This window comes from Muscardinus avellanarius (genome assembly GCF_963383645.1).
Source record: "Muscardinus avellanarius genome assembly, chromosome: 3".
NCBI lineage: Eukaryota > Metazoa > Chordata > Mammalia > Rodentia > Gliridae > Muscardinus > Muscardinus avellanarius.
This window is the reverse complement of record NC_137788.1, coordinates 69,284,911-69,573,268: the sequence shown is the minus strand read 5'-3', so window position 1 is coordinate 69,573,268 and position 288,358 is coordinate 69,284,911. Positions and strand designations below refer to the sequence as shown.

General features: G+C 35.1%; 1 protein-coding gene across 1 annotated transcript; it reads left to right on the top strand.

The window, feature by feature from the left end:
* Positions 1-88,501: 88,501 nt before the first annotated feature.
* Positions 88,502-209,988, top strand: ADGRL4 (adhesion G protein-coupled receptor L4; the record flags this gene model as incomplete). The annotated part of the gene is made up of 15 exons (XM_080692800.1): positions 88,502-88,523; positions 90,423-90,572; positions 153,283-153,435; positions 161,627-161,697; positions 163,569-163,748; positions 163,856-164,039; positions 165,823-165,939; positions 171,137-171,342; positions 186,213-186,386; positions 187,624-187,827; positions 189,916-190,136; positions 190,259-190,325; positions 207,531-207,622; positions 209,405-209,573; positions 209,926-209,988. The coding sequence occupies 15 exons, from the start codon at positions 88,502-88,504 to the stop codon at positions 209,986-209,988; spliced, it is 2,073 nt and encodes a 690-aa protein (XP_080548926.1).
* Positions 209,989-288,358: the final 78,370 nt, after the last annotated feature.

Sequence of the window (288,358 nt, the reverse complement as noted above, 5' to 3'; positions counted from 1 at the left end):
TGTAGGTATTTGTTTTCAAATTTTATATCCTGCTGTTCTGAGGTACTGAAGCAGTGAAAAGTCCTTACAACAGCATACATTTTATTCACCCTTCAGGATTTGTCTCATATATTCAGCTAACAAACATCAAATGTAACACTATTCATATTGACATACCCCATACTTCATGCAAAACAGTTCATAGCACATGGATTGGTTTTGACCATCAAGAACAAAAATTATTTTAAAAATTATATATATTTACTATATTTATCTAGATTTAGTCAATGTACTGTCATTTCTGAAAATTTTCATTAAATGGTCACTGATAGTGTCAAAATCAACACCTTTCCAATTTACTTTATAGCTTTGCCCTGAGTTCATAGTTCCAGGTGTCAGAAAGAATGCAGAGAAACATCTTATGTGACTTATTAGCACCTTGGACCAAGAAGGAGATAGTGCTGAGAATTGAACTGTGCACAGCAGTCCTAAATGGATAATTCTAAAAAACTAGTAGTAGAATTAAGTTAAGCATTTTTTATTCATCATATATCTCAGTGATTTCATATGAGGCTTGATTTTCCTAAATGGGTACAAATGTTGCTTTTATAAACAAATCAAGTGAGAGACCATTTCAATACATTCAGAAACATTAAGGGCAATAGACTCAGGAAAAAAAATTAACCTCTATTCTTAACGACTGTGCTGCAGAATGTTGACCTTAACAGCACAATACTTGACTTGGAAATTTGCACTTGATTTCATTCACACCTCAGGGAAGTTTAATTTTCAAATATGTGAAAAATCTAAACATCTAGAGAAACACATATTACATAAACACATAGATTATTACTATTTGAAATGATGAAAGTGTATTATTAGTAGTAATAGTAGTAGTGCTTGGAATTAAACTTAGAAGTATTGTACCTCTGAGCTAAATCCCACCATATTTTATTTTGAAACAGGGTATTGCTAAATTTCTGAGGCTGGCCTCAAACCTATGATCTTCCTGTCTCAGCCTTCCAAGAATTGGCATTATAGGCATGCTTTAACAGTTTATAATTATTTCTTACAAATCAAATACTGACCTAATGTAACACTCCTTGTTTTAATGATAATGCAGTTTCTATTTTTATTTTCATACTATTTACAGGATTTAAAAGTCAATAAAAACTGAGGATAGGATTTTCATTAAGTTATCAAGAATTTTCTTAGAAAACATTTTTAAAATGTTTATTGTAATGGAAATGGTTTTATACATTTTTATTTTACACTGAATAATGCTTAATTCTATAAACTTTCTATATTGCATTTGGACTCAATTTTAGAGCTGTCCATGTTTATATATTTATATTTTGCCTTTAGATCATTTTAAATAACCACAATTTTACAGCAATCCTATTTCCCTTCATTCATCTTGCTATTATATAATAGTCTGCAAAGATTTAACCTAATTTTATCTGCACTCTGATTTATCTAAATTTTATATTAAAATAATTCTAGGAAAACAAAGTCATAAGTACATTTTACTATTACATGTCAGTGCAATAATGTGTCTGAATCATCACTATGCATTATGGAACATTAAATCAGGACAGAAGTTCTCAAGTTGCAGTCTACATATTTATGTTTAAAAGCTAAACTTCAAGCAACTATTCAAGTTGGATTTGCATTCATAATCTATATTAATATTCACTAGCAAAACAGAATCTGAGGGGTTTAATATAGTAAACTATATATTTTAAGATGTTTTTCTAAAGTACAAAATGTTCCTGCCATCAACCCTGAGCATCATCCCACAGAGGCCCTCGAAATCAGATGGACAGCCCCACTTGTTCACACACCCTCAGCCATTGAAAGTGAGCTGGGCATGGTGGTGCATGCTTGTAATCCCCACGCTTGAGAGGTGGAGACAGGAGGATCATGCATGTTCGAAAGCCAGCCTCTCTGGCTTAAGAGACCCTGCTTCCAAATGAAAAAAATATATAAAATATAGGTCTGGGAGTATAGCCCCAATGTAGAAGTGTTTCCAGGAACCCCAGTACCACCAAAAAAAAAAAAAAAAAAAAAAGAAAGTAGTAAAGTGCCTTGCCCTACACAGGGCCCAGGACACTATTGGGAAACTCTTCTCTCTCTTTCTCTGCCCTCAAGAATAATGTGGCTGAGAATACAAGAATCCAACAGATATCCCATCTATCCATTGTCAGCCCTGGGAAGCAACTAGATAGCACATCCTGAATAGGTTGCCTACAAAGACCCAGTATTGTTACCTGCTTAGCTTTGGACAATGATAGGTGCCCTGGATAGTCTAAGTGATGCAGCTTGACCCTCATGCAGCTAATGGATGCTGCTGGGCTCCCTACCCTGCTAATGAGAATATTGAGTCCTGAGACTATGAGATCAGCCCTATTCACACATGGTGCTCAGAAATTGATGAGTGCCACCCTTCTACTATTGTGCCAGCCAGAACCTCACCTTCACAGGTGGTAGGTGGCAGACTCTCACCATGAAAGTTAAGGCAACTGGTCAGTATACCTGTAACAAAGTGGACCACACCAAGTCACCAGCAAACCTGCCTCTCAAGATCTGCATCCCAGACAGTGATACAATCTTGCAACCTCTGCAGTGAAAGCCACTGAAATGTCTGTAGGCATTACTGGTATTGATTAGCTACAGCTGAAGGAGCTAACCCTAAAGTGTCCATTTGGAAACAAAGCCAGTGACACCTCTTTAGCTGTTGTTCTAGGATATGTTGCTGGAAGAAAGTCTTACTACAAAAGCTCCTGATAAAACTCATAGGGATACTGTACAGGTGTATGAATATTAATGTAGGAATCCAAGAAACATGAAACAAAACAATATCATACCTCCAAAAAATTATAACTCTCCAGCAATGGATGCCCCAAAAGGGAAATCAATGAATGAGTAGCAAATTAGTCTGCCTTCTTCTAAGTTTTGTCGTCAGGTGTTTTGGTTTATAGCAATAAGAATATTGACTGAGACAAGATAGTTAAGTTTCAATACCCCACTTTCTTTGATGGATATATGAATCAGACATAAGAAGAAGAAACCTTGAAGTCATGTTATACTATGGGTCAAACAGACATGAGAGGCATTTACAGAACATTTCATCCAACAGCTACAGAATACACACTTCTCATTTTCACATAAAGCATTACCAAAGAGTACCATATGTTAGTCCATTAAACAGATCAACAGATTAAAAAATATTGAAATCATAGCATTTATCTCCTCTGACGCAACGAAATAAACTAGAAATTGTATGGACACATGTAAATTAAAGAAAACTAGTAATTTTAGAAATTTTATGAGTACATGTAAGCTAAACAACTTTTTTTTTATCAACCTGTGGGCAAATGAAAAATCAAACAGAAAAATTAAATTTCTTGAAACAAATAAAAATGAAAACATAATATACCAAAATTTATTGTATAAACTAAAAGCAATACTAAAAAAAAAATTTAAGCTAGGGCCTACATCAAAGTGTAGAAAGATTGTAAGTAAATACCTAATGATGCAACTCAAAGAATTAGAAAGGCAAAAAGAAAAAAAATCAAAATTAGAAGAAAAAGAAATAGAACAGAAGTAAATGAAATGAAGACTGAAAATAGATAATAAAATCAATTAAATGAACAAAGAGGTACCACAAAAAATAGAATCAGAGATAAAAATAAAAATATCACAATTGATACCACAATTATACAAAAGATGATTCTAAATTATTACTAATATGCCTCAAAATGGAAAATCTATAATAAATGTGTTAAACATACATACAACCTGCCAAATGGAGCCAGAACACTGAAAACATAAACAGACCAATAGCAATTAAAATAATTGACTCCATAACTTAAAAACAAGTCTCCCAATGCAGGAACAAAAACCACAGGATTAGATGGCTTTATTGCTGAGATTTACCAAACATTTAAATAATTAATTTCAATTATTTCAATTATTCTCAAACTATTTCAATGAATAAATAGAAATTGAGGGAACCTGTCAAAATTTATGAGACCACCATTGTCCTGATACCAAAAAAGATGAGTAGAAAAGAAGAAAGAGAAAAAAAAACTATACACCAATAACTCTGATAAAAATATACGCAAAATTTCTCAACAAAATACTAGAAAATCTAATTCAGCCACCCATAAAAACATACAACATGGTCAAATGAAATTTTATCCTAGAAATATAAGGGTGCTTCAATGTATATAAGTCAATATAGTATATAAACAGAATAAAAGATAAAAAACATGTTACCTCAAAAGATTCAGAAGATGCACTAGAAAAATTTCAATATCCCCTCATAGTAAAATCTCTCAAAATATTAGATATAGAAGAATGTTTAAAAGAACAAGATATTTACCACAAACGAGAACCAAAATCATACTAAGTGGGCAAAATCTAAAATCATTTATTTGATAATAAGAGAAACAAGAGCATACAATTAAGAAAATGTAACTAAGAAACAATTTACAGAGTGCGAGGAAATATTTGGAAACTATTCATTTGACAAGGGGTTGATATACAGATTACATAAAGAACTAAAACAATTCAACAGCAGAAACCAAATAATCTGACTTAAAAAATGGGCCAATGACTTAAACAGACATTTCTTAAAATACATACAAATGGTCAAGTGTATAAAAGAATTTTCAACATCACCAACTGGCAGAAAAATGCATATCAAATTCTCTCTATGGTATCATCTCACTCTAAATTAGAATAGTTATCAAAAATAAAATAAAACAACAAATGCTGATGATCATATAGAGAGAAAAGAAAAATCTCACACTGATTATGAAAATATAAATTGGTATAGCCAGTATGGAAAATAATGGCATTTCCTGAAAAAAAAAAAACTAGGAACAGAACTACCATATTATCTAGGAATCCCACTAGAGAATATTTATCCACAAAGGAAATAAAATCAGTATGTAAAAAAATTCTGGACTTGCATATTTATTGCAGTACTATTATTCAGTGATAAAGCAAGATATGGAATCCACCTTGGTGTTCATGGACAAATGAATGGATAAAGAAAATGTGCCACACATACACAGTGGAATACTCTAGCAGCATAATAATGAAATCCTATCATTGGAACGAACACAGATGGAACAGAAGGACACTGTAAAGTGAAGTAACTCTAGCTTAAAGGCAAATAGTGTATGTTCTCAAAAATGTAGAGAGTACAAGAGTGGTTCTCAGAGATTGGGAAGCGCAGGCTACAGAGAGAGGGGGCTTCGAAACGGTGATTAATGAGTTCCAGGGTAATGTTTGATGGGAGAAATAATTTCTAATGTTCTATAACACAGTAGGAAGACTATGGTTGACTGCAATTAATTGACTATTTAAAAATAGCTAATAGGATTTTAATGCTCCTACCACAAAGAAATGATAAATATCTGAGGTGATATATATGCCAGTTACCTTGATCTGATCGGCACACAGTGTATACATGTATTGAAATGTCACATCTTACCCATTAAGTACAATTACTTAAGTGTCCATTTTTAACCAGAACATTGACAAAAATGGTTTTAAAATAATTTTTAAATAGATAAAAGTTCTCCATGTGACATGGAAAAAATGTAGTTTCACTAAAATATTATGTGAGATTTCCTTCAGATTGTGGGTATAAAGCTTTTGTGAAACACATAAAAAATGTGTTTGGAGGTGGATTTTATCCCCATGAGATGCCATTATGTATATGCAAACATTTCAAAATCTAAAAACAAAATTTATAAATTATTTCTAATCCCATATATTTTAGATAAAGCCTACTGAACATGTAGTAAGATTGTTCTGTATGAGGTCTACAAAGTTAATTTTGCAGATAAAATATTCCTAAATATTAATATTTAAAAAGATAATCTACCTTTTGAAACCTTAGTATTTATTGAATGAAATTAAATGCATTCTACCATTTCTAACCCTGTTTATTTAATTTCTAAATCCTGATAAACTATCAGTGGAAAACTAAATAAAATAAGAACATATATAGATCAAAAGGAAAATATATGTGGAGGGGAAAAATGGAGTGTTAAGGCAATCATAGGGTTGTTTTATTAGACTATATTGAGATGACGGCCAAGTAATTTACTATGAACAAATACATGTGGGCAGGTGTGTAAGACGCTATTCCATTTCAATAAAACAGAGCCATGTAATCCCAAACCCAGGGTAAGCCCCTGTAAAGCACAGGAATAATGTGGAACTCAAAATATGATGCAAAGTATGCAAAATAGAGCAAGCTGTCAACTTACAATTCTGACCAAGAGTTAAATGGGATTAATTTGCTTAAAAGAAAGCAGAGGAAATTTTGTAAATCCAAATCTTTAAATATATGAAAAATTGCAGGGTGCTGTTATTTTCACTGTGGACCACCCATATTCTCAGAGTAGCCACTCTGCTGTGGTTAGTAATGAAGAGCTGTTCTATAATTTTGAAAGATTCTCTTCCTCTTCCCATTGGCATTTCTGTATCTTAATATTATTTTAAGACTGTCTTTCTGATTTTATTAACTTCTTTTTAAACATAGCCTTATTTCTAAAGGAAATGGATCTAATGCTGTCAGTTATTATCGATCAGTGATTTTAATCTACTACAGTTTCTGTGCCTTGTTCTAAATTTTCATTGTCTTTCCTTTATGATGTCTTAAAAAATACAGAAAAATGGTTGTTTTTTATCTTTATAACTGCTACATTAATCTTAATTTCCCAAGATCAAATTATTTAATTAACAAAAAGGAAATGTTGTAAACTGTAAGAATTATAGGAAAACTGTTGTGCGTATTCCTGAAAGTAACTATACATATATATATATATATATATATATATATATATATATATATATATATTTTTTTTTTTTTTTTTTTTGTGGTAAATATCCTTGTTTTAAACATTCTTCTATACCTAATATTTTGAGAGCTTTTACTATGAGGGGATATTGAAAATTTTCAAGTGCTTTTTCTGAATCTTTTGAGATAATATGGATTTTATATATTAGGAGCTAAGAACTGCAGAAGTTTTCCCAGTGTCTTTCAATAAAAGCTCCAGGTTTTTGTCGTGACTGTGGTTTTTCCACTTGAGAAAGACAATGGAGCAAAGACAGAGCAGGGATGTCTTTTTCCAACTTCAGGGTAATTGAGGGACTGGCTCATTCTGCTGAGAGTGCACCAAAGAGAAGAAAACCTATTACTGGATGAAGATGAAGGATCCAGAGAGAGGCCAGATTGCCAGAAACATGGATCTCCTCACAGCACTGAAAGCTGCTGAGACAGGACCCCCATGGCTCAAGACAGAAGGACTCCTTCACTGGCCTGCACTGATCATGAGCGAGGCAGAGGACATTGAACAGGAGGGGCTTTGTGGGAAATTTCTGCTTTCCAGATGCTACTTAACACTGCCAGGTTACATTATGTTAATTAAACCTCTTCCTGCAAAGTGGATACTCCAGAGGAGATCTGCAAATGTCCACCAAAGCATACATGCCCAGGCGAAACGACAGGGGCTCTGCTAAGGAATCAGAAGAAGTCCAAACAATGTGTTTTATATGTTTTGTTCTTTTGACGTGCATCCCAACAAGATTAACTGGTTTCTGGGCTATGAGTGAGAAAGTAAGTGCAGTCCCTGTAACAGCCGTATGAGTAGTGGATACCTTGGACCCAAACTGACTAATTAGAACTGTGCTCCATGAACCCAGGTCTCCTGCTAAGGGCACCAGTGAAAGGAGGCGCCCAGTGCTTTTTCTCTGCAGGGTCACTCAGTTCACCCAACCCACCCTTCCTCAGTGGTGTGTGACATGGAAGTTTCACACAAGCATAGAAAGAAAAACAACCCAGAAAAATTTGCATAAGAAGATTCAGTTCTATAAAACAATGACAGACATGACTTTTATATATGACTGTAGATAGATGAGAATGGATGACTAAATATAGACAGTACAACCAATAAAGTGATGTTTTGAAATTACATAAAATAGCGAGCAATATGAATTATGGCAATGGGTCTGCAATAATGTAGGAAATGGGAGGAAAAAGAAGAAATGAAACAGGAAAGAGACAAAACATAAACTGCTTTTTAAGTGTCACCAGGACATATATTATTTAATTCAAATTCTGTGTAAATGTGGCTGCAATGTAACTCACTGGTAGGAAACATACACATGCAATTCTCTGAGTTCAATTTCAGTAACCCCTGGAAAAAATCTGTATTTATATAATATTATACATGCATCAGTGGCAACATTTAAAATCATATGGTAGTACGCTCCTGTAATCTCAGTGCTTGGGAACTGGAGACAAGAGAATTGCAGATTTGAGGCTGCCTCTACAACTTAGTGAGACTTTCATCAACTCAGTAAGATCCTGTTTCAAAAGTAAGAAAAATAGAGATTAAGGTTATGGCTTAGAGGTAGAATGGCCGAGTTCAACCCCAGTATAAGAATGAAGAGAGAGGAAGAAAAGAAATTATAGTCTGAATCTTTGATTCTTAATGAAATAATTACTTCTCTGCTCCTCTCATGTTATTCTTTTTTTGGAACCCAGGGGCATTTTACCTTCAAGCTACACCCCTGCCCTATTTTTATTCTTTATTTTGAAACACGGTCTCACTGAGTTGCAAAGGTCCTCACTAAGTGACTGAGGCTGTCCTTGAACCATCATCCTCCTGTCAACCTCTCAAATGCTGGGATTCCAAGTGTGTGCCACCACGCCCAACTTCATGTTAATTCTTAAAAAAGTAGCTCAGCAGTCAATAATAGTTATGATATTTTCATTGGAGCCAGCTGTCAGGCATTATTCATGTGGAGCCCAACAGCTTTTTTACTCATTATTCCTCCTAAGCCATCCTAAGAGCAGTAGAGGAGAGTGATGCATTATGGGTTATGAACAAAAAGAGGCCTTTTATGGTAGAATCAACTTTGCCAAGTAATAGTGTGGGGATGGAAGACACTTTCCTGATGAAAGGAAGTGCTCTTATATCCACAGTGCAAATGTGAAAGATAAAATTCTAATAATGCTTCAAACATAACACACACACACACACACACACACACACACACACACACACACACACCAATATACAAGATTTTCTCAAAAATGTTTAATTTAAAATTAGAGGTATTACTTATTTTAATAACTCTTAATGTACTTGCCTTTCAGTACAGTAAAGTAAGAGCCATTCTTCACAGCAACTTAAAAAAGCTAAATCATTTTACTCAAATGTATATCCACCATGTTTTCCTTCTCTCCATAATCTTTAGTATGCAGCTGAAGATGCAATCTAACTCTTGGCTCTCCTGTAAAAATTTAGTTTGATGCCAGGAGCCCCGTGCTATTGTCCTTTCACTGGTAAAACTCCCAATGAGATCAATCAGAGCTTTCCTCCTGACCTAAGGAGAGTGAAATTGTGTCCCAGCTCAGGGGAAAATGTAGGCAAACACAGCAGCTATTTGGTCATCATCGATTACTCAAACACAGTCAGAAGCATGTTGGGCTCCCACTGGGATGGTGACCTTCAATTCAGGCAGCAGAGCATGAAGAAGAGAGAACTGTCTGGAAAAATCTTGGTTCTGTATTACTGATATGCACAGGTACATTTTGAATTCTCATGCATTCTGCCAGTGGTATGCTGATTAAATTGCATACTTGCCTGAGTGTGGGAACATAAGTGTGGAGATGAGGGCAGGCAGGGAAGGAGGGGACAATGAGCATATGAGCAGATGAGAGATGAAAGGCAAGAGGTGAAAAATAACTTGGCTGTGAATATTTTTCTATGGGATCCATTATTGCTACAATTCACAAAATAGAGAAGCTACAACCTAGCATATTTTTATTAGTTTTAACATTAAACAATAATTTTATACTTTTGTTGGAGGATCATAGACTCTCATCATAATGTAGTTCACAGTGATAGTGAGATACACGACAAGGAACTTGGTGTATTTTCCGCTGGCTCCCTCCCCACTCCCCCCCTTTTCCATACAGGATACTGAAATGGGCACAAACTGAGATTTTCACATAGGAACATTTGTCAGTGGAAGTGCTTCCTTCATGGATTTTCCTTTCCCTCCTCACCATCCTCCCCAAGACCACTTCCCTGGCTCCACTGGAGTTTCTACTCCATTTTCGAAATTCCCTCTTATAACACAGTTACTCCCTAGAGAAAATATATGACCATTCATTTTCTATGAATGGCTAATCTCACTTAACATAATGTTTTCAGGTCTATCAAAAAAAAAAACCAACTAATAACCCAATCAAAAATGGGCAATTTAACTAAATGAACACTTCACAGAAGAAATACAAATGATACATGAAAAAAAATATTCATCATTAGCTATCAGGAAGACGCAAAATAAAACGACACATCCATCTTAGCTCAGTTAGAATGACAATCATCAAGAAGTCAAACAACAAATTTTGGTGAGGATATAGAGATACAGGGACTCCTACACTGTTGATAAGATTGCAAAGTATTGCAGCTACTATGGAGATCACTGTAGAGATTTCTGAGAACTGTGAATGGATCCATCAGATGATCCAATTATACCACTCCTGGGTATCTTTCAAAAGGAACTGAAATCAGAATATTATAATAGTACATGCATATCCATATCTATATCAACACAACTCTTAATAACCAAATTATGGAATGAACCCAGGGATCCATCAACAGATGAAGGAATTACATGATTATGGAATATACACACAATGGAATTCTACTGAGAAATAAAAAATAGTTACAGTTTAAATATTCTCCAAGCCAATTAACTCTCTGATTTAAATTTTTTCCTAAGATATTACTACAAGAAGAATATATCGACTAGAAAATAAAATTTCCAAATGTAATATCTGATTTATGGCTTAAATATCATGGTTTTAGTCATATAAAACATAGGAGAAACTAAATCACAAAGTGTTTCAGGACATAAATCTTACCTTTCCAGTAATTACACATCTAATTCATTAATTTTGTTGTCGATACTTTTTCTCTTTTTTGCATTACTGAGGATGGAATCCAGGGAGATTCTACCTCAGAGCTACACCTCCAGCCCTATTTTTTATTTTTTATTTTGAAACAGGGTCTCACTTAGTTGCAAAGGGCCTCACTAAGAAGCTGAAGCTGTCTGTGAACCCAAATCCTCCTGTATCAGCCTCTCAAATGCTAGGATTATAAGCGTGCACCACCACACTGGCTTATTATTGATACTTTCTAAGTATCAATATTACTTATGGTATCTAAATTGTTGTTTGACAGTGGATTGTTATTTTTCTCTAAGGCTTAAATTTTGTTAAAAATAAACATGCTTTAATTTACATTTTCAAAGTTGAAGTGGTTGATGGAGTTTTTTTTTTTTAAGCTGTGGTAAAAACACTTATCATCTACCCTCTTGTATTTTTAAGTGCATATTATATTATTACTTATAGGGACATTTTTGCATAGTAAATCTCTAGAATATGCATCTTGAATAACTGAAATTGTGGACTAGTTGATTGGCAACTCCCCCTTCCCACCTGGTACCTGAAAACCACCATTCCACTTCATGGATTTGACTTTTTAGATACATCATGTAAGTGCAATCCTGAAGAATTTCTTTCTGTGACTGGCTTCTTTCGCTTATGTTCTTAAGATTTATCTATCCTGTTGCATACTATAGAGGTTCCTTCTATTTAAAGACTGAATGTGTGTGTGTATGTGTGTGTGTGTGTGTGTGTGTGTGTGTGTGTGTGTGTAACTGTTTTCTTTTGGTTTATTTGGATACTGGGGACTGAACATGAACCCAGGGGTATTCTACCTCCAGCCCTGTTTTATTCTTATTTTAAAACAGGGTCTTACCGTGTTGCTGAGGGTTTTACTATATTCCTTAGGCTACCTTTAAACCTGCAATTTTTCCATTTTAGCCTTCCATGTACTGGAATTAGAGGTGTGCACCACCATACCTAGCTTGTACCTGGTTTTTCAATCAACTTCAATTTCTGCTGTATTTTGTGTATGCCCTGCCCCAGGTCTATAGTTTTGGCAATTTGAGACTTCATACAACTTATGAAACAAGAATAAGGATCAAATTCTAAAATTGTTTTCTCTTTACTTTCATGAGCTTTCACTCCTGATGGACATTCACCATGATCATTCTATGGTACAAAAAGTTCAAACTCAATTTAAAAATCAGACAAGCTTACTTTGAAATTTGAGCTTGTTAACTGAATTTATACAGTTACTAGCAATAGAAATTGAGGATTTAGGGTTGTGGTGGAATTTTTTTTAATTATTGTTCTATTAACATGCACTTATCCAAAGATTTTTCATTATTTTCTTTTAACATGGAATTCTACTCTTGCTCAGCCTGAACAAGAACTCATTATCCTGCCTCAGCTTCCCTAGTAGCTAAAGCTATAGGCACATCATGGAGCCTTTCTTTCTCCACAGACATTAAGCCATAACTACTACTCTACTACAATATTAATAACTCTCCAAAGTATATGAGCAAAAGAAGCAATACACAAAAAAATAGTCACTGGGGAACCTAATTCATGAGAAGTTCAAGAACAGGCACAACTGATCCATGACAATATAAATCAGAAAAGTAGTTTCTGGAGAGTTGAATCAGAAAGGAAGTAGACTGACAAAAATTGACTAAGAAAGGTAATGAGCAAACTTGATGATAGATAGGTTTATTATCTTGACCTTGTGTCCCAACTGTATATGTTAAAAATCATCATGTGGCACTGAAGATCTGTGTACTTTACCTAGCATTAAATTGTATCTTGATAAAATATTATAAAAGATGGGAAAGGGAAATAAAATGTAAAAAGGCTGGTAGTCACTCAAAAGAAGGCCCATATTCCCAAGATGTTAAGGGACGACCTGACATCAAGACCATACCTTTAGCTGGGTGTGGTGATACACGCATGTAATTCCAGCATTCGAGAGGCTGAGACAGGAAGATCGCTGTTCGCGGACAACCTCAGCTACTTAGTGAGGCCTTTTGCAACTCAGTGAGAGCCTGTTTCAAAATAAAGAATAAAAAATATGGCTGGGGGTATAGCTCAGAGGTAGAATTCCCCTGGGTTTCATCTCCAGTACCGCAAAAAAAAAAAAAAGCATAAATCTAGGTCTTAGCATCCCCTAGTGTGTGAAAAATAGATAACTATCAACTAGACCCAAGTAATCTAAGATAAAGAGAATACCCTTTAAGTAGGACTCATTTGTTTACTACAGCAGGTCAATTCCTTCCCTACTGTTTTCAAAAATCCCAAATTGTTTTATAAATCATCTTAGGAGTTGATTAGAAACTTTTAAAAAATGTTTTATCTGAATCTATGTGTTTAATTCACAAATTCTATACTTCAAATTATATCTAAAGTCCTTGAAATATATTAGTATGGGTTGTTTATATTTACTATATAATATATGCTTGGATGGTATCCTGTTATTTCTTTTCTAATTTCAAAAGGCCTCTATATACCGCCCTCCTTAAAAACACACATACTCAGTGTTTCTGGAAAATATCTCATTGGAGAAAGGGCTCATAGAATGCAAGTACTTGGAAAAATATGGTTCTGAAATAGTATAATTATTCACTAATAATCACAGAAAATGAATCTGAGGCATCCAGTTCATCTCTATGCTTCTTCAAGATTTTTCTCTCCATTAAGATACTCATATAGTAATATAAACAAGGAATATTGCATTTTATTAGTTCACATTTTAATATGACATTTATATTTCATTTTCTATTTCGCTAGCTGCCATGTACATTCCTATTGTTTTCATAGTCATCCTTTTGCCAATGGTGTTTTTCTTAATAAGGTTTTTTATAAAGTCAATTCTAAAATGTTTTGATGTTCTATATAATCAATTTTCCACAGTTCTGTAATGATTGCTTCATAACATTCTATGGTTGGCTTTATTGTTTTTGTTTATGAAACTATTATCAGAATTGAAAATATAAATGCAAGTGTAGAGTTTTCCATATCTCTGCAAAGATTTACATTCAGAACTTTTGCAGTTCGTAAAAACATGACAATGAAGAGAGCCAAAGGATAGTAACTTTTTATTGTTTTTATAAGTCAAACTCAAAGACAAGGTTTTGAAAAACCTACATTGAAGTTTCTTATTATGAACCAGGTCATTTAAGTCTTTCATCATTTTGTTGTCTACTAAAACTAGTTAACAAACGACAAACATATGCCTAGTAATATTCTTAAAATTCTTAAAGAGATGAATCAGTAGATAACCCTCGTAATTTGTATTAATAGATCTTGAACTAAAAGGTAATACAAAACATTAAGCTAACACATTAAGGCCCTTGATTTTCTTACTGATAGTTTATCATTAGATACCCATACAGATAGATGTGCCCACACACAAAACACTTTGGAACAAGGAGCATTAACAAATTATGCTGCAAAACTATTTCTAGAAACATTTAATATTCAGACAATTTATTTGGGTACAACATTCCAGGCCTTTGCTTCTCAATTCCATTAGACTCTATACCTCTTAATACAATATTTTCACAATGCCACTTTAGGTCTAACATGAAATTCACAGAAATTATAAAAAAGGTTTTTAAAGTATACATATAAGCTTATATATATATATATATATGTATATTTGGTATATATATGTATTCTTATATATGTAATTCTTTAACTCTAATATGAAAGTAAATTATTAACATTATATTCAGTATGTAAATTATATGTAAATGTTTAGACATGACTGTGCTAGTAACCATAACGAAGTAGGCATACGCTTGCTTTTGTAATTGAATGCTATGAATACCAATGTAAATTAATTTTGCATCATTGCCTCAAAACCAGAGAAACACAATGTCATTGGTGTTATGATTTTAAGAAATGTGCAACTTCTGGTAAAAGTCTTAAAGTACAATTTTCCTCGATTTCCCTTTTTTTCATTTCTAGAAAAATCCATGTATGTGAGAGCCAGATACTAACATACTTAATTTTATTTGGCTCATTTATTTATATGCAGTGCTTTCACTTCCATAGATGCTCAATAGAGCATTAGAAAGTCATGTAGAATAATAGATTCAGTAATCATATAGGACTTTTCCATGCAACTTCAGAGCATCTGCCCACTAAAGAACAGCAGAGCTGTGCTTGTCAAGGCCAAATGGTCCAAACACATTTCACAAAGGCCCTCTAGGAAATTGTACCTCTAACTGAGGACCACTACTGTAAATTAATTACACTATATTTATTTGCTATATTTATTTGCTACTCTTTAGTATCTTTTCTGTCACTGCTCCTACCACTAAATACCTTAGACTGGGCAATCTATAGAGAAAGAAGTTAGTTTCATATAGTGCTGGAGGATGGGAAGTGCCTGATTGAGCATCTGCTTCTGGCAAGAGCCTTCTTGCTGGTGAGGACTCTGCAGAGTCCCAAGGTGGTTGGGGCATCACATGGAGAGACAGAGCAAGCTTGCTCAGTTCTCTTTCCTGATTAGTCCACTAAAATGCAATCAGGGAACCACGTCCTCACAATCTTAATTAATTCTAATTACCTTCAAAGACCTCACCTCCAAGTACTGTTATATGACTTTAATATATGAGATGTAGGGGATATATTTAAACCGTATTAACTCATGGGCAAAGCATTGCTCTAAACTACAGCAATAGGAATTATTGTAAAAGAACCTTTGTACTTTCCTATTTCTCTCTTGCTTTTTAAGACCTTGAGTAAAATGAAGAGAAGCTTCTAGATACTCATTTTTCTTCTGATTTCACCAAGATGAGTGCTTCTATCACTAGGCACAAATCATGCCTTACTTTCTGAGTTTTTCAGGGAGAGATCAGTCATGAAAAAATTTTATAGTATTTTCTGTTTTGGGGGCATTACAGATATTATTGCATGATTCCAGCAACACTTTGAGAAGAATGTTATCATAATCCCCATTTTATAAATAAGGAAACTGAGGAATAGACTAATATTACACAGCTAGAAATTGGTAAAGCAAGATTGATAACCAAACGGCAGTCTGAAAATCTGGCAGTTTGGTGCCAGATTCCATGTACTTACCTACTTATGACTCTCTTTCTATACATGCAGGAACCTATCTAAAAATATCAAGAATATTGTTATTTTTAAATATTATTCTATATCAATTTATTATTACTACCATTCTAAAATACTATCCAATGCTCCTAACATAAAACCCTAGTAATTATAATCAATTTTGATTTTAGGATTATGGAGTCTTCTGGAATATGCATTGGAACATTGTGTTTCTACTCAAATCTTAGCTTTCCACTCATATCTTAATATTATCCATGACATTTTTATTCCTTTAATGAGCTCTAGCACAGTATATATAAAAGTTTTAGGAAGCCCAGAAATATTATGAGCCAGAAATATAGTAGGCCAGGTTATAAGTTCTGTAGGCAGAAAAGGTATTTGTTTTAGCACTTTGTTAGTGCAGTGCCTGAAACCTAAAAAGTATCCACTACTGTTATTGTTTGAGTTAATGAGTTAAAATACAAAAACTTAGATTGAATTTACTCATCCTGACAGAAATGTTCTGGACATTCTCTTATAGGTCAAGTTTCTTTCCACCTTCTTTGTTAGGCTTCCAAGGTGATCAGCCTAGTCATTACCAGGCATAAACTAACTTATGATGCCCCATAGCAACTTGAATTAAATATAGCAAATTTATATGGAAATCTGCTATTTAATAATAATTTTCTAACTACAATGAAGTGCCAAATTTGGAGAACAAGTTATTTGACAAATTTTAAAGAAATATAGCATTGATAAACAAAAAAATTAAGATAAAATGTCTGAATATGTTATGTACTTCTATAACAGAATTCCATGAATCAGGAAATGTAGACTAAACAAAAAATAATTTAGCCCATGATTCTGGAGGCAGAGAAGTCCAAAGTAGAAGGCATCAACCTGTCTAGGGCCTTTTTGGGTGTCAACATATGGAAAGAAACAAAGAAAGGAGGATATTAATTTTTATAACAAACCAGTTCCCAAGATCAAAACATTAACACATTCATATATGCAAAGCCCTTTTCTTCTGATCTTATAATTTCTTAAGGATACCCCCTCTTAACACTGGTTTTTTGCCAAATTTCTAACATCCGAACTTTGGTGATTACATCTAAAACACAGCACTAATTTTCTTCACGTATATAATTTTCACATGACAACCAGAAAAGCATTAAGAATCTATAGTATTTCATTGTAGAGGTGAGTTGGCCTGCTTTTGCAAGGGTTTATGATGACATGTTGTTTGTTTCAATGGTATATCAACGTGACAGGATGTCATGTTCAGATACCACGCATTTGGTTGGATAACAAAGATTTGAAATGAGAAGCCAATTCTAATATAAAATATGTGCATAGGACAATAAAATAAATATATATTCATTATTAAGACAATTTCTTCAAAATATGAATCAAATTAAAAGTAAACTATTTTAAATTCTGGTTTTTTTGTAGTATTTGAATGAGCTGGAGTACATTTCTCAATGAAACCCCCAAACAACCTTCCAGTTTCAATTACCATGATTTGTCTTCTAAAAAATAAAAATTTCTAAGCAATACCAAAAGCTATAAACATCAATAGAAAGCAAATATATGTATATATTTTTGAAAAGCAAAGACTATATATATATATATATATATATATATCAATGCAAAGTCCTACCTAGAAACAAAAATGAAATTAGTTAATAAGAGCAAAATTGAACTCCAATCTTCAAATGGAAATAAAAATATATAATTCCTATCCTAGAAAATAAAGTAAAACTCAAAATTGACATTGGTTTAGGTATTCCATAAATGGAATCTAAAACAAGATAACAGAATGCTTAAGATCTTAAGTAGATACCTAGAAGTATTTTTTAAGGTTTTAACAAGTAAGATTTTAGATCTTTGCAAGTATATTTTATAAGGTAACACAAAAAAATAAAATAGAAACAGGTCACTTTAGGATTGTGGACCATTGCTAGGCCATAGCTTTCACCTTTATCATACTCAGAGCTATACATAACAGGTTAATTTGGAACCATATCCTGGATGTCAGACTTGGAAAGAATGTGGAGTCTTTGGAGCTGACTAAAACTCTCCTGTACCTGATTTGTCATATTGTAAGCTATTTTCCCTTCATTAGTGTTTTCTGAAAGCACTTGGATCTACTCCCTTTCCAATTTATTTTCCCTCTTTACTTCTAAAAGTCTTCCCTGAGCCCCCAAACCTCTATTCATAATCTCCTTCACAATTATAACACAACTGATAGGCACTGCTAGGCCTACAGAAAGGCTTCTCAGGTTCTTATCAGATTTCTTAAGGATTGCAGGCATATTTTCTGTTAGTTGACAGCCTTGAGAGAATGACTTTAGTTCTCTGTTTTAGGTCACCCTTCATTGGTAAAATGATGCAACTGATAGTATCCACTTCAGAATGTTTCAAAGAAGTTCTAAAAAACTTGTGGCCAAACATGTTGGCACATACCTTCAATCCTAGTACTTGGGAGGCTGAGATACAATCACAGATTCAAGGCCAACTTTGTCAACTTAGCTAGACTGTTTCAAAATTTAAAATTTACATGTAAAAGTGCTGGGCTATTGCTTGGTGGTAGAATGTTCCTAGGTTCCATCTCTCCTACCAAATAAAATTTAGAAAGTAATTTATGTAAGGTACTTTTTATATTTAGTATCTGGCACAGAGTATATGATATATAAATACTTAAGGTCTTGAAGATCCTAATAATGATTCTCCAACCCCGAAACTCATGCTATAGTTTCAGAATCTATTCTAATTGACAAATGTAATTTTTTTAATTGACAAAAGTGAATTTATTTACATTTGTCCCTGAGTGTCTGCAATGGATTTTAGGAATCCCTATATACCAAACCAGTAATGCTCAAGTTCCTTATATTACAGTATTTGCTTATAACCTATGCACATCCCTCTCTATTGTGAATCATCTCTAGATCACATAATACCTAATACAGCATGAATTATATATAAATAGATGCAATATTATATTCTTTGGGAAATGATGACATGAAAAAATGTGTACATATTCAGTATTGATGCACTTTTTATCTTCCAGTATTTTAGATAGATCTGATGTTGGCTGCATCTACAAATGCAGAACGTATGGACACAGGAGGACAACTGTAAGTTTGTGTAATATCTGTTTATCTGTGATAAAGCCTTTTAAAAAGATTTCCTATAAAAATTACCTGACAAGATGCACAGATGTATACTTTTTTCTAATATAATAAATATTTCCCACTCTTTTCTTCTCTAGACTGGACAATCAGGGACATAGCTCAACTATATGAAATAGGGGTCACCATGGGGAGAGCCTTGCTGGAGTGTTATCTGTGAAGATGGCCCCATCTAGCTAAGGGCAGAGTTCCAATGTCCAGAACTGATTTCCCAAGGGAGAGCTTACTGGATATGAAGTTTCACTGAAATTCACACTCAATAGCAAAAGGCAGGGAGGGTCACCATTAACCACAATGTGTTCAATTCTTCAGGTGAGCTCTTTATAGAGACAGCTATATTTAACCTGGATGCTCTTTCTGCATCCACGAGGGATTCATAGTAGTTGAAAATAGAAACTTGGGAGCTCTTAGATATAATTTAATAATTGAAGGAATTTCCTATTTCTCAGTGTTGTTGGCTTATATAGTCACAGCTGGGAAAAGATTACTCACTCTTGGGAGTCAAGAACCAATTCTTGACCACCAGGACAGATTTAGAGGTATGCTTATTGCAGTGGGAAAAAGAACTGAGCACCATGTTGCTGCCCCAAGTCCAATCTTGAACAAAGTTAAAAATAAAAGACTGCTTTCCCAATTTAACTGTGAGAATTTTAATTCCATTTTTTCAAAAACAGTAAAATTATATCATTAGAAAATGTATTCTACTTGGTAGAGTCTCTTTTATAATTTGTTTATATAGTTGTTTTATTTATTGGCAGGTAGGGAATATATTTGTTGCTCAAGTGCATTTGAGGCTGTGATAAATATATGATATGAACTTTTGCTATTTTCTAAGTTTATCACTGAGGAAACTAAATCTGTAAGCAAAGTATAGTCTATGTAGAACCAGTAGTGAAGCAATGATTTGAATCAGATTCTGTTCTACTCCAAAATGACGCTCTTTATACTATACTACACAGCGATGTACCTGACATGATTATTTTGTATGAGTTATGTTTTGGTTTTTAGACAGTTGTTTTGACTTAGTGGTCAATAAGGCTGGGTGCTCTTTGGACTTCCCTTTAAAATAGCTCAGCCATTTTTTATTTTTCTGCTTCCTGTTGTTGGGGTATCATTTTTCTTTTTAATCTTCTGGGCTAAGAGATGGTTTTGTTTAAGCAAAGCTATTGATTGAATCACACATATAAGGGATTTGGCCAGATCTGTGGCTACCAAGAAGTAATTACATCATCACAATACCTTCCAGGATGCTTTTGAAAAATATTTATAGAAATATTTTCTCCATGTTTGTTTTTTTAAAACTAGGGTTTTAATGCCTTTGAGGAATTTTAGCAGTACAGTCAGAAGGCTATTAAGAGACACTTCAAAAATAAGTTCCTGTACTCAAACAGCTCCTCTTGTCAAAGGAGGAGTCCCTCCTCTCCATAAAGTTGAGCCTAATCATGCCACTTTCAAAGCTGCAGTATGAGTACCTCGAGACCTCATTCCCACAAGTCCATCTTGAGATATTTAATATTCAAATCTTAATAGAGTATACATTTCTCCTGGCATTATATTGAGTTTGAGATGATCTTAAAGCTTTACATGTTATTTATTTTCAAAGCTACAGAGTTAAAACACTATTAACATAGAAAGGTGATATGACAAAATGCAATCTCAATTCTAAGAATCTCTAGGTAATATTTGTGATATCTGGAGCTAAAGGCCAAAGCAATATCTACAGAAATATAAATCTCACCCACAAAGCAAGAATCATTAAGTTTATGGATGAATGAAAAGTATAGGTACTTTGGAACTAGGATTTAGGCTATTTCAGAGTATTAAAATCAATCCTATCTTTATTTAATTAATTAAAATTAATTCTGTTGCCAAGTCGGAAGGCAAAGTCCTCATCTCAATAGTCACTGTACTTCTAGTACCTATTGTTAAAAATGATGTGGGTGCTTTAAAATATATTAAGAAAAGAAATGAGTGGAGTAATTGGATAGTAGCCACACACAAAATATATGAGTTCAACATAGAACAAAAGACTATGTCTGAAACTTGTAAAGTGAATAGACTACAAAATAAGCTTTTTTGCCCTGCGTGGTGGAGCACCCTGGTAATCCCCACACTTGGGAGGCGGAGACAGGAGGATCGCACTGGTTCAAAGCCAGCCATGCTGGCTTAAGAGACCCTGTTTCCAAATAAAAATATAAAAAAAAAATAGGTCTGGGAGTGTAGCTCAGAGGTAGAAGGGCTTCCAGCAACCCCAGTACCACCAAAAAATAAAAAATGAAAAAAATAAAAATAAATAAAAATAAAAGCTTTTTTTTTTCAATTTTCCTACCATGTCTCTGATAATATACAAACCCAGGTGAATGTCATAAAAGCTTTGTTAGTACTAATCCTTAGCCTCATGTTTAAACCTCAAGAAAGAGTCATCTGCCAAATTGTGATTCTTCTGTTTTACTTCTGTTGGTCACTCTCCCATTCATCTTAATGTCACACTGAGCATAGGGTGGATATTACAGTATTCCTAGAGGCTCCTATCCTGACGAGCTTATATCAACTTTTAGAAAGAAAAGTTGGCCATTATAAATATTACATCAAGGAAAAAGATAGTCATCTTAGTATCTAGCCCTTAAATATGTACTTAAATTACTTAATAAATTCAGGTCACCAGTTATCATTAAGTAGTCTTTTTTAGACTGCGGGAAGAAGGCTGTATTTTGGTGGGCTGAGTCATTCATCAGCTTCTCCACAGAAATGCTCTAGAACTATACCTCAGTAATTCATTGTCAGTTCATTAAATGTTCTCAGGTAGTTGATGCTCACTGGCAACAGCATAGAGAAATTCCAAATAGTATTTTTCATATAAGTTATGAAGCTAAAACTAAAGTATATTATAAGAGTTTCACCCTACACATTTTTTTTTTTTTTTTTTTTTTTTTTTTTTTTTGGTGGTACTGGGGTTCCTGGAAGTCCTTCTACCTCCAGGAGCAGCTGGCTTCGAACCTGCGAGATCGTCCTGTCTCCGCCTCCCAAGAGCAGGGATTACAAGCGTGCGCCACCACGCCCGGCCATCCTACGCTTTTTTAACAACTTAGGGCCATGATTAGAACAATGTGTTCTCTTTGGTTGAGCTATAGAAAACAAAACCTTAAATCTACAAGGTCTGTTTCAATAAAGCCTATAAATGTGATCAGTATGTGACATATAGCACTAGTAATTCTAATATTTTTTCAGAGTAATATAAAGTCAAAGTTTCACAATACCTACAGTGAATGAGGTTTTAAAGATTCAAAAATAGACAGTTTGACCCCAACATTTAATTGACTTAGCATGAAAATAGCATTAACAAGGCAGTAAGTATATTTCAGAAAGTGAATATTAAGTATTGTAGAAGTAGAACAAGAGAAAGCTTACATCTAATTACACAATTACTAGATGTTCTGGAATGATGTTTAAATTTTGGATAGACAGGAAAGAGATACAGGGAATGAAAAAGTCTAATTCCCTTTTGGTGCAAATACTTAGTATGTACTTATAGTTGATTAACATGTTTGCTACAGCATACACTATTTTCTAAAGTGATTATGTGCTGTGCACTCAGAACTACAAATGTAATTGAATCTATACAAAAGAAACAGGAAATCAAGGTTTTTGGTTTTTTTTTTTTTTTTTTTTTTGGTGGTACTAGGGTTCCTGGAAGCCCTTCTACCTCTGGGCTACACTCCCAGACCTATTTTTTTTGTTGTTGTTGTTATTTTTTAATTTGGAAACAGGGTCTCTTAAGCCAGCGCGGCTGACTTCGAACCTGCGTGATCCTCCTGTCTCTGCCTCCCAAGCACCGGGATTACAAGCTTGCGCCACCATGCCCAGCGAAATCAAGGTTCATTATGTCAATGGCAGAAATTGGTTTGGACCATGTAGCCTTACTCCATAAAACTTGCTCTTAAATACCGAGTACACCATCTTTGGGTACCTAACAGGAAGAAAGGTATAAAAGGTTAAGGACATTAGAAAACATGTTTCTATTAATGTTCATAGAACATGAAATCACATGTCTCAAATTCAAATTACAAAATTTGACATAATTCTCATGGAGTTGACTTAAATAATTTGAAGAAAACAACAGTTTTGATTGGTAAAGCAGCTTCATGGAGTAGAGTTTGGAATTGTTTAATCATAGTAGAATCAGAAAGAGAGAGGGAAGAGGAAAAGTTGGAAAATAGTTTCTTAGTAGCGTCAATACCCTCTCAGGTCAGGCTTTGGCACAGGGTACTACTATGCCTTCCAGTTGTTACCCTTGTGTCTAACACACATAAGACTTTTGAGAGTGTTTGCCAACCAGATTAGATAAACACTAAGGTTTTCTGCATGCGAACTGTATTTGCCATGGGTTTCACTTACACATTTTTTGCTTTTTAGATGTAAAATTCCTGGTAATCTAAGAATCATGTTCAAACTTCTGATTTTAATTGGCTTAAATTTTTAGAATCTCTATCAAAGACATCTGCTTTTTGCTCCTTGAATTGCCCTTAGGGTAGTTAGTTTTTATTACTGTGGTCATGATGGTTTGTTTTGAAGGAATGAAAAGTTTTTAACATGAAGCAAAAAGTTGCTATTCTTTTGGTTATGCTGATATTAGGATGAAACATTATTTATGTAGAGGAAAGAGTAACCCAAAATAAAGACTCAGGTTTATTTAATTATCACCCCATTTAGACCAAGCTAACCAAGTATTTAGAAACAACTGTAGTTGAGGAGATCATCTTGGATTAACACTGTGGGTATTTATTATTTATTTATTTAGTTTATTGGTGCATTGTAGTCATACATCTTAGTGGGGTACAAGATGGTAGAGGCCACATGTACACATCATTCAATTAGCCCTCATCCAATGCCCACCCCACTCCTCCCCCTCCCTCCTTCTCATGTTTAACTTAGTGATTGACTTAAATATATTTGTGATTGTACATCATATACATTAGAAAAATTCCCTATTCCCCCTGCCGCATCCATCAGTTAGGTCGCCTTTTTTGCTCCTCTAAGGTTTCTCCTACTTTGTCTATAGTTTTTCCTATGACCCTTTTTCTTCCTAGCTTCTGCATATTAGGGAGAGCATCCAATTTTTTACTTTTTTGTGACTGACCAATTTCATTTAGCATTATGTTCTCCAGTCGCATCCATTTTCCTATAAATGACATAATTTTGTTCTTCCTTATGGCTGAGTAAAATTTTATTGTGTACATATACCACAGTTTTATTATCTATTCATCTGTTGATGAACATCTTGCCTGGTTCCATAGTTTGGCAATTGTGGATTGTGCGGCTGTGAACATAGAGACACATGCATTAGTTTGGTTGTTTGATTTCTATTCTTTTGAGTAGATACCCAGAAATAATATTGCTGGATCATATGGTATGTTCATTCCCATTCTTCTGAGAATTCTTCATACTGTTTTCCAAAGTGGTTGCACTAACTTCCAAGCCCACCAGCAATGTATTAGAGTTCCTACTTCTTCACATTCTCTCAAGCATAGACAAGTATTATTTTTATACTAAAAGCTAAAGAGTCAAAACCACTACAAACACACATAAACACACACACACACACACACACACACACACACACACTTTGCTTAGATAAGTGAACAAAAGTGTATTCTGTTTGGTCATTGTCACTTGGAGTTTGGGATTCATTATAAACAAATAGCCTGATTTGGACTCTAAGGAGATGAATTCAGATCTTCTTTGATGGGTTATTAGGTTGATAAGGATATTAATTTGGACATATAAAACACCATTATCATATTTGTTCTGCTTTCCAGCTCCTCTCCAAATCCTGGGACATGAGGAACAGGTCATATACTTTCTGAGGAAGAGGTGGGGTACTGGAATTTCCTCTTATGTAAAAGGAAAAGGAAATCTATCCATTTTAAGTGTTTGGATATGATCTTGATCTTTCTGATCTAGAATTGTTATTTGTTTGTTAGGTCGAAAAGAAAGTTATGCACTGATCCAAAGTGAAGCATGACATCTGAATTATGACCCCACTCCTAACTCCAGCAGCCACATGATAGAACCTTCTCCATTTGTCAATATTCAAGTTGACAGTTTGATGAGGAATGAGATATAATACTATAATACATAGATGGAAGGAAGAGACCAAACCAGAAGAGCTCTTTATTCTATTAAGAGTTCTTACTCATTGGAGTAGAGATTGAGAAAAATATAAAAGACTATCTCAAATGTCCACTTCATTCTGGATTTTTATTCTAGGTATTCACCCTTTTGCACTGCACTTTCAATCTCAAAAGCATGTACACATGTATGAGCGAGAGAAAGTTCATATATGTAGTTTTCATAATATGATGCACTTTAGAAATCCAAAGAAACTAGAATTGAAGCTTTTGCTTTTCTGACAATTATTTGGGTCTTAATACTGAAAAGGCTACTGTTACCTCAACAAGTTTACACTGATATTTCATCCTGATGCCATCCACATTAAATTATGTGATTTTTCTATACCAGTGAGTATACTCATACCAATGAACAAAAGGCATTATGATTTGTTTTTAAATAAAAATTTAATTTTCATGACCTCTCTACATGAACTAGCCTGTCCATGAAACAATGAAAATCAGAATATGAAAGTACTAGTTATACGTAATATCTGCAGATACGACTTCCATGTGATTTGAGTATATTGAGCTTTTCTTGCTTCAAGCTTGGCTGACATGGTAGATTAAAAAATCCAGCACTCCAGCTGTATTGTTTAAACATTTCCTGTATAGTTTTATGTTTCAGTTTTAAGACACTGACTTTGCTAGCATTGTAGCTCTGTGAAGTTGCAACATGGCACTATTGTGAAAAGAAAATTTGTATATTCTTACTTTATTATATTAATTTTATAACTTTTAAAATGTGAATTATCATTTTTCTAAACAGTTGCATGTCATCAAAATATGAAAATATTATTATGTGTGTATGTGGTATTGGGAATGGAATCCAGGGGCTTTCTACCTCTGGGCTATACTCCCAGACATATTTTATATTTTATTTGGAAACAGGGTCTTACATTTCTGAGAGCCTCACTAAATAGTTGAAGTTGGCTTCAAACTGTATGATCCTCCTGTCTCAGCCTCTCAACTACTAGGGTTACAAGCATGCACCACAGTACCACAGTGCCTGGCTCAACATATTATTTTATCAGGCTCTATAAAATAGAATTCTAAAGCTCAAATAAAATATTCAATAAACATTTGTTAAATGTTCTGATTATTTCTCTGTTAAAAATTGATGATTTCAAGTTATAGAAATATCATCAAGTATATATGTATATATATGTATGTGTATGTGTATATATATTTTTTTCTTTGGGGGGGCAATACTGGGGAAGGAACTCAGAGGATTTCTACCTCCGAGCTACACTCCCAGCCCTATTTTTTTTTTATTCTTTATTTTGAAACAGGGTCTCACTGAGTTGCAAAGGACCTAAGTAGCTAAGGCTGTCCGCAAACCACAATCCTCCTGTTTCAGCCTCCCGAATGCTGGGATTACAAGAGTGCATCACAATGCCTAGCCATCAAGTACATTTAAGCACAGAAGAGAAAGTGAGATTTCTGGATTTCATAAATGTCTCAAGTTCTGAATTAGATCCTTAGTATCAACCTTTCTCCTCTTCATTCAACCTCATTTTTTATATTCTTTTCTTCACATTAGCTTTAAGTAGGTCATTTCCTTCTACTTGGCTTTGGCAACACCCAACTTCCATCCTGCTACCTACCTAGTTTCCTATTGTTCCCAAAGATGTCAGAAAATTAATTCCACCAGCCAGGAATGAATCCAACAGTAACTTCTAGGTACCAAAAGTCATGTCATCCTACATAAAGATGCAATAAAAAGGTAATTTCAGAAGGAAAATTCATTTACGCAAACATATATACTACATAATCTAACCTAAGATAAATTTGACTATATTTCTGTAATGGGACTTTACTAGCATTACAAATCTGTAAGAAATGCCTAAAATATTTCTAGTGGTTTTGCTTGTTTGTTTTTTTGCAGGTCTGGGGATGGAACCCAGGGGCATTCGACCTCCAAGCTACACCCCTGCCCAGCCACCATGCCTGACTCACTTGAAGTTTTAAAGGCTAATATTTTAGAATTTTAATATTATCTAATTTAAGAGTAGATTATGTGAAGAAAATATTAATAACATGATTTTAAGAACATTTCATTGCAAAGAAATTCAATTTGAAAAATCTTTTTTTCTAAAGAACCCAATCAGATTTACCTAAGTAGGAATTTTTGTTGTTGTTGTTGATGCACCCTTTGTAGCATCCATTCTCTCATAGGTAGCTTAGATAAACTTAGGTTAGCTGATCATGGTTAGATTATATACCCTGCAATCACCAGGAAAAGAAAGGCTAACTGGCCCATAAAGAGGTCAAAGCCCTGACTTCAGCCTCATTATATGTAGATCCAAGTCCACTGTGCTCTCCAGGTAAAGACATGCATGAGTGTCATTAAGCATCCCAGATTTCCTGACATAGGATCCTTTCCTACCAGACCACAGCAGAGCTTAGGGATCCCAGGCTTATGACTCATCTAGAGGCAACCGCGCACATCTTGGCTTCCTGAGGAAGGAACCAAAATAGGAGCCAAACAGTCCTTAGAAGCTGATAAGGTGTAAACCAGCACCTTCTTCACCATTTTCCAGCACCCTCTGCTGACTCCTGTTCTTTGGCAAATTGATGCATAACAGTTACATAATTTCTCAGGAAATGGAGCCCAGAGCCAATAGTTCTCTGAAGAATTAACCTTATTATTGTTATTTTCAGTATAAATCAGAATTGCTTTTCTGAATTTTTCTATTAGAGGATGATACATTTAACTAAATAATCTCTGGCTTCAATTATACCAGGATTTAAATCTTGATCTCTAGATTCTATATTTGAAATAATTTGAATATTTTTAAATTTCACCGTTAAGTGTTGCAAATCATATTACAAAAGTATGCCAAATACTTCCTTTCAACAGCTAATGAATCTTCTCCCTCTTCTCTATCACAGGTTTAGTTTCTCCCTTGTGTTTTAAGACTTGACCTATGTTTCAAACCCTCAACCTATGTAATTAAGATATATTTCATATTGTATTTATACTTCATGCATATTTAACATAACTTCATAGTACAGAAAATGACACAATACACTTATATTATTTATTTATATGTAATTAACACTTGAAAAGGTTTTCATACCAGAGCTTTTGCTGTGCCTGACTTATATGATTCTATTTCATATCACATCATGTTCAGATTTAATATACTGACCTTGTCTTTAAGTTTACATATTTTGCAAGTCTTGATGCAAAAACTCTGCACTACAATTGCTCTGTGGTGAAGCTTCTGAAAATTAAATCAGGGTTGTTGCCTTACAAAGCCATATTTAAATTGCAGATTTAACTTGTTTATCTCTGTGGATAAAATAAATCAAATCTATAAGTAGGATTATTTGTCTCTGTATCTTTTTTTTTTCTTGCGGTACTGGGGATGGAACCTAGGGGCATTCTACCTCTAAGTGACACTCCCAGGTCTATTTGTTTATTCTTTATTTTGAGACAGGGTCTCTCTGAGTTGCAAAGGGCCTCAATGAATACCTAAGCCTGATCTTAAAGCCCGAACCTCCTGTCTCAGCCTCCCAAATGCTGAGATTACTAGTGTGCTCCACCACGCCCAGCTTTCAGTATCTTCTATTTCATTGGTCCATGTATCAGTTTGGGGGCAAATCCATGCTGGTTTTATTATAACTCTATAATCAGGTACTGTGATATCTTCAGCATTTTTCTTTTCTGGTCCTTGTACAGTAAACTAATACAACCACTACTGAGATTAGTATGGCGGTTCAATTCCTATTCTTTTGAGAAACATCACTATGACTCACCTATACTACTCCTCAATATTTTCCCAAAAGACTTAGAGCTGAAACACTGTAGCCATGTTTATAATAGCACAATTCACAATAGCCAAATCATGAAACCAACTCAGGTGCCCATCAACAGATAAATGGTTAAATGGAAATATTCTATATATACACAATGCAGTATTACCTGGCTATAAAGAACAAAATAATGACATTTGAAATGAATGAAACTAGAGAATATTATGATAAGGGAGATCAGCCAGTTTCAGAAAGTCAATGGTTGTGTGTTTTCTGTCATATGTGAAAGCTTAGAGAGAAAATAGAAACCATAATGGACTTACCTGAAAAGAGAAACCTGTGGAACAGTGGAAAGGATTTGGGGAGGGAGTGAGGAGTGAAATAAGGAGGACTGAGAAAGAAGTTCAAGTAATACTATTAGAATATATGGTTATATTGCTATCAATTGTATTAACTTGTTTGAGGAGAGAGAAGGAGGAGCATGTGGAATGTAAAAGGAACTGTGTATACGTATGCATGCTTGCATCACTTTGAACCTCACAACAGTGTGTTACTGTAATACACTAACACATTACAAAGAAAAAAACAAGCCTGAAGGACAGAGGCTCATTTTACTATTTTAAGCTAAAGGGGAGAAAAGGGAAGCAGAAGGGAAGGAAAGTAAAAAGGTATAAGGAAGAGAAGATTCGAGGGAGGAAAAAAGATTGCTTGTAGACTTGCCATGTATTTTTAGTATCTTTATATATACTTACATGTATATATTTATCTATCTTATATTAAATCAACTATATATTATATATACTATATCCCTTAAAGTAAATACCCTATAGCCTACCCTCATGCTAAAATTTTTGTTAAAGTCAATATGGCAGTAGATATTGAATGAGTACTTGAAAAAAATCAAGTAAAATGAGAAATTTCTGAAATATTTCTTCTCTCTCCCTCTCTATTTTAGGCCAAAATACATAAGAAAAGCACAAGACTAAAGAAAATAGAAAAAAGTGACCATTTTATATTGAAAATATTTGGCAAATATTTGGGGGAGTCTTTGTGGGTGCTGAAACCTGTGAAAATATTGCATTTAGTATGACTGAAAACATTATAGAGATCCGGAAACATGGCAAAAGTGAAATACAATGCTACTTCAATCACAGAAAGTTAAACGTAAGTATTTATAATAATGTAACATTTGTAGGTGGCTATAAGCATAATTCTAGACACATAAGAACAAGTATAAAATACTGTAATTAAAACATCCATTAAAACACATATGGACTTAAGAGTCTCACTGAAATTCCACCATTAACTTTTAAAGGGTCTTAAAGCCGCCAGTTCAGCTGTTTAAATAATAGGAAGACTTGTAATAGGAACATATTACTTCATTGTATTACAAAAACCTACATTTTATACCTCTTTAATGTTAGTGTTTGAGATATTCCATACAATTTTTATTAATAGCAGAGTCCTTGCCTGAGTGTTATTTTAGCTACAAAAAGCCTTTAAGACACATGTAAATGTTTTTGGTTGGGTAAGCAGCATCACTGAAAGCATTCTAAATATCCTTAAATCTGATTAGTGTGAAGTATGTTCACAAAGGCAATTTTCTCTCTTAGAATTCTACAAATGTTCATTATCCCACAGTATCTGTGTTAAGAAACTATAATGGTATGGAAAGACAGGACTGTAGTGAATTTATAAGAGAAACCTCAGGAACTCCCGACCATTGAAGAGTGGAAGACTTGAAGAGTTAGAAACTTTTTTTTTACTTCTTAAAATTTTTTATACTTCTATTGATATATAATAGTCTCACATCATAATGAAGTTTATAATGAAAGTGACATACATGCACACAATACCTGATGAGTTTCCCCCAGGCTTCCTCCCCATTCCCCACACAAAATACTGAGATTGCCATTGGTATTCTCACTTATCTACATAATGTCAGTGGACGTGTTTCCTTCACTAATTCCTCCCAAAAATCACCTCCAGCACTTCACTGCAGTTTACCTTCTATTATCCAAAGTTCTTCTTTTTTAAATTTTTTATTGGAGCATTATAGTCATCCATCTTAATGGGGTACAAATGGTGGAGACATACATGCGCACATCACCCAATTAGCCCTTACCCAGTTCCCACCCCATTCCCTTCCCCTCCCTCCTCCTCAGGCTTGGCTTAGTGATTGACACTGTTATGTTTGTTAAAGAACATTATGCACAGCTGGGCGTGGTGGCACACACTTGTAATCCCAGCATTTGGGAGGTTGAGGCCTGGAGCATCGTGGTTCACAGACAGCCTCAGCTACTTAGCGAGGCCCTTCACAACTCTTTGATACCCTGTTTCAAATAAATAATGAAGACTAAAAAGCTGGGGGTGTAGTCGGAGGTACAATGCCCCTGGGTTCCATTCCTGGTACCAAAAATAAATAAATAAAAACAAGAACATCATGCACATTTCCCTCTTCCCACCTTCCATCCCCCCTCAGTTGGGTTGTCTTATTTGCTCATCTATAATATTTCCTTCTTTGTCTAGAGTTCATCCTATGATCCATTTTCTCGCTAGCTTCCACATATTAGGGAAAGAATCTGATTTCTTATTTTTTGTGACTGACTAATCTCACTTAGCATAATTTCCTCCAGTTCTATCCATTTTCCTGTAAATGGCATAATTTTGTTTTTCTTTAAGGCTGAATAAATCCCATTGTTTGTATATCTCATAGTTTTGAATGTTCCTCTTATATTGCAATAACTCCCAGGCTTCCTCATATGAGAGTAACCATATGACCCAGTCTAGCCAGGGGGAGTGGAGACATTTTTAGTTTGGACATGGTGTGCTAACTGCCAAGTCTCATGTGTAGGCAGTGCAGCAGTGTTCACAGGTGAACTGACTCGATTATGAGGGCTGTAGCCTCACTAGACTAATATATTTCATGAATTAATACCTTGGACTGCTAGGTGGCAACCTTAGGCAGGTAGTATATGGCTGGAGGAAGTGGGTCATGGTGTGGTACAAGGGCCTTGGACTATCTGTCCCTGATTCATTCCTTTCTCACTCTGTTTCCCAGCTGCCCAGAGCTGAGCACATTTTCCTCTTCCAAGTCCCTCTGCCATGACATTTTTGCCTTGGAACCATCAGATCATGAGCTGAAACTCTGAAACCATGAGCCAAAGTAGAACTTTAAGTTGTTCTTTTCAGGTACTTTAGTCATGACAAAAAACTGACTAACAAGGAGAGAAGGACATGTGTATGTAACACAGGGTACAAGTTTAATTTGGATCAAAATCTCACAATGGCTCTGTTTTTACATTTACCTAACATTTCTTCTGCACTAAATAGTTGACTCCCTGAGTACCCACACTAATTACAAGCTCATCCTTTTTAATCTTATTGTTCTTCTCTGCCGGAACATCCTCTCTTTTGTTCACTACCTGCCCATTATTCAAGGATTCAACTGAAAAATCAGTTTCCTTATTAGCCTGTTCAAAGACTTTTTTTTCTTTTTTTTTTTTTTTTTTTTTTTTTTTTTTTTTTTTGGTGGTACTGAGGTTCCTGGAAGCCCTTCTACCTCCGGGCTACACTCCCAGGCCTATTTTATATTTTTTATTTGGATCAGGGTCTCTGAAGCCAACACAGCTGGCTTCAAACCAGCGAGATCCTCCTGTCTCTGCCTCCCAAGCACGGGGATTACAAGCTTGCGCCTCCACGCCCGGCTTCAAAGACTTTTCTAACTTCTCCCTGTCTCCCTCCCCCTTTCCTTTCCTCTCCCTTAGTGTTGTGCTTCTAGGTTTAGGAGAGTTATTATAGAACGCTTTTGTTTTCAGGGGCCATTTGGCAACCCTTTAAAACATAAAATGTTGAGTCCAAATTTTAATAACCTACCATTAGTAATTTTTCATATATCTATGTATATACTCAATGCAACATTAACTTATTCTTTTAAATATCCATACAGAAATGGAGATCTAAGTTTCATTTATTACATTCTTTCTAAAATAAAGGCCATATAAACACTTTCAAAAGTTATCTCATGGAACATTTGTAATGGTCTACCCACTCCCAACTTTACTGGCCTCATGTTATATCAAGAAGAAACATCTGGCAGGAAGCAGAAGGCCTAGGCCCTGACCCTTGTCCACCACTTATCAGCTGCTCAGTCACAGCCACCTCTCTCTGTCTTTAAACTTTGGCATCAAACTCAACTGGACAGAACAGCAGCCAAAGTTCACTCAGAGCAACAGATATAAAAATCATCTCTTCATTTCAAAGTCCTATTCCAATATCAAGTATTAGAATCTTCGAAATGTGCACTAAACACTACCTGCAATTTTTCACATCATTAACTTTCTAAAATGTAAATTAGAGCCATTTGAAGCTTGTCCTTGTAACAAGGTCCCTATCATCTTTTTCCTATTGTTCTCATATGAAAGAAAAATTGTTGAGATGGACATAGAGTGAAAAGAGTAGAATTATACACAGCCTTCATTATCACATGCATGGATTTTGGCTAGGTTTCATTATTATCTCTTTCTCCTCAGGGGAGTTGATATCCTTTTTTTTTCCTATAGTTTTTTAAGTTACCAAGACTCAGAAACCTTCTCTGTGCTAGGCTCTAAGTACTTTATATGTTTCAAGGTGGAAAAGAAAAATTCTTCCTGGGAGTAAAAAATTTAAAAATACTATAGAAATGGCTTAAATATTCTGAAAGATAGGGGGCAATCCAGGACTGAATAGCTCAATGCAGCAATGGTTTTGAGAGCTGGGGGAGATACTGAAGAGTAACTCTAATAAAGAAGGCAAAAGCTCAGTTATATTTTGGGCCAATGCCAAAGTCAATTAATGACAAGTTTCTAGTTGGAAAAAGGACTAAAAACTTTTCAAAATGACAACTAGAATATTTGATGCCCCTACAAGTTATTAATATATAGTAAGTCCACCCACCTATCCAACTCCCACAATGTCTTATGACAGTGCTATATAAAAATGATGTAACAATCAGGACAGAACCAAGTTTATGGCAGTGTGGTATGGGAAAGAGGAGTGAGGATGGAATGAGAACACTCAGAGAATGGAAATGGGAGATGCTGGGGCATGGATATGCATCATTAAGAGGTCTTAGAAATTGGACTTGTACCCCAAATCTTGCAATTATAAGTAATATAATCTTGGAAAGCCTTATATTTTCTGAGACATTGATTCAAGAGTAGTTGAGAATGATGATAAATTTCCACCTTGAAAAAAATTGTTATCTGTAATATGAATGTATATATAGGTATGATGACTAGATGATGGGTTATATAAATCACTCAAGTGCTCTAGCTTCCTTATGCCTTTCTCTTCTGTGAGTTAAATATTAAAACCTAACCTCTCCCCTTTATACCATCTTCCAGTAATAATGGTTATCTCTAGGAGTAAGAGTTGCAAGACACTGCTACAGAAAGTCATCTGTCGGTGAAGTTGGTAACCGTGAATCTTCTCACATCTGAGCTTTCCTCAAATTTTGAGGGCATTTTCTTTCCTACTTGGATAATTTTCCTACTTTGGGAATATAGCTAACAACTATTAATCTTTAGGATATGCCTGCAAATATTTTTAGAAAGTTCTTTCTTCATTCACTAAGGCTTGGTGAATTCCTAGTGCCTGATAATCAAATATAAATTTTCATATTGAATTTTTATTGTCTATTAATACTGGGATAGAGAAGATCAGATTTGGTTAGAATAGTTCCAAACTGTGAATCAGCTAGAAGAAAAATCCAATTTTTTTAATCACTTGCAGTTTTGTTTGGTGTTCAATATTTCATTCCTGTGCCAATATCAGTTTCAGAGAAAAATCCAGGCACCCATAGAAATGAGAGTTATGGTTTTGTTTTGGTTTCATAATGAAACATTTGTAATAAAACCTTCCTAATGGCATGAGGATGCCTATGGAATTGTAAAAACACTCAACTCCCCAAGGCTATTTTAAGCTTTAAACTGTTGGGTTTTGACATAAAAGCTTTAAAAGCTTCAAAACGATTTGAGGTACTTCCTGCTCTTTAGAACTCAAAAGACAGTATTCTAACCTGAGTAGTGTTTTTCTGCATTAAGGGAGAAGATTAAGATTCAAAAGAATCTCCATAGAGGAGAACGCTAGTTTAAGACAGACAAGAAATGTGACTTCTCTTCTCAGAAATTATGTGCTACTTTTGTTTAAATGGTCTTCTCATATTAGAGACGAGAGGTAGAGAAATGCTTCTTTTCATCACCATGATTTTTCTATTTAATCTTCTACTTTGCCATATGAGATTAAATGTTTGAAATGCAGAAGGAAGACATCTGAGTTTTAGCCTACCCTCTTGTCTTTCCAACATCTTTATGGGCATTATGACCAAATTTACTATATAATCTATTATTATTTAAGTGATTAAATATAATTAATTACATTAAATGTTTAAAGTCCATTTTTCTAAAAGAACTATACAGAGATAAACTTCTATAGTTGGTTTATAAGTATAAATTTCAAATTATAAATATTACATGTTATATGTATTTGTATTTTTTCTATTTATTTCCATAATTCACAGGAAACTCTTGCAAAGATAGAAATCTTCTAACATAAGTACTGGGGAAAAAAGATGGCCTTGAAAGTAAAAAATCTTATTAATGTGACTGAATTTCTTTGTCTTGTGCCTAGATTTTCCAGTAGCATGTACCTCAGATTTCTGCGTTGGTCAAATAAGATAAAATTTTTAGCATAATTTTAGTATAAGGAAGGCCCTCAGTAAGCATAAATATCTTTCCCTCAAACTTCAGAAAACATAGTAGTTCCAATTGTTATAGGACAGTAATTCCTCTGTTATTGAGTGATAATCTCTTTTACTTGATTTTTACTTCCTGAAAGATTTAAAAAGGAAATAATTAATAATGAAATATAATAGGCTTATTTAGGAGTGTGGGGGTACAGTTTAGGAAAAGGCCAGTACATAGAGTTACCTTTTTAAAAAAAGGCTCAGAAATTACCTGTTTCCTACAATTGGAAAATGGACAGGCATCTTTCATGCAGGTAGTTCTATACAGCCTGGAAACCCTTCCCTCTAATACCTATGCAGTTGGGGAGATCACTATCTCTCAGATCTGCATCTTAGTACTCTACATGCAACTTAGTGAGTCTCCACTATCTCTACCTTTCTCACAGGAAAAGGGCCAAAGCTAAGGGATGTAGCCTTCTGGTATCCCTGCAGTTTTTTAACCAGGACTATTTTCATTTAAACGTTTCTTTTTATTTACTTAGGTCTGTCCCAGTATAATCCACCTGCTTCTCTAACTACCTAATATTACTCCTTTCAAGAACTAGAAACCTGAATTCTTTCTAGGAATACGGCCAGAAGGTCTGACTTCTAAATATAGCGTCTTTGAGCTGGACATGGATATTGCTAGGTCAGGGCCTCATGCTCTTGCTGTCCATTAGATAAGGGTCTGTTGAGACTAGACATGTTCTTAAAGGGCAGGTTGGTCCAGAGGTCTCCCATCACTGTCAGTGTTGACTGCGGAGAAGTGTTGATAATTTGGCCTGAGTCTCGTTTGAATTTTGAGAGCCTGGGGCTGAGAGAAGACAGTTTTCATTAATACGTTTATGAGACCAGGACCAAAGGAAAGAGAAGGCAGCCTGTGAAGCAAAATTAAGATGTCTGACTGGTTAGTTTGGCCAGAAATAAAGCACAATCTAGTGCTTGGGTAAGGCAGTTAGAGCTAGGGACTTACATTTATTTACTTACATTTATTACATTTATCTTAAAAAAAAAACTTAAACCTTCTATGGGTTTACAACTCTATGCAGGACTGGTCTGATTATGAATTCAGTTTTTTTTTAATATACTGTTTAACTGTAGTATGATGGATCCCACTAGAGATCCTAAGCCTTTTTATTGCTGTTGAAGTGAAGAACAGTAAGGAAGGACCTCCAAGAGGGCATTCACTGGAATCCTAGAAATGTGTCGTTTTAAGCCTTGATGAGGACTTGGATTCCAGTCTTATAGAGAAGAGCTGTCAGTTTGTTCTGTCTCCTACTTTTTGGTTACAAGAATTCATTACCTGAAGTTAACAGAGAAGTTACATATGTCAGTCTGTTTTGCATCGAGTATCAGGTCATTATATAGAAAGGGCCTTTGGGATCTCCTGTTCGCATTCTGTCCTGGTTGGAAAGGCTTCTAGTCAACCTGTGAAGTTACTAATAAAGACCAAAAGAAATTTATAACCTCTGAAAGGGAAAAACTGGGTAAAGTCTCATTGATAATCTTCCCCTGGATACAAGCCCTTACACTAAGCTGAACCAGAGGAAGAGGCCTGGTACTCTAGGTGTTGTTTGGGGTACAAAGATGGTATGTCTGATAACTATGATCTCCGAAAATCCTTTATCTGTGAACAACCTTCTATCTGTGGCTGAGAAGACTATCGAACCCCCAGCTATCAAAGTATATTCCTTCCTAGGAAATATCTAGGGCATTTAGACACACTGAATTATTTCTGCACAAACAGTGCAAGGAAGGTATACATTACCATTTTGTTGGTCTTCCATTTACCCATATTACCGTGTGGGATATAGAGAGCAAAGGACTCCAGAATAGAAAGTTGGCACAGAGTGGACAGGTCCTAAGTTTAAAGGAAACTCAGGTCCTACTGGTCACATCCAAGGTTTCCCTGGGTTTCATCCCTTTGATGGTCTGCTGTGAGAGCCAACTGGAACCAAAGACACTCTTAGTCCAGGGCCAGCAATGGGTAAGAGTCTGACCCATGATCCTATCAGCCCACGGGGTAGATTCTCATCCAAAGACTTGAGTTTTGTACAGAGAACAGGGTGCTCAGTGTCCTTTATTCCTCCAGAAGTTTGCTTTATCAGTGTCCATGGTTCCCACAGTGTCTGGCAGCCTTCATGGAGTAGAATCTTCTAGGCAGGCAACCCAGAGTTGACAAACATTTACAGTATCCAATTGTTGGGCCTTTCTTTTCTCCTCCTTCTATATCTACTCTGTTATAAAAGATCAAAAAGTCTGTTCATACATCTGATTGAGTGATGTGTTTGAAATTTATGTTCCTTTAGGCGAATCAGACCTAAGAGTAGTAGGTTTAATAAGCACCTAAATCTATAGAGTTTTTATTTGACTCCATTTTAGCCTAATAGAAGAGTAGAAAGCTTTGACTTAGGGTCTTTGTGCTAGTGGATTTTTCTGGTCACTCCACCAGGAATTTGTCTTATTCATTATATAGACTCCCCCCAAAAAAGATGGGAATTGTAATATTGCCATAATGTTTAAACCTAATGTTTATAAGGGTCAGAGCTGTCTCTCAGTAATAAATCATTTTTTCTGATCTTGACAAAATTTATTTTTTTAATTTCTAAGACTGTTTTAGAGCCATGCTGCTTCCAAAAGATTAATCTCTTTAGGGTTTAGAAAGAAACTTATCCTAATTTCATAAAGAGCCAGTTGAGTGGCGAGTCTTGATCGACATTTAATTACTATTATAATTTAAATATAGACTATCCCCTGAAATAGCTCACATATTGTTGTTCAGTTGATAATTAAGTCAGTCATTGTAATGGATTTGAGTAGTAATGTAGGCAAATGGAGTGTGGCTGGAGTGAGTGGGTCCCAGGGTGTAGCCTTGGGGACTGCTGTGTCCTTAAATCCCTTGCTCACTCTTGCATCCAGTTTCCACAACAGGAGAGCCCAGCACACTCACTTTCCACCCCTTCTCTGTCTCTCTCTGCCTCCTAACTGCTGTGTTGTGAGCTCCCCAGATGTCATCTAGCCTAATATGGACTGAAACCCTGAAATATCCAGAACTGCGAACAATTATATCTTCCTCTCCCTATGTTGCGTGGTCAGGGATTTTGGGGCCACTGCAGTGTGAATGCTAACTGGAACAGTTACCTTTCTGGAAGAGAAGACAGAAAGCATGTGACAGGTTGTGTTGCCCCTCTCAGCACGATTTCTTTTTGAGTTAGATCCATCTCCATCCAGGGATTAAAGGGCAATTTTTTCATTGGGTTCATGGGACCATGATAGTGAATTCTATTCTACCTGATTTTCCTTCAGATCCATCCCTTACTCTGTTATCTAAACCTGAAGGTTTTCTATGAATTACTATGGAAGAGATAATCCACAGCACCTGAGAGACTGTTATCTATCTCAGCATGGTTTCCTTTCACTAAACTAAACCCAAGGATTAAGAGGCAAAAAGTATACCAGTCCAGGCATGGTGGCCCACACTTGAAATCTCAGTACTTGGGAGGCTGAGACAGAAGGATTGCGATTTGCCAACAGCCTCAGCTACTTAGTGAGGCCCCTTGCAACTCAGTGAGACCTCGTTTCAAAATAAAGAATAAAATATAAAGCTGGGGGTAGCTCAGAGGTAGAATGCTCCTGGGTTCCATCCCCAGTACCAAAAAAAAAAAAATTAAAAAAGAGGCAGAGAGTATGCCACACAAGTCAAAGGCAGTCCTTCTGTCCCTCTCCTTAGGACATGCTTGATAAAGCATTCTTTTCATCAGGTCCAGAGAACCCAGATCTCACCCAAAGCGTTCTGGCCTTAAGTTCACTCCTACTGGGACTCTGCTTCATCTTGATATTTACTGAACCTGGAGATTCTTCCCCCTATTGCCTTCCTTGAAGGCCCTGCTCTGGAAGCATAGGCTTTATGAGAGTTTTAAAGAAGCATAGGTAATAAAATCTTATGACAGTCCAAACCCTGGGAAATTAACTTCATCTTTCTAATCTAGTTTTAGAAATTGTACCATGATCTGACCAGTATGTGAAGAAACTGGATATTTTATGTAGGTCTGATTGTTAGAAAACCTCAATTGTCTTGTCACCAAATTATACCCTATATACAAAATTCCTTTAATAAACTTCATCATCTAAACCTTTTCCCAAATACAATTTATGACTTTGATAATTTTCCCAGAGCATTACATAAATTTGTATATAAAATTACATAGTATCCATAACCCAAATTTTCATCAACCTAGACCCAAAGACAAAGCAAACGTGACACTGTTTTCTTACAGTCCATAGACCCAAATAAGTTTTCTTAGACCTTAAAAAGCCAAGAGCATTTCAAAGCACTCAGCTGTTTCCATTTACCCAATTCACCTTTAAGTCCTTTATAGATTACCCCTGAAAACTGAAAAACCAGGTTAACATTGTTAACATCTGAAGTCATTTTTCAAAGCAGAATCCCTAACAATAATGAACCTTACTTTTTCAAGGCACCATGGAGACCAGGGGGCTGGTTTACAAACCATGCTTGGTCCTCTCTCACAGAAATCTCTGTAGAGTACTCCCTGACTGCCCACTCTTACAGGTAGGAGCAGATGTGTCACCTTGCTACCCACCATGCTTGGCTCCCCTTTTGTCTATGGCACCAACAAGTTAGGCACAGTGAGACAGCCTTGACCCCCACCAAGCTTATGAGAAACTATTATACACTCCCAGCAGCCCTTGTGCTCTCTTGTTTGCTTGTCCCCTTTCATACATACACCAAGGCTGCAGAGAACCAGAAGGAAGGTGGGAGTGGAGAGTGAACTCAGGGTCACCTCCTGAACCCCCACCACTAAGTTGTGGTGGTAGGAAATGAAGGCAATGTAGAAATGTTTATAAGACCATTGGATATCATCAAGAATGAGAAGTAGAAAAACGGCATTTCAGCACCAAGGAGGAGTCTACTTACAGATTTTGTGGTCTTCAGGAAGGTGAGCTCCTCTGTGTCAGCATTCCCAAGTCTAATAGGAGAAGGGGATTCTCTCAGGAAGACACAGCAAAACCCTTCAACAGCCTTGTAGATCAGCAGCCATCCTCACAGCTTTTCCTGAACAGCTAGCATCCATTATTCGAGAGTTCAGAATTCCCTGGCTAAAGAGTGAAAAAGAATTGTAACATCCTGTTGGGCCATGTTGGATACAGAAAGCCAGTGAGGCTTTTCAGTGCTATCTAGGAGTAGCCTAGACCAAACCCTGGCAATTACACATGGCCAGTTTCCAACACCCATGCAAGACATTTCCACAGAGGAATAGAAAAAGAAGGAAAAAAAATATTCAAGTCATGGCAGATTATATTGCAGAAGAGCAATTGTTGTTGTTGTTGTTGTTGTTGTTGTTGTTGTTGTTGTTACTGGATGACAATCTCTCTTCCTTGCTTTCGATTTCTTGGAAAAAAAAATCTCAAGAAGAAAAAATCCTGTATAGAAAAAAATAAGAGTTTTGTTTAGGGAAGTAGAGCATGGTTTAGGAGGAAGTCATGATAGAGAATTACTTTCCAGAGAAAAGCTCTAAATTATCCTGCTTATCGCAAACAATAAAGAGTAAATGCTGCTTACATGCCGGAAATGAAAAGTAAATGCGGGAAGTAAATGAAAGTAAATGCCTGAAGTAGAAAATCGCATGGAGCCTTACACAGGGCGAGTTTTATTCACTCTAGAAATTCTTCCCCTTATGCATCGGTGTTAGGGGAGGTTTCTGACCCTTTTCACTTGCACCTTAGTGAGTCTGCACTGTCTCCCTGCCTTCCACAGAGGATATCCCTGTAGTTTTCAAACATAGCTATTTTCATTTAAAACGGCCGATTTAATTTCTTCCCTCAGATGCTTCAGGTCTGTTCCAGTATAGCCCTCCTGCTTCTCTAACTTCCAAACACACGTATATATGTTTGACACCGGGAATTAAACCCAGGGCATTATACCTCCAAGCTACACTCCCAACCCGTTTACTTGTTATTTTGTTTATTGTGGAAAAAGGTCTCTCTGATTTGCCCAGACAGGCTTCTTGAACCTGGGACTCTCTTGTCTCAGCCTCCCAAGTACTGGGATTACAATGGTGCATGCTATGGTCATATATTTTATAGAGAAAATAAAATGTAGCTCTTAAACTGAAGTCATGTGACACAATGTTTTTAATGTCCTGAGCATATTTCAGAGTTGTACCTATGCAGTATTAAAATGGCAAATGATAATAGCATAAAACTAATACCTTTATTAAAAATCATGATGAGCATGTTCTCTTGTGCACAGAGTGATTCGAGCTGTGGTGAAGAGGATCGAGAAGAAGTTCCGTTTTCTAACTGGGGAACATGTCTTGTGGCCTTTGAAATGTTGGTTGGTCATTTTACATTGCAGAATTAATTAAATCAGTTTCCCAATCTGTGAAGTCAGGATAATAATACATAACCTGCTTACTCTTCAGTCTTTATTTATTCTTCTTCATAAGTAACCCAAATCATGCAAAGAATTTTACAGGACTTTTTGTTTTCCATGATTTTATTGAGATAAATTTGAATATCAAACTGAACATATTTAAATTTTTATTTTAATCTGTTAAAATATATACATACCACTGAGAAAGTATCATCACAATCAATATAGTGAATCGACCCATTCTAATCATCACCACCAATGTTTCTTGAGGCACCTCAACAGCTCCCCTTATCCCCATCCCTTCCCATGCCCTTATGTAATCATATATCTTCTCTTTTGCCATTTTATCTTCATTTGTACTTTCTAAAGTTTCAAAGAAATGAAAGCAAAAAGCATTTAATTTTTATTGTCTGCAATCATTCACTCAATCAATTTGAGATCCATCCATGTGATTGCATTCAACAATAGCTTAGTCTGTTTCACTAGGAAGGAGTATTCCATGGGATAAATATTCCAAAATCTCTTTATCTATTCACCTATTGAAAGACATCTCAGTAGTATTTGAGTTTTTTGGTTATCACAAAAAGAAGCTTGTATGAATATTCTAAAACAAACCTTCACTGTATATGTGCTTTGACTCATCTTGAACAAGCATCTAGTTATGGGATGACTACATCATATATTGGAAATATGGCTAAATGGTTTTAGGTTATAAACAAATTACTTCCCAAAGTGGTTGCATGATTTTACATTCTCATCAACATTACACAAAATTCAGGTTGCTTCAAATCATTGACAACATTGGGTCTGACCAGTTATTTTCATGTTCTATTGTTTAATAGATGTGCAGTGATATTTCACTATGATTTTATGTATTTAATTAATTTAAAAATTTTGAAATAACTACAAATTAACATGCAACTTAAGCAATAATTCAGAGAGACTCCATGTACCTTCACTCAATTTCCCTAAAGGTAACATCCTGTAAAATGCTAACAGGATAGTGGCATTGATCTTGAGAAGAGGCAGACTATTTCCATCATTACAAGGATCCTTCTTACTGCTTTTTTTTGTCTACATCTACCTTAACTACCTTCATTACTTTTATTATTTTCTATTTAATATATGTGAGTGTGGTACTGGGGATCAAACTCAAGTTTCTGCATATCCCAGGCAACCACTCTACCATTGAGCTACATCCCCAGCTCTTGTTCCTCTGTCTTTATTTGCATAGAAGTCACACATCTTAATGGGGTACAAGATGGTAGAGTCATAAATGCACACATCACTCAATTATCCCTTATCCAGTTCCAGACCCATTTTCTCCCCTTCTCCTTCTCATTTTTGGCTTAGTGATTAACTTTTATATGTTTGTTAATGTAGTCTTCAGTGAGATTTTGAGCATAATTTTTGCTTATATCTGGATTTATTTTATAGTATGTTAAAATTTATCAGTTGTGTGTGTGTGTGTGTGTGTGTGTGTGTGTGTGTGTGTGTGTGTATGGTTACCGGGGAAGAAACTCAGGGGCATTCTACCTCCAAGCTATAACCCCAGCCCCATTTTTATTCCTTACTTTTTCAACAGGGTTTCAGTGAGTTGCAAAGGGCATCACTAAGTAGTATCTGAGACTGTTCTTGAACAGCGATCCTCCTGTCTCAGCCTCCCAAGTACTGTGATTACAAGTAGGGGCCACCACACCTGACTATCAGTTATTTTCTTAGTGGTTTCTTTGTGCATTATAATATGCATAAAGTATTTGTTGCAGACTGCTGCATATCAAAATTTTAGAACTTTGAGTGAAGCATAAAAATCGTATTTTCCTTAAATCCTTTTATACTCATACCTTTGAAAAATAATTGTTTTTACATAAGTTGAGGACCAAACAGAGATGTTATAATTTTTGCTTTGCCCATCCATTGTGACTTAAGCAGCTTATGAAAAGGAGAATAATTTGTTATTTGCCCTATTTTACCTATTCTGATTTTTTTCTTTTAGAATAATCAAGCCTTATTCTTTTATCATGTGTTTTCTGCTTAGAAGACCTTCTTTAGCCATTTTTGGGGTAAATTTGCTAGTAATAAATTATCTTAATTTTCCTTTATCTGAGATGCCTTTATTCTTTATTCCTTGCTGAAGGATATTTTGCTAGATATAAAATATTTGGTTGATGATCCATGTATTTCAAGTTCTAAAACAATGTATTTTTATGTACTTCATGATTTCAGATGAGAAAATTGCTGTAATTTAAATTGATGGTCTATAATTAATGTGTTACTCCTACTTCTCATAGTTATCAAAGTTTAAATGATGAATGTATTGACATGGTTTACATTCTTAGATGAGATTTTTTCAGCTTTTCGAAACTGTACTTTTATGTCTTTCAAAATTTGGAAAGTTTTCAGCAAGTATTATTTTCCAGTACAAAAGTATACTTCAAGTACTCTCTTTCCTTGTGATTCAGCTGATATGAAAGCTAGGCTGTTTGTTATTGTCTGATAGCTTCTTTTTCTCAATCTATTTTCTTACTGTTGTTCAGATAGGATAAATTTTATTGATATGTCCTTATGTTAATTGAATCTATCTCCTGTCAACTCCACTCTAATACAGAACCCATATAGAGACCTTGCTCAGTTATTATATGTTTCAATTCTGTAATTTTCATTTGGCTCTTCTTTATGGCTTCCATTTCTTTAATAATGTTTTAAATGTTTTTCCTTTGCTTCAAAGAAATTTTCTGTTTGTTGAGGCATTCTTCTTATTATGGCTGCTTTAAAATTCTTAAAATATCAACATCTGATTCATTTTGATGTTGGCATCTCTTGATTATATCTTTTCAAGGGATTTTCCTTTTTTATAAGTAAGTTATTTTTTGTCTTCTGAACACATAAGGCATTATATTATGAGACATGCTTGATTATCTTCAGCCTCTTCTTTTCAGGACCTGTCAAGGTATAAAGCTAAGGCCATGCATGTGTACATGTTCACCTACTCCCTATGACATGATAACACTCCTTTGCAAAACTGAGGCCCTGGCTCATGCTTTTTCACCATAGACAACTTGGGTGGCAGTTCATCCTCTCCATGATCTTCTGACATCTTCCCATCAAAAGTAGGACTCCTATTCATAGCATCCCATTACCTCTGAATGGAGATGTACGATTAGCTGTCCCATGGACTCAGCTGCCATTTAGGGAGATGGGTAGTGAAAGGCTCAAACATACATTTCTGTACTGCTGCAGGTCCAGGGTGAATGCTCAGCTCTTTACCTGGCACCTCTAACACCAGGAGGGAGGTGAGGGAAATAGAGTGTTAATTATAGCTGTATCCACTACACCATTACATCCTCGGAGATGGATGTTCAGCAACCCACTAAACCTGCAAGCCTTGCTGAGGGGTCAGAAATCTACATGTAGAAACAAGAGTGTAGCTACCCTGCTTCACACCATGGTGGCACATGCTTGTAATCCTAGTACTTGGAAGGCTGAGACAGGAGGATTGTGCAGGTTCAAAGCCAGCCTCAGCTATTTTGTGAGGCTCTCAGCAACTCAGTGAGACTTATATTTTATTTGGAAACAAAATAAAATACAATATGGGTCTGGAGGTGGAGCCCAGAGGTAGATGGCTATCAAAAAGGAAACATGGATTTAAGTTGTGTTAAGTTAGTCAAAGTATACACTATTACTGACATATAACCATATGTGATAAACCAATCACAGGATAAGAAAATGAATCACCATGCTAAATTCTCATAATTTTGTTTTTTTTTTTTTTTTGGTGGTACTGGGGTTCCTGGAAGCCCTTCTACCTCCAGGCTACACTCCCAGACCTATTTTTTATATATATTTTTTGGAAACAGGGTCTCTTAAGCCAGCACGGCTGGCTTCGAACCTGTGCGATCCTCCTGTCTCTGCCTCCCAAGCGCAGGGATTACAAGCGTGCGCCACCACGCCCGGCCATAATTTCATATTTTAAAATTTGGAGTGCTCTTCAGTAAGATCCAATCAATGCCAAGCTGCTGTTTCCCATCTATAGTCTAATGAAGTTTTTAATGTAAACAAAATAAAAACTGGGAATGGAGATACAATTTCTTAAGGCTAAATTCATCTCAAACTAGAAGTAATTTAAAAATACATTTGTTCCCTCTCTAAATTCTTATTATTAGAGTCAATGACTTGAAATGTCATTTCAAGTCCCGTGTTCAATCAGTCACCAATGGGTGTCGTTTTAACTCTATGTCATCCTTCTCTAAGGTTCTCACTAGGTTCTCTTTATGCACTTTCTATATCTATACCTAGGAAGAACCAACTAAGTTATGTGGTTCCATTTGATTGTTGAGTTGGCTAGAACAAACTCACTTCATTGAGATTCACTTAGTGCTTCTGAATCATGATGTCAACTGTAAAATGCAAACAACTGAAGACAAATTGTTTACAAAGTGGCTATGAAACACAAGTAGAGAGATAATAGATCTTAGAACCTGCACATTACCTGCATATTCAAGTGACAATGCATCATTACTTTCTAAATACAGGCAAACATTAACAAATGCTTGCAGGAAGATCATCAGTTCACTCACGTTTTAGATGCACAAACATCCTGTAATCTGCTTAAAAAAATAGCCTCCAGTGGTATCACTGAAACCCAAACCACACCGACTTTTCTCAAGCCAAATCCAACTTAGGGCTTGCAATAGACTTTAATTTCTACTTTGTTCAATTTCAACCACATAATGCAACTATATAGGGAAAAATGGTTAATTTTCATGTTGTCATTTCTAGTAATTTCTTAAAGACATATAGTTATAGAACTAGCTACAAATTAATCCCCTGTAAAATAAGTCACCCTTAAGTGATTGAATTTTCTTCCCGAATACATGTAATAACATCCATTAATTAATGCACCTGTGACTACAGGGGTAAAACTAAAGTAATAAATGTTTCATAAAGAATTTTTTCAAGTTTGATTGCAGGAAACAATGAGATATGCTTTTAAAATTATACATGACCTTTAAAAAATCATCATTACCTATGCAATTTTTTTACACTTTAATACTGTTTATGAGAATGAACACAAACATTAACATGGTTTATAGCTTTTAAAAATTAATAGTATTTTTGCTGAATATTTTTGTCTTACAACTCACTGACTTACCTTATTCTTCCAAGATCCTCGAGTCCTTCCCTTTTCTGGCTTCATATTGAAGAAATCACCCCAAAATTTTGATGAAACATAGTAATGAGATAGCTTAAACTTTTGAATATGGACTGGGCATTTAAAAAGCCTTTAAAAACAAAAGCAAGGATGGTATTTTAGTAGAATTTTCCAGTTTGCAATAAAAGTAACACACAGACAGCAGCACATGTCACCTGAGTAAAGGGTAAAAGACTAATGAATAATTCAGAATTCCTGCCAGAACCTCAACTTCATAATGGTTTTCATACTGCTTGCTTATTTCTTGCTGGACTCACCCGAATGTCGTAGTTCACATTTCCACAGAACTTTATTCAGTGAAGAAAATCTGTACTGAGACTCTAAGCCTTAACAAATTGCCAAAGGATGAGGCTAGAGATGACTGAAGATCTCTGCATATTTAAATATTCAGAAACCAAACCTGAAAAATATAGAAGGTAGAACAGAAATTTAAACAGAGAGGGGAAAAACACGATTTCTGTTTGCATCCAGGTAGTTTTTGAGTTCACTGTGATGTTAAATAAGAACCTTGGCTTTAAATATTGACAGATGAATGATCTCACCCTTGAGGAAGAGTTATTATCCAGTAAGGGCTGTGTGTTAGACAAGCACTTCTGTTTGGGTTCTGGGGCACTTGGCATAAGGACCCTCCTCTATTATCTGCAGCTTGAGGATGCACAGCTGGAATAGAAATGGATTTGTTATTTGTAAAACATCCATGAATTTCACCACAGGCCTTCTACCAACGTGGAAGCATCTGTGAATCAAACTGTTCCCCAGCTGTTTCTCTACTACCTGCAGATTCTTGTACCATAAAGTCCCTATTAATACTGCTGGTTACACTACACCCCTGATGGGTCCTTACAAAACTGTTCCTCTTATACTACAGTTTAGTGCATGAAATCCCCAAAGATAAATCTTTTAAGGTTCTTTTATTTTTTTTTTTTATCTTGTCCTTTTAGAGTTAGTGCCAGGATTTCTGTGGCAACTCTCTGAGTTTTTATTTGAACCTTTAAGTTTCCCAACTTTTTGCAAAAGGTTCTCCCTTCCAGGCAGATACACCCTCAGTGCTCCCTCATGCAAAGAATAGAGAAAATTTCCATGAAAGTAAGATTCAAATGCTAAGTAGAATAAAAACAAATGCCAGACCGAAGTTGTTTTAGGCCTTATCTTCAAAAGCACAATTGCTTCAGGACCCTTTAACAAATAGCTTTTCTTATTAAGGCCCAGAAAATTTTCATTTCTTTAACAGTAACACACATATTTTAGGTTTTAATTAAAAGCTTTGAGTGATAATAATTTGTATCATTGCACCACTGTATTTTTATTTAAAAACAAATTGCACTTATAAATCATTTGGGGAAGGGAATTGAACAGCTTTACTTCAGGAAGTGAAAAAAGAGTAGAATTCATATTTAGACAAAACAATAATATGTTTAAATTTGCCAACAACATTTATTTTTAACCTAAACACCAACATAATTATGATACAAGATTCCTTAATTCAACACAGTTTTATAAATGTAACTGAGACTGTTACAATCATTTGATTCAAAGTTTAGATATCATCAATGATTGTCTTTTATTGAATGGCTCTAAAATTTCACTAACATCATGTGAATTACTGGAGTACACAAATTCTTTCAGAAGTAACTTGATAGGTCTGGGTCCCTTGCTGGTGCAGGGGGAGGGGCTGGAAGACCAGAGGCAGGAAGAGCCCTCCTCCCAAGAAGTACCCCAGGAGAACTCTGTTCCCAAGGGGAGACCCCGCCCCTCTTTAAAAGGAGGACCCCAGGCTCTTCCAGGGAGTCTCTCTCTCTCTCTCTCTCTCTCTCATGCTTATGACTGACACAGTCCTATCTTAGGTCGTCCTTCTGCGTAGAGTTTTTTTTTTCTCACTTGAATACATGTCTATATTTTTATCTGATCCTTGCCACCCCTTGTCGTGTTAATGAACAAGAAAGCCTTTTCTAACTGCCAATAATTTTTACTCTTCCCCTATCATTTTGTATACGTCATACTTGTCTGCAAGTTCCAGAAAACTCACCAAAGAGTAGCCTAGCTGAATTTAGACTTTGCTTTGTCATGTTTATAGGAAGTGTGGAGGCAATTAGCTAAGTTGGTTCTGTGCCCTCATCCTGTATTGTTCACATGCTCACATGTAGCTGCTCCAGCATCAGCCATCATTTTCATTTTCCACCCAAAATTAAGTAATAAATGGCAAAGAAGGGGATGCCTGCTTATAAGGAATGCAAAACTACCCTAAAATGCCAGGAGTTTTATTACATCTCATTATGCAGAACTGTGTCTCTAACCACCTTTAGTTCCAAGAGATGCTTAAAGATACCATGTTTTTGCCACTTTGAGCAACAGAGTTATTATGTTAACAATAAAGAATGAATAAGGAGTAGACAACCAGAAGAAGCATTTGTTAAACTTTATACACATCTTTTGTTTTACTTTTAATTTTTCCTGCCTATGTCAATTAGTTTAATGTCCTGTCTCCTCTTACTAGACTATGGGCTCCAGGAGAGGAAAAATCATCTCTCTTGTTTTCTGCTGTATCCCTACAACAATAAGTTGTTTAATAAGTTAGAAAAATTATTAGTTAGGAAACTATAAGTTTCCTAATAAGTTAGAAAACTCATGACCCATTGTATTATGCTTTATAATATGTATTCTTAGTAAAAGAATATTGAGTTTATTGAAGTTGAATTAAATAGCAGCTTTAACTTATATAATGCAAATTTACTAAACAAATAATTTCTGTCTTAAATTCTCAAAATGTCTTCACTATTTTCAGTGAGTTGTGTCAATTATTATTTAAATTTTTTGCAATAACTTACCATGGAGATTGCGAGGATTCAATCAATTCACTGTTTTAATTTGAAAGAATTCTAATAAAGTTCAACTTATAGAGTTAATCCCTATCACTTCACCACTCTATTTCCACCCCTCAACTCTTCTTCCAACAAAGGAAATATAGAAAACAATATGATTTTGAACCTATATCATATACTAAAAATCTCTCCATTTAGCATATTTATAAATATTTCAGAGACTAAGATAGTCTTTTGTTTAATGAAGTTCTATAATACTATAAATTAATTAAGGATTATTATTAATGACAATATAAAATCTCATAATTTAACTTCTAAAATGCAACATTTTGTAAGTGGCAATCTGTCATGTGTAAAATAAGAGACTAAGCTACTCCTGTATTTAGTTTTATAATGAAATCATTACATAAGTACCTGCTCAGTACAGCATGCATATAAATAGTTGAGTTGGAAGGTGTTCAAGTATCTTACTCAAGCATAGCTGGAGAATTAGTATTTCTTTTAGGATGTAATCACCTGAAGGCAGAATGGAAAGCTTCTCAACTCAAAGCTCCTATCATCAAATTCCATTCCTTCTGTAAGTAAGCTGTCTGGAAAAGGGTTGCTTTTGTATTACTTGGTTTTTGATATTGTTACGAGCAAAAGAAAAATCACTAGTTATCTGGCTTTTTTTTTCTTTTTTTTTTTTTACAGAGAATAGAATAGGCTGTCAATGTCAATTCTTTAGATCTCTTACCTGGAAAACAAATTCCAAGCTAATTAGGATAGCAGTTCCCATGGACTCACAAAAAATTCTCTGGTAGTTTCTAAATCTAGTAAATTTTTCAGAGACAAATCATACAAAACTGATGTAATTCTTTGCATGTTCTCATTAGTATATACCAATTGTTGAAATACACAATTTTAAACTCTAGGAAATTTTCTATTGAGAGTACTGTGGAACTAAGAACTATCATCACTGAGCTGAAGTTACACAGTATCACAGAATTAATTTAGAAGTAGTGTTAAAGTTACAACCCAAGTTTCCTGACTCAACTCGTGAGTTTACATCATTCTTTCACTAGGATGCCTAACAGATGGGCAAGTGAAAAGGATCATTATTTTTTTAAGGGCATTGAGGCATCACTTAAATACTTAGAAAAAAAATCTTACCAATTATTACACCAACTCTCTAAAAAACTTAAAAGGAAGAAGACATTATACTCACAAAATCTTTTATAGACCTTGGTTCATTTTAGATCCAGGGTTACTTTTAAGATTGAAAATAATTTATTTTTTATTGAATGTATGTAATCATTTGGGTATTGTATGCTTGGAAAATGAGGAAAATATAGCTTGTTGTGTCCTGCTCATTCTCCTGTTTATCTATAAGAATGTTCTAGGATAGAAAACAGCAATCACAAATGGAGGAGGCGGCGCCATTCCTGCTGTATGACAGGGTCGCAGCTGGGAAGAGAATTCTGCAGAGCTGGAAGACTCTGGCAAAACTGAAGCCATTATCCCTCTTGATTTTAGTTATAATAATGATAATATTAATGAAATTTGAATATTGCTTTGATTGAGGATTGATGTTTTATAATAATCTGAAAATTGATGTGAAAATGATTGGAAAATGCCCTAAGATTTGTGTTGGGAATAGCATTAAGAATATGACTATGAGAAGACTTTCAAAAAGCTACATAGAAAAGAACTCTTTGCTCCTCTGCTTACAACATCTGATTCATTTAAGGTTTTAGTTATGAAAGGAAAAAGTTAACCTAGGCAAATTATACCTACTGTGCAAGACCCTCCATATGACTGCTTAGAAGTTAGGGGGTCGACTATAGTATCCCCCTCAAGGGGCTAGCGCTAATCAGAATACTTTTCCACCTCCACCCATCCTCCACTTTCCTGTAAGGAGTGATGATCAATGGAAAACACAGAGTTAATATTACTGGAAAATGGCTTGATATCAGGACTCTGCCATTACTACAGGGGGTTGGGCAGGCGGGGACCTTCTTGGCACCTGCTCACTAAAGACAAAAGAGTTCTCTTGGTAAACAACTTAATAGGTATTATAGGAAGTTAGATGTAGACATTGTATGTTAAAAAAAAATAAAACAAGTTTAGTATAAATTTGGTGGTTGGGTCAAAATAAGTTATAGAATACCTAGTAGTTAAAAATAAGAAAATTAGCAGCTAATTTTAGAAGTAGAAATAGTAAGTTTAGCATTTGATAGTTAAGGATAAGTTTAAAGTTTATTATGTGTGATGTGATGGAGAAATCAGCTAGGCAGAGGCCCCCCTTTCTAGTGTTTTTGATCAAAGATCATAAGAATTTAAGAAAATTAATTGTATATTTAGTATTTTAAAATATAAAATATAAAAGTAAAATGTTTTGTGCCCCCTTAAGATTTTAAAATCTTTGTGTTCCTTTTAATGAAAAAGCCCCTTGTCTTCTGTACTTTCGGTTTAGCTTTAGGTTTGAACGTGCTTCGCAGAGCTCCATTGTTAGTTAGGTTAATAATTAGAATAAAATTGATGTTTGTGGCTAGGTAACCGGAATGATTTGTATGACGTTAATTTGGATAATTTCAGGTACTGGGATATGAGCTCATTGAGGCAGGTTGAATTGTTCCAAATAAATTGCAAAATGTACCTAGATATGTTAAAAACATGTATTGCTAAAAGTTGTTTGTATCCAGGTATATTAAGGACATGTTTTGCCAAAAGTTGTTAATACCAAGTATTTCTATGTAAAAGCATACAAAAGGCTAAAAACAGGAAAAACGGGTGGCTTCGAGGTGTGCCTGCTACATGGAATTCAGGTTAATGAAAAACTATATGAAAACTATGTGTAATGTGGTTTTAAAAAACTAAACGAAAAACCAAATACGTATGATGTGGCTTGCTGTAATTTGTCAGATTCATGTATAAATAAAGTATATTCTAGGGCACAGGCAGAGATGCCTTCCCCCTGCTACTAAGCACTGTCCCGTCCCGCGGGACAAGTAATTTGGGGGGCGAGGAGGACCCCAATCTGCAAATAAAAATGGGCAAGAAAGAGAGACGAGACCAAGTAGATAATCCTATCAAGGTCTGTTTATTTCAGTGATAAGCAGTAGTTTATATGGAGAGTAAAAGAAGGAAGTAAGTGAGAAGGGGAGGAGGTAACAGTGTTGTAAAAATTCCTATGGTTACAGCTGCAGGCTCCTTCCTGCTACAGTTGATCAATATTGCTTCTCGAAAGGTCACGTAGGCCTCCAGGAGGTGGGCTTAGTATTTTTCCATTCTGCCACAAAGCACGACGTCCCTCATTCTTCAATTTCGCCGACCCTACGCCTCCTTCAAGACCCCTGGACTGGCCGAGGCTGGACCCCAGCACACAAACAAGATTGGAATTCCAGAGTTTTAATTTTTTATACTTTAGATTAAATTATTTGTCTATCAATGGATGCTAGTAAGTATATTTCAATATTTAAGACCTTTTTTTATAAATGATGCATTTATAATTGCTGATAATGAAACTAATAAAAAGTTAGTAGACAATGGTATTCTTATATACTTAACTTTTCTTTAAATCAAAATGAGTATCTCAATTAAATTCCCATGAAAGTAAAGGCCATTGTCCCTTCGTCCTTCCCCTTCACCCCTTCTCTCACACTTTCTTTTTTTTCCTCTTAGTTTTCTGCTTTTTTGTCCTCTCAGTGGTTCTTCCCTTTATAACCAAATGTAATGTATTCATTTGAGCGCCCGACATCATGGAGACTTGTCCTCCTGTTTCTTTATCCTTCAGAAAAAAAACCACTATGAAATTGAAAACCCCAATTGCAAAACACACAAGGCATTCCTCAGATTTTGATCACCAACACTCATGGGATCTTGTTTATTTTAAGCTATGAATGATATATTGAAGAACAATCAGATGTTTATCTTGCAGATAGAGAATAAAACTGATAATAATGAAGAAATTTTAAAAAGAGCATTCACAAGTAAATTTATTCTAAAATATGTTGGTCATGTAGGGAATATGTCTTTCTTGTTAAAAGATTTATAGCATTTTAGAAGCATGAAACTTTATTTATTTATTTATTTATTTATTTATTTATTGTTTGTTTGTTTGTTTGTTTGTTTGTTTTGTAGTACCGGGGATTGAACCCAGAGACATTCTACCTATGAGCTGCATCCCCAGTCCTATTTTTTTATTTTTTACTTTGAAACAGGGTCTCACTAAGTTGTGGAGGGTCTCACTATGTAGCTGAGGCTGGCCATGAACCTGGAATCCTCCTGTCTCAGCCTCCCAAATACTGGGATTACAAGCATGTGCCAGCCAACATGCTCAGTATAGCATTAAACATTTTTCTTATTTTCTAATGCTTGTAATCCCAGCGTTTGGGAGGTGGAGCCCAGAGGACCGTGGTTCTTGGACAGCCTCAGTTACTTAGCAAGGCTCTTCGCAACTCAGTGAGACCCTGTTTCAAAAAATATTTTAAAAAAAGACTAAAACATAGGTCTCAGGGTCTAGCTTGGGGATAGAATGCCCCTGGTACCATGGTAAAGCAAAAAAAAAAAAAAAAAAAAAAATCTTATCTAATTTTGGAATCTATTTCCGTTTGAAATGCTTTTAAGATTACAACACTCTTATATGTCTTTTATTTCCTTACAAATTATTTCTGATATATTTGTTGAGTTTCAAGTACTAAGAAAATTTTAAGACATTTAAGGTCTATTCTTACTTAACATTAGAGTTTCTTTTCTCTTATCACTTATATTAATTCATATATTCAAAATGTCATATGTTCACATGAAATAAACTAATACTTCATTTATACCTGAAAATTATGTTTCAAGCTTCACCTTATGTAGCACATTTTCCAGACACATTTCTCTTTTGTGCAGACTAGAAATGAAAGTCATTCTATATTATTTGTTTTCACTGAGAAAAAGATAAATAGAAGGAATAATTGCCATTCAATCTGTTTGATTCTTCCATTTTAATTTTAGGAAGAAAACAAAGTTGTTTAAAAAAATTTTTTGTGACATATTGTAGCTAAAGTTCTCCAAAGTACTCCTTTAGTTTGCAAACACTGAGGAGAAGATCCCATAAATATTCAGCTACTTGAATAAATTAAGGCCAAATACACTTGAAGAGAGATGATTGGATGATATTCCTTTTGGGGTGATATCTCCACCAATTCACATGCAAGAATAAATTTATATCACTTAAACTAAATTTCAAGATGTTTGACAAAGAGCAGCATTACCCTCTGCTCACAAGTCTCTTTTCTAAAAAAAATTTACATTTTTCATAAAAATTAAACTGCTGGGTTTTCTTTAACCCCTTTTTAAGGATTTTTGATTCTTATATGGAATTGGAATGTTTTGCATATACTGTTAGACAAAAACCATGGATATTAAGCCATTATTTTTACATTAGCAAGTTTTCCCAAGGTAGGTTTTTATCATTTTAAGACATTTTGTTTTGTGTGTTACTCTCTTTTTGTCTAATCACCTCTAAAATTATGAACACTACAAGAATAATACATGCTGAATAACAAAACAGCTTGAAATATTCATAACTAAGAAAGCAACTGTTAAATGTTCATAAACAAAGTTGTTTGGAGACTCCTTTATTAATTTTTAATTTATTTTCAGTCAATTCCTTATTACTTCCAAATTCCTGTAGGGGATTCTGTTAATTAGTCATGTGTAAAATATTCATTAAAACCAGCCTCCTATTTTCTTCTTTTATTGCAAATTTACATTTCTAATCTTATAACTAAAATATGTCATTGGGTAGAGGAACTACATTAATTTTGATCAGCCTGTTAGAGTAAAAGCTCATGCAACAGAATATATGGTAATATTAACTAATCTGATTTTGAGATACTGTGCTGATAGATCCTCATATTAAGATAGCAGATGAGTATCTACTTCGTGTTTGAAGGAAATCAACATGACATAAAATATAGTTTCATAAAATCTAATAAACTAATTTAAAATTAAATGTACTTTCTTTATATTTTTATCTTTTATATTAGGAATATTTCAGACAAAACCAACAGTTTAGTTAGGGATTCAGGGTTAATTAAGATTGATAACGTTGACATTAAATCTAAATCATTTAGTTACACAAGCATTTGGTCAACCAGTGTTTAAACTTCTTGTTTTACTTTTTAAATAATTTTTTTTGTTATTTATGCTTTTAAAATATTTTGTCTCTTTAAAATATGAATTGTGTTGTTTGGGTATAATACTACAAATAATAACGTAGTGTAAGAAGTGGCACGTTATATGAATTTAAGATTATGATTGGAGATGTTGGGTTTTCCCCTAATAAAAATATATGTTAGTAAAGTGTTCACAGCAATATCTCTAAGAAAAATATATAATAGTGTAAGAAAAGTTTCCAATGCCAGATATACTTTTACAAGAGTGAAATTCTTGTTCCAGTTAAAAGCTTTTGTTTTCGGATACATCGCATACTGTTCTGAAACACTTCAATAAACATACAAATACATCTCTTCTGGAAGTCCATTCCAAAATTTATGGCACATGAATAAAGTATGAATAATATCCAGTTAACCTGATTATTACCTACTGTACATTGTTTTCTCCATCTTGACTAGAAGAATATTTAAAAAGTCACTCTATACTAATCTACCAGTCATGTATTATGATAAAAAAAATATTAACCTTTCCTGCTGGAAAAGGATCTGGACTTATCCTCCAGGGATTTTCAGAGAATTATTGGTAGTCATGATTTCACAGTCCCATAACATTTTTGTCTTCAACATCAGGGGTCTCAAACTTAAGCCCTTTAAGAGATCGTAGAATCGCATCTCATCTTGGGTTTATAAGTCTTGTTCATCATATATGTCCTCCCCTTTTCAATTTGAAATTCAATTTCACATCTTGGTGAATTGGAAGATGGTGGAATTGTAAAGGAGAGAACATGAAACTAAATACCCTTTATAGGTGAGGATCCTACAGTCAAGCACAGAGCACTCAGTGAATAAAGGGCCAACTGGAGCAGAGGCCACTGCCCAGGCTTACTAACCACAAAAAGAAACTGACAGTAACATAGGAGCTGAATACTGAAGGAGATTGTGATATCAAAACAAAATTTAAAATATCTAGTTCAGCTGGGCATGGTGGTGTATGCCTGTACTCCCCGTTCTTGAGAGACTGAAACAGGAGAATCATAGGTTCAAGGCCAGCCCCAGCAATTTAGAGAGGCTCTAAGCAACTTAGTAAGACATCATTTCAAAAGAAGCATAAAAAAGGCTGTGGGTGTAGCTTGGTTCAATTCCAAGTACCACAATAAAATAAAACAAAACAAAATGCCTAGTTTTGATTTGGGTTTAAGTTCTACCTCAATTTTTTTTAGACAAAATTTTTAGCATAGGTTCCTCAAAATTTAATAAAATCTGAAAAAGGAAAAAGAAAGCCCTACTTTTATTTTATTTATTTATTTTTCTTTTGAAACAAGGTCTCACTTCATTGCTAAGGGCCTCACTATGTTGCGGAGGCTGGTCATGCTACCACCCCTAACTGCATGTGTTCTTCAGGAGTCCTTTGCCAGGTTGAGCTCAGTTTAGAATTGGGGTAGTAGCTCTCCCAAACAACCAACAAATCCATGTTCTCAGAACCACAGCATAATATTTCCCTGAATGTTCTCCGCTAATCTGAGGAGACATTAAAATGCAAGCTGTGGCTCCTTACAGCTACGTGTCCCCACAGCAAGGAAATCACTTGTACTCCATTAAGATGTATGACTACAATGCACCAATAAAGAATAATTTTTAAAAGAGATCTTGCCATATGCAATGTTTTCTCACTGATTCAAAGATTCTATTTCTTCCCTGCAAAAGTATATAGTGTTCACTTTATTTGAAAGGACTATAAGTGTAAAAGCACTGTCTTTTAATAAAGAATGCCTATTGTTCTTACAATGTTCTCTGTCCCATCCTTTAATAAAATAATAAAATGAAACAAAATTATGCCATTTAACCTAGGCAAATTATAAAAAAATGCTTTGCTTTCACTGTATCCACAATTAAAATCAATTGTAAAAACAATGTAGTTATTATATCTTGTTTCTTCAATAGATGCACATGAAATAGTTACTAATAAAAGTCATAATATACAGTTTTAAAATGTTTTATCTAAAATATTTTTATGAAATGATTAGTGAACACATTTATGTAAAGAAATCATGGCCAGTTAATAATAAGAGGAACGTTTATTTTGTTTCTGTATTTTACCTTTAAGTAATTTAATCTTATTTATTACCCAAAAACATATTGACAGCATATAAAAACAATTAAGCACAATGTAAATACAGGTTATTCCGCTAGAATTTTGTCATAGCAAAAAACGTTACTTTTACTTCACTCAAGAGAAAATTACTTTCCACCATCTACCATCTTTTCAAATACTAATAACACCTTCTTGTTAAAATGAAAACGTAGGGTCCTGATAAAAAATTAAACAAAATTTTTATTCACTTTCAAATAACTTTTTAAGTTAAGATTCATGTTGAAAGGGAGAAATTTGGAAGAGAATCAAAGATTAAGAATTCATCATTGCAGAATGACATTTCTTTTGACAACATGACTCAATTGCTACTCAAAAATAAATCATTTATGATTCAAATGCTGTGAATATTTATTTAGTGTCATACCTGTCAGTTGTTTGACTTTTTCCCGTGGATAAAGAAGAATAACTGTATATCTCACATTCCATAGTAAAAATGATTTCTGGTAGCAAAAAATCACAAAAGGTGAGCACTTTAAAATGGGCCAAAGTTCTCATTCATCCTAAAGTATCACAAAGAGTGACAACAGAATTCTCTGAATACCACTCATTTCACTTGATCTAAAGCCATCACTTTATAAAATGTCATTCAAATGCAACATTGGAGAAATCTATCTAGACTATTTGATGAGATATTTTTATCAGATTTAATAAAACATGTAAAGAGTTAAATCCCCAGCCAACTCCACAATTAAAATCTCTGTAGAGACCCAAACAATAGCTTTGTGTCTATATTGTCATGCCTTTGCCAATATCTTCTTGAGGAACTACTCATAATACTGACAAAATGTTACACTGGAACTGAGAATATGTAGGAATTAATAAAAAATTTCTAGGAAATAAGTTAGACAAAACAGTACTGGATTCTGGGTAGGAATGAGTCACATTTTAACTAGATTACAGTTTACCTGCAAGATAATATTCTAACATTTTGAAACATTTTAAATTAACTTATCTCTGAATCTAAATGGCTCTAGTCTGATCATGTTGTTGGAGATTAGATTTAATGTCGAAACATTATGCAGGATGCATGATTTTTCGCCTAGCTTTAACAAAACAGCCTCTAAAATGGAAGATTTTCCATCATATACTCTCTTCGCTAAGAACAAAATTTTGCATCTAGGTCACACTGTCAAAGCACTGCAGTGATACAATAGATTATAGTGTAATGATTGTTACATTTTGGGCGAATTTAACCAGATATATATTGATCCAACTTCCATACATCTTTGTTAGTTAACATGGCTGGACTTACCATTAAAAACTGAATGTTAATGGAAATCAATATATTGACAAATTAATGTATTTAGCATACAGATCAAAGCATCTTGGTAAGGTGGACTGTATACCGAAATAAGTTAAGAACTTCAGTATTTAGTCACTGAACAAATCTTACTCTTGATTTCTCTTGGTCTGTGAATTATATGGGTTGGACTATAGATTCTACAGATTTTTTTCTAGCAAGAAATTTCCATATTTATGATAAAAATCAGAAATCTATAGATCAGTAACAACCTTAACACTGATAGTAAATTACACTTCTTAGAGGCAAAATTATTTACCATTCATTAACCCAAAAGGTCTTCAACTACCTCTTCCGCAGAAAAGCTCTGAAGGAGGTAGGGCAGACATCACTAACCCCACTTTACAGTGAAACTCCTAAAAACAAAGTTACAGAATTTGTTATGTATAAAAACATTAGAGGTTCAACTGGGGGTGAAACATAATTTTTCAATCATAAAGCATTAAAGAATTTTAGGATTATGATGAAACATTCATAAGTGCATGAAAGCTGTTGATCATGAAACATGTTCATATATAATAAAATTTTAAATTTAAGTTAAGAGAAAATATACAGAGATTGAAATATTTTGTTCCATATTTTTACATATAAAAGTTAGAAAATTAACTGTTTTATCTATTCCTCATGTTATGAATAAATATGGTAGGTACATGATTATTCATTCAAGCTTTTAGATACTAGACATTTTCTCTTAAGAGGTTGTACTTGTGTTTAAGTAAAAATATTAGTATTAAAACTATAATTATGATATTTGAAAGTGTTTTTCTTTGGAATCAAGCAATAATAAATCATAAAGCATCTCATTTTGATTAGAATCAAGTTTAGTCATATGCATATTTCATTTCAAAGGCAATTACTTTACTTAATAGAATTAAACATACTATTAATGCTCATTAATTTTGAATATCTTATAATATTTTTTATTCAAATAATAAGTATTTTCATAAGATGAGCTACCACTCTATTCCTGAATTCTCATGTTATTTAATACTGTATGATACCAGCTTTGATATAGTTCATGAAGGTTGAAATAAAGATATGTACACTGTATCATTTATATGTCAAAGACACTTTAATTTTTGAAAAATTTCACATCAAAGACATTTAAATGTTAATGTTGAAAATTTTCTACCTCTAATTTTCTGGCAAGAAATAATACACTGGAATGAATTACAGTTAGCTTAAAGGATAACACAAATTAAGACACAATAAAACCTATTTATTTTTTCAGTAAGCTAAATTTACATACAAAATTCATGACAATTTGTAGTTTTTGAATGACAGCAAGTATCAGTCTAGCCACCCTGACGTTATTAGCATAGAGACTGAATTGAGACTAATTTTGATTTGCTAAGAAACAAATTTTCTTGTGCAACTTGAAATTTATTATTGGTTGGACTCTGTTCCTTATATCAGTAAATTGAAATTATCTTTTAATTGAAAACATTAAGAACATATCAAACGCATTTTAACATTTACTTTATAAAAGTTGTATGATGAATTGGCACAATAATAGCTTTTGAAAGCATTATAACTTTAAAATCATGAGATAAAATGAAAAGGAATTTAGGAAGAATTAAAGAGGGAGAAGGATTAGGAAGTGAAGGATGAATGGAAAAGAAGGGAAGAAGAGAGGATAGGAAAAAATAAAATACCCAAACTCCCTAGTAAACTTACCTTCCACAGCCTTGTGCTCATCCCATCACACTGAGCCATGTGTCAGCTGACAGAATGGAGAAGTAATTCATAGATTCTGCTGATTCCAGCCCTAATCGTAGGAATGGATTCTGGTCTTCCTAAGAACTCTCTGAGAAGATGAAGCTTGGCAAAACCCATGTGGAAATTCATTTCATCTGTTTTCATTTTAAACTTTCTATCATATGCTTTTGATGAATAAATGGAAAAGAAAAAATGAAATTCTACCATATGAATTTCTATTAAATATCATTTTAGCTATCAGTTGTCACACCTGCTATTTGATACATTTCAGTCAATTGGCACAATTATATATTTTTGCAACCTATATCATTCTCTGAAGGTTTACTTATTTGCAATAAATTCAATTTACTGAAATTTTATTCAAACATCTTAATAAAAATCAGATTTTTGGTTCCAATATATTTAGTAAACCTTCAGTCTCAAAATATAAGGTATTGACTTACGTCCCTGTTTGTATTTAATGAGACACTGCCTTCCAGTATAAGGTCATGGTGGCTCTACAGGCACTCTTTAAAAAAATAGAGGTCAGCAGATGCTCCTTGATTTGCATTCAGTTTCAGGAAGGTTTGAGGCTCCCCGATATCCTCCCCATAAGCTCCTCCCAAATTCTGAACTTTCATCAAACTTTTATAGCTGGTCATTGCCTCCAAACTTTTATTATTTGATTCACACATCCATTATATTTTTAGTAATCCCGTGTATATGTATATTTGTGCATAATACCCTATAAGATTAATGTCTTCAATAAAGCAGAAACATATTCAGAGGCATATTTTAAAAGACTAAAGATATAACAAACATTGTTTTGTCGCTTTATTATTGAGATGGTGTCCAGATTATCATCACCCAACTTCTTGAAAAAATTCATAAGTAATGATATTATATTATGTAAAACAGTTTCAACAGGGTTTTTTTCCTCTTTTTTGACTAAAATTTTGTCACTTCTGATTAAATTTTCACTGTTTTTACTTCATAAAGTAACTGATACTGAAAATAGAACTGTCAGCCTCCCACTTTCAAAACAAAGGATATATATATATATATATATATATATATATATATATATATTAGTTTATTATTACCCATTTCATCACCACACATTTGACTGGGTAGAATCTTTTCCTCTTTATTTGATCCTTTACTAATATAGAACTCTAAATGTGTACAATACAAAAAGTACTATTTAAGATTATTTTCTGGACTTATATTTCTCTATTTGCATGAAATTTTAAATAGAGTAATCGGGCTGAATAATTTGATATAAAAATAAATAAAACAAATGTCTTTCTGCTAACAAAGATAAACTCTTTTGGAGTTTTTCTGCTAATTTTTAATAGTATGTCAGTTTTCTTTTATAAAAATGGCACTCATTTGTCAACATTCACTTATCATATATTATTAAAATATTTTGAATATATATTATTTACGAACACTATGCTGGTAATGCAGGTGCTATTTTCAATAGTTAATATCTGCTTCCTTCCTTTATATTATAATTCTCAGTCTTAAAGTAATTAAATTGACAGTGTACCACCCAAAGCTACTACAAATGCTTTCTTTCCAAGTCAATAGAAAATAGTAGTCCTTATCAACAACAAAGAATTACTCAATTGTGTATGAATGAGCACATACGAATTAGTCCCCACCCTCACAATCTGAGTTTAGAAGAAATCCTGGAAATAGTGTTCATTTTATCAGGGAATATGAATGCTGACATTTCTATACTTAGCCCGCTTAGTCCTTGGTAATGATAAGGGAAAAAAAGACTGATTTAATCTTTCCAGCATTCCAAATTACATCATGGATAGTGACTCTTGAAATGCAAACATATTTTATAGACCTGCTCTGCAAGGTTCACGTTCTATACTGTGACGAAAGGACTTGGGAAAAGAAAATGACAGATGTTAGAAACATTAGCAAAACGAATAGTCACTTTTTCCCACCAGATGAAGTGCTTCTATCACAGCAATTTATCATGAACTAAATAGTGATTTAAGAGGAAACATTTGAACTACAGTATATATTGCAAAGACAGTTAGAAAATTTAGTTTTATGACTGCAAAACCAGTAAGCAGAAGCTTTTTAAGCAACAGGCATTGAGCAGAACATTTTTGTTGCTGACTCAAATGTTTTAAAAATTATACTCCGCCATTTAAAAGGTAAAGTGAAGAAATATACAGTCCTCAGAATATTTCAGGCAAATGTTGGGAAAGACGCTTAACCCTGATTTAGTCAATAGTTGTTACAATTGCTCACTCTGCCTTTGTGCACTTAAATTTTTGGGGGTCGTTTGACTGATCTTGTGACAAGTACTGAGTCTTCTACTGCCCGAATAATGGCTCAAATAAGAATTTAAACTTTTTTTAAAATTTTTATGTGGATCATATTGAAAATGGCATACATTCACACAATGCTCGGTGCCCTCACCCCCGCTTACCCTTTCCCCCCAACCATGAGTGTCCAGTTTGACCATGCTACATTCACAGTTATGCACATATTTGAATGTAGCTCCTTCAGTTAATGAATGTCAGTCTTCTTCCTCTCATATCCTTTCTTTCTAGCTTTTCTGAGGTTTCCCCTACATTATATGGAGTCCCTCTGGTATCTCTAATACTCTTTAGTTTGGAAATAATAGATAAAACATTATCCCTTTTCTTTCTGTAATTGGCTGAGCTCTTTGTATATTCTGGATATTAGTCCTTTATCAGAGTGGTGGCTGGTAAAAATCTTCTCCCATGCTGTAGGCTTTCTATTTAGGTCCTTGGTGGTTCCCTTTGATGAGAAGAAACATTTTAGTTTGATGTCATCCCACTTGTTAATTCTTGCTTTAATTTCCTGCACTTTAGAGTTCTTGTTCAGAAAGTTACTGCCTGTGCCTATATGTTGGAGTGTTAAGCCTATGCCCTCCTCTAGTAGCTTCACAGTCTCTGATCTAATTTCCAGGTCTTTGATCCATCTTGAGCTGATTCCTGTGCATGGTGAGAGGTAAGGATTTAGTTCCATCTTTCTACAAATGGATAGCCAGTTCTCCCAGCACCATTTGTTAAAAAGGCTATCTTTTCTCTAGTGCATGAATTTGGCCCCTTGGTCAAAGATTGGTGGGGGGTCGTGCCCACCACCCCAAAGGTTGAGGTGGCAGGAGTCCGGAGAAAGGTGAGTGCGCTGTCCGCCCGTTCCCCAGCCTCCACTCCCGGAGACAATCAAACGCGACAGGGAGCCAAGTCAAAGCAGGAACTCATTTATTGTAGCAACAGGCATTCTCGTAAAGCATTAAACCATAAACAGGGGAGTAGCTGGGCCAATCCACTTAAAGGTCACATTTATCACGCAGACTTCTATCCATTACTCTTACTGCTATCATGTATTGTGCATGCACCGATCATGTGTGTGACGACACTTTCCTTCCAATCAAGAAAGGCCAGGACATATTAGGCTCTCCTGTCCGGCGCCATCTTTAGACATGTGCCCTACAAAAGATCAATTGACTATAAGTGTGTGGAGTTGTTTCTGTATCTTCTATTCTGTTTCATTGGTTTCTATGCCTGTTGTGACAATACCATACTATTCTTACTACTATTGCTCTATAGTATAATTTGAAGTCAGGGATTGTGATGCCTCCTGCATGGTTTTTATTGCTGAGAATTGCCTTCACTATTCTGGATCTTTTCTTTTTCATATAAAACTTAAGACTTATTTTTCTAGGTCTATGAGGAATATCATTGATATTTTGATAAGAATTACATTGAATCTATAGATCACTTTTGGCAAAATGGACATTTTGATGATATTTATTCTGCCTATCCATGAGCAAGGGAGATCTTCCCATCTTCCAATGTTTTCTTCAATTTCTTTCTTTAATGTTTTGTACTTTTCATTGCAGAGGTCTTTTACATCTTTGGTTAGGTTTATTCCTAGGTATTTTACTGGTTTGGGGGTTATTGTGAATGGAATTGTTTTATTTATTTCTTTCATTGTGGATTTATTGTTGGCATATAGAAAAGCCACTGATTTATTTATATTGATTTTGTATCCTGCAACTTTGCTGAATTGGTTAATCAGCTCCAGTAGTCTTTTGGTTTAGTACTTTGGGTCTTCTAGATAAAGGATCATGTAAACTGTAAACAAGGGTAATTTTAATTCCTCTTTTCCTACTTGAATTCTTTGATATCCTTCTCTTGTATTATTGTTGTGGCAAGAGTCTCAAGGAGTGGTGATAGTTGGCATCCTTGTCTTGTTTCTGAATTTAAAGGAAATTCTTGCAGTTTTTCCCCATTCAATACCATGGTGGCTTTGGGTTTGTTGTATATTGCCTTAATGATGTTGAAATACATTCTATCTATTCTAATTTTCTGCAGTGTTTTTAACATGAATATGTGTTTGATTTTTGTCAAATGCTTTATCAGCACCTATTTATGTAATCATGTGTTTTTGTTTATCTCAGTTCTATTTATGTGATGAATAACATGTATTGATTTGTGTGTGTTGAACCAGTTTTGCTTTTCTGGGATGAAACTAACTTAGTTGTGGTGTAAAATACACTTGATATGGTTTTGAATGCATATAGCTAGTATTTTGTTTAGAAATTTTACCTCTATATTCATCAAGGATATTGGTCTATAATTTTTTTTTCTTTAGGTATCTTTATTTGGTTTTAGTATTAATGTAATATTGGCCTCATAGAAGGAACTTGGGAGAATTCCATCATTTTCAATTTCCAGGACAAATTGTGAAGTTTTGGGATTAGTTCTTCACTGAAGGTTTTGTAGAATTCAGCTGGAAACCCATCAGGGCCCGGGGTTTACTTTGATGGCAGAATATTTATTGCTGTTTCTATTTCTTTGCTTGCTATTGTTTGGTTTAGGCTTGCTATGTCCTCTTGGTACAATTTAGGTAGGTTATATGTGCTTAGAAATCTACTGATTTCTTCCATGTTTTGCAGTCCATTGAAGTATAAATTTTCAAAATAGTTTCTTATAATCCTTTGAATATAATCCTTTGAATTTCCCCACTATGTGTGGTGATATCTCCTTTTTATTTATGATTTTAAAAATTTGAATTGATTCTTTCTTTTGGTTAGATTGGCCAGGGTTTTGTCAATCTTATTAATCTTTTCAAAGAACCAGCTTTATGTTTTGTTGATTTTTAAAATTGTTTTATATTCTCTATTTCATTTATTTCTGCTCTGATTTTAATTATTTCCTACATTCTTCTGACTTTGGGATTAGACTGTTGCAGTTTTTCTAGGCCCTTGACTTGTGTCATTAGGTTGTTTAATTGTTACTCTCTGTTCTTCCTCTGTGGGCACTAAATACTATAAACTTTCCTCTTAACACCGTCTTCAAAGTGTCCCATAGATTTTTGTACGTTCTGTCTCTATTTTCATTTAATTTCAGGAATTTCTTAATTTCTCTCCTTATTTCTGATTTTATCCACTCATCATTCAATAGCGTATCATTCAATTTCCATGTATTTAAATAGTTTCTTTTGGTCTTCCTGTTGTTTATTTCTACTTTCATTCTACTGTGGTTTGAAAAGATGCAGGGAATTATGTTACATCTTTTAAATTTGCTGGCGCTTGCTTTTTGGCCAAAGATGTGATCTATTTTGGAGAAGGTTCCATGAGCTGCTGAGAAGAAAGTGTATTTTGCTATTTTTAGTTTAAATATTCTACATACATCTATTAGGACCATTTGGTTTATAGTTTCTTTAGTTTTGAAGAATCTTTCCTCATCTTTTGCCTTGAAGATCCATCTAGTGGCATGAGTGATATGTTGAAGTCTCCCAATATTATTTTATTTGGCTATTTTAGATCTGATGTCTTAATGGGTTTGTTTAACAAATGTAGGTGCACCCACATTTGGAGCATAAACATTTATTATAATTATATATTCTTAGTAAATTGTTCTTTTTAATAAAAAGAAGTCCCGAATGCTGGGATTACAAGCATGCACCACCATGCCCAGTTGTGCCCTGCCTTTTCTCTTTTCATGCATTTTAGCTTAAAGTCTGTATTGTTGGATATCATCGTTGCTATCCCTACCTGCTTTTGCTCTCTATTAGCATGATATATCTTTTTCCATCCTTTCACTTTTGTCTATGAATGTCTTTGACTGTAAGATGGGTTTCTTGCAAGCAGCATATATTTGAATTATTTCCTTTAATCCACATGGCCAGTCTATGTCTTTTAATTGGTGAGTTAAGTCCTTTGATATTCAAGATTATTACTGAAATATGATTTTTGTTTTCTGCCATTTTGTGTTCTATCTTCTGTTTGAAATAATGTTGTTTCTTCTTTGCTTAGTTGCCCTGCTGATCAACTTCATCTCTTCTCTTTATTACAGATGAAGAACCTCATCTACTAGGCTTTGAGAATGAAGAAATTAAATAGAGCCAGGAACTCAGAAGCTCATACTCTTTTTTGGTGGGGAAATACTGGGGATGGAGCCAGGGGCATTCTACCTCTGACCTACTCTCCCAGCCCTATTTTTTTATTGTTTTATTTTGAAACAGGGTCTCACTGAGTTGCAAACGACCTCACTAAGTAGCTGAGACTGGCTGAGAACCTCAATTCTCTTGTCTCAGCCTCCTAAATGCTGGGATTACAAGCAAGAGCCACCAAGCCTGGCTCACTCATACTCTGATACAGTGATTAATGTACAATTAAATACAGTGTAGACACACTGTTAAAATATGTTAATATGTTTAATATGCAGGTAGATAAACAAAAACAAAGTACCTCAGTCTATGAGAAATCCTTATGCAACACTGCCCAGAGAAAAACAACATAGCAAGACATGAAGTTTTCTCCAAATGGAAGCCCTGCCTCTTCTCAAGTTCAGAGTGAAACTTTCTACTTAAGATACTTCCATGCTCCTGACCAGCCATCATATTCGTAAATGGAACACAATACTAAGCTTATGTAGTTATATTTTGAAATTGCAAGCCTCTGTAAGAACACACACACACACACACACACACACACACACACACACACACACACCGTCTAGGGAAAAAGAGAGAACAGAACAAGAAACTCAGTGATAACTGATCTTCTTAGTTCCAAAATTCCAAGCCTCATATCAAAGTCTAATTATCTTTACAAGGGCTAAGCTATGATAAAGCAAACTTTAGATTTAAAATTGATTTTCTATTTCTCCATTAATCAGTATATTGTCAAAAGTGGTCAGTTGAAAGTATATCCATATTAATATTGGCAGAACTATTACAAAATGATGATAAAAACTTGCCATTGTTGAAATTTACTACATGCAGAAATTGTGCATTATTTCATTTAATGATTATATCAAAATTATGAGAATGACAGAGTTTTTCTATTCTTCACAAAATCAGGACTCAGCTACCCAAGAACAAAGACCATGCAAACCTGAGATTGGAATCCAAGTTTTCTAAATATAAACCTAGTGTTTATTCTTAACCGCTAGGTGTGGAAGATAGCAACAGTGTTGGTTCCCAAATAGAAGCATGTCAAACTTGCTTTGGGATGTAACACTTCTATGCCTTAGAAGCAACTATTTCAGTGTTTTATTTCTGACAGATGAAACAAACTTCTGTGGAAGTTGTTACGGTTTTAATGTTCTGGCTGAAATTCGCGTTGAAATGTAATTACCTCCGTAACTATATTAAGAGGTAGAGCTGTTAAGAGGTGATTATGTCACGAGAACTCACTCTCCCCTCAGGAATGGATGAATTTTCCATCATGGATGTGGGTGAGTTAGTAAAGGACAGTATCCCCCCAACTCTTGCATGCCCCCTTACCATGCTTTGCTTTCTTCTCACCAGTTGTAGTCCATTGATCTTAGACTTTCCAGCCTCCAGAACCATAAGTCTAAGAAACTACTTTTTATAATATATCCAGTTTTGTGACATTCCATTATAGCAGCAGGAAACGAACTAAGACAGAGGCATTTCTGAATTTTCTTGTAAAGCCATATCAAATTTCCTTATGAAGAAATGGTAACACTGCTTTTTCACAAAGTGCTGACCAAGTATTTGCAAGGATTAATAATTGAAAATTTTCTGAAAATGCTCCTATGCAACTTTTAACTAATTTTCTTCCAGTTATGTGCTTTTTAAAAATTAATATTTTAAAGTTTGTTAGGATAGTAATATGAACAACTGCTCCTGAACTTTTATGAAAATCAATGAGTTAATATTCATAAAGTACCTTGTAGTTCCTAGTGTAAAGGTGTTTAATTTAAAGAACATATAGATTCCAATAAAAAAAGGTCAGGTGTGAAATTTATTAAACTGAAAGGCAGTAGTTCTTCATGTGAAATTAATCATAGGGCATGAACTAAAAAACAGTCTGGACTATCGCAACTCAACCTATTTGAGCAGTTAATGAAAGAATAAGTTGTTTAAGTAACATTAGTCTGAGGAACACAACAGTAATAAGCATAAGGATAAATGTCACAATTTCCATCATTTTATAATTTCCTGAATGTCTTCTGAGTGGATACAGATAGAATACTTTAAGAGCTTGTAAGAGAAGGAGGAATGGAGGGAGGGAGAGAGGGAGAGAGAGAAAGAGAGAGAGAGGAGAGAGAAGTATTTCTCTGATCAGCAGTGTGTAAAAAGTAAGTCATATGGGATGATTTTAATAGTTCTAACATATAAACCACTTTATAGCAAACATCATTTGTTCACCAATATATTCTTTTTTTTTTTTTTTTTTGGTGGTGTTACTGGGGTTCCTGGAAGCCCTTCTACCTCCGGGCTACACTCCCAGACCTAGTTTTTTATATATATTTTTATTTGGAAACAGGGTTTCTTAAGCCAGCAGGGCTGGCTTTGAACCGGAGCAATCCTCCTGTCTCTGCCTCCCAAGCCCAGGGATTACAAGCATGCACCACCATGCCCGGCACAAATAAAGTTGCCTTATAGTAGAGTATTTTTTTTTTTTTTTGGTGGTACTGGGGTTCAAAATAAAGAATAAAAATAAATACAGCTGAAGGTATAGTTTGGAGTTAGAATGTTCCTGGGTTCTTTACCCAGTGCCACAAAAAGAGGGAAGGAAAGAAGGAAGGAAGGAAGGAAGGAAGGAAAGAAGGAAGGAAATACACGTGGAAAGTAAGAGGGTGACATTCCCACTCAAGAGATTTGTGAGTATAAGTACTCTGAGGGGTCCAGCATTAGCACTGTGAAATTGAATTGGAGCTGGGATGGGAAAAGAGAAAATATGACAGGTGAAGTTACAGAAGCTAAGAGGTTCTGTAGGTCTCTGAGGATGAGCAAAACAGTCTGGCATTAATTTACAATGAAGATAAACCAGCATCAGATGGTTCTGAGCAGAGGAACCTCAGATGATTCACTCTGACTGCTGCGTTGAGCATGTTTCTAAGGGTGGCAGTTAAAGGTTCAGTTAAGAGTGTAAGAGAGAATCCAGGAGACTAGTGCTGGTGGCTAGGACCGGGGTCAAGGCAGTGGTGTCAGTAAAATGTGTGGTGATTCTGAGTAGATCATGAAGCCAGAACTCACAGAACTCACTAATGTGTTATATTGAGTGTGAGAAGGAGAAGCCAAGGGTGACTAGAAGGATTCTATCTCAAGTTACAGGATAGAATCCCTGAACTGATAGAATCGTGAAAAGAGGCAGTTCAGTTAAAGCTTCATGTTTAGGAAGATTTTGTTTTTTTGGGGGGAGGGTTAGTTTTATTTGAAGAGGAGAAAAAAAGGAAAAGAAGCAGAGAATACTAGTGTTAGAAGATATTTTAGATATTTAATGGCAAAGCGAACTGAGTAGTACCAGCTGTTGGGGATATAGTTTAAACATCAGGATAAACAACAGAGCTATAAGGTTGGCCAGGCTCCCAACTGTCCTGTCCACTGTGACATCCCTATTACCTCCCACAGTGCATTGGTGTCCCAGAGATGTGAAGGAAGGAAGATTTGATTATAAGCATTTAAAAGCCTTCCCTGGCGTAGCCATGGGGGGGTCTGTGCAGCAGGAGTACTTGTGGATAGGGTCAGGAATTCTCTCAGAACACAACTCCCAGGACTGTTCACATCTGACCTCTTCACATGAAGTGACATGTTTCCTGCAACATTCTTGACCTTGAAGAGTGATACTCATGTGAGTAGGTCAGAGCCTTAGTCAGAAAACAGGTCTCTGTCAAGGAAACAAGTTACATTGAACAAACTGCTTTAAGGGTTACCTATTAGAATTCCAGGTCATTTGGGGTGAAACCATGACTCTGATTTTTCCGTAACTGATATTTAGCTGTTTTTCTGACAATCATTGGCCAGGATATTTGGCTACATCTTGAGGCCACTCCTGGAAAGAGGAAGTTCATTTTCCTGTTGCTCAGACAGGAAAAGGCGGATCTAGTTCATCTGACTGCAGTACCAAACTGCTAGAGCACAAGCCAGAAAGGAGCACAGTTAGCATATGGTGCTCTTTGAAGTTCTATATAAGAAAGGCGCAATGACAAGTGTGGTTCTGTGTGTGTTCAGATGCCTGGTTTGCAACGCTAGGCAAATATATTGTTACAGGTTAGGCAACCATCTTTAAATGTTCTTATGCTAGTGAAACTGCAGGCTTTGAGGAGAATCTGGACCCCTCACTGGCAGGTACACTGGGACATTCATTCTCACTAAGTCTAGGGTCATCATTTCCTTCTCTATTTTTTAGTTTTATTGATGTATAAGTGACAAATAAAATTTGTATGCATTTAAGGTATACAATATGCTATTATGATATACATGGTGAAATAATTAATTTAATCAAATTAATAAATACATCCATCATCTCACACACTTGACTCTGTGTGTGTGTGTGTGTGTGTGTGTGTGTGTGTGTGTTAAGAATATTTGAGATATACTCTCAGCTAATTTCAAGTATACAATATAATACCATCATCCCTTGGTATCTATGAGGAATTGGTTTTAAGTCCCCTGTTAACAAATCTATGGAAACTCATGTCTCTTATATAAAATGGTATAGTGTTACATGTAACCTGAGTATATCCATTGAGCACCCTTTGAATTGTCTCTTGAGTACTGCTAACTCTTTACACAATGTAACTGCTATGCAAATAGTTATATTGTGGTTGGGGTACAACAGACATTTACTATATAGTAGTTGTTATTGTTAATACTATTATATTCTCAATTTTGTACTTCATGTTTTTTACTTAAAATCACACCAAAATAGTCTTCAATGTCCAAAATAGTCTTCAATGTCATTGAAAATCTTTATAAGGTCTTTTAAAATAGGGTTTGAGCCTTGGGGTCTTATTGAGAAAGCTTTAAACCCTATTTTAAATGACTCTTATAAAGATCAACATTATGCTAAGTGAGATTAGTCAGTTAATAAAAGGAACGAGTTGGATATTGTTCCTAATATACAGAAGCTAGGGAGAAAATAGTTCACAGGAGGGACTCTAGACAAAGAAGGAGAAAGCTTAGATGGGCAATAAAGGTGACCTGAGGGAGACAGGAGGGCTGAAGAGGGAAATCCCATAATGTACATGAGGTACATTCAAAACTTCTCAAAGTCAATCACTCTGCTGAACAGGAGATGAAAGGAGGGGGGAGGGAGTGGGGTGGGAATTGAGGAAGGGCTAAATGAGTGATGTCTGCATATTTGCCTCTGCCATCTTGTAAACCATTAAGATGTATGACTACAATGCACAAATACACTTTAAAAATAGGTTTTGAAATACTTGAATTCAGTTATTCCAGTATTCAGTGTTATTTTTAAGAATCAATACACTATTATTTTTGTTAGCATTATGCCATCACATTGGCATTTTAAAAATCTAAAGTCTAGCCAGGCGTGGTGGCGCACATTTGTAATCCCAGCATTGGAGAGGCTGAGACTGGAGCATCACGGTTCATGGACAGCCTCAGCTAAGACTTAGTAAGGCCCTCCTCAACTTATTGAGACCCTGTTTCAAAATAAAGAATAAAAAATAGGGCAAGGGGTATAGCTCGGAGGTCAAATGCCTCTGGGTTCCATCCCCATACCTGCAAAAAAAAAAAAAAAATCTAAAATATATGTCATAATTTATTCTGATTGTTGAATCCAGTATACAATTAATGTGAAAAGACAAAGCAATTGCTACCATAAAAGTCTAGCCAGATTTACACAAGTCTAAATAGGCAGATAAATTATTGTCTTACAAACATTATTTTCTAGAGTAATTCTTACTCTACTTTGGAAACAATCCAGATGAAAAAATATGAAACAGAAAGCAGAGTTATGTAGTTTAAGTTGGTACCCAAACTTCCATCTTTCATGGTAAAATTCTTTTTAAAAAAACAAACCAAGAAACTTATATTGTGAGAAAAACAAAATATATACCTTGCAATCAATAAAAAATGAGAAGAGTAAGAAAAAAACTTAAAATGTTATTTGTAAAGATCTTCTCAAGGTTATCAACTGAGAGATGTGCTATTTGAAGACAAGGGATTTAAAGTATTTGAAGTTATTTTATACCCTCTATCTGTACCATTCTCTTGATTAATGTGGACTCAAAAAGGGCTTTTTCAGCAGCAAGAGGGAATAATCTGTGCAAAAATGTACTCATGAGTTAATATTTACAGTACTGACACTTGGTTTAAGATAGGACTTTCGAAATAACACATCAAATATCATTTGGCTTTAAATTTTCATTTGTAATTAAATAAGTTTTTACTTTATGTTGCTTTCAGTTAAAAACGTCATTGTGTTAATTCACATTTGAATGGAAACCATGCATTTATAATTCTACTTTCATTTTAAATCCCAAACTATTTTAATTCAAAAGTTTTTTTTAAATAGAAGATTAGCTCTAATACAGCATTTTGACATTAGACAAAATATATATATTGCCCTAGAGTTACTATCACTAATCTTCATATGAATGTATAATACTGATTAGCTGTGGCATGGTTTACTGATTTATTTTCTATTAAATTTAAAATAAAATTATTTTTAATATTTAGATACTATAATTAAAGTGTCTATAAATACTTTGGTGCTTAAAAAGTCAAAATCTAGTTCTTTATGTGTGTGTTCTAGTTTTTTAGAACAAATGTAAAATCTTAGAACTATTGAATCAACATTTGAGAATGCTCCCAAGACTAAGGATAAGCACTGAGAAATTGTACTCTGAGTCAGTTTGGCTGTTTTGGTTTGCTTGCACATTTGCTTAACTATTTACTTAACTAACAACTGCAGAGAATTTGCAGTGGAAGGTATTCTTAGGCATTGCTGCTGTGACAATAGCCAAAGGATATGTTTTCACAGTGACAGCAATGAGTAACAGAGGATGACTCAAAATTACCTAACTATAACCAATAAGACAGGGCTTGTCCCCTGAGGGAGCTTACTGTCTCTGCGGAACATTCTAGTTATACGTCAGCAGCAATGCCATGCTAGAGCACAGTACAGTCAAAATAGGGAAACAAAGTCAGGAGGATGTAGAGAATGGAGAGATAAACAATCACAAATCACAGAGAAAACTGTCTCTCATATTTAAAATAAAATGATGCTTAAATTACTCTCATTCTATTTATTTATATATCCTAATATTGAATCTCTATTTTATTTGTTTCTGAAAAACATATTTCAACATTTCTTTGCTGTTTTTTCCAAAAACTTATTTTTCATAAATCTTATCAATAATTTTTAAAGATAATATGTAGTGCGAAAACAAAATCATTGTTATACAAAATAAATTTAGATGTATAGCAAAAGATTGTTGTATTTACTTAATAAAAGCTACCAAGATACTACTTGTAAAGATGTAAGTGCTATACTTGTGTCACCTGAAAGTTCATCAATATTTGTTAACTAAAATTATTTGATAATTTTATTTGAAAGAAAACTCAGAACTGAAGATTTTTCTAATAAAGTGACTGGTTCTAAGTATTTCACTTAAGAGCTCAACTGTCTAGAGACTAAAAAGTTTTATCAATAAGCCACATTTGCTTCACTCAAAGCTCAAGATCTATGACAAAAACATTCTATGAGAGTTATAAATTAATAAAGATTCCTATTATCACTCGCAGCATGTTGGGATACTTTCTTCATGCTACTCTGAGAAATATTATCTTATTTTTAATGACCTCCTAATCTATAAAAGCCACCATGTCAACGCTCTGAAAACATTCCAATAAACTTTTGACAAAATCCTTATGGATTTCCTTGAAATCTTGAAGGTTTGTCATTATTTTTAATAGACCAAAAAGAGAACTCAGAGAACAGAGTCATAAGCAGTTCAGTCACTCGTATAGGGCATGCCAAACTGAGATACTTGCATTAGCATTGATATTTTGATCTTTTAATTGCAGACAATAATTTTAATTTAATCACAAATTAAAGCACCTCCTATAAGTTAAATAAATGCAAAGAATACAGATATCAATAAATATAATGTAGAACTATTATCTCATGGTAAATACTGAGAAAATGCTTGTTTAAATTTTGTTGTAATATCTAGAGTCATTAAATAAGTGAAAAAATATAAGAATGAGGATTCTAATTTTAGATATTTTGTTGTACTTACATATGAAAAGAAGATATAGGTTCAAAAACATGTATGTCTAGGACTCTATATGTAAATATTCACATATACAATTATATATACATATATACATATACATACATATTTGTGTTTGTGTGTATGCTTGATTGCAATTCTAGGCCATGTAGTTGCCCTGTCTTATCTCAATATTATTTCTTACCTCCTGAGCCTCTGACTTTCTTCCTTGAGTTTTTAATCATCGATTACTAGAAGTGAAGAACAATTTAGGTAGAGGCCAGGCATCATTAGTACAACAGCAACCAACTTGTCCTCAGTTTATGAGGACACTTGTAAAGGTAGACATGTTGTCCTTGCAGTACACAGCCCCAATTTCATCTCTTGTTCTCTCTGATCCAAACCCTTGATAGTTCTGAAATCATCATCAGTGGAGATTAGGTTAATTTACACTTAGCAGTAAATCTCAAATTAACAATGTCTAACACACATAGGAAGACATTTTTCTCGCATTGGAGAAAACTGGGAGTAGCCACTTCTGCCAATTTGGGACATCTGCAATGGCTTAGGTCTTCAGGGATGCTAGTTCACCATTATGACTCATGAGGCTGTGGCTTTTTTTCCCCTAGTCTAGTCCAATTTTATTGTTGGAGTTGTAGTTGTACTGCCATGGCACAAACAGAATAGTGGAATAAGCAGGGAGGAGAAAAAACTCATCTATTTTAAGGTTTCTAACAATGAAATTCAAAGCATGAATTTGGGCCTCAATAACCAGAATGTACTTTTATCAATCCCAGCAGAATGAATTGCTTTTTACCATTAGTAATAATTATTTTGGGGGGTTTTAAATTTTTATTTATTCTTATTTACCTCTAATACCACTGAATCCAGAGACATATTATGTGAACTTCTATGACTTGAGGAGAGGAGTGTCTGGAAGTTACCCTGAGGACTCATCCTGGGACACCCAGCAAGACAGCTTGGATGAATGATTTCTCTCCTCACATCAGGAGGCAGCTTTTCCCCTATCCCAACAGCTCAGAGGAAGAGTTACTACCTCCTGAGGTGCCTACAGTCCATGCCACTAGGCATCTAGGATGTAACACCAGATTTTGTGTCTCCTAGGTATCTATTGTCCTCTGGAAAAGCCATTTCTGGGGGGCTATTAGAGGGGAAAAACAGTCAAATGTCTTCAATAGGAATTCAAATCCTCACAGTATATCTTGCAAAATACCTAACAAATAAGTACACATTTTTTATGGTGTGACTATGACTTGTTCCTTTGAAACTCATTAAAATTTAATGCACATTAACAAATTATAACTGGAGATAGGACCTTTAAAGGTGGTTAGGTCTCTACTCTCATGAATGATGTAATCCATTCATGTGACCAATGGGTTAGTGAGTTATCTTAAAAGTCAGTCTATTATAAAAGCCAGTTTAGCTAGGTCTCCTGCATGATCTCTGTCTTTTACCATGCCCTATGGCATACTGAGATTCTGAAAGCAAGAAGGTCATCACCATATTCAGGCCCTCTACCTTGAATAAAATTCAGGAGCAAAATAAACCTCTTTTCTTTATAACTATGCAGTTTGTGCTATCGTGCTATTAGCAACAGCAAACAATCTATGGTGCAAGCTAAGAGTCAACAAAAGAGGGAGACAACATAGCCCTGATTTCCCATCATCTACAGAATGACTTAGTCCAGGTCTTTCTGCTGTCCACGAAGTGAAGGTATGGCTTCTAGGGGAGAAGGTCTCACTTTTCCTTTTGGTTAAAGAAAGTATTGTTTATAAAAATACCTGAGTGCCTTGAGGTTGCCTTAAAAGCCTGGTTTAATTATTTTTTTATTTTCTTTTATTTTTTGGTGGTACTGGGGGTGGAACCCAGAGGCTTTCTACCTCTGGGCTATACTCCCAGACCCATTTTATATTTTATTTGGAAACAGGGTCTCACTAAGTTGCTGAGAGCCTCACTAAGTAGCTGAGGCTGGTATAAGTCTGGTTTAAGACCTGATAAAGAAAGCAGAAGAAGAGCTCTAAGATCCAGATGGCTCACTGTCCAGACAACCCAGAGTTAGTCCCTAACACCATTTGGCATGTTTCTACTTGTGCTTCTACAGCTTTGATCCCCAGAGTATCACACAGATTGTGCCATATGGTAGACGGTAAAGTTGTCTAGAGATCTAAGGAAGAGGACACCTCATGTCACACCTAGAGTACTGAGAAATGTATTGACACTGGAATTATTTGCTTCTTTACTTAATAAAACAAAAAGTCACCTTTCTGTAAATTTGCTGACTGATCATGTGTATTTTCTCAAAGAAACAACAATACTTTCTGTGACTCTACCCAGGATCATTCAGAGTTAGCTTCCCTGAAATAATGGCTAAAAGACCTTGATTTCAGGAGTAATCATTCCTCAAGATGAATACTTGCTCCATGCTCACCCTTTTAGTTTATTATAGTTTCAGGCTAGTGTTGATCACCTATTTAGAATAGTATCCCTTAATTGTAAAAGAAGAATATTCATTATAAATAAATTGTATATCTAGGACTAGGGAGATGAGAAGTCCTTTGTACGTGGTGTGAAGAACAGCAAGGCTGGGTCAGAGTGTTGAGTTTCCTGTTCTAGGCTGGTAGATGCAATGATGCCTTCAGATTTAGAAGATAAAGAAATTCACATCACTTGGGCATATGAAATCACTGGAAGACAATTTAGGTATTACCATACACTTATAGACTTATAGTTATTTAGATAAAGCAGAAAAATTAAAAATATTGTATATCCCAATATTATGTTATTAGACATAGTATAAAGGATATTGCTTTTATTGAATAATAACACTTGCAGATAATTCAGTGCTAAAGTAATTGATACTCTAGTAATAAATTATTAGGCTGAACTTTGAATAATGTACATTAAAAGTTGCATATGGAAGTGATTTTAACATATATAGACTTTTTCAGTGCTAGGAAGAATTAAATGCAAACCATGACGTTACAGCTAAGAGATTTTGATAAGAATATATTTGGAAAACAGTATGGAGGATCCTCAGAAGAATGGGAACAAACTTAACATTTGATCTAGCAATACCACTTCTGGGTATCTACCCAAAAGAAATGAAACCAAACTACCAAACTAATACATGTGTATCTATGTTCCTAGCTGCACAATTTACCATAGCCAAACTATGGAACCAGCCAAGATATCCATCAAAAGCTGAATGGATTATAAAACTGTGAGATATGTACATAAATGAATTAATTTAATATTAAAAAATAAAATTAAAATTAAAATTAAAAAATAATAGATTCAATTTTTTTATATTTTCTCTTAATTTTTTTTGCACACTGATAGTATGAGGTCCTGTAAATTCAACCGTAACTGTTAGATGTGAGCATTTTATGATGACAGACTTACAAAATTAATCCACAATGTTGACAGTCCTTTAGAAAAAATCAAAAACAAAAAGATCAGGATGAGATTCAGCCATTCTATTGACAAGGACGTAGGGAAATGGAACAAAATTAGTATATTTACAGGACAACCTCTAAGACCATAATCATATGGTTTCTCTCAAATGCTATGGTAATGGACCACAAAAAGCTGTAAACAAGGTGCATCACTTAAATAGTGTACACATCAACCTTATCAATCTCAGGAGTGAAAGTAAAAGCAATGCATAAAATTAATTTCAACTTTTCAAGAATGGAAAAGTAGTCAATAGAAAACTTGTGATTTTAGTGATATGCATTATTATAAAGGTTTCAGAAATGCTTCCTTTGAAGTACTGGTAAAAATATTTTCTTATACTCAAAAATATGAGAAGATACATGGTTGATGGTAAAATACTGGAATCATTTAAATAATATAAAAAACAATAAAAAATCTAGATCATAGTAAAAAGCTGCATTTTAGTAGAAATATTTATATGTGGTTTAACAGAAATCAAATAAAACTATTTAAAATGTTTAATATGTAGTTCAATTTATTGAAAAAAACCCTAGATTAAGGAAAATGTTAATTGCTTATGCTAAAGTCTTATGTTTATCTTCTAATTTAATTAAATGAAAATGAGAAACACTCTAAAATAGACTCTAACTCTCAGGATGAAGGGTCAATTGTGTTGATAACAATTTAAGTGGAACTTTGATCTTTCATTGCTAAACAGTTACACAGCCAACAACAATTATAGTTTAGAAAACTTTCAATGTTTTTAAATACTTTTATTGGTACATTTTAGTCTCACATAATAATGTAGTTCACAGTGATTGTGATATACAGGCACACAGCACTTGGTGGGCTTTCCCCTGGCTCCCTTCCCACTGTCCCCTTCCTCATGCAGTATTAGCAGTGATATACATACACACATACATTGGCATACACATTGGTACTAGTATATGCATATTCATCAAGGAAATTACTTGTAAATACTTGAATATCTATAATCAAAGACTCTTCATTCCTTCAATGTTAGGGGTTCAGGGATCACATTTTGTCACAAGAGTAAAATGATGTTTGAGTTCTTTCTGTATCATTATTTTTAATATCCAAAAGAATGTTTACATTTCACAAGGTTTATTTTCAGAAGATCTCATTTTAAACTCATTTTATTTCTAGAAGTCCTTACAAGAAAATGTTCTCGAAACATTATCAATGTTGATCAGCATTTTAGATTTACATAATTCTCTTCAAAATTAATTAGTAAATCAAATGTGTTTTTGTAATTTCATATGACAAAGAAACCAAATTGTATTGTTATCTTTAGAAATGACTGTGCTATGTACTCTGATGCTAGAATAAATAATTAGGGTAAGTTATTAGAATAACAATTAGTATAATTAAAATTTCAAAAATCAAAAACTTAGAGTTTGGGGAGAGGAAATCTTACTCATCTTGTAATCCCAGTACTTAGAAGGATGAATCAAGAGAATCCTGGTTCAAGGACATCCTCAGCTACTTAGTGAGGCCCTCTGCAACTTACTGAGTTCTTGTTTCAGAATAAAGAATAAAAAAATAGGGCTGGGGATGTAGCTCAGGGGTAGAATTCTCCTGGGATCCATTCCCAGTACTGGAAAAGAATAAAATAAAATAAAATAAAATAAACCCTAGTTATGCTTTCTTATTTTTAAATGTTTATTTATAAGTTATATATTAATAATGTTTTCATGGAATCATGAGTTCCAAAGATTAAATGTTTACTATTAATTTGCCTATTTATTTAAGGCAAACTTACATTTTCAGTTTTTTTGGAAACAGTACTCTTTATGTTTATTTATGGATATAGATGGAGATATGGGAAAACCTCTGGGCACCATTTACATCTTTCAAAGAAATATTTGACAAATAAGATAAATTACAAATGGGTATATTTTATACTCATTTTATATGCCATTTATTTAGACTTACAAATAGTATTCTATACTTTTAAGCCAATTTCTTTTTACAAAAGATTATTCATAAAACAGATTAGAATAGAATAATTAAGTCTTACCTGAGAATAAATATTTGTGGAAAAGCAGAAAGTAAAAAGTACAAATAAAAAAATAATTCTCAATATTAAGATGTTAAAAATGATATTTCCTGGAGATATGACCAGAAAAATGAATCCGGGCATGGTGGTACACACTTGTAATCCCAGCATTTGGGAGGCTGAGACAGGAGGACTGCGGTTCAAGGACAGCCTCAGCTACTACTTTGTGAGGCCCTTTGCAACTCAAGTGAGACCCTGTTTCAAAATAAAGAATTAAAAATAGGGCTGGGGGTGTAACTTGGATGTAGAATGCCCCTGGGTTCCATCCCCAGTGCCACAAAAATATGCATATTAATAATAATGAACAATTGTTGCTCTTATTAAATAATTATAATATTAAAAATGATTATAATATTACAATTGAATTGAAGGAAGATATAATAAGCTAGTGATTGGAGAACACAAAGGTCTATGAAGTTTAATGCAAAGCACAATATATTACAAACCTAAAAAAATAAATTATATTTTTTGTACATCGGGATGGATTCAGTCACCTCTGAGGATGTGATTTTGGGGAACACAATGAGGAAGAACCCTCAACTAGGAGTGAATCAGTGCTAGGACATGTTAAAGGCATAGCTAAAAAGTGCAAGATCAAATAGACAGGGACTAACATGGCTTCTGTTATAGTAGTGCCACCTTTGTAAAAAATGAGGTCCATTTAATATTTTTATGATATGAAAAAGATCCAAACAAAAAAATTAATAAAATAATCTAGAAATCTGTTTTTTAAAAAAGGGCAAACAAATAGCAGAGCTGCAGGCTTGGTCTGTCTCTTTCTCTCTCTTTAAATCAATGCCTAGTTCAAAACAATTTTTTTCCTAAGTGTAGTTTCTAGTTTATAAATCTTTATGAAGAGAATGTTTGGGGAGAAGAAACCATATAAAATAGGGACATTTGCAAATGTTAAAGAGAATAATGGAAAGATTTAGTGACTTTTTGAAGGTCACAAAACAACTGAACAACCAGCCTGGGAAGGAACTCGGGCCTCCTCCCTTCTACACAACACTGAAAATCACCAGATGCTTTCTGCACCCCTTTCACTGAGAAAGTCACTCTCAGGAAAGCTTGTCAAATGCTCCTGCTCATAGTCTTAGCAAGCCAATTTGTAAAGTGTTCTTTTAAGTACAAACTTGACTTTCATAAATAGACAGTGAAATTACTAAAATAGAACTGTGTAGTAAAATAGAGTAATTTATTTTTGTTATAGAAATGTTGACAGATATTAAATAGTCTTTAATAAAGAATCTTTCCAGGTAGGTAGGTTTGAATACTGAAGGATCTCTTAACTGATAGATTAGATCTTTAATTCTAGACTTCTCCCCTTAAAAAACAGTTTTTCTTGCCCCTTGTTTAGAAAATATGAATTACTATAAAAATAGCTGTTTTGTCAGCTTTTTCTTTAAAATGAAATGATAAAGATTGACCAATGCAGCATCTCAATAACAAAATACATCTGGAAACCTTTTAAAAGACCACCAAGGTAAGCAATCTCCAGCTAATCTCCAAAAATTCAATTTCGCATTTTGACTGATTTTGCTATGCACTCCTCTAGACCCCGGTTATTCATTCACTCAGCCAGAGAGCCATTTTTTAAAAAAATTTGTACCTATCGTTCTCAGGCAGCATACGACACAGCAAACAGCAACAAAATTATGTTTCTGGCATTATAAGAGATGCAGTTAGGTCGAAACTTAACAAACATGTCAATTTGTGATGCCTCAGCCCTTGTCCGGTCATGAGTTTCCTTAAACTGGGGAGACTGAAGCTATATTGTAAAGTTTCAAATTACGTTTTCTCTTTTTTACGCATATTTTTAAGTTTTCCTTTTTTCTTTACCTTTCCATAGTACTTTTGCCAACTACACATTCTTCATGTGGGTTTTGATGACAACTGAAGTACGGTGAAAAATTCTGAGTAGCAATTTGTAATGCAGTTAAAGTGATATAGGAATGGAGACAATGCAAAGTCATAAAGAATTACCTAAATTAACAAGTTGATGATGAAAGTTCAAAAACTTGAGAAAAGTCAAATGATGTTTAAAAACTAATATTTGCACAGAGCTGAACAAACAGAATCTAAGCACATCGTTAACACTTAGGTGAGAATTTGACACTGTCAAGAAGACCTCAAGAAAAAAGTCCAGAAAAAATGCTGGTTTTTATGAGCACAACATATATACCTTTGGAGTTGTTCTTTGTTTTTTGTTTTCTTTTTTGCAGATAGAAATCAGGGACATTTTACCTCCAAGCTACATCCCCAGCTTTATTTTTCATTCTTTATTTTGAAACAAGGTCTCACTGAGTTGCAAAGGGCCTCACTAAGTACCTGAGGCTGTCCGTGAACCGTGATTCTCCTGTCTCAGCCTCCCAAATGCTGGGATTTAGTCAGCTTTTGTATCACTATGACCAAAAGACCTGACAAGCCCAACTTAGAGGAAGAAAGGCTTGTTTGGATCACAGGGTGTTTTTCTTTTTCTCTTTCTCTCCTTTCTTTCTTTCTTTCTTTCTTTCTTTCTTTCTTTCTTTCTTTCTTTCTTTCTTTCTTTCTTTCTTTCTTTCTTTCTTTCTTTCTCCAGTACTGGAGATGGAACCCAGGGGCATTCAATTACTTCCAAGCTGCACCTCCAGCCCTATTTTTTATTCTTTATTTTGAAACCAGGTCTCACTGAGTTGCAAAGGGCCTCACTAATAGCTGAGGCTGTTTATGAACTGCGATTGTCCTGTCTCAGCCTCCTGAATGCTCATAATACAAGTGCGTGGCACCACGCCGGTGTGATGGATCACAGTTTAAGAGGTTCAGTTCATTCTTGGCTGGCTCCAAGGCAAAAAATGTGGCAGCAAAACACATGGTGGAAAATACTACTCTTGGGCTGGCTGAAAGCAGAGAGAGAGAGAGAGAGAGAGAGAGAGAGAGAGAGAGAGAGAGAGTCAGGGAGGGAGAGAGAGAGAGAGAGAGAGAGAGAGAGAGAGAGAGAGAGAGAGAGAGAGAGAGAGTCAGGGAGGGAGAGAGAGAGAAAGGGAAGGGGAGAGGATGGGTCTAGAGATATACAATTCTCAAAGAAAGCAGGTCCACAGTGACCCACCGTCCTTAGCAATGTCGCACCGCTGAACTTTCCTGTATTGGGGACCACAGCTTTCAAAACAAGCCTATAGAGGAACATTGGGAACCCAAACCATACCAATCTTTATATGTCAGCTATGCACTAATTTCCCATACTTAGTTGAGTCAAATATTTAAAGCATGAATGTTTGACAATTCTGACATTCAACACATTCTGCTACACACACTGTCATCTATCAGGGTAGGCACTGTTATTTTCATGTTACAAAAGATCAAGTGATCTCCAACACAATTAAAGAAACTACTCAAGATCAAAACTAGAGCTAAACCCGTGTTTTCAGATTAAATACTTTCCAAAGCAAACTCCAACCTGTCCAAGACCTTTTCAAGGAAATCCTGTATGGTTTGGCACTTATAAGCAGACCTAAGCTAGAATTAATCATAGATTTGATAAGATCTCACATGGCAAGATGTCATATAACAGTACAATGGTATAATCCATAAAAGCCACAGACAGGTAGACAGCTTAGGTGACTTAATTTCCATGTGCTATACTTAGGCCAAGATCAAGCTTTAAGTGATTGTTATATATGCACAAGTTAATCATGCCCCAGTGACAGCCAAGGAGATTTGGTGATAAAAGTTCAGACTTAAAGTTCAATATTCCTTTCAAATATATTTTCTTTCACTGATAATTAAAATAATTTTGAATGAAAATTCTAAATATTTCTCTTTAAGTAACACAAAGAAAATGTATCAAGAGTTATATTGTGACATATCTATTCTGTTAGGAAATAGAGACTTCTTGAAGCAAGACATTTTTAAATGATACTGATTGTACAGTGAGTAATCTTAAAACTACAAGCAATATTAAACACTTTGTGTTAACCTGTATGCTATCTATCAAGTTCTTGATGAGAAGTATGAATAAATTTTATCTTTTAACAAGACTATACAGGCAGAGGAAAGATTGAAAGATGTTTTTAAAAAGAAATCTAAGTTTTAATTCTCATTTGTTAATCTTTAAGCAATGTAAAGAAGAAAGAGATTTTAAAAGATTTTGGCTGTCATCTATTCTCTTTGAGATAAAACTAAAAATTAAGCATGTGCAGCAGATACATGGAGTCAATTATTTTAAGGTAATGATTTTTTAAAATAAATAATGTTTTTTAGGCTTTAGCTTCTCTTGGAAAATAGTATTTTCCCATATTTAAGTCTTTTGAAGTTGGTTTCTATGTAGGTATGCCCAGTGTAATGAAACTCAGTTTCAAATGACCAAAGAAACTAGTTTCACAAGTCAGATCATTGCTGCACTGTCAATTTTGTGTTATAAAACTGGCTTCATTTCTTTTTTCCCGTCAAAGCTAGTCTTCATTCTAGCTTTCCTATTTTTTTTTTAATGGTTCTAATCTTTTTTCCACTCACAACCAGAAAGGCTCCATGCTCTCTGTCTCAAGCATATCCGTCAACCTCACCATATTAACCAAACACCAGTTTGTCTCTTGTCTAGCCCTTCCTGTAATCTGACCCTGTCTCTTTATCCCTGATCCACCTACTTTTGTTTAGTCATTTGTTGTCTATTTCCTGGCCTATTCTAATCTTGCTTCCTTGTCTTTGATAGCTTCTTAAAATCCATCATTTGAACTGCTACCAGAATGTATCCACTGAATTGCTAACCAATTATAAAGAGTGATTCATGTAATCTCAGGTCTAAATAAATAAATAAATAGCCTGGAAATGTAGCTTATTAGTAGAGTAACCTGGGTTAAATCTTTAGAACTGGGAGAGCGGTGTGTGTGTGTGTGTGTGTGTGTGTGTGTGTGTGTGTGTGTGTGTGTTACTGGGGATGGAACCCAGGGTCCTTCTACCTCTGGGCTACACTCCCAGACCTAATTTTATATTTTATTTTGAAACAGGGTCTCTTAAGCCAGCTGAGGCTGGCTTTGAACCTGCGCGATCCTCCCAGCCTCTCAAGCACAGCTATTACAGTGTGTGCCACCATGCCCGGCTTTGAAAAACAATTTTAAAACAAACTTCTCTTTTTGTGGCATTTAGGGCATTCAAATCACCCTTGTAAGCCCCCAGAGTAGGACTATCTGATGGCTTCTAGTTCTGTGACTCTAGGTAAGTCACAAACCATCTCTGTTTCTCATTTGTCTCATTCACCATGCTATCACTCTCAGAAAATTTTTGTCCATCTTAAACTACAAAGGGTCTAGGAAAATATTGCAGAAAGCTAGAGAAATGTGTCTATGTTAAGAACATGTGACTTTGTGACTTGTCCTGTGATTTATTTTGCTTGTTGCCCGATGAGTCTTTATTTATTTTTTTGTGGTACTGGGGTTCCTGGAAGCCCTTCTACCTCCGGGCTACACTCCCAGACCTATTTTTACATTTTTATTTGGAAACAGGGTCTCCTAAGCCAGCGGGCGCGCCTGGCTTCGAACCTGCGCGATCCTTCTGTCTCTGCCTCCCAAGCGCTGGGATTACGAGTGTGCGCCATCACGCCTGGCGCCCCATGAGTCTTTAAATTCCATGGAGTCTAGGGCTACAGCTCTTCTTCTTTTTGAGGATGCCCTATACGATGTAGATTCACAGTAGACATCTGATAAATTAAACTGGGATATTTCGAAGTTGTTTGTGCCCAACTGTTTCAAGATAAAATGGCTTGTGCAATTGGAATAAACATCACTCATTTCTTTAAGTTACCTTTTAAAAATTTACATGCAATTTATGTTTTTAACTTAGGCATGCGATATACCAATTTTAAGTTTACAATTTGATGACTTTTGACAAATGGATGTACTCATGCAACCACCATCTCAATCTAACTACAGACTATTACCACTACCCCCACATTTCTACACCCAGTTCCCAGTCCATCCTAGCTTCTGACAACCATTGATCAGCTTTTTGTCATTATATTTTGCCAGCTAGTTAATTTTTCATTTCTGTTTCACCCAGGGTGATCTTTTTTTTATATATAATCAAGTCATACAGGAACATGTAAAAGGAAAACCATATTGATGCACAAATTGTTCTGGGGTAAGGAGAAGGGTACAGGGAATTTTACAAGAGATTGGATTTGAAAATAAATAGCAAACAGCCTTTTGAACTTCCAGAGCTATTTAATTCTTGAATCTTAGCCCCCCCCCCCCCCCCCCCCCCCCCCCCCCCCCCGCCTTTGGCTGTTTTAAAAAAAATTTCTACAGGTCATTTTAAGGACAATTCTAATCTTTACATCCTGGAACTCTGAGTCCCAGCAAGGTATCAGGGACCCAGGTCTTCTTGGCCCATTGTTTATTATGGGAACGAATTAGTAAATAGAGAAAGATTGTCTCCTGGAATTTAGGTTACAGAGAGGACCCCTCAAACCTTTTTGGTTCTGCTCTCTACTCTCTCCATGGGTCTCAGATATCTTTGACCACTGCGCAGCAAGCTTTGAGGACAGGAGGCTCTCAGAACTGCTCTGGGGGCAAAAATAGTTCCCTGGGGCTCTGTAATCTTGCTGGGGAGGGGGGCTGTAGCCACCAGGCAGGGAATGGGGCCCAGGTGGCCTGGGGTAAAGGTCCAGAGGCCGGACGTGGCCGGCGGACTAGGGCTTGACACACACCCTCACACAAAGGAGGCCGGAAAGTGTCCGGAGGAAGCCTGTGCGTCACGGGATGGAGCGGGACCCTGCCGCGCCCGCCCGGCCATCGGGATCCCAGCCGCACCGCCAGCCACAGCCACCGCCACCACCGCGGCCACCGCCAATGAGACTCCTCCCGCTGCTAGGTGAGTGCGCCCGGCCCGCGCAGGTCGGTCCTCACTTGTAGGAAACTGGGGTTTTGGGGGGTGGGGAGGGGAGGGTCCTTTTTACAAGGTGAAGTTCACAAGGCAAGTGCATTTGGCAAAATCTTGGAGACGTGATGCAGGACTTCCCAGAATGTTTTTCTCCTTGGCCTTTCAACTCCGAAGTTTGATATTCAAAGCCCGGGATCTGAAACTTTTTATTCTTCTTGGCAAAGTCCCCAAAGTTCTCAAAGTCTCAGGCTTTGACCTTTCTTCTCATCACCCCCCCCCCCAAGAAACTTGGGAAATCCAAGCCATTAAGACTTGTGAGAGGCTTCCTAACATTTTAAGAGTATTCCCTGCCCAGATTTCTGGTTCATTTAAAATACCATTTGATGATGCTGTACTGAAACAAAATAAATTACACCTCTGAAGGTGAATTAATTCTGGTTAAGACAGTATCTCCAGCCCTACGTGGGGCTGGGATTTAGAACCGAATGTTTAAGAATCTCTTGGTACTAGATAAGGACAATTTATCTCAGTTGACTGCAGGACAATGACTTCATGATTCATAACTGTTCATCCTCAAGCCTTCTCTTGAGAAGCCCAGAACAACAATGATAGAAAAAAAGGGGGCAGGGACATCCTATGTATGCTTTTTCTTATCTTTTCCTAACAGTTCACAAAGATATCATTTCCAAGTTTGTTTTCAATAACATTGAAATAATGTCCTGTTCTATGACTTATTTTTATTGGTCGTATTTGTGCAATTCCATTTCTGAAAGATCAATCTTTGAACACTGTGTTGAATTTTGGTGTAATTTCCTCTTACACAAGAAAATGTAAAACAATTTCTTATGAACAAAAGCAGAATTTATTTACAATCACTAGAACTTGGGGTGGGGGAGGGGAGAATAGCAGGGGCATTTGTCCTAAAGGTTAAGATATAATCTTAATACGTATTTGGATTTGAAGTAGTTTTCTTTAAATTTTCTTAGAGGGAAGTTGCTTTATCATGTAGTTACCTTTTTTTTTTTTTTTTTCGGGTCTGGGGATGGAACCCAGGGACATTCGACCTCTGAGCTACACCCTCTGTCCTTTTTATTTATTTATTTATTTATTTTTGGTGGTACTGGGGATGGAACCCAGGCGCCTTCTACCTCGGGGCTATATTTTATTTGAAAACAGGGTCTCTTAAGCCAGCAGAGGCTGGCTTTGAACCTGCGGGATCCTCCTGTCTCAGCCTCCCAAGTGCAGGGATTACAAGCGTACACCACCACGCCTGGCCTCTGTCCTATTTTTTATTCTTTATTTTGAAACAGAGTATATCACCGCCAATGCTTGTAATCCCAGCATTCAGGAGGATGAGACTGGCGGATCATAGTTCTCAGACAGCCTCAGCTATTTAGTGAAGCCCTCTGTAAAATAGCGACACCCTGTTTCAAAATAAAGAATAAAAAAATAGGGCAGGGGGTGTAGCTCAGAGGTAGAATGCCCCTGGGTTTCATCCCCAGACCCGCCAAAAAAAAAAAAAAAAAAAGTAATCACCTCAGAGTGAATGGTGATATTGGATCATAATGGTATAATTATCTGGAAATATGATTTTTTATTATACAGCCATACTAATATATTTTAGTTTTGCTGAGATTTACATAGTAAGTGCTGAAATTAAAAAAAAGACCTTAATCATTTTGCTTAGCTGCTTTTGTGCTATTATTTAGCTAAATGGTTCCTTGGACTATTTTTATAATCCATTGATATAAGTGGATAAAAAGAGGAGTATTTACATTTGCTAAATGCAAATTTACATATTATCATTAGCTCAACAATGCAAGAGGTTATGCTTTTCTTGTTTGTTTGCAAAAAAAAAAAAAAAAACACGTATTTTTCTATTTTACCTAGTGGGCGTTTCCACTTTGTTGAATTGTTGCTATACTCAAAATTGCGCCAAGACGCCCTGTCTCCCAAACGCAAAATGTGAAGTACGCAATGGAGTGGAAGCCTGCTACTGCAATCTGGGATTTTCAGGAAATGGTGTCACAATCTGCGAAGGTAGGCAACTTTTATAATTTCTTTTGAATTTTATTGCAATATTCAATTGTGATGTGATTGCTTTTCTGTCCTCCAGAAATGAACTTGTTTGAGCTTACACTGATAGACTGGGTGCTAATGGGGAAGAAAAAAGCTTAATTAACTGAACAAGTTTGAACTTCTTATGTCAAAACTTCTACTTTATTATTGATTTTGAATGACTGTATAAATCTTACTTTGGGTGTGGATATTAAAGACTGATCTTAGAGCTGGGCGTGGTGGTGCACGCTTACAATCCTCCCACTTGGGAGGCTGAGACAGGAAGATCGCACAGGTTCGAAGCCAGCCTCAGCTAGTTAGTGAGGCTCTCAGCAATTTAGAGAGACTCTGTTTCCAAATAAAATATAAAATAGGTCTGGGAGTGTAGCCTGGATGTAGAAAGCCTCTGGGTTCCACCCCCAGTACCACAAAGAAAAAAGCAAAAAGACTGCTCTTAAGCTGGGAAATCCAGGTGTTAAGAGCAGAGTCAAGAGCCTGAGAGCACAAGAGTGTAGGGTGTATGCAGTTGGGTCCACGCATTGGCATGTGTGGTGAATAGAGACCTTTCTAGTATTTGATTACCTACATTTGAGGATGACATTAAGAGATCTGAGGTTTTCTTAAGCATAGCCTACTGTAGAAAAGGGAGAGGGAGGGAAGGAGAGGGGGGGAGGGAATTTTGAAACATTTTTTAAAGTAGATTCTGTTCATAGAAATTTAAGGTTAAGTGCCAGAGATTGATAGAAAATTAGAAAGGGTTCTCTGAGGGCGCAGTTTTGCCCATTGACTTGATAAACACTACCCAATAATCAAATTTAGGTGAATTTTTGTCTATGGTTTCAAGCAGCAACAACACTTTTCTCTCCTCAAGACACACTAAATCTTTATTCTCTTTCATTTTCAGTAAAATTTAGTTTTAACTAGGTCAATGTTCTGAGAGAGAGAGAGAAAGAGAGAGAGAGAGAGAGAGAGAGAGAGAGAGAGAGAGAGAGAGAGAGGGAGAGGGAGAGAGAGATGGGAGTGGGGTCCTATAAATTAGGTTTAAAATATAATTAAATGGCAAGTTCAAATTACAGCTGTGTGGTATTACACTCCTAAAAGTATTTAAGATAATATGGACTTCTTCTAATTAAACCAGAATATTGTACATTTTTAATATTGCATGGGTTGCTTATAACATAGCCAAGTTTTGTCTCATGATTCAATTTGATTGGCTCTTAAAAAGATTAAATATGCAATATATAGTAAGACCGAACCACATCATAATTATTTAATGTTTAAAAAATATGTACAGCAACACTATAGTTTGCTTAATGGTGCATTAGATCAGGCATTTGTTTTTATGTACAGCCAGAATTTATAATATAATATTCTACAAGCATGACAAAATTCTTTACATAAATAATCATGGATTTTTATTGTGTATTTAATTGAATGGCATTATGGTAAGTTGATAGCTGAGTGACCTTCAGAATATTGCAACAAATATGTTAGTGAGCTGTTCCTCTGATCATCACAAACTACCCCAGCACTTCAGAAGCAGCTTTGCCTTTTTGTTATTTAGATACTTTCCAACTTCTGTGATTTTCATCATTAACATCAATGAATTTAAACAATTTGGATCTTCAGCAACCAAACAGCTAATAATCATGTTTTTAATTATTTCTTTTAAAAACATGTCTTCTGTTATTCAATACAGTTATCTCTCCCCTCCCCTGTTGCTGCATAAGTCAATAGCCAATTCAGAAAATATTTTCCATTGGCGAAGAGGGGAGAGACATCAAGATCTTTGGCCTGCAATTTCTTTGCACTCAGAAAAAAAAAATTGTGATTGAAATCATTTTTCTCTTTATTTCATGTTAATCAAAATCCCTTTTCTAAGTAGAATATTCAGTTGTTTTAATATTTATTATCTAAGGTTTGTGAAGTCTTCTCAAAACTGTTTAAACTGATTTTTATTTTTTACCTCTTCTTAATTCATTGACAAACTTTAGACATATTTTTCAGTAGGTATATTAATATGCTTTTTAGAATAAAAAAAGTATACTCAATTTCTGACTAGGTTATACTTTGGATTTGTAAACTCTTTTCTTGGCTTTTTCATCTCTTAAAACATTCTTGATTTTTCTTATTTTTTTCAAAATTAATATTAAGTCAATAAAATGTCTAGATAGGAGTTTAGTTACAGATGACTCCTACTTCTTTAGAAATAAAAGTTGTTTTCTTTTTAGTATTATCACCATCATGATTATAAAATTTTGCCTTCTCAGAGGTATCAAATGAATGTTATGGTAAAAACTCAGTCTCATTAAATGTATAAGAGCTACTTTTGAACAAGTCGTATTCACATGGTTCCAAAGAAATAAGTATTAATAGTAGTAAACTTGTTTTACCTAATCATCTTCTATTGCAAAAATTTTTCATCGTTATTTAAATGACTACTGTACACCGAGTCCCAGGTTAGTGCCGCACCTTCTCTGTTATTATTCTTATTTTATCTCAGAAAATAGCCTTTAAAAGGCAGATGAACGACTCAAGTGATACAACAAATAAATGATGGAATTAATATTTTAATCCAAGCCTTTCTGATTCTACTGGCAATATTCTTAATTATTTGACAACAGGCTCCTATGCCCTTGGATTGAAGTCACAAGTGAAAATTAGCTTCGACTCCTAATGTATGTATGCCACGGGACACTTAGGGAGCTGTGTTAATGGCTAAGTAGATATTATGGTTAGGTAGTTAGCTATATTAATGGATAGGTGATACGATCACAGGTGTGAAGAGAGGTAAATGTGAGGTGCACAGTCAACTGCAGAGTTTTACAAGTGGAAGTGGTATCTAAGTTGAGAAATGAGTAACTAATAGGAGTTTTCAAGATTCACAGAGTGGCAAAGAGAAGGCAGGAAAAAGGAATCAACAGTAACCAATGCCTAGAATTCAAACATGTGCAATATTTTTATGAAGCTCCAAGTTATTCCGGCAGGCTTTATGTCACAAGACATACATATTGGCTAAGGGATCAGTTAGTCTGTCAAAGATCTGGGCTTTATTCTATTGACAAAAAGAATCATTGTTGGGTAATAAGTAGCTGAGTTACATGACAAATTATGTATATTAGGTTTTATTGAGATATCAATGGGAGTTTGTTTGAATATTTGTTTTTTTGCTGGTGATTGAAAGTATTTTAAGAAAGGAGTTGACTTGGATGGGGTGGCTCACACCTGTAATCCCAGTATTTGGTAGGCTGAGACAAGAGGATTGCAGATTCACAGCCAACCCAAGAAACTTAGTTAGGCCTTATTCAAAATAAAAAAAATAAATAAATGAGGTCGGGCTGGGAGTATAACGAAAGGGTAGAATACTCCGGGGTAAAGCTCCAGTACCACAAACTTACACATACAAAAAAAAAAAAAAAAAAAAGTAAAGAAAGGAAGTTTGAGAAGTTTGTATAGAAATTTTGGGGTACATTTGAAGGCTTTTGAAATTGTTGAAGATAAGACTGAAACAGGATATTTATTTTTGAAACATATTACTATTTCTATACTTTAGGTTTTCAGCACATGTTTGGTTTCCCCTTGGTGTATCACTATTATAAATGGAGCAACTGAGAGATCCCTCATCCCCCAAGTAATTAGAAAAGTGTTAAAAGCAAATAGGGAGAGAGATAGTTGGAAAGGTTTTGAAAGAATATTTTTGTACATTTAAATCACAATATTAGACATTTATTTATTTGGGGTTATTTCCCCACAACTTAACCCTGATATTCTTTGGTGTAAACTAAGCTATGAGAAGTTAGAAGCAGGAGCAGAAGCATCCAGTCCAGTGCATTTGTGGGTCTAGGATGGATGTAAAATAGTCCCCCACTCTCAGATAAACTTACTAAGTGCTGCTGTGTTGTTGGGGGTTTCATTTCATGGAATTGGAATGAGAGAAGCAGTTGCCCCAGGTGAGAATAGGAAGAGCCAGGAAGGATGCAATTGAGAGTTGGTATACATGTATAAAACAATTTGAAACATAACTACTAGGAAACTGCATCACAAAGAAAATAAAGAAATCTTGGTGGTGCCTACCCTCAGGGGGACACATGTTGTCTAACAAGCAGTTTTGAATCAATATCTAATCGCCATATATATGCTTGTAGAACTCAATTAGAAGAAAGCACTATGACACTAGAAAGGCAGGGCAAACGATGTCACTGAAGTTATAACAGTAAAAAAAGTTTTAACAGTAAAAAAGTTTTAACAGTAAAAAAGAAATAGCCTATGGAGTCAGAATGCAGCAGAGGTATTAAATTAAGTAATGCATTAGCATAATTCTCCCTGAGCTGAAATGTAAGTGTTGAGCCGGGCGTGGTGGCACACGCATGTAATCCCCGCGCTTGGGAGGCTGAGACAAGAGGATCGCACAGGTTCGAAGCCAGCCTCAGCTACTTAGTGAGGCTCTCAGCAACTTAGTGAGACCCTGTTTCCAAATAAAATATAAAAAAAGTCTGAGAGTATAGCCCAGAGGTAGAAGGCCTCTGGGTTCTACCTCCAGTACCACCAAAAAATAAAAATAAAAAAGAAATAAATGTTAAGTGTTATGGACAACTAACTGCTTCCCCACTAGCTTATTTCTGGGTAATGAAAAGGGTGCTCAGCAATTGTCATCAGAATAGATGCAAGGAATGTCAAATGTGGGTGTGTGGATGTGTGATGTTTGTCTGCGCATCAGTTAACACAGTAAGCAATACCATCTATACCATGTTCACAAATAATAATGTGAAGTTTAAAAATATTTAGTGACATCACCATTTCCCCAATAGGAACATAAATAGAAAAATAACTCTTAACAGCCAATCTTTGAGACACATTTCTAGGATGCTTTCATTTAACTATGATAGATGCAGACAGGTTGAGCATTCCTAGTCCCCAGATCCAAAATCAGAAAGCTCCAAAATCCAAACATTTTGAGTGCCAACATGATGCCACATGTGTGGAACTTCACATCTGACCTCGTGTGATAGGTTGCAGTTCACACATCACCTTTAAATTGTATAGAGTTGTAACTCCTAGGGACTTATGTACCTAAATTGTAGAGTGGATCAGAACTGGTTCCAGACCTCTAAAGGCTTGCTCAAATAATGGTTGTGGCCTTGATATTTGCTTTCAGTTCTCACCAGGCACTGTCAGCTCCTCTGATAGTTCATGTGAAACTTTTCTTGTCCTATTATATTCATTACATCTATTATTATTAGATACTTGTCTGTGGCACCAAAACCCAAGTAGTACAGAGTTAAGCAGCACATAGGCCAGCACTTCCTTTCTTTCTTCCATTTTTCCTCTTTTGTTCTTTTTCTCCTTCTCTCTCCTTTTGTTTTTTAATTCTTCTTTTTTCTTTTTTTTTAAACTACAGCCCTTAGAAGGAAGTGGCTCTTGAGTTTTAGATAATATTTAAAGAATTTTTGAATTGGAAATAAATATCTCAATAACATTACACACCTATCTTGTTTCATATCAGTATATGTCAATAAACGTCTTTGGAAAACCAGTTGTCATAAGATACACCTGTATTCTCAATACTTGGAAGAGTGAAATAGGAGGATTATAGGTTTTCGGTCAACCTCAGCAATTTAGCAAGATTTCAGCATATTAGTAAATCTTGTTTCAAAATAAAAAGAGTTAAGGGAGAAGTTCAAAGGTACTGGGGTTCAATCCCCAGTACAGTACATGCATACATGCATACATATATACATACATAAATAGATAAATAAAAATACATATATAAATATATTTGCATACATTATATGTGTATCTCCAGTACATATATATAAAATATTGTTTTCTCCAGAGATATATGTGTTTGTGTGTGTGTGTGTGTGTGAATGTGTGTGTATATATATATATATATATATATATATATATATATATGTAATCATGTACATAAGATACATACATGTTTACTTATATATACATATATATGTATATCTATATTTGGGGGAAAACAATATTTTTGCTAAATTTATTTTACATACTTCAGAAAGACTTCTTAGATGAATGAATCCTACTAACAATTTAGAAAACTAGGAGCTCTGATGTACTTCCAGGTAGTTGTCTATCAGATTTCTCTAAAGTGAGTTTTATATTTCCTTGGGGTTTCTTTGTTGAAGGGAAAATGTAAACTATTTAAGAAATGGCAGTCTAAATTAACTTGAGGCTTACATTCTGAACTATGTTATTTCTGTGAACTTTATCCAAATGAATAAAATAGCTTTGACAATTTCAGAAGTCCTTTTTCTTTGTAATAGGAGTCTGACCTCTTCTCTCTGTTCACAAGAAGGGCTACACAACAGAGAGGACGGAATCTACCACAATAATTACTGGAACTCACTCAAAAATGTCTACTCCATAAAAATTGGAAACTTCATCAATGTCCTGGAAGATAAAAATGAAACAATACACCACTGCAAATTTTTCTTTAGGCTAATTGTTTGAAAAGAAGAAAGGGAAAAAAAGCTTGAATATTTTAAGCTTTGCTGATCAATTGGTTTTAGTTATAAAACCCAAAACTTTTCTGATTTGACTTTTCAATGTCAGTTTTGCAGACTAAGTTTCAGGAATTGTTTTTCCGAGTCATTCTATGGTATTTATTTCTTGGAAAAACTATGATATTTGAGATACATATAAGAAATATTTTGAGATTTTTAAGAAGAGTTTATTATGAACACATGATTTTGTATTTTTCCTTTTAGATTATCCCAAATAACCAATAATGAAACATCATGAAAATTTCTTATCACATAGAAACTTTATTTTTAATTATTTTCAAATTACCTAGATGGAGTCATTGAATGTTAAGAACCAGAAAAGTAATATTAGGTAACTGACAGCATAGCAAATGAAGCCAATGAGTAAAAATGAACACATATCTTCTGAGTTATAATTGCAGTAATCAAAAATCATTCAAATTTCTGTGTTAAATAAATCCTAATAAGACTTCTCAGTATATTTTCTACTTATCACAAGAAAGAGTATCTGAGTCGATATTAGAGTGTTGACATTTTTCCAAGTGAAAATATAATTTTCTGGTTTTATTTTAGTTTAAATATGAGATGAATAAATTAATAATTATAGCCATAGACACGTCATATAATAAGTGCTGATGAGAAAACATCAGTGACATAAACATTTTATATGGTTTTACTATAATTAGTTGCCATTTTGTATGCAAAGTGAACATAGTAGGTATACCATATTACATGTTCTCTGCCATAGCTTGAGGAACTGCTAGAAAAATTCAAATTAAATGAAAATTATGCTCTAAATATGGAATTTGTATACCTCTTTTTTGGAAGTGAGGCTGAACCCAGAGGCATTCTATCCCCAAGCTACACCTCCAGCCCTTTTTATTTTTTGTTTTGAAAACAGGATTTCACAGGAGGATTGCACTGGTTCAAAGCCAGCCTCGCTGGCTTAAGAGACCCTGTTTCAAAAAAAAAAAAATAGGTCTGGGAGTGTATCCCGGAGGTAGAGGGGTTTCCAGGAACCCCAGTACCACCAAAACAAAAAATAAAATAATAAAAATAAAAAAATAAAATAAATAAAAACAGGATTTCACTAGATCACTGAGAACTTTACTAAATTGCTGATGCCGATCTGAAACCTGTGATCCTTTTCTTTGTTCTGGGACTGTCATTTATCCACGGTCAGCCTCACCGAGCATCAGCACACTTACTTCATAGCCAACTCCTGGTTAATTTAGAAAAAATACCATCTATTTATTTATTTATTTATTTATTTATTTATTTCTCTATTATTTCTCTTCTTTCTGATTCAGTATCCTTAATGCCTGAACAAGTATGTTTCAAATTTACAGCTTAATAACAAAAAGCTAATATATAGCTGTTTATTTTAGTGCTTTCTTTGAGCTACATACTGAATACTTTACTTGTCTTATGAATTTAATCCTCACAACTCTTCTCTGCAGTGAGAGCCATTATTATCCCCAATTTATAGATTAAATAATTTGCTAGAAAAATGCATATTAAAAAATTACTTCACATAATATTCAAACTACTCTCTGAGGTATGTCTCTAAATAAGGAAATTAAATCTCATTAAGATAAAAATGAGTTTCTTGGGTCCTACCCCCTCCCTATCTGCTTTTTCCTTACCCCTTAACCTTGTCAAAATGATTGATTCCAATAACTTGTGATATAACAGTAAGTGCAGACAAGTAAAAACTCTGTAAGTTTTAATATCTTGATAACACTCATAGATGCACAAGCATTTAACTACTGTGGGTCCATTTCCATTTCCGTTAAGCCAGATGAATTGACAACAAAAGTGGTGAAACCAGAGTGGAGCTATGGGAGGTCCACAAACTAAAGACTTCTCAAAGCAGAGTCCAGAGCCGCCAACACGGGCAGCCCAGTGCACACAGAGGAGATGCAGCAAAGATGATGAGTTTTTTCTCATGGTGCTGCCACTTCATCCTCCTCCTCGAAATAGAAGAGAAACCTAGGTGATCGACTCAAACATTATTTTAAGGAGCCTACATAGATCAGGCTTTCTGTTCCCCATTGTTTTCTTGGCCCCATATAAAGTGACACAAATACTCTGGACTTGGCAATCTGCTAGGAAGGAATTCCTGACAGTGAAAATAGCTACCTCCTTTCCATCTTCTCCCCATCTCCCATCTATGCATCCTGCAATAATGCCTGAAAATTGCTACCTCTCCCCCCCACTATATACAAAGAGCTCTAAATTCTCCTGTTCTAAAGATGTAGTAATATCTTGCAAGAAAAACATGGGGCAAGATACTGGTGATAATTAACATTAATTTAGCAGAACCAGTCACCAAAGAAAAACCAATAAAACAAAAATGAATAAAAACAATCGCCCTCAAAAAAGATATTTTAGGAAGAGAAAAGAGGTTGAAGAAAAAAGTCTAATTTATGTGTTCAAAGAAATTCTGAAAAAAAGTTCATCCAAACAAAAAAATAAAGTAGGCTTCAATGTACAAAAGAGCTATTGCACTCAAAAAATCAAATCATAAAATTCTACCTTGCTAAATCACAAAACCTCTGTGCTGCTCCACCTTCTGCACCTCCATTTTCTCCTTGTTCTTTTCTTTTTGTAACAATAGGTATCAAGACAATAGCTGGTAAAATTATCAACATTGAAAGTAGTGCTTAGGCCGGGTGTGGTGGCGCATGCTTGTAATCCCTGGGCTTGGGAGGTGGAGACAGGAGGATTGCGCAGGTTTGAAGCCAGTCCCGCTGGCTTAAGAGACCCTGTTTCCAAAAATAAAAAAGTACAAAATAGGTCTGGGAGTGTAACCCGGAGGTAGAAGGGCTTCCAGGAACCCCAGTACCACCTAAATAAATAAATAAATAAATAATAAATAAATAAATCCATTTGAACATTAAAAAATAGCTAAAAAAAAAAGAAAAGAAAGAAAGAAAACAGTGCTTAAAGATCACCAAAAGACTGAGGCTAGTCTCCTATTCTTGGTTTCTGTTACGGTTTAGTTTTGGAATATTCTATGTACATGTTGAAAATATGTGTGTTGAAAGCATGATTCCCAATACATGAAGGTGCACAGGTGGGGCATTCCTGCAGGAGATGCGTCACTGGGGGCATGGCCTTGGTAACTATATATGGCCCTTCTTTCTCACTGCTGCTCTCTCTGCTTCCAGTTGCCATGAGTTGAGCAGCTTTCTTCTTCCTCCATTCCCTCACCGTGATGTTTTTGCATTGAAGCCTGCAGACTATGGACTGAATCTCTGAAAGTTAGCGAGATAAATCTTTCCTCCTCTAACTTGTGATCATCAGCTATTTGGGACACAGCAAAGACAAAGATAACTAAAATGTTTTCCTATCTTTCAAGCATGGCTAATATATAGTATAGAGAAACTACAAATATAAAATTTATCTGTACATCAATGAAGACTACACCTGGACTGCAGGAGCCGAGATACTCTGAGCATATCAGCTCAGTACAGTCTGCTTTTTTTTTTTTTTATAATTCCTACTTTCATCCTTTTGTTATCTGTTCCATTATCTGGGAACATACCATTCTCAAATTCCTCCTCTGCTTTATCTCAAAGATTAGACAAGTCAATAGTTAATGTATTCTCTGATTGTATGATTTGCCTTTAATTTTTTACATGATAATATCATTAATAGGAAAATAGAATCCATACCTTCTATTAACCAGGAAATAGTGTATTATGAGAAAAGAAGTAGAGTTCCACTTGATTGACCTCAAGATTGTTTCTATTTTTTCGGTATGCTTATAACTTTTGTGGTTCAATAATACAATCATCTGCAATCTCCTCTGTTCTTTTCAACTCTGATATCTGTAGCTGGCATGACAATTGCTTTTATCTACTCCTTGACCTCCTCTCCTCCCCACTTATGACCAAGGCAAATCATGTCTCTCCTTCCTGCTGAGCCAGAATGAGATCTCAGAGTTCTTCCAGTATTAATAGGTAGGTGTTACAAATCAGTAAAGGTTGGAACATAAATAAAACCTTTTCATTTACTCCGGTGGATTCCTCCCTTCAAAGGAACTTCTGGATCAAACTTCAAAGAGCTCCTACATCACAACGCTAAACTCCTGTATCCTAAAGCCAAAATATAAGATGTCAAGTATAATTTCATCAGAGAGAGAAGCACTATATTAGGGTCATTCAGACAATTAAAAACAAATAAAAAGATATAAATCCATGATTTATATATTTGCTCTTATATCTGGAAATTGTAGTCACTGTTGTATATACAATTTAGAGTATCCCTTTCAATAAAACGTATATACCCATTTGGGGGACAGGAGGATTGTGAATCAAGTGATGTTATAATTACCATATAACTAAAAATTGAAACAAATTCTACATAATAGAATATGTCCTTGTGTTTCAATCCCAAAAGGACTTTGCTGAGTGAGTGTTTATGGCCAAGGATGGCTAGAGTGGAATTGATTAAAGGAGCAAGTCCTCTCAGGTAGGAAGGAACCTCTAGCCAAATTTCCCTATTTTAGAATGATACATAGTGCCAGACATCAAAATGTCTTTGCATTAGGCTCAGTAACTGGAACAAAATGATCAATTTTGTGTGAGCTCAGAGCAAAAACTAACTGGACTCTTTCAATATTGCAAATATTATAAGCTGAGACTTCTTGTTTAAGACACAACTCTCATATAATTTTTGCAAGAACTGTTTTGATTTCTACTATAAATAATCATATTTACATGTTCTCTTAATAATTTCATTTTACTTTTATTTTATTTATTTCAATATATTTTATTGGTACACTGTAATCACATATTATAATGAAATTCAGTGTGACAGAGACATACATATACACAGCACTTAGCTTCCCCCTAAAGCCTACCCCACTACCTCCCCTCCCTCCTACATGATATTGAGATTGGCGTAGGCAATTTTGTATATAAACATCAATTAATTTTATTTAAATATGTTTTAGTAAGGTATGCCAGCTTTTCAAAAGTGACTGGGGGTCCCAGCAATGCCTAGTTCTTATTTTGGTTTGTACCCTTGGAAACTATCAAAATACCTTGGATCCTAATATATAAAATGCTACTGCCCTTTATGGTTCTGCACCATACTTATTATCCTTTGCCTATACGAAGTTTATTAACACATTGAGATTGGTTTTACTGCATGAATCAGTATTTATTGCATGAATCAGACATGTAGCTTTGGTTGAATTTTACACAATTTAAAAAGCTGGTATACAGCTGAGTGGGGTGGTACATATCTGTAACCCACTACTTGGAAAGCTGAAACAGGAGGATTATAGATTTGAGGCCATCCTCAACAACCTAGTAATATCCTGTTTTCAAATAAAAAATAAAATAGGGATAGGTATCTAGTACAGAAGTAGAATGCCTATGGGTTCAATCCCTAGTACTAGAGAAATGCCCTGTATAGCAGGATAACCTTCAATGTAGTCTCACCCCAAATATTTTACTATAAATAAAAAACATCCAGTATACTCAGATGAAAATTATCTTAAATAATCAAAGTTAATATTATATTGGTATGTATTACTCTGGTTAGCTCCATAATATCTCTATTGTTCTACTTCATTTTGAGTCATTAATTATACAAGTCTGAATTTTAAATGACCAAAATTACCGCTTTACAGAAGATTTTCATGAATTAGAAAGCATTATATTCAAAGACATTTTCAATTTGTGATATTGGTATTAATGCTTTGTGATGTGTTTTTTTTTTTTCAATACTGGGGATGGAACCCAGGGGCATTCTACCTTCGAGCTACACCCCAGCCCTATATTTTAGTCTTTTAGATTATATATATATAGGGATAGAACCCAGGGGCATTTGACCTCTGAGCTACATCCCCTGTCCTATTTTTTATTTTTTTTATTTTGAAACAGGGTCTCACTAAATTGCAGAGGATCTCACTAAGTACTTGAGGCTGGCTAAGAACCCTCTTCCTCCAGTTTCAGCCTCCTGAATCCTGGGATTACAAGCATGCGCCACCATGCCCAGCTTATGTGTTTTTTTTTTTTTAAACAGGGTCTCACTGAGAGGGCCTTGCTAAGTAGCTGAGGCTGTTGATGCACTGCAATCCTCTGGTCTCAACTTCCAGAACGCTGGGATTACAGTGCACCACCACACCTGGCTTCTGTGATGGTCTATTTTTGAGGCACCTTGATCCTTCTCTTTAGAAGGTCCAAGAATCACTTTGCCTATATTCTTTCTTTTTAAATCTTTTGTATCAATATGCCCTTCCCAAAAGTTTTAGGAAGTGTGACATAATTGGCAAGAAAACTGAAAATTTTACTCTTACTCATACTTAACTTTATTGTTTTATCCTTTAGTTACAAAAAAGGCATCTAGCCTCTGTATTATTCATAATATGTTTTTATGGTTTAGATTGAGAATGTTCCCCTGGATCTCATGAAGGCAAGGTAGCCATGTTGAAGGCGGGGCCTGGCTTTTGAGGAGTCTTGGGATGTGCCCTGGGGATTATGTATGGTCCCTCCCCTCGCTTTCTGGACTCTGAGATGAGAAAGCAGTTTAGCATTGTGATACAGGAACTCCAAAAACTTCACCCAGCCTAATGTGGACTGAATATTTGTAATCTCCAGACTATGAGCAAATTTTATTTTTCCCTCTAAATTGTGTTGTCAGGAGCTTTGGATTATAGTCAGGTGCTTTGGATTAAAGCAGTGAGAATTTTGACAGAAATACCTGTCTTATACTTAACCACTCTCTCCAATGGACCATCTTTATAAATACAAAGCTTTCCATGCAGTTGTATGTACTCCTTAATAAACTATTGAAGATGAGGTTTTTTCTTTTTTATTAATATGTACAAAGTGAAAGAGTTCATTTTTTATAATTTTTCATTGAAATATTTTATTACCAAACTCTGCATTTGATTAAAATTTATAAATGATCACATATAGAAAAATAATGAATTCTAGAATTTTAAATCATTTTATGAGCATATTAATGCTATTATTATATAAAGAGTATAAGGAAAACATTTTCGAGCTGGTGTGATGCCACACACCTGTAATCCCAATACTTGATAGGTTGAGACTCTAACTGTCGGGAATCCAGCCCGACAGCTGACGGGTATTGACGAGATGATAAGTACCGACGACTCGAACACAAACCCACGAGCCGGGAGTCAAGTCAAGTGAGATCTCATTTATTTCTCTCCAAGCAGTCCTATATATAGCACCAAGCCACAAGGGGAATTTCCATGAGAAATAGCCTAGCCTATCCGGGATAAAGATCACTAGTACGTAGTTTACAGCCAATCCCAGGCCAGTACACGAGCCATTCATGTGTGCAGGAAGCTCCTTTAAAGGTAGAAAGGGAAAAACTGCTCAGTCTCCCCACCCATAATGAATGGGGAAACCACGCCTTCCTAGCTTCCTCCAGGCACCATCTTGACCGTTTTTTGCTGAATCACTTTACTTAAAGTTTTGCCTTAGGCCGTAGGCCGCTCAGGCCGAATCTCCTTAGGCGCTGTACAGACACACCCCATCATCTAAAAAGTATACTCTTTCACAAGTATATCTTACCCTTAATTTTTTTATACTAGGAGGGACTCTCATTCTAATTAGTTGTGATAAAATCAACTAAAAGATTGTATGATTAGGAGAATATGAGGAAAATAATTTGAGAAACTATATTATCTCAGATAATTTTTCTTTTTTTTTTCTTTTTCTTTTTTTTTGATGGTACTGGGGTACCTGGAAACCCTTCTACCTCCAGGCTACACTCCCAGACCTATTTTATACTTCTTTTTATTTGGAAACAGGGTCTCTTAAGTCAGCACGGCTGGCTTCAAACCTGTGCGTTCCTCCTGTCTCCGGCTCCCAAGCACGGGGATTACAAGTGTGTGCCACCACACCTGTCTCCACACCTGGCTATCTCAGATAATATTCTATTTCCTGTGTGATATATGATTTTATATCCTATGTTTTATCAACCATCAAATATTAAATTCATCCAAAGATCTGAAGTTGCTATAGATTTTTATAATTTGTTACTCATTTGCATGAGATAATACCACTATGTTGTGTATTATATAGTGTTTGCATAGATGTATCTAATGTTCGGATTGTTTCCTGTAAGTGGAAAAATATACTTGGCTATGATTAAAATTGTGATTTTCTGACTATTAAAACATTAAGGCAAGATTATTAAAATACTGTAAATCCCTTAATGATTTTAGATCATAGATGCATAAGTGTAAGGTACATTCACTAAAGGTACAAACATCAAATTCTTATAGTTTCATTTATAGTTATGGGTAGTGGAAGAATGAGAATATAAGAAGGAAAAATGTGTTGAGAACAACTGAAATACAGAGAAAAACTCCAGCTCCTGAATATAACAGGCAAAGGTATTTTATATTCAAGTCAAAGAGTTTTCATTAAAAATGTTATTATCTTGAGTATTGTTAGCCAGAAAGCTCAATTCCTGCAAAGTTTCTTTAAATGGGATTTACTGAAAGATAATGCTATTTTCCATATTGATGTGATTTTCTTCAATCTTATGTTCATATACATAATTTACATTACTAAGAAATTAGAATTAGTGTACAGATTCATAGATTCCTCTTTTAATTATTTTAAAATTTCCAAATATATTGTGGAAGACAAGATGTCACAACTCTTCAAACCTTGTACTTATTTTAAGGAGAAAATTAACACTTTGGTCCTTTATTTGCCATGGGAAGAGATAATGACTTTCTCTAGGAAGATTAAAATCTAGCCAAACATTGTAGGCTAAATATAGCATACAAAGTCTTGTGCCATTTGTGAGAATGCTATCAGGTAGAAAACTCAATGACTAAATTTCTGCACTGTATTTTTTAGGTACACAGATTTAATTTGGAGATTATGGTTTGAAAATAAAATTTACTGTATGAGTGTTTGGGGCTGATAAGAAATTGATTTTGTGACCTTGGTATACATTAATTGAAATATCTGGCAATGTGTCTTGAACGGGTTAAAGAAGCCATACATACTTAGAACCATATTATTTCTTCACATTGAACTTGCAAGTTAATCATTTCATTACCATAATAAGGAAGGAAACTACATTTTGCTACTGGATGAGGGGAGCTAAATAATATCCATTTATTGCCTAGCAAGTTGGCTTATGCAACTAACATATTTAGGTGGCTCACCATATATATGATGTAGTCTTTCAATTTATTTAAGAATGATAATAAGGATTAAGTGTAGTAGTTTATTTTTTTAATATTTTCAAGATTATGCTTATAAACTCATAAATAAGAAAGTATGTACTGATGAGCATACTGAGAAAAATAAATATGTGAATTTTTATTAGATGTTAAATTTGGAATGCAATTTATAAGATGTTAGAATGTAGATACATACTTATCAGTATTTCTTTATACATCTCTAGTTCTGGGTTATTAAGTAGACATTAACTCTACTATTTACATAACAGGATGGATTTCAGAATATAATAACTTGTAAAATTTTAAAAAACTACACAAAGAACTTCAAAATACATACTCTTATTAAGATTCTTTGGGCTTGACTAATAGGTTAGTTATCTATATAATAATTATCCAGAAAAAATGCAAATCACCACTTTTTTCTCCTTTTACGTATGTAACTTCAGAATTAAAATGTAGGTCATGTTTATTAAGTGACCTCGTGCTCTTGGCCCTCTGCTAGACAAGAACATATCCTGAGTTTTAAAAAATTTAATACTTGCCGGGCGTGGTGGCGCACGCTTGTAATCCCTGCGCTTGGGAAGCGGAGACAGGAGGATCGCGCAGGTTCAAAGCCAGCCTTGCTGGCGTAAGAGACCCTGTTTCCAAATAAAAACATAAAAATAGGTCTGGGAGTGTAGCCCGGAGGTAGAAGGGCTTCCAGGAACCCCAGTACCACACACAAAAAAATTAATACTAAGAATATAACTGAAGTTATGTTTAACATTATATAAAATTGGGAAGAAATATGCAGTCCTTTTGCATTTTTTACAATTAAGGTTGACATGTGCATACAACTAAATCAATTTTGATGAGATTAAATAGAAGTGAAGGTCTAACACTTGCTTGATAGTTTTGCATTTGTGGCAGATTTTTGTTATTCTGAAATAAGAGAGTTGTATATCCTTTGTGTCAGAAAGGTTCTTATGCCAGGTTTACTGGTGCCATATGGAGGATAAGTTCTGAGGATTATTTCTGGACCTTTATAAACACAGAAACCTATTGAGAATACTGAAACAGTACAATAAATCTCCGTTGTATATGCAATGCAGGAAGGAGACCAGATGCGTGATTATAGTGCTGTGTTTGTTCAACTAATGTTATGTTCATTGCAGCAGTTTCATAATGGAATACCATGTGGAGAAGAATGATCTTTTAAATGTGCTTTGGACTTTGAATTTCAGTTTATTACCAGACAAATATGTCAGAAATTTTTCAGTAGAGGCATTAATTGTTGTTTTATATTCAACAAACTCTTCTGACATATCCTTTGAAAAACATCAGATAGTTCAAGAATAAATAATTATAGAGTTCATCTGAATTTGCAACACTTTAGACACTTTAGAAAGTAGTTCATAGTACAGATTGCATTTTTAAAAATTATTTTGATGGAACTGGGGTTCCTGGAAACCCTTCTATCTCCGGGCTACACTCCCAGACACCTATTTATTATATTTTTATTTGGAAACAGGGTCTTTTAAGCCAGCAATGCTGGCTTTGAATCTGCGGGATCCTCCTGTCTCTGCCTCCCAAGTGCGGGGATTACAAGCGTGCGCCGCCACGCCTGGCTCCAAAATGTATTCTTATATTGAGAAAAAACTGTCATCAATTATCATATTTTTTATAAAAGATTCCAGTAATTCTTAAATTGCAATTCAAAAACCTACTCCTACTAATTCTTTAATATTTGCAGGTAAGTTTCTTTATTAGTGAAAAACAAATTGTCCTTCCAAACATTTAAAAGTGAATGTAGCCAGGCATGGTGGCAGGCTTGTAATCCCTGCGCTTGGGAAGCTGAGACAGGAGGATCGCGTTGGTTCGAAGCCAGCCCCGCTGGTTTAAGAGACCCTGTTTCCAAAAGTAAAAAAGTATAAAATAGGTCTGGGAGTGTAGCCCGGAGGTAGAAGGGCTTCCAGGAACCCCAGTACCACCAAAAAAAAAAAAAAAAGAAAGAAAAAAAAAGAAAAAGAAAAAAAAGTGAATGTAAACCTGATATACTTAGTATAATTTGAAATAAAATTTTGAAATGTAATATTCAAAACTAAGATATCATTTTAGTTTCAGCATTTTAGATTCAGAAATCAAATGTTAATGATTGCAAAATTGAGCAAAACCTCATGAAGAGAGGCCCCCATCATCAGTAGGAGGGCCTCTGAGGAAGCCATCCTCAGGTTTAAAACCTGATTATTATAAAAAAAAAAAAAATAAAAAAAAATAAAAAAAAAATAAAAAAAAAAAAAAATAAAACCTGATTATGCTATTTATTACTTTTTACATCTACTGAATGTTACTAGATTTATCAATATCAAGATGATTTTTTTTTTTGGGTCTGGGGATGGAACCCAGGGGCATTCAACGTCCGAGCTACACCTCCTGCTGTATTTTTTATTCTTTATTTTGAAACAGGGCTCACTGAGTTGCAAAGAAACTCACTAAGTGGCTGAGGCTGTCAGTGAACTGTGATCCTCCTGTCTCAGCCTCCCAAATGCTAGGATTACAAGCGTGCGCCACCACGCTTGGCTCAAGATGATTTTTGAGGAGTAAAGAAGATGATATAGATGAATTTAATTATAATCCTAGCCATAAAAGAATGCCTCAGTAAATGGGAACTGTCCCAAAGGTAAATCTGTCAATCAATTTTTATCAAAAGTGTTTCACTCTTTCTACTTCCCCAGGAAGCCAGATGCAGTGGGTAGTAAGGTTGTGTGGCTGACGCTCCACACATAATAATGCAAAGCTTTTCTGCTTTTCCCAAACACTGCGAACAGCAACACATATGTTCACTTCAACACATATGGAATAAGAAGATACTCTTCCTTACCTGTTAACAGTTTACTAGTTCTTAAGCTGCATATTAGGCTTACTGTGTTCAAAGGAAAAGAATCAGAAAAAGTTACTTATTAATAAGCATCTTTTAATGATAGAGATTCTTTATGTCTTTGTAGAAGGCTCTATGTAAATCATAAGTATGCTTGCTATCTGGAGACTAACTTCTCCCAAATCATTCATGCAAGATTATTCTGGGTAAAATGATAGGTAAAATTATTTTTAGGCTTGAAGAATTAAACAACTGGCACAATGTACTCAGAGGCATTCTACATCTGAATTATATCCTCAACTATATTTTATTTTTATTTTTATTTTTATTTATTTTTTTCCTTTTTTTTATTGGTGCACTGTATTCATACATCATAGTAGGATACATACTTTTGTAGACATACATGCACACTTTTCCCAGTCAGCCCCCACCCAATCCCCACCCCATTCTCTCCCTATCCCTCCCTCCCATGCTTGGCTTAGTAGTTGACATCTAGTATTATGGCAATTTATCTAAAATTAAAAATGATAATCTCACATAACAGTTTCATTTGTCTGATACCAAGCTTTTGATGACTTAAAGATAACATTTCAATATTTCTTTTTGCTTTCTTTCTTACCAGAGAATATTTTTTTCTATTTTTTAGGTGAAACTATCATATATTTATATATTTATTTTTCAGAAAAAAATCTATCCTAATATGGAATATGGAGTCTAGGTACCCAAAACGATCTTGAAAAAGAACAAAGCTAGAAGATATATATTTTCTGATTTCAAACCATATAAAGCTACAATAATTGAAACAGTGTAGTACTATTCTAAAGGCAGATATATAAACCATTGGAGTTAAATAAAAGCCTAGAGCTAAATTCTTCCCTATATTGTCAAGTTATTTTTGACAAGGTTTCCACGAACATTTGGTGGTGGAAATGATAATCTTTTAACTAAATATTGTTAAAAAATAATAATTACATGGAAAAGAATAAAATTGGACCCTTACCTAATCCCATATACAAATATTAACTCAAAATAGATAATAGACCTAAATATAAATCTTAAGACTATAAACTTTTAGGAGAAAATCTGGGTCATTAAACCTCACAACATTGAAATTGGCAGTGATTTCTTGATTATGATTTCAATGGCACAGGCAACAGAGGAGTATACAGACTCCCTAAAAAATAAAAAAAAATTGTATATCCAAAGACAATGTAGACAGAGTTAACAGTTACTAATAGAATGGGATAAAATATTTCCAATTGCTATATCTGAAGGTATATTAATATTCCAACTAGAAATCCTAAAAATTAACAACAATAAAGGCAAACAATAACATTTAGAGATAGGTAAAAGACTAACATAAATAATGAATCTCCACAGATAACCAATCTTAATTGTCTGTTGGATGGAAACTCTTGTTTCTCTGGTTCTGGTGTGTGTTACCTATTTCTTCTTTGTAGTTAATCTCTTTGAGTATTTTCTCTAGTGCTGGTTTTGAAGACATAAATTCCTTCAGTTTCTGTTTGTCATGGAAGCTTCTAATTTTTCCATCTAATTTGATAGAAATTTTTGCTGGGTAGGAAATTTTTGGCTGGAAGTTGTTTTCTTTCAGAGTTTGGAATATGTTACTCCAAGCCCTTCTGGCTCTCATGACTTGGTTTGGGAAGTCTGGAGTGATTCTAATTGGTTTGCCTCTGAATGTCACTTGGCCCTTTGTTTTTGTTGCCTTTAAGATTCTCTGCTTGGCTTCCACATTGGTCATTTTGACAATTATGTGGCGTGGGGATCCTCTTCTCCGATCCTGTCTAAAGGGAGTTCTATAAGTTTCCTGGACCTGTGTATCAACCTCTTGCTCTATGTTTGGAAAATTTTCTGCTATTACTTCTTTTCCCTCCACTTTCTTTTCCCTCCTCTATTCCAATTATTCTTAGGTTAGCTCTTTTAAAATGGGCCCATATTTCTTCAATATCAGATTCCTATTGTCGGATATTTTTTTCTAGATTAGAAACTATGAGTTCATTTTTGGATTGCTCATCTTCTAAGAGCGAGATTCTGTTTTCCATGTGTTCTAATCGGTTGTTTGTGCTTTGAATTGAGGCCTTTATTTCATTAATTGCATCCTTTATCTCTTTTTGGCTCTCTCTGAGTTCTTTTCAAAGCACCTCTATTATTTCTACAGTTATTTTCCTGATTTGATCTTCTAGAAATCTCTGATTTTCTGTTTTATCGGGTTCTGATGTTGTGGGGTTGTGGGCATTAATTGCTCCAGTATTATTCCTCTTTCCCATGATTTCGGATGTTTGTGCCTTCTCTGGGTTCTTCCCTTGGGTCACTATGACTTCCCTTAAGGTGTTCTGGATCTCGAGTCAGTAGTATCTCGGACCCCACTACTCCTTTACTGGGTTTTATCACAGAGTCTCTGACCCAGAGAGTCGATAGAGGCTGCTTTAGACTGTGGGGGGTGCCAGGTTGCACGTTCTCCTATGGTGTGATATCTCTGCCACCGCCACTCCCCCACTGGGTCAAGTCCCAAGGAGTACAGTACTGGGATTTCTCCTCTGTGGCCCGCAATTTGACTCACTGTTCTTGAGTATGCAGATGTAGCTGTACTGGCCTCGCTGAATTCGCTGCTGTTGCCGCCGGTGGCAATATGGCGCCGCTGCTACGCCCTCGGCTATGGGGCTGGCGTTTTTCTTGATTTTGATTTCTACTCTGAATCCCTGCAGCGTGTGCTGAGCTCGGCCACTGGGGGCTTTATATGTTCTCTGCACAGAGAAATCCCGCCTAGCTGTTCCGCAGTGGCTCACCTCAGCTTGCTGTAGCCGTCCGGTGAATTTGCCGGTGCCTCCGGCAGTATGGCGCTGCTACCGCGTCTGCCGCGTCCTCGGTCGCAAGGCCGGTTATCTCCTCTGTGGCTCTGTTCTCAGTCCGCTTTCTCTCTGGAGCCTGGTGATTTTTTGTTTCACTGGTGATGGTGTTTTCTGGCTATGAAAGGTGCTGATTTTGTGGTAATGGAGATTTGTTGTTAGCGGGGATCTTAAGCCCCGCTTTTCTCGGTCGCCATCTTCCCAGAAGTCCATTATTTTTATTTTTAAATGAAGTCCCATTAGTTTGAAGAGAGTCTCACTACTTACTGAGGCTGTCCTCTAACCTTGATCCTTCTGACTCAGCCTCCCAAGAACCTGGATTACAGGCATGTGTCATCACTCCCAGCCACAGTGTTATTTCACAGATTGGAATTTGGTGTCATACACCTCAGTTGATTTATACAACTTCCAGATAGTTTCTTACACTCTAAGTAAAATCACAGATTCATAGAATAATCTTATGAGACAGCACTTCTCAGGATTTTCAGTGCCTGGCTGAAATCACTTGCATTCATTGACAGGAACTGGTGGAGAGGAATTATTAGAATTTCTCCATCACGATCCTTCTCTTACATGACTTTTCAAGCAGTCCTCAGTGTAATCTCGAGGATAGATATGAGTGGAAATATCTGAAGACATTTTTATTCAGTTCAGCAACATTTCTGAGTTATGTTTAAACTTATGTCAATTCAAGGGGATCAAACATTTACTCATGGTGTTTGTAATCTCTTAGAAACTGCCGTGGTTTGAATATAGTTTAAAAATTGTTTACCCCAAGGGTCCATTGTGATTGAGGGCTTGGTATCCAGAGGGGCAATAATGCGAGGTAGAGCCTAGTGGAAGAGATCAATGGGGGAACTTCCTGGAAGGAATTATAAGACCTCAGACTTTCTTTAACTTTCTGTTTGGCACTGTCTGTTCTTCCCCATACACGGGTGTCTGCATGATGTGACTGCAGTAAGGAGAGCCTTTGCCAGAACGGAGCCAGTGCAGGTGTCATTCCCTTGAATACCCACATCTGTAAACTAAGTAAACCTTTTCTCTTTATGAAGTTACCTTCTTTAGGCATTCTGATGTGGTAACACAAAACTAATATAGAAAACTCCGACAGGTAAAAGTAGGAAAGCCAAATATGAATTTGATTAAGAATAAAAAAATTATCCTTTTGAGATTGAATCTCAACTTTACAGACTTCTAAAAAGTTAAAAAGGATTTCTTGGCACTTAGTGATGGAAACTCCTATCAGGCTCTCCTAAATCTAAATTAGCTAGTATTATTTTTAACCCATCATTTCAAAATTTTTATGAAAAACAAGGTGATCAATGTAACTTTTTTAAATGTCCTGAAATAAGGTATTTAAAACTTTGATACAATACACTTATTTTTATTAAATAATTTTGTAAGAAAATACTGTTATGCCTTAAATTCATTTTAAGGTTCACATGATTCTAATACATTTTGCTGCTTTTACTGTTTCTTATAATTCTCTTGGTGCAGTTTAATTATACATCATACTGAGAGTCAATCTCATTTCAATTTAAATGATACATTAATACATGCACATATAAATTTCCTGCACATCCCCACCCCCCACTCATTTTATCCTCATATGTGTGAGATTAGTGGTGATACCTTTGCATATGGTCATAACATTTAAACAGTTCCTGCCATCAGTCCTATTCTTTACCCTCCCACCTTTAACCTTTGACTCCTTCCACTATTTTACTGGTCTCTTTTGTTATTTTTTATTTAGCTGATGTTCCTTTTGTTTTCTACTTTTTCGCTAGCATATGAGAGAAAACATGATCCTTGATTTTCTGTGTTTGGCTGATCTCACTTAGCATAATATTTTCTAGTTCAACTCCTTTGCCTGCAAAAAAAAAAAAAAAAAAAAAAAAAAAAAAAACCATTGTCCTTTAAGGCTGAGTAAAAACTCTACTGTGAGTTATCTACTACATTTTATTTATATTCATATGTTGATAAATACCTATGTTTCCATAATTTGGCTACTCTGAATCAGGCTGCCTTAAACATGGGTATGCAGATATCACTATAGTATTTTGATGTTAATTTGGGGAAAAAATACAAAGGGGTGGTATGGCTGGGTCATAGAGTATTTTTGTTTTGTTTTGTTTTGTTTGTTATTTTGTTTTGGTGGTACTGGGGATGGAACCCTTCTACCTCCAGGCTACACTTCCCATACCTATTTTATACTTTTTATTTGGAAACAAGGTCTCTTAAGCCAGCTAGGTTGGCTTTGAACCTGCATGATCCTCCTGTCTCTGCCTCCCAAGCGCAGGGATTAGAAGCGTGCCCATGCCCGGCCTGGTTTATCAGTGTAATTTTGATTTGCATTTTTCTTATTTGTAGTGATGTTGCACATTTATTTATTAATTTATTGCGGTACTGGGAAACTGGGGATGGAACCCAGGGGCATTCTACCTCCGAGCTATACCTCCAGTCCTATTTGTTAGTCTTTTTTTAGTTTTTGAAACAGGGTCTCACTGAGTTGTGAAGAGCCTCACTAAGTAGCTGAGGCTGTATGCGAACTGCGATCCACTGGTCTCTGCCTCCCTAATGCTGGGATTATAAACGTGTGCCACCATGCTCGGCTTATTTAAATTCTTTATTGGTGCATTGTAATCATACATATTAATGAAGTACAGGATGGTAGCGGCATACATGCACATGTCACTCAGCCCTTCCCCAATTCCCTCCCCATTCTCTACCCCTTCCTTCCTTCTCATGTTTGACTTAGTGATTGACTTTGATATGTTTTTTAATGTATATCATGATGTTGAAATTTTAAAATTATATTTCTGGGCATTTATGTTTCTCTCTCTTTTTTTTTTTTTTTTGGTGGTGCTGGGGTTCCTGGAAGCCCTTCTACCTCCGGGCTACACTCCCAGACCTATTTTTACATTTTTATTTGGAAACAGGGTCTCCTAAGCCAGCGCGCGCGGCTGGCTTCGAACCTGCGCGATCCTCCTGTCTCTGCCTCCCAAGCGCGGGGATTACAAGCGTGCGCCACCACACCCGGCTTATGTTTCTCTTTTTGAGAGCTGTCTATTCACTTTGGTTGCCTATGGTTTTTTGACTGGGTTGATAGTTTTTGTTGTTGTTGTTTTGAATTCTTTATGCATTCTAGATACTAGTTTTCTTTCAGAGGAGTAGCTAAAGATCTCCTCCCACTGTGTAGGATGTCTATTCAGACTTTTGCTTGTTTTCTTTGCTACACAGAAGATTTTTAACTTGATGCTATACTATTTACTGATTCTCAGTTTTATTTCCTAAGAATTTGGGGTCTTATTGAGGACCATAGAAGTCTCTAAGCGTACCTATGTATTCGAGAGCTAATGCTAAGTTTCCCTCTGATGACTGCAAAGTTTTCAGTCTAACTTCATCTATCATGAATTGACTTTCCTGCAGGATGGCAGACAGTGGTCTAGTTTCATATTTTACATTCAATTAGTACTTTCCCAGCATCCCTTGTTGTAAAGGCTCTTTTCTCCAGTGTATGTTTTGGGAATCTTTGTTAAATATCAACTGGTTCTAAGTGTGAAGATTTTATTCAGTATATTCTTCTACTGTATTCTGTTGACCTGTATATCTGTTTTTATGCCAATACCATGCTGTTTTTGTTACTATAGCTCTGTAGTATAACTTAAAATCGGGTGTTGGGATATCTCCAGTATGGTTTTTATTGAAAAGAATTGCTTTGGTTATTATGAATCTTTTGTTTTTTCAAATAAACTTTGGACTTTTTTTCTAGTTTTGTGAAGAATAGCATTGGTATTTTTATAGGGATTGCATTGAATCTGTAAATAACTTTTGGTACTATGACTATTTTGACAATATTTATCTACTTATCCAAGAATATAAGGGAGGTCTTTCCACCTTCTAAGGTTTCAATTTCTTTCTTCAGTGCTCTGTAATTTTAATAACAGAGATCTTTTACCACTTTAGATTTACTCCTAAGTATTTTTTGAGACATTTGAGGATGGGAATTATTTTAGATTTAACCTAGTTTAAGAGTATTTTATTTATTTATTTATTTATTTATTTATTTTGTTGTTATGGGGCATTCTATCTCTCAGATACACCCACAGCCTTATTTTATTTTATTTTATTTTATTTTATTTTATTATTTCTAAAAGGGTCTTGCTAAATTGCCATATGCTGGCCTCTGACCCACGATCCTCATGTCTCAGCTTCCCAAGTACTGGGATTATAGTTGTACACTGCTATGTCTGTCTGTCTTTCATATACTGTGCTGCTGTCTTAAATCATATGTAGGAATTGTTATTATTATGCTTTCAGTTGGATAGCGATTTAGACATTGAAGTTTGGAGTTTTTAAAAAATAATGTTCTTGGTTTTAAAAAATGCATCTGAAACTGGAAATTTAAAATAACATTTACATCTTCCTTCCAAAATATTTTATTTGAAGGATAACATCATGCCATGATATATCTAATTTTGTTTCATGACACACATATTGAGATTAAAGTGTCTTCAACACATATTATTGCCATAGAATATCTCCCTTATGGTCAAATTCATTTTTAGACTCTGTCCAATCTCTTTTCCAAGATACATGTTTTCCATCATTGATAATCATTTGAGGCTTTAACTTAGATTGTTTACAGTTATTTCAGCTAGGACACCAGCTGCTCTTAGTTTTGATGAGTCGACAACTTGGAAAACATTTGAATTCGAATAGAAATATAGTTTGAATTTGGATATTGATTTTATTTTATTAGTCACAAAATATTATTCTAGCTGGGTGTGGTGGCGCACACTTGTAATCCCAGCATTTGGGAGGCTGAGACCGGAGGATCATGTTTCGCGGACAACCTTAGCTAATTAGTGAGGCCCTCTGCAACTCCGTGAGACCCAGGTTCAAAATAAATAATAAAAGAAATAGGGTAGGGGGTATAGCTCGGAGGTTGAACGCCCCTGGGTTCCATCCCTAGACCCACACACACAAAAATATTCTACATTCCAGCTTTTGAACATCTAAATAGAAGAAGAAACATAATGCATACTACCTTTGAAAAAAGTTACATCTTTGTTGCAAATTTTATTTCTGAGAAAATAAAGTCAATTTGTCATAGTTTTGCTGTATAAAGACTTAAATATGAATCATAATTTTTATATATTAAAGCTTTACCACTCCTATATTTTGACATTTAAGAAGAGGTAATTATAGATAAATTTTGTCTCTTGTTTTTCATCCTAATTTAGATAGGAAAGGACAGATTATGTAACAATTATTAACTAATCTCAAGTGACCATGGGAGGAACCATATTATACCAACTGTGCACCAACAATTCAATGGTCAAAAATTGAAATTTTGTTGTTAAATAGAACAAATAAGGAACATGCTATATGTTTTTCTTTATTAATATATTTTAAATTTTTATTTTTATGAAAGCGATATATATTTGTATTAAAAAATTTTAAATCTGTTTAAAAAGTTGAGAGAAAAAAAAGCAAATAACCAATTAAAATACCCAGCCTTTTAACCCACTTTTAGAAAGTTAATTAACATTATTAAAGTTATCTTTCTGTACATGGGCACAGACAAGGCAGAGAATAGATTTTAAGTATATGGATAAGTGAATAGATAAATAGGTAAGTATATATAAAAATAGGTAGGTAATTATAACCACAGTTGAGATAAGCATTTATAACTTATTTGACTGAATGATATCTCCTCATTTTAGAAAAAGAAATTAAAATGAAATAGAATTACTGATTGCAATTTAAAATTGTTTTCTATTTTAAACATAAGAAAAATTAATTTAAAAGTAACTATATTTACACAAATTTGTATGAATATAACGCGTAAATAATTTTTTTACCAGTTTGATTTTCAACAGTGCTCTTTGATCAGTTGCTATGAATTGTACTTGATAATTATACTAACATTCTGTCCGCCTTTCTCTTTCCTCTACATTTTTTCTCTTTCCTATATTGATTTTACTTTGTCAAGGGCTACAGTAAGAATCCTCAATTCTATCATCATATACACAGTAATTTAATCTTTGCTTTTTGTGTAAAATATACTGGTGCTTTCTTGAGTAATTTTCACTGTAGAGTCTCCACTTCTGAGGGATTTTTTTTTTTTTTCCATTTTAAAAATAATCTAGCGCCGGGCGTGGTGGCGCACGCTTGTAATCCCCGCGCTTGGGAGGCGGAGACAGGAGGATCCCACAAGCTCGAAGCCAGCCGTGCGCACTGGCTTAGGAGACCCTGTTTCCAAATAAAAATATAAAAATAGGTCTGGGAGTGTAGCCCTGAGGAAGAAGGGCTTCCAGGAACCCCAGTACCACCAATATAGCTCCCATTTATTTAGTAACGTTTTAGATTTCCCAAGATACTTTATACATTTCATCTCATCATTTTGTCATGCTTGTCATCTGTCCTTCTAAGTTGAATATTTTTGGTCCTAAGGTTCGCCACTGGTGATAAATTTTTAGCATTTGTTCATCTAAAGATTTCTTTATTTTTTCTTGTTTTTTTTTTAGTATAAAATTGTGAGTTAACAGACATCTTTTCCTCAAAACCTTGAAGGTCTATGATACATTATTTTCCAGGTGCTGTGTTTTAAAAGTGTGAACTCATTTGTCTTTTCCTTTGTCACTCTTTTTTTCCATAGTTATTAATAATATCGTGTCTTAAGTTTTCTGCAATTTTACTGTGATGTTTCCATATTTCGAATTCTTCTTGTTTATTGTGTTTAAAATTGTTTTCCCTGAATTTAAACATTTACATCCTCAAATTTTGCAAATAAAACTTATTTATTAGATCTTAAAATAATAACTCTCATTTACTCTGCTTGGGATTCCAATCAAATGATCATCTTTTCTTATTCTTTGTGTTTCTAAACTGTTTTCATTTTCCTTGTCTTTTTGCAGATCTTTTACTCAGAAGTTGTTCTACAGTTATGTCTAATCTGTTCACTAAATTAAGTTTATCTATTCTGGTTTTTTCACTCTAGATATTCTCCTTGATTCTCTTAAAGTCTCGAGTTTTTCTTAATAGAACCTTATTGCTTTCACATACTTAAATTTCATCTTTTATCTCTTTCGTGTTTTAAGTATACTTATTTCTACTCTATAGCCAATGAGTCCATTGGAAAAGAACCATAAATCTGCTAGTGGTTTCTTATGCTAATCTTCACTAACGGTGAATTGATTGTGTGTTTATTTTTCATTTTATTTGTAGAATTTACTTTAGCCAGTGCTGATGTATGCAAATTCCATGATGCCTGTGTTCGGTATCTTTTCTAGACAGGAAGAGTATTCCTTTGTCTCTCCCAACCACATGGCTTCTTCACTACCCTCTCAGGATACCTGTTCCCTTTCAACCTGGAGTTTCTACAGACATAGACATGTAGTTATGAATTCTTAAATCCACCTAGGCCAAGACTTTATCTCTTTTTCCTGGTGAGGACCTTTTGTCTTTTCATTCTATTTCTTTCTCTCTGTGTGTGTGTGTGTGTGTGTGTGTGTGTGTGTGTGTGTGTGTGTTACTGGGGATAGAACCCAGGGACATTCTATTTCTGCACTACACCCCAAGTCCTATTTTGTATTCTTTATTTGGAAACAGGGTCTCACTGAGTTGCAAAGGGCCTCACCAAGCAGTAGCTGAGGCTGTCCTCAAACTGTGATCCTCCTTGTCTCAGCCTCCCAAAGGTTGGGATTACAAGCATGCCGCACCACAACTGCCTGCTATGGTGAAGACCTTTTTTTTTTTTTTTTTGGTGGTACTGGGGTTACTGGAAGCCCTTCTACCTCCGGGCTACACTCCCAGACATATTTTTTTTTAATATTTTTATTTGGAAACAGGGTCTCTTAAGCCAGCGTGGCTGAGCATGATCCTCCTGTCTCAGCCTCCCAAGCACAGTGATTACAAGCATGCGCCACCACGCCCGGCTGGTGAGGACTTTTTTAAAGTTCATCTTATCTCTGAATATGTAGCCCTTTGAAGTCTTGACTTTTGGAAATTACTTTAATCCTAGTTTAACCTTGTACCAATATACTCTTTATCTCCTTTCCCAAAGAAGCCATTAAAAAAAACTCATTAACCCACCAAAATCTTTGTTTTACATTTTAGTTTATAACTTTCTCTTTCCATTTTTCCTCAGATTGTTAGATAGAAATTCAGAACTTACTATGAATCATCTTATGCTGAGTGGTGGTGCATGCTTGTAATCACAGTACTTAGAGGGCTGAGACAGGAGGATCACTAGTCCAAGAGAATAAGCACTAACTTTTAGGTGACAGAGTGGACCAAGAAATAACCTGGATGCCATGGTTGTGATGCCAATCAGGTCAGCCCTGTTGTGGCTCCACTACCACACTCTTATTATTTTGTGAAATTATTTATTGCCTTATGGTTTACAGCAATTTAAAATGGGCGTTTTGGTATTTATCATCAAATACCTTATGTGATCTATAATCAACTTTTTGCCTTGATTTCCCAATTGTTCCTACCTGAGACTTGAAGTTGCTGTGAGCTGTTGGCTGACTTTTCATGGAGAATGTTAAAGCAGGGAACCATTAATTCCCCACACAAATAGCACTCGTATTCTAGAGTTGAGCGTATGCAAATATGGGAAGTAAAAGGGAGATTTTTCACATTGGAAAGCTGTTTAAATGAAAAAGATAAAACTTAAGTTCAGAATTTTATAATGAATCGGCAAAAATTCAAATACTATTTGATTAAAACATATGAATGGAAAATTATGTAAGGTCAAAGAAGCAAATTTTATCTTCACATTTCTTAGAAGATCCTAGGGGCTGATCTCTAACTGTGAATTAAAAAGACAGGTGAAGTAGAAGACACAGAAGACTAGGAACATAGACGGAAACAGTGCAGGTGAAAAAAAAAAAAGAAAATGAAATGCAATATGTATCAAACATAAAATGAAAATAATAAAATGTTCCATAATTATATCAAGGATATTGAGGAACATAAAAGGATATTTAATAATTTAAATTGTTACATTTGTATTTAATCTTTGTTTTACATTAATAATTACTGAAACTCAATTCATAACACAAGCGAGGGAGATTTTAATTATTCTTAGCATTAACTTTTGAACTGAGGAAAACTAAGCTATTGAGTAGATTTGTTTCTTTTCGTAAAATGTATTTTTAGTCATTTTAGGCCTTTTTTGAGAATTGAAATTATACAATATGGTTCACATGTTTAAAGACTGCAAAAGGTTCATCCATACTACAACAAATACTGCAAATAATATCAACTGAAATATACAGGAAACTACTCAATACAGGGGCCTTAAAAACTCACTCACATTTCCTCATCAATTCTGAGGCAGATACTCTTACTGTGAGCACTTTGCGGATGAAGAATAGTTGCAATATAACTTTTATCCCTGAATCTGTTGTAGGATAAATTGACACAAAATAATTTGAGGTATCGTGAATGGGATGGAACGAAATCATGGTCTCATAACAAGGAGTCATTTTTCCATATCATCATCTGTGCTGAAACGAATGCTTCATATTAATTTTATTTTAAAATATTTATGAATGATTGGATAATCTCGTTTACTCTTCCTTCTTTGAAGTTAGCATAGTATAGTAATATGGCTGCTTTTAAAGAAGGCTTGTCTAGGGCAAGGAGTGGACATTAGAAGGCTGTCACAGAGAGAGGCTGATGCCTTCAGCAACAATTCTGAGAAGAGATGTCACAAAGATAAATGCAACTTTGGAAAAAAATTATTATTAACCTGAGACAAAAGAAGTAGCCAGGATTGCCTGTTTACGTCTATGGAGATTGCTGATAGGGTTTCATTGATGCTCATGCAAGAGCCAATAGGTTGATACTCTCGCACTAAAAGTTTAGGTAACATTTGGGGAAAGACTTTTAGGGTGAAAGGTGTTAATGTTGCCATGAGTTCCAAAGAGAAGTTGTCATATCTCCTTTGTGGAGGGCTTTACATATAGATAGTTTCTCATCTTTCTGGGATGATTTAAACATGAGAGATGAACTACATGACCTTTCTGGTTCATTCCTAGCCTTGTAATTCTGTGAAGAAATAAAATCTTTCTTCAGAACTGCTCATAAATTCCATTAGTTAGTATTCTCAGTGGTAAACTAGTTGCTAAAGATTCCATCTACATTTTCTGACTTTATAAATAAGGCCTCAACTCCTCAGTGGCCATAAAACTTTCTGCTTTAAGAATTTTAAGTAAAACTCTTTTAATGGTGGAAGCGAGCCCTGGTTTATAATAAAACACTCAAAGGCATTCAATTTATAAGTCTCTGTTAGAAAGAATGTTATATTGTAAAGAGCATTTTTTGTTTTGATTTTGCTCTTTATTATGTGTCTATTCTTAGCTGACAATGTATTAGTCATTAGAAAGAAACAAAGTCCATACTCTTCAGAAGAAAGGAACCATTAAAATGTCAAACAGTAAATAAAATGATTTGGAACCCAGCATGAGTAAGCAGGATGATAGGAGACTGCGCATGGGAGAAGGAAATGCCACTGCCAGCCAATCTGCTTGGGGGGGGGGGGTGTATGGAGGGGTGTATGGGCAAAACAAGATCTAGAACAAAAGGCTCCTGGGAAATAAAACCTGAGTTGGGTCTAAAATGTTAGTATTCTTTATTATTACAAGGTTAAGAGAGAATAATAGTTTAAAAATAATGTATTTAATGGTTCTAAAGATGAGCAACATGAGATTCTGAAAATTTTCAAATATTTAATAGATCTGCAATATTAGCTAAAGAATGGGAGAAAAGAGAGAGATAGCCAAGGGCTGGATCCTGAAGCTATGAAAAATAGTCTTTAATATTAAGCTCTAGGATTTGAAATTAATTTTGAAAACAAAGGCCCTTTAAGTAGCAAAATGACATATATATATATAATTTCTGAATATAGTTCTCAATGACTAGGTGAGCAACATTTACCTTTGAGCGTTGTATTCACCATTTATAAATTATCATAAAATCTCCCATTCACTATTTAAGAAATGCCAGTCATATTAGAGAGATAATTGTGCAGAATCTAGAGAAGGCTGCAGTGTCTTCTTGGTCTTAGTCACATTTGAAGATAGTTTTTCATTAAATTTAACTTGGAACCGATTCTAAGATTTTCTACTGTTAGTTTTAAGTAATAAATATCCATGGTCCAAAAATTCTGAAATGTGGAACACTGAACTGGATTATCAACCCACTTATAGATGTTAAGATAGAGAAAACAGGGCCGGGCGGTGGTGTATGCTTTAATCCTAGCATTTGGGAGGCTGAGAAAGGAGGATCCGGGTTCGTGATCAGTTTCAACAACTTAGGTTCTCCTGAACTTAGTGAGACCCTGTTTCCAAAAAAATAGAAAAAATAGACTAGGGGTGTAGTTTGGAGGTATAATGCCCCTGGGTTTTATCCCTAGTGAGAGAGAGAGAGAGAGAGAGAGAGAGAGAGAGAGAGAGAGAGAGAGAGAGAGAGAGAGAGATTGAGAGAGAGAGAGGCAAAATGGTAAGATCTTTGATATTAGATTACCTCATATTTTGGTCCTTTCCTACCTTTGAAAACTTTGAAATGTTAACCTCTCTGACTCCAATTTTCTAACTGGTAAAACAGTACTCATAAAATGTAACCCACAGGAATTTTTGTAAAAATCAATTGAAATAGCACGTGTAAAAGTACTTACAGATTTCAGCACAGGCAAGTATTCGATAAATGTTAGTCTGCTCTTGTGCATGTTTGGAAAATTTAGTCAGGTTTCTTAGGGAATCCTTTTCAAAGGAGAGCATTATATCATCTATGTTGAGGAGTATATTTATGAGAAAAGTATGAGAACTAAAAACAGATATTTGGCAACAATTTCCTGAAGAATTACACAGGACAAGAATTGACATATTCATTATTACAAACAGTTTTCTACCCAAAATTATAGGTTTTTGTCTTTCAGGTTTGTGTGGTCTAGGAAAAGACCTTTCACTTTTACAATGCCCGCTACATGATAAACAATATATTTTTAAAACAAAAATAGCAATGTGAGTAAAAGTTCAACTGTGACAATAGGTTATCTATATTTATTCTTTACAGAGGACAAGGAAATCCCCTACGAATTCTCTAAATTCTGAAACATAACAATAGGCATAGTCAAAAGTATAGATTAGAGTGAGTTGTTTTTAAATTGGAAGAAAACTGAAATGCTGGGATGATTTGATACACGAGTAGGTTCAAGAGCCAAATGGAAGTCCTAGCACATTAGATGCCAAAAAGGCTGATCCCCAAACCTTTTCCACATGTTCAAGATAAATGAGGAGTTAGAGTAGCATGGTTATGGAACTTTATAGACTTGAAAAACAGGTTGGAGGGATTATTAATTTGAATACTAATTTAGAGACTTATTTATTAATTTCTGATTTATTGAATGAATTTTCTTGCCTTACTGGCCTCTACTCTTTGCTGTTTTTTTTTTTATCATGAATAAATGATGGGGTGCCTATCTGCTATTTTGGTTTAGTTTGCTCTTCTCAATTAATTCCAAGTAAAAGTTATATGAATCTCATGTTATAAGCATTTGCTAGCATAAATGCTATATAGCCAGCCTCTGGGAGTATCAAATGAAAGTTGGTACTTATTCTTCAAACTAATTGCCATTGCACACACATATTACTTATATGTGTATGTTACATATAGACTTGTTTGTGGTTACTTCATTCTGTTTTATTGATCTTTTGGCCTTTCACCAACATCACGTTTTTAATTAATGTAACAATATTGTCTCTACTGAAAAACTCATCCAGTCTTGTTTTCTTCTTCTCAAGAATGTTAGAATATTTTATCTCTTTAATTTTTGAAATTCAACTTTGTTTACATTATATAATATTCATCTATTTAAAATGTATACTTTCATGAGCTCTTTTGAATCTATAAAGCCATTTAACTGACACAATAACCAATTTGTAGAATATTTCCATCACCCCAAAAAGTTCCCTCTAAGTCATCATAGTCATTCATTTTTTTTTTTCAGTACTGAGGATGGAAACCAGGGGCATTCTACCTCTGAGCTACACCCTTCACCCTATTTTTTTAATTTTTAATTTTGAAACAGGGTCTCACTGAGTTGCAGAAAGCCTCACTAAGTAGCTGAGGCTGGCTGCAAACCCTGATCCTCCTGACTCAGCCTCCCAAATGCTGGGATTACAAGCGTGTGCCACCACGCCCAGCACATCATTATCAATCTTATCCCAGACCCACATTACATTACTGTATCTATTTCAAATATATGAAGACAAAAAATATATAATTTTCATATACATTCATTGGTACACTGTAGTTTCAAATCATAATGTAGTTCAGAGTGTTAATGATATACATGCTCACACAATAGATGGGCTTTTCCCTGGCTCCCTTCTCACTCCCCCCCCACACCGATTCCCCATACAATATATTAAGATTGGCATTGGTATTCTCACATAGGCATATAATGTCAATGGAAGTTATTCCTTTATTAATTGCCCCTCCTCTCTCCCTTAGATGACCTCTTTCACACCAAGTCTCTAGACTTTCTTCTCCATTATCTGAAGTGTCTCTAATATTCCAACTACTACTTAGCTTCTGTATATGAGAGAAAATATGTGTTTCTTCACTTTCTGTAACTGTCTAATCTCACTTAACATAATGTTCTCAAGGTCCATTCATTTTCTTGCATATGACATACTTTTGTTCTTCTTTATTGCTGAGTAGAATTTCATTCTGTGTATATCCATAAATTTGTAACCCATTCATCTGTTGATGTATATCTATGTTGTTTCTATAATTTGGCTTCTTCAAACAAAAATATGCAAGGATCACTATAATATTCTGATTTCAGTCTCTTTGGAAAAATACCCAGGAGTGGTATAGCTGGATCATATGATGGGTCCACTCCCACTTTTCTGAAGAATCTCAACACTGATGAGATTCAACACTCAACTTCATACTGACTGCACTAATTTGCAATCCCACCAACAATATCTAAGAGTTCCTCCTCCACATTCTCACCAGCATTTATTGTCTTTGACTTCTTAATAGTTGCCATTCTAGTTGGGGATTGATGGAATCTCACTGTAGTACAATGATGATTATAATGCACTAAAGACAAAAATTGAAGACAATATTAAAGACTGAAAACTATTTTTTGCTCTTAGATAGGCAGGATAAATATTATCAGAATGACCATTCTACCAAAAGTGAGCCACAAAATCAATGCAGTTCCTGTCAAAATACAAATTTTATTCTTCAAGACCTAGAAAATCAACCCAAATTTCATATAGAGAAACAAAGGACACAGAATAGCCAAAATAATTCTCATCAATAAGAACCATGCAGGAAGCATTACAATTCCTGACTTCAAATGATATTATAAAGATATAAACAGCATGATATTGGATCAAACCAGACACATAGACCAATAAAATAAAACAAAAATACAGAAACAAATCCACACACTTATAGCCAATTGATATTCAACAAAGGTGTTAAAAACATACATTGGAGAGAAAACAGCCTTTTCAACAAATGGTATTGGAAAAATGCCCTTTCAACAAATGGTGTTGGTTATCCATTTGTACAATTATGTAATTGAAACCTAACCTCTTACCCTGTACAAGAGTCAACTCAAGATGGATCAAAAACCTGGAAGTTAGATCAGAGACTATGAAATTAGTAGAGGAAGGCATAGGTCCAACATTCTAAAATATAGGCACAAGTAAACACTTCCTCAATAAGACCCCCAAGCAAGAAGAAATTAAAATAAAGATTAATAAGTAAGATTGCATTAAATTTAATGAGCTTCTGCATAGCAAAGGAAAACATTAAGAGTCTGAAGAGAGAGACAAACAAAATGGGAGAAAATTTTTGCCAGCTACTGCTCCAATAAAGAACTACTATATGAGATATAAAAAGAACTTTAAAAACTTACTGCTAAAAACACAAAAAAAGGGAAGTGAATTAGATAGACACATCACAAAAAGAGAAATATATATATGACAACAAATATATGAAAAAATTATTAAACTTCATCAGCAGTCAGGGAAATGTGTACTTTTAAAAATTTAGCATCTACCTATTGGCATAATCATTTTGTTGATTTACTCATCTCGTGGGATATATCATTAGTTTCTTTATGTCAATAATATTCCGAAGTTAATCATTTACCTGTTGGTAGATTTTTTGGTTGTTTAGGACGATTATGAGTAAAATTACTATGAACATTCATATACAAGCTTTAGAGTTGACATATATTTACATTTCTTTTGAGTACATTCTTCAAAGTAGAATTGTTAGTTCACTAAATAACTATATATTTAACTACATAAGAAAGTGACAAAACACTCTGCAAAATAGTTGGGTCATTTTACTCTCCCTTATACAATATAAAAAAGATATCATTGTTCCACACTTTTGCCAGAATTTGGCATGATCGATCACTTTACTTTTACCTTTTCCTAATAGATACATACTAATATCTCACTGTGGCTTTAATTTGAATTTCTTAAGGTACCATGATGTAGAGCATTTTTTAATTGGTTTATTTGAAATCCCTATTCCATTGGATCTCTTGTTTCTTTTTCTTGCCTAATTTTTCTGGCTAAAATTTCCAATGAAATATTAAGTAAAGCCAGGCATGGTGGCGCACGCTTGTAATCCCCGCGCTTGGGAGGCGGAGACAGGAGGATCACACTGGTTAGAAGCCAGCCGTGCCTGCTTAAGAGATGATGGAGTGTGTCCATACAGCCCCTAAAGAGATGCAGACTAAGCAGCCTGCAGGCTAAGGCAAAGCTTTAGGTAAAGTTTAAGAACTTTTGCAGTAAAATGATTCAGCAGAAAAGGGACTAAGATGGCACCTGGAAGAAGCTACGAAGGCATGGTTTTCCCATTCATTATGGGTGGGGATACTGAGCAGTTTTTCCCTTTTTTACCTTTAAAGGAGCTTCTGCACACATAAATGGCTCATGTACTGGCCTGGGATTGGCTGTGAACTATGTGCTAGTAATCTTTATTCCGATAGGCTAGGCTATTTCCCATGGGAATTCCCCTCATGGTTTTTTGCTATATATATGATTGCTTGGAGAGGAATAAACAAGACCTTGCTTGACATATCTCCCAGCTCCGTGAGGTGATCGGGCCGTCGGTACTCATCCTTCCTTTAAGCCCTGCCGCTGTCGGGCTGGATCCCTACAAAGAGACCCTGTTTCCAAATAAAAATATAAAATAGGTCTGGGAGTGTATCCCGGAGGTAGAAGGGTTTCCAGGAACCCCAGTACCACACACACAAAAAAAAAATAAATAGAGGAAATGAGAGCATCCATTCTCATTTCATTACTAATATTAAATGCATTTTATTTTTTACCATAAATGTGATTTTATATCATTTTTTATAGATGCCCTCAGTTAGGTTGAGAAAGATTATTTCTATTCCATGTTCACTAAGGGTTTTTTTTTTATGAATGAAGGTTTTTTATGTAAAAAAATTGCATTGATATAGCTATATATTGTTTATTTTTAAGTTTGTTAATCTAGAGAAATATATTGATTTTTAAAAGTTAAGTTATGCTTACTCTCTTGAGGCAAACTCAACTTGGTTATGGTGTATTAAGTTTTATATATATACTTAGATTAAATTGCAACAGTTATGTTTGGAATTCATGCCTGTGGGTTCATAAGAGCTATTGGTCTGTAGATTTCTTATAATGCTTTCTCTGACTTTGATGCCATGGTAATGATGGTCTTATAGAATGAATTGTAAATGATATTCTTCAGTCTTCTGAAAGAGTTGATGAAGAATTCTACTTAGTTTCTTTTTTGAAAGATTTCACCATTGAAACCATTTGGTCTCTGAGAAAGCTTTTAAATATAAATTCATATTCTTTAACAATATAGTGTTACTTAAATTATCTGTTTTTTTCCTTGAGTGTGTTTTGATAATTTGTGTTAGTGTTAAAGGAAGTTGTCCATTGCATCTAAATCAAAGTTTGACAGACTTTTTCATAGAGACCCATAGAGTATTTTAAGCTGCTCAGAATAAGCCCTTGTGTATGTACATTTATAATCACTTAACTTTTAAATATGAAAACCATCTTTTACTCATGGGCCATAAAAACAAAACTAAACTAAATTGAAGCTACAACAGATGTCTAGGATAATTTTCACTTCAGATATTAAATATTTTATCTCTAGACATTTTGTTTTAGTTTATTTGGTTAATATCCCATGTCTGTGTACCTTTGTTCAGTAAATGGAAGAAACTCCTCAAGCCCAACTTCATTATGGTTTGTGGGAGCAGAAAGTATTGCTATGCAAACAAAGGACACTGTACTCTTACTCTTTTGAATGGTTCTTTCCTTACATCCAGCATCCATTTATCAGTACTTTACTGAACCTTCAGGGGAGACTTTTGTAGCTCCCTAAGATTCTCACTCTGGGGTTGCTTTTATTTTCTGTTGTTGTTTTGGAGGGTGTTGTTGTGGGTGTATTGTTGTTGTTTTCTCCTGTTCTTTATACTCTAGCCACCTTGTTCTCCTAGGAATATCAGTTCAACGAACTCAATTTAAGGAATCCATCAATCTTCATCTGATTATAGCCAAAAATCTCTCTCAAAGCAGTAAACTAGGGAAGTCATGTGATTTATCTCATTGTTTCCTCTTCTTCCAGGGATTGCTGTCTTTTCATATCCTCTAGTTAACTGCCTTGAAAATCACCCTTTGTGTATTTTTCTTGTTTGTAGTTTTTGGTGTCAGTTGTTTCGGGGAAGGCATATAGAACTTATTCCTGTAACAAGAAAAGTTTTCAAAAGCTTTCAGTATCTATAGATACAGTCCTTTAATATGCAAATATCAGAATTATCTCAGTTTCATTATCTATAAAATGGGCAGAACTAATGCATAAAATAATGACTCTATGGAGGTCAGCTGACTGGATATTGTTGACAAGTGCATTTGGTTCAGTTATTAGTTAAGTATTTATACATATATTTCTTTTTTTATGGTACTGGGGATGAAACCCAGAGGCAATATATCTCTGAGCTACACACCTGGTCTTATTTTTTCTTTATTTTATTTTATTTTTTGTGGTACTAGGAGTAGAACCCAGGGGCTTTTCTACATCTGGGCTATACTCCCAGACCTATTTCATACTTTATTTGGAAACAGGGTCTCACTAAATTTCTGAGAACCTCACTAAGTAGCTGAGGCTGGCTTCAAACCTGTGCCATCCTCCTGTCTCAGCCTCCCAAGGTCTTGGATTACAAGCATGCGCCACCATGCCAACCCCCTTTATTCTTTATCTTTGAAATAGGGTCTCACTAAGTTGCAGAGGGCCTCACTAAGTAACTGGGGCTAGCCATGAACGTAGGATCCTCCTGTCTTAGCTTCTAAAGTAGTGGGATTACAAGAATGTACCACCACGCCCACCCATAATACATTTTTATATACCAAGATATGTATTTAATATGATTTAGGTATTTATCTCTTAGTGTAAGAAATTATAACAGTGGCAAAGTCAAAGGTAAACCTATAGTTCATATGTCAAATGCCTCTGGTTTCAATCCCTAGTACCAAAATAAATAAATAAATAAACAAATAAACCCCTATTTGTCTAATTATGAATGACCAAGTGAAAAATTTCATCAGACAATTTAAGAAGGTTATTTCAGGATAATAGATAATTGTATGAATGCAAAAAGTTTTAATATCTAGATATCTCTCACTAGCCATCTGGATGACATAATAGAATACAAGATTTCTAATTTTTTAAATAAAAATGTGGGATACATGTAGGCTTATCTTATTCCTGCTCTGAAAATTGATTTTACTTGCTCATTGTTTTTAACTACAGATATTCAGCAACTTTATTCCTGTTCTTTAATAGTTATCATTAATTTATTATGAGATATTTATTCTAAATAGTGTTAGTTTTTTTTAATAAAAGTTACAGCTCTGTACATACTTTGCCTCCATTTATTAGAATTATATTCTGAGGAAAATTGGAGTCAAGAGTAAAAATTTATAGCCGGGCATGGTGGCACATGCTAGTAATCCCAGCATTGGGAAAGCTGAGACAGGAGGTTTGCAGACAGCCTCAGCTACTTTGTGAGGCCCTCTGCAACTCAGTGAGACCCTGCTTCAAAATAAAGAATAAAAAATAGGGCAGGGGGTATAGCTCGGAGGTAGATTTCCCCTGAGTTCCATCCCCACCCAGTACAGCAAAAAAAAAAAAAAAAAAAGAGTAAAAATTTTACTTGAAGGGTATGAGAATCGCCCACCAACCCAAATAAAGAAGGACTCACAAGAGATGTAAAATGCAAGCGAGGTTTATTGTGCTGCAGCTCTGTCCCGGCAAGCCAGGGGTTGAGACCAAGACACTGAATGGTCGAGGTTTCAACCCAGAGCTCACTCCACAGTCTGAATTTATAGCCCCACGAGGGAGTGGTTACACACATCAGAGCCCGCCAAAAGTTCGAGCCTGCCAACCTTAGAATACAACCAGATACAAGGACAAACAAGTACAACTAATAATTTCAAAACATGCATCCACATAGTCAGAGCCTGCTAAAGACTGCTTATCTCCCTTATGGTATGTGCTCCTTCCCTAGGGCTGCCTTTCCCACCCATCTTGGCTGGGCCAGGCTTATCTCTGCACTGAGGAATCTGCCTGGAGAGCAGATTAGCATAGCCTTGTTCCTCAGGCCAGAGAGGGAGCGCTGATCCGGCTCAGAGATATGATGGGGCCCATGTTGCTTGCAGCTGTGGGGGCAGCTGCAGGGAGGACAAAGACCTTGGCCAGCAATCTGGAGATTAGAGGCTTAGACCTGGTGGGTCCCCTACCCTGGTCCTTGAATCCTGCAACCTGGGCAGCTGGGCTTACGGATCTTCATTCTGTTTCCAATCCTACCTACTTCTATATCTTAACTCTATATTCTAATATCTTATTTCTAATCCTAATATGGGAGAAGACTTCTCTAGTTAACTTCTCATGCTGGGGGGAAAAGCGCTTCTTCCAGCCTGCTTTCCAGCACCCCTACAGAGAACTAGGCCTGTCTCTATCTAAAGACAGATCTTAAGAGAGGAGAACTAGGCCTTTATCTAAAGACAGATCTACATGATTGGATAAGCTAGCTAAGATGGTAGGAGGGGGTCGACCTTCACGAAAGGAGACACCTTGCCACACCTTGCTGGGGAGGTACCTTACAGAGTAAGGGGAGGTACCTTACAGGGACTTTCACTATGTCAGAATTACATAAACAAGATGGAGGTCATGGGTATAAAATGTCCAGTCCACGTGTGATCCCTTTGGTGTATTCATTCGAGTTACCCCTCCATGCCAGTCTGGTATGGAGCTGTATTTCTATTTTTCTGTATTTCTATTTTCTATATTTCTATCTTTCTAATAAATTTCTTTAAATCTTCAGCAATTGTCCGAGCTATGCATATTTATTCTTATCTTAGGACAAGAACCCGCGGTTTATTTCTGTTTTTAGTTGTTTTGGATTTTGTTGTGGTTTGAAGGAAAGTGTGTCCCAGACCCTCGCTGGGGTTCCCGGGAACAGTTTCCCCACAACCACATTCTCTCAATCCGTAACAGAAAAGAAAAGAGGAAAGAGGGAAACTCCCTAATGTACATGATGTACTTTCACAAAGATATCCAAGTCAATCACTAAGACAAACATGAGAAGGAGGGAGAGGAGAGAGAATGGGGTGGGAATTGGGTAAGGGCTGTGTGCATGTATACCTCCACCATCTTGTACTCCATTAAGATGTATGACTACAATACACCAATAAAAAAAAATAAAAAAGTTAAAATAACAAAAAGATCAAGAATTACCTGATTATCACATAAAGAACTTTCCAATTTTAATTTTTTGCTAAAGAAAAATGTGAATTTATTTATCCGTATATTTCTACCTGTGATTTTAACCAGATTCACAAGACAATATTTTCATCTCCCACTACAGTCTATTGCTAGTCTTGTTAATATTTTCTTTCTTTCTTTCTTTCTTTCTTTCTTTCTTTCTTTCTTTCTTTCCTTTCTTTCTTTCTTTCTTTCTTTCTTCTTTCTTCTTTCTTTCTTTTGTTCTCTCTCTCTTTCTTTCTTTTCTTTTTGTACAGTACTGCGAATGGAACCCAGTGGCATTCTACCTCTGAGCTATACCCCCAGCTCTATTTTTTATTATTTGTTTTGAAATAGGGTCTCACGAAGTTGCAGAAGGCCTCACTGCGTAGCTGAGGCTGTCCACAAACCTGGATACTCCTGTCTCAGCCTCCCAACTGCTGAGTTTACAAGCTTGTACCACCACACCCAGCTTTGTCAGTGTTTCTTTACCATATGAAATACATATATGTGGAAAGCAAACCAATGTTCCCCAAAGATGTCTATGTCCTCATCATCTATAAATATATTACATGGCAAGAGAAAAATTAATGTTATAAATGAAGGTTGCTAATAATGTGACCTCAAAGTAGGGCAATCAATCTAGATTGGTACATTTTAATCTCAAGTGTCTTAAAATACATAAAAAATAAGAGTATATTTTAGCCAGGTGTGATGGTACATTCTTGTAATCCCAGTATTTAATGTGGTAGTATTAGGAAAGGGCTTCAAAATGTATTTTAAGTCAGGCATGGTGGCACACACTTGTAATGCCTGTGCTTGGGAGGCGAAGACAGGAGGATCGCGTTGGTTAGCAGCCAGCGTTGGTTTGCAGCCAGCCGCGCTGGCTTAAGAGACCCTGTTTCCAAATAAAAAAGTATAAAATGGGCCTGGGAGTGTAACCCAGAGGTAGAAGGGTTTCCAGGAACCCCAGTACCACCAAAAAAACAAAAAAAAATGTATTTTAAAATAGCTTTGATATGAATGTGCTGGTATTGGGAAATGGTTTCAAAATGTATTTAAAAATATCTTTGGTATTAGAAAGCCAGAGCTTGGAGACAGGGCAGGAATTCAGACAGGGAAGAGACCCTTCAAAATTCCAAACAGGAAGGGTGATGAGCAAGAAAATAAAGGAAGCCCAGGGTCTTTTACATTTCTAAGACAAGCAAACATCCTCAAGGATGTGCCAGGATGCCATAAGCCTTCAAGAGTTCCCAGACTCTGATAATCAATTAACACATTTTGGGGTGTAACATTGGGGTCTGTACAGGAGACAGGGCAGGCTTACAGGAAGGAATCCCCACATCAAAAGACCTGCCCCAGAAGGGGCAGATCTGGTCTGGTCAGAAGGACCATGGATCTATAAAAATGTTCTGTATCCAAGAGTCTTGGGTGACTTCTTTTCAAGTCACCCTACTTTATCACCCTCTATGGCATAGTGCTTTACTCTATGGTCTATCTTTCCATCTTTGTAATAATAACATTGCTTAAGCTTACAGTAAAGGAGTTCTGGCTATTGTTTTCTACAAGAAAGAACAAGAACCCACAGCTACATCTCACTGTTACAGTTTCAGAGCCCAACCCGGCCCCTGTAACAGTTCCTACCATAACACTTGAGAGGCTGAGACAGGAGGATCACAGTTCGAGGATAGCCTCAACTGCTTAGCGAGGCCCTTGGCAACTAATTGAGACCCTGTTTCAAAATAAATCATAAAACATAGGGCTGGTGGTATAGCTCAAAGGTAGAATATTTCTGAGTTCTATCCTAGCAACACACACACACACACACACACACACACACACACATATATATATATATATATATAAAAGTATTCAGAACTAAAGACAATCTTTGTGTGTATCATATATATGTATATATATATATGTATTTATACACATATGCAAATATGCTCAATGTTTATAAATGTATGCCTATAAGCATTGTACACATACATATGTATGTACACATATGTATACATATACACATATTTGAGGGTAGTTAGAAGATATTTGCCTTGTTATATAGATGTAAAATAAACTCATTCTATAAAGATACATAAATGGGACAGTGATAGTGGTTCCTGGTTTAACTCTAAAATATGAACCAAAATTAAGAACCTATTTTAAAAGCGATTTTGAAATTATCTCCGGAGAGGGAAAATGTTAAATGAGGAAGGAAGACAAAGGAATAAAGCAGAGGAAGTCATATTGAGGAGAAAATGCAAATGCTAAATCTAAAGGTACCACCTGTCTGGCTTCTTTTAAAACTACAGAAATATGTGCTTTGCAGTTGAATTCAGTCTGCTGTTCATAGCTGAGAGGCCTGCACCTGGTGGGAGCAGAGTCCACTGGCAATCTCATTTCTCAACCAAACTTTCCACACTTTTGGTGCAGACTGGGATAGGCAGCAGCAACAGATGGAGTTCTTATGTAGTACAAAAAACATTTGCTGGGAACCATATGCAGATGTATGTTGGCCCTGAAATTGTGTTAAAGGTCTTATAACTTGCAAATTTAATCAGAAAATAGAGCCACTACAGAATCGGAAAACAGAGAATTGTGAAGAATTTCAGAAAGTTTTGGCAAAAAAGTTATGAAACCAAGTAGCCATCACTGTTTTCCATATTTTTTACATAATAAATTACATTTTCCAACATGTTTGCTTTCTAATTCAATAAATGATTATCAACACACTAGCAATGAACATATACAGTACTTAAATTATAAAAGCTTTATATAGGAATAAAACTTGCCACTCTTTTAATAGATACTCCTTTGGAATTTATTCTTCTTAATATATTTGTGACTTATATTTGTTCTTAATATCTTCTAGAAAGTGTATGAATCAATAAGATTCGTGCAAGCTGTTAATTTTAATCTTAGAATTGCATAATAATGCGCATGTTTCTATTTACTGCCTTAATAAACATTCCTTCATAAGTAGATCTACACATTCATGCTGACATAGAATCTAGTGAAAGGTTGTCATCATTGTGATATGGTTTATTTATTTATTATTATTATTATTATTATTATTATTATTATTATTATTATTATTTTGGTGGTGCTGGGGATGGGAACCAGGGGCCTTCTACCTCCTGGCTATACTCCCAGACATATTTTATATTTTTTATTTGGAAACAGGATCTCTTAAGCCAGCGGAGGCTGGCTTCAAACCTGCACAATCCTCCTGTCTCAGCCTCCCAAGCGCGGGGATTACAAGAGTGTGCCACCACTCCCAGCTCGATATGGTATATTTATAAACACAGGTTTCACATAACCAGAGGTGTGATTCCATAACCTCAGCAGTGAGTTAAAATAATTCTTCAGTTTCCCACGTTGCTATATTTGCAAGAACCACCTGATGATATTTAGTATTTGCTCATCTTTAAAATCATCCTGTCGCCCGGGCGTGGTGGGGCACGCTTGTAATCCCGCACTTGGGATGCAGAGACAGGAGGATCACGCAGGTTCGAAGCCAGCCGCGCTGGCTTCAGAGACCTGTTTAAAAAAAAAAAAAGTATAAAATAGGTCTGGGAGTGTAGCCCTGAGTTAGAAGGGTTTCCAGGAACCCAAGTACCACCATAATAAATAAACAAATAAATAAATAAATAATAAAATAATAAAATGTAATAAAATAAAACCATCCTGCCACGTAGATATCATTAGTCCCATTCTGTAGATGAGGAAAGTCAATTTGGACATGTCACAAAGGGATACAACTTCGTCCTTTATGCCTCTTCAGTTTGTGTTCTTCCCCAAACCCATCCTGGCTCTTTTCAACCAAATTTTCAAACAATAGTTTTGTATTTTGTTGTTATTGCTGTTTGTTTGGCTGGTTTGGGTTTTGAACTAAATTCCCTGTTAAATGAAACAAAACTTAATTTTCATTAAGGCATATTTTTGGCATCATATTTATTCAAGATAATATAAATCTGGTCTAGTATTTTAGAGTGTCAGCTTAGCAGTGAGTTTTAAAAGACCGCTCTGACTCTCTCATGCTACATCTTTCAGTGTGTTGCTTAATGCACCTTTAGTATCTTCATCAATAAAATGGGTCAATATCCTTCATTACAAAGGTTTGATTTAATATTCAAGTGACAGTTAATTTTGCCTGGAGGCTAGCCTAAGTACTCCATCTATATGAGCTATTGCTTTCTTAGAAAAGAAGAATGGAGATGGATGCCATAGAATCTATTCTTACCACCTCTTCTTTCCAGCTATTGGTTTTGGAGCAGGTTAATTAAAAGAATCTAGTTAAATGTATTCTTAGTAATGATTTTATTGCTTGGTAAATAACTGGGAGCATTTGTGAGATTTAAAAAAAAACATTCTGTATTGCTTTTCTTAAACTAACACTTGATTGTTTGGATAAATCAAAAAAATACTAGAACTGAAATGTTAGTATGTTATTTTATATCATTTATCTTTATGTTAGCCTGCAAGGTTTGCATTCTTTTAGCAAGCAGGCACAGGAGTTAGTGCTCTAAATGTTTTCTGGGTTTTTTGTTTGTTTGTTGGTTGGTTGGATGTATAGGAGATGGAACCCAGAGTTATTTTACCTCCAAGTTACATCTCCAACTATATTTATTCTTTATTTTGAAACAGGGTCTCACTAAATTTGTGGAGGGCCTCACTAAGTAGCTGAGGCTAGCTGCGAATCTGCGATCCTCCTGCCTCAGTCTCCCAAGTAATGAGATTACCAGCGTGTACAACCATGCCTGGCATTTTTCTACCAAAGGTACGATTGAATGATCAGCTAACTTTTTACCTAAACTTGATTCTTATAATAAAATATTATATAGATATTTGTTTTATTAAGTCATATCTGTGTGATTATTTTTAAATAAAAATAAAATCATTTCAGCTTTCATACTAAAAATAATTTCCCAAATATATATATTTGCATTTTACTAGAACTCTGAACCAGAGAATCGTAGGCATCAAGTGCATGTCTACATTGTGAATTAAGCACATTCTTATTTTTAAAGATTAAAATGCTAGGAATATTTTATCTTCACAGTTTTATTTATTCAAGTACATTTACAGCCACTCTCTCATTTATTGCTGAAAATAATTCTGCAAAAATTTAAAGGTGTAATATTAATATCATAACTTTGTAGATGAAAGAAAAAAATCAGAGGCACAAAATAGAACTAAGTTACTTGCCCAAAATAAAAAATAACTGCTTGCAAATAAATCTAGGACTGGAGTTTATCTTCCCAACTTAAAGTCTTCATACTTTTTATTACACCAATAAGCAGAGTTTTATCTCTGCCTCCAAAATATCTACTGTGAGCCATTTAACCAGAACCAAGAAGTGCCCATTTTCAATCATCTGCACAGAAAAGTCATTATGCATAAGTAACTGCCATCACAGTTGTCATTAAATGGTTGTTTGAAAGAAACAACTTTGATTCTGTAACAGAAAACATTACAGAAACAGAAAATGCTACTTTACTTGATGAGCTCAACAATATCTCAACTAATAAATTGGCTGTCATCCTTGCCCGGTATGAAGATACGAGGAATGAGGACATGGAGATGCCCTTTTTGGCATTCCAATTTGCAATTACCCCATGACAGTGCACAGTGATTGATGGAATATTGTAGGAAGAAAGGACTTAAATGGAAGAATTTTATTAGGTTTCTAAACAACATTGCTAACAGTAGTGTTAGGGGAAAAATAAACATAAAAACATCTTAAGTAGATATGAAGAACGCAGCCTAATACAAACTGCCAACCATGTCCTTGCTGTTTTCACTTACTTTTGCATCATGTATGGCTATATAAACAACTTAATTCTAAAGTTATTGTGTGACCTTTTTTGCTTTGTACTTTGATAAAAATAGTGTCTGAAATAAAAATGAGATACCTCTAAGTCTTCAGTGCCTTGTCATAAAAGACTGTTATTAAACATAAAAACGCAGTAACTGCATACTCTGAGCTAGAAAAGCACTAGAGTGATAAAGATATGTACATTTGCAGTAATATCAGGATCACTCTTATCTTGAACGTTCATTTTTGCGTTGGACAAAGTTTTTGAATCTGTCTCCTTTGTGCTTAAGTATTCGTATCTCAACTCATATAATCAGTTCTACTGTTCCATGCTGGCCAGATCATTGGTCCAGAAAATAAGGCATCATGTCTTTTTCCAGGATCTGTGCTATTAGTTAAATCATCTTCACACAGCTCAGTGTCCCTAACCAGAAGTAGAAGGCTGCAAAGCCACTGGAGGAAAGCAGTTTCTAACTGACCCTTGAGGCAATTATTTTAAGGCTGGAAGCTGATATTTGATTATACTCAATATCATTTTCAATTTAAAGAGCTATAAATTACTCACACTTTTTTTGAATAGCAACAGTTTTTAAAAATAAATGAACTCTTCTGAGAATTGAAGAAATGTCCATATGTTGAGTATATGCCCCATCAAACAGTCCTTCTTTACATGCTTTAAAGGCTTCTTGGGGCCCCAATTTTATGTGTAAATTTATTTTCCTCTTATTTTATGAAGAAATCATGTAAACTTTTCAAATGACTGAATAGTTGAGACCAGCTACATATAAATAATGAAAGAAAGTTTTGTGGCATACTTGAGAATAAAGGTAGATTTGTCTTGCATATAAGCAAATGCGATATTTAATTTGGCTTATTATGAAAACTAGAAATTCAAGATGCAAGACTCATTTTCTTTCTTTTATATCTTTATTGGTGCACTGCAGCCTCACATCATAATGATATTCAAAGTGACAGGACATAAGATGCACACAGCTTTTTTGAGCTTGTATGACCTTCCCCACATCTCCTTATTCATTCCCTCCTCTTCCCCATACATGAGATTGGCATTGGTAATTTCATATATACACATGATGCTAATGTAATTGATCTCTTCATTAATTATCCTCCCTCCATAGACCCCCACCATTGCTCCACTAGGATTTCTTCTTTTAAAGTCCCTCTGGTATCCCAATTCCTTCCTAGGTGCCACATAAGCGAAAGATTAGCCAGTTCTATGACTGGCTAATCTCACTTAACATAACGTTCTCCAGGTCTATACATTTTCCTGCAAATGACATAATTCTGTTTTTCTTTGTAGCTGATTTAAACAATACCTGTGTTGGTGCCATATAAGGACATCAGAGCTTAGTGAGTGCATGCTGTTGTGCTTTAGGGTTGTTGTAAAGGCCAGTAAAAAATAAGTGGTCACCATCAAATGGTCTTAAGAGTGTGGAGCCTGGAGTAATCACAGTCAAGTTATTTAAGTTAATCTCTGCTTGTTCATGAACCATTAGGAGGTCATGACCCATTAGGAGGTCATGCAATCAATGTAGCTGTATCTTAAAATACAATGAAATAGTATGAATTGAAAATAGCAGAGTGTACATAGTACATGATATAAGGATAGTTTTAATAAAAATTTTTATTTTAGTTTACTTATAAATATATCCATATGTAGGTGTATAATATGCATTTATTTCTATAGGTTTGCTTTAGTCAATTCTGGCTGCTTTAACAAAACACTAAAACTGGATGTCTTGTAAATAATGGAAATTTATATTTTTCACAGTTTGGGAGACTAGGAAACCCAACATTAAAGCACTGGTATATTTATTGTCTTCTGAGAGTTAACTTTCTGGTAACTTCTCATAAAACCCTCACATGGCAGAAGGGAAAAACCAGCTCTTGGAACTCTTATGAAAGCACTAATCTCACCCTCCTACCTTGGGCCTTGCACCCTAATGCTATCACTTTAGAGTTAAGATTAAACACTTCTATTTGGTGGGGGTGGGTGGGAATGCATAAGCATTCTGTTTATTAAAAGGCTGAAAAACTTTTCTCTTGTGAAACATTACCCTAGGAAACACACAGTAAATTAAAAGAATTAAAACAATATCTCAAATTTCTTTACACTTCATTGCACACCTATTTGACCTTGCCATCTGAGTGGTCTGGGATGCAGTATAATTTTGTTAGATCAATTAGGGTATCAAAGCTATAATTATTGTTTCAAGAGGAAAGAATTATGTTTATGGATATGTTAATTTTAATCCTGAATATTAATTACAACATATAATCTGCAAAATCATAAACTACCATGGGTACAGATAGTTAAAAATCTAAAATTTTTTGGAAAAACTTAGTAACTGTAAAAACATCATGATACAAGTAGATTCTTTCTTAAAAATGACATTTTTATTTCAGTAAAATGGTTCATATGAGAATATGCATTCAAAGTATGCATTGTTCAAGAAAGATGCAAGAGATACTTTAACCAATCAATAAACAATGGGGAGTATGAATCATCTTTGTTTCTGAGAATGTTTCATCCATTAAACTGTAGATATTATCTAAAGTTAGCCAATATTCTCCAAAATGTACTTTCAATAGGTCTGCATTCTCAGATAATTCAAAGTATTTTTATTGAACATTTAGGTCTTGTTTATTCTTAATATTAGCTTACTTGCATGAATATCCTTATATACAAATTTTGCCAGATTTCTCTACTTTTTAATTAATTACCTAAAAGGATGTGGGGGTTATGGCCACTTTTAGGTGTCTTGGTATAATAGAGTCTTTACTTCTGTTAGCAGGATATCTGAGTGCTCTGATTATACTGACTCTAGTTCAGTGCTCTCTAAAATCATTGTATTCTCTTATATAGAGTTAGATGAAATTAAAATATTAAAGTAATATAAAATGAGTTATGACAAATAAAATGAAGGAAATATGAGCCGATTCACATTAATTCTGTAAGTTGCTTGCTATTTAAATAAATAATATGTGCATATATATATATATATATATATATATATATATATATATATATAAAAGGCCAGGAGACCAGGCTGTCCACCAGTCCATACTCTGTTCTTACATTGCCTAGAAAGAAAATATGTACACAGGTCAGGGTGGACGCATGGCTAGCACAAGATATTAAGGCTATTTGTATATTTTTTGGGTCTTTCTGCTTTATAACCCATTCTTAGCTAAAAACACTGGTAAAAGCAAATGGTAGAATTCAGTGGCACAGAGTATCACAGCCAGTTTGACTATCAATGGCAAAGTAACAAATCTTTAAACTTAATAAAATTTCATCACTGTTAAATATACCTTGCCCACTTTGGTTGATAAATGGTCTTACCTTTGCTATTTTGATCCCCTTGGTTATTAGAAGGGATGAATATTTACTTACAGAACAGTCATACATTTCTATTTTGTTTTGTAAATATATAGTTTGAAATTTTGTAAATATAGTTTTATAGCATCTTATAAACTCAGAGAAGTTTGGGGCCTCCCCCTAAATCACCTTGTGACTACTAAAGGTCATCCTTACCTGCCTCTTGCCAACCCCTCATGAAAGTGTCTCATAAAGAAAGAATCTTGTGCTCCCAAAAGTCAGTCTCTCCCTCTTGAGATGTCCCAAATTCTCCCTTAAATGTGAATCTCCCAATTTCTTAAATAAAACTCTATGTTTAATAAATAAACTCTAGGTTAATAAATAAGCTTAAATAAAAATCCATGGCCATGACTGGTGTGTAACATTGGCAATACAGAGGTGTTGCCTAGACTTTAAAGGTCATCCTTCATACCCTGATCAAAAAAATATAGTGCAAGCATTATCAATCCTCCTACCTTCCTTGGGCCAAGCACCCAGAGAAGAACTGTGAGAGCTCAGATGTAAATGGTGAAATGGGTACTTTGGTAGACATGAAAGAACTGAGCACATCACATAGAAACCTTCGGCTATGGAGCTGCACACATATGACAGCCATGGAAATGGAAATTTCAGCTGCTTCGGGTTGATGACATCATCTCAGGCCACAGGAAAGAAGGGTGATGTGCAGAGCCAGCAAGGAGGGGTTTCTGAGGCTGATCAGGAGTGAGTGGTGGACAAGACAACTTCAAGGGTCAGTACCAGAAGTCTCCCCCTTTGGTGAGCTACAGTGTCAGGGGCACCATAGATGTCTTTGTTTGAAATGAATCAGTCCCCAGTCCCTTTCTGTTCCAACTCAGTTTGCAAAAGACAATGACAGGTGGTTCTTCTCTATTGTAAGCTTTTTGTTTAGTTTGATTCCAGTGATGATATCTAAGACATTTGAGAAAAAATTTGAATATCACTTTTCAGTCATCAGAATTGAAAAAGTTAACAAATAATGGAAAGAATTAAGGAAATTGTGAAAATATAGAAAGATTCCTATATCCAGTAGATGTGTAAAATATAGGAGATGTCATTTGGTAAGTCATCTGGTAGTTCATATCTAAACTAAAAATTCACAATGTCTTTGATATAGTGATCTAATTTAATTTGTACCTCAAAAGTTCTTCACATTAAATAAAAAGGAAATAATATAAAAATTTTAATCACAGAATTATTTGTGGTAATGAGAAGTTGATATTCATCTAGTTTCTATCACTAAGAAAACAGAAAATTAAAATGGAGAAAATGCAAACTATGGGTTATTATGTAGCATTTGGAAGCAACCAGCAAAATAAATTTATAAAAATGCAAATAGGCCCTAGACACACTATAGCATGAATAAAAATTAAAAACAAAACAAGAATTATAGCACAACAGAATTTACATGACTTAATGCAGAAAAAAGCACTTGGGTTTTGTTTTAGTATAATCTGACATCTGTCTAATAATAAGAATTAAAGTTTCTCCCATATTTTGTGATAGTTGATATACTTGACTGATATTTCAAAACTATTTCATGTAAGCTAATTTATTTTTACTTAATAATAGGTACATTATTTTTCTCTTAAATCTGACCTTGTCAGCTTGCTTTTCATTCCATTAGCCCTATATTTTTTGAAAATTAACTTGTGAATCTGTAGTCCCTTTTTCATTCATATTAAAATTATATTTTTGAACTTTACTGAAGTTAGATAACAACTTTCATGCACCTGTTCCTTATTCACTGTTCTCTACCCTGACTAAAGGTAGGAACTCATAAAGCATATGAAGTACTTAGTATCATCCACTCTTTCAAGCATCCACTGGGTGTCTCAGAATAAATTACCTGTGGGTAGGAGAGATTATTGTATTACATGTCCATAATCACACAGTCATTATCCACTTAAATTTATATAGGCAGATTATATTATTTAACACTTCGTTTTTCTATCACACCTTTCCTTATATAAAGTATTTTTTTAATTTATTGTTATTTGGTTAGAATGTTATATTGAATATTTCTTCTATACACAGTGTGTGGATGATGTACTTTCTTAAACTGTGTATTTTTGTAAATGTCTTTTACTCTGATGACTGGAGGATTCTTTAGCTGCTTAGAGAATTGTAGGAACACAATCATTTTATCAGTGACTTTTATATGCTACTCCACTGTCTTTCCGTGATGTTATTGAGAATCTGATAACTTTTCTATTCATTTTCCTTTGTGAACTAACAACCTTTTTGCAACTGAAAGCTTGTAAGATCTTTCTATCAATGATTTTATTTTCCCCATTGAATATGTATTACTTCAATGATTAGAAACAAAAGTCAATAAAAAAGTTTGTTCTCTCAAAAGTAACTTCATTATCATCACTTCAATCCCAGAGAGACTATCAGACTATTACAGTTGATAGATACAAAGGAATGGAAATTTTCAGAATCATTGATTCATAGTTTGAAATAAATGTGTCAGGATTTTTCGTAGCCTCTCTGAATCCAATGAGCAAGAGAAGTGGTTTCTAGCATATAGAAAAATAAAAAAATTTCCCTTTCCATTTACCTCTTCTGCTTATATTCAGTTTTTCTTGTTTTTATATGTATATATTAATAGTTCTGACAAAAAGGAGACCAAAAATTATAGTAGCATAAAATGGGAACATTTATTAAGTGCTACTTTTCCCTTAGAAAATAATAGCAAAATTAGCAATGGAGACATTTCTGTGTATGTATTGTTTGTACCTGACCCCCAATCCCCCACAGCCAACCATAGATCCTTTTCAAAATCTGATCCATAGTCAAAGGCACATTTTTTCTTTCAAAAAATGTTGAAATAATAAATGTTGCTTCAAGCAATTTAAAAATCACATTAAGCCGGGTGTGGTGTAATCACAGCATTCGGGAGGCTGAAACTGGAGGATCGTGGTTTGCGGACAGCCTCAGCTACTTAGTGAGGCCCTCTGCAGCTCAGTGAGACCCGGTTTCAAAATAAGAATAAAAATAGGGGAGGGGGTGTAGCTCGGAGGTAAATGCCCATGGGTTCCATCCCCAGACCCGCAAAAAAAAAAAAAAAAAAAAAAAAAAATCACATATTCACTAAAGAAATTTAAAATAATAAATACCCAACATAAAAAGTTATTATTGTATAATTCTACTTTATTTGCCTTGTTAATTGTAATATTTTTCACTTGATGAATCTAGCTTTTCCTCTAATAAGACTTAGTAAATCTAGGGTTAAAGAAATAGGAGTTTACAGTATGGATATGACATTCAACCATGGAAAATGCAAACTATTATCTTCAGTACTGAGTTTCTGTTTTCATCTGCTTTGCTAATTAATAATTCTGTACGTGTGAGTATATTTGTGTGGAAGGGCAGGTTCTGTGCGTATCATACTTGTGTTCTGTCCTGCACTTAAAGATTCAGGTGCGAAAGAAATGCCCAGAGGGAAAGAAAAATAGACTCCTATATCTTTCCTTTGTGCCATTTCTTGTCTTTTATAGAGGATGGTAATGACATCCATTGCAGTGTAGAAACAATAACTCTATTACTTTTCTTGACTGATTGAACCCATTCTCCTTTCATAGTGGTTCTCCTTTTTTTTGTTCCTTATGTTGACCCTTCCTTCCCCCTTCTCTCTTTACCTGTATGTTTACCTTGATATTCACCAGAAAAATACAACCCACAAGAAGTACAAAATTGAGAAGGCTAATAGTGATGATTTTTCTAAATTCATTAGAGTACTGGGTATGAGAAGAGAATTTCCAGTGCTATTGAAAACAAATGAGCCCAGCAGGCTGTACTGGGGAGAACAAGAAAAAAGAAAGCTTTCTGCGTTGCTCCACCTTTGACACAGAGGGCCTGTTTCACAAGGAATCACATAATGGTTATAGTCATTTTAGTGTTCAAATTTACAGAGCAATACTGGCAATCATGTCCAGAGGGAAAATGTGTACAAGAGTGATGCCGCTGTTAAAGTCCTATGGCTTTCAAGTTGTTATAATCAATTTGAGCCTGGCCAATAATATCTCAAGTGCTAGCAAAAGAGAAAGGAATATTTTCTCTTTTTTAATTATTTTCCTATCTTCAATCAATAGACTGAAAAATAGAATACAAATAAAATCTTATTCAGATTTAGGAATACCCATGACTTATAAAACTATTAAAATTCTGTCTTATTATACGCAGAAAATATTGTGATCGTATGCTTTGTTGCAAAAAAAAAAACATGCCACTACTAGGACACTCAATATCACTCTTGAATTTGAAAAATTAGACGCCTACTATTTGCATCTGATTTAGAAGCACACTTCATGGTAATATATACAATGCAATAATAATAATGTCTTTGGAACCAGGCTAAGTACAAAAATTGTGCTCACCAGATTCTGTCTCTATTCTAAAATGATGTAGCTTCTTCACAAGTAAAATTGAAAGAGCACCAGTAATTGTGTTGAATAAGTTAAATATACTATTTAGTAAAATACCTGAAAAATATGTTCCTATTTTTATATTAGATAATTGGTATAAATCTTGCAGATTCAGTTGTCTGTATAAATCCAAGATAAGAAAACGAGTAAACAAACACTAGCCATATGGACAAGTTGCCCAAAATATATTGGGGGAGAATATTTTAGACATATGCATCTGTTTACTTTAAAACTAAACGTGTGGTTTTCTGGCAAGCTGTGCTGAACCATGAGGATCACCAGTGATTTTTCTGGCTGATGTTGAAAACATCAAATAGGTGAAGGTGCGTCTTTGGTCATTTTTCTCTACCTGCACATCTTAGAGTCAGTCCTCTAGACTTTAAAACTGGGTGGGTGAGAAAAGGCAAACTCAAGGATTAACATATTAAGAACAATCAAAGAATTTTAAGAAAGAACAGAAAGGCACAAACAAGATGCAACAATATCCTCAGCTATCTTCTCTGAAACTGAACCTGAAATGAACAAAGGAGAACAAGTGGATACATCTAGAGATAAGTGTAAAGGAAAATAGGAAGCTTGCTCCTTGGGCTGCAGCCTAAAAAGTACCTGTTAGTAGCTGAATACCTCTGTAGAGGAAGGTAAGACTTCCTCTTTCTTCTTGACTCTGCTTTGGTTATTTTTTCAAGTTTTGAGGTGTTGTATCAAGTCTACCCAGATCTTAGCTAATTTTTCTTATTTTAAACCTTTTTAAAATCAAATCTATTCTGTTTCCCCTACTATGCCAAAGTCATTGATAACTGATACTCATCCTTGACACATTAAGCACAGTTCCAAATTCTATGCATGCATTTTTGTAGTTTTGGCAATGGCTACCTGCCTGGGGTTTGCCTTAAACACTACCTAGTGTTTAGCAGTATAATTCTTCTTTAAATTATGCTGTTCTTGCAGGCCTGAAATTTGGGTAAACTCTTCCATCCACCTGGATGTGTTACCTGGGCCCCTTTTCTTTGTCTAAACGTTTTCTTCTACTGAAATGCCTGGTTTAAGTACCACTTTTCTCTTCTAACCTTTTCCTGCAAATAATATACACCCATTTATGCTGAAAATCATCTAACAAAACCATTCCCTTTTCTGAGTTACCACTGTACCACTGCCTCTTTCGTTTGCTGCATGCATTATAGTCAGATAGGGTGGGACTTTGTGCCTGTGATTTTGTAGCCTCAGCTTCCATTAAGTTAGGGCCGGCCTGCCTGCCTGCTTCCTGTCAAGCTCCGCTCGGCACCTTCAATGTGAGCCAGGAAGAAGTAGACAGAGAAACTGATAAATACCTCCCCCTACAGCAGTCTTGATAACATTTTAAAATTTATCTACAGTTTAACTCTACTGTAATAAATTTTTTAAGAAACATCTTAATCTGAATGTGCAATTTATAATCCCTCAAGAAAGATTAAATGAAGTGTTACAGCAAGAGAGCAGCGTGACTGGTAGATGGGCTTGAGCAGCAGAAATAAGAGCGAAAAAGTAGCCGACTTTTATTTTTCTACATTATATCCATCTAAAGAAAATGTCTCCTTGAAGATTAATTGTGATGAAGTTGGACACTGGAAAGTTTAAGGCCATTTAAATAATTCATATTTATATATTGCTTTGCAAAGATAATTTTTTGCCCATCTCCGCTATCTTGAGGAAAGAGAGGAGGGAGGTTCCTTTTAGATAAGTGATATTTTACTGAACAAGATTTGAATAGCTACCATTAGGGAATATATCCATATTATATATCCAGTCCAGATGATTGGGAGATAAGAAAATGTTTTTAATTCCAAATTCTTGATAGGGAAGCTAACAGGTCAAATGTCTAAAACTATGCATAGGAAGAGACACGGAAACCAATACTGACATTTTTTCTTTTATTAATATGTACTCAAAACTAGTAAAAGTGTTAGAGTTTAAATAACATATTGGTATGGTAATCAGTCAGGTGAAATAAAATGGTTCATTTTCCTGGACTCCGACCAATGCCTCAGATCTACTGAGTCCTTTTTCTCTGTATTTTTGCATATCATTTTGAAGCTATAGCTCACAAGGGATGCACTCCTCATCGTTTTCTATATTACCAATAACTGATCTGAGAGCACAATTTCTTTTAAAGTTTAATATAAACTCCTCCCAGTATGCTGTGAAGAAAGTCAAATTTAGAAATATAAATGAAAACTTTTATTTTAATAAAAACTCAATTATATGTCTCTGTGTTAACTTACCATTAAAATGTGAACTCTGACAGGAGGGCGCAGATCCTGACTTTTTGATTAATTTTTACTTATTTCCCAGTATAGGCATTCACATTTGGGAACTGGGAAATTCTATAAATGTTTGAGTAACTAAATGATTGAATCAAGCCCAATGTGGGCGAAATATTTTTCTTTAACCTGATTTTGTGTTCAATTTGTGAGTCACATTCAGTTAATTTTAACGAACTAATTTAATTTCTATTATGTGTATATATAAATATATTTCTGCTTTCTGAATGCATATATATATATGTAGCTCTATAGTTATATAAATATATAGAATAAATACATACATATTAAAATATTAACTTTTGGCACTTATCTAAGAACATTTACAGTTTATCTAACTTTACTGTCATATTTTTAGCAACAATTATTTTTCCAACCTTCATATACTGTGGTTGAGGAGAGACTAATACCTGGCAAATCAAAATCTGAACATAATGTTTTAAGTTTGCTTTTTAAATTTAAAAAAGTACAGATAGATCCTTTAGATGAGAGGTATACTTCCCAGGAACACATTCTGTACCACATTCAAGTTCTGATTCTTGGTAGAGTCAAACTCTAAGTGCCCTGCCTGGCCCAGCCTGCAGGAGCCTTTGAGAACTCACTCTGTTCTTACAAGTTTCAAAGTTATTGGCCTCTGAGAGGACGTCGACAGACTCTATTTTTACTGCTATGCTCTTCTATTCGCCCAATAATAAATTAAGCCACATCCTAGGGACTAGAATTTTCAAAGAAACTAGGAATATCCGCTTAGCACACTACAAAAGTAGCTATCATAAGGAGAAAGTGTATGTCACAATACACAAAAATAAAATTTAAATGTGAGGCTAAAGTTACCCCTGCTCTTTTTCCTCATTAAAAAGGATAATACTCGCCTCCTAGAGCTAATATAAGATTTAAGTGAATTAATTTTTATAAAAGGCTTGGAAATAATCTACAACTCCTATTTGTACACTGCGTGTGCAATAGCCTGTATATGAAATCAATGTTATACAACTCACCCTTTAAAATAGCTAAACTTGCTTTGATTAAAATGAAAAATATGCGTTCAATGTTTTTTTTCCAAACTTGATCTATTTTTTAAATTATTCCCACATAATTTCTCTTCGTGCTCCTCAATTAGGCTTCTAGTACATTCAATCATCCATTCATTCAATTATTACCTACACATTCATTACATTCTAGTACATTCATTCAATTATTACCATGCCTTTTTCCACCTTTTTCCTATAATTCCCTCCCTCTTCTCTTTTGACTGATATTTGCCTGCCCTGTATCGCTGTGTTTATGTCCATCCGTGTCTTAGTGCCTCCACAGCAAATTGAAATTCATCATGTAGCTTAAAACAATATACTATATTCTCTCATAATTCTCAAGCTAAAAGTCTAAAATTAAGGAGATGACAAGGCGTTTCCTCCACAGGATCCAAGAATGGTTCCTTGCCTCTAACTTTGTAGTAACTGTGAGCAATTTTGGAATTCTCCTTTGTCTCTATCCAGATTTCCCACATCATCCAGAAACATGAGTTTTTAGATGAGGACCCACTCTAGTCCAGTATGACCTCATTTTAGTCTTTTCAGTATTTTTGAAACAGAGCCTTACTGGATTGTGAAGGGCTTCACTAAGTAGCTGAGGTTGTCAATCCTCCGGTCTCCACCACCTGAATGTTGGGATTACAAGCATGCGCCACCATGCCAGGCAGTGACCTCATTTAAAATTAACTACTTTTGTAAAGATACTATTTCCAAATAAGATCACATTAACAAAATCTGTGATGCTATAATTTGAAAATATCTTTTTCTTCTTTTTTTGTGTGGTGCTGGAAATTGAACACAGGGGCATTTTACCTTCAAGCTATTCTCCCCAGTCTTATTTTTATTTTTTATTTTGAATGAGGCAGAAGGCCTGCCTCACTTAGTAGCCGAGGCTGGTCACAAACCTGTGATCCTCTTGTCTCAGCCTCCCAAGTACTGGGATTACAAATATGCACCACTATGCATAGCTTGAATATAACCTTTTGAGAGACAATTCAACCCACAACAGGGTTTTGGATGATCTTAAAATATGCATTCTCTGCTGCGCAAGGTGATACTTTCCTGTAATCCAAATACTTGGGAAGCTGAGGCAGGAGGAGAAGAGGTTCAAGGCCAGCCTTAAGAACTTAGACCCTCAGCAACCTAGATAGGCCCCATTTCAAAGTAAAAAATGAAAAGTACTAGGGTTGTAGCTCAGAGGCAGAGTTAATCTGTGTTCTATCCTCAGTATCAAAGAAAAATTTTAATAATTGGGATGGCATTAAACTAAAAAGTTTCTGCTCACCAAAGGAAACTATCAAGAATTTAAAGAGAAAGTCTACAGAATGGGAAAAGACCTTAGCTAGGTATTCCTTTAAATTACTTAAAAGACCTAACACTAAAAAAAAAAAGGAAACCTAATAACTCAATCAAGAAATAGGCAATTGAACTAGATACTTCATAATGGAAGAAATACAAATGGTCAGTACATCTATCAAAAATGTTCTGCTGGGCGTGGTGGCCCACGCTTGTAATCCTTGTGCTTGAGAGGCAGAGACAGGAGGATTGCGCAGGTTCGAAGCCAGTTGTGCTGGCTTAAGAGACCCTGTTTCCAAATAAAAAGAAGTATAAAATAGGTCTGGGAGTGTAGCTCGGAGGTAGAAGGGCTTCCAGGAACCCCAGTACCACACACACACACAAAAATTCAACATCATTAGCAATGAGGGAGATGCAAATTTAAGCTAAACTAAGATTAGATGGATCATCGAGATTTTTTTTTTACTAGACAACCATTAATGGTGGCAAAGATGTGAAAAAATAGAAACACTTCTAAATTGTTGGTGTGATAGCAATTAGTACAGCCACTATGGAAATAAGTGTAGAGTTTTCAGAAACTGGGAATGTATCAGAAAACTGAGAATGGATATATCATATGATGCAGTTATACCACTCCTGGGCATCTTTCCAAAAGGATTAAAATCAGCATATTATAGTAATATATGCATATCCATGTTTATAGCATCACAACTTATAATAGCCAAATTATGGAACCAACCCAGTGTCCACCAACAGATGAATGGGTTAAAAAATTACAGGATATATACACGATGGAATTCTATTCAGCAATAAAGAAGAACAAAATTGTGTAATTTGCACAAATATGGATGGACCTGGAGAACATTGTGTTAAGTGAGATTAGTCAGTCATAGAAGGTGAAGGATCATGTTTTCTCTAATATGCAGACTCTAGGAAGTGACTGAGATAAAAGAGGGACTTCAGATAATGGAGGAGAAACCCTAGTGGAGGGAGGGAGGTGGTCTTGGGGAGGGTGAGGTGGGAAGATGCAGAATCAGTGAAGGGGACACTTCCTTTGACATTATGTACATATGTGAGAAGACCTGTGTCAATCTCAATACTCTGTATGGGGGAGGGGGAAAGAGGAAGGAGCCAGGGGCAAAGCCCACCACGTGCTGTGTGATGCATGCCACTATTAGTGGGAACTACATTGTGATGTGAGGCTATGTAAAAAATAAAGAACATCAAACAAAATAACAAAAAAATCCTTCTTTTTCTCCAGCTTATTGTTATTACCTTTCAGAACTTGTTTTCTAATCCACTTATTTAACAGGTAATATAAAATATGCTTTCTAACTTTGTAAAAAGGATTTCTGAACATATCTTTTCTGGTAAACTATAAGAAAATAAAGGTAGAGCCCATGATATGATGTTCTAGTATGTGTTGGAGGAGGAAAACAACATAATGTATATACTGGTGAATATAAATGTATTAATGAATAAATGAAGTGATCGCCAACTCAGTAATGCAACATTTTGCTAGAGAAAAACTGACGAATATAAGGTACATGATAAGAGCATGTGAACTCATAATGTCCAATTTTTTATTTTAATCAATGGTATCTTTTTGAATGACTATAAAAACATAAATTTATATTGAGCATTTTATTAACATAATTAAATAGCATATAAAGCTGAGCATGGTGGTGTACGCTTGTAATCCCCACGTTTGGTAGGCAGAGACAGGAGGATCGTGCAGGTTTGAAGCCATTCGTGCTGGCTTAAGAGACCCTGTTTCCAAATAAAAAGAAGTATAAAATAGGTCTGGGAGTGTAGCCTGGAGGTAGAAGGACTCCCAGGAACCCCAGTACCACACAAAAAAATTTTTAAATAGCATATAAAGTTTGAAAAAATGTTATAATATAGATTCAATAGCTATGTTTAATGCTTTTGATTGAAGAGATACCACTTTGCTTCACAATTCCAAGCAAAATTTCACATTGTACATGCAAGGTGAGTTGCTTAGTATTTTTTAAATAAACATTGCATTACCTTAAACTAGTTAATAGTCAAAATGCTCAAATACTGATGTTAAAAAGTAGAAATTCAGAAGTATGTAAAAATAATACTTTTAATCAATATCTTCACAGATGATAATGAGTGTGGAAATTTAACCCAGCCCTGTGGTGAGAATGCTAACTGCACTAACACAGAGGGCAGCTACTATTGCATGTGTGCCCCTGGCTTTAGATCCAGCAGTTACCAAGACAGGTTTATCACTAATGATGGAACCATCTGCATAGGTAAGTTCAATCATCTAACTTAAAATTTGTGCTTGTCTCTCATTGCTTATTTGCACCAGAGATGAACTAATATTTGAAACAAACTCTGCTGGGCCCTTATTGAAACTTAGATGTTAAATACTTTTGGAAACTTCATCACTTCCTTCATTTCTCTAATTTTACACTGTCATTAACTATGGAATATTCAAGTAAAAAATATTATGAACTATTTTCGTTTTTTTAAATTTGTGATTGGTGCATTGTAGTCATACATCTTAATGGGATAAAAGATTTGTGGAGACATACATGCACACATCATCCAATTATCCCATAGCTGATATCCACTCTATTCCCTCCTTATCTCTCATTCCCATGCTTGGCTTAGCGATTGACCTTGATATGTTTGTTTAAATGCATCCTGTGCTTTAGAGAGTTTCCCTCTTCCCCCCTCCAGTCCCCTCTGTTAGGTCGCCTTATTTACTCATTTCTCCCTAGCTTTCACATATTAGCGAAAGAACTATTTTCAAAAGCACATTCTCTGAAGACATAAAACTTAAGATGAAGGAGATAATATAGATGAGCAAATAAGATGACCTGGGGGGATGGGAGAGGGGAAGAGGGAAATTCCTAATGTATATGATGTACATTCACAAACATATCAAAGTCAATCACTAAGCCAAAAATGAGAAGGAGGGAGGGGGAGTGAATGGGGTGGGAATTGGGGAAGGGCTAAACAAGTGATGTGTGCATGTATGCCTATTCCATCTTGTACTGCATTAAGATGTATGACTACAATGTACCAATAAAAAATTTAAAAAATAATAAGATACCACTATATAACAATAGAATGACCAAAATAGGGAATATTTTTGACTTCACCACATGCTGCCAAGAATGTGCAACAGCAGAAACTAATTATTAGAGAAAGTAAAGAATGAAATGGCCACTTTGGAAGACAGTTTGGACAACTTTTGTCTCCTCCCTTTTTTTTTTTTTTTTTCTTTGTGGTACTGGAAATTGAACCCAGGGGCATTCTACCTCCAAGCTACATTCCCAGCCCTTTTTACTTTTTATTTTGAAACAGGGTCTCACTAGGTTCTGAGAGTCTTCCTACATTGTCAAGGCTGTCCTAGAATATGTGATCCTCCTGTTTGGGCCTCCCAAACACTGAGATTACAGGCATCTGCCACTGCATAGTTTGGACATTTCTTATAATACTAAACATTCTTTTGTCGTACAATCCAGCAATTGAATTCCTTAGTAGTTACCCAAAGAAGTTGAAAAGTTATGTTCACATAGAAAGCTGCAAACGGATGTTTTAAATTGCCCAATCTGGCCGGCATGGTGGCACACGCTTGTAACCCCCGCGCTTGGGAGGCAGAGACAGGAGGATCACGCAGGTTCCAAGCCAGCTGCGCACGCTGGCTTAGGAGACCCTGTTTCCAAATAAAAATGTAAAAAATAGGTCTGGGAGTGTAGCTCGGAGGTAGAAGGGCTTCCAGGAACCCCAGTACCACCAAAAAATAAATAAAATAAAAATAAATAAAAAAATAAATTGCCCAATCTGGGAAGCAACCAAGATACCCTTCAGTACTTGAGTTGATAACTAAACAGTGCTACAGCTACATGATGGAATATTATTCATCACAAAAAGAAGTGAGCCATCAAGCCATGACAAGACGTGACGGGAACTTAAATGTATATTACTAAGTAAAATAAACCAGTCTGAAAAGGCTACATACCATATGACTCCAACTGAATGGTGTCTGAAAAAGGCAAAACTGTGGAGACAGAAAAAAGATCAGTGATTTCCAGGGGTTATTGGGTAGGGAGGGATGAAAAGATGGAGAACAGAGAAATTTTAGGACTCTGTATGATACTATAATAAGAGGTACACATCACTATACATTTTTCCAAACCCATAGGAGGTACTCATATAATTAATTATGATTGGTAAGGTAAAAAAAATAGATAAACTGAGTCTCTGAGCATTTGATCACATGATCACATTAGATATGTGTCTGGAACTCAGGATTATATATGCTTCCTAGTCAGGAATAATGTCCTGGTTCTACTTTACACCAGTAAATGAATGGCATTCAAGATAATCTACATCACACTAGAAAGCTTTTGTTTTTCTGGTATAAAATATCATAGTCAACTAAGAAATCTGATAATATTAATAATAACACATGGTAAGAGACAATGTTTAAAAGAAATTTATCAGTGAAATGTCTGTAATAAAGAATTTAACCAGCTTTCTGTACCTCTGCTTCATACTTATTCTGTTATGAAAATAACAAGTTTTAGTGTGTTCATTTTATAGCCAAGGGAAATGAAGGCTACTCTAGATCACACATTGAAGATAAAAGGTGGATGAGAATCACAGTGCTATATCTAGAAAGTCATCATTATTTCCACATATACTTAAATGGTTAGACCATTTAAATCTTATACTGAATAATACGATGAAATGGACCAAGCTTTGCAAGGGTACAAAAGATTTAAAATATGAGAAAATAATCCTATTTTTTATTGAATAATTTAACTATAGTAGTTGCAGAAAAACTTTAATGGACTATAGAATTACTATGTATTCAGAGTTTAGAAATATATCAAGTGCTGCCCAGAAAACATACAGTACCTCCGTTTTTGTTCTTCTCAAGCCTGTACTTATACTTGTCGCCAATCTTCTTAAAATATCATAATTATTTTTACCTTTTTTTGTATGTGGTGCTGGGAAGTGAACCCAAGAGTATTCTACGTCTGAGCTATATCCCCAGCCCTATTTAATTTTTTTATTTGGAAACAAGGTCTCACTAAGTTCCTGAGAGCCTCACTAAGTTACTGAGGCTGGGTTTGAAATTATAGTACTATAAAATGTAAAATTCTATATAGTAAAGTACTATATTTCCAGTGTATAGGCATTATTATTCTACTACCAGTTGGATTTTCTTGAAAGAAGGAATATGTAATATCCATTGTCAAAATCAAGAAATCAAGAAAACTGTAAGATACTCTTTTGTATTATGAGATGAAGCATATTATGTGTATACATATATATATTTGTCATGCTATGTACTGAATCCAGAAACATTCTACCTTTGAGCTATACTCCCAACTGCTTTTATTTATTTATTTTTTTAATTTTGAACCAGGGTCTTGCTAAGTTGCTTATAGGATTCCTGTGCAGTAGATTTCAATGAATGCAATCCAAGGATTAACAAAGGGTATAGAAATATGAATGTCTAATTCAGGGAAAAATAAAAGACAAAAACAGTTACTGTCCAACGAGATGGGGGATGGGTCTCAAAGGGGAAAACCCATGGAAGCTCCTGAGAGGCGGGCTTTCAAATCTTACTGAGATTGCTCACCGTTTGCTCTTTTATGATTAGTTAGAACTGGGTTTGGGGAACCAATGTCTTTTGAACAATTTTAATCATGAATTTGAAATGTTATCTTGTGGGCTGGGGGTCTCTGATCTCCTATCAGGCACCAGTCTCTCACCTCCTTGCTCACGTCCAACACCTCACAGAAGGTGATACAGATCACCTCTTTTAATCTCTCCTGTCCCCAGGTCCTCTTCCCTGCCTCACTTAGAGCCTTTCTCAATTGCTGGGGCTGGCTTCGAACCTGCTATCCTCCTGGCTCAGCCACCCAAGTACTGGGATTACAGGTGTGTGCCACCACAGCAGGCTGCCTGGTTTATTTTGCCCTGTAATAGTCAGTACTAACCATGCATCTTTATAAGCTTAGGTAGAAATGTGTCACTTAGTAGAGAAATCTAACTTGGGTGCCTTACTCACTTTAAATTTGTCTGTGTTCTTTGTTTCTTAATGTCTCTCGTTTTTAGAAGACAGCTGTCTTTTCATCTGATTTTTACTATGAATATCTCACAATTCACAAGGGCTGTACTTCTCTTTCCATATTTCTTATAAGACTCCCTACTTTAAAAAAAACTGAATCACAGAGAGCTGGGAGCACACACAAAGATGACTGAATGCCAGCATTTTACGAGGGTGCAGTGATATTTGTAATTTAAGACTCCTTCTCCTAGTACTCATTTCTGTTGAGACACTGTGGAATGGCCCTAAGTTTTTGCTAATTCCCTTTTTAGTTATTTTAAGTAGTCAGTAAACACAATAACATATCAAAACCCAATACCCACTACTGAGTCCTTCTGTTTCTACCTGTTTTGTTTGATGGATTATTCAGTGAAAAACTCATTCGCTGGAAAAATGTTATTTCTCACCAATTTTTGTTGTCCTTAAGGATTAAGCTTTTTTTTTTTTTTTTTTTTTTAGAAGCTGTATAGCTATTTCTTTTTTTCTTCAGTCCTGTAGTAATTTTCATTTCGCACTATGATAATCCTCGGGGAATCTGAACAGAGAGCCATAAATCTATTCCCTTTTTACATCAGTGTATCAACTCATAGTATATTGCTTTGGGTTTGAAATTTTAGCTGATCCTTAAATTTAACATGCTTTGTAATTAGAGTCATTAAAAACCTCAATAAATAAAAAAAATGCAAGACTCTCATTTGGGGCAAGAAATGACCCAAATGAAATCGGTAACCTTCAGTCCATAGTCACATGCTATTTTCCACAATGAGGTCATTTTTTCACAGATGATATTGGTGAGAATTAGCACGATGAATATTTTTCCTCTTCTTGAAATCACAGTAAAACAGAACATCAAATGCCTGAATCCTAAGAGACCCAAGTCTAGACCAGCATTTCACAAATAGGGAAACCAAAGCATCCAATAGTCACAGTTACTCTCCTAAGACCACAGTGTAGAAACCAACAATCCTTTAACCATATACTTCAGAGCAGTGCTGGCCTCTTGTAATTTATTGTGGCATACTTGCAACAAGTATCCTCTGCAATTGTAGATTTTTCCCTGGCTTTGACTAATATTAAAATTGAATTTTCTCAGAAAATTATTTTTGATAATTGAACATTTTATCTTTGCTTTGCCATCTGTGAGTTCCACAACATTAGGAAACTCCATTATTCATAATAATTATAAACATCATATGATCATGTTTTGAAAGAAGATTATGATAAACTATTACTGTGTTGGCTAATTGTAGGCATAAAAACAAGTATAACCTTATTAATGAAGAAGTAGTAAGTTGAATTAAGATTGTTAATTGAGTTCTTGCCTTTAGTACTATTGAATTAATAGCATAAAGTCAAGTGATAGATTGATAATGGGGAAAGTGTGTGAATTATTATGTCTGATATGCCAATCCTAGCTTGAATTAAATAATTACATAGTAGCAATTTAGCTTTCATTAAGATGGAGGAGAGGAATCTTTTTTCTGTTTCATTGTTTTGGAAATTACTAAAACATGGCCACATAAAAAGAAACTCATTGTCATTCAGTATCTGCATACCTCCTATTCAGAGGTCTCTTTCTTCTTAAGAAAGTATGCAGCTGGGAGTGTTAATACATGCTTGTAATACTTGTAATACTTGGGAGGCTGAGACAGGAGGATCCTGGTTAGTGACCAGCCTCAGCAACTTAGTGAGGTACTCCACAAATTAGTGAGGCCCTGTTTCAAAATAAAAAAATAAAAAAAAATAGGGCTAGGTGTATAGCTCAGAGGTAGATGCCCCCGTGGTCAATCCCCAGTACCACAAAAAATAAAAATTTTAAAAAAATTTAAAAGTATGCAATATGAATAGAATCACTAGTTTTGACTATCCAATTGCAATATCAGGTATCTATTCTGTGCACTCTCTAAACACCTTCACATACATTTTCTTATTTGTTATGAATTAATTAAGAAGAAAGTTAGGCATGAATTAAAGTCTATCTAGCAAGTCCAGTGCTCTCACTGGCAGAAAGATAGAAACAATAGGTTTAGTAGGTTCAACTATTTAGGCCCTGCAATATATTGCCAGAGAAGAAATTAGCTTGGATCTTACTGCAAAATGAATAGTTTGCCTATATCAGTTTCATTCCATTCTGAAGTAAGATGATTATTTAGGGTTTCTATGTACTACTTAACAAAAAGAGAGCATAGAGTGAAGTGATGAAGACAGTGGATGCTCTTTTGACTCCCCAAGCACATAAATGTCTGGGGTAGTCAGGCCTACACGACTGGATTAAACTCTATTAACTCTACCATTGAAGTAAGTTTAATGAAGTTTGAATGATGATTTCAAATTCTGAAGACTTCCACTTTACATTTAATAAAGTGTGAAAACAAAGTATAAACCATACAACAGTTAGAAAAAAATGTTATTTTAATGAGATGATTAATATTTATTCCTCAAATTTGGAACTCAAATATAAAAATATCTGCTTCATCCTGAATGCTAGTATCTCAAGATACAACTGCTGCTGAGGATATGCTTAGATTACCACTAGATTGTTATATGCTAAATTCAGAAGGCAAAGTGACTATTGGTCCAAGTTGTGGAGACAGCAACTAGCCAAGAGGATAGTGGCGGAAGAGCTTTAACTAGAGCAGAGATCACAACAGAATCCTTAGGGGGTGGGGGTATGGAAGCCAACATGGAGGCACATGCCTATAATTCAGTACTCAGGAGGTTAAGACAGGAGGATAGCAGGTGTGAGGACAGCTTTCCCAAGCAGTAAGACTCTCAACAACTTAATGAGACTCTGTTTCAAAATAAAATTTTTAAAAAGTTCTGGTGGAATAGTTCAGAGGTAGAATGTCCCTAGGCTCAATCCCTAGTAACATACACACACACACACACACACACACACACACACACACACACACACAAACACACACACTGAATTATAAATTTAAAATTACTGGTTCATTCATTAATCTAATTAAAAGTATCTGTATGATATGGTTGAGCTAAGAACACAAAATTCTGCCTTAATTTAAAATGATGATTATTTTTCTCTTCCATTCTTTAGAAGCATTTTCTATCATGGCAGAGTATTTATAGTGTATTTATAACTTTAAGGTGTATTTCACTGTAGTATGTGAAATTTTAACTTAAGAATATAAATTATGTGAACCTAAAACTAAGTACCTTTATTATGGCTTAACAACTACTGAAAATCTCAAGACTTATTTCTCTGCAATCTGTTATTTCACCCATACTTTATCTCTGATGATTGCATACTAAAAATTATAGTAAAATATAACCTGAACAAAAATAATAAGTTATGGTGAATTTTAAGGCAGCTAATCTCACATTCTGTAGATCTTAGTTTCTAGGTTAATGTGCATGCAAAATTGAAGCTTTGAAAAGAAAATAGGCCATTCTTTTATCTTCCAGATTACTCCAAACTGAGTTGTTACAATCTATTTAGCCTAAGACTAGAAGGCACATAATTTAGACTGTACTTTAAAAATTGAGTCTTTATTAAATTAGGACTAAATGTTATATTGTCGATGATGGAAATCATTTTAATGACTTTGTTGATGAATCATGCTATTCAGAAAGCAATTTGAAACTTTAGCCCATGAATAACATTTTCAATACTCTATCAAAATGGATTGGTCAAATTAGAGTTAAAAAATATATGATGCCTCGTCTGCTCTGCTTTTTTCAAAATGATAGGATTTTCCTTTCTATCTTGTACAAGTTGAGAGGAAATCACTAACTACATGTAATACCGTTATCAACTAGGTAGCAACTATATGAGCACTAAATTAAAAAATAATTTTTTCAACTCTTTCAGATATAGATGAGTGCAGTGAATCAGTTGTCTGCGGTGATCATGCAGTGTGTGAAAACGTGAATGGAGGGTACAACTGCTTCTGCGAGGAAGGCTATCAGACACCCACAGGAAAGTCTCAGTTCACAGCTAACGACGGTGCTCACTGCCAAGGTAATATATTACTAAACTTTATGTATCATCAAATAACTATATAAAACATTTACTACACAATTTTGAAGTATCAAAAAGCCACATTTTCAAGCAATGTGTCAGCATTCACTTACGGTCTACAAAATGAATTAAGGGTATTGTTTTATTTAATGAAAAATGTAGATGGCATGTTTTATGCAGGTAATATTCATTCCTTAATCCTTAAAACAATTTTCGTTCACTATGTGTGTGATATTATGTATTCTGAAACAGAAAGGGAAGCTGGAATATTAAATAATATGGTTTTAATGTTTCGGTGTGTGAGGAAACTCATTGGAACTGTATGGTTAGCTTAGGAAAAACTGTTAAAACTTACTGTATAATCTATTTTCTCTTTCTACAGAAAATGTGAATGAAAACTGCCACTTAGATAAGGCCTGCATTTCTACAAATGTTCAGAAAACTTTAAAAAAAGTAAGTAGACAAGTTGAGTTAAAATTTATTCTATTCTACCATTTTGGTCTCAGTTAAAATGCTTCCAATATCAAATTTCAGGAAGAGTAACTAGCAGTTAGCTAGTTACTCTTCATGTAGAATTGTTGACATGTAGAGATCTAGGTTTTATGTTTGCAATACACATAGAATTAATTTTAAAATCCTCCAAAGTATAGAAGAATACTTTTACATGTTTAATTACTAGAAAATTATTTTCAACATATAAAAGTTGTTCAAATAATAAAAATATACTTTGACTCCAGACCTATTCCCACATTCTAAGGAGAAATTGTTTAATTCAACCAGATTTTATACTTCAAAGTGAATACTTCAAAGAGTAATAAAGTCTAACGTTAATAACATTATTGTTGTGAGATTGAAAGTATGAATCTGAGCATGAGCAATCAACTATCAGCTACAGCAAATTTCCATTTGATCACATAGTAAAGCAATTTCTTATGTTGATTAAAATCAAATTTATTGATAACTTATTCCTTAAATATAAATTTTTATTTTTTAAATTTATTATATTTCATTTTATTTTATTTTTATGTGGATTATATTGAAAATGGTATATATTCAGACTATACTTGGTGTCCTACCCCCCAATTCCCCTTCCGTCCCTCCCAACAATGAGTGTCTGGATTGACTATATATTCATACTGATATACATATTCTCCATTATCCAATGTCGCTTTTCCATTATTCAACCTCAGCCTTCTTCCAATCCTATCCTTCCATTCTAGTTTCGCTGAAGTTTCCCCTCCATTATCTGGGGTCCCTCTAGTATTCCTAATAATCCCAATAGGCATATTAGAGAAAACATATGTCCCTTCTCTTTCTGTGCTTGGCTGAGCTCACTTGACATAATGTTCTACAGGTCTTTCTATCTTCTTGTGAATGACATGAATTGTTCTTCTTTATAGCTGAGTAGGATTCTACTATGAGTATTTCCCATAATTTTGCAATCCATTCATCTGTTGATGGAGACCTAGGTTGGTTCCATATTTTGGCTATTACAAATTGTGCTGCTATGAACATGGGTATGCATATGTTACTCTATTCTCTGATTTCAAGCCTTTTGGAAAGATACTCAGGAGTGGTATAGCCAGATCATATGGTGGATCCATTCCCAGTTTTCTACACAGTATCTCCACAGCAAATGAACTAGTTTGAACTCTCATCAACAGTGTAAAAGAGTTCCTCTTCCCACATCCTCTCCAGAATTTGTTATTTGACTTCTTTATGCTTGCCACTCTGACTGAGATTAGATAGAATTTCAGTGTAATTTTGATTTGCATTTCCCTGATGGCTAATGATGTTGAACATATTTTCATGTATCTATTGGCTATTTGTATCTCTTTGTGAAGTGTCTATTCAGTTTAGTTGCCTGTTTCTTGATAGGACATGGTGGTGCATGCCTGAAATCCCAGTACTTGGAAGGCTGAGACAGGAAGATCACAGGTTTCAGGACAGCCTCAGCAAGTAGTGAGACTCTCATAATCCTAGTGAGACCCTGTTTCAAAGCAGGAGATAAAAGTGGACTGGAGGTGTATCTGGAAGGTAGAATGCTTCTGAGTTTAATTGCCAGTGCCACATACACACAAACAAAAAAATAGTTCTGTATCTATTCTGATGTAACCTCCATGTCTAATTATTTGATAATCTCTTAAAAACAAATTTAGGGATACATGTTACACTTTACATTTAGTATTGTAATGTATCTATGTACAGGATGAGACCCCCCAAAATCAACATCAGAATAAACTGAACATATTTAAGCTTTATTCTTGAAAAGCTCCAAAAAGAGTCTAAATTGATTTCCTTTTTCTGGACTCATTTTTGTTCAGATTAGACCCCTAGAAGGATTTGTGGCTTTGATGCATGAAGTCTATAGAAGTTCTCGGACTGAGCTTTCACTGATGGATATTGTTACATACATAGAAATACTGGCTGAATCATCCCCATTGCTAAGTGACATGAATAAGACTATCTCAACCAAGGAAACACTTTCTAATTCAACTCTTACTGTGAGTATATTGAGCTTTAACTCAATATAATTAATCGTTAAATTTTTCTTACATTTTTTGATGAATATATTGCAACATTTATTTTAAGATATACTTTCTTTTTATAGGAATTTGTAAAAACCGTGAATAACTTTGTGCAAAAGGATACATTTGTGGTTTGGGACAAATTATCTACAAATCATCGGAGAGCTCATCTTACAAAACTGATGCATACTGCTGAAGAACTTACATTAAAAATGTCTCAGAACTTCCAAAAGACCACTCAGTTTGATACCAATTCAACAGATGTAGGTAAGACCTGAAGGTCAATTTCAAAGCAGTAGTGTTTTCCAAACATGCCATTCTCAAAAGGGTAGGGTCTGAGTATTTAAAAGTACGTACATATGTGAGAACACCAGTACTCATCTCAATATCATGTATGAGGAAGAGGAGGGATTCAGGGGAAACTCATCCAGTGCCGAATGGATGTATGTCACTATCACTTTGAACTACACTATCATGTGAGACAACGATACATCGATAAAAGCAAATAAAATTACTGTTGGTTAAAGTGTCAGTGGTTTTATACACGGTGAGTGGTGATTCACATTAGAGTAATTGGAGTGATATACTACAATAGTAAAAAGCACAGGAGTTATTCTCTAGTCATCATGCCCACCTTCTCCTATTTCTCAGCAGCTCAGCATTTAAATATAGAGTGCATCACCTTCTAGTCACTTTTAGTCAATCTTCCTATGTCTTGCTAGGATTTAACTTGACCAGTCAAAGTGACAGCAGGTCTTCTGGATGTAGTCTATTTAAATTTCTCCTAAAAAAATCTTTTGCCTTAAGACAGTAGAAAGCAATATACATAGTAAATTAGAAAGTTTCCTGCTTCGTGCACTTTCATACATACGGCATCTATGATCTTTAATCAAAATGAGGATGCCTATTAAGTTGTTCTGAGGAAGCAAGATATATTTTCTGAAATAATTACCACATATGTCTTTGTTACATTTTCTGCATGGTATCCTGCTATGTCATAGATTTATAAAACTCATCATCAAGATTCACCACTTATCAAAATTAGGTTTGCAAGCACTGCGATTACTCTATAGGTGTCCTACATTTCTGTAATGTCCCTACTTAAAAAAGGTTAAATATACCACGTAAAGGAATTATTGCTCAAAAATTCAAATCAATCACTCTTTAGACAGTAAGTTATATTATTTGATGACCTATTCTAAAACATTACAGTTACTTGTCTTTGCCCTAATAACTATACACGGGTCCCATTTTGTACATGTATTATCTTTTATTTATCTCAATGAAGATTAAACCATGAGTACTATAAAGAAATAAAAAATAATTAAAACTTGTCTTTTTTTGCGGGCTAGGGATGGAACCCAGAGGCCCTTGACTTCCAAGCTACACTCCCTGCTCTTTTTGTTATTCTTTATTTTGAAACAGGGTCTCACTAAGTTGCAGAGAACCTCCCTAGGTAGCTGAGGCTGTCTGCTAACCGTGATCCTCTGATCTCAGCCTTCTGAATGTTGGGATTACAAATGTGTGACACCTTTATGTTGCACATTTAACAGGCACATTTAATGTGCAACCCCTTAAAATACTTAATTAAATTAAATATTTAATGTGCACATTTAATATGCGACACCTTAAAAATATGACAGGCTTTTAGCCTGTCATATTTTTAAGATGTAAATTTTATATATGTTCTAAACACATTCTTAATATGTTTATTTTGCTTGCCATCAGTAAGAAGTTGAAGCACAATAATTATGGATAAAATTATCTCTAAAGAAATTAATTGCCAAGCATGGTGGCACATACTTGTAATCCCAGCTCTTGGGAGGCTGAGACAGGAGGATCGCACAGGTTCGAAGCCAGCCTCAGCTACTTAGTGAGGCTCTCAGCAACTCAGTGAGACCCTGTTTCCAAATAAAATAGAAAATAGGTCTGGGGTGTAGCCTGGGGGTAGAAAGCTTCTGGGTTCCATCTTCAGTACCACACAAAAATGAAGTGAATATATTGATAATAGTGTTTAATCTAATTTGTTATTTTCATGGTTTTATTTTAGCTCTCAAAGTTTTCTTTTTTGACTCATATCACATGAAATATATTCATCCCCATATGAATGTGGACAGAGATTACATAAGGATATTCCCAAAGAGAAAATCTGCACATGATTCAAATGGTAAGTCTTTGATAATCTTACATGCAGTATGTCAATGAATTTGTAATCAATACCTGTCATGTGCCTAATTATATGTACATATAACATGTGTGCCTTCTGATAGAAAATATGTTGATGTTTATGTACAGAATTTTTATATTTATACTTGATATTTTCATTCTGATATAAATAGCCAAGGAGAATTCTAGATGACAGTATCTGGGTTGTTACTCTTCATCATAAAACCAAATTTGTGTTGGTATGAAAGTGAAAAACAGAATTAAAGTCAGAATATTTTATATATAATATGTATAATATATAATATATAACATATATTTTATATATATATATATATATATATATATATATAGTGTGTGTGTGTGTGTGTGTGTATGGGGGGGTACAGGTACAGGGGATGGAACCCAGGGTCATTCTACCTCTGAGCTACATCCCAGCTCATTTTTTTATTCTTTATTTTTTTTGAAAACGGGTCTCCCTGAGTTGCAAAGGGGCTCACTAAGTACCTGAGGCTGTCCAGGAACCTTGATCCTCCTGTCTCAGCCTCTTAAATGCACCACCATGCCTAACTAGAATATTATATTGATGGCATGCATATCCATGTTTATAACAGCACAATTACAATAGCCAAATTATGTAGCCAACCTAGGAGTCTATCAATAGAGGAATGGATAACAAAATGTAGTATATATGCACAATGAAATTTTACTCAGACATAAAGAACAACAAAATTATGTCATGTGCCAGGAAATGGGCAGAACTAGAGAATATTATGCTATGTGATATCAGCCAGTTTCAGAATGTCGAGTTAAATGTTTTCTCTCACATGTGGAAGCTAGATAGAAAGTAAAATAAAACAAGGGATTTTTGAAAATTGAGGAAAGTGACCAGTAGATTAGTGAAAGAGGATGGAGAAGAGAAAGGAATGGATGAAAGAGAATTTAAATGATGCTGTTACTATACACATCCTATACTATACTATAGAGCTCCTATAGGACGCTCTCACTGTTATGTGTACAAGGACCTGAAGAAAAACACACAAAGACCTGTGTGCATGTCTACTTGTATGATTTGAACCTCACTGTGGCATATAATTACAGTGCACCAATAAAAGTATAAAAAGTAAAAAGAAGAAAACTTGAGATAGCATTCAATAAAATAGTATATTATTGTTTAGGCTTAAATTTCTCTTTCCATTTGTCATTTCTTAGGCTTTATATGGTAAACTATTGAATAAGCTAAAGGCAGCATTGTTTTGAAAAAACTGAGAAAATGCTAGTACTAGCAGGCAACTTAATGACCATCTACATTAATATCCTCATTGTATGGATAATAGAACTAAGGTATAAAATTAATGAATTTATGTCCATGATTATCAGCAAATAGTAAGGAAGCATTACCAGAAGAAGGGAGCTAACAAAATATCAGCTGGTTGCTATTTTACCTAACTAGAGTCAAGCAAGTAGCAACCTTTAAATTTAGTGATTTATCTAGTCTTTTAGAACAATATACTTAGAAAAATTCCTGCTGATGGAAGAATTTTTATTATAGTTGTTCTCATAGAGATAAAATATATTACCTAGGAAAAACATGAATTGGAATAATTTATCAAAGAATATATGGGTGGTCATAAATACAAATGAAAAAATATAGAATACATACATGTATAGATGCTATTTCATAAAAAGATGAGTTTTCTTTATTATTAAAAAACATGATGCACATTCATTCTCAGAAGAATGTATTTTTGTTTTGTTCTCACTGCACTGATGTGGGATTTTTTCTCATCCATCAATATTATTCTCTCCATTCTTTCTTAGCACTTTCTATACAAAATATGAAGTGTGATTATAAAACAAAGGAAAAAATAACTAATGCTACTAAGTGAACCCTTGGCTCTTGCCCTGTTATACTTTTCTAATAAACTAATGATGTATATAATATTTAGGAGCAAATTCAAAGAAAATATTTGTTTGTTTGTTTTGAAACAGGGTCTTGCTAAGTTGCTGAAGTCTACTAATTTATTGAGAATATCCTGAAATCTGCAGTCCTCCTGTCTTAGCTTCCCAAGTATTGGGATAATAGGTGTGGACCACAATGCCCTGCTCAAAGAAAATGTTAAACTGTTAGTGTTTCAAATAAAATTTGAATACTATTTAGAGGTTGGAGAAAAAGACATGAAAAATATCTATTATTGTGACACATGGTAAAATTGTCACAAAATTAATATTTCAAAGTGATCCTGTTATGATAGCTTCGTTATATTTAATGATCACATGTATAAACTGACATTTGAAAGTAATATCAGCTCTCAATAAAATAGGATGAGAAAATGTATTTTTCTCAAGGTTAGGTAAGAAAAAATAAGGGCAAATCTAACAAACTGATCAGACCCTTGCAATGATTCCTGTCTGTGATTTCATTTATTTGCAAAATTCAGAACTAAAACACATTTCTTAAAACATGTACAGTGTGATTAGTAAGAACATCAAAAAGACCTAGGGGACCCAGGCAGATTTAAAAGATTCCACATCACTGTCTTTTAAATTACTTATGAAATTGGAACAACATCTATATGATGCCGTAGGGTGGCATACAATGCCCTCTTGAGAGGATGCTTTTGGATATTCTCAAGAGAAGTAGAAATAAAGCAGTTTGAGAACAGGATTTCTCTAAGGATTTCATTGCATAGTTTATGCTGAAACAATTGATCTTGGTATTTAATAAGGAAAAATCATAACTTCTGTCACCTTGATAGTTTGCCAGTGGTACTGACTGCAACTCAGGATTGGAACCCTGTAATAAAATGCTTTATTAGTGTCATTCAAAAGAAATAGAGGCAGCAAAATAAAAGAGACATCAAAGGAAAGAGCTGCTGAATGAGAACCCCTTAACAAATATGTATTAATTCTAAAGCACGGTTTTCAAAACTTTAAGCACAGTTGTTTTGCACTAAGTAAATGCTCAGGTATTTTTTCTAGTCATCAAATTAAAGGCTAAATGTCATTAGAACAGATATGGTAATATTAAGAAATTTAAAAGATCATAGGGCAAAAAGGTTAACATAAACATAATAAAGAAAAATGAGAAAGGATGACTAAGGATTGAGTAGCATGAGATCTATTTTTTTTAAATGATTTCAAATTCTAACCTCTTTACATGTTTGTTAAGGGGTTTTCATTCAGTAGCTTTTTCCTTCGATGTCTCTATTTCGTTTTGCTGCCTCTGTTTCTTTTGAACTACACTAATAAAGCATTTTATTACAGCAGTCCAATCCTGAGTTGTAGCCAACACTACGTGCAAACTATCAAGGTGACAGAAGTTGCGATTTTTCCTTATTAATACCAAGATCAATTGTTTCAACATAATTAAAAGAGCTAAAGCCATATTAGTTTTATTTCTATTTCTATTTTTATTTTTATTTTATTTTTATTTCTCACTAGAAATAGTGATAAATAATGAAAATTGGAAGAATTCGAAATGTTGAGAATTAACCAATACCAAAACAGGATTTTTAAAGGAGATCAAGAGAGATTTGGGGATGTTCTGTGTGGAGCCCCTAACCCAAAGTTAGAAATTTATGTTAAATAGATAATTGTGTTTACAGAAGATAACAATAAATAATAATTTTGTTTGTTTATTTTGTTACTTTGTTTTGAATCCAGGGGCATTCTACTTCTGAGAGCCTTGCTAAATTGCTGAGACTGGTCTCAAATCTGTAATCCTCCTATCTCAGACTCCCAAGTGCTGGAATTATAGGCTTGTGTCATCATGCTCTGAAAAATAATAGATTGCTAAATCCACTTTATCTTTTTGATTCTACATGTGATCTTGTACTATTTCCTATTATTACCCCCTGGGAAGTCACTGCTTTATAAACTGTCAGGTTGACTGAAAAGATTTTCAGGTCCTGTTTCAGGTCCTATTTTGTCCAGAGCAGAGCCTGGGATAATTGTCATCTCTTGGAAACATAATTTCACTTTCCCAACTAGACTGAACTAACATCCATTTTAAATTTTCTTAGCTGGCAAGTCAGGAAAATGTTTGATACAATGGATCTGGGCTAATCAGGCTGTTAGTACTACCTTCAGGGATGTCTTTTTAAATTAAGATAGAGAACATGAATATTGATAGACTTTGGCAACTTCCACCTCAAGTAATCTTTATAAAGCCCATAGTGTGGAGGTTTCCAGTTTTATTATCATAGTCTTTTGGAATTTTTTATAATAATATCAATATTTGCATATATGATTCTGTAGCATTGGGTTATATGCTGATACACCACATTTAGAGTGTCAGGGGGCCAGGTAAATTCCTGCTCCCAAAGCAATATATTTTCTACTCTTATACCATATAACTATATGTTATCAATATTAAATAGTATCCCTTTTAGAGAGTATAAAGTTGAATTCAGTGGCAAGTCAAAATTAATTCAATTTTAATCTTTCTTAAGCTCCTTTGTTCCCTTGCTCCTGATATAGAACACTTATGGAAACTAAAATACAATATACAATGTATAATATAATATATAATAAAAATAAGATTGTAATACAGTAGTGTGTATTATATAATGTGTTATATAATATAGATTATGATTTCCTGTCTATTTTAATATACCTACTTCATTTAATTTTCTTTCCTGTGGTACTGAGGATTGAACTAAGAGGAATTCTCTGAGCTGTATCCACAGCCCTTTTATTTTTTGTTTTGATACAATGCCTCACTAGGTTATGAGAGTCTTGCTATTTCCTGAGGCTATCCTAGAACCTGGGATCTATCCTCCTGTCTCATTCTCCAAGTACTGGGATCACAGGTATGCACCACCACACCCAGCTTACTGTGTCAGTTTCACTGACATAATTTTCTTCCAGTATCATTCCAGTTCATGTATTTGCATATGGAAGTAATAACTCAAAATTTTATCTTTCAAGTGAATGCACTTCATACTCTGGTTCGACAGAACTTAAATATAAATTAGCATGGAATTCTTTTTCTCTAACTATAGCTTATGCAAATGGGATATTATATTTCATGACCATTTTTAGACTCATAGGGTCTTAACATGATTTTTATAATGTATGTATGGGCTTATCATGGCCTAAATTTCAGTACCTGAGTATTTTAATGATTTTTATAGGGTAAAATGTTTGTCTATTTCTCTATTTTATTTTTAAGAGTTGAAATATATTTTGCTTAATAGGCAATGTTGCAGTTGCATTTTTATATTATAAGAATATTGGCCCCTTGCTTTCATCATCTGAAAACTTATTGCTGGATCCACAAAAGGATGATAATTCTGAAAAGGAGGAAAAAGTCATCTCTTCAGTAATTTCCGTCTCAATTAGCTCAAGCCCGCCCACGTTGTATGAACTAGAAAAAATTACATTTACACTAAGTCACATGAAGGTGAGTGGTTTTTCTCTTGGTGGTTAAGATCATGATAGTTTCCAGGAAGTGGACATTTTGTTATGTCACTTTAATTGTGTGAGTTTTATATGTGAAAATACAGACTTAAAATTATAAAAGTAAAGCCTCTTAACTAATTTTTATTAAATATATTTGTATGTCCAGGGTGCTTAACAATTTCTAATCAATACCAAAGAGTTTTAATATTTGATTCTCTGAAATTGTTATATTTTAGTTTTATTTTTTAAAAACACTATTTTGAAGTTTCCACTTTTTTTTTTTGCAGTACTGGTGATGAAACTCAGGGGCATTCTACCTTTGAGCTATACCCCCACCCCATTTTTTATTCTTTATTTTGCAACAGGGTCTCACTGAGTTGTAAAGGGCCTCACTGACTAGTTGAGGCTGGCCACGAACCCAGATCCTCCTGTCTCAGCCTCCCAAATTCTGGGATAACCAGCATGCACTACCAGGCCCAGCTCCACATCTTCTAAAGGAATAATTTTTTTTAAAGTGTGACAGTCAAAGATATGTCATTAATAAGAAAGGTATTTAGCTAATATTTGTCATTTGAAACAATATTTTTAGTGCCTTGGATGTTGACTAAAATAAAAACTAGAGAAGCTTATAATCATGAAGAAATTAGATAAAACCATTTTACTCTTATTTTTATTCTAAATAATTTTTAAAATTCAATTATATTTAAAGTAATATATTAAGAAGCATCATTAGAATTAGCCACATATTTGGCTATTTTATCTAAAAATGAATGGTGAAATTCAAAATCATAAATTGTTTGGAACCATTTCTAGTTGATGTTTTCTTGGGGTTCCAGTAGAATTTTATTTGTTGTAAATGATTAATATGCCCCTGAAGCTCCATTTGGAGAACCTTGACATTGGCTAATTATATTTGTGTAGTTGCCATTGGTGGATAGAGACTTTCTAAACAAAATGAACATATATACTGACACCCAATACAAATATTTCACTGTCAAATAAAGACTTCATTTCTTTTTTCTTTAGAAGTACTCTGATTTTATTTATGTATTTATTTATTTTATTGGCACACTATAATAGATTCACGTCATAATGTGTATCATATTGACAATAACATACATTCACATAGTACTTGGTGCCCTCCCCAACTACTTCCCCTTCCCTCCCATCCTGACAATGAGTTTCCAGGTTGACCATGCTACATTTACACTTATACACATATTTGAATGCAGCTCTTCCATTAATAAACCTCAGTCTTCTTCCTCCCCTACCCTTCCTTTCTAGCTTTGCTGAGGTTTCCCCTCCATTATCTGGAGTCCTTCTGGTATCCCTAATACTCTCTAGTTTGAGCATATTAGAGAAAACATTTGTCCCTCTTCTTTCTGTGCTTAGCTGAGCTCACTTGACATAATGTTCTCCAGGTCATTTCAACTTCTTGCAAATGATAATGATTTTGTTCTTCTTTATAGCTGAGTAGGATTCCACTATGTGTATTTTCTGTAATTTTGCAATCCATTTATCTGTTGATGGAGACCTAGGTTGGTTCCATAATTTGGCTATTACAAATTGTGCTGATATGAACATGGGTATGCATATGTTACTACTGTAGTTCTCTGATTTCAACCCCTTTGGGAAGATACCCAGGAGTGGTATAGCCAGATCATATGGTGGATCCATTCCCAGTTTTCTAAGGAATCTCCACACTGATCTCCACAGCAAATGAACTAGTTTGAACTTTCATCAACAGTGTAAAAGAGTTCCTCTTTCCCACATCCTCTCCAGAATTTGTTGTTATTTGACTTCTTTATGCCTGCCACTCTGATTGGGGTTAGATGGAACCTCAGTGTAGATTTGATTTGCATCTCCCTGATGGCTAATGATGTTGAACATCCTTTCATGTATCTATTGGCCATTTGTATCTCTTCTTTTGTGAAGTGTCTATTCGGTTCAGTTGCCCATTTCTTGATTGAGTTAATTGTTTTGCTAGTGTAGACTCTTTTGAGCTCTTTGTATATTCTGGGTATTAGACCTCTATCAGAGTGGTGGCTGGTAAAAATCTTCTCCTATTCTGTAGGCTTTTTCTTTGGCTTCTTGATGGTTTCCTTTAATGAGAAGAAACATTTTAGTTTGATGCCATCCTGCTTGTTAATTCTTGCTTTAATTTCCAGTGCTTTGGAAGTCTTGTTGAGAAAGTTACTGCCTGTGCCTCTATGTTAGAGTGTTGAGCCTATGCCCTCCTCTAATATCTTCATGGTCTCTTGTCTAATTTCCAAGTCTTTGATCCATCTTGAGTTGATTCCTGTGCACGGTGCGAGGTAAAGGTTTAGCTCCATCTTCCTACACCCATCTCCCAGCACCATTTGTTGAAAATTCTGTCTTTTCTCCAGTGTATGCGTCTTTGAGTATGATCTTTGGATTAACTGACTATCATTGTGTGGATTTGTTTCTGTATCTTCTATTCTCTTCTATAGTTTTCATTGTAGAGGTCTTTTATGTCTTTGATTAGGTTTATTCCTAGGTATTTTACTGGTTTTGAGGTTATAGGATGGAACTGTTTTCTTTATTTCTTTCATTGTGGATTCATTGTTAGAATATAGAAAAGCAACTGATTTTTTTAGGTTCATTTTGTATCCTGAAACTTTGATGAATTAGTTAACCAAATCTAGTAGTCTTTTGGTTGAGTTCTTTGGGTCTTCTAGATAAAGAAGTATGTTATCTTAAAGCGAGGATAATTTTAATTCCTTTTTTCCAGTTTGAATTCCTTTTATATCCCCTTCTTGCCTTATTGCTGTGCTGAGAGTTTCGAGGACTAAATTGAAAGGTAGTGGTGATAATGGGTATCCTTGTCTTGTTCCTGAATTTAGATGAAATTCTTGCAGTTTTTCCCTATTCAATATGATTTTGGCTTTGGATTTATTGTATATTGTTTTAATGATGCTGAGACATGTTCCTTGTATTCCAGTTTCCTGCAGTGTTTTTTAACATGAATGGATGTTGAATTTTGTCAAATTCTTTTTCAACATTTATTGATATGGCCATGTGATTTTTGTTCTCAGTTCTATTTATGTGGTGAATAGCATGTACTGATTTGCATATGTGTAACCAGCCTTGCTTTTCTAGGATAAAACCAACTTGGTCCTGGTCTACAATTTTCTTGATATGGTTTTGAATGCATAAAGATAGTATTTTGTTTAGAATTGTTGCATCTATATTCATCAAGGATATTAGTCTATAATATTATTTTCTTGAGTTATCATAATTTGTTTACTTGGGAACTCTCTGTTCTTTTATATGGTCACTCAGTGCTATAAACTTTCCTTTTAAACACTGCCTTCAAAGTGTGCCATAGATTTTGGTATGTTGTGTCTCTATTTTTATTTAATTCCAGGAATTTATTAATTTCTTCCCTTATTTCTAATTTTACCCACTTATCATTCAGTACTGTATTATTCAATCTCCATATATTTAAATAGTTTCTTTTGATATTCCTGTTGTTGATTTCTACTTTCATTCCATTGTCATCTGAAAAGATGCAGGGTTATATTACATCTTTTGAATTTTCTGGTGCTTTCTTTGTAGCCCAGGATGTGATCTATTTTGGAGAAGGTTCCATGGGCTGCTGAAAAGAATGTATATTCTGCTGTCCCTCGTTGAAATATTCTGTATATGTCTATTAAGTCCATTTGTTTTACAGTTTTCTTTAATTCTGAAGAGTCTTTACTCATCTTTTGCTTTAAAGATCGATCTAGTGGCATGGGTGGTGTGTTGAAATCTCTCGATATTATTGTATTTGGAGCGAAGATGGCAGATTGAGGCACTTGTGGGCCATCTGGCCTCTCTGCCCAGGGCAGGCTGCCCGGGGGAGGCCCAGTTCATATTCTGGAACGTACAAGGATCCTTAGCACATAGGAAGAACATTTCCCTCACCTCCAGGTGCTTTTATAGTCATCTCAAAACAAAATTATGAACTAAGGATTTGGCAGGTATTTCTTTGTTGTCTTCTAGAGTGGATGGATCTGCTTCTTGTATTCAGCCACTTTCCCTGCTGAAATGTGGTTATCTTTCTACACATTACCTCCATGATTTGGAAGAGAAAAGACTGCTTCCCTTTTTTTCCACCTCTCAGATTCAACACAGAGAAGGCCTTAAGATGCAGTTATCCTACTGACATCTCCAAAGAGAAAAAAAAGCAACTCACTTGGGTCTTCTGCCACAGTTTGCATAATTATAAGAAAATTATTTTGCAAGCTGAAGACCAATATTTAAAATTTGAGATAGGTGCTGGGATTGTGATTTTTGTGAATTCCTTCCCTTTTTCCAAACAAGAAGATTTAATAAATGGCAAGTATGGATGGCTTCGAGGTTTTTAAAAAATGTCTTTGAGTTTTGGCGATTATTATCATGAGCACAGTTGAAACTGCAACAGTAAATTCCAAATATTGATTACAATTTGAAAGAGATGTTAAAAAGTTACCTGAATCTCTAAATCCTGGCTCATCCTGTGACAAAGATTTACTGGACTGAAGCCTAAAGACAAGGTATCAAGATTGATTTCATATCTGAATGAACCATCACAATGGCTATACAGATTCACATTTTTACATAGATAAGAACATTTTTGGATCAAAGGAGGAAGATTTGTTAATTTCTTTTTCAGAAGTCTTGGGGCATTTGCTCTTAGGTTTTTTTTCATTCTTCTAGAAGCACCAGATAGATTATGCAGCAGCTAACCCTGTGAATGCATGTTTGTATTTAGCTGAAAGAGTGGTAAAAGAAAACACAGTTTTGAGTCCAGTGATGAAACTCTGTTGACCTCCCTGAACTGAGGGGCTGCTGTAGTACACAGTTCTTTCTCCTTTCTTAGGAGCCTATATAGCACACGAGACTTTATTTTCCATGTGACAAGGCTGGAAGAAAAATGGCAAAAGTGTTTTTTCAGTTAAGAAGATGTGATAGACCTATAAAATATCCTGACTTCAACATTGGACATACAGGAATGGAGGAAGGTTTCCATATAACTCCTTTCTCCTAAGAAGAAGCAAAAATATCTTATGTAGCACCATATGACTTTTTGACATTTTGTATTACATAATTACTTTTTTTAATAAGAAGCATAAATAACTTTTCCTTCCACTCAAGTTGGGTACTTGGACATTTGATTTATTTTTCTAGATGATAGACATAGTGTTTCACTGAAAAAGCTTTGACTTAGGTAACTTGTCCCAATTGGAATTGAACACACTATGCTAGCGAATGGGCCTCAAAGGCAATGTTCCCAATCGTATGATTGGTTGACTGTAGGTTTAGATGAAATTCAGAATCTGAAAAAACTTCAAATGAGAAAATCAGTTCCAATAAGAAGTGGGAATTTTGGAGCTGGTACAGTAGCACATGTTTGTATTCCCAGTACGTGGGAGGCTGACACGGAAGATTGCAAGTTTGAAGACGGCCTCAGCAAGTAATGAGAATCATCAACCTAATGAGACCCTGTTTCAAAAAAAAAATTAAAAAAAAAATAGGGCTGTATTTAGGAATAGCTGGGAGGTACAATGCCCCCTGAATTCAATCCTTAATACCAATAGAAAAAAGTAGGAATTTTGTGTTTGTAGACTTAGAAGAAATTGAGGGTCTGAAAAATATCTAAAAAATAGTTCCAATAAGAAGTGTGAGGAGCCGGGCGTGGTGGCGCACACTTGTATTCCCAGCATTCGGGAGGCTGAGACCAGAAGATCGCGGTTCAGGGACAGCCTCAGCTACTTAGTGCGGCCCTCTGCAACTTAGTGAGACCATGTTTCAAAATAAAGAATAAAAAAATTAGGGCAGGGAATGTAGCTTGGAGGTCAAATGCCCCTGGGTTCCATCCCCAGACCTGCAAAAAAATAAAAAAGAAGTGTAGGTCTTATGTTTGTGTCACTATAAGTTAAGAAAAAATTCAAGGTTTGAAAAAACTTCAAGGAAAATAGTTCCAGTGAAGAAATGCCAATCTTCCCAGCCAGGCACAGTGGCACATGCTTATAATCCCCAGTACTTGGGAGGCTGAGGCTGACAGGAAGATTGCAGTTTGAGGCCAACCTCAGCTACTTAGTGAGGCCTTCTGCAACTTAGTGAGGCCTTGTTTCAAAATAAAGAATAAAAAATAAGGCTGTAAGGGTGTGGCTTGTAGGTAGAATACTCCTGGGTTTCATCCCCAGTACCGAAGAGGGGGAAAGAAAATCTTTTTGTTCTCTTAGCATTATATCATGACAAACAGACTATAGTGGAAATCAGTTTTTACTTCAATGTCATCAGAGGACTACTGTATGTCAGACCCTTCATAAGAGTAAACTTCAATGATTTATTTTGAGTAGAGAAATAATTTTTAAATTTGTTAATCATCTCTCTCTTTTCTGGATTGATTACCTAGGGCCATGGGTACTATGATGCTGGGAACAGGACAGATTTACCAAAATTTGACAGTGATAGAAATGGTTCAGAATGTAAATTTTGACCATTCTAATGACTAATCAGATTGGTCAACCAGTTTGAGTCAGAACTATAAAGCTCTTTGATAAACACATAGTGTAGATAAAACATTTTTTTTAAATTTCTATAGTTTTTTAAACAATTTTATTACTGAACATAAATAGTATACATATTTTTTTAATTGAGGGAAAGTACTGTATGGCAAAGCATAATTGAACAAGATGACAAAAAAAGAAAAAGTTAATAATTTTTTTTCTAACCAAAAAAAAAAATTGTGGGTGCACCCACATTTGGGGCATAAACATTTATTATCATTATCTGTCCTTGGTTAATTGTCCGTTTTAATGAAAGGAAGTGCCTTGCTCTGTCTCTTTGGATGTTTTTTACTTTAAAGTTTGTTTTGTTGAATATCAGCTTTGCTACCCGTTCTCTTTTTTGGTCTCCATTGGCATGATATATCTTTTTCAATCCTTTCACTTTCAGTCTATGAATGTCTTTGGCTATAAGATGAGTTTCCTGCAAGCAGCATATATTTTGATTATGTTTTTTTCTTAAACCACATTGCAAGTCTATGTCTTTTAATTGGTGAGTTAAGGGCTTGATGTCCAAGGTTATTATTGAAATACGATTTTTGTTTTCTGCCATTTTGTGTTCTATCTTCTGTTTGAAATAATGTTATTTCTTCTTTACTTAGTTGCTCTGCTGATCAAATTTATCTCATCTCTGTTTCTGAAATTTTCTTCTTTTTTTCTTCTTTATGGTTTATTTCTTTAAGTATTTAAACTAGTGTTGAATTTGTATTCATAATCTTTCGAGGTTCTTCTTGAAACACTTTTATTTATCAGTCAGTTTTGAATAATAACCTTGCTGGATAGATCCGTTGTTATTTAAAGTTGTTTTTTTCCAGGGTCTGGGATATATCATACCAGTCTCTCCTACCATTCATGACTTGGGTTATAAAGTCTGGAGTAATTTTTATTGTTTTTCCCCTATATGTTACTCATCCTTTTGTTCTCACTGCTTTTAAGATTCTTTCCTTAGTCTCTATCTTGGTCATTTTGATTATTACATGGCGTGCGGAGGTCCTTCTTTGATTTTGTCTTAATGGTGTTCTAGATGTCTCCTGTATGTGTATGACCAGGTCTCATTGCATGTTTGGAAAACTCTCTGAAATTATTTCTCTGAAGAAATTATGAATACCTTTGGTCTGTACCTCTATCCCTTCTTCAATGCCTTTTATCTGTAAGTTAGGATGCTTCATTTTTATCTGTAAGTTAGGATGCTTCATGTTGTCCCATAGTTGTTGGATGTTTAGGTTTTGTTGCTGTAATGACTTCTGTATGCTGTTGACTATTGTCCCAGGGTTTTTTTAGGGGTTTTTTTTTTTTTTTTGGTGTTACTGGGGATCTTGGAAACCCTTCTACCCTCTGGGCTTCATCCCCAGACTTATTTCATATTTTTATTTGGAAACAGGGTCCCTTAAGCCAGCGAGGCTGGCTTCGAACCAGCATGATCCTCCTGTCTCTGCCTCCCAAGCGCGGGGATTACAAGCATGCACCACCCTGCCCGGTGTGTTTCCAGTTTTGAATGAACTGTTTTCTAACAGTGATATTCCGTTTTTCATTTCATCTAATCTTCCAGAATTTCTTTCTATTGCTTTCTTCATTTATTGACTCCTTTATATCATTCTAGGCCTCTTTCTGATTCTTTCTTAATGTCTCTATTTCCTATTTCATTTCCATACACTTACTGTGGGGTCTTTCATCATATTGAAGATCAAGTTTGGGAATTCTTTATTGCATTTGTATTTGTATTTCCCTTATTTCCTCATTGTTCCTAGTTCTCATATTTTCAGGGTTCTTGATTTGTTTTTCTTATGTCTTCGCATCTTCTTACCTTTTGTGTGACTCTGGATAATCTGTCTGATCCAATCTTAGCAATAGGTATTGAGAGGTATCCAGAGGTTTGATGCTTGGGTAAGCAGTGCTTTTTCAATGTTGAGGGTTGGGTAAAGAGGGGAGTAGCTGTGCTGATGGGTAGAGGAGTCATGTAAAGTAGAGGAAATGTTAATTTAAATAAGAATTTAAGTATAATAAGATAGTATCTGGTTGAGAATGAGAGAATGTTAGATAGTAGGATTCTTGTAATTAGTACAGAGTATTTAGGTATGGAGATATGAAATAGTTTGAGTATAAGACGGAGATACAGTAAGGGAAAAAATGTTTTCAGAGAAAAGGATAGGCTAGAGGGAGGAAGCTTGTAAAAGGAATGGGGGAGGGAGCAAATAAACATACATAATATAACAAAACAAGTTACAAAAACTACAAATATAAATCAAAGACAAAAAAAGCCAAGAGACGGAAAAAAGAAAAAGAACTAGAAATATTGTGAAAGAAAACAAACAAAAAAGAACAAAACAAAACAAAAAATACAGTCCTATTAAGTTACATATATAGGGCCTGGCCCATATAATATCTGTATGTCTATTCACTGTAGTAGATTCTGGAGTAAATTCCAATACCTCCCATTTGTTCCATAGCCTACTGTCAGCTTTTGAGCCCACTTTATGAGTATTTGCATCCCTTTCTCACCTCTGAGATCTTTATATTCAGGTGCCAGGGTGTTTTCCGTGTAACCTCAGGGTTCTACATTTTCCCATCCTTGGCTGTATTCTTTCTGTCCCTGGGCTCTGCATTCTCTGGCCCTAGGCTATATTATCTCTGTGTTTTGTGTTCGACACCTTCAGGCCCTGTGTTCAGCACCCTCTGACTCTGGGATCCACGACCTCCGGGTTGGGCTCTGACCTCTCTGCCTTGGGCTCTGTGATCACAGGCACTGTGCTTTTAGTTTTAGGGACCTCAGCTCTGTGCTTTCTGGGTGTGGTCTCTGTGCTTTCCAGGCCTGTGTTTTGTGCTTTCCAACCATGGGCTTTGAACTATCCAGTCCTGGGCCTGCACCTCCTTACCCATACCGGTAGAGGGTATTCAGTTGTGTCTCGGAGTCACCCCCTGTAACCCTGTGCTGGCACCATACAATGAGCACAATGGGTCCTTTCCTGTGTCTCTGGATGTTCTTACTAGACTAGCTCAGAGATGGGCCTCCAGATCTTAGCCCTCCATTGTCTCTGAAGCTGCTCTGAGTGGCCGTCCCCCAAGTAATGAGTAAAGCAACATTGTTAACTTGCTGTCCTGCAGGCCAGATATCTGGAGGGCACCGTGTGCCACCGCGGGAGCCAGCCTCTGGTAAACACACGGGCTTTTGGATCTTTTTCTGCATCTCTGAAGCATGGTGTTGGTCACTTAAAATTTGGAGCTCTGCCACAGCTTTCTGTACTTAAAGTTCCTGGGTTACTTGTTGGGATTTCTTGGGGCTGAAAAGCAGGAGCTGGCAATCGTGGTTTGGCTCTTTGCGGTGGCTGTCACATTCAGAGTATTGTATTTCCTTCCACCATGGTTCCCTTTTTTGTGGTTTTTTTTTTTTTTTTCGTAAATATCTAACACTGCTTTTTTTTGTCAAGACACTTCCTTCTCTGTTGTTGAATTTTATTTGTTACAGCTACTGAGATGTGCTGCGTCCCACAACCACCATTTTCCCTCCTTCCAAGACTTTTCGTTTCTTAGCTATGAGAAAAAATGATGCAAAAAACTGATTGAAAATGTCTCTTGAATATTCTTATTTCATTCCGTATAGATATATACTCACTGGAGAGGTTAAGGTCATATTTTTTATTTGATTAGATATTTTAATTTAATTTGATTTCCATTTTTACATTTGAGCAAGCTTCATACTCTTTTCTATAATGACTTTACTAATTTACATTCCTACCAGAAATGAGAAAAGGAGTTCCATTTCTCTATTCTCACTAGTACTTGTTTTCTTCTTTTTTATAATAGCTACTCTAGCAGATATGAGGTGATATTGTGTCTGTGATTTGCATTTTCCTAGTGATTAGTGAAGTTGAGAGCAGTTTTTAGGTACCTGTTGAATATCTGTATGTCTTCTTTTGAGGGAGGTTTATCTAAATCTATTGTCCACTTCTTAATCAGGTTATTTGGATTTTATGAATTGAGTTTTTTAAATTTCTTAAGTATTCTTGATTTTAGTCCCTTATCTGATGCATGTTTAGCAAACCTATTTTTTCATTCTGTTCCTTGACTCTCCACTCTATTATTTATTGCTTCCTTTAAATAGAAGGAATGTGTAGAAGCCTTTCCGTTTGTTGTATTTTTCTATTTTCGTGTACTTTTAATATCAACTCTATGATTTTGAGGTCTTAGATAATAATTGTTTTGGTAGCCAAAAATTGTCAAAGATATCTCACTTTGCCAATCCTTGTTGAAAAATGAAGCAATCCCCCAAAATGTACTCATGTAAAAACAACACACACACCTTTTACAATAATTAATGCAAATTAATTAATCTATCTCCCTGTATAAATATTTTTCTCATTCAAAGTAATAACCATTAATAAACTCCATTATGCTAACAATATACCAACTTAATCCCTGATTTTCCTCTCTGAAAATAAGATTTTGACCACATTTTAGTTTTCCTGAGAAAATAGTAGCTATCTCATACAAAATCTTCAGTGTCCTGAATAACCTATAATTTATCTGTGACCTAGCTGATTAATCAACTCAGAGGAATATTAATAGTTATTATAATGATTATAAAAATAGTGAGCAGTACTTAATTTTTTTACATTTTATTATTTATTTCTATTGGTGAATTATCAAGCAGGACTTATATAGTCTTCTTGTTGATTAGTCAGTATTCTAAATTATTTGCTTTTAACAAAATCATTTTATTTTCACATAAGCCATATGAGCTATATAATATTATGACCATTTTTTACATAAGGACAATGAGACTCCAAGAGATTAATTACCTTGGTAATGGTCAGATCAGCACAAACTATTAGAAGAAGGTGTTAGTCCAATGCACTTTTCTTTCAGAACCCATGCCTGCAACAGCCAATGTCATTCTCTTTTTTTAGTATATTTTTGTATTTTGGTGGCATGTTCTCCAGTAACTGCTTGAGAAAAGAAGCATGGAAGGTCAATTTTTTTAAGCTCTTGCTACTTAACCCTAATACCCTAATACCTGTTAGATAAGTACCACAATATAGAATTACAAATTGTAAATATGTTTTTACTAAGAATTTTCTAGAATTTGCTCATGTCTTTTGGCTTTCAAGATTAACCTAGAAAAGCTAAATGCAATTGATATTTTAATTAAAATTCAGTCTTTTACATGTTATCTTTCTCTCCCTCTCTCCCTCCCTCCATCCCTCTTGCAAATCCATTAGTTTGGGTCTTTCATCCTTAATTGTAGTAGGCATTTGTGAGTTTGTATAGTCTTAAAATGTATTATTCAATAATTTCACCTTGTCCAATATCTGTTCTTTTCCCATTCTTCTAGTTTAACTTTCCAGGCATACCTCTAATTTTAAAAAAGTGTTTTTCCTGTTTCCATCATAAAATTATTCTAGTTTTCTTTTGTATATGATTTTACTGGCAACTTTTAATTGCTTTAACCTTGATTTTGTTTAATGAAAGCAGTGTCTCATCTCTCTGAGATATTATTCATATATATTTTAAGCTGTTTTCTGCTCCCTACATCTTACTCTTGTTTTCTTTTGCTGGGCTTGTTTGCCTTGGGGAGTCTCCTCTCTCTCTCTCTCTCTCTCTCTCTCTCTCTCTCTCTCTCTCTCTCTCTCTCTCTCTCTCTCCTTATTTCTTTACTATTTAATAGTAAAGATTGAACCCCCAGGACCATTCTACTTCTTACCTACATCCCCAGCTCTTTCTTTTATTTTATTCTTTATATTTTAAGAGTCTCTCTAGGTGATTAAGAGTCTCCCTGAGTTGCTTGAGGCTGGCCTCAAATCTTCAAACCTGCTGTCTCATCCAAGTACTGGGATTACAGGCATTCACTACCACACCCAGATTTGTCTTTTATTTTGTGTTAGAACTTATTCTCAGATGTCTGTTATTCCTAGACATCTCTTTACATTTAATAAAGAGATATGGTATCTTAGTTAACATATTCACGGCTATTTCCTATATTCCAGTAATTTGACCAATAACTTAGAGAAAGGAAGGTTTGTTTGCTCACAGTTTTTTTTTTTTTTTTTTGGAGACCTCCGAGTTCAGTCCATGTGAGGCCAGAGTGTGGAGCTGGAGCTTAGAAGGGAGAGGGAGGTGGAGAGCAGAGCACATAAGCTCTGCTCCTCACATCACAGAGGCCAAAAGCAAGGAAGAGAGAGCAAGCAGGCAAGAAGACTCAAAAACACAAGCAAAATTGCTCAGGCCACACCTCACTGGTCTCCTCATCCTCAGAGACACAACTTTCTAGCCACACCCCACTGGTCTAGGCCACCACAACCCATTACAATGGACTTCTCTATACATCAGCTCTCCAGGGGTGCTCTGCATCTAACCATAACTCACAGCATGCTCCGGTAGGCTTGTGGCAGTGGTTTGCTTCACTAAAGAGATTTCATCAGGTCACTTTCTGGCCTTGGTACTGGAGCAATTGCTCTTGAGCCAATCACTTTACCTTTCCCAAATAAAAGCAGTAGCCTGGCTGCTAGGATTAAAAACTAAAGAAATGTTTTGGGGTGATAGAGGAAATTCTGTGTGTATGATTCGCCATAGGAGGAGCTAGATAATGGATTTCAATTTTCTTCATATAGTTGAAGCTCCTTGGAAAACTTCTAGTCATCTCTCCAATTTTGGGTCTATAATTGTCTTCTCAGACTCTTGTCAAACTTCAGACTGTCATTGTCAGTACACTGTAGACCTACAAGTTTAAGTATCTCTCATGTTAAAATGATTATCTTATTACATTAAAATCATTTAGTTTCTATTATCCATAGGGCAGATGCTGTATCTTTTTAACTGAGAAGCTTGGGTTTTTGAACAGTGACTACCACACAGTTGACACTGAAGACATATTTTCTGTAATAAATAGTTTTCTGAAGATTGAATTTAGTTTGGCTTGTTGGCACATGCTTGTCATCCCAGCATTTGGGAGGCTGAGACAGGAGGATTACAGGTCGTGACCAGCCTCAGCTACTTAGTGAGGCCCTTTGCAACTCAGTGAGACCCTGTTTCAAAATAAATAATACAAAATAGGTCTGGGGATGTATTTTGGAGGTAGAATGCACCCTGGGTTCAACCCCCAGTACTGCAAAAAGAAAAGAAAAGGAAAAAAAAAAGATTGAATTTGATTATGTTACTCCTCTTATCAATGGTTAGTCTTAAATATATCATTTAAGTCTTAAATATATAATTTCTTGGCTCCTTAACATGACATCTACCTCTCAGGGTTCATTTGATAGTCAAATTAAACAATCTAGATGAGAAAGAACCTAGTTAACCATAAACTTTAATTGTAAATAGTTTTATTGTTACAAGTCCAACACCTTATTAATAAATTATTGTTAAAATTACAGTGCATTAAGCCAGGTATAGTGATGAACACCCATAATCCCAGTACTTGGGAGGCTGATACAAGAGGATCTCAGGTTTGAGGCCAACATGTGGTTAAATTAGTGAGACTCTGTTTTAAAACAAATAAAATAGAGCTAGGGGTGTAGCTTTGAGGTAGAATGTCTGTGAGTCAACCCTTAGTACCACAAAAAGAATTATAATGAATTAAGCATAGTATTATGATTCCCTAATATAAAAATGGTAAAGAGAACTCTGCTATTTATTGAACAACTGTCTCTTTTTCTCTGTCCAAGTACTCTCTGCCTCTGATCTTAAACTCACGGTTCTACATCTTATTCCTCGTGCTGTGCCTTCTCTGGCTTCAAATGCTACTGGGAGACTCCTGTTTCGCCCCACTTAAGGGATTCTCTATTTGCCATCTGGACTGTCTGGAACACCCCTCAGTCCACTGAATCTCCTGCTTAGACATCATATCCTGAGATAGTCTCCTCAGACCACTCCTATTTCACTTTCCTCTTTCCTAGATTTACTCATTTCCTTTAATAAATTGTCATATCCAACTAGGATGTAAGGCCAACAGTGCAAATACTTCTGTGTGTTTTGTTCACTGTTGTACTTTTAGTGGATGCATAAATAACAAATATAACAAATAAACATTTGTTGAATAAAGTTGCATATGACATCTGTCAGTCTCTGTTCTTAAATCATATACATGATCTCATTTAATATAAATCATCATATCACAACTCTGACATGAGATTGATAATATATAGCATTGTTGCAATATAAACTTCAATTCTTTCATATAGCCACAGACTTCATTTATTAGAATTTATAGTTTACTTTTTAGGCATTGTTTTAATCATATTTATGGTATTTTAAATATGATAAAAGCAATATTATATGTGTAACTTTTTCTCTTTTTTCCATCAGTAAAATGTTTCTTTTTCAGATCGAGGATAAATATAGGACTCAGTGTGCATTTTGGAGCTATTCACCTGATAACATGAATGGCAGCTGGTCTTTGGAAGGCTGTGATCTGATATATTCAAATGAGACCCATACTTCATGCCGCTGTAATCACCTGACACATTTTGCAATTTTGATGTCTCCTGGTCCTTCAATTGTAAGACAAATTTTCATTTCCTATTTTAAAATTTGTCTATATTCCCTTTCCTGCTTTTACTTTACACATATTCAAAAAAGTAATGTTTACATTTTTCTTAAGTATAAGTAGCTTATTTAATTTCATTATCAAACCCAAATATTATCTTTATTTTAGTCTTTGTTTTTCCCTACTTTCTAGGACATATATAATTTGGATTTTAGGTTATTTCTAATCCAGATTTATCTGGTCTATAATATCTGGTAAATTAGATGTCAAACAAAATATTTATCACTCAGCCCTTAATATTTATACTGCTTTCCAGGTCCATTTATACATTTTAATGAATCAGGGAATTTAAGAGTCTTTTCATTTATATTGAAAATTTATTGTTACTAGCAACAAATTCACCAAAATATTTGACACCTGATCAATAAACTTTAGCACATATATAACTAATACTTTATGTAAAAACCTATAAGATTTTCAAAAATGAAAAATCTAAGGTGAATAGCTTCATATTTGTTTTAGCAATATCTTACTTACATAGCTATTATATAATTTTATGTTTTATCTCTTTATCATGTTTTCAGTAGATTACAGATTTATTTTCATGCATGCTTAGAATAGAATCCACTATTAAGTATATAAAATGCCCCATTAATCTGCCTAAAATAATGTTAATTTTAAAGATTTTTTTCAGGTTATTAATTAAGCAAAGACATTTCTATTCTGTATATAAAAATAAGTGTTCATTTGGTTGGAATAAAACCAACATTTTTCATTTCAGAATCTCTAAACTATACTATTTTGGTCATTCTCATATTCAGCTTTTCTTATACCTTTGTTTAATGTGTTTTAGATGAATCACTGCATAGAAAAAAGACTTGTACTTACCACTGAAAAATCTGTTTTAATTAACCATGTTCTCATTACAATAATGAATTGCCTTTCCAATATCATGAAACTGATGATGACCACATTGTTAAACCATATACCAATGAATGCTATGCTTAGGGGAAAGTCACTAATTAGAGCGCTGTTAAAGTGTTTCATGATTTATATCCGCTTTCTCTGGATACTGAGAACTTTTCAAAAGTATAAAATTTTTCTCATCTAAATGCACATTTGTATTTTTACATTTTATGAACACTTTGATTAATGGTTTGCCAGGAAAAGGAAGTTCATTACATGTGTAGTTCTTTTTGACAAGTTTCTGAGTCATTCTCTGAACACTTTTATTATTATTTTCCCTTAGGGTATTAAAGATTATAATATTCTTACAAGGATCACTCAACTAGGAATCATTATTTCACTGATTTGTCTTGCCATATGCATTTTTACCTTCTGGTTCTTCAGTGAAATTCAAAGCACCAGGACAACAATCCACAAAAATCTCTGCTGTAGCCTGTTTCTTGCTGAACTTGTTTTTCTTGTTGGGATCAATACAAATACTAATAAGGTAAGTAGACCCTTCTACCATCTATGTTTTATTTTTTATTATTATCTTCCTAAATATTTCAGTCGTATAAGCATAAATTACAATTAAGAGATTAATGGAGGAAACATACTGTATAGGTTTTTTTTCCTAAGCTACCGTAGGTTTGGTAACAGTGACATACCTAAACAACTTATTGAATCCACTAAGCAAAAATATGTCTCATTATGATGAATTATTGAGGTAAATTAAAACTTTGCAATAAACTAAAGAAACAATTGTTTTGTTTTTAGATGGACATTGCTGACCAAGAAAAACTAAATATATGAGTTGAATATAAAGTTATTTTAGGGTAGGAACTAAACACAAAGGAGCTGGGATTAATCAGGTGGATAAATTCTATAAATCTAGAGCTGATTATGTAGAGCTGATTATCTTCACTTTGCTCAATGCTCATCTCCCACTATTACTGAATTTGGGTCTTAACAATTAACTCCCTTTTGCATGAATCTAGGTCATCCTCAAAGCAGACACTAAAAATGGGCTTAAACATGCAATAATTGTATTAGGAAAAATGACTGCAAGGGGAAACAGGAGGCAAGGTTTAGAAAGCCAGCTCCACAATGCAGGATTGAGCCCCAGTGAAGGACAGAGGGCAGCAGAGGAGCAGGTGGAAAGTTTACCCAGCAGTGACTTTCTAAGGAAAATGTGACACAGTGGTCAAGGAGACTTTGGGAATCCTTGAGCCAAAGTCACCATTCCAAGGAATCTCCTTTTCCCAGAAACAAGGATGTCTTGGTATCACTACTTTTCTCACTTGTGAGCTGGAAGCAGGAACATGGCAGAAGGGTTCATTCAACAACAGCAGTTGAAGCCCAGGTCAATGATACTCCTTGCTGTAGGATATTGAAGAAGTATGATCTCACGACCACAAAACACAAAAGTGCCGCCATTTTTTCATTTCTCTTAGAAGTCTTGCAAGGACTGGAACTAACTTTCAAATCATATTTAACTGAAAGCTACCTCAACTTTATTTAAGAAGTTAACAATCAATTATAAAGGGTTTCTTCTGAAGTAAATGTCACAATCTGTTTTAAGAGTGTGCACGAGACTATAAATGCCATATCTGTTTTTGTATTTTGTAGCAGGATTCAGGAAACCTCTCAACTTTACATATTCCCGCAGTCCTCCAATGCCTATTTCCTCTTTGAGTTCCCTCCCACCATCAGCTTTGCTCCAAAATGATTCTTTGTTATGTGTGTTTTCAACTCTCTCCTATCAAATCCTTTCCAAGTTGTTTCTTCAATTCTAAGTTCTTTGCAAAGCAGTTCCCAAACTTTAACTGGCAGTGAATTTTCTGTTCATAAACTTATATAGATCTCTTCAACATATTTTATTATATAATATCATTATTTTTGAATTAGAAAATATATATCCTCTTTCCAATGATAGATCCTGTTAGTTCTACTAATTAGATTGATTGTTACTGATCATTTTTCTATTATTTATTATAAGTCTAACAGAGTTTCTAGATGTGAAGCAAATACTTTTAAATCATGTTTAACTGAAAGCTATCTGAAATTTATTTAAGAAGCTTCCAACCTAAAGCAATTCTATAATGAATATTTTGAAAAATATATCAATTGTCTATTTTTTAAATTTAATTTTGTTAGTTAATCAAGATATTTATTTTGTTTCACATAGTACACTAACAATTATTATTCTTTGAGAATGAATAAAATGAAAGAGGGGAGAGATATCCTCAAAACAGAAATCAAATTAAATCATAATACCTTCACTAAAATACTGTGGTTGACATGTGAATAATCTACAATTTGTCACATACACAAAGGTATAAATATGATAAGTCTCTGAATAAGTAACTCTATTCTGTCATGGGATTGGTTAAAGCTTCTTACTGATAATGTGTAGTTCTTTTTTAAAATCAGCTAGAAGTACTGCATCTTAAGAAACTGACACAACACTAATATTTTAGTGTGATCAATTGTGATATAAAGTGAAATAATGATCTGAAATGGCATAATACATGAAGTGAGTACAGATTTAATGTTATGATAAACACTGCTGGTGGCTTCTTTCTTTTATTTGTAGCTCTTCTGTTCAATCATTGCCGGGCTGCTGCATTACTTCTTTTTAGCTGCCTTTGCATGGATGTGCATCGAAGGCATACACCTCTATCTCATTGTCGTGGGAGTGATCTACAATAAGGGATTTCTGCATAAGAACTTTTATATCTTTGGCTATCTCAGCCCAGCTGTTGTAGTTGGATTTTCAGCAGCATTAGGATACAGATATTATGGCACCACCAAAGTGTAAGTTAAAATACATTTTCAACACAATTTTAAATATACTTTGTTGTACATATCTGAGGATGTTACTTTGTTAAATTCCTGGCACACATATTTATATATTTTGTCTATTGTCTATTTTTCAGATGTTGGCTCAGCACAGAAAACAACTTTATATGGAGTTTTATAGGACCAGCATGTCTAATCATTCTTGTACGTATATATAAAATTGTTATAAAAATTAAAAAGAGTTATGACTAAAGGGTGCTTAAAAATTCCTAGCAACCAGACATTTTGCTTCTAAAAAATAATGTCGAACATTTTATATTATTTAATTTACTCACATTTTGCCTATATTTCAATTGAGAAAATATGTATCCTGTAAAACTTCAAGCAATTGTAATTATTTGCCCCTCTTGGGGTAGCAAATTACAGGAAAAAAATACATTTTTCACTTATCAGTAGTGTCTTGGCATACTTCAATACTGAGAGTGTGCCAACCAGCTGATAATCTGGTATTGCAGATGTTTACTTTATTTAATCTTTTATCGATGATCGGTCATCTTTGAAGATTAGACTGTCATCTTTATAGTTTTATCATCTTTATGTACCCTGTCATCATAAAGTGATTTTAAACTAAATTGCAACATCAGAGACAAGAACCCACTATTTCTCATGAGCAGACAAGTCATATATTGATAGTCCTATTTCAGCAAGGAAGAGAGCCTTTTAATTCTTATTGAAAGTGGTTTCAAACCTACAAATTTGGCAGGTGTTATATGTCCCATTCTAAATAAAGACATTTTTATATGTCTCAAGAGCATTTCTAAGTGCTGAAAGTTTTCAACAGCATTCTGAATATAATAGTCTGTCAGTGAGTCTGGGAGGTCTGACAAGACTCCAGAAAGGAATGAATTGTCAGCAGAGAAGCTGTGGCAATATTTTGGACAACTTTGTTCTGTATGTTTTGACCAAAAGCTAGCTATCCATTTTGAATTTCTTTTTTATATTTTTTTACTCTTTTCCCTTGAATCTTTTATGATTGCAAGGGTGCTGCTAAGTGGAGGAAGCCTTGAAATATAAATAAGAGAATTCTCATCAAGCTTTGCTTTTTTAATAGTGTGGGTAAAATTAAGTACATTGAGAACTTATACTTCCTGATCATCACAGAAAATTGTTTCTAATTCTAGAAATTAACCTAGCAAGATTTTTTTAACCATTGGCTGGATTTTTAGCTAAAATATTTTGAGCTGATTTATTCTTTAAAAAACTCTGTATTTTCAATCCACATAAGAATATACACTAAATAGATTCACATTCTCACATAGGCCTTTATTGGTGGCCATCTCTAATATTGTACAAGTGAATTCTGTGGAACAATGATTCTTAGGGATTAGATGAAAAATAGCAAGATATGATTTATGCTGAAAACAGGAAAAATGAGAGCATGCTTTTGTAAAGTAAGAAAAACATTCTCTGAAATCAGCTTTTACGGTTGCTTATATGAGAGGAAAGGATAACTTTAGATTATTTTATAGTAAAGTACACAGACTTTAAAAATGGGCTTATTTAAAAATGAGTCCTGTGAACTTTCCAGAAGTCTGACTACCACCACACTGGTCTAGTCTGAAATTAATGATCCAATTTATTTTCTGTAATCCTTTTAGTATGATAATCCTTCCCAGGTTAACCAAAAGGTCAGGATACTTAAAAAATGAGGGAAGCACCTCAGTTTTCTCTAAAATTAAATAATCGCTTTTTATTTATACTACTATTTAAAATAGCAGAAACTCCATTACTGAATCAAAGTGAATTCATGACTTCTAGTTATCCTTGTTCTGTAGGAACAACCACATATTATTGTAACAGCTACATAACATGATATTAGGTGAAACTTTCGCTCCTGCCCCATAATAGTTTCTAGTCCAAAGACAGTCAAAAACACTGACCATCTAACAGTTTTGACCTGGCACGATCCATAGGTCTTGGAAAGGATAATAGAACCAATGATAATATAGTAAAAATACTGGAAAGAGGGTTTCCATGGGATGGTGGCCCACAGTAAGGAGTCATTATCCTTGGGAGAATAAAATGTTTTCTACAGAAAGAATTTTTTTTCCTGGACAATAAGAAAAAAAGTGGTGTTCCCTCATCTTTATTAGACAAAGAGTAGAGAAGTATTCCAAATTATTTATAGAAAGGAGAATCTGAAACAGTAAAAGGAAAACCAACATCCTGATCCCAGATCACTAATGTGCCTGTAGAGCTTTCAAGCCACCCTGGTATGTAAAAAGAGCAGAGCACGATGCCCACATTGTTTTCAAGAATCTAACTTATATCCCCTGACTTGAGGCCAAATGTGAACACAGAGACTAACACCTGTTTTTGTTTGGAGTGTTCCGCAGGCTACATGGTTACTAGACTATGCTTCAACAGCAGGGATGGAAAGAGTTATTGTATGGTGTGCTTAGGAATAAAATGCTGAGGAAACACAAAGACTCCTGCTATTCCATGAACAAAAAAAGTTAAAGAGAATAGGGGGTGGAGGCCTGCCCAGATCAAATGGAATTATGTACAACCCCAAAAATAGGCTGGGTGGAGACATGGCTGCCTCCCTCAGAAGAATAGAAGGTCTAAGATGGGTCATATAATTTCAGTGCACCAATAGCAATATTTAAATAAAGGGACAAGGATGGAAAAGAAATACAATAAATGTCAAAAAGATAGGTGTTTTATAAATGGGGACCATCTTATGAGTCAAGAGTATCAGTAGTAATAAAAGCCAAACCAAAGTCATATCATGCAGCTTTCTCCATCTCCAACAGGTGATCAAATTGTTCTAGCCCCGAAGAAGAGAGAAAATGAGTCTGAGAAATGAAAATACAGTATCCTAGGACCAATCTTGAGACACACTCATCCACATGGATGCAAACCATATATACTACAAAGTTCTGGAAAGGAAAGAGAAATAAAGGCCAGATTTTTCAAATGTAAAATTATTAAAAGCTTAACTCTTAGGTTTATATTAGTCAGTTATGTTTCAAAGAACAAAGTAATTTTTATGTTAAGAAATTTCTCCTATCCAAAGTTAAGATTCCTTTCTAAAGTAAGTAGGAATTTTCAAAACCAATCACTTACCATTCTGGGACAGCAATTACCTACCTACTCACTTGAAAGTCATCATCACATGCTTGGGAATGTTCTGGTAGGTAAAAGTACCAAGATAGGTAACTAAGTCCGGACTTATTGCTAATTGGGTGCTCTGAACATGATAAGAGTGCAGATAAAATATAGAAATTATGCTCTACCTGCTCTAGTACCAATGAGAAAGCAAGATAAAATGACAAAGAATAATATGTGATTAAATGTAAGTGATGCTGGTGGGTTATAGGAAAGATTCTAAGTCATTATAATTGTCCAGTAATTCTTCATCAAGATATAGAGCCTCATTGATGGATATAACAGGAAGCAGATTAGCTTTATATGATAGAAAATGAGAAGAAGAGCCGGGCGTGGTGACACACTCTTGTAATCCCCGTGCTTGGGAGGTGAAGACGGGAGGATCACGCAGGTTTGAAGCCAGCCCCGCTGGCTTAAGAGACCCTGTTTCCAAATAAAAAAGTATAAAATAGGTCTGGGAGTATAGCCTGGAGGTAGAAGGGCTTCCAGGAACCCCAGTACCATAAAAAAAAAAAAGAAAGAAAAAGAAAATGAGCAGAAGACTTGAAGTAGGAACTAAAGTTCTACAAAATCCTGTAAGCTTACGAAGTCCCTTTGGAGGGAGAACAAGGGCCAGAGCAACAAACAGCATTGGAAGCCAGGCAATACCTGAATACACTGAACTGTAATTACTCTATTATTAAAAGTATCCAAAGATTATCTTTGATGCGTTCCTCACTCCCTAATCTAGATTGGCATTGACTTTTTTTATTAAATTTTTATCTCCCTAAATAAATGCATCTATTCATCTTTCCCCCCACGTTTATAGTCAGGCCTGCGCTACCCTTCACTAAAGTTTTGTTATTAACAATGACACCTAGAATTCTTTTAATTTACAACTTACTGAGTATATACTACTTTTGAGACACATAACTAATATTTTAATGCTCACTCTCCTTAAATCACCTATATTTTTATTATGCTATTTTATATTTAAAGACATAAAGGGTTTTAACTCAAGATGTTATATAATTCAAAGCTACAAGTTTTGACTAAAATATAAAATCATGAAGTCTAGTTGATGGACCTACAGCTATAAGTCTACAAATAAATGTTGGGACTAGAACTTAGAACTATTTCTCTCCTTATTCTAAAATTCACATTTCATTTTACATTGCCTCTTTTGAAATTGTCTTCTAATGTATCTTTCTGCTACTATTCTCTCTCATTGCATGCTAATCTACATAGAATATACTCCTTCAAAATAAACTAAGACAATGGGAACTATATGTAATAACTATAAAAATAGTATTTTAAGCTATAGTATACCCATGGCAAGTTTCTAAGTATTAACCATGTATTAGCATGTTTTGTTGAATTCTTTACACACCCTGATGAGAGTGGTGTGTATGTGTCATGTGTGTGGTTTATTTTGAAGAAGAAAGTAGAGACAGAGTGATTGCACAGCTTGCCCAACAACTATCCATTAGCCTAACTGCAGTTGCTTTCAAATTTCAAATTTATTATCTCCAGGCTGAAATCCAGTGATGACAACTCCCCTTTGCCTATATTCTAAATATGATAGGCTAGAATATAAAGTTCTCAGTAAGCTAGCTACACTCTCCCAGCTTATTACACACCATAGACCACTCTAAGAAATTTATCCTTTATAGATTATCTTCTGTCCCTTGATATTGGCTTGGCCATTGTACTCAGTAATCCCACCACCTCATGTAAAGGGCCCCTGCCTGAAACCTTATTATTGATTAAAGCACAGAGTCATGAAAACATTGTCCAGGTTTGTAATTGATCACTGTTTCAGACATGTTCCTATAGAATTTCGATTCTAACCCTGTTCAGGGTCTTTTAATGTTCTGTTTTGTAGCACATGATAATTTCCTTAGTGCATTCTACTACTTTTATGTTCATTCTATAATATAAAAGTGCCGACTCCTCAGTGATTATCTTTGTGTTTTAATTGATTCATTAATAAAACCATAGTAATACTTGAGGCAGGAAGAGAGCATATGATCGTTCCTAAATTATTTGACCACACTGTGATCTGGTTCCTAATATGCAAATGAAGACAGCAATGTCAGCCACATAAAAGAATACAGTAAATAAAAAATGAAATTGTAAAGACATCTAATCTTTAACAATTAAAAAAGGAAAAATTTTGTATTAAGATTAAATGGAAGCAAATTATAAAACCATAATTTTCATAGCCAAAAATAATGTGATAAATTGTGCAAGAAAATATAATATATATATATATATGTTTGTAAATTATGACTTAAAATATTGGTGAGTGTGTGACAGCTCTTAACTATACCAAGTTATATTTATAAAATATGTGCTCTTACTGTATAGAATTTGTTTTCTCTAGTGTGCTCTGCTAGAAAATAATAACTAAAATAAAGTGAAGTGAAAGAGTTAACAGAATAAATAGTACTTATTTTATAGAACAAAGACAAAATCTAAGCAAACCTTCAGATTCATTTAATATTTATTTATTTATTTATTTATTTATTTATTTATTTATTGTACTGGGGAGGATTGAACCCAGGGCATTCTACCTGTAAGCTATATTCTCCGCTGTTTTCAAAACGGTCTCCCTAAGTTAGCATGGTTGTCCCAAACCTGCAATCCTCCTTTCTTGGCCTCCCAAGTATTGGGATTACAGATGTGTGTCACCAAACCCTGCTAAACCTTCTATTGTAAATAGATAATTAGGGGCAACTCTTTTATGACTTTAAATGTGGGACAAGATTTATTTTACAGATTTCTTTGAACAAATCTAGAAAAATTTGTTCTCCAGTGGAGGTAAAATTCAATAAAACAATTTGAAATCTACATGAAATGTCTTTCGTTCATACATGAAATCTTTCTATTTTATCTGTAGAGTAAGGATTACATACTTTAAATGATATTTACTTATTTTTAAGAATCAAGCTGGGTGTTGTGGTGCATGCTTGTAATCCCAGCATTTGGGAGGCTGAGAGAGGAGGATCACAGTTCACAACAGCCTAAGCTACTCAGTGAGGCTCTTTGCAACTTAGTGAGAGCTTGGTTCAAAATAAATAATAAAAAATAGGGCTGGAGATATAGCTCGAGGGGAGGTAGAATGCCTCTGGGTTCCATCCCCAGTACTGCAAAAAAAAAAAAAAAAAAAAAAAAAAAAAGAATGGAGCCTTGGTGTATAGCTGGTTTGGAATTATATTGTAAAATGCCTTTTGAGACAATATGTAAATGAATGAGAACAGATGTAGTTCAGCACAGTGACTTTTTTTGCCCTTAGGTATGTTGTTTCAAACAAATATCCAAGCTTTTCATCTACTCTGATAAGTGTTAGCCACTTAGGTATTTGAATAGCAACATTTTCTGCATTGATCATATGAAAGTACTTCCTCAGGTGTTGACTCATTAATATTAAGAATCTCTTAAATTCTGAAATATGAACCAGTGACCCCATTGATTCTGTCTATAAATCACTACATTTAAAATTTAAGATTGTAATTGTACATGAAAGGGCCTGGCTATGCTTTTGAAAGACTGAGCTGTTCAAGAAAGAGACTTCTAAGACTTTGTAAAGCAAGCTGCAAACTGAAGATAATTTCTATCATTTTCTTCAATAATTTAATCTTTAATTATGAATTCTTTCAATAAAAACTATACAAGCTATTAGATTTGAGTACACATATATAAGGAGTTTGTAAAAAAATAATTGAACTTTTAAATAGAAACTGAACTTCCCCATAGATATGTTGTTAAGTATTGAAGAATAAAATTTGCTTGATTGAAGCAAATACTAATTAAGCTGTGTCCAAATAAGGTATTTTCTTTTAAAAGTATGAGATTTCATTAGAATTTAAATCAAAACTCTTATAATTGAGCGTTGCGGGGTTGTTACTCTTACCCACATCTTTCTAGATTTGCCTAAAACTTCCCTCAGTATTTTGTGGTGGTCTCCTCTACAATTATTCTTTCTGTGGCTTCAGTTTTCCCAAGATATACCTATTAAAACCTACCAGAAGATTAATTCTTTATATAATTTACAAGACAGACCATATTATGTTCATATATTGTGTGGTATATTTTCATTATATTTTTAATTTCCAAATTGTCCAAAATTGAAAGGACTATAAATATCACAAGATTGTATAAATCTGAATATTCTATTCTGCACTCAGAGCTTCTATGGCTATTTTTTTCTTAATATTTATTCTCTTTCCCTCTGGATCTTTGCTTTTTGTGTGTATGTGTACATTTGTTTACAATTTTAAAAACTAAATTGTTTATAACCTACAATATATCATATTCATCTTTCCTCATTAGAATATTCAATTCTACCATTTTTAATCATTGCATACCATAAGTATATAATAATACTTAACCAATTTTTGTTGATGTATATGCAATGTATTTCCAGTGTTTTATTACAAATAATATTGTACAAAAAATATTTTCCAATAGTTGCATATATTTATTACACTTGATCTTAGCCAAAAGGCTGAGAAGCATATGCATATTTTCATTAAAAAATAGTAGAAAGTGCTTCTTAGAAGTAGAAATGCAATTATGCACAGATTTTAAAATTTACAAATTGTCCTTAAAAATAATTTCTTCAATTAAATTTTCCATGAAAAATATATAAGAATATTCTTTTTTTGACATTTTGCCAACATGATATATCATCTACTTTGATATTTAAATGCTTAAGTTGGAATATATAAATCAGTAGGAAGGATTATGATGGGCCAGGATTTCTTAATCGTATTATGGGTGACACTTTGAACCCAATCTTTGTTGGAAAGGTTGTGCTATGCACTAGAGGGAGCTTAGCAGCATCACTGGCCTCTAATGACTAGATTCCAATGGCAGTATCACTGACATGTACCAAACAGAAAGTCTCCAAACACAGCTACATGGCTCCTGAGGGATGACATCACCAGGTCTCTTCTTTGGGAACCAGTAGTCTAGACTTGGATGTGAAGTATGTTACGTAGTACATTTTTTACTCTTTTACAAATAGCATAGATATAACAAAAATAAAGATCAGGGTTTGGACACTGTAATTTAGATAACTACATTAAAGCTATATTAGAAATGCTACCCATTGTCATTTAAAACATTGTTGATAACACCATCAACACTTTCATTACATGTTTTAATTTAATATCACATTTTAGTTGCATCTTGCAGTGACTTCTGCTATTCAAGGCATTTTAATATTCTAACCTTTCTCAATATGATGTATTAATAAGCATTTTAGTGTTTGTAAAATTTTGTCACTTTTCAAATTATTCTAATTTTATTGAAACAATAGATAGCTAGGTGTGTGTGTGTGTGTGTGTGTGTGTGTGTGTGTGTGTGTTACTAGGGACTGAATCCAGGAACATTCTACCTCTGAGCCACACACCCAACTGCCTTGTTTTATTTTATTTTTTAAACAAGATTTTACAAAGTTTTCAAGGGCCTCACTAAGTTGCTGCCAAAACCCTGCGATCATCCTATCTCAGCCTTCCAAGTATTGCGGTTACTGACATGTGCCACCATGCCTGGCTTATAGCTAGAATTAAAAAAAATAAAGTGGCCAAGTGTGGTTGTGCACACTTACAACCCCAGCACTCGTTTGGCTGAGACAGGAGGACTGCATGTTCGCAGCCAGTCTCAGCAACTTAATGAGGTAATCCTGAAATTAATGAGCCCTGTTTGCAAATAAAAGAATAAAGTAAATCTGGGGATATAGCTCAGAGATAGAATTCCCCTGTGTTTCATCCCCAGTACTTCCAAAGAATAAAAATTAAAAAGATAAAGTGGAATTTAAAAAATCAACATAAAAATAATAATACTTTGCTACTTGTTAATATGTTCTCATACATAGAAATTTTATTCTTATTGTAAAAAGCTCTAAAATAACATCCTTGGGACTCAATAGAAAATTTAATAAAAACTGAATAACCTTATGGAAATGAGAGACCCCCCAATTTTTTTAAATACCCTGGGTTTGTGAAGACAAATTAGAAATAATTGGTTAAGTAGAAGTTAATCATTAGCATTTCCTTATGAAAGTAAGCACAGTAAATCATCTTATGTAATGAAAGAATGAAAGAGAAATACTGTAGATATTGGAAAAATGAGTCATTACAATTATTCACCTTACATTTGTATAATCTTTTAATCTTTACAAAACCTTTTAATGTATCTCAGTTAATCCTCACAGAAGGTTCTGTAATACATGAAAATAAAAGTAGTAATGGCATTTAGTAAATTATAATGTTTTACTGAGTACCACACTCAAGGACTATAATCTTACCTAAAGTACCTAGAGGGGCTCTACTTAAGAAGCAAGTTCCTTAAAAATTGCTGATTACACTAAAACGTATTATGAATATTATTTTGTATCTTACAGACAAAAACATCAAGTATTTGTTCACTAATGGTTCATAAAACTGCTTACAGCATGGCCAAGAGCACAAGTGTGTGTCATCATCCCAAGTTCTGATCACCCTCCCAGGGGAGCACAGTGCATGTGCCCAGTGGTCTGAAACAGTAGTAAATGCTTGAATCAGACTTTATTAGCACTCATACTGCTCTTGTTCTACATATCTGAGAATATTAAACTTTTCATTAATGTTTATTATATCCCCCTGTCCCCTTCCATATACTTTGCAAAAGACAAATTATTCATGCTGAAAGAATGGCCTATCTCTGTGAGCTTGTGTCTTGATTTCTTTCTCTTATATGAGAATGGTGCCCTGTATAGTTTCAAAGTTTCACAAGGAGGTAACATTTAAAAGTCCTCCCAAAGCAATATCTGATAAAAAAAGAGCTCAGATTATTAAGTATTAAGGTGCCACTATTAATTATTAGAGTTTAATTCACACATATTTGGGCAAGAGCTACTACTATGTCTGAGCTATGCTCTAGGTAAACAGAAAATAAGGCTCAGAAGATTAAAGTAGCATGTTGAAGACTATAATACTCCAGAGTGATCTCTTGAAGATCTTCTCTGATACTCAGAACCTACGCATATATATTTAGTGTATTTTCAGATTGTTTCAGATGTTTCTCTGTATTTCCAGGTAGCCAGTATCTGTAGACTTTGCTCCTATTTTATTGTGGCCTGCTCCTTCATGATCTGGGGGTAACCTCAGCAGAGGAATACCATTTTGCTCTGGAGATATTCTCAAGGCTGCTAAATCTGAGCCAAATGAGGCATGGTGGTTCTCAGTTTGCAGAGACCAGAGGCTTCCCATGTTCCCCAACACACAGTCAATGATCTTCAAAGCCAGCAGCAGCTGGCAGAGTCTAGTGCTTCAATTTTCTCTTCTTCTACGTCTGCCTCCTGTCTCCTTTCCTTCTGCTAAATCTCTTTTCCTTAAGAGCTCACATGGTTAAATTGCACTCAGTGGAATAATTCAGGATCATCTTCCCTGTCTTAAGGCCCATAATTTTAAATCTATCTGCAAAACCTTTTTTTATTTTATCATACTTACAGGTTCTAGGATTAGAATGTGAACATATTTTGTTAGAGGACATTTTTCTGTTTACCACACACTCAAAATTTTTTGATACTCTCTGATTAGCATTTTAATTTGGGCATTTAAAGGGGTGATTCCAGACAAACTTTGGATGCTTAAATTAACAACCCATTTGCCAGTTCAACATAGAAAGAGAATTCACAAATGATGAAAAGGTTTCATGCAATTGCTTACTCATCAACTAAGCACAATACCAATGATAAACATGAATTAATGACAAATGGTATTTGTTTTAAAGTGGATTCAATTTTTTTTTTTTTTTTTTGCGGTACTGGGGTTCCTGGAAGCCCTTCTACCTCCGGGCTACACTCCCAGACCTGTTTTATATTATTTTTATTTGGAAACAGGGTCTCTTACGCCAGCGCGGCTGGCTCCGAACCAGCGCGATCCTCCTGTCTCCGCCTCCCAAGCACCGGGATTACAAGCGTGGGCCACCACGCCCGGCTGGATTCAATTTTTATTTTAAACATTTATTTTAAATTTTATTTAAAATAAAAGTCTAGGGATTGAGAATAACTATATTTTATATGGCCACTCAGCAGGCCAGGAGAAACCTGGCCTTTTGTTATGCACAAGCAGATTTGTCCCAGGTCAATGGGTTAAGAATGACCCATTCTTAACCAGACTTTGATGTATATAAAAAGTTGAAGCATGAGTGTAAAAGTGCTGTAAGAGAAATTTTCTCATTCTTTTTGGTAAGAACTGACATCAGCATATAGATGACTTCATCAATTATTAAGAAAAAGAATAAGAAAAGAGAAATGACTGATCAGGATGCTTCATTGTGAGGTCTGAAGTGAAAGCCCTTGGGTTGAATGTACCTGTGTGTCTAAATCCTGAATAATTAGCCCTTATTCTCCCACCCACTCATTTAAATTTCTCTTTAAAAAAAGGCATCTAAAGCTGGAAGTGGTGGCGCACGCTTGTAATCCCCACGCTTGGGAAGCAGAGACAGGAGGATCGCGCAGGTTCGAAGCCAGCCACGCGCGCTGGCTTAGGAGACCCTGTTTTCAAATAAAAATGTAAAAATAGGTCTGAGAGTGTAGCCCGGAGGTAGAAGGGCTTCCAGGAACCCCAGTACCACAAAAAAAAAAAAAAACCTGTTTCCAAATAAAAATATAAAATAGGTCTGGTAGTGTAGCCTGGAGCCCGGAGGTAGAAGAGTTCCATCCCCAGTACCACCAAAAAAAAAAAATCAAAAAACTTTTAACACACTGCCAATGAAATGTGTGTGCTAAACTTTGAAATTATATATATATATATATATATATATATATATATATATATATACATATATATATATATGATGTTAAGTAAACAGATCTTGATATAGGTAAGAATCACTTAAGATGAAACAAAAAATGATTTTAAACTTAAAATATTGCCTTCTCTCAGAAGTTAAGTGTTCATGACTTTGAATGATTTTTTTCTTCCCAGATATTTTCATTCTCTTTTGAATTTTAAAGTGCAACAATGAATTCCAGAGTAAGAACTTACATTTACTGTCTAAATCTTTGCCTTGTTTATTCCTATGAAGGTATCATGAACTCCTAGTTGACAACCTGACACTGTTTTCAAAAACTGAGACAAAAGTGATAATGAATGAATATTCATTCACAGGTCATTAATTAGCCTCTGTACTTGGTGGCACTAACAATGCTGATAAAATAAGCAACTGGGTAAACACTAATGAGCAAAGTGCATATCCTTTTAAAGACATGATTTTTCTTTTCTTCTTCTTTATTTTTTTTTGTTGTTGTTGTTTTTTGTGGTGTTAAGATTCTAACCCAGGGCCTCATGCATGCTAAGAATAAACTTTACCACTGAGTTATACCTCCAGCACCTAAGGCACCAATTTCTTAACCAAGGTTGATATCAGTGATTTTCCTTTAAAAAATTAATCTATTTCTCAGTCTATGGTTATAATGTAGCCACTATCATGTAAGCATAATGCTAATAATATCTTTCCAACTGGTCAACATATAATACAGAAATTTTTTCTATTCTCAAGTCATTACTCTCCTGAGTTAATTGTAAATGATTTTTTATTGTCAGAAATACTTTTAATTGCATATAATCTTGTTTTGAGCTATTCTTTATTACTTCATCTTAGGCACTTTGTACCTCATTAAACTTTTATTTTCAAAAGATGCTTTTCTATATTTACAAACGACATAGGATTTTAAGTTTAATTTCTACTTCTAAGTACATAAAGTCATGTGTTTTTAGATGCCTTTAGGTGACACTTATTCTGTATGAGCCTTTGGCTTTGTTAGAATAAAAAATTTAAAGTAGTTTATATATTTATGGATAAAGAAAATTATAGGCAGCCAGATGTGGTAGTGCATTCCTATAATCCAGTATTTGGAGGCTGAGACAGAAGTAGCACAGGTTCTTGGCCAGCTGCAGCAAATTATCAAGGACCTCTGCAACTTAGTGAGACTCTGTTTCAAAATAAAAATAAAATAGGGCTGAAGGTATAGCTCAGAGGGAGAATGCCCCTGGCTTCAATCCCCAATATCACACACACAAAAGAAAGAAAGAAAGAAAGAAAGAAAGAAAGAAAGAAAGAAAGAAAGAAAGAAAGAAAGAAAGAAAGAAAGAAAGAAAGAAAGAAAGAAAAGGAAGAAAGAAAGGGAAAAATAAATGCAGGCAATGCAAAGGGAGCCAGTGTAGGAATTTTTTTAATTTACCCTAAATTTGTTGGATCATATTATCTAATGCTATACTATAATATTCAGCAAAATGGGGCTAGCTGAAAAAATACTCTAATCTTAGAGAATGATTTTTCATATATTTTTCTTTAAATTATTTTAAAAATTATTCTGACATTTATTAAGTGGTAAAGGAGACCTTATTCAGAAATATTGTGGTAGATGTCAAAAGGGAGGGGATTAGCTTAACTTTGGAAATAGTAAAGACAGCTGGGAATTTATAGCCTAGGAACATGTTGAGTGTATTGGAATGATAACTAATAAAAGACATAAAGTGTAGTGGGTATTCTTGCTAAACTAAATAAGATTCTTGCGAACAGCAGACCAGAGTAATCAGATATTAATAATGAGAGATGAGAAATCTGATTAGATGTTGAGAGTAGTCCCATATCAGAGAAAGAGAGCATTCTCTCTAACCAGATTTTGGATATTTTCTAAAACTGCTCTTACAGGGGTGGATACTGAAGCCTAAAGTCAAGGCTTAATTAAGAAGAGGGCTCAGAGGAACCTGAATAAAAGCCTCATCAAGGAGAAAATCTTTTGTCATTTTCTACTGATTAAGGCAAGAGAAGAGCATGTTGTCATACAGCTTTACATCACCTAAAATAGTAAATGCCTGCTATTCTCTACACCTCCATAGAACTGAAATCAGGACTGACTATCATTTCTGTATTAACCTTTTTCATAAAAATCTCTGAAAGCAGTACTGATGATAAGGTGGCATTTAAGCCCAGGTGGTGATGGAATAAGCCATGAGAATGTTTCAGGGCCTCAAAGAATCCAACCTGAGAGGAGGGAAATGGTCAACAGACAAAGAGGACTGGAAGATACAGTAGAGTAGAAACCAGATCATTCCAGATCATCAAGACCATTGTGAAATCTTTGGCTTTAACTCTAAATGATATGGGAAACCACTGGAAAATTCTGAATGGTCAGACATCCACTTGAAAGAGATCTGTCTGACTGCTGTGGTTAGACAGACTGTAGGGAGGCAAGTTTGGCTGCAGAGAGATCAGTGAAGTTTCTGCAGTAGCCCAGGGAGGCCAATGGTGGCCTGTTTTAGAATAGTAGCGATGAAATCTGGAAAGTAGTGGTCATGAATATATTTACAAAGTAAAAGTAGATTGGGGGAAGAACAGCAGTGTGAGGTTATGGAATATTTTTTTTATTTCCCAATGCCTAATACCATTCCAAATGAAAGAGTCAGAACCCAATAATAGACAGTATTTTGAACCACTGGGTCTGATCATCTAGGACATGAACAACATAATAGTACCAGCGACTGAGATTGGAGAGATCACTTAGTTTCTTTGCGTTGTCTTCCTCTGTCTCTACTGAATGTTCAACATCAGCTTAGAAATCATGTTTTAGGCTGCTGTCCCTTCTTTCTGCTTGTCCATGGACTGGCATTTCCTCCTTTATACAGCAAGTTCTTTGAGGAAAATGCCCACCATCTATGAGGAACTCTTGAGTAAATGAATAAAAAAAAAACCTTTGCATTAAAAATAAAATTCAAGTAATATTTGTGTATTTGTCCCGCCTACCTCAACCACATCTCCTGCTTCTCTACTCTGTTCGCTAACAATGCAGCACCTTCATCATTTATCTGAAAAGGAACCATGCAAATTCCTCAACTTCCTCCAACCTCATGGATTTTTTTCTAAGCTGTTTCCTTCCTGGAATATGTTTCCATCACTATATAATCTACTAATGCCAAGACTTCAGGATAATCGCTTCTTTTTTTTTAATCTCTCTGACAGTCCAAGTTTGTAGATCACAGATTGTAGAGTCATAAAGTATCTATGATTACATGTTACTATGTCTTTTCTTAATAGAATCTATAAGAACAAAAGATTATGTCAGCTTTATTATAAATATTTATGTAGCAAGCCTTCACCACAGACTGTAACAGATATTTATTAGATTCTTTAGGAAATTTTCAAATGTAATAAAAAATTGATAATCTATACATTTATTTTATTATCAGTGTATACAAATAATAAATTCAATTTATTTGTGATTTTTTTCATGATTTAAAACTATTAACACTTCCTGATAAAAATGTCTTTATCCCTTTTCTCTTACATTTGGAAAAATAAGAATTTATGAAATTAGGCACCTACTTGGATAGGAGCACCTGATTTTTATTAGTATGTAAACATTTTCCCTTTTTACAGAAAAAAATAGAAATTTCCGGATCTGGATCTCCCCCAGGGAATGTTCTGTTTTCCCTCTTTACTACTTTGGCACACATGTAGAGGAGCATATCCAAAATGTGTGTTCACCCCTGAGAAACGTGACAGTATGAGCAACTGCTTGCAATCTCAGTTTTATCAAAAACAGAGTCCACAAATCTTTATTAAATATGTTAAATTACTCATTTATGTCTAGAAAATGGGTTTTCTTTGATCATTATAAAGTTATTTTATCTCATAGCTCTCTCTGTTGATATAGCAAATTCAATATAAATACCTAATAATGATTATTTGAAGGTTTTCAAACTCAGAATAATTTTGCATACATTATTTATACTAGAAAAATTTTAAAACATCTTATTATCAAATATATATATATATATACATATATTTATAAAATTAAAGACAAGTTTCCAAATTTATACAAAATTTATAACTATTGGGACCTAGAAAATTCTAAGTGTTCTTTTATAAGTATTAAGAAATATTCATAAAATTGAATAGTATTAAATTGTCATTTCAGTTAATTATTTGAACATACAAATAGAATAAAACTCCCAACAAATTCAATTTAAATATGCTTTATCTCCCCTCTGCAATTGCTAAAGTCTTTTCTTTGTTTATGAGCATTACTGTAATTAGAATTAATTAATCATGTAATTAGAAGTAATGGACAGTTAGAAAGAGAAAAGAAGGAACTAGACCCCTTATTTCCCTCAAAGACCTTTCCATGGAGAAATGACAACATAAAATCCTCTGACCCATTATCCTATATGCTTGTTATAATAATTACTCAATTTCATTTTGAGAAACTATAAGTTTCTAAATTACTACTAGAAAAACTGGCTGAAAATTATAATATGGCACTTGTCTATTGTCATTTCAAAAGAGTTTTTGAAAAATATATTATATATTTAATAAAAGATTAATATATTATTTCTCTAATACTATTTTAAATTATTAGTAATATTAGAATAAATATATAGTCAAAGTATACCCCTCGTTTAATATTCTGACACTACAAATATGACTTGAAAGTTTCAAAGAACAAAGGAAAAGAAGAGGAAAATTATAATGCAGTTGTGTTAAAAGTAGTAAAATTCAGCAGTCTAATTAGCTAATCATATGAATATAAATAATAGTCTGAGTCCATTAAAATTTGTATTCCTATCAACATTTATTTCATTGATTGATACATTAGGACCTTCTGAGTTTAAGTCTATGAAAAGGAAATCTCAATATAAATATTACGAGAGATATCTAGATGAACCATATTAAAAAAAGTACTTTGAAAATTTTTATCACAATGAAAATGCAGGTATTTTGTTAAGATTTCCAATTTTCTTTCAATTTTTTTTTTTTACCAAATCAAATTTTTAAAGGGTTAAGAAGGAATTATCTCTGACATGTCTCAAAAAACAGTGAACAAAAATTAATTTCCTCAAGTGTTTATGAAGCCTTCCAAATCAAGATTTATCTTAATATGCATATTAATAATGACTGCTAGTAATCAATATGTAGATGTGATTGAAACGTTTAATAAAATTTCTTGAACAAGTTGCTTAGCCAAATCTAGCAATGTACTGACAACTTTGTGCATTACAGTGTCCAGTGATATTGGGAAAATCAACCTCACTTGCCTTAAGTCAACCAGAGGGTTTATTCAGTGTAATATATAAAACTATCATGATTTTTTTGGTTACTATATTATTAAAATATATATTTTAATTATAATCCTTTTTTACCTTCATACTTGTTTAATTTACTATGAAAAATCACCTTTTTAAAATTAATATATTTCTCTAGGTCAATCTCTTGGCTTTTGGAGTTATCATATACAAAGTTTTTCGTCATACTGCTGGGTTGAAACCAGAAGTTAGTTGCTATGAGAACATAAGGTAAGTGCACTGGGAAGTCCACTTATTTTAGTAATTAAAGATTTAGTAACCTAAAGTACAACTAATTTTTAGAATCACTGTATGTATGTATGTATGTATGTATGTATGTATGTATTTGTGGTACTGGGGGGTGGAACCCAGGGGCTTTCTAACTCCAGGCTATACTCTCAGACCTATTTTCTATTTTATTTGGAAACAGGGTCTCACTAAGTTGCTGAGAGCCTCACTAAATAGCTGAGGCTGGCTTTGAACCTGTGTGAACCTCCTGTCTCAGCCTTCCAAGCACGAGGATTACAAGCGTGCGCCACCACGCCCAGCAGAATCACTATTTTTAGATGGTTGGTTCATATTTTCTTTCATCATGTCTAAAATATTTAATTAGGAGAGCAAACAAGACTGTAAACACCACAGACTAAGTAGTAAGTGAAAAAATCTTATTAAATGTACCCCGTTTTGAAAGGGATGATACGATGCCAGTGTTTAAAGGCAATAGTAGGACACAAGTTTTTTGTATGAAACATTTCTCAGAGCTCAGTAAATGTTTCTTACTAGTATTCCTAGTTTGCATGTTGCTGTGATTTTTCCTTCAACCATCTCTACAAAACTGATTTATTGAGACATTGGAAACACTTTGTCCAGGAAAATCTGAAGTGTCCTATAGGGAGCCTGGGAAACCACTAACTGTTTGTGTCGCCTGGGAACACTCCTGTCCTTTCTGTACCTTGCACAGGATTTATAGTGGGGATCTAGCAAATGTTTGATCGATTGCTTTCCTTTTGTCCTCAGCATTCCTTAGTTTCACGGAGGGTGCTGGTTTTAATAAAGCTAAAAATGACTCATTTTTGGAGACACTCTGTTAAAAACACCATCTGAAATAATTGCACTAAAACGGAAGGAGAGAATAACCATCCATTGCTTCATTTGCAAGAAAGTGTCCTCATTAAGCAGGACTTAATTTCATTTTACCAAAAGTCTCTGGCAATCAGTTGAAAATATGTAGGCCCAAGTAAATGTATTTTTCTATTCTTTTTTTTAAGGAATAAGCATTCTAACATAAATTTATTTCAAGGTGACTACATTATTTAAAAGGGATAAATAAGTGATGTGTGCATGTATGCCTCTACCATCTTGTACCCCATTAAGATGTATGACTACAATGTACCAATTAAAAATTTAAAAATAAGAAGATAAAAAAACAACCTAATTTTGTGTCCTTAACTTTCTTAACAATTATACCTGAAAGAAAAGCAGAAGCCTCCTTTGATGTCATGAATATGTTCTGACCCAGGTCCACATGGTACACATTTCAAGGTTTCATCAGGGAAAATGCTTTCTAACAGATGATTATATGTTTTACCAGAATTACCTAATTTATCTAATTACATTAGATTTGAAACCAAAGCATACACACTGTAGTGTTCCAGCTAAAAATATTTTAAGATTTTTAAATTTCTCTAAAAAAGCCATATATAAGTAATGGGACCTTGATTTTGGAAGCACTAATTTTGGAATCACACCCTGGCAAGGAACAGTAGCATACCCTGAACACTGCTCCATCTAACTGGGGCACAACTGGTCGGTTTCAAAATCATTCGTGGTCGTTGTCAAAAATAGTTCTTGAAGAGACCCTGTTTCCAAATAAAAAAGCATTAAAAACCCCAGTACCACCAAAACAACAAAAAAATTTTTTTTGGTTATGCAAAACAAAAGTTGGAGAATCAAGGACTATTCGGTATATACATGCATGGCTCGCTTAACTGAAACATTCTGATGCATTTGTAGGTCCTGTGCACGAGGAGCCCTTGCTCTCCTGTTCCTTCTGGGCACTACCTGGATCTTTGGGGTTCTCCATGTAGTGCACGCATCAGTTGTGACAGCTTACCTCTTCACAGTCAGCAACGCTTTCCAGGGCATGTTCATTTTCTTATTCCTGTGTGTTTTATCTAGAAAGGTAAGCCATTTTCCTTTTATTTTGTTCAACACTATATTATATTCATGTATACTCAGTTAACAATTTGATAGAAAATTGCTAACCTCATAGACTTAGGACTTCTTTTACTGTAGAAATGCAATACATGTTAACTTAGGATAATCAGAACATTAAGCTCTTCATATGCTCTTTGAAAGATATTGCTATTAAGTATATAAATATAGCTTAAATTCACTTAAACACATTCTGATAACCAGAAAGTAAAAAATGCTTTAGGAAACTAGATCCAACAATTTATTGTGATTGGAAAATAATTTGAAGTGATTGTTATAACTGTATTTAACATTTCTTCATTTCATTTTCTTTTTTTAAGATTCAAGAAGAGTATTATAGATTGTTCAAAAATGTCCCTTGTTGTTCTGGATGTTTAAGGTAAACAAGGAGAACTATGAATGTTTGTTGGTGAAAAAAATAAAAATCTAAACTTTGGATGGCCAATGTATAAAAATGACTCACTCATATTATTCAGTTATTAGCTACTAGATAATCACATATTTTAAATCATTTTTCTGTTTACAGTATGTGAACTGTAGATAATTTGAGGTAAAAATATATACCATATAGCTATAGTATATTCTCCTACATGACATAGTTAGTTATATCAAAAATAGTATTGCAGTATTGGGAAAGTAATTGCTTTCTCAGGAGTGATATCACTGTGCCCAAGGAAAGATTTTCTTTCTAACACAAGAAATATATGAATGTCCTGAAGGAAACCACTGATTTGATATTCTTGTGACTCATGTTTCTTTTGGAACTGGTCCCCTACCACCTTGGTAATGAGCTCTGTTACGAAAAGCAAAACGTAGGAGAATGAAGGGGAAGAATATAAAATAGTAAAAAGAAATGGATGTTATTACAATGTGATGTATTTTGAATAAACATGTTGTTCTATATACTAGATGAGAGATTTTTTTAGATGAAACAAAGAATTGAATAAACATGTCTTACCACTTTACAAATTGTTCTGAGCTTAAATTTCTACTAAAACAACTTAGTCCTCTATTTGTTGTACCCATTTTTATAATATCCTAAAAGAATAACTTGACAAACAACAAAAAAAGACAAAGATATCTGATTTTCAAGTTAACATTAGATTGTGGTATAGGGGATTTCTACACTTATTTTCTAGATTGTGACTTCAGATACATAATCAATAAAATATAAAAATGTCAAAATATAATATCATTTGTGCCTGGAAATGTAAAAATAGTGTGTATAAAACTGGAATATTTTATTCTATAACTTTTCAGTGCAGTGAAAGTTATCCTATCATGTTAAACTAGTATATTTGAATGATATATTATTTTTAATTTTAGTACTGTAGTTTGCATTACAACAGTCCTGTTTTCTTTACTGTTTTTAAAAGAACATTGTAAATATGAAAGTATCCACAAAGAGAATTGCTACTTTTCTTTTCATAAAAGTACACATTTTAAAATGTTATTTATAATAAATCACCGAGAATTGTAGAAGTTTTCACAGTGGATCTATTTTCTTATAGTTTTCTATCTATGAAAGCATATCTGCCTAAATGTATGTCTTCCATCTAGTCTCATATCTTCTCATTAGAATATAAAAGCATTGAATTTATTTCAAAAAGATGTAATTGTTATGCACCTACCAACCTGTAAGAAAAAGTGTACAAAACATGGATATTGTGATTTTCAATTAACTTCCTCAGCTATTGAAATGAAGTTTGTCCAAACTTGCTCTTAATAAAATATTATCTGAATGTATTCTGCTCCTGCCTTTCTATTTTTTTCTTCAAGAAAGATCATCTACCTTTGCATTTTTAAAGGATCTATGATAATAACTTTCCATTATATCTGCAAGTTCCTTTTGTGCTGAGTCTGCGACCTATTATTATTGTCACTTCAGAATAGTGTCAAAGGAATGTGATATTGAAAAACTACTCTGTTCAAACAATATATACATAACTATATGTGGTAGACAGAGTAGCAGGCTTCTAAAACTACCCACCTCTAATCTTCAGAACTGATGCTTATGGTAGATTACACAATAAGGGAGACAATGGTTTCCAGTAGAATTAAGGTTGCTAGTCTGCCTATGTTGAGATGGGGGGAGGATCCTTCATTATCCAGGCAGGTCCACTGTAATCACAAGAGTCCTTTCAGTGACAGAGGGAGACAAAAGGGACAGAGCATCACGAAGATGTGGCATGACAAAGTTTACCAGCCATTGCTGGCTCTGAAGAAGACAAAGTCCACAAACCAGTGACTGCTGCCGGCCTCTGGGAACCAACAAAGACAGGCGATGGAATCTCCTCCAGAGCCTCCAGGAGGACTGCTGCCCGCTGATACCATTATTTTAACCCAAGGATACACATTTTTAACTTTCAACTTCCAGAACTGTAAGATAATAAAATGCATATTGCTTTAAGCCACTAACTGTGATTATTTGTTATAGCAGCAATAGGAAATTAATACTGTGGCAATATTTATGTACAGATATTAATACACTTTTATTGGTACATAGTAATTATATATAAAATTATTATATATAATATAATAATATGTAGTAAATATATATATATATATATATATATATATATATATATATATATATATATATGGTTCAGAGTGATTGGAACTCACGTGCACACACTTGTGTTTCCCTCGGGATCCCACCCCATCCCCCCATAAATGTTATTGAGAATAGCATTGATGTACATGGAATTATTTCAATTGAACCTTCATCATGTAATAACATCTTTAGAGACAAGCTAGTTTTCCTATCATGAGGGCAAACCTGAACCCCAGCGTTACTCTCCCTAAAGTATCTTATAGATAACTACTATATCCTCTAGCACAACACTTAGTATTTTCTCATAACTGCTCACCTCCTTGTTTTCTTTTATCCTATGAGAGTTTCTTCAGTCATACCAAACTCTTTACCAATTTCTCCACTTCTGGAATGTGTTCCTTGTAACAGTCATTACTCTGGGAAACATCTAATTGGCCAAGTGTATCATTCTCTGTGATGAGCAGACAGCAAAGAATCTAACTTCTCTCACTGTGCAAAAACGTGCCATTAACTAGGATAATAATAATCTGCTAGGAAAAATATCTGTTTACTCATTGATTAAACTGTGATTAATAGAACTTATTTATATGCAATATACAAAATATAAAGAGTAGAAGAGTCTCTAAGCAACTACTGCACAATCTGCATACTAGGCATAACAAATGATAACATCTTTTCTGTAGTCCTTTTTAATCAATGTCAACCATTCAAACTTAAACAACAGCTGAATTACCTAATTTTCTATATATTCTGCCTAAGTTACTATAACCATCTTAAATGCCCTGCCAAATAATGGCCCTTTTAATATATCAACATTTAATATGTTGTCTAATTTCTCCAACATGAGAACTTTGAGTAGAGCATGAATTATAAATTCAGTATGAATTCAGAAAGAGTGCCCTATTGTTCAAGTTTTTCTTCTACCCAAAATGTCTTATCGCATGAAAAATGCACCTATCATTCAAGACCTCCTTCATGAAGCTTCTATGATCAATTTATTCCTAATTAATTTCTCTGATCATAACCATAATAGTATATAGAGTGCTCCATAACACAGCACTTATTAGAGTTCATTGTAAAGTCATTGTGCAGTGTTCAAGGTTAAAACCTCTATGTTTTAAAAAAGAAATAACTTAGAAATGACATTTAAAGAAAAAAATTATTTCTTGTCAGTTTATACAAATTTCTGTTGTTACCTTTTAGTATCTCATTTAATTCTCACAGTAACAAAGGCGATTCTAATGCCATTGTTCAGTGTGTGAAAAGTGCCTGTCACAAAGATAAGAAAGTTCAGAGTCAATGTTAACACCCAAAGTTCTAGTGAAGTCTGCCACCCCTCTCCAATATGAGTTCTCTGACACTTGCTTTGATGAGAAGTGAAGGAGGCTAAGTTCATACCCAGGCTTTCTGCATTTCCTGGGCACCTTCCACATCTATTCATTTGTGTAGTATAAGAATGATATTATGAGCTGGGCGTGGTGGCACATGCTTGTAATCCCAGCATTCGGGAGGCTGAGATTGGAGGATCACGGATCACAGACAGCCTCAGCTACTTAGTGAGGCCTTTAGCAACTCAGTGAGACCCGGTTTCAGAATAAAGATTAAAAAAAAAAAATAGGCAGGGGGGTCTAGCTTGGAGGTCGAATGCCCTGGGTTCCATCCCCAAACACACACACACACACACACACACACACACACACACACACACACACAAAAGAATGATATTATGTTCACAATTATGTTCTCTAAGACATGGGGAACAAGGGTGACATTTTTAACATACTATTTTTAACATGTCTTTCCAATATACTCATGCAGTTGGAAGTTAAGTACCTATCATTAGTTTTTATGGAAGTAATTTTCTTTTTCTCTTTTTCCTTTCTCCAAATATTTATTTTTATCCCTCACACCGTCAACCAGATAATTTATCTTAACAAACTGCTATAGATTCTTTTATCTTTTCTCCCTCTTTATATCATCATATTAAAACTATTAACATGAGAATTCATTATAAAACATCTCTGTTACCTGCTTTTCTCACTTGCTAGCTCATTTATTCTCGTCAGTGGCTGAATCATATTCTATATTGTGGGTGAACGATAAATTTTACAACTGAGATATAATTTCTGTTAATACAATAATATAATGGAAGACTATGATGCCTTTCAGAAATAATATTGTTTGTGCCATACAGCTGATTTTGTTGTTGAAAATACTAGGGCTTTTTTCTATAATGAATGTGGTGTTCACTAGCCAAAACACAAACACATAACTACTATAGTTTGCAACAGTATCTCCCTAAGCCCCATGTATTAAAGGCTTCATCCAGAAGCCATGGAGGAGTTATTGGGAGGTGGTGGAGACTTTGAGAGGTGCGTCCTGGTGAGAAGAATCTATTGAGTGCATGCCTTTGAAGAGGATTGTGGGAGTCTGGTCTTTCAAATTCTCTCTCTCTCTCTCTCTCTCTCTCTCTCTCTCTCTCTCTCATCTATCTTTATATCTCTCTTCATTCTCGTGACTACCATGAAATGAACAGGTAGCTCCAATACCCCCACCATGTTATGCTGCCTTTCCACAGACCCAAAGCAACAGAGCCAATTGACCATAGACTAGAACCTCTGAAACTGTGAGCCAATTTAAAAACCTTTTCTCTTTTTAAGTTGATTACCTCAGGTATTTGGATACAATAATGGAAAGATAACACAATAACCCTTTCACCTGAATAAAGGCTGCTTGTTAATTTTTGCAGATATTCAGTGAAAATTGTACAGTGGATATCCACAAGGATCCTTGATCATTTTTTATTTATGTGTAAAGGATTTGAATTTTTTGCCATAGATTGTTGGCTTGAATAAGCATGAAGATCAGTGAGCAATCTGAATGTGTAGAACATTTGACTTGCATTTTATTCAGATGTTACACACCCTAAGTTTGTATGATAGTTATGATTAATATAAAATGAGAGGGTGACCTTAGCTGCAACAGATATCTTCCAGTGCCAATGTACTATGCTTCTAATTTTAACCCCCCACTCTGAGGCATTTTAAATAATAAAACCTATAAAGTATATTGTGATTTTATGTACTCAAAAATAAGAGGGAAAAAATAATAGGTTTCTTTCAAAATTGTCCTTGAGAAGTGCGGTTTCATTTCCTATTGGGCTGCAATTTGCCATATATCAGCATCTCAGAGCCAGGCTGCTCAACCTGAAATGAATATTTTCTTTCTATTCCCTAATGTATCCAAAGTGGATCTGAAAGAACCTCTAGTATGCAGGGGGGGGGGTAATTATCCTGGCAGTCAGTTAAGCTTTGGAAGTTTCAGGTGATAAGAACAGAACCTTAAGAAAGACTCCCTGCTACTGATACCTGCTGGGAAGAAACAGCTGTGTTGCCACCACTGCAAATATTGTTCAAATTACCCTAAAATTCCCTCGCCTTTCTGTGTGTCTGGACTCCTGGAGAGTAGCACTGTGCCAGTGAGGTCATTTATCCTGTCACTTTGACCCACTTGGACATCAGGACAACCACATCTTTCACTCAGTCTAATGCAGGAGGCGTATCTGCAAGACCTTCTGTGACCTGAAAAAGTGAAGTAATTATTCAAAACAACGTTGCTTCTCAGTTCCTCAAGCGCTGCCCTCTTCCGCACCACCTGAAAGCTCCCCTATTGGATCTTCCCATTCAGATCAGTTACTCAAGAATTGATCTGAGCACTAAAGAAACGTGAAATATACACTGATCAGTCACATCTTAGAACTGTGAGAGACAGCACAGCACTCTGGATACAAGTCGGATGGCAGCCAGGCTGCCCTGACTAGAATTGCCTTTCTGTTGTCCTTAGTTATATAATCTAGGAAAGGTACAGCACAGTGTCTCAGTTTCTTGTCTATGAAACAGAGACAATGACAGTATGTACCATGTAGCATTGTTGTAAATGTTAAATCACTTTATGGAAGATAATCAACACAGTGCTTTGCACATGGCAAGCGACATCTAAGATCATCTATACTTATTTTAACCTGGATGGGCAGCTATTGACCATGCACCTGTAAGGAGCTAACCGTTGTTTTATGTGCGTGGTAGAATTCACCTAAAGACTCTGCTCCTACAAAGGCTAATGTCCTTCAATTTGATTAAAATTAAAGTGATCTTCCTGTGTAAATATTGCATCAATACATTTTTATTTAAGTAAAAATACTATTTGCATTTGCATAAACACGACAGTATTTTGTCTCCTTTACACACAGTACATACACACAAAGACATTTTAGTATTCTCCGCTTTCCACATATTCCCGTAAAGAAGGGAGGAACTTACACTGGCATATTTTGGGCCCTTTGTATTCTTTGTTTTACACACACACAACAACAACAACAACATCAACAACAACGACAAATTCAGACAGTTCTGATATCCTTAAAGAAAAATCAAAAGAACTATTTTAATACTTGAGAAAAATAATATAAGAATCTTCAATATGAAGGAACAAATATTCTTTAATTAATGTTTGCTACTCATATGTAAGATGTATCTGGTTTTACCTTTTATTTATGCTATTTAAATGTTCAACACTGTTTTCTAAACAAGATTTCTTTGTTATTATGTAAATGCAATCTTGAGTTTCCATATTCAGTTAACTGACATTGCAAATTGGTACGTGAACTAGGAATATTATGTTATTAGTTTCAGAATTCAGATATTTTGTGATATCTGCCAGCATTATCTGTGCACATTATCATTTTGATAAAGAATGCCTGGGAGGTTAAAAACATCCTTTATTCTTCTTTGTGCAAAAGTATGAGAAATGCTTAGCATTGTATGATTCTTTTCCAGGTATTTGCATGCACAGATTGAATAAGGTGAATCACCCTAAACAGCCAAACATTTTTTTTAACTTACCCAACGGTACTTAGAAAATAGGAATCTCTCTCTTGCTCAACAAAATTATATATCCTTGAAAGCAGGAGTTTAAACTTATTGCTTAGTATCTCCCCATTTTCTTTATAAAACTCAGAAAAGGGAAGTGGATTATTATGTATTTTTATTTGAACATTATATGAAATCTATACATAAAGAATCAAGGACACAGCACTTCATCCAAAATGTGTGCAAGGCATCTTGCAAAGATGAATAAAGTATAAACTAGACAATATAACTATGAACCACGTAAGACTTGAGTCAAAGGAAAAATGAGGGTATAGTCATAAAATAAACGTAAATCTTTAGTAAAATATGAGTGCTTTGCCCATTTAAGTTCTGTCCTGTTGCCTTTTACTGTGCAACATAATCACTATGAGACCTAACGCTTTAAAATTTATTTATTATTATTGCTTTTGACATTCTGCTTGGATGATTGGCCTCAGTAGGGTAGTGTACAGTCATGTTCCTCATAAACTGAAGCCAGCTCTTGACTGGGGCTACAGTAATCTGACTGACTGCTCACTGCAGTCTCCAGGGGACTCCTTACCATGCACCCATTCACCATCTTCCCAGGTCACTTGAGTTTTGCCCAGCGTACATCCCAAAGCAAGCATCCAAAATGCTCCCGTATGAGCAGGAAAGCTGCTGAAGTCATAGCTTCCTTTTGCCATAGGAGTCAGTCACAAAGCCCATCCTGGCTTCATGGTAGGAGAACTAGATCCACTTTGGAAGAACGACAAGGTCACACTGCATAAAGATGTGTGGAAATGGGAAATATTATTGTGGTAATTTTTTTTAAAATACAACCTTCCATAAGTTTATACTCTTTCTCGTGTCTATCTATCACAATAGCATCTCTATAAGAGACAAAGCAGTGAATTTCACAGGACTTTTGCCTATGGTGTCCTTAAGTGTAAGCCAATGAAATCATACCAAAAAACATTTCAGCTAAAGCATATAAATTCCAAGTTATATGGCTTGAGTAACTATCTTTGATATTATAGTTTAATCCAGGAGTAGGTTTCTAAAATCTATTTCAGTATAATAATCTATATCATATCTTTATATTTTGAACAACAGCATTCTTATTAATGGCAATAGGGCCCTATTTGAAAACAATAATCGCAAGAAATTTTAACAGTAAAATTTTGGGGGACATATTTCATAATGTACCATCTTCAGAATCCAACTCCAACATTAATTGAGTCAACTGGTCATTTTTTTTAAATAAAGTGTTTTGAGAATTATTGTTTTTAAAAGCACACAAAGATTTTGAATTTAATTCGACATAGTTTTGTTTGCTCCTTCTTAAATTAGTAACACTTTCTCTTTGAATATTCCAATTAAGATACGAGAGGCTCCACAAAACATAGATGAGGACATACCAACATGACACAATGTACAGATCACACATTCCTCCACAATCACTCACCCATCATTTATCCTATCATTTCAGTTATTTGAAAATATCGAGCAATATTCATCTTAAAAATAAACTCTGAGCCAAGTCCCCATTACTATGAAGGAATATCACTTTGTATTCAACTAATCCAGAAATAGAGTATGCGCTGTTTTGTAACAAGAGAGTTCTACAGCTTAATTAAGAGGTAGGCCAGAGAATTCTTCACCCACAGAACATAACAAATGATTGGATGATTTCTACTCTATGTATGTAGTAAGGTGAGATGTTTTAGTGAAAATCCTGCCCAGGCCAATATATAGAAAAATATATAGCCAGGTGAAATTTACAAATACCTTGATCACAACACTAACCTAAAATTTTAAGTATAAAATCTAAAGTCAGTATTAATAACCGACAAATTCATTTCTTTCGCTCTTTTGGTAACTTTGAAAATTTTTTGACATTTAGAACATTCTTATAAATATTTAGTTCTCAAAAAAAAACAAACATAACTAAAGCCATGTCAGAACTAGCTTTGAGGTTATACAATTGTATCTAGTACTGACATGGCTCTAGGAAGCTGATATCATGTACAAAATATCAGAGTCTGGCTAGAAGAGAAGACAAATATTTAATATTAGAAATATTAAAAATAATACTTATAACCATGAGTCTATTTTAAGATTTGAAATAGTAAAACAAAAATATGTCTGTCAAACTATCCATTCTCTTTCCATGATTAATAAAGCCAAAGGTCATGATCTACAACAGGTGTATACTAACACTAGATTTTACCTCGTTGCAAAATGTTTTCAAGACAAAATTCAAAAATATACATGTTTCCCCAGACACTAAAGTCTCAGGTTTCTGCTTTGCTACAACACTGTACAAAGGAAAAAGGGAAAGGATGAAGTTATGTGCAAGAAAATAAATTTATAAATTAATAAAGAAATGAAAGAAGCTTTAAATGAAAGTTTTCAAGGATGCCTCCCCCGAAGCTACACAAAATTGAAAAGACATCTACTGAATCTTAAAACAGCATTCAATGATACCTTCCAGTCTACTCTTTTAATGAATGATTTGTATGCAACACTTCCAAGTGAGAAGAGAGTATTATAGACTACGGAATCAGACATAATCACCCTAGTGTCCCAGCAGGGGAAGCTTAGAGAATAGGTAAAAAGTGAAAAATCTTATGTTCAAAATGTTTTTCTCTGAACCCGCCCAAACAACACAGCCTATGAAAACCGCACACATTATCGGATGGCCTGAGCCACAGCTTATATCTCTCAGTTTTAAAGGGAAAATAAGCACTACAAAAATTAGTCTTCCTAAAGGAATTAGGCTGTCTCTAATATTTTGAGGACAAACATCAAAATAAGCAGATTGTCCTTTGGTAGCACTATATGCTTGAAGACAGCTATGTATACTTTAGTTAAATGTATTTTCAAGAAGTGACCTTCTAAAATTTTTGTAATGGAATGAAAATCAGCGAGGAAAACCCTTATATAGTACAGTAATCCAATCACTGAGGAACACAAAAAAATCATTTTATTTTATTTTTTAAAAGCATTATACATTTGTACTAAGGCATAACATATCTGGAAAGTAGACAAATTTATGACGTGGCTATTCTCATATATATATGTTTTTATTGGTGCATTGCAGTTCTACCTCATATTGAAGTGTGGAATGATGGGAACATACAGCACACACTGGGTGTCGTTTTTTTGGAATTCCATCACCTCCCTCCCTTTGCCAGACATGTCACTGAAATTGGCATCAATAATTTCATGTATGTACATGGCATTATTTAAACTGTTACCTTTTTCACAACTCTATTCCCCTAAACCCCCTTGATGGCTCCAGTGGAGTCTCTGTTCCTTTATCTGAGAGCTCTTGTTTCTCAGTTTCTATCTAGCTTCCATACATGAGAGAAAACAACTATTCACTTCCTGAGACTGGCCAATCTTATTTAGCATAATATTCTCAAGTCCCATCCATTTTCCTGAAAATTACATAATTTTTTTCTTCTTTATGGCTGGGTAAAATCCCATCGTGTGCCTATACCACAGTTCTGTAATCCATTCATCTGCTGATGGACACCCAGGCTGGTTCCACAGTTTGGCTATTGTGAATTGTGCGGCTATAAACATGAATATGAATGTCTTGCTGTAATATTTGGACTTCAATTTCTTTGGAAAGATGCCCAGGAGAGATATTTCTAGGTAATATGGTGGTTCCATTCCCAACCTTCTGAAAAACCTCCACCCTGATCTCATAAGCACAAAAATAATACCTAGCTTTAAAGAATTGCCACCCTGTTGGAAGAATGCATCTGTGAGGGAAAAGCCATGTATAAAGGTCTTCTTTTGCCTACAACATGAGAGATAAATGATATAAATCTACATATCATAATGTACACTGGCTTCAACAACTGAGACACCTAAGATAAAAACTGATTAATTTAACACTTTTCTTATTAAAATGTTTGGTAACTTTGTGTTACAAAATATAAAAACATTAAATCTTATTATTGTTGGGCGTGGTCATGCACATTTGTAATCCCCACGGTTGGGAGGCTGAGACAGGAGGATCGCACAGGTTCGAAGCCAGCCTCAGCTACTTAGTGAGGCCCTCAGCAACTTAGTGAGACCCTGTTTCCAAATAAAATATAAAATAGGTCTGGGAGTGTAGCCTGGAGGTAGAAAGCCTCTGGGTTCTACCCCAGTACCACCAAAAAATATTATTAACTACATTCAACTAGAAAAGAAGAAATATATATATATATATATATTTTAACTTTCAAGGTGCATATTTTCTAACACCAGTAATTGTAATAACCATGCACATTTGGATTCAGTTTAATTATATTTCAAACTCATATTTTTTCTTATGTTAAATGATATGTAGTGAAATAATTACCTTACCCAAAGAGAAGTCGGACTTTTGCCTTCAACTACTAAGTAGGTAATCCCAAGGTTCATGGAATATTTTACTTGATTAGAGGATCTATTTTAGCATATGATTTCTTGATATGAGACAGTCTACCAATGTGATTTTTTTTTCAGGTCTGGAGATGGAACCCAGGGGCATTCAATCCCTGAGCTACACCTCCTGCCCTATTTCTTATTCTTTATTTTGAAACAGGGTCTCACTAAGTTGTAGAAGGCCTCACTAAGTAGTTGAGGCTGTCCACAAACCGTGATCCTCCGGTCTCTGCCTCCCCAAATGCTGGGATTACAAGCGTGGTCCACCACGCCCACCTACCAATGTGATTTATGGTAATAATTTGATCCATCCCATGTTAGTTCTGACCTCCAGAGGAATTAGATATTAAGACTATTAGCTGGCTTGTGGGAAGGACCAGAGAATGAAGTGTACAATCAAGCCCAATGAAAAGGTTTGGGCTTCTCTGGTTGGTGATACTCTGTATATATTGTCACATATTGGGGGTGGAGGTCATCCTGCCCTTCCCTAGGGAACAGACACCCAGAGGCTCAAGTTGATACTCTATCTGAACTCCATCCTATTTATCTCTTCTCTTAGCCAATTTTAATTCATTCACTTTCACTATAATAAAACTGGAAATGTAAGTAAAGTGTGTTCCAGAGTTCTAGTTGTTCTAGTTGATTATCAAAAATTGAGTGGTTGCAAGGACCTCCGAATTTATAACATGGCATTATGATGTGGGCCTGTAATCCCAGAATTTAGGAGACTGAGACAGGAGGATTTCAGATTTGAGGCCAATGTCAGCACTTTAGCAATGCCCTCAGCAAGTTAGCGAGATCTAGTTTCAAAAAAAATTAAAAACAACTGTGGTGTAGATCAGAGGTGGAATGACCCTTGTTTCAATTCTCAGTATTAAAAAAGAGATGAAACTGAAGAGCTTCTGTTCAGCAAAGGAAATTGTCAAGAACCTCAATCGAGAGCCAACAGAATGGAAAAAGATTTTTGCCACCTACACCTCCGATAGAGGACTAATATCTAGAATATACAGAGAACTCAAGAAACTCAACACTAAAAAAAAAAAAAAACAAATCATTCAATCAAGAAATTGGCAAGTGAACTAAATAGACACTTCACAAAAGAAGAAATTCAAATGGCCAATAAATGCATGAAGAAATCCTCAACATCATTGGCAGTCAGAGAGATGCAAATCAAAACTACCCTGAGATTTCACCTTACTAAACTAGAATAGCAACCATTCAAAACACAAACAACAACAAATGCTGGCAAGGGTGTGGAGAAGTAGGAACTCTAAAACATTGTTGGTGGGACTGCAAATTAGTGCACCCAGAAAACAGTATGGAAAATCCTCAGAAGAATGGGAACAAATCTACCATTCGATCCAGCAATACCACTTCTGGGTATCTACCCAAAAGAAAGGAAGCCAAACTACCAAAACAATGCATGTGTATCATATTATTGTGTTCATAGCTGCACAGTTCACCATTGCCAAACTATGGAACCAGCCAAGATGTCCATCAACAGATGAATGGATTACAAAACTGTGGGATATGTACACAATGGAATTTTACTAAGCCATAAAAAAAATACAATTGCGGTAGTTACAGGAAAATGGATGGATCCTGAGGACATTATGCTAAGCGAGATTAGTCAGTCACAAAAAGTAAGGAATCAGATGTTTTCCCTAATATGTGAAAGCTAGGGTGAAAGGGGTCATAGGAGGAACTCCGGGTGAAAAATGAGATCCTATAGAGGAGCAAATAAGGCAACCTAACTGTAGGGATGGGGGGAGGAAACTCTTTAAAGCACATGATGTACTTATTCATATCGAAATCAACCACTAAACCAAGCAAGGGAGGGAGGGATGGGGAGGAAGTAGGTGGGGGCTGGCCAGGTGATGTGTACTTTATGTCTACACAAGTTTTTTTTTACCCCATTGTGATGTATAAATACAACGCACTAATAAAAAAAGAGAATTTGTAGCTATATTAGGGTTCTCAAGAAAAGAAATACATATATGTATGTTTTTCATGATATGCACATATACAAATATCCACAAATACATACAAATATATAGTTTATTTAGATTATTAACAAATTTTACATATAAGACAATATGTATTACATATATACATATACCTATTTATATATATATATATATATGATATTACATATAGTGTGTGTGTGTGTGTGTGTGTGTGTGTGTGTGGCTGTGGGTATGCACACATGTTTGCATGGCACTGGGGATTGAACCAGGGGCAGTTTACCTCATCCCTTCCTTTTTTATTTTTTATTTTAAAACAGGGTCTCACTAAGTTCCTTAGATTCTCGCTATTGGATATGATATTATTTATTTGTTTATTCATTCATTCATTTTTGTCTTTTTAGAACCGGAGATCAAACCCAGAGTGCTACACTTGCAAAGCAGGTGCCACTGAGCTACATCCCCACCCCTGGATATATTTATTTTAAGTAATTGTCTTACACAGTATAGTAGAGGCAAGTGCAAAATTTACAGGGTGGGTATCAGGCAGCAAACTCAAGCAGGAATTAATGCTGGAGTTTTGAGTCCAAAATCTGCAGGCCAGGCCAGCAGAATGGAAACTAAGGTAGGAGTCGATTTTGAACTTTTTTCTTGTTTGGGAAACTCAGGGGCTTCCTACTGAGGTCTTCAATTAACTAGATGAGTTCCACCCACATTATGGAGGGTAATCTTTTCTTAAAATAACTTGATTGTAGATGTTAAATACATCTGTAAAATACCCTCATCGCAATATCCAGACTTGTGCCCAATCAAATACCTGGATAGTATGGCCTAGTTGACATATTCAACTAACAATCACAATAGCCAAACAGGCTAGCATGAGAGTGGTCCTAGGGACCCTTTGAATGTGTGGTTGGTGTCTAAAATGAGAAAAGTCTGTGAGGACTATGTCTTCTAACTGTATAGTTGAATAAACTCAAATAGATATACACAAATATATTCAACTGCGATTTTATAAATGCACAAAGACAGTTCAATAAAGGACAGTAAGATGAATTGTGTTAAAACAATTGGATGTTCAAATATATAAAACAACTAGAAACAGGCCTTACATATTACATAATAATTAAAATTACATACTAGATATAAATATAAAATGCTAAATTGTAATATTTTAGGGAAAGAACATAGAAAAAGATCCATGTAAACTTGAGTTTGGTGATAAGTTTTTATATAAAATAAGTAAAGTACTATTCATGAGAAAAAGTTTATAGTTTGACCTTATTAAAACTGAAACGTCTGCTTTCAGAAGTACACTGTCAGAAGAACGAAAAACAAGCCATAGAGTGTGAGAAATATTTGCAAGTCACCTATGTGGACTTGTATCTAAAATATACAAAGAACTCCAAAACTCAGCAATAAAAACCAAACAATGGGATTTAAAATGGGCAAAAGATCTGGACACAGCACCATAGATGACATGCATATTGCAAGTAAGCCTATGAAAAGATGCTCAACATCATTTGTCATTAAGAAAATGCAAATTCAAATAACAATGAGGTAGCACCACATGCTGATTATAATAACTAAAATCTGAAATCCTGACAATATCAAACCTTGGCAAGGATGCAGAACAACAGGTACCCTCTTTTTCTGTTCATGGAAATGCAATGCCTCCACTCAGGAAGGTAGTTTGGCAGCTCCCTAGAAAGCTAAATATAGTCTTACCATATGATCCAGCAGTTGTGCTCCTAGGTATTCATCCAACTGATTTGAAAATTAATGTCTACACAAACCTGCACATGAATGTTTATGAAAGCCTTATTCATAATCACTGAGATGTCCTTCAATAGGTGAATGGATAAACAAACCCTGGGACATCCGTGCAATGCAATGCTTTTCAGTTATTGAAAGTAACACACTAAGAAGCCACACAAAGACATGAATGAACCTGAAAAGCACACGGCTAACTCAACAAAGCTGGTCTTAAACAATTACACACTATAATCCCATGCACGGGACATTCTAGAAAAGGAGAAACTTTAAAGGCAGCAAAGAGATCAGTGATTGCCCAGGGGAGATGGGTCTATGAATGGGTGAAATACAAGGGAGTTTTAGATCAGTGAAACTATTCTGTATGATACTCTAATGATGAATACATGACAGACTGCATGCGTTTGTCAAAACTCATAGAAATTTATACCACAGAGAGCAAATCTTAATGGACAAAAACATTAAAAATTATTTAGACAGCTGAGGGATCCCAGGATATAATGCAAAATGTGACAAGAATATATAACTCTAGAGTATCAGGTATAGCAATGTTGATAATTATGAAAATGAAGATGTGGTTCCTAAGAGTTAAATAGTCATACGTGAGAATGTTCCATCAACATTGGTGTAGAAGCCCAACCTCAAGAGAAGGAACCACAGATAATGCAAACTGGTCATACTAATATCATTGCTCGTGTTCCTGAGGCTCACTGCTTTCTTTTTGATACCATTTCTTCCATCACCATAAATCTGTTTTTCGGAATAATATTCACTGGTTCTCCATTTCTCATGTTTGGAATCAGCACAGTCTCTACCTATGTCTTGATGCCTGCATGCCATTCATATTTCTGACTCCTTTTCCTACAAAATGGACCTATTCTGATCTAATATTTGATAGTTTTCTCCAATATTTGATCTGGTCTGCCTACCCTTCTTTTAATTGCCTTTACATAGAATCCAAACACCAGCCCAGTGTCAATACCTCTATTGCATAATCAGCTGATCTGATGTAAACTATTCTTGTGAGGCCTCCAAAACTAACCACATAATTTCATATGTACGATCTGTATAACATTTTCTAGTATGCAAAATGTGTCTATCTCTATTTATTCATAAATTCCTCTAAAAACGCAATAAAATACCCAATTAATAGATTTCCAATATGAAGCTAAGTTTTAAGAATGCTCTTTGCTGCTGATCTAATACTGATAACTGGAATGTTGAAGACCTAAACCAAAAGTTCACAGCTCTGTTACAAAATATCCCATTAATCTAGTACAATAGCCATGATTGATAAACTGATATGGAAACCAAAGATTAAATATATGCCCTGTGAAATATCTTTGTTTTTATTACTTTCACTAGCACAAAGCTCAATGCCAAGAAAACAACCCAAACAAACAATGGGCAAGTAAATTAAATAGACATTTCACAAAAGAATAAAAATGGCCAAAAATGTATAATACATATTCAACATAATTAGTAATTAGAGAGATACAAATCAAAACTACCCTGAGATTTCACCTAACTACAATTAGAATAGCAATCATTCAAAACATAAACAACAAGAAATGCTGGTGAAGGTGTGGAGAAGTAAGAACCCTAATACACTGGTGATGGGATTAAAAATTAGTACAACCACCTTGAAAAACAGGGTGAAGGATCCTCAGAAGAATGCAAATGAACCTACCATATGATTAGGCAATACCACTTCTGGGTATCTATCTAAAAGAGTAGAAACCAAACTATCAGGCTAATGCATGCTCATCTATGTTCATAGCTATACAATTCACCATTGCCAAATGATGGAACCAGCCAAGATGTCCATCAACAGATAAACGAGTTACAAAACTGATGGATATGTGTACAATGGAATTTTACTCAGCCATAAAGAAGAACAAAATGATGTCATTTGCAGGAAAATGGATGGAACTGAAAAACATTATGCTAAGTGAGATTAGTCAGTCACAAAAAACAATAAAAAGTCAGATGTTCCCTTTAGTATGAAGAAGGAGAAAATGAGTCATAGGAGGGTTTCTAGACAAAAAAAGGATAAATCTTGAGTAAAGAAAACGACATAACTGAGGAAGATGGGAAATGAAAAGAGGAAAATTCCCTAATGCACATGATGTACATTAGGATGTATGTACATTAAAGCCAACATTTCAAAGTTAATCACTAAGGGGGAAAGGAATGGGGTGGGAATTGGGGAAAGGCTAAATAAGTGATGTGTGCATGTATGCTTCTACCATCCTGTATCTCAATAAGACGTATGACTACAATGCACCAGTAAAATATAAAAATATAAAATATTAAAATCCTTATGATTGGCCAGAAAATTTTCCTATTTTTTTCCATTTTTGTATTTAGTGAAAGCTCTTTATTTACTCAGTGTATACTAGAGTTTAAAAACATGAAAGACTGAAAGACAAAATACTAAACTATAATAATCACATCTAAATAACACTGTCCCAAAACAATAATTTTTAAAATATTTATTGATTTACTTATGTATTTATTTATTGATGCTGAGTACCTAACCCAGAAACATTCTATCTTTGAGCTACAACTTCATCCCTATTTTATTTTATTTATTTATTTATTTATTTATTTATTTATTTATTTATTTGGTGGTACTGGGGTTTCTGGAAGCCCTTCTACCTCTGGGCTACACTCCCAGACCTATTTTATATTTTTATTTGGAAACAGGGTCTCTTAAGCCAGCACGGCTGGCTTCGAACCTGCGCAATCCTCCTGTCTCCACCTCCCAAGTGTGGGGATTACAAGCATGCACCACCAAGCCAGGCTTATTTTTTATTTTGAAACAGCATCTCACTAAGTTACTGAGAACCTCACTAAGTTGCTGAGGTTGAATTTGGACCTATGATCATCCTGTCTTAGCCTCCCAAGTACTGGGATTGCAGGCTTGGGCCACCATGCTCAGCTAACATTCTCTTAGCACACTTTATATTTATGTATTTATGTATTTATTTATTTATTTATTTATTATTTTTATTTTTTAATTTTTTTATGGTACTAGGGTTTCTGGAAACCCTTCTACCTCCGGGCTACACTCTCAGACCTATTTTATACTTTTTTTTTTTTTTTGGAAACAGGGTCTCTTAAGCCAGCGGGGCTGGCTTCGAACCTGTGCGACCCTCCTGTCTCTGCCTCCCAAGTGCAGGGATTACAAGCGTGTGCCACTACGCCCGGAGCACACTTGATATTTAACTTTCAAACAGAAAAAATAAGTTAGTACCTTTCTACTAGTCTTTAAACCTAAACTTGTTAGAAAAGCATTCAAATCCCCCGGTAAGTTGCCTCTTTTTATAAAATTCATCCCTACTCTTTTTTGTATAATTCAATCAAGTCCATTTCTTATTTTTCTCTCAAGTAGTTACTGATTACTAGACTCTGGGTTTCTCAGGGTTTTTTTTTTTTTCTTCATTCCTCTGCTTTAATTAATACCCTGCTTCAACTTTAAGCCTTCAAATTTTACCTTTTAAAACTACCATTAATAATATTTCAGAGTAGTGGAAAAATCAGATTAATCCTTTTAAAATATTATTTTCAGGCTGCATGTTTCTCATCTTAAGTAGTCGTGTTTCCGTGTTTCAAATGTCAAAGTGAAAAACATATTCTCGGTCTTCTGCTAAAGCTTATGCTTGGCACTTAGAAGATTGAGTACGTGTTAGTTATCTATTGCTCCATAAAAAGCCAACCCAAGCATGAGACCACCACTATTTTAGTGTACCTACCAATTTTGGAGGTCAGATATTCTACCAAGACATGGATGTGACTTATTTTTATGTCTAGAGTCTCAGGTTAAAGTGAGACTAGTGGCTGAGACATTACACTTCCAAGATTATCAATTCACTCCCAAAACTGGTGTGGCTCAAAGGTGAAATTGCTAGAGCTTTCTATCAGAATGTCCTTTAGGTAGTCAAGACACATGGCCTGGGTTTCCCACAGTACATCTCCAGGGTTCCTAGATGGATCATCCAGAGCACAAGCATTCCAAGAGATGCCATCAGAACGGACAGATTTATTTTCTTTTTTTTTTTTGATGCTTTTTTATTTACACAATTGTAATTATACAATTTCCACTATTCAGTATTTTGTAAAAAAACTAATTACAATACACAAGATTTTCAAATGCAACAATATGTACCAAACTACATTTATGCAAGGTTTACAGGCCATTCAGAAGCTTTGTCTTAAAAGTACTTTCAAGAAAATAAACATTCAACCAGTTTGCTGAGCTTTAAAAAATTTAGAAATATTCAATTTAATAAAAAACAAAACACTAATCAACTGATTAATCAATTAAATCTTAAAACTTTTATAATAATCTATACATGAGTACACATTAGATAAGTCTGCAAGCTCTTTTTTTGTGTGTGTGTGGTACTGGGGTTTCTGGAAGCCCTTCTACCTCCAGGCTACACTCCCAGACCTATTTTCTATATTTGTATTTGGAAACAGGGTCTCTTAAACCAGCGCAGCTGGCTTTGAACCTGTGCAACACTCCACCTCCCAAGCACGGGGATTACAAGCGTGCGCCACCACGTCTGGCCTTGCAAGCTCTTAATATAAAACTGCAGTACTCTAATCTGACAGTTGTACTGGGTAACAAGGAGGTAATTTTCTAGACAGTATAGGTCAAATTTCCAGCCAAAATTGCTGCCACCATAGCTCTTGCTAAAAAGCCCTGTGTATAACTAGCTCGCTAAAGGAAACTTGGGCTTCAGTGAAGACGCATTCCTGGGAGTGCCCAGGTGACCGTGTAGTGCTTCCAACAAGTCTCAGCAACACTAGCAAGCTTACCTGGGACATCTTGAATCCGGGAAGTCCCTAGTATGACATGGAAAACTCTGCCTGCTAAGAATAAGAGTAGACTCCCCTTACCCACCCTCATACACTCAAAACCACAAAACACCCAGATTCTTCTGGGATTCTTTGTGGTTGTAGAAGACCTTGTTACTGTGTAATATGAAAACTTTTGTTAGATGGAGAGATTCCTTTAACTTAGGAGCTTTAAACAGCTTTGAAAGTATACCAGGACCATGTACAGTGGAATTAAAATTAAAAAGGAATGTTTGTAGGTGCCCTGGAAGCTTTGTAGGAGTCCCAAGGAAGGGTCCTCTAAGTACAGACTGATCCTGATGTGTGATGCCAAGAGCAAGCTGCAATCCTGCAGGGCCGCAGGGCAGAGGGTGGGTGGTGAGCGGCCCTTGAGGCACCTGGCTGATCCAGTCCTGCTGCTACCCATTCACATGGCACTCTGCTCCACTTGTCCCCAGAATCTTGTTCTAAACCTAAGCCCTTAACCTGGCCCACCCCTGCTTCCCTACTTGCCCCCAGTGTCCCCCTGTTTCTACCTCTTGGCTTGGGTCTAGACCGGTCTTAGGCATTGCCTAGTGTTCTCGTAAGGCCAATGTGTTTGCTCTCGGAGCGGGGTCGGTCAGGCAAGCCCTGTGGGCCTGCAGTTTTGTGAATGCCCCTTGCCCGAATGCCTCAAGCCTTCCCTCTGCTCGATTTGCCATCAATGACAAATGAGCAATAGACGCTCATTTGACATTTGTTCCAGGAGTGCCTCAGCTGCTTCTGCTCATTTCTTTAAAAACAAATTTCTACTGCATTTAAGAAAGCAATGCTCTTCAAAAACAACCTTCAAATCTTTTGTTTCTTGACTAGCTCTCCAACTGAAATGTCCTGAGGAAGCTGTTGCTCTTCCTTTTTCCTAAATCTGAGTGTTCTCGGTGTTGCTAAGTGGAAATAACTACGATGTGTTTAACCGAAACTGATAGATTTCTTCTAACCTTGCTTCAGATGTCCTGCAACATCACTTCTGAAATTTTCCATTGGCTCCAGCCTAGGTTCGCAGGAGGGAGAGCTAGGAGGAGTTAGACTCCATCTCATGTTGGAACAGTGATAAAATTGTACTGAAGAAAGTTCTGTGGGATAGATTTGTGTCAACCATCTTTGTAAAACACAATTTTGCAAAGTAGCAGAGGACAAACATAAATTTTGTTTGTATGGCACTCTATGTTACGCTGTGTGATGCTTACCTCATCCCTTCTAGTCCAAGAAGCATAATGTCCAGGTTGGGTGATAATTGGTGTTATATTGCAGTGATGCTACATGTGGTTTTCAGCACACCCTGGTCTGTAGGAATGATGAGCCAATGAGGGAAAGGATACAACTCAGACTTGGATAATCATGAAAACCAGTGCCATTGCAATGACTCATAGGACATACATGTTTCCCAGGACCAGAAGTTTTTCTGAAGACAAAGGTTAGAGACAGAATATCCATGTCCCCTGCTGGTATTAAGCTAACCATGCAGAAACGTACCCATCAGTAGCCTTTTTAGCCAACCACATACCAAAGCTCATCTAGAGTAGAAATACTATACTACAAAAAGCAAAGTCAAGAGATGAAGCAAAAAACTGATAGCATCATTCTAAGCTTAGATTCTAATGTAAGTGAAAATAAATCCACTCTTGTCTTCTAAGTCACACGAGTCAATATGTTTGCTTTTGGTGTGTGGTAATTTAAACTGAGCTTCCAACACGTGGTCTGAAAAAGTCTTCTGGCCTGAATAAGCCACCTAGTTCTGTTACAAGAGAATAAAAACACTTGAAATAAAATCGTTAACAAGGGATAACAGTCAATCAAACAGGCTTCTAGGGGAGGGAATATAATGGAGGGAATATAATGTGTCCTTTGGAAAGACAGAAATTCTTATACAGATAAGCTGGACATAAGCTAGAACTTTGAATAAAACAGTATGAATTGTGATGTTATTTGGTTCACTTTGCAAAAATAAAAGAGGGTTGAAAGAAAATTTTTGCATTAATAGAATGTTTTTTTTTTTATTCATGTGTGCCACAGATCCACTGATACCTTTCTGGATACTCAGAAGTTTCGCTCCATGGCATTTGATACAAAAATGACCAGTGCTTGGTACATTACATCTCCAGCATTAATCAAAATAAACATTCCTACTCTGTAAAAATAGAAGGCTTATGCTTGTTTCTCTACCTTCAATACTAAGTCTGTAATTTTTTATCCACAAGTAATATATTTACTCTCCTTACTAGGCAATACAGTTATAATATTAGGTAATATGTACATATTTTATTTCACGTAAATGTATTTCCATGGGTTCTTTGCATTTTTTCTATATGCGCCAAAGAGCCTTCTCTTTATTTTTGACACTTTTCTTGTTCATTATAATCCAGGTCATCTTCCAGAAAATGTTTAGTAAGCTTCATCCACTGTAGATGACGAAGAGTTTTAGACAGGTAAGTTCTCATTCTTGTGGTCCTGACCACCCAATTTGATGGCTGGCATTGGTAAAACATACTGCTTCAATGAAACTGAACTCTGGATCACACCACAAATGTCCTTGTTATCAGGTTTGTGTTTAAGACATTTTGTTAGCCCCTCAATGTCTTTCTCTTTCTCATTCCTTCCCATTAACTAACTCCTTCACTTCACTGCAGGTATTTTCTATATTCTATGTATAAGAAGATTCACATTTTCTTTTTTAGATGCATTAATGACGAAAGATAAAAAAAATTCACTTCCTTTTAGAATAAAAAATTACTAATTCATGGAGGTTTATATTGAAAATAAGTTTCTTATTTACTTTCTGATTAGAATTATTCATCATCATCTCAGTAACAATAACTCAAGGGCTTACAATCAAGTAGCCTGTTTTGTATTGTCTATACAATGATTATTTGGCTGTTGATTGTATCTGTAGATCTATATTGGACATACTGTGCCACCCAGCACAATAATATGTGGTCCTAAAGCACAAAGAAGACAGTGCTCAGACAATACCAAAACACTGAATTGAATTAGAGAAGAAAGTATGTAAAAAAGCACACTAAATAAAGAGCATAATAATAAAATAGTTAATAAGCTAGTCCTTAATAGTGGTTAGTAAGCTATTAATAATATTCAAAAATGAGAAAAGGGGAGCTAAATGAGGGCCAAATCCTTGGAGAAGCTGTATAAAGGAGTTAGAACTGATTCTTACAGCATGGGTGAGTTGTGGCTACTTGTATAATGTGTCAATAGTTGGAAATAAATGAGGTGCCTGCTTTGGTGCAATAAGCATTGTAAGCTAGGGTGAACAGGTGAAACCGTGCATGGTATGTTAGAGTAATTTAAATAAAATTGTTTAGTTATAGCAGGAGTGCATATTGGAAAGTAGTCAATAATAAAATTGAAAATATAGGGAAGCATCATGTCTCAGAGAAACTAAAACCTATGGAGAGAAACTGAACATTTCTGTGGCCTTAATGGAGACTCATTTCAGGTTCTTAAGCTGGAAAGTACAAGTGTCCTCAAGTTGTAGAGTGTCCTGTCCAGGAAACAAAGACAGATCATCTTTTGTACTAAGTTGATCAACAAAAAGATATGCCCAATATGAATGTGATTATGCTTAAGCCAACCAAATAGATTGCATAAATGATTGTTTAGGCGGAACTAAGAGTTAAACAAAGAAACTTAAATATACAATATATGATGAAAACACATAGGCCATAAGGGAACCTCAGACAGTAGACAACCACCTCCAGTAATCCTCCTGTACTTAATGCAGTCAATGCAGAACTCTGTACTCTGACTCCATAAGCCTAACACATTGACACGATGAACATGATGCTTTAGGAATACTTATCAGGAAGTGCTGCCAAAACCTAGACGAGGGAACTACTAGAAATATATTGGATCAAGGCAGATTTGAGAACTTGAAAGTTAATGATTATGGTAATAGAGATGAACATAGGCACAGATATAAATCTGTGTCCTTGAGTCACAGACTTTAAAGGGCTCAATGACTAGACCGACCTTCCTCAGAGGCTTCTCAAATTTAATTCCATAGGTAAACATGTTGTAAGGGAAAATAAGTAAGGCTTATGTCCAAAACTTTAATGGGATGGGAGGGAGTCCTTCTTTTTTAATGTGAGTAATGTATTGATTGTGAGTAATCTATTGTTTGTAAGGTATTCTTTGATTGGTTACTCCAATCAGGTAATTGGGTTAACTTTGATAACTATAGTCTATTTTACGGTGAGGAAAACTATAGTTGTATATCAGTTGTCAGAGAATGACCTTTTCAAAAGCCTAGTGTGTTCTAGAATAATTAAGTCACAATGGATAATTTAAAAACAAAATAATGAAGGATATCACCTCCATAATATTTAGTTTTTTTTTGTTTTGTTTTTGTTTTTGTTTTTGTTTTTTTTTTTTTTTTTTGTGTGTGTGTGGTACTGGGATTCCTGGAAGCCCTTTTACCTCCGGGCTACACTCCCAGACCTATTTTATTTTTGGAAACAGGGTCTCTTATGCCAGTGTGGCTGGCTTCTAACCACTGCGATCCTCCTGTCTCCGCCTCCCAAGCGCGGGGATTACAAGCGTGCGCCACCATGCCCGGCAATATTTAGGTTCTAAATGCACTAGCTTAAAATGCAAAGAATAGCTTGGGGGCCTGTGTTATTCTATTTTCAGTTCTGAACTTTCAGATTTGTGTGCCTTGTGACAGAGTGACTACCATTCTGCTTCCCCTGTGACTTGCCGAGCTGTAAACCATTTCATTGCCACTGGTTTTGTGCTCAGCATGGTTACCAGGTTGCAATAGAAGAAAGAAAGAATATGTGGTGATAGTTCTCAAATTTTAGCATGACTAAGAATCATTAGGTGTCTCCTTATAAAAGCAGATTGATAAGCCCTATCTCTAGAGATTCTGTTGTAATATACATTTTAATAAATACTTGCAGGAGATTTTTGTTTGTTTGGTTTTGTTTGTTTTATTTTTTGTGGTACTGAGGGATGGAACCCAGGGGCTTTCTACCTCTGGGCTACACTCCCAGACCTATTTTATACTTTATTTGGAAACAGGGTCTCACTAAGTTGCTGAGAGCCTCACTAAGTAGCTGAGGCTGCTTTCGAACCTGTGTGATCTTCCCATCTCAGCCTCCCAGGTACAAGGATTACATGCATGCCCCACCATGCCTGGCTAAAGTATTCTGATATAGACAATGCATGGACAATTCTATGATAAGTTCAGATTTGTGAAGATGAGTTAAGCGCTCCATCCAGCATGTCCCTAGAGCAGGCAGTGCATAGCCATTATGACAAGGAACCTGTCACACTAGAGTGATTTGTTTATATTTTGTCTCACTAGACTGTGAGCTTCTTGAGGACATGTCTTGGTCAATTAGTGTTATGTCCCCAATGCCTGGAACAGTGAGCTTAATGAAAAGAGTCTAAAGTTGATGCCATGAGAGCAAATAGAATGTTTTCCAAAAAGGAGAAAAGACAAAAAGAGCATTATAATTTAATTACAATTTATTGTTTGCCTGGTTACTTTCTTGCTAATATTTATTGACCATGGTTTATCTCAGATTCCACTCTGAACTTTAGGGAAATATTCCTTCTCTTCCAATCCAACTAAATAATACAAACTAAAACCCCCACATTTCTACATATTTGTATTTACTTTTATTTTTTGTTTCTTGGGAAACTGGGCAGCTGATAAAATTTCAGCTGATATTACTGGTAGATTTCAGGTCATGGTGGTAGATTTGGTTCAGAACTAGATATATGCCCATAGGAGAGCCACTCAGTCATTCCTAGGAGATAGATAGATAGATAGATAGATAGATAGATAGATAGATAGATAGATAGATATAGTTTTTTTAGGGTCTGGGGCTGGAACCCAGAGGCATTTGACCTCTGGGCTACACCCCCTGCCCAATTTTTTATTCTTTATTTTGAAACAGGGTCTCACGGAGTTGTAACAGGCCTCACTAAGTAGCTGAGGCTGTCCACGAACTGTGATCCTCCGCTCCCAGCCTCCTGAATGCTGGAATTACAAGCGTGAGCCACCACACCCGGCTCCTAGGATATTTTTTTAACTGAAACTAGAAAAATATATTCTTTTCTTATTTACAGCCACCCACTAATCTATTCACTCAGCAAACCAGGTCACTTCTTTCCTTGAATTCTAAGGATTCCCAGGGATTATCAAGCTCTTGGTGACCTGGTCCTCTGTCCCCTGCCTCTGACCTTCTACTCTGACTCACTGCTGGCTTCGCTCACCCATGGCAAAAACAACTCTCCCACCAAGCTCCAGCCTTGGGACCTTGGGCCCTGCTGTATGCTCTCAAACAACCTCCACTTCCATGTGGTTCACTGCCTCACCTTCAGGCTAAAGTTCAGGACTGGAAACCGCAGTCCTCAACAATATTCCCCTGATTATTTTCCAGTACTCTTCATCCTTATTCTTTCATAGAATGTACCACCTTTGAACATAGGAAAAATTTACTTTTATATTCTAATTACCGTTAGCTTTCTCCCTTCCAAATCCTCATCTAATGTGAATTGCAGAAAAGCAAGGATCTTGGATGTATACCAAGTATCTAGAATAATCCTTGGCAGACAGTAAGCAGACAATAATTCAGTCATTCAATTCATCCAACCAATATTTGAATGTCATCCTGTGCCAGGTAGTTAAGCAAACAGATCAAGTCTCTGTTCTCATCGAACTTTTAGATACTGGTGTAGAATACAGGCAGCAACAATTAAATATAGAATGTATTGCCAAGTACTGATAAATGCATAGAAGAAAACAGAGTATGGAAAAGGAATAGAGAATAGCAGAGATATTATTTTCTACAGGGTGATCAGGTCTTTTAGGTGGTGGCATTTTAGCAGAGTCTTTACAAAGAGTAAAAAAAAAAAAGAAGAAGAAGAAGAAGATAAAAAAGACACAAATTCTGAAGCGAGGTTGCATGGGCTTCCATCCAGCTATGCTATTGATTAACTATGTGTGATTGAGTACCACACCTTTTCATGAATTCCTGGGAGTTCCAAATCTTCTTTCCATGCAGGAAACCATCTAAATTAACTTTATAAAATCCACCTTTTCTACTTTAGTGTGATGAGGAGGGTTTAAGCTTTTCTGAGTTTGGTTTCTACCATCTCAAGGTTTGTAGTGGCCATATAAAATAGGTACTGCTATTTGTTTACTTGTTTTAAAAACAGGAGGGGTAAAGGTGCAACAAGAATAAAAATGTTTCAATTTTTACTAAGTGAAATACTTAGGGAATTGAACTCAGAATAGCTTTATGATTTGGCATTTCTCTTCGAGTGCAGATCCTGTGCCAGAGTGTCTGGTTCTTAGCTCTCATTTAAAATTTGACTTTGTCACAAATAGTGTCTTCATTTTCAAAACAATGCTAAGAGTAGCATTTACCTTAGAGGGTTGTTGTGATGTTTAAAAGTATTAATATGTATAAAGCACTTAGTGTTTTACCCAGCATATGGTAAATGGTCAATAAAGTGTTGGTTGTTGTTATCATTATCATCATTATTATTATTACTGAACTGGCTGGGTCAGACTTCTTTAACATTATGCTCTAGGTTCCTAGTCTTTTATTTCTGAGCTGAATATAAATCAGTTTCACAATTCCTTCCATAATAAGTAGCATCAAATTCACAGCAGTTCTATACCAGCCCAACCCTAGCCCCCCCTTACACACCCACCCTCTCTCTTTCTATTGTTGCTGCACCCTTCTCTTGCTTTCATCTTGAAGATAATTTTATATTTGTCCTAGGATCTATCTTTAGTCCTTCTTATTTTGCTTTATATTCCCTCTCTAGATAACCTCACCATCTCGCCAGTATCAATTATCAAGTCTCTTTAAATGAACACCCAAATGTATTATTATTGCTATGTAATAGTTCCCTATGACTGCTATAATAAGTTGCCCCAAACTTAATGGCTTAAAACAACAGAAATGTATTAGCATGCAATTTTCTTTTCTTTTTTTTTTGTGGTACTGGGGTTCCTGGAAGCCCTTCTACCTCCGGGTACACTCCCAGACATATTTTATATTTTTAAAACATGGTATCTTATGCCAGTGCGACTGGTTTCGAACCTGCGCGATCCTCCTGTCTCCGCCTCCCAAGCGCAGGGATTACAACACGCCTGGCTGGCATGCAATTTTCTAAATCAGTAGTTAGAAATGGCTTAATAGAGCTGCATTCCTTCTGGAGACCGTAGGGGGAATTTTTATTTCTTTGCCTTTTCCAGCTTCTAGAGGCTACCTGCTTTCCTTAGCTCACTGTTCCTTCCTCCACCTTCAAACCCACAAGTCTATATCTTCAGATTTCCCTCAAACCCTCAAATCTCAGCTTTCTTCCATGATAACATTTCCTTCTATTTTTCTCCTACAGAAACTCTTGTGGTTACTTTGGGCATACTCAGAAATTTCAGGAAATTTCTTCATCTTGAGATTTTAACTTGATCACACTTGCAAAATCTTTTGTCATGAAATGTAACAAATTCACAGATCTGAATCCATGTGGACATCTTTGGGGATGAGTTATTCTTTCTACCGTAGCAGCTTTGACTTTTTTCTCCAAAGGTTAAATTGACACAAGATTGTCCACTCTCCTGCTGCTGAAAATTCTAACTCTACCTAAAAATATTCAAAAGATATAATCATTTCTCAACAGATATTCAAGAGTCCTACTCCTTCTCTTTTAACTAATCATACATAACCATTATTCCAGTTATCCTGACAAGAAAACATGATGGAGGATAGTATGATGTACAAAAATGTTTGGGCTAGAAAAAGTTGCCTAGATTCAAATTCTGGCTTGAGTCCATAGCTCAATGTGTCTCAGATCATCATCTAAATATAATAGGAATAATAATGGCATCTACTTAATGCTTTACTTTTGATAACTAAATAAAATAATTCATGGAAAGTACATATCACATAGCAAGTACTCCATTGTTAGTTTCCTTACCATCTATATTAGCCAAAATAGTTTGGGTTTGCAGCAACAGAGGTTGCTTTGTTGATCACAAGTCTCTTGTAGGTCAACTGTTTTCTGCTCCTTGTTGTCACTCAAAGACCAGGATGAAAGAGAAGTCACCTACTCAAATGTCGTCAGTCACAATTAAGGAAGAAAAGAGATAACTACAGGCCATAATACACTGACAAATGCCTGGATGTGAAATAACACACTTCACTTCTACATGCAACTCTTGTTCCAAATTAATCACATAACTCCAGCCAACCACAAAGGAATAAAAGTGCATTCATTGTTTCTGAAGTGAAAAAAAAAATCACTGGAATTATTTGACTAGTTTCACCTATGACACTTGCACCCTCAGATTTAAATGGAGCCTTTATTATATTATTTTTGACACTGCTCTTAAATCCCAGTTCTATTCCCACATTAGCCGCCATTTCTAGAGCAATGCCTTACATGATATTTTGCATGAACCATTGCAGTAATCTCAGTGGTTTTAATACTTCTACTTTCCCTTATTTTTAATACATCATTAGAACTGACAATATGGTTCTAATCACATCAGTTGCCTTTCAAAAATCTATTGGTAATAAGGCAGTTTAATTTAATAGTTAATGGCCCTGGATCTGAAACAGGCATATCTAGATTCAGACAGATATATTACTAACAAGATATGAGACTTTGGGAAAATACTTGAACTTCTAAGTCTCAGCCTGATTTTTAAAGATTAAGATAATGTTTGTAAATGCATATTTTGTCATCATAAAACCTGATATGACCATGGTTCAATAAATATAGCTCACATTTTTTCCACTGTCTAAGGACTAAAGTACAAAGTTCACACTAATGACATTCAGCCTTTCACAGACTGAGATCACTTTAATTTTCCATCTTGTTTTGTGTTTCACTCAACCCACATCCCTAATACACATTACCTCACAGCTCTAACACCCTGCCTTTCAGAAATACCAAATAAACTGTCCTACCTCAATGCCTTTTCATAGACTGAACCAATAGCCAAAAATCCCTTCTCTGTCATTAGCCTGTAGCCAAGCCCCCTTAGTCTCAAAGGATTTCTTCATGACACCTTCGGTGGTAACTAATTGGAATTAAACAATTCCCTTTCTTCTTCTTTGTAAATATATTGCATCACCTATTTTTCTTTTCTTGCTTTACAAAGCCTTCTTTAATTTTTACATCCCTATCAGATTCTAACATCTTTGGTTCCACTCATCTGGTAGGGACTTGGATACTACTATATACCTTGAAGAAGTCTAAGAACTGCAGACATAGTAATGAAACAGATGTGGCCCAGCCCTCCAGGGCTGTGTCTTCCTATGGTACCTTACACAGGAGCATTTGTTGAATTAAATTTTTTCTCACATGAAGCTGACTGAGAAATCGCTACATCATTCTTGACTCTCCCCTCTGGATTCTCTCAGGTTACACATATCTTGTTTAAATTTCTTCAGCCAGTTGTAAACATGAAGCTCTAATAAAAGCATTACAAACGCTACGGAGTACACGATGATTAACTCATGTTTCCTGTAGTTACACTCCTGTTTATATGTCCCAGAATCAAGCTCTGCCTCATGAACAGCAGGCCTATATTGTGGTTGTGTTTTGCTATATGTTAAAATATGTGTTGGGGAAGGACCAGATTCTCAGCCTGTACAACTATAAACATTTTCTCCAAATTGCCTACAATGTGATCCACCACACACACACACACACACACACACACACACACACACAAATGTATACAAAAACAAAGCTTTGAAGCAAGGTATTTTCCCAACTTGAAATGGAATAAAATATAAACTACCTAGCAACACTCCAGCACTTCTTCTTTAATTAGCCAATGAAATGTGCCAAGAAAATTTATTCCCCAGTCCCAAGCGATGCCTTCTCTGTGAAGTTTTACCTGTTCACCTCGATGTTTGTGGCAGAAAATTTGACTTGATCATTTGCATTCCCAAGAGAAGGAATGAGAAAGGTGTGGAGAAAGGTCTCCATCTCAGAGTCTGACAATCCTGGGTCAAAATGACGCCTTTGTCCCATAATAAGGTACACCTTAGCCATGTAATATAACCTCTCTGAACCTTAATTATGCCATTAGTAAAATGGAGATAATAGTATCCATTTCATAAGGTGGCCGTGAAGATTAGCAAGATGGTGAGAGCTAGGTGCTTGGAAAGCGTGTGACATTTAAAATCGCTAGGCTTCTGGCAGTTATTAGCTCCTGTAGTTCTCTCTGTATCAACCTGCCTTGCTAGACCACGAGCCCCTTGAGAACAGTGTCAATTTTCGGAGAATGGTGATTATTTCGGTCACTGCTTGGCACAGTGCTCAGAAAATATTTGTTTACTGGATAATTTATAAACTCTGGCTGGATGTGAGTCTTGCAGGCTTTCTTTGACATCCATTATCTACCTGCTGGTGATCTCCTCTGATTTCACTGCCTGTCACTTTTCATTCAATGGTGACCCAGAGCTGGAATCTAGTAAGTGGACTGTTATTTGGATTGCTGTTAGAGGATTAACAATTTAAATAAGGTAAATGGGTTAGGAATTGAGGATCCTGTGCCAACAAATGTCTTTTTTGATATTCGAGTTGGAGGTAATGATATCAAATTAAAAAAATTCCAGCAGAAACCTCAGAGTGTTCCTTGAAATTAAAGTATATGTATCTTTTTCCTTAAATGTTTCTCTACATGTGGGTGTGTGTAAGTATTCTCAAGCAAGGTACCTGCTAAGGAATGGTATTTTTGTGTGTGGGAATAAATAGGTATGGCCTTTCCAAGAGCATGACTAAAGACATAGTAAAAGTAATTTTAATATCAGACTAAATTCAGACTTCAGAAGTGCAAGGTCTCCATTTTAAATTCAATAAAATTTAAAGGGACAAAACCCAGTTTGGGCACCCTTGTCTTATAATCAATAAAATGCCTCTTTCCCTTATTAGGCAATGTCAGCTGCAGTCAACCATTGTCAACACCCAATTTGCTCTATCAGTGAAGCAAATCATTGCTAAACACACGGAGCTAGCGTTGTAGTTTGCCGCTCTGTCTTCAGCATAAAGTGGAAAAGGAAAAAAATACATATATATTTTTTTTCTTTTGCTTCAGAAAGTAGAAACCGTCAAGATATACAGAAGAGAAAATTTCCAGGCTAACAAAGAGGAGTTGTTTTTATCTCTTCCTAATACTGAAGGCAATGATCTAGCTATTACACCTGCTATTACATATGATACATACATACCTCCGATCATGCCTCTTAAAACTCCCTGATTAAATAAGAAGGCTGGATACATAGGTGCCAGTTTTCACCCTGGCACGTCGAGCAAGCAGTGACAGAAATGGCCGACATAGCTGATCTAGAAGGAGGAAAGGAAATAAAAGGTTAATTTACTTCAAAGGAGGCTTGCGAACAATTGGAAAAGAGTGAGACTCTTTACCCCATCCCTCAGACAATCGGCATGAAATAGCACTGGCCACATTGGAGCTACTCAATAAATATTGGCTAATCAACTTATCCAGTGACAGAAAGCTGAAATCTCCAGCTACTGGGAATATATTCTCACGAGCAGAAGGGCTTTTAACCAAGGCCAGCAAGCCGATGGGACTCAGGAAGGCAGAGAATGCAGCTGCAGGGAGATCACATGGAGTCCTCAGGCCATCTTACTCTTTAGTCATCTAGGCCAGGCAAAGCTTAGAAAAAAACAGAACCAAGAAAGACAGTCAGCTGAGAACAAGGCTGGCCGGTTTCTTCCCTTCCTTGATGGAAGGGTTTTGTTTTTTGTTTTGTTTTAGTTTTTTGCCCCAAAATCTTCTAGATCTGTAGAGTAGGGGATCTTTTTACTTTTCTGGTTAAGTGCCAAACCAGATCTGTCAGAAGCTACAACAGAGCTCACCTTCACTCCCTGCTGCCTGGGCCTGAGGTAATCTGGAAAGAAACTATTTCTACAGGGCCACAGCTGAGCAGAATCAAGTCCAGGTAGAGTTCTGAGGACCTGGGAGCAATAGGCGCCAGGGAGTCTGAACAGCTCTGCTGGGAAAAGCTGAAGACACTACAGAGCTAAGGGTCAGGAGGGAGAAAGAGCTCTGCTTTTTTTAATGTGCTTGCCCTGGCATTGAATAGAAGATTTTTCTTCTTGGAAGCTAGACCCAGGAGCAACCTTTGCTACTATGGGAACAGCTGTAGTAGCTCTTTGGGGATGGCTAAGTTCCAGGATTCAGGGTTGGCAATCTGAGAAACCTCTCTAGCTTTTGGCTCTGAATTGATCATCACACAAAACTGAATGTTTAACTGGAATAAATAACACTTCAGGGTCTGTTGTTTCAGGTGCAACTTATCCCTACTAAGTTTAAACATATCAGAACAACTACCTTACTTTCAGTTTCTTCATAACCAAAAGCAATACAAATACAGATTCTAAAATCCTTATGGAGATTTTCATCTCAATGCACTGGGACTTGGGGATTTACACATATAATTCCCATTAACACTAATAGGAGTTAGAGTATGCACACCAATTCCCTGGTGTCAAAATGAGAACATAACCATATGGATACTAATAAATACATTTTTAATTCCGATTTTATGCAGATTTAACATAATATTTTATACAACACTTAGCAAACTCTTCGGAGACAAAGATTTCTCAATTAATTCTCCCCAACAGAGACTTATATTCATAGAAACTTATACTATTTCTACTATACTGATTTCCTTTGTATAGAAGAAAAGGTTTAACTAAATTATTGGCAGTTGTTTAAATCTATGAGGTATTGGAATTTTTTTTCGAGTTCAATATTTTCTTTATTTGCAAATACACCTTCTTTACATGTAACAACCTCAGGACCCCTCAGAGTTTTTTGTTTTGTTTTGTTTTGTTTTGTTTTGTTTTTCCAGGTGATTTTACAATTGATAGTTGCAACTCAACCTTTTTATGGTGCTTTAGTGCCACCTGCCGGAGAAATCTTTAAGAACAAGAGCTAGAAATGGAATGAATTTACTGTCCCTATGCCTAACAACAATTGGCTGAAGACCACCAATATTCACACAAAAAAAGTTTTTTTAAATAAATAAGAATAAGAGGGAAACTATTTAAAGAGAAAATTTTATTTTTTTGGTTTTTTTGCTGCTATTGTTGTTGTTGTTGTTGTTGTTTTGTTCTTGTTCTTGTTGCTGTTGTTGTTTAAGAATGAAAACAATAGTGGAAGGGACCAATAGTGGAAGGGCTGGAATTCATGCAAGTTAAAACTTAGTTTATTTTTTGTGAACAATTTTTAAAAGAAAATCCCAAGTATATAGGAAAATCTTAAGTTGAGTGCTTACCTGAGCATAAAATAATTATTTAAAATGAATTAACCAAAAAATTCATGGGAGTATGACTAGCCAGGTCACATTTATTTATGGTTTACTAAAAAGAGTTTCAATACAAGTAATGGAAGATTGTACAATTTAAATAGATTTAAATATGATAGGATTGACTTTTTAGAAATGAAATTGTCTCCCAGAAAGAATCGAAATAGCACATATGGTGTTTGAGAAAGAAAATTAAATTTTAAAAATCTAATTACCTTGAGCTCAATATAGAATAATATGTAAAAAATGCAGTCCTGGGCAGAAGCAAGTGTTGGTTTATCTGAATTTAACAATGCAACTTCTAACAAAGTACATGGAGTCTCTAAAGACATAATGCCCGAAAGGCCAAGCCCTCAGGTGAGTGTTGTGAACTATCCAAGGTGCAATTCAGCATCAGGTCATTATAGCCTTCATGATCTTCCAGCCCAGACCCCTACCAATTGCCTCCCTAGAGAAAAAGGAAGATAAATCCTCCTCCTTACCTACAGAGTTCACTTAAAGAAAAGATGCATTGTAAATCCTTTTCTACTTCAAACAATGAGGCACATATTGAATGTGAAGATCTGGGACATGTGATTTTAAAAATAAAATGGCAGTCACTAAGCTTCTTCAGTCTCAATGAAATTCTGAAATGATCATTTGAATTTTCAAAATTGCTTCATTTTAATCAATAATAAATTTACTAGAATAGTTTTAAATAATTTATTTTTTCTTGCTGGAACCAAAAAGAGAAATTTTAAGAAGAAAGACAAAATATACAGCATTTTTTTGGTAAACCAACAACCTGGAAAAGACAGTTTCTGAGCAAACTATAATTAGAAAATGAAATGTTTTTATTTGAATTAGATTACAACGTGTTTTACCTCAATAACTGTTCTATGGAATCATTTAACTCATTTTCACAAATATATACACATAGACACACAAAAGAATCTTTAAATTCTATCAATTTAGAGAAAATTTTAGGTACGCTACCTTGACCTCTCTTCCAGATTATAAGCTAATGTTATTTGTACTTGAATAGTGCCCGGAACAATTGTAGGCTACGGTTTTATGTATTACATTGAATCATATTGAGATCATTTATTTTTTTCCACAGTTAAGGATGCTGTTGAAAGAAGAATAAAAGCTGTTTCTATAAATACCACCAAAGAAGACAGTTAAAGTGAGTGCATGTTTTTTTCTTAAGCCAGGATTTCAATCATTTTTATGTCTATTTCACAAAAAAAGCCTCAATATTATATAGCTCTTTTCACATTCTCAGGTACTACAATATTATCTTCTTGATGCACATGCCCAGCTTCTATTAAACACTAATGGTGACTCCACACATACATCCTGAGGACACTACAGTAGCCCTGAGCAGTTTTCACTCCACAGATAAGAACGTGGATATGCTTTCTTGATGTGCTTTAGCCGTGCATTAAAATGGGTTGTACTTCCATTAATGTACCTCATGAAAACAGATTGTCCTGTTCCCAAATACAGATATAGAACAGAGATGGTCTTTAAACTTTCACCAACTGAAATTGAGTTAGAAAAAGACAAGACAACTTGCCTAACTCCGAATGGGTGTCGCTACACACATCTCTACCTGGGTACATCATACCTCTCTATTGTCTGTAAAAAAGAGTGTGATTACATATTTTGCCTAGCCTAATGATATAATAGGAACAAATGCAAGCACGTTAATATAAAAAGCCTAAATGATGATGCCTCAGAGCCCCAATTCTACTCTTCTATGTCTTGTACCTATAGCAAATCTCATCAGTTCTTCCATAGACATTTCTAAATTAGGTCAGTTTGTAAGCAAAATCACCATGCTATGTCTGTCTACCATGTTCTTGTTTTCTCTTTCAGATTTGTATTTACCAGATCAATCACCTGGAGATTATAAAGGTACCTCTCCAACACCATGGTTGAAATCAGTTTGGGTGAGCATACCAGGGTCCAGTGCCCCAGTGCTTCATAGTTATAATTCTTGGGTTTCTAATGGAATCAAGTACCATATTAAGTAAAGAGAATAGTAATATTTGGGGGGGCTTGGACCATAGAAAGCATTACTTGTACTTATTTTATGCAAGCCCAACAGCAAAAAATGAAAAGAAAAAAATTTTTTCTTCTTTAGCTCCCATCATTTTAAGGGTGAGGGCTCCAACCAATTCATGAATTCTGATAGAAAGCATACTCTAACACAAACTTCCTTGACTCTCATGCTTCTCTCTCTCTATGCCTCATACCCAGATTAAACTCGTCTCTCCTTCAAAAGTATTTAAGCTAAGTCCTATTTAGATCAGTTGGTACCACGGTTAAAACAAGTAGTTTTAGAACTGTGTTCAATATAAGGTAAAACCCTCAGTTTGATACCATAAAAAAGAGTATTTGGACTAAAAGTTGACTTTTCCTTTCATATAAAAAGAAATTTGCCAAACAGTGATAAGTCCTCATCCCTAAGCCCAAACTATAACTGTCCTTAACTCTATATATTTCCAACTCCAACTCCATATGATACTAGTCATTATCCACTCTCTTCTTTCCCTTGCTCTTGTTCTCCTTCCCAAATGAATGCAGAGAGAGAGAGAGAGAGAGAGAGAGAGAGAGAGAGAGAGAAAGAGAACACAGCATGTAGAACATATATCTGAAGATGAAGATGGTTTCTCCCGTTGTTGACCTCCAAAATTTCTTCCTTTTTTAGTAAATTGAGTTTAAAAAATGGTTAAATTTTCACTCTATATTGCTATCTCCCAACGGTATTATACCAAATGATGGCATAATATTTTAAAAAATGCAAATATATACTTATATATCACCCTTTTAGGCATTTTTAGAGAGAAATAAAAAGCTACCACAACTACTAAAAATTGAATTTCTTTCTTTCTTTTTTTTTTTTTTTTTTTTTGGTGGTACTGGGGTTCCTGGAAACCCTTCTACCTCTGGGCTACACTTCCATACCTATTTTTATTTGGAAACTTCGAACCTGTGTGATCCTCCTGTTCCTGCCTCCCAAGCGTGGGGATTACAAGCGTGTGCCACCACGCCTGGCTAAAAATTGAATATTAATGACAAAACAACCCACTATATTCAGAGCTTCAAACATAAGCTGATTCATAAGTAAGCACATTTATTCATAAAAACAATTATCAAATGCTTTGTCAGCACCTATTGAGATGATAATATGATTTTTTTTCTTAGTTCTATTTGTTTGGTGAATTATATGTATTGATTTGCATATGTTGAACCAAAATCTAACACCCATTCATGGTAAAAAAAAATGTAGAAAATCAGAATAGAACTTACTCACCATCATAAAGACAATATACAATAAACTCAAAGCCAACATTATATTGAATGGATAAAATTGCAAGAATTGTCTTTAAAATCAGGAAAAAGATAAAGATGCTGCCTATCATCACTCTTTTTAATATAGTACTCATAACTTTAGCCAGAACGATAAGGCAAAAGAAGAAAATCAAAGAACTAAAATTATCTCTAATTTCAGATAACATGATTCTATACTTAAAAGGCCCCCAAAACTGAACTAAAAGACTTCTAGAGTTGATTAACAAATTCAGCAAAGTAGCTGGGTACAAAACCAATCTACAAAAATCAGTAGCTTTTCTATATACCAGTCATAAATCCACAGAAAAAGAAACCAGAAAAACAATTCTAATAAAAAATACCTCAAAAACAAAATAAAATAAGGTAAATAAAATAAAAGACCTCGGAATAAATATAACCAAGGAGGTAAAAAGCCTCTACAATGAAAATTATAAAATACTTTAAAAAAAGAAATCAGAGAAGTTTTTAGACAATGGAAAGATCTCCCAAATTCTTAGATAGGCAGAATAAATATTATCAAAATTACCTTTCTACCAAAAGTGACCTAGAGAGTCAATTCAATCCCAATTAAAATATTAATTCCATTCTTCACAGAATTAGAAAAAAATTAGTCTTAAATTTTATAAGAAAAAACAAAAGACCAGAATATCCAAAGTGACTCTCAGCAATAAGAAGCATGCAAGAGTAATCACAATAACTGATTTCAAATTACATACAGAATTATAGCAATAAAATAACATGGTATTGGCACAAAAATAGGTACATGAACCAATGAACAATATAAGATACAAAAAGAAATCCACATACTTATAGCCAATTGACGTTTGATAAGGTGCCAAAACATACAGTGGAGAAAAGACAGCCTTTTCAAAAATGGTGATGGAAAAACTGGTTATCCATTTGTATAAAAATAGAATTAAACCCTAACTTCTCATTTTGTACATGTCAATTCAAGATAGATCAAAGATCTGAAAATTAGACCAGAAACTTTGAATTACTAGAGGAGAGCACAGAACCAACGCTCCAACATTTAGGTACTGGTGGAAACTTCCTCTATAAAACTTCCAAAGTTCAAAAAATTAAAACAATAATTAATAAATGGGATGGCATTAAACAGTTTCCATTCAGCAAAGAAAATCTGTAGAATGAGATAAGATCTTTGCCAGCTATTCCTCTGATAAAGAACTAATATCTAGAATATATAAGGAAATTAAATTACTTAGCACTATAAAAAATAACCCAGGATATGTGGAAAGAGGAATTCTTATATATTGTTGGATATATTGTTGGTTGGATTACAGATCAGTCCAGCTGCTATAGGGATCAGTGTGGAGTTTTCTCAGAAACTGAGAATGGATCACCATATGATCCAGCTATACCACTCCTGAGTATCTTTCCAAAAAGAGTGAAATCAAAATATTATAGAGATACATGCACATTCGTGCTTATAGCAGCACAATTTGCAACAACCAAACCTAATGGTAACTAACCCAGGTGTCAATTAACAGATGAATGGATTACAAAATGATAGGATATACACAAAATGGCATTCTAATCAGCAATAAAGAACAAAATTATGTTATTTGAAAAAAAGTGAATGGACCTGGGGAACCTAGTTAAGTGAGATTAGCCAGTCATGGAAAGTAAATAGTCCTATATTTTCTCTCATATGTGAGAGCTAGGAAATAATCAGTATAGAAGAGGGATTTTAGATAACAGAAGAGAAACCCCAGTGAAGCAATAAAGGGGGTCTAAAGCAGGGTGGTGGGGGGAAGGGAGAATTGATAAAGAAAACACTTCCATTGACGTGTGTGTGTGTGTGTGTGTGTGTGTGTGTGTGAGAGAGAGAGAGAGAGAGAGAGAGAGAGAGAGAGAGAGAGAGAAAGAGAGAGAGAGAGACAGAGAAATCACCAATGCTAATCTCAGTGTCATGTATGGGGAAAGGAAGAAAGTGGGGAGGGAGCCTGGGGAAGCTCACCAAGTGCTATGTGCATGAATGTCACTATCACCTATCATTCTAAACTGCACTAAAATGTGAATACCAATAAAAGTATAAAAAATTACACATGTATTCATAAAAATCTTAAGGACTTTGAAGGAAAGTGGAGCAACAATATTTTAAATATTGTCTGTAATACAGGATATTTATACCTTTCTGTATGTATTGGTCTTAAAACGTTATCTTAAAATGAAGAGCATTTTTTGCTTGCAAAGTTGTAAATCATAAATTACAGTCATATTGCAAGCTGACAGAATTTAAAGTAGTTTTTCCTTTCAGGGAAAAATGTCACTTATATGGCTTTATAAAATAGTTATAAAAATAAAAATATTTATCTTTTTCTATAATAATAGTCTGGGTCATACCATATGGAACTTAATACTACAGAAGTTAATCAAAAGAGACTCCATAATAATTAATAAATCACAACCTTTAGATGACACAAATATCTTTCAGCTGATGAATGGTGCACCTATACAAAGCAATACTACTCAGCCATACATAGGAACAAACTACTTGTGCACCTAATAACTCAGAAGAGAAAGACTGAATGAGAGAAGCAAAACTTAAAGGATTACATACTATATGATTCTACTTATATTTCCTAAAAAAGACAAAATTATAGTGATGGGAAACAGATCTTTGGTTGCCAGTAGTAAAGGATAAAAGGAGGACAGAATAATAAGTGATAGCAAGCGGAGGGTCATCATTTACCTGTTCTGGGTCCAGTTGTTAGTGAAGACCATGCATGTGTTAAACTCATATAAACAAAAATTAAAACATTCATTTTTTATCATAAATGTGTGTGTGTGTACCTTTGTGTGGTGCTTGAGATCAAACCCAGAGTCTGGTGCATACTAGGCAAGTACTCTACTACTGAACTACTCCTTCCCCTGTGATAATTGTTTAAATAATACAGATATTATCTATAATAAAGAAAATAAAAATTCAAAATACATGCTTAAGTCACTGAGAAGAACCAAATACATTTATGTAAATTTATGTTTATAATGACTTTTCCTGCATTGGTTTTATCTTTTTTCTCCATGAAACATTTATTGAGGGCCAACTATACCTTACAAGAAACAGGGAGGCCAATTATGACAAAAGCGTAGTATTATTGATGAGAAATCGTATTAACCAGACAGTGTGGAAGCTGAAACTAATATCATTTATTTATGTAGATTACATGAAGTTTTTAATTCACATAATTGGGTAGAAGGTAGTATAGCTAGAAAATAATTTGTGTTGTGCTTATTTTTGTGGGTTTTTTTTTTTGGGGGGGAGAAGAGGGAGATAGCTAGAAAGTATTTGATTTTAGCTATGTTTTGTTTCCAGTGCCTTTACCCTACATCCAAAATAAAGCATCAGGTAGCGATTATATAGACGAGTCTAGAAATTGGGAGATATGCAAAAACAAAAAAGGGGGGGGATCCATGGACAAGAAGTGATGAGCAAGCAAACATGGATGTTGTTAAACAGTCACAAAAACAGGTCATTAAAGAAATCCGCTGAACCTATAAAAGGATATGGTGACAAGTGTGAGGCTGGAATCACTCTGGAAGAAAATCAGTCACAGGCAGTGGCATGATAGTAGCAGTGAGCCTGGAGCAGATGACGAAGGTGGAATAAAGTCACAAGAGATGCTGAGGCCTGCATCTTATGTGCTCCAAAGACACACAGGCCGGTGACTGCAAACCAGACAGCACCGTCTTCCATAAATAGGTTTGAGCTAAATAAATTAGTGGTTTTTCTCCCAGAGAAGAAAAAACCAGTGGGTTGGAGGTCATACTGAAGGTCAATGAGGATGTGAAAGCCTAAAACCTGACCATGAGTTATGTCCAAGACAAAACAGTGCAAGAAAACATGTCTGGTGTCCTCAAGAAAGAGGTAAGTTTAGGTCAATGGAGGTAGAGGAAACGCTGACCTAAGAAGGCGAAGATACAACAGAGCTTGCCAATGATGGAGAAGCAACTCGAGGAGTAAATGGCGCAGTTGGTGCAGGGGTGTGGCCCTGCTACAGGTTAGGCTCTGCACAGAGAGCATGGGGCATCTGAGCACAGGTGGCTGGGGGAGCAGACAGTTGGATCTTTAACTTATGAAGGCAGAAACCAGAAGTGTGTAAAGTTAATACAACCATCTTGCTGAGGACTATGTGTATTTATTTTATCACTTATCCTGGTTGACAGGAATCCCAGATGCCCTGGATACTGCATGTTATATGGCTTGGCTATTGAGAAGCTCAGAAACTGTCAACTACACATAACTGTGTGGGCTGGTTGGCAGCAGATGCACACGCAATTGACTCATTTGCTGGGCTTTTTGAATGATAGTTCATTCTAATATTGGAAATGTTCATGATTTTAAAAGAAAAATAAGCTTCAAAAACTGTTGACAAATGTAACCTTCCCAGGCTTCTAAAGTAGCAAAGAAAGCTGATATAGACATTTGAAAGCATGAGAAAGTATAAAATCATGTTCAATTCTTTTGCGGTGATTGCTTACTCCTCAATTTAAATATGAACTTGAATTCTGCAGCACATAAGCACAAAGCTTGGTCTTTAAGCTCCAAGCTTTTGGCTTATACCTCAAACATAGCAACGTACTGCTCCCAGGTAGATATGGCAAAATACATTTTAAAATGTTTTGTGTATTTCTTATTCTAAAGTCTTTTTTAATTAGAGAGAAAGTACCTCCCAGGAGATCCAGCAGGCTGAAACTCAGATCCTATCGACCATGACTGAGTGGCATGCTTTTGGCCTAGCCTCAAGGATGCTCCAAAGAATGTTCCTAGTGACAACTCAGCCTTTATAGTGGAAATGTGAATGCACTGGCAAAGAGGAAATGAGAAAGTGAGTGACTAATGGGTGACCTACCAGCACCATCTGCTTTGAGGAGGCTAGTCATCATCTCACAGAATCACAAGTAATGCGCATGAGTGTGTGCCCGCATATGTGTGTGTGTGCATGTGTGCACAGATATATTTCTATGTACATTAAGGTTATTTTAAAATGTATTTTCTCTGATTTTTATGTCTCCGTTTTATTTATGAGACTTATTATTCCTTACAGAGATTTTTAATGTTTTTGTTCGGCATCTCTATCAGCCATTTCTTTCACAGTTTCTGACTTCGTGTCATGCTTAGAAAAGTTGTCCTCTATCAAAGATTCTAAAATATTCACTTCTATTTTCTTAAACTGTCACCAGAATTTTACTTTTTAATATAAAATTCATTGCTCTATCTGAAATTGATTTCAGTGAGGTATGGATTTTCATTACATTCCCTCCCCCCAAAGGCTAACTAGTTTTCTCAGCATTCTTTGTTGAATAGCCAATCTTTTATCCATGAATTTGAAATACTACATTAACAAAACACTAAAAATTCATATAAAACTAAAATCAGTCCCAAAGTCTCAACTCTTCTTTTCATTCTTTTATTTGACTTTACTTTTGTTTTATATTTTCAAATACAAATGGAAAAAGGAGAACAGATGAAAAAACATTAAAAGTTCAGTACATGAAGAGTGTGGTGGCCCACGATTGTTATCCCAGTACTTAGGAGGCTGAGAATGGAGGATTCTAGGTTTTGGACTGCCTAAGCAAATTAGTGATACCCTCAGCAACTTAGTAAGATTGTTTTTCAAAACAAAAATAAAATAGGGTTGGGGGTATAGCTCAGGGACAGAATGCCTCTGGATTCAATTCCCAGTCACACACACACACACACACACACACACACACATACACACACACACACTTTACTTCAGCTCAATTTATGTCTGGCCGATTAAAGATTTTCAGCCACTATTTTAGATTAACTCAAGCAACCTCATGAATGGATGAAAGTTCATCTTGAATGTGAGAAGACCTAAAAGTGTCTTTTCCTAACTTTGTCAGCCACAATTAGCTTCAGGCTCTGAAAATATTTTTCTTAAAGTCCCAGTCTCCTTGTATTCATAAGCCAGAATATTTTTTCATCTAGCAGGTAGTTATTGATCTTCTACTACATGCATGCTCTATTCTCGGACTGGAAGAAAAATCAAAGTTGAAAGAAAGGCCATGCTTTCATTACACAAATAGCAAATAAAGATATTTTACACAGTGATAAGCACAAACACGAAAAGAGAACAAGGTGTTAAGATCAAAAGTGATGATAGACAGCTGGGGACTTGAGAAGAGCCGGTCAGGGAAACTCTCTGAGTCAAGACCCAAGAGAGGAGCAGGAGCCAGCCATGAAATGGCTGAAGGCTGCACACGTCAGAAGCAATTTCATGTGCAAAAATGTGGGGCTGGCCTGGGTTATAGAATTAGGATATTTGAAGAAAAGAAAAGGCTGGAGTAGAGGGAGGGGTGATGATGATGACCCTGGAAAGCTAGACAGTGAAGCAGATCAAGTAGATATTGTAAGTCATGGTTACAAGACTGGATTTCAGACTCAATACTGTTAGGTTTTCAAATGAACTCACTCTGCTAAACTCAGAATCTCATTTATTTAGAAAATCTTTCATGAGCTTCCTTCTTTAACTTTCACTACTATTGCCATCAAAATTCTTACACTAGTCTTTTCTTGCAGGTGGTCCCACTGGAGCCATTGGTGATGATAATTAGTGGAGAAGTGACTCTTCTCTATGAACATTCACAGAAATTGCAACTGACTGTCACTCTTGTTATATCCTCGGTAAAAACTTTCCTCCTTTTATTTCTTTTTTCTGGTGTTTTGTTGTCTTCTTATTATATTAATTGGAGCAGTTAACATCTATTAATGCCACTTATGATGCAGCAGGCAGTGTTCTGCGGGTTTCACTCGTGTTAACTCATTGAATCCTCACAGTCATCCTGTGGAGCTGGAACTGTTATTATTCCCACATAACAGACGATGCAACTGAAGCGCAGACTCTTCCCACAGTCACGCAGACAGTAAGCAGAGGATCTGGGATTTGGATACATGGCAAGTGTCTCCAGAGCCTGAATGCTTAGCCATTGTGCTTTGCTGCTTCCCCGAAGCACTTATCAATAGTGCTGGGTATTTGATGGATGCTGAATACCTTAGAGAATCAGCAAATGAAACTATTTAATAAATGCAACTTCCTAACATCAAGACCCTACAATGTGCTTTATCATTAATATTTTACATGTATTCCCTTAATTCTCACAGTAACCCTATTGAAAGGACATTCCACTCCTTCTTTCTGATGCCACAGCCAGTTTCCTACATCTTTACCTTACAGCCTCTCACTGTCTAGAAATGCCCAAAGCATCCTCAAAATACAGTCTTGGGCAGAACCCTAGAATCATTTTTTAATACAGAGGACTGCATATTTTACCTTGGTGAAAAAATATTCATGCAGGACATGAGCACAAGCAGAGGTCCAGTGCTAATTCTTCTGGAGAAAGAAATAGAAGAAAACAGGCGTAAGTTCTCCTTTCTGATTGGCTCACCAATTGCTGGACCTTATTAATTTAGGGCTATAAGGAGGCAATTATGTCTGACAAGAGATATTCACACAATGGTCATGGAGTGTTTGGATAATACCACCAAAATGCTAACAAGTATAGCCTCTTACACTTTTATTATTAGAAACACAACTATAACTTTGCCCATTTTTCCCATTTTTGTTTTTATCTCTATATGTATACAGCATATATTATGAGCCAGGTGCTATATCAAGCACCCAATAAATAATCTGGGGCCCCAAATCTCACAACTACCTCAAGAGATTGGCACTAGTGTGTTTCATTTATGTAGATGAAGAAAATTAGGTATGAGACATCAATTAACCTCTCTAAAGTCACAAATCTGCTAAGTGGTAAAGCCAGGTTTTAAACCCAGAAAGCTTTGCAACCGCTTTTGAACCATTAACTCCCTTGACACTGCAGCCTTACTATGGGTCATTGTGTAACAGACCCTCCACATGCCTCATTAGTCCAATGGCAAAAGTGAGAAGTCATTTATATTAATGCTTAGATTATAGTATCTTAAAGCCACTTCCCCTTTACTTGTAATTTTCATCCTCTTCTGAACTCCACATAAATATTGGTGCAAATCCCCAGAGCTGCTTCCACCCTGACCATAAATCAGACCTCCTCAGATTTCCCCTCTTGCCAGTGGCATCACTCAAGGATGGCCTCCACAATTGATGATGTCTCACACCTCTTCCAGGGTTTCCACTTGCCTCCAGCACTACAGCCTCCTGCCATTACCCCCACCCCCACCCCTATTGACTGTCACTACTAACGGCGGAGCCAGGTATCCAACATCTTTGATAGCCTGTGTAAAAATGCCAGAAGTCCTCTGAGATATAAAAATAAATCCTGTGACCATGGTTATGTAGGTAAAAAAAGAATGTAGACTCCTTGCTTATATCCAGTCAGAGGATAATCACAGCACAGCAACTTTGACCCCAAACAGCACACTCCTTAGTGATACAACACTGTCAACCCACGCACCTGCCCTTCTCCCGAGAGAACACACAGGGTCTGTCTGAGCCTACCCCTATGTCAGCCACACCCTGTGTCCTCTGCTGGGACAAATGCTGCCGCTGTCACCCTGAAACTCGGGTCCTTTTCGAGCCTTCTTTTGTTCTTTCCTGTAGTCTGGCATTGTCCTCTATTCTTGTAGATCAGGCTTTTTTTTTTTTTTTCCTATTTTAGCTAATCTTCAATGGGACAGAGAGGTCTGGTTTCTAATTTTTTCTTCTCTTGCTGCCTACAGAAGGTTGTTTGGTCTTCTCTTTAAATCCACAGCTGCATAGAGTGGGAAGTGCTTCCCAGCTCCACTAGGCAAGCTGCTCAAAGAAGGCTATCGCCCAACATCATTTACTAGCACACCTATGGCCTCAGCCTTGCCCATTCAGAACAACTTAATTGCATTCTGCTCTTAGATTTTCTTGGTCTGCCACCATTTTCACCCCTTTCCAAATCTAATATAGTCATCAATAGATAGATATTTTGAAGTATTATGTTCAATTTTACACATAATTCAGTGTTTGAAAAGTACAGATATTTTCTTTCCTTTTCTTTCTTTTTTTTTTTTTCTTCAGTACTAGAGATAGAACCCAGGGGCATTCTACCTCCGAGCTACAACCCTAGTCCTATTTTTTAGTACTTTTTATTTTTTTTTGAAACAGGATCTCACTGTGTTGCAAAGGGCCTCGCTAAGTAGCTGAGGTTGTCAGCGAACCATAATCCTCCAGTCTCCACCTCCCTAATGCTGGAATTACAAGTGTGTTCTACCATGCCCAGCCAAATATTTTCTACAAGCTCCTAAGTTTTCTTTTTCTTTAAAGAATTTTTTAACTTCCTAACTATTATTAAATCAGTGTCTTTTACTTTGTTATTAAATCTAGGAACTAAGAAAATAAATAAGTGATGTACAAATTATACTGCATAGCATTGTATACGTGTTTATTACAACCCAATAATGGAAAGTATAGATGAAAACACTTTTAAATCAGTTCCCCATAAGTAAAGCCCATATTCAAGTTGTCAACAAGAATAGAAAAACTCAGCAAACTTTTATATTGCTATTCTCTAAAGCCCAGGCAGCTTTCCTAATGCCAAAGTACTTAAGAATTACATTCTAGATTCACAGATATAGTTGCATTAATACCAATTCCAAATTAACTCTAAAATTAGTTCGCATCTAACTCCACACACATCTAAATCTTACAACTCCCTCTGAAAAACATAGGAAATTTTAAAGGAGTTCATTTCTTTGGAGAGAAGACACTGAAAACAAGCTTAATCCTTCTCAGGAAAAAAAATTTAGATGGAAGAGAAAGGAAGAAAGATTGACTGATTTGCAATGACATCTTTCTTGATTTCCAGGAGGAACTTTTGCAAATAGTGTTTACTTATATCCCTTGGCTTCCCATATATATACTGGTGAATTGGTTAGTGTCCTCCTATTAAAGCTGGTGAGGGAGCCCAGAGGAAGTATAGGCTGGCAGGGAGGACATGACCTCCACTCATCTTGTACAGTTGCAGATGTTCATACATCTCCTGCAGGCAAAGATGTGTACATGGTTATATAAGTATGGCTGGGCAAATGCAACATGCATTCACACATCACATGCATACTTTTGCCCAGAACCTTATATGAAGGACAGATCTTTAGAATAAAGCTGCTATTGTTCTCCTCCATATGATGACTCCACATACTTTCTTCTTGCTGGGGATCTCACTGCCAAAACTTGTCCTGCAACCACAGATGGTCCCTGACAGGGCCCCTGACAACTGGTATAGCCAGCAGGACAAGGTGAATACCCTGGTATCCCTCTAGGGGAACAGCCCCAGGAGGAACAACCCAGGGAGGAGAATATGTGGCTCCCAGACTCCCTGGAGATCTTGGTAGCAGAATATCTAGTGGTGTGAACCCTGCTGGAGGATTGAGATGATGTATATCCTCAGCTGAAAGAAATTGAGAAGCCTTTAGAAATTTCATAGTGGGGCCCACTGTGGCATGAGGATCTGGCTCAGAGTGCTTGCAAGGGATCTAGAGCAGGGGTACAGCCAGTGTGGTTGGGCTGTTGGGCAGCACTGGATGAGTTGGGAAAATACAAAAAAACACACTGTGGGCAGCTATTATAGTGGCCAGCTAGATTAGACTTAGCTGATTACTCAGAAGCTTACCTGAGGCCACATGTAGAATTGACTTTTTTTTTTGTTGGTTTTACTGCAATGCTGGCACTAGTTGATACAGGAGCAGATAAAACCCTCCTTTTTGGCAACCTGGACAAGTTTACTGTATCTAAGGCTGTCATAGAGGGTTATGGGGGCCATCTCATTACAGATCAATGATTTTGATCTGTAATTTTGGATCCCCAGTGATTTTGGGAATTGGACATGTGCCTCCTAAGTAGTATGATGTATGCCTATCCCTCATGGGTGAGTGTATTCTGGGAGTGGACTTGTTACAGGGCTTGACTGTGCAGACAACTATTGGAGAATCCCAGGTATGGATGCATGCGGTAAAGACCATCACTAGAAAATATTCTCATCATGTTTCCTTACAACTCCCCCAAAACACAAAGATTGTGAATGTGTGGAAGTGCAAGTTACTATGGGGGAATGAGAAAATTGGACAAATGATACTAAAGCCAGAAAAGACAAGTATAAGTCACCCAACTCTTAGCTCATTTAACTCTTCCATGTAGCCAGTGAGAAAATTTGATGGTTCTTAGCATATGATAGTGGACTACCAGTGTTTCAGTCATAATCTAAAGACCTGACCATATAACTTAAAGGAAAGAAGTTTGTTTGTTTGTTTGTTTGTTTGTTTGTTTGTTTTAATGGTTTTAGGTTCAGTCCATGTGAGGACAGGGACTTAGGATCTCTGGCCATATTTGTGGGAGGTGGAGAGAGTGAGAGCACATGGGATTGATTGTTTTCCTCACATCATGGAGGCCAGATGCAAGAGAGAGAGCAGGAGGAGGAGCCATGTATCATCCCTAAGGCCCCAACCCAGGAATCCACCCCCTCCAACCACACTGTCCCAACCCAGGCTACCACCCAGCTAAATCCATTATAATGGATATATCTACTGCTGGGATTACAATCCTCATGATACAATTTTATCAGCTCCAAACATTAATAAATGAGCTCCTTAGGGGATATTTTATATCTAACTACCACAATTGGAATTTAAATAAAGTGACCTCACTCTTACATTTCAGAGTTGAGGGATCATTTTTTGCATAAACTGGGACGGTTTCATTATGTTGTAGATTTGGCAAATGCCTTTTCTCCATTGACATTACTCCAAAAAGCCAAAAACAATTTGCTTTTACCTGGGAAGGGTGCCAATGGGCCTGTTTGGTCTTGCTCCAGGGATAGCTGCATAGTAACACCTTGTGTCACAGTCTGGTGGCACAGGATTTAGCCTCTTGGCAGAAGCCTGAGGCTGTACGGTTGTACCATTATATTCATGATGCTTTGCTAACCCCTGATTCTCTTACAGAGTTAGAAGCAGCTGAATTCAGTCTCCATGCTCTCTCCAGGAATGGGGCTAGGCTGTCAACAAAGACAAGTTCTGGGGACCTGGGTATTCTGTCAAAATCTGGGCATTGTCTGACTGGCAAGATAAAGGAGATACCCAAAGCAGTGAAATATAAGACATAAGCATATTCCTGGCCAGAAATGATCAGTTACAGATGTATCTGGATCTTTTGGGTTTCTGGAGAACATAACCCATTTAGTCAGGCTTATGCACCCCTTAAACCACATAGTCCATAAGATAGAAACAGGATTCGACTGTTGACGTAGAAACTATATGTATTGACACCAAGAGGGTGATGGCACAAGCAGAAACTTTGTGTTTAGTAAATCCTGCCCTTCTTTTCCTGCTAACAGTCCAAGTGGATAACATAGGTTTCTGATTGAGGTTGTGACAAAAACAAGGTGCTAGACTCCCATTGCTGGGTCTGCACCAAGCTACAGGTGGAAGCAGTCCAAGATCTCCTGTGGTGAATTGTCTCTGCTACTGCAGACAACTGGACTGCCTTATAAAACTGGACCCACCGAAGTTCAGAATAGAATGAATAATGTCAAATAATAGAGAACTTTTGTACTAAAACTGTAGTAATTTCCCCCCTACTTTTTTGGTATATGCTATAGAAAATGGGTGGGGCTGATTAATGGGGAACCATGGAGAGCTTCTAAGCATAGCACCTTTTTGTTTAGAACAGATGAACCTACCTATGAACAGTCAAAATGCTGCATGGTTGCCCCAAGAACTATGTGCAAACATTCCTCATTTATTGTATACCAATCAGTGGTGAAATGAGCAGAAACTGTTAGAATTTAACCTACTGATTCTTCCCCAGATGGCTATCTCTGAATTTGTGTACACTGTGGCTGGCCATACCCCTCTGCCCATTGGACAGGAATGTGTACCTGGGGAAGACCATTTATGTAGGGACTAATATCCCTGACTCTTCTCCATAAGCCTAATCATTGGGACCCAGTATATCACCACAGGCATCGGGTACCAGACCATGTGGTGGTTTAACCTTTTAGCCTTGTTTATTATAGGGGTGTTACTACAGATGCAGAGCTACAAGTAGAAGGCTTAGCCTGGCATATTGCCAAAACTTTAAATATGTCCTATTGGGCTTTTTCCCTTTAAATGGACAAACTATTAGAATCGGAAGGTGATTTTACAGAACAAAATGACATTAGATATGCTCACTGCTGCCCAGGGTGGACTGTGTGCTCTTCCCCATGCCCAATGCTGTGTATACATCCCAGACCACTAGCAGAAAGTATAGTGAGCCTTAGTGGAGATTGATGCAGACGTACAGGCTATTAAGACTTTACAGGAGCAGCTGCTCCAGACATGACTACCACTCATCTTGCGCTGCCACAGATATACACAGATTCTACAGGCACAGATGTATATATATAGTTATGTAAATATGACTAGAAAAAAAATCAACATGCATGTTCATGCCATACTGGTGCAGACATACATCATTTTTCCCAGAGCTCTATATAAGAGATGGGTTTATAGAGTAAAGCTGACTTTGCATGCTTTCTTATCTCTAGGAATCTCACCACTGAAACCTCCTCTGCAACCACAGTTAGCATCCTGATAGGGCTCCTGACAATTGGGATCTGGAATGTATCCCAAAGGCTTATGTGTTGAAGGCTTGCTTCTAGCTGGTGTTACTATTGGGAACTGGAGGAAACTATAAAAGCAGAGCCTAGTTAGAATAGGGCAAATAGTGGGAATTCATGCCTTGCAGGGTATATTTTGTCCCCGGTGTCCTTCTCTCTCTCCCCCATACCCTACAAGTCATCAAAAGTAAGCAACTTTATTCTGCTACGTCCTTCCCACCATGAAGTTCTATCCTATCAGAGGCCCAGAAACAATGCAGCCCTTGCGACTATATAAACCTTTACTCACTTTTATGTTTCTTTCTCAGGTATTTTGCCACAGCAATGGAAAGTTAGCTAACACAATCCCCAGAATTCACATTTAACTGGAACCTCAGAATGTGACCTTTTTAAAAATTTTATTTTTAGATTGTAAGTAATTTAAGAAAAATTCATATTGAATTAGGGTGGACTCTAAATCAAATGACAAGTATCCTCGTAAGAAGAGAAGAAGGTGACAGACAGACATAAAAAGGAGTCATGTGAAAATGGAGACAAAGATCGGAGTTATATTGCCACAAGCAAAGGAACACTTAGGGCTACCAGTCACTAGAAAAAGCAAGGAAAGATTTGTTCTTTTGAAGACTTTGGGGGATCATTCCCTGCTGACACTTTAATTACAGAATTCTCACCCCTCAACATGTGAGATAATAAATTTCTGTTGTTTTAAGATGTCCAGTTTGTAGTACTTTGTTATGATAGTTTTAGAAAACAAAGCAATGTGGAAATGCTCTTTCCCTGGCAACAAATGGCTTCCATTTCATTGTGTTCTCATATGGTCAAGATTAGAGCTCTAACCTTGTGGCCCCATTTAACCTTAATTATCACCTCAAGACCTTCACTCCAATTATAGCCACATTAGAAGAAGGTCTGACTTCAACATGTGGTATTTGGAGGGACACAGTTCAATTCTTAGCAGCTGAGTTTAGTGCAAGTCTTCCAAATTATGTCTGTGTAATCTTTAAGAAGTTATTACTTCCTCTACTATAAATTTCCTTTTCTGAAAATAGGAATAAAGTAACACCTGCCTTACAAGGTTGCAATAAGAATTACATGTATTAATATATGTAAACATTTTTATAGTTTCTGGCACACACTAAGCACCACATAAGGATTGATTATAATTATTGTTATAATTATCAATACATATATAAATTAAGACTTGACTGGCTCAGTTTCTATTCCTTATGACTTTATGATACATCCAGTAGGATAAAATGGATCGTCTCATAATTCTGGCTTTACAGAAGAATACTGTGTTCAGTAACAAGCATACCTCCAGAGTATAAGTCTGTAGCTTCCTTTGGGCATTCATTCATAGATTTACACTATCTCCTAACCTCCTGTATTTAAAAACATTTGTGAAACTTGTAAAGCACCATTGCTCTTACTGCTATTTGTCAATATTTGCCACGCCTCATGCAGGCAATGCTATCATGACCACATGAGATCAAAAGAAAAATATGCTAGAGATTTGTTAGCATTTACTTGAAAAAGAAATGTTTGAGCAAATTATTCAACAAGTGGGGCTACTTTAAAGTTTCAAATATAAAAATTTTAAAATATTAAAATTTTTGAAAACTTAGTTTGCAGACAGGTGTGGTGGCACATGTTTGTAATCCCAGTAGGGAGGCTGAGACAGGAAGATCACCGGTTTATGGTCATCCTCAGCAACTTGTGAGGCCCTCAGCAACTCAGTGAGACTCTGTTTCAAAATAAAGAATAACCCAGCATGGTGGCGCAAGCTTGTAATCCCCGTGCTTGGGAGGCTGAGACAGGAGGATCGCACAGGTTCTAAGCCAGTCTCAGCTACTTAGTGAGGCTCTCAGCAACGTAGTGAGACCCTGTTTCCAAATAAATATAAAATAGGTCTCTGAGTATAGCCCAGAGGTAGAAAGCCTCTGGGTTCCATTCCCAGTACAGAAAGAAAGAAAGAAAGAAAGAAAGAAAGAAAGAAAGCAAGCAAGCAAGCAAGCTGGGGGTGTAGCTCAGAGGTAGAATGTCCCTGGGTTCAAGCCCCAGTACCACACACACACGCAAAAAAAACAAAAAACAAAACACAAAAAACCCTTAGTTTGCAAACAAGAATAATATATTAAAATTATTATCACTTTCAAATTAATCAATAAGAATTTTATGAAAAAACATGGCTAGCACATATGAATTTTAGACAAAAAATAGCAGTAACATGATATTAGAATTTTTTTATGGCTAAGAGATGACTAAAGTGTGTGCATGTGTACTGATTATAACTATCTAAATTATATTGATTTTTATGTGAGATATTTAGTCCTTATTTTGCTTTAATAAGCATTATTTTTGAGAAAATTACGTTTTGAAAATATTTTGAATATAATTATTTTACATCTAATATAATTATTTCAACTTGTACATTAAAGTATATCATATCATTTTAATTAGTATTTTATAATTCGAACTCATTCCCCAAAGCACTCTTATTTAGAAAATAAACATATGATCACTTTAATTATAAGCCTCATAGAGCTAGTTTTTCACTCTGATGGAAATGAAAAACATTAAAGCCAAGGAGTTATATGATGTAGTTTATAGATTATATGTAAAGAAAATGTATATTCCTATGTATTCTAGGATCACTGCCTTCTATGAGATGAACAAGGACAATATACACAGAGATGAAGTACATGTCTATAATATCACTGGTGAGAGATGACAATTTTTAATTACTTATCTTTTTAGTTTTGCAGTACTGGGGATTGAACCTAGAGCATCACATATGCTAGGTGAGTGTTCTTCTACTGAGCTACATCCACAGCCCTACAAACATGAAATGATGCTTCACTTTACGAGTAATTAGAAAACAAAATAGGGTCACAATGAAAGGCTATTTTATAATAATTGAGTTTAATTTGACAAAAAATTTAAAAGTTGTTCACTAGCAAGTGTTAGCAAAGAAAGAAAACATCAAAAAATGTCTATACACTGCTGCTAATGGAATCAAGAATTAATAAAACCACTTGGAAAAATGTATACAATAGCATAGTTGGTGGAAAAAAAGGGAAGGAAGGATGGAAGGATGGAAGGAAGGAAAGAAGAAAGGAAGAAAGAAGTATAAATAATTGTTGGTATATTCATAGAGGACAAAAATTAATACAGAAAAATCTCACAAACAATTATAAATGAAAAAAATGGCTGGGTGTGGTGGCACATACTTGTAATCCCAGTCCTTGAGAGGCTGAGATAGTAGGATTGCAGGTTTGCGGCCAGCCTCAGCTACTTAGTGAAGCTCAAAATAAGGAATACCATTGTTGTGAGGGGGAGAAAGATCGCAAAGCACAGTCTGAATGTATGCCATTTTCAGTATGATCCACATAAAAATAAAAATATAAAAAATATAAAAGCAGAAGGGAAAGAGGAAGTAAGGAGGCCGGAAGAGAACCAAGTACTACATGAATGTATACCACTGACAATATGATTCACATTATGATATGAAACGCTAGTGTGCCAATAGAATTAAATTAAATTTTTAAAAATTGGATATGGCTAATCAAAAAAATAAATAATAAAAATATAAACATATAAAAATCAATCACTAAGCCAAGCATGGGAAGGAGGGAGGGGGAGAGAATAGGGTAGGGATTGCATAAGGGCTTATTGGGTGATGTGTGTATGTATGTCTCCACAAGCCTTTTATCCCATTAAGATGTATGACTACAATACACCAATAAAAAAATTTTACAATATGGGCCTGGGAACATAACTCAGAGGTAGAATGTCCCTGGGCTCAATCCCCAGTACCACACACACATACAGCAAAAATGAAGTCACAAATTGAAATTAATTGTATAAAAGTTTAAAAGCACTATGTAAGCACCACTGCGCCTCTCTCTCTCTCTCTCTCTCTCTCTCTCTCTCTCTCTCTCTCTCTCTCTCTCTCTCTCTCTCTCACACACACACACACACACACACACACACTTCCTATTTCTTAGAAAAACATGTATAAGTAGAAAAGTATAAGGATTTTAACACGAATGCTCAATAACAATTTTAGAGTAATGGTTACTTCTAGAGGAGAGGCAGGTTGCATACACAGAAGATTTATAGAGTTTTAACTATATTTACAAGGCATTGTCTTTGGGGATACATGGTACATAAATAGGTACTTCATACAATAGTCTCTATATCTTTTCGAGTGTCTTAAATGTTACTGAATAAATATTAAACCTAATCCCTAGTAACATGTTAACTAGAAAATTCAGCATACCACTGTCATAGAGTAAAAGTTTCCTGCTTCCTTTCCCTCCTCACTTCTTTTATTCTCTTTCATCTCTCTCCTCTTGCCTCCTCACTCCCAAATACACTGACCATTGGGTGCCAGAAAGAGTGCTTCAAGACTGCAGTGGTTTCTTTGGATTCATGTCCTTTTATTAGTGTACTAAGTCTTTAGAAAGGACCACACTGAGGAGCATGTGTACATGGATAGGTAATTTCCTTGATATCTCACTATTAAAGGGCGTAAATATAGTAGGGCAATTATTCTCTCTTGAATTCATCTATTTCCATGAAATCTCATTAGTTAAACCCAACAGCCGTTTTACTCCCTGAGGCAAGTACAAACTCTTACCTAAATCATATCATGAAGTTTGACAGACAGGCCAATTTCCCAAAAGTTTAAGGTTTTCTATTAAAGTTTCTTTTCAGGTTTATTTGCTTGTTTGTTTTTAGATGAAAAAATATGCCACTACAGTTCACAGATATTTATCATACAGACCTTAAGCTCTCCCTTTCTCATATCAACTTACATTCTTTCAAATTATTAGCCAGAACCTGGGCACCATTTCAGTCACTTCTCTCAGGACCCAGTAGCAATTTTAACAACCAAACTGGACAGTAACACCTAGTTTCTGAAAATATCCTTTTCTCCTCCACTCTTTCTTTACTTAAATCATCTTTGGGGTTTTTCTTCTCAGATCCAGTTCGTGAATGAATTTGCAGTTGTCATTTTGATTGGCATCGGAGACAGTTGTTAGAATATAAATGACCCAAAATAAAATAGGTCCTGAATTTGCAGAACTTAGTTTACTAGGTTTCTATGGAAATCTCATTGAGCATACAACACATTTTCTTAATGCTTCATTTGCTTTCTGTTGATATTTTAAAATGAATAAAAATGATAGTGACCTACTAGTAAATAATCATTTCCAATTCATATAATCAAGGAAAGAGATCAGCATTGAGTCTTTGTGATATCTTAAGGTTAAATGAAGTAGCAATACTCAGGAAGAGAAAATGCTGAAGTTAACATTGGACTTAATTTAAGCCATGAGGAAAGACATTTTTTATTTAGAAAGCACATGTTCTTTCATGAAGTAAAATAATAAGAGCATGGAATCTACACACAATAACTGATGACCAAGAAATTTTAAACCTGATGCTCCATTGTGTTTCTGTTTTGCTCATCCCCCAAAGGAATCTTACAGGAATCATTATGGGAAATTCTAATGGCAGGAACTTAGGGTCTCAAGATAGTTTTCAACTTAAAAGTCCCTTAATTAAATGGAATGAGCAAAAGTCTAGATTCTTGGTTTTAAATTCACTCATTTCTTTACTCATAACTTACCCATTAAACATTAATTACGCATCACTATTTTCCAGAAACTTACTACAAACTAGGATAATCAAAATAAGGAAGGCATGAATTTTGCCCACAAATTGCTGTCATACAAGTCAAACAACAGCTGTATACATTTTCCCAAATCAATCTTTCAGTGTCTTCTTTTATAAAATGAAGAAAATGCAGTTGCTAACTATGATTTTTTTTCTTTTTGTCTTTGTGGGGACTGGGAATTGAATTTAGAGATGGTCTACCTCTGAACTCTACCCCCAGCTCACTTTAACTTTTATATAAAAATAGGGTCTCCCCATGTTGCTGAGAGCCTTGCTAAGTTGCAAGGTTGACTTCAAACCTATGATCCTCCTGTCTCAGCCTCCCAAGTACTGGTATTACAGATATACACTACCATGTGTGTCTGGTCCTAATTATTAATATTATTTTTGTGAGAATTAAATATGCATACAAATGTACAATAAGGAGCAAAAGTTATTTATTTATTTATTTATTTATTTGTTATGGTCCTGGGGATTGAACTCAGGGACATTCTATCTCTGAACTACACTCCCAGCCCTTTCCACTTTTTATTTTGAAGCAAGATCATGCTACATTGCTGAAGTTGGCCTTGAACCTATAATCCTACTGCCTCAGCTTCCCAAGTACTGAGATTGCAGGCATGTCCCACCACACCCACCTGAAGAGAAGTAATTTAATTCCATAAAAAATATATTTTTTTTTTGCTTTAGCATTGAGTTTTTTTGGTTTGTTTTCCTTTTTGGTTTTTTGGGGGTTTTTTTGGTACTGGGGGTAGAACCCAGGGGCTTTCTACCTCCGGGCTATACTCCCAGACGTATTTTATATTTTATTTGGAAAGAGGGTCTTACTAAGTTGCTGATAGCCTCACTGAGTAGCTGAGTCTGGCTTCGAACCTGTGCGATCCTCCTGTCTCAACATCCCAAGCGCTGGGATTACAAGCGTGTGCCACCACACCCGGCGAGCATTGAGTTCTTTTTAATTAAACAAAGGTTAAGGACAATTAAAAATCCAATAAGTATAATTACATGTCCTATTTCCCCTCACACTGGATGCACATTGAAGATTCTCAGGGGATTTGAAAATAAAAAATTAAAGTATATTACTGCAGCATGCACTACTGAGATCTCTTACCTCCTCTTTTGTTCAGGACACCCTGTCCCTTTCAATCTTGAGACCAATGGAGAACATGCCTAGTGGTATCAGTGTCCACATTCTGCAAAAGTCTATCTATTTCACTGGACAGCCCCAACCATCTAAGAGGACATGGGTATTTTCTCCAAAATCATTAGAATGGTAAAAGATTGCAAAATCCTGTGATTGAACTGGAAGAATTAACTCCAACGGTCAACTTCAGATTTACCGGACTCATTCCAAGCTTTTTCTAGTTGTAGAAAAGTTTTAGTAGCCTAACTATGAAGTCACAAATTCCAAAGGATAGACTGAACAAGAAATAAATACTCCTCTAAAACAAACTTTTGAAAGCTTTGAGTACTGCTCCTTTAAGAAAAAAAAAAAAAAAGAAATCATTGATACAGACAGAATTGTCATTTGGGGGCCTTGCTTCATTTGATCATATTGTCTTGATCATACTAATTGTAACAGATTTGATAAATGAGCTACAAACAGCTTGCCACGGATTAACTCACTGATTGGAAAGAAAGGCAGGAAATAAAATCTAGTATTTGACTAGTTAATTAACTAATTCATGAAGATAAACTTTTTCATTGAGCTTGAATTTAATTCCAGAACTAGCCAAGTACCTGGCCTTCAACATTTAGCAAGTAAATAAAATTACTAATAATGTGTCAAATAAATAAATTACTAAGTGAATAAAATGAGACATGAACAAGATAGGGCACAGATGGCAGGTGTGCAGAAAGGGTCAAAACTACTAGTATGAGTACGTAAAATCTATAAGAGGGTAAGGAGAGGCTAGTCAGCACATTAAGAAAGAGGCAGAAAGTGAAACTGTGATAGAGTAATTGGATAAATTCACACTCAACCTGCCCTTCTAAATAATTTTTAAGTTTTTTTGTAACTTCCTAACTTGTATAGAGTCTTCTATGCTTCTTGACCTACTTGCATATTATTATTTAGAGGAATTACAAGTCAGACAGCCTGAAATAACCTAATATAACATGGTGTTACTATTTTAGGTAAATAACAAAAGATTATAATGCACATTTTAATTGATTCATTTTCTCTTTCTTTCTTTATATGAGACAGTAAGTCAGAATAGTAGCTTCTCAAAACACACAAAACACTCCAAAAACAAGAAATAATAAACACCATAAAATCCTGAAGCAAAATGCCAGAAAATGTCTTGACTGTACACACACACACACACACACACACACACACACCACAAACACACACACACACACACACACACACACACAATGGTTAAAATTTTTTGTTAATCATGAATTAGTAAACATAAATTTGCCTTTCTCAAATAAACCTACCACACACATTTTTCTCGTAATTCTAAATACAACCATTTGCATTAACTAAAGCTATCTCAAAAATGAATATAATTCCTAAAAAATAATAATAATATACACTGACGGTGGTGTATGTCAAACTAATTGAATTGTAAGAACTAGATTAAAAATAAACTCTCTGTCAAGACAGACAAAGAAAAAACAGGCGTAGAATTGCCGGACGTGGTGGCGCAGGCTTGTAATCCCAACATTTGGAAGGCTGAGACTGGAGGATCATGGTTCGCAGACAGCCTCAGCTACTTAGTGAGGCCCTCTGCAATTTAGTGAGACCCTGTCTCAAAATAAAGAATAAAAAATAGGGTAGGGAGTGCAGCTCAGAGGTCGAATGCCCCTGGGTTCCATCCCCAGACCCACACACACAAAAAAAAATTATGGGCCACTGATCGGTTCTATTCTATTGTCTCAGCAGGGCTGTCATGTGATACCCTAGTTATGTTTTTGCCATTAAAATAAAGAGAGAAAGGAAGTCAAATGACAAAGTACATTTACACAATGTCACTCTAGTCCAACGAGACATGGAAAGGGAATATGATGTAGATAAGAGAGACAATAGAAAGTAAAATTTTACTGTATGTTCTACTTAATCACAAAGCATAATACAAATGTATATAATAGAATTCATTATGAAACCATAATTTATCATTGTGCTAATCTAAGATTCCTCTAGATTTTATTGAAATTTAAAATCTAAATTTAGTGTTTCAAATTGATTTTTTACCAGTAAATCAAATTCCAGAAGAATGATAAAAGCAGAACTTGTTTCCATGCCATAAATAAAAATAATTTCAATGTAAAAATTTAAAAGAATAATTATGCATACACACTCCTTTATCTCTTTTTTATTTCTCTGAGGAAATGCATAGCTTCTGACTAAATTCTTATTGAATCAACATAAATGAAGAAAAAAATTTCATATTCTATCTCCTCTGAGAAGTAAAGTTTTACAAGAAAAAAAGAGGATAAGTTGGAGCTGAGGGCAAAGGTGAGCCTAGAGAGGGGTTTAAATGTTGGTGTAAAACATCATAATGTGCTTTTAGGAACCTGCAGTCATAGTGATGTTTTACTGTGTATACAAGATTTGCACTCAAATGGTGACTAAATTCCTGAGGCACTATAGTTTTAGAAATTTACCATAAGAAAAGGAAGGAGAAAGGGAAAAGATAAATGGAAGTAAAGATAGAGAGAACAAAAGAACAAAAGGAAGAAATAAGGAGAAATGGAGGAAAAGGAGAGGAAAGGGAGAAGAAATGAGATGCATCAGGAAAGGATTCATTGGTCTTTCTTTTGATCTTACCTTGAAGGTCACAGCAATAAGAATACCTTGCATTTTAATGAACTTTCTTTCAGTAAGTTTGTCTATGTTATCTCATTTTCCAACTTATAAAGTAACCCTGACTAGTCAACAAGGTAAATGTACTCTCTGTTCTAAAGGGTCACCTTGTTAAGCAATTTGCAAGTTAGGTCACTGTTAAATCAGCCCAAGACATAAATCTAGGTGCCCTAATCCTGATCTACTTATTAGATAATTAGATATTTATTGAGGATATACTATATAGAAGTCTCTATGCTAGATATGAGAATATTGCTAAATAAAGCAATAAAATAAATAAATGTGTAATAATCCAATGAGAATAAACTGGCAATACAAAAAAATTAACCCATAGTACAGACTAAAATATTTTTAATATACTGAATTTTATAGTACAGTAGGAAGGTAAAAGAATGTTAAAAAAAATGGAAGGTCATGCCAGGCGTGGTGGTGCATGCTTGTAATTCCCACACTTAAGAGGCAGAGACAGGAGGATCGCGCAGGTTTGAAGCCAGCCTTGCTGGCTTAAGAGACCCTGTTTCCAAATAAAAATATATATATAAAAAAATAGGTCTGGGAGTGTAGCCCGAAGGTAGAAGGGCTTCCAGAAACCCCAGTACCACCAAAAAAAAAAAAAAAGAAAGAAAAAAGGGGGACGTTCATCAAAGAGTCCTCTCAAAAATGTCCTAGGGCTATGTCTCAAAAACAAGTAGAATTCTGCCAAGTGGAGAAGTAGGACATTCCTGGCATTAGAAAAGAATAAGCAAAGTGAAGCAAGTGTAAAAGTAAAATATATTCAATGAGACATGCGTGGGAAATGTGTGGTTTGGAAAAGGTATGTTTTTTATATCACACCCCTTGTCCTTCCTGATATACTCATCTCAATTTAGATAGATGGTGATAATAGATATACATATATAGATATTTGATTGTAGTAGAGTCCCATCTATGTAGTGGTTAAATTCTAAAGTAAACTTGTAAGGTAAAATTCACATATAGTCAAAGGCCACTTAGAATATACCATGTTGCCGGGCGTGGTGGTGCACGCTTGTAATCCCCGCGCTTGGGAGGCAAAGACCGGAGGGTTGCGCAGGTTCTAAGCCAGCCGCGCGCGCTGGCTTAGGAGACCCTGTTTCCAAATAAAAATGTAAAAATAGGTCTGGGAGTGTAGCCTGGAGGTAGAAGGGCTTCCAGGAACCCCAGTACCACCAAAAAAAAAAAAGAAAAAAAGAAAAAAAAGAATATACCATGTTAAATATTGATATGTCTTCTTTTAAATACATATATGTCTATCACAGATGTTTTCTCCCCAGCTTTGAGACAATCACAGTTTTTTAATATTTTAAAAATAGAATAACCCCAGCTATCATAGTACCATTTTCTCATTGTCAAAAGCCAACTGAGACAGCATACAGAAGAGTAGATTCATATACCATGGCATGCTAATTCTGGGCAAATATTTCATTTATAAAAATTGTTCTAATTTTTATTGAAATTGCATTATTTTTTATTTATTTAGAGATAACTAGCATATTCCTATTAAGTCTGTCTTTAATGTTTTCCAATTTTTTATAAATAAAATATACCTCTTTTGTTATGATTTTTATTATTAAAAAGTTTTCTAGTGATTATTGTATACGTAGAAACTGTATAGATTTTGTTCCATCATTATATATAGTCTACCATAAGTAATAATATATGAACCTCTTTTTTTCAGTCCTGTGCCTCTTCTGCCGCTTTCATGCTGTCTAGAGCCTTCGCTATGATTTACTACAGGTCAAATTTTTCATACTGAGTATAAAGTGATATATCTAATATTTTATTACTAATAACATTATTTATTACCACAATAAAATGAGAAAAGACCCATTCTGATCTTGTTTTTCATAATTTTTATTATAGACACTAAATTGTACCAAATGTTTTTTATGAAAAAATCATGAGTTTTAACTTTTAATAAGCAAACTATACAAAATGTGTACTTTTAAATAAAACTTGCTTTTCAGATCATATTTTTCTATTGATTTATCTACTTTCTTATGATTCTAATTTCATTTATGACTTTATCTATTTCATGAGTATAATTTTCCTTTATGTGATTTAGAATAAAGATTATAGAAGCCTCATAAATTGAGCTGGTCACATTCCTATTACTTTTTTTAATCCTGAAAATACTTTCTTTAAGATGTGACATACATCTTCCATATAGATGATAGAATTTTCTTGTAAAACTACCTATGAGTTATGTCTATGATCTTTTTTTTGAGAAACTGGTCAATCAATGTATTTAACTGATTCAATTTTCTTAATGTTTATAGAATTGCTCCCTGTTCTTATTTCTTTCAGAGTTGGTTTTTGTAAGTGATTTTCCTAGAAAAATTTCTCATTCCATATATTTTCAGATGTTATGCCATACATCTGTTTGTAATATTTTGTTACCATCTCTTAAGTCTCTTATATTTGTATTTATATTATTACTTTCATTCATGACATTATTTGTCATTTTATTCTCATTATTTTTCTTGTTAATCAATTCTATAAATGTTATATTGTTTTATAGGTATTTAATAATCATTGTTATGACTTAGTGGCTCTTTTATATTATATATTTGTTTCCTATTAATAATTTATTAATTTCTGCTTTTATATTTTATTATTTCTTATTAATTTCTGCTTTTATGTTTTACATTGCTCTTTCTAATTTATTAGGCCTATTTTTGTTATTTAACTATTTATTTTTATTTAACTATTACATTTGGATGCTGAACTGGTCAATTTTAAGTCTTCCTTATTTTCTGATATAAGCATTGAAGTCTATACATTTTTATTTAATATGTTTAGTTATATCACTTACTGTTAATATATAGTACTTTTTACACTTGATTTTATTTAACGGTATATATTTTAAACTTTATATTATGGAAATTTTATTAAGAGAGAGAGTGTGTGTGTGTGTGTGTGTATGTGTGTGTGTGTGTGTGTGTGTGTGTGTCTACTGGGGAATGAACCTAAAGAGATTCTACTTCTAAGTTATACCTCAGGGGCCTTTTTATGTTGTTTATTTTGAACTAGGGTCTCACTAAATTGCTGAGGCTCTCGCGCTAACCTGTGGTCCTCTTGTGTCAGCCTCCCAAGTACTAGAATTACAGGAGTGTGTTATTGCCCCCCACTTTCACTAACCATATTTTAAAAGTAAATTTCTAATTGGCTTTAAAAATCTGTAGTCAGAAAATTTTGCTCTGTAGATACAAATTTGTTTAAGGCTGCTGAGATTTGCTTGATCGCCTAATGTTCATTAAGGCAAATTGCATACTGTAAATATTTGGTAAGTATTTGTAAAAAGATTTGTATTCTTTAAACACTGGCTTAAGAAATATGTTTATTATTAAATAAAGCTTGATAAGTGTCTTTTTCAAATCCCACTTAATTAGCTGCACACAAATTAGAATTATTATATCTCTTTGGTGAACATAACCTGTTATCATTGTGTAGTGACTCCCCCCATACACCTTTGCATCTGATAACCTTATTGTCTTATAATCTATACTTTCCTCTCAGCGACAACTGTGCTATTTTTAAAATAGGTTATTTTGCCTTATACCCACCTTATATGACTTTTTATATCTTATATTCAACATTTTGTTAACTTTATATTTTTGTTTTGTGGCTTATAATGAAACTATAGATAAAACTGGACACCCAAAATTTCATGTAATACTTTATATCATATTAAGAAAGCATTCAGCCTACATAAATTTACTAGGATTACTGATATATTAGGCCTTATAACATCACTTTTTTCTTGTTTTTATATATGGCTTTGTTGTTGCTTTCTTTTAGAGGAGTTTTTCAGGGATGTTTGCTTTTTAATTTTTTTATCTACATATGTTTAGGTACTATACATAATTTCTATAATTTTATTAGTTACACAAAATTTTCATTTAGAATTGGTCTGTTTAATTCAATATCAAATCTTTCTGGTATTTTGATAGCCATTTGTAAATCATTATTTTTATCTGATCCTCTTAAAGAGCAATTCATATATGATTATTTTACATTCTAAATCTGGTAATTCCAATATCTGAAGCCTTTGAAGATTATATTATTTTTGTTGGATCTAAAACAGTGATTTATTTCTGGGGGTGGCCAATATTTTTTTACAGAGTTTTACTTGACCAAACTTAATCTTTCGGACTCCTGAGGACATCTGTGTCTGTTTACCTCTTGACTATCAACTTAAAACCAATTTAAGTTAGTTCTTGGCTCCACATTCTCAGTTGACATAGGTTATAGAAATTTGATATTCAGAGTCACACAAGAGAAGCCCCATGTTTGCAAATTATCAGGTAAGTCTCTCATTTTGAAACTATTATTACCTTATGCCATATCTCCTCTTGTTGAGATGGAGACGGCCAGGTGTTCTTGTATGCTGTGTCTGCTCTTCATCAGCCTCCCTTTCACTAATGGTTTAGCAACCCACACCGATGCAGTGGTGTCCAATTTATACTTTTATTGTATAAAAGTATAATTTTTTACATTTATACGAAAATGGGTCTTTTATACTTAATGTCCTATGTGCTGTATTTTGATGTAAGCACCTGTTCTAAGCATTTGCTCTTAGAAATTCCCCAACCCACCCCAGCTTCCACTTGCTTCCTTCTTGCTGCTTTGCCTTTAGCAGGAAGGATTCCTGTCTATGAATTCCTAGCTATGAGCTTTGGAGATTTTTTTCTTAACCTTTACAAGCTTATTTGCTCATTTAAATACAAGCATGTTTAAGTTTACTGAGTTTCAGGTTGCACTGGAGAAAGAAGATTTTTATTATTAAGTTTTTAAGGGTATCCAATCAATCATAAAACTGGAAGCAGAGGCTTCTAATATATACTTTGACTCTTTCTCAGATACACTTATTTTTAAATGATTTAGGAGAAGATATTCAGAGGCTCAAAGCCAAGAAGGATGATCAGAATGTGAAACCAAGAATTTTCTCAATAAGACACCATCTATAACTTCATCATTTTTATTCTTCTTTCAATCTCATATCCTCATTCAAAATTAAGAAGCAAAACAGAAGGCTCCTGAACTTCTTCATGCTGAGAATAAAAACTAACCCCTGGAATGCATGGCACCAAAAACCTGAGACTGTGACATGGTTTTGATTAACACAACTTAGCTAAATATGCTTATATATACCACCTGGCTTGTGTTTCTATAAATTGTAACTGCTTCTAGAGAACCTATGGAGAAGCAATCTAGCCATTTCTCCCTAGTTTGATCAAACTGCATAAAATTCATCTTCTCTTTTTAAAAACATTTGTGTTTTATTTTTTTATTTATTTTGCACTGGGGATGGAACCCAGAGACATTCTACCTCCTCCTAATCATACCCTCAGTCCCGTTTATTTTTGAAATAGAGTCCTGTTAAGTTGCTGAGATCCTTGCTAAATGACTGAGGCTGGCAACGTACCTGCAATCCTTCCATCATAGTCTCCCAAGTACTGAAATTACAGGCATGGACCACCATGTCTGGCTCCCTTGTTTCTTTCTGTGTGGATTGGCAGCCCACCAGATCTAACCAGCTGGGACCCAGGCAGGTTCCCTGACCTTGCTGGTTGCAACAAAATAGGGACTCTGCTGGGACTGGACAGCTGCCTGTGGAGAGCAGACCAGGGAGGAGGGGAACTGGTAAAGACTCACCGCAGCTGTGAAACTTAGTTTTGCGTTAGGACTCTCCTTTCTCCGTAACCAGCATTGACAGTCCTTTGCAGCTTTTGAGAGAATGAAAAAATAAATTTTCTAGGAATATGTGGGCCCCATGATTGGTTGACCCCTTTTCTCAACCGTGGTGCATGTTAGCCCTCCTCCTTCCTTCCCTGTGCTCTGGGGCTTTTTAGCCAATGCTGTGCATCTCAGAAACAAACTCAGAGTTCTTTCTTGAACAATTTGACAGGAAAATTTGCCCTTGTCTTTGACAGGGGTTGACTGGTGCCAGTTTGTTTGAAAGCGACACTAAGAATAGGGAGAGATCTCTATTATGAAAATGAAAAGTGAGCTGCTTCTCCCAAGTTTGATCAAACTATATAAAGTGCATTTTCCTCATCATTTGCCTATTTCTTATGCAGTCATGTGGCTGAATACAGCCAGCCAGGATTCAGGAAGACTGCTTGGCTTGGCTGCTGATGACAAAAGCATGAGATCTATTAAGGTGTTGTGCTAAAATAATCTCTTTTACAGTGTAATTATTATTTGAGGCAGTCATTAAATTTTTCTTTCTAAGCTCAGTAATTAGAAATTACTGTGTGTGTGTGTGTGTGTGTGTGTGTGTGTGTGTGTGTGTGTGGTATTGGGAATTGAACCCAGGGGCATTCTACCCCTGAGCTACACCGGCCATCCTTTTTAAATTTTTGCTTCGGCACAGGGTCTTGGTAGGTTGCTAAGAGTCTCACTACATTCCTGAGGCTGACCTCCAACCTGTAGTCCTCCTGTCTCAGTCTCCCAAGTACAGATATGTGCCAACATGCCCAGCTGCTTCCTATCTTTAAATGATTAATAGTATACATATTATTTTTAGCTACTTACACATGTCCATATAGAAATTTAAACATATATATAATTTTAAGAATGATGGAAAATGAACCACAGGTTAAATGATGTTAAATTAGAAACCCTGCCAACAAAATCACTCATAATAAATTAATAATGAAAAAAGGTTATATTCTCCTCCTCTAATCTCCTTCTTCCTCTGAATAACTTCTATGCTTACTCTTATGATAAACTATTCAACTTCAAAACCCTGACCAAGTAGAAAATCTGGCAATAAATGACTGTTAAAAGTCTGCAAGGAATGACATGGGTTTCACAGTTAACAATACCCCTCTCCTAGGAGTGGACATAGTGGACATAATCCTTCCTAAATCCAAAAGGAAGCCACTTCAACTCTAATTCAACATACATAAATGCAGAATCCAGTTTCTATGCCATAAGGAAAGTTGAGGCCATTGAAGCTTTGTTCTGTTGAATGACATTTGAGCCAGGCATGGTGGTTCATGCTTGTAATCCTGCATTGGGAGGCTGAGACAGGAGAATCGAGGTTTGCGACCATCCTCAGATACTTAGTGAGGCCCTTTGCAACTCAATGAGACCCTGTTTCAAAATAAAGAATAAAAAATAGGACTGGGGGTGTAGTTCAGAAAATACAGCTGGGGGTGTAGCTCAGAGGTAGAATGCCTCTGGGTTCCATCCCCAGAATCTCAAAAAAAAAAGATATTTGAAATCAAAACGTGAATAATATTAAATAAAAATAACAACAACCACAAAAGCCTCTATGTTACATGAGCCAAAGAATACTTCAAGGCGATGACATGACCAGTGATTGCAATTTTTATTTTTTTTTTTATTTTTTTTTAATTTATTTTTTATTGGTGCAATGTATTCATACATCATAGTGGTATAAAGAAAATACTTTTGTAGACATACATGCACATCTCGCCCAGTTAGCCCCTACCACGATCCCCACCCCATTCCCTCCCCATCCCTCCTTCCCACGCTTGGCTTACTGGTTGACATCTAGTATTATAACAATTTATACAATATTAACATTGATAATCTCACATAACAGTTTCATTTGTCTGGTACCAAACTTTTGATGACTTAAAGATAACATTTCAATATTTCTTTTTGCTTTCTTTCTTACCAGAGAATATTTTTTTCTTTTTTTTTTTTTAGGTGAAACTATCATACATTTATTTATTTATTTTTCAGAAAAAATCTATCCTGATATGGAATATGGACTCTAGATACCCAAAACAGTCTCAAAGGAGAACAAAGCTAGAAGATGTATGTTTTCTGATTTCAAACCATATAAAGCTACAATAATTGAAACAGTGTAGTACTGTTCTAAAGGCAGATATATAAACCATTGGAGCTAAATAAAAGCCTAGAGATAAATTCTTCCATACATTGTCAAGTTATTTTTGACAAGGTTTCCATGAACTTTTGGTGGAGGAAATACTAGTCTTTTAACTAAATATTGTTGAAAAATAATAATAAATGAAAAAGAATAAAATTGGACCCTTACCTAACACATATACAAATATTAACTCAAAATAGATAAAAGACCTAAATATAAATCTTAATACTATAAGCTTTTAGAAGAAAATCTGGGTCATAAAACCTCACAACATTGAAATTGGAAGTGATTTCTTGGATATGATTTCAATGGCACAGGCAACTTTTTTATAATTATCAGATTAGAGAATGATTTCTCAAGCCACTTTACTTTGAGATGATTAAGTTATATTGCATTTTCTAGAGTAAAATTAGGCTCCCTGTTTGAATTGGCAAAGGAGGTTTGATTTAAGAATCCTTTGGGTGTTAAATTGCTTATCTCTATTCGGACCTGATGTCATCCTGACCATGTGTCACAGTGACACGGAGATGAGAAAGAGGCATCACATTCCATACACACCAATCTAACCGTACAATCAGCTGCTGACTTGTGCATTCTCATCTTCTCTAGATGTTATCATGTTCTACAAATATCACTTTTAGGTGGAAAAATAATATATAGATATCATCTGAAAAGACTAACCTTTGTGGCATATTAAATCCTTCAGAAAAAACAACTTGCATATTTCCTTTAAAGCATACTTCTGTAGAAGTTGTATTTTATTATTATTTAATGGAAAAAAGCATATGAGATCAATGCAATTTAAGTTTCTAAAAAGTAGCCCTGATTTCATTATACTAACAACAAAAATAAAATATGAAGATCTCACTTTTAAAGTACATGATAATTAATACCAAATTTTATTGTATAACTTGTAAAATTCTTTCACATCAATAATTTCCTTGTTGTAAGATTCGAACTTTTGAGGACCAAGAAAACCTCATTGATGATCTTGTTCAACCTCATATATAGATGTAAAAACTAGTCTATAAACATTAATATGTTTTAATAAAACTAATACAGTTAGAAATATAGTTAGTAATATAGTTAGAAAATGACTAGGTCAGAACCAATATTCCATTCATTTAGTTTTCCATGTCAATATTTTAGTGCAAAATGACTGAGTGAGGAATAAAAACTTTCATATTCTCATAATAGCAAAGAAAGTATACAGCATTTTATATTCCACAAAATTCTCTAAAATATAAGTTTAATTCATTTTATTGTAGGCTACCTTTGGATCTTTTGACTTTAAAACTTGACCATAAGTTAAAATTATCTTTATCATAAAACTGGAATGCAGTTGTTGGCAAGTGCTCTGTGAGAAGCAGTCAAAAGAGCAGACCAATGAACCTCAGAGCAGATCACAGTCAGGAACACTCACTGTAGACAAGGCACTTGTGCTAAAATACCAACTCCAAGCCAGTTGATTACTATGATAGTCCGGTTTCTGACATGATCACTAGCAATGCATTTTTCCTAAAATATTTTCTCAAAAGTTAAATAGGTAAAATATATGCATGCAATTAGTGCCACATATTAAACCCAGTTTTTATTTTTGTTGCATTGTAGTCAGGTAATTATTTCCTTAATGTGTAAACTGTCACTTAACATTTTAACTACAATTCATGTTGATGAGTTGTTAGTGAAATTAGAATTATATATATTATATATATACTGAAGAAAATATTCAAAATTAACTATAGACATTAGAAATTCTATAGGTCACCTTTGTCTCCACACAGTGACAATTTAAATACTAGCCACTTCATGATAATGTCTTTTTGTACCAACGCCAGCAAATACTGAAAGAGGAAAGAGAGAAAGAATGATAAAAACATCAGGATTTTTTTAAAAGCAATAGTATACAAACACATAATACACTAATATCAGGAAAGATAATTCAGCAATAAAGGATAATAAAACAGAACATATATTTGGGAATATGACATGAAGTCATTTCCATTCTAATTATATTGTATTCAGAATTCAAGGTAAAAGGCAATGTCATCTACCATAGCTGCCTACTTTATTCTTTTGGTGAAAATTTACAATCGTGGCTTGAGAGCAATTTCCCTAACCCCATCTTTGTCCCTTAACAACATATGAAAGTGGCATCACTAAACCATAACTCAGTATCATGAATACAGTAAGCAGAGTACCCAGGAATATCTGCTGAATTTCAATAGCCATTAACACGACTCTGTTACCTGCAGAGAATATGTTTGCAAGAAATAATGCTAGTGTGAAAACAGTATTTCTAAAGTGAAAATTAAAATGCATTTCCATTTCATATCTGGGGGATTTTGCAATTCAAACCATCTTGCATTCATCTTTACACATTTATGCTCTGTTCACTCTTATTTTTACTTCTACCAATGCTGCCAAGTACCAGATGCACATTAAATGTATTAAAATGGGTTATTCACAAATGTCAGCTTTCTTTATCACTAAGAAGGAGTATCACATTTCCCTTCACAAGTGATAAAATAACATTTTAACCTCCAAGTATCTATCCTAAAAATATTTTGTGCTTTTATGGATCATCATTTTAGATTTCCTAGTGAGTTTCTGATTGGCGAACATTTTTGTACATTTAGATACCATGTACTGAAAACAAAAAAATTAGAAAATATTTACAAGGGCATGCTTAGTTTTGTGGAGTTTAAGAAAAGTGAAAAAGACAGAGTATGGAGTATCAAAAACAAAAAAGACACCTATTTTGCAGCCTATTGTTTAATGTTGCAGCATGTCGACATGAGTCTTTTGCTGGCTTTTCAAATACTGTAGCAAAATGTAAGGTCAGACATGGCCTAATTAATCCTAGAGCAATTTACAAAATGCTACATATATTGATCAACCAAAAGTGTTTAAAAATTAGCTCCAGGTAGTAATTACCCATTGGGTTTTATAAGATTAAAGAAATTCACAAATTGTTTTCTTGGAAAAATGGGCTATGATATGGCTTATATAGTCATATAGATATATAAACTCTATATCTTAGAGTTTTCTGTCGCCTATTGAGATTTGGTCAGGGTGGTATTTCTGAGTACAAATCATAGATCACTGGATAGATTTTAGATATACACATTCAACTCATTAAGGTAAAAGGAAGTAAGACAAACCTCATATCTTGATGCCATATTTTATGCTCAGAATTCTTAAAGATGAAATAATTTCAGTTTTTGAAACTTGGCAGATGCATCTTGATTCAAAAATTAAGAATATTTTCTTCATGGCTAGAACTTACCTTATAAGGGAGACAGTAGTAAGAAATGAGGTAACAGAGGTAGTCAAAAGTCAAAGCATGGAAGGCATTGTAAGTCAAGTAAAACTTACATTGCAAGATTGTGATATTTTAGAAGATGGCCCAACCTCAGATTTACATTTTAGAAATGCCATTCTATCTTCAGTGGAGAACAGATGTTTTCAGGGAGCTCTGTTGTGAGGGATGTGAGTTAAGCAAATTGATTGATTAGAGGTAAGAGAGATGGTGTTTGAGTGTGTTAATGAATATTACCCAGGAGTCACATCATCCCTGAGTAATAGGATGATGACACCTGGTTGGTTTGGCCCATTTACATAGATTTGGATAGTGAAAGGTCCTTAAAGCAAAAGCAAGGTCAACATGGTTTCATTTATTACTCTAAATCCATAGAATGACACAGAATGAAGAGTCAGAGAACATATAATCAGGGCATCACTGTGATGGAGAAACAATTTCTAGAATCCAGATAAGTGTTGGTCTCATATCCCACACCTGTACCTTAAGTTGGGAGTGGGAGTGGTCTGAGGATGCACCCTATCCTGATCAGGGAGATGAATAAGAAACTTTGTATAGAAGCCTCCTACTGGGCAAGGTAGAGATGTGGATGAAAAACAATCTTGTGATTGTTTATCACAAACTTCCAATCTTGCTGTTACAGGGAGGATAACAGGGCATGAGCTAGGATTTGGATCAGAATTAAAAAATTACAAACTAATTAGAAAATGTGCAAAAAGCATGACAGACATTTAATCAAATAGGGCATACATATGGTAAATAAACACATGAGAATATGCTCAACATCATTAGTCATTAGGAAAATACAAATTAAAACCACAAAGAGATATAATTACATACCTGAATTGCTAAAATTAAAACTTCATTAGTTTATTAGAAAAGTACAACAATTATGGATATGGATATACCTAATAATGGCTTTAAAATAAAATCTTACAGAACTAAGGAAGAAAAATGGACAAAACTACCATTATATTTGGAGATATTGGTACCCTTACTCCAGTAATTGATGTGTGTGTGTGTGTGTGTGTGTGTGTGTGTATGATTTTGAACCCTACTGAACCTATGCAAATGTACCAAACCAATACAGAAGATGCTACCATGTTGCTACACAGGAACTACTTACCACTTGGTAATATTCATTAACCTACTTAAACATCTCTTACCTGTAATCACATCTGCTTAACTTATGCCTTGAAAATAAACATACATATATGTTTATGTATATACATACATGTATGTATGTATATATATAGTATGTATGTATGTGTATATATACACACATATATACACAAATATATATACAAACACATATATATACACATACATACATACATACATACATACATATGCACATACTACACAAATCTTCTCATCTTTTGATCAACCCTAACCATAATCATAGGGGGAAGAAAATTTTGGGAAATGTTGTTAAGCTTAGAAAAGATGAAGCAACACAAAACTATAATTATCAAGATGGTTGCAAGAAAAGCAAATAATGAATCTTGGAAGACATTTTTCTGGAAGCCATATAAATTTTGTCTAATGTCAAAATATCTTTTGAAAGAAGTGAAGAGAAAATATTCACTGACTTTCATTAATTATGGCCTAATATTTTTCCTTCAGATACACTGAAGTCTTCATTATAACTGATTCCAAATTACACAACGAAGCCTCAGTCTGAAAACCAGGATTACACAAATTCTGTATGTAAAACACTTGAAGTTATAGTGAGAAGGACTGGTCAACTTCTAGTTGTTGACATCTGAACCTGTGCTTTTTAACTGTTGGAAAAAATGTTTCATATTGAAGTCATTGGAGATACTTCTACCACATCTTAAGTGACAGCTTTACAGGCTATTCACCCTAAGCTGGCATAGTAGCTAGTTTTAATATGTCATTCAACTGTTTTAGTGTGACAACTGTTCCTGGGTTTTATTGTAGAGTGGAGATGCTGAGAAACGTATTCCTCCTCCTCCTCCTCCTCCTCCTCCTCCTCCTCCTCCTCCTCCTCCTCCTCCTCCTCCTCCTTCTTCTTCTTCTTCTTCTCCTTCTCCTCCTCCTTCTTCTTCTTCTTGATGTATACATGTAACTGGGTATTGAGCTCAGGGGCATTCTATCACTAAGCTACACCCCCAAACATTTTAAGTTTTTTTTGTTTTTTTTTTTTTTTGGTGGTACTGGGGGATGAACCCAGAGGCTTTCTACCTCTAAGCTGTACTCCCAGACCTTTTTTTAATATTTTATTTGGAAACAGGGTCTCACTAAGTTGCTGAAAGCCTCACTAAGTAGCTGAGGCTGACTTCGAACCTGTGCGATCCTCCTGTCTCAGCCTCCCAAGCGCGGGGATTACAAGTATACACCACCACGCCCGGCTCTTTTAAGTTATTTTTAATTTTTATTTTGAAGTAGGTCCTTTCTAAGTTGCCATACACTGACCTCAAACTTGAGGTCTCTTGCCTCAGCTTTCCAAGTACTGAGATTACAAGTGTGTACTACCATATCTGGTGAACACATGCTTCTTAATTTTCACTTTTATATAGCATGATATCACTATTAAGGATATTTTTTCAAGCCAGGCATGGTGATGCACACTTATAATTCTAGTACCTTGAGTGTTGAGACAGTAGGATAGCAAATTCTTGGCCAGCCTCAGCAGTTTAGTGAGGCTCTTCCCAAATTAGTGAGACCCTGTTTAAAAATAAAGAATAAAATAGGGCTAGGGGTATAGCTCTATAGAGGTACAATGCCCATGAGTTCAATTCTTACTACAAAAAAAGAAGTTTACTAGGAACATAAAGCCCTAGTGACTTCATTAGAGAGTAGGGCGATAGATAGTGCCTATATGTTTTTGTCATTGTTATATAAAAGTAAATTTCTTTGTAATTAACTTATTAATACGATCAATAATTATATAGCAAATGTGTAAATATGTTCTAGTAAACTTACTGCATTTGACATAGCAGATATATTTGAATTCACTCCATAACTAACTTTTTTACACCACATAACCAATTTACTTTTGTGGAGCCACAAAAGTAAAATGAATTGAACTAAGAAGGAAACTACCACATATACATCTTATTAGTCTCTGAGGGAAATATCCTAAATGTTCTTTCCATGATGATTTCCTACTCCACAGATGAGAAATTAATGTCAGAGTTCACCCTAATATGCTATCTTGTATTTTAATTTCTGTAATCAATATAATCTATAAGTCATCACCATAGTATTTAAGGTCCAGATACCCAGATTCACAGTATAGCCTTATTGGCAATTTTTACAATTATATTGACCTTAATTCTTATGGTTAAGTATATCAATATGGTCTTTGCCATTTCAGCAGCATCATTCTTATTGACACTAGGAAGTCCAGTTCTATGGTAGCAACCCCACCAAAATACCATCAGGATTTTTGTGGTTGCTTCATGCCCATATTACCAATGCATTCTTTCCTACCCTTTGAACACTCAAGTTGTAATTCCCACTTCTTATTAGGTAAATCCTGCTCTAACATCTCCATCTCTTTGACCATTTAGACAACTTCCTAAATACTACTCAGGGGAAATCCTGACATCTCCCAATTTATATTACGCTGTCAGGCTATCATTGTGCCCAAGTTTTCAAAGACATTCTAACAAACTGTTAGAATCAGGTTGAGGTGTCCTTGCAAGATCACTGAAACCTGATTCATAAAATGAATGAATGAATGAAAACTATGACAATTAATCTTCTATTCAGCCTTATAACCTTATCCACTTAATCTAACACCCTCAATATTCACCTCAGCACATTTTCCTATTTCCTGCTGGTACATATTGGTAAGGTACTATATTTATTTCATACAAATGATTTCTTCTTATGAAAGATAGTGAACTTTTTCTCTCAAACTCTGCTGAGAACTGATCTTCATTACCCATCTATTGGGAAGATATGAGAAATGATAGGGGCAGATATTTAGAAGACAGGTGTCACCTTGCAAGTTATCTGAAGTATGTTCTTCAAATATTTCATCTCTAAGAAGGGGATAGAGCTGCTTTTGCTGGTATAGAGTCTTCAGGGAAATTTTTATTTCAAGATTTTCAAGTTCATCCACTGAAATGTCATCATCCCTGAGTTCAGAGTCCTATTCTTTTTCTACCAGTCCTCTGACTTTGACATCAAAATTCCTTTGAAGATGTATATTCAGTCCCTTTTGAATCTTTGCCACCCTTATAAGTGAGGTTTATAGCTGATAATTAACGTAGTTTTCCCTGTAGTAATAGTAGATGAGAATATCTGTAAAAGTTGGTATAGGTTTCCTTTGATTCTCATAGCATACCTTTCATTGACAATTGTCTATCATTTATTTTCCAAGGTTTCTAATAAAGTTAATAGAATCCAACACCTTTGACAGTTGCAATTTTTTAAATTCTTCTAGCTCTGAATGATTCTTAAATAAAATTATAGCAATCTTATATTCTACCACTTTCCATTTTTCTGATAATTCATCCTAATTAACCAAATGTAAAAATCTTCTTAAAAATGATAGTTCAATTATATGCCATGTCAATACTTTATTCTTGCTACCTATTATCTTATATGAGGTTCATAAAAAAAAAAAAACAGAGACAATGAGTTTTGTGCTACTTTATTTTATCTGGTAACCCAAGCTGAAGGCAGAGAAATGACAGACAAGAGAAATAATGCACAGAAGGCTGAGTTATCAAGATGGTTGCCTCAGTGTAAATAATTGCTCAGTCTGGCTTGGACATCCTCTAGGAAGAATACTTGATATTTATATTTCAGGAATACTATGGTGTGGAGGACAAGGGTGTGAATGGAGAAAGTGTGAAAGCAATGTGAAAGTTGTCAGAATCAAAATAGAGTTGCTCCTGTCAACTCTAAGAAAAAAAATAAAAGTAAATAAAGCTCAGACGTTATATAGGAAGGGTTCTCATGCATGATTTTCTGGTAGTAACTATCATAAAGATTCTGCCAGAGCCATAGGGTGGCACAGAGGCCATTATACAACCTGGTACAAAAAAGTACATTTGCAAGGACAGTTGCCAGCAACTATTCAACTTTGGACTGATGTCACTCGTGTTGTTTTTATAAACAGCATAAACTTATTTTCTCAGTTTTAATATATTTTTATTGATGCATTGAAATTGTACATCATAGTGAGATTCAGAGTGGTGGAAACATACATGCACACAGCAGTTGGTATGTTTTCTTTCAGATCCCACCCCACTCTCTCTGCCTCCTCATACATGCTTTTGAGACAAGTGTTTATAATTTTGTTTCTGCATATGGTATTATCTGAAATGTTTGTTTCATTAAATCTCTCCCCATTCTCCTTCCCTTAACCCCCTTTCACTAATTTACTGAAATCTCTTCTCATTTATCTAAAGCCCTTTTTTGTTTCCTGATTTCTCTCTAACTTCCACATATCAGAGAAAACATAAAACCCTCCACTTTCTGAGACTGGCTGATCTCAGTTAACATAATATTCTCTTTTATAGTCAAAGATTATTGTTTCAAAGTAGCTGATGTAATCCTCTTCTTTTTTTTTTTTTTGTCTTTAAAATTCTCCCCTTTTTTCAAACTCTTTAAATATGACAAAGGTTACTGTGACACACATTTTCCCACTGCAGTGGTCTGCTGTTAGCATTGCAATGCTGTTTTAAAGACTTTCTCTCTGCTTGCTTTTGTTTTTGACTTTTAGACAAGAGATAAAACAGATATATTCATCAGTTCCCTTATCTCATTTGTCAAATAGTCATCCCGTGGAACACTAGGTGTTCCACACATCTAGATGGCTCATGTGTGGGAACCCAGTAAGGACTTGTGACATCTCCCACACTGATGTCACCAAGAAAGCCACAGGACAGGGGGCTAGAGGCGATCACCAGAGATGGAGGTAAGGAACTCCAAGCTGTACTCACTTCCACATCTGGTTGGAAAAAACAGGTGCATACAAGAGCATCTGCAGTGGCATGTAGTCACATCTCAAATACTATCAAGAAATCGTTACTTTGCTCTGAGGCTTTCTCTCATTGGTCATAAAATTGTCTCTTGTAGTAGATCTTAATTATTAAACTGAATTATAATAGGAAAGAATGATACTATAAGGGCAATTGGCTTGTGGATAGGATTTTTGTTTTTGTTTTTTTGTTTTTGCGGATCTGGGGATGGAACCCAGAGGCATTTGACCTCCGAGCTACAGCCACTGCCCATTTTTTATTATTTATTTTGAAACAGGGTCTCACTAAGTTGCAGAGGGCTTC